Below are 288,358 nucleotides of genomic sequence, written 5' to 3' on the forward strand. Positions count from 1 at the left end.
AGACCATTCGTACCACTGAGGACCGATGCCGAGAACATCAACGACACACTAGTCTGCAACAGCTCAGTAAGTCGGCAATCGCTGAGCATTGCCTGTCGGAACTCCACAGCATTGATTATGAGCAAACCAAAGTCCTGACACAGACTTCCAAATACTGGGACTGTGTCATCAAAGAAGCCATAGAGATCAGAGTAAGGGAGCCACAACTAAATCGTGACAGCGGTTACATTCTTAGCAAGGCATGGGAACCCGCGATCACCCGGACTAAGAAGAGAAAGGATATTTCCCAGAGTGTACCGACTTCGGAGGAGGAGGGGACGATAACGAGAGCGGTGCCGGCAGACCCTCCTGAACGAGAAGACCTAAGACGCAGCGCCCAGACGGCGGGAGAACGGACGCTGTACCTGGACCGCGCGCGGGGCGCGGACCGCACCGACTCATAGGAAGCGCCTGAGGGAGGAGCGGGTGGGGGACTGTCCTATATATACATGGCGCCGGCCCACCGCCGGTCAGTGCATCAGAGCACCTGATGATGACAACGTGGTCGATTGCCGCAATATTGTTCCATGCACACTCATACCAGGCTGTTCACCTGAGATTTATTTCGTCAATACACACTTAGTTTAATTGTGGCGATAGAAAGAGCCTGCAGTTTCCGTGAATTGTTTCGGAGATTACATTTCACGACAACTTACGAATAAAAAATGTTACAGTTTTACCGTGAGCTGCCAGATAACACTGGCAACTGTAATATCTGTTCTTCGTGTTTGTGAATGTATATGCACATTGTACAGCTTTACGTTTTCTTACTGTTAATAACGTTTCACATTTCAGAATCACACGACTGTCTTACGGCATTGCTGTCTCTGCCGTTCAAGCTATTAACTTAACAAATTAATGGCATTACAGTACTTTTAGGGTAGCTGAATATTGACAGTCACGATATACCCAGTAAACAGCACAAGAAATTTGCGTCTAACTTAACCAATGATGGATACGAACTTAAAGTTTGCATATTGTGATTGATCAGGTGAAAAAATTAATTATTAACTGTGATCTCTAGCTCAACAAGTACTGGTTGGGGAAAATTGGTTAAACTGCAGACACTTCAGCTCCTCATCCGTGATTGGCTGGCGTTTTGTGAGCGTAACTCTAAAACTGTGCATTTCTGACGTGCAGTTAATTACAAAACATTGCTGTATCCAAGACAACCGACACTGTTCTACCGTTTATAATTAGGGTGTTTCTCCCGACCCCCAATACTCTGTATGAACTAATGGAAATTTATTGTAACAAGTGATGTGCTGTTAACGTAACACAGAGCTGACTGTCATATACACCAATGAAAAAAAAATCGCAACACCCAAAAAGAAGTTTACAGTAATGAAATTTCGGGAATACTGTTATCTAGGTAATATATCCAAGTGATTAACGTTGCAAGATCACAGATTAATGTAAGCGCGAGATAAGCCCTTGCTATTGTGAAACGTTGGTACGAGGGCAGTTCAATAAGTAATGCAACACATTTTTTTTCTCGGCCAATTTTGGTTGAAAAACCGGAAATTTCTTGTGGAATATTTTCAAACATTCCCGCTTCGTCTCGTATAGTTTCATTGACTTCCGACAGGTGGCAGCGCTGTACGGGGCTGTTAAAATGGCGTCTGTAACGGATGTGCGTTGCAAACAACGGGCAGTGATCGAGTTTCTTTTGGCGGAAAACCAGGGCATCTCAGATATTCATAGGCGCTTGCAGAATGTCTACGGTGATCTGGCAGTGGACAAAAGTACGGTGAGTCGTTGGGCAAAGCGTGTGTCATCATCGCCGCAAGGTCAAGCAAGACTGTCTGATCTCCCGCGTGCGGGCCGGCCGTGCACAGCTGTGACTCCTGCAATGGCGGAGCGTGCGAACACACTCGTTCGAGATGATCGACGGATCACCATCAAACAACTCAGTGCTCAACTTGACATCTCTGTTGGTAGTGCTGTCACAATTGTTCACCAGTTGGGATATTCAAAGGTTTGTTCCTGCTGGGTCCCTCGTTGTCTAACCGAACACCATAAAGAGGAAAGGAGAACCATCTGCGCGGAATTGCTTGCTCGTCATGTGGCTGAGGGTACAATTTCTTGTCAAAGATTGTTACAGGCGATGAAACATGGGTTCATCACTTCGAACCTGAAACAAAACGGCAATCAATGGAGTGGCGCCACACCCACTCCCCTACCAAGAAAAAGTTTAAAGCCATACCCTCAGCCGGTAAAGTCATGGTTACAGTCTTCTGGGACGCTGAAGGGGTTATTCTGTTCGATGTCCTTCCCCATGGTCAAACGATCAACTCTGAAGTGTATTGTGCTACTCTTCAGAAATTGAAGAAACGACTTCAGCGTGTTCGTAGGCACAAAAATCTGAACGAACTTCTCCTTCTTCATGACAACGCAAGACCTCACACAAGTCTTCGCACCCGAGAGGAGCTCACAAACCTTCAGTGGACTGTTCTTCCTCATGCACCCTACAGCCCCGATCTCGCACCGTCGGATTTCCATATGTTTGGCCCAATGAAGGACGCAATCCGTAGGAGGCACTACGCGGATGATGAAGAAGTTATTGATGCAGTACGACGTTGACTCCGACATCGAACAGTGGAATGGTACCGTGCAGGCATACAGGCCCTCATTTCAAGGTGGCGTAAGGCCGTAGCATTGAATGGAGATTACGTTGAAAAATAGTGTTGTGTAGCTAAAAGATTGGGGAATAACCTGGTGTATTTCAATGCTGAATAAAACAACCCCTGTTTCAGAAAAAAAATGTGTTGCATTACTTATTGAACTGCCCTCGTACATTAATAACCGATGTAGTTGCTAAAATATCGAATGCAAGCATGCAAACGTGAATGCATTGTGTCGTACAGCTTCCGGATGTAAATTTGTGGGATGGAGTTCTATGCCTGTTGCACTTGGTCGGTCAATACGGGGACGATTAATGCGGTTTGTGGATGACGCTGGAGCTGTCTTTCGATGATGTCCCATACTCGTGTGTGCTCGAACGGGGACAGATCTGGTGATCGAGCAGGCCAAGGAAACATGTCGACACTCTGTAGAGCACGTTAGGTTACAACAGCGGGATGTGAGACAGCATTTGCCTGCGGGAAAACACCCCCTGGACTGCTGTTCATGAATGTCAGTACAACAGGTCGAATCACCAGACTGACGTACAAAATTGCAGTTTGGATGCATGGGATAACCACGAGATTGCTCCTACTCCAGGTGTAGGTCCTGTGTGTTTAGCATTAGCATGCAGAGCAACACACGGCCATCACTAGCACCGAGGCAGAACCCGTTTCCATCAGAAAACACAACAGACCTCCACCGTGCTCTCCAATGAACTCTCGCTTGACGCTACTGAAGGTGCAGATGGCTGTGTTTGGGGTCGGTGGAATGCAAGCTATAGTACGTCTGGCTCGGAGCTGTCCTTGAAGTAACCGATTTGTAACATTTCGTTGTGTCACTATGGTACCAACTGTTGCTCAAATTACTGCTGCATCTGCAGTACGATGCGCCAGAGCCATACGCCGAACACGATAGTCTTCCCTCTCGGTAGTTCCATATGGCCGTCCGGAGCCCAGTCTTCTTGCGACCGTACATTCTCACGACCACCGCTGCCAACAATCATGTACAGTGGCTGCATTCCTGCCAAGCCTTTGTGCAGTATCGCAGAAGGAATATCCAGCTTTTCGTAGCCCTATTACAAGACCTCGTTCAGACTTGTGAAGTGTTGATAGTGTTGTCTTTGCCGCCTTAAAGGCATTCTTGACTAACATCAACTCACCACGTCTAGTCTCAAAGGTAACATGCTCAGGACTCTTACATCGTGTATTTAAAGCAAACCTGATGCGCATCCTCATAGTGGCGCTATTAGCAGCTGTCTTATGCGACTGGTCCGAAATTGTAATAGGCATCATCTTTCAGATGTGGAAACACGCCTACAGACGTTTGTTTATATCTCGCAGCTCCTTCCTGGTGTTGTTATTTTTTCTGTCGGTGTGTGTATACAAAATGCCAATAAAATTAAATAAAAGTGTTAAATAAATGTCAGACTGTGGGCTTGAGCTTTCCGCTGGAGTCATCCATCCCTGTGAGCCTCTCGCCTTGGGTCACTGGCGGCCAGCGGGTTATCGACCGCAGGGTCAGGGACGTCTCAGCTGGACACACAGATAATGACGAGTCCTGCATTCGCCGTGTTGTGTCACACACGATCAGTGCTCTGCGGGTTGTCGAGTGCGTGTTATTTTGTCTACCAAAGAGTCTCTGTAAGTACTGCGATTTTTCACACGTTTATTTTCCGTGATTTTTATTTAAAATTCGATTCTCGGCGGGGTCAGGGATTTTCTCTGCCTCGTGATGACTGGGTGTTGTGTGATGTCCTTAGGTTAGTTAGGTTTAAGTAGTTCTAAGTTCTAGGGGACTGATGACCATAGATGTTAAGTCCCATAGTGCTCAGAGCCATTTGAACCATTTATTTAAAACTCGTGTTTATATTTGGAGAAAAGAGCTAGCGACAGTGGAATGTGGCCACTCGCATTCAAATATGCACACAGTGCCTAGACGAAAGTATACAACAAAAAATGGTTCAAATGGCCCTGAGCACTATGGGACTTAACTGCTGAGGTCATCAGTCCCCTAGAACTTAGAACTACTTAACCCTAACTAACCTAAGGACATCACACACATCCATGCCCGAGGCAGGATTCGAACCTGCGACCGCAGCGGTTGCGCGGTTCCAGACTGTAGCGCCTAGAACCGCTCGACCACCCCGGCCGGCTACAACAACAAAGCGTAAATGAAAAATATGAAAGAGTTAAAAGAAAGGTGTCGAATATTTTGAGAGATGGGAGTAACCACCAAATCAAGAAAAGAGTCCAGTAAATGTGGGCTCTAAAATGCACACTTCGGTACTGCGAAACAATCTCTCTCTCCGTTAGCACTTTGCTTTCCAAAACTTGGGAGGAGGTAGTATGGACCAAAATAAGAAAAAATCTGCAGCAAACATAGGTTCCAAAATACATACCTTAAGAGCTATGAGCAGTTGTTTATCTTCGCTAGTGTGAAACACACCTCTTCTATTGCTTTCTTCTTCTTTCGATTGATACTACCACGTCTCAAAATACTCGACTTTTTTTTAACATCCTGTGTTTCAGTCCGAAATCGATACATTTGACAGTCGGAGAACTAGCTATAGTTCTGCTTTATTTTCTTTCCTTTTTTTTCGAATGAACGAAAGGAGCGGTTAGAAGCTACGTATAAGAGTACTATCGTGCTGAATTTGGCAGGCATAGCTTAGCTGGTTGGAGTATGTTACGGCATAATCTTACTTGCTATCTCCGTCAGTGGCGTGACGTTATACAGGGTGTTACAAAAAGGTACGGCCAAACTTTCAGGAAACATTCCTTACACACAAAGAAAGAAAATATGTTATGTGGACATGTGTCCGGAAACGCTTAATTTCCATGTTACAGCTCATTTTAGTTCTTCCACCTACGCTCAATGGAGCACGTTATCATGATTTCATACGGGATACTCTACCTGTGCTGCTAGAACATGTGCCTTTACAAGTACGACACAACATGTGGTTCATGCACGATGGAGCTCCTGCACATTTAAGTCGAAGTGTTCGTACGCTTCTCAACAACAGATTCGGTGACCGATGGATTGGTAGAGGCGGACCAATTCCATGGCCTCCACGCTCTCCTGACCTCAACCCTCTTGACTTTCATTTATGGGGGCATTTGAAAGCTCTTGTCTCCGCAACTCCGGTACCAAATGTAGAGACTCTTCGTGCTCGTATTGTGGACGGCTGTGATACAATACGCCATTCTCCAGGGCTGCATCAGCGCATCAGGGATTCCATGCGACGGAGGGTGGATGCATGTATCCTCGCTAACGGAGGACATTTTGAACATTTCCTGTAACAAAGTGTTTGAAGTCACGCTGGTACGTTCTGTTGCTGGGTGTTTCCATTCCATGATTAATGCGATTTGAAGAGAAGTAATAAAATGAGCTCTAACATGGAAAGTAAGCGTTTCCGGACACATGTCCACATAACATATTTTCTTCCTTTGTGTGTGAGGAACGTTTCCTGAAAGTTTGGCCGTACCTTTTTGTAACATCCTGTATAGGGTGTCCCAGGAGGAGTGGTCAATATTCAAGGATATGATGGGAACAATGATTTGAAGCAAAAAACTTCATATAGACGTATACCCCATTCCGAATGGTTTCCGAAATAGGACACATTTAATTTATATTATTATTTATTTTCTGTATTATTCAATACATTGTCAGGTTTACGGAAGCACACATGTGCAATAGTTAGTAAACACTACAATATGCGTTTTGCAAAATCTCAGTTGAAAAATATGCTTGTTAACACATTCACCTCTAAGCATCATCATACACATGGCGCTACAGCTCTTGTACAATTCACAATAAATGTTCGAATATTTCACCGTCAACTTCGATGCTTTTGTGCGCTCTTTGGAGAACATGTTGTGCCGCGTGGGATTAGCCGAGCGGTCTAAGCCGTTACAGTCATTGACTGAGCGGCTGGTCCCGGCGGAGGTTCGAGTCCTTCCTTGGGCATGGGTGTGTGGGTTTGTTCTTAGGATATTTTAGGTTAAATAGTGTGTAAGCTTAGGGACTGATGACCTTAGCATTTCAGTCCCATAAGATTTCACACACATTTTAACATAACATATTGTGTTGCTTGTGTGAGTGCATCTGCACTTTCTCTAATGAGGGCAGCAGCGTCCATGTCGCACTCCACTAGCCCAGATAAATGTAAATATCGTGTGACTAGGGCCTCCCATCGGGTAGACCGTTCGCCGGGTGCAAGTCTTTCGATTTGACGCCACTTCGGCGACTTGCTTGTTGATGGGGATGAAATGACGTCCCCGAGTGGAGAAAATCTCCAACCTAGCCGGGAATCGAACCCGGGCCCTTAGGATTGACATTCTGTCGCGCTGACCACTCAACTACGGGGGGCGGACACTAGCCCAGATCAAATGTACATTAAATGGGTTCTGTCTCGGAAAACATTCGGAAAAGTGTATACTTCAAATGAGCGTTGCTGTCACATCCCTGAATGTTAACCATTCTTTCTCGGACAAGATGTATAGTCAGTGCCACAGGAAGAGGACGAATAAGGTCTGCCTTTCACTTTGGTGTTGTTTTCCATCTGCAGTCGGTTATGGTACACTATACTGGGTTTTCTTGTTGTATAGTGTTTCTGGGGAGTAGCTCTAGCCAGAAAATGTTCCGGATCGAAAGGCTAAAAGCGATTAAAAAAGGTTTTAGAATATGGAGGCGTGTCTGTCCTGCCACCCAACAGGGTCACTTATCAGTAAAACCCTGCATTTGTGTAGAACCGATGTCTGAAGGTTAACCAATCAGACGACTGCATAAGCACAGGCACGTGGTCGATATTTCATCATCCACCTTCACTCTGTTATCTACAATCAACTTTCTGTACCGAAATACATATCTAGCTACGAAGCCCATATTTCTGTTGCTTCATTTGATAGTGTCGTCACTGTGGTCTTTGATATTTTACTACTGTAGTAGGGACATACCGGAAATGGCATAATACGACCACACGTTGCTCTTCTCAAGTGTATATACTGTATCGTTCCGCTGTGTTTCAATCATTTTGCTGAAACTCCACATTAACACTCAGATGACGAACAAAGTAACAACGTACGACAACACAGCATCTTATGTTTTGGCAAATATGACTCTGTAAATATTGTTTTTGTTAACTTACGAAGGGCGTTCAATAAGTAATGCAACATTCTTTTCTGAAAGCAGGTCGGTTTTAATATATTGAAAACTCCGCTTCAGTTGCGAAAATTTTCTGGTCTTTGCCCAGGTTTCAGCTAGAATAATCTTTCCTTCTTCACAAGCATAAAATTACTATAACATGCCAACGTAGTTGCCTCTGCCAACCGACAGCGTGGTGAAGTGATGCCGGGGCTGGACTTCAGTTAAGTAGTTTTAATTCGGCGTGGTACCATGGTACTATAGGTTTTAATTTTTAATGTTGACTGTGCCTTACTCTGGCATGTTATAGTAATTTTATGCTTCTGAAGAAGGCTAGATCATTCTAGCCGAAACCTGGGTAAAGACCAGAAAATTTTCGCATCTGAGGCGGATTTTTCAATATATTAGTCTACCACAGTTGCTGACGGTGCTGCAACACGCTAAAAATTCTCTGGTCGGTTTTAATCGGGCTTCTAACACACCATATCATTCCCCACTCTTATGGCTACAAAACACTGTTTTTCAACGTAATTGCCGTTCTATGCCTAACGATGCCTTAGTGGGGAGGGGGGGGGGGGGCTGTATGCCTTCATGGCACCACTCTGCTGGCTGACGTGCCGGCCGCTGTGACCGAGCGGTTCCTATCCTAACCTAACCTAACCTAACCTGGCGCTTCAGTCCGGAACCGAGCTGGTGCTACGGTCGCAGGTTCGAATCCTGACTCGGGCATGGATGTGTGTGATGTCCTTAGGTAAGTTAGGTTTAAGTAGTTCTAAGTCTGGGGGACTGATGACCTCAGATGTTAAGTCCCATAGTGCTTTGAGCCATTTGATTTTTGACTTTGCTAGCTGACGTCAGAGCCAACGACTTGCTGCATCAAGAACCTCCACATTACCCAGGTACTGCTTCCCGGAGAGCATTGGACCAAATAGATGGAAGGTGAGAGAGGAGAGGTGGTGTGGCGCCACTCTATGGATTGCCGTTACGTTTCGATTCAAAGTGACAGACTCATGTTTCATCGCCTGTGACGACGTTCGGAAAAAAAACTGTCAGGATTAGCCTTCAAACGCGCAAGCAATTACACGCAGATGGTCCTTCGTTGCTCTTTACGGTCTGCTGTTAGGCAGCGAGGAACCCAGCGAGCACACACCTTTGAGTACCCCAACTGATGGTCGAGTGCGTCAGGACTGCCCACAGAGACGTCCAGTTCAGAAGCGAGGTGTTTGTTTGCGATCCGTCGATCACCTCGAATGAGAGTGTCCTCACGTTCCAACAACGCAGGATTCACACATCTGTGTGTGGCCCGCCAGCCCAGAAGAGCATGGGAGGTCTACACGCGTAGTGTGTTTGGGTGGCGTCTTTAATTAGTAATCAAAACGTCCTCAGTTCCGGATTCGAAATCCGACACTGCTTGAGTTTTGATTAATAATGAGCATAGCGGCCGAAGATCGGCGTAAGAAATCACCATCATTCTGCCAATGGCCTTGTCAAAAAGGTTCAGAGCACTCTTTAGAACTTGGGATGGGAAACTGCCCCTAAAGGCGGAAGAATCAGCAATGATCAACGGCATGAGAATGCAGAAGACAATGGAAACAATTGCATTAAAGACACATAACTAGTATCCACAGGACATGTGGCCTGTAATTGAAAAAAGTGTCATGATGGTCTCTCCATTAGCAAAAGATTCTGGAATAGTCCCCCGTTCGGATCCCCGGGAGGGGACTGCCAAGGAGGAGGTGCCCATGAGAAAAAGACTGAATAACCACCGAAAGGATAACGATCTATGAGTCAGGGCGTGGAATGTCAGAAGCTTGAGTGTGGTAGGGAAGCTAGAAAATCTGAAAAGAGAAATGCAAAAGCTCAATCTACATATAGTAAGGGTCAATGAAGTGAAATGGAAAGAAGGCGTGGATTTATGGTGAGATAAGTATAGGGTAGTATCAACAGCAGCAGAAAATGGTATAACGGGAGTAGGATTCGATATGAATAGAAAGCTAGGGCAAAGAGTGTGTTACAGTGAACAGTTCAGTGATAAGACTGTTCTTGTCAGAATCGACAGCAAACCAACGCCGACAACTATAGTTCAGGCATACATGCCGACCTCGCAAGGTGAAGATGAAGAGATAGAGAAGGTATATGACGATGCGGAAAGGGTAATACAGTACATAAAGGGAGATAAAAATCTAGTAGTCGTGGGGGACTGGAATGCAGTTATAGGGGAGGGAGTAGAAGAAAAATGTCACGGGAGACTGTGGGCTTTGGACAAGGAATGAGAGAGGGCTAAGACTAATTGAGTTCTGTAATAAATTTGAGCTAGTAATAGCGAATACTCTGTTCAGGAATCACAAGAGGAGGAGGTATACTTGGAAAAGAACAGGTGATACAGGAAGATATCAGTTAGATTACATAGTGGTCAGACAGAGATTCCGAAATAAGATACTGGATTTTAAGACGTACCCAGGAGCAGATATTGACTCAGGTCACAATGTAGTAGTGATGAACATTAGGCTGAAGTTTAATAGATTAGTCACGCAGAATCAACACCCAAACAAGTGGGATACCGAATTGCTAAGGAATGACAAGATACGCCTGAAGGTCTCTAAAACAGCAATAACGAATATCTCAGTAGGCAGTATAGTAGAAGAGGAGTGGACATCTCTAAAAAGGGCAATCACAGAAGTTGGAAAGGAAAACATAGGTACAAAGGAGGTAACTGCAAAGAAAGGAGCGGTAACAGAATAAATACTTCAGTTGATCGACGGAAGAAGGAAGTACAAAAATGTTCAGGGAAATTCGGGAATACAGAAATACAAGTGGCTGAGGACAACGAACCTAAGATGAAATGGCTTCTTAAAAAAATGTGAAGAAATCTAAAAAGAAATGATTGTCGTAAGAACTGACTCAGCATACACGAAAGTCAAAACAACTTTCTCTCACATAAAAAGCAAGGGTGGTAACATTAAGAGCGCAACAGGAATTCCACTGCTAAATGCAGAGGAGAGAGCGAATAGGTGGAAAGGGCACACTGAAGGCGTCTATAAAGGGGAAGATTTGTCTGATGTGATAGAATAAGGAACAGGGGTCGATTTAGAAGAGATAGGGGATCCAGTATTAGAATCAGAAATTAAGGAGCTTTGGAGGGAGTAGGGATAGATAACATTCCATAAGAATTTCTAAAATCATTGGGAGGAGTGGCAACAAAGCGGCTATTCACGTTGTAGTCTGGGGTCACACCATCTGACTTTCGGAAAAATATCATCCACACAATTCCGAAGAGTGCAAGAGCTGACAAGTGCGAGAATTATCGCACAGTCAGCTTAAAAGCTTATGCATCCAAGTCTCTGACAAGAAGAATATTGATAGTGACCGGGCCAAATGTCTCACGAAATAAGCGTCAAAAGAAAAAACTACAAAGAACGAAACTCGTCTAGCTTGAAGGGGGAAACCAGATGGCGCTATGGTCGGCCCGCTATGGCGCTGCCATAGGTCAAACGGATATCAACTGCGTTTTTTTTAAATAAGAACCCCCATTTTTTATTACATATTCGTGTAGTACGTAAAGAAATGTGAATGCTTTAGTTGTACCACTTTTTTCGCTTTTTGATAGATGGCGCTGTAATAGTCACAAACATATGGCTCACAATTTTAGACGAACATTTGGTAACAGGTAGGTTCTTTTAAATTAAAATACAGAACGTAGGTACGTTTGAACATTTTATTTCGGTTGTTCCAATGTGATACATGTACCTCTGTGAACTTATCATTTCTGAGAACGCATGCTGTTACAGCGAGATTACCTGTAAATACCACATTAATGCAATAAATGCTGAAAATGATGTCCGTCGACCTTTCCCCCTTCAAGCTAGACAAGTTTCGTTCTTTGTAGTTTTTTCGTTTGACGCTTATTTCGTGAGATATTTGGCCCGGTCACGATCAATGGACCACCCTGTACATAAAAATGAGAATGTGTTAGATGACGATCAGTTTGGCCTTAGAATAGGTAAAGGCACCAGGAGGCTATTCTGACGTTGCAGTTGATAATGGAGGCAAGACTATAGAAAAAACAAGACACGTTCATAGGATCTGTCGACCTGGAAAAAGCGTTCGACGATGTAAAATGGTGCAATATGTTCGAAATTCTGAGAAAAATAGCGGTAAGCTATAGGGAGAGAAGGGTAATATACAATATGCATGAGAGGCAAGTGGGAAAATAAAAGTGACGACCAAGAACGAAGCATTCCGATCAAAAAGGGTGTACGACATGGATGTAGTCCATCCCTTCTACTGTTCAATCTGTTCATCGAAGAAGCAATGATGGAATTAAAAGTAAGGTTCAGGAATGTAATTGCAAATCATAGTGAAATCAATGATGCGATTCGCTGCCGACATTCCTATCGTGAGTAAAAGTGAATAAGAATTACATGATCTGCCGAATGGAATGAAGGATCCAATGAGTACAGAATATGGACTGAGTGTAAATCGAAGAAAGACGAAAGTAATGAGAAGTATCAGAAATGAGGAAAGCGAAAAACTTAACATCAGGATTCATGGTCATTAAGTAGATGAAGTTAAGGAATTCACCTAGGCAGCAAAATAACCAATGATGGACAGAGCAAGAAGGACAACAAAGGCAGACTAGCACTGGCAAAAAGGCCATTTCTGGCCAAGAGAAGTCTACTAGTATCAAACATAGGCCTTAATTTGAGGAAGAAATTTCTGAGGATGTACGTCTGTAGCATGGCGTTGTATGGTAGTGGAACATGGACTTGGAAAAACCGGAAGAGAAGAGAATCGAAGCATTTGAGATGTAGTGCTACAGGCGTATGTTGAAAATGAGATGGACTGATAAGGGAAGGAATGAGGAGGTTCTGCACAGAGTCGGAGAGGAAAGGAATATGTGGAAAAACTAACAAGAAGAAGGGTCAGGATGGTAGAACATCTGTTAAGACATCAAGGAATGACTTCCATGGTACTACAGGGACCTTAGAGGGCAGAAACTGTAGAGGAAGACGGATATTGGAATACAGTCAGCAAATAATTGAGGACATAGGTTGCAAATGCTACTCTGAATTGAAGGAGGTTGGCACAGGAGAGGAATTGGTGGTGGGCCGCATCGAACCAGTCAGAAGACTGATGACGCGAAAAAAAAAAAGAAAGAAATTGCGATGATGACAGACTCCTCGCCCAATGGTCACTGTTCTTTTCACTGCCAGGTCTGTGTAGACATTCTGCAAGCGCCTATGAATATCTACGATACTCTGTTTTTTCGTCAAAGGAAACTTAATGACAGTTCTCTGTCTGGAATGCATCTCCTTTACAGACGCCATTTTGAAGATGCATAATAGCACCGCCACTTACCGGAATTTAATGTAACTATAGGGATTGAAGCGGGAATACGAGGTGCATTCAAGTTCTCTCCTTTACAGACGCCATTTTGAAGGTGCATAATAGCGCCGCCACTTACCGGAATTTAATGTAACTATAGGGATTGAAGCGGGAATACGAGGTGCATTCAAGTTCTAAGGCCTCCGATTTTTTTTCTAATTAACTACTCACCCGAAATCGATGAAACTGGCGTTACTTCTCGACGTAATCGCCCTGCAGACGTACACATTTTTCACAAGGCTGACGCCATGATTCCATGGCAGCGGCGAAGGGTTCTTTAGGAGTCTGTTTTGACCACTGGAAAATCGCTGAGGCAATAGCAGCACGGCTGGTGAATGTGCGGCCACGGAGAGTGTCTTTCATTGTTGGAAAAAGCCAAAAGTCACTAGGAGCCAGGTCAGGTGAGTAGGGAGCATGAGGAATCACTTCAAAGTTGTTATCACGAAGAAACTGTTGCGTAACGTTAGCTCGATGTGCGGGTGCGTTGTCTTGGTGAAACAGCACATGCGCAGCCCTTTCCGGACGTTTTTGTTGCAGTGCAGGAAGGAATTTGTTCTTCAAAACATTTTCGTAGGATGCACCTGTTACTGTAGTGCCCTTTGGAACGCAATGGGTAAGGATTACGCCCTCGCTGTCCCAGAACATGGACACCATCATTTTTTCAGCAGTGGCGGTTACCCGAAATTTTTTTGGTGGCGGTGAATCTGTGTGCTTCCATTGAGCTGACTGGCGCTTTGTTTCTGGATTGAAAAATGGCATCCACGTCTCATCCATTGTCACAACCGCCGAAAAGAAAGTCCCATTCATGCTGTCGTTGGGCGTCGACATTGCTTGGCAACATGCCACACGGGCAGCCATGTGGTCGTCTGTCAGCATTTGTGGCACCCACCTGGATGACACTTTTCGCATTTTAAGGTCGTCATGCAGGATTGTGTGCACAGAACCCACAGAAATGCCAACTCTGGAGGCGATCTGTTCAACAGTCATTCGGCGATCCCCCAAAACAATTCTCTCCACTTTCTCGATCATGTCGTCAGACCGGCTTGTGCGAGCCCGAGGTTGTTTCGGTTTGTTGTCACACAATGTTCTGCCTTCATGAAACTGTCGCACCCACGAACGCACTTTCGACACATCCATAACTCCATCACCACATGTCTCCTTCAACTGTCGATGAATTTCAATTGGTTTCACACCACGCAAATTCAGAAAACGAATGATTGCACACTGTTCAAGTAAGGAAAACGTCGCCATTTTAAGTATTTAAAACAGTTCTCATTCTCACCGCTGGCGGTAAAATTCCATCTGCCGTACGGTGCTGCCATCTCTGTGACGTATTGACAATGAACGCGGCCTCATTTTAAAACAATGCGCATGTTTCTATCTCTTTCCAGTCCGGAGAAAAAAAATCGGAGGCCTTAGAACTTGAATGCACCTCGTATTCCACGATGTTCGATAGCAAATTTCGCTTTTCTTCAACCGAAACTGTCCGAGAAAGAAATGTTTTACGTTGCTTATTGAACGCCCCTCGTATATTGTTTCAAGCAAATGTTTTGCTTTTTTCCAAATGATGCGTCATCTGAGACTTGTAAATCAGCTAGTTGCAGTTGTTACACGGTGTGATTTCTTCAACAATGTGTTCTTTTCTAGCCTTCAGGGTGATCTGCAGAGTCTTGTTTCCTTCTAAAGAAAATTACTCGATAGTCAGGGCGAATTACATTATCCTGGATGGAGAGACATCCAAAACACTGAAATAATGTCTGGTGTACCCTAAGGGATCGTAATAGGGACATTGCTAATGCATGTCATACATTATTCACTTAGCGGATTTTATTAGTCCCAATCTGAGGATTTCCGCAGATAATTCTGTTGTATATGAGGGATCTGGTATAGTCAGATACCGACCATCAGACTGGTGCAAAGGCTGACACTTGCTCTTAATGTAAGGAAGGGCGAAGCTGAGGTCATTACGGCGGCGCGGTTCTTTCCGTCCCTTTACGACGAACATCCCTTTACCTGTGAACATTGTCTCAGCTGATCATCAGTAGGAAAGCCGAGAGAAACCTACTGTACTTCGACGTGTACCAGGCTGCAATTAAAGTCACTATCTACGTTTCGGGACAAAGTTTTCACAGGAAATGAAAGATTGGAAATTTTGTCCTTAATTAATATATTCTGAAACTTAGGTGAACAATTATCACTGCCGAGCCCGTGCTAGTCTTAACACAGTCACTCACAATCCCTTTCACTCACGTTAGCAAGTTTATGGTGTTGCATTTCCCGAAAACGTAATAGCTACAAAAATACTGATTGTTTTTGATTGAGAATGCTCGCCAAATATTAAGTCTGTCGGTACCAAATGCAGTCACAGTTTTTAGCCACCGACCTGCTCAATACGCCACGCGGAATATATGTCTTTTCTCGTCACAAAATTCACTTAAAATTTCCGAAATTTCTACACACACATCGGAATAATTATGCCGTCACTTTCCAACACTTTTGATGTATGAAACACTGCTAGATCCGGCAACTTATCATTTCCATCGGAACTACTACTACACACGTCCGATCTGTTTCATGGCTAGGCTTCGACTCTTCTCTAGAATACTCTAAGTCTTCTCAACCAGGAGAGAAAGGCGCGCGAAGAATATTGCTTTACCATTGGTCAGTTTACTCAACAGCCAATAGCAAAACTACCTTCTCCCGCGTCAATCCGCGCTTTTCATCAATAACCAATCGCAAAATAGTAAATCTAACGACTGCACTTTTTACCGTCGTAATTATCTAATATGCTGAAGTTTTGCTTACGCATAAAGTTATTTACTATTGTTATTTATACCTGAATTAACTTTCCCTTTACTATAAACTTACTTTACAAATCTATTCTACAAAAATCCCCTTTGTCCATATCCATAGTTCTTCGGAATGTTCCCACACTAAATCCTACTACATAATTCGTTAAACAATTATCTTCATATTAACCTTAAACCACACTCACGCATCATTCATACTGCTAAAACACATTTATAACAATTTACATACACAAGAAGACATAATAACACTTTATGAAAATACTAGAACAGTTTATGAAAAACATTCAATTACTTTAGTGCACTCTAGTGGGCACAATCGAAACTAAAATCACAGTCCCCTATCCAATACTGTCCTCTATCGGCTGATACATAAACTATGTGCGCGTCCAGTCTCGCGTGACAATCTGTCACTATCCAGCTCTGAGACAGCTCCCATTTAAACCGCCTCCAAGGATGGATCGGTATACGGCGCTACGCCTCAGTCGTCACGAAACTTTTCCGCCTCATCTTTTGACTACTGGAATGATGAGGCACAACAGGAGTCAGACATGTCAAAGAAATACTGTATTTGTGAGTAACGATATGTAGATGTATGGAGTGGGGCAACGATACACGCTCAAGTGTAGCTGAAATAAATGACAGTCCTTCGTTCATTGGTAGAATGCTGGGAAATTATAGTATATCTACAAAAGATGTTGCATACAAACGTGAGCGGTCCACACTTGAATTATGATGAAGTATATGGCTACCGTATCATACCAGACTAACAGAGGGCATCGAAAGTGTACGTAGAAAGCAGTTGTGAATAGTCACAACTTGTTTGACTGGTGAGACAGTGTAACACAAATGTTGAAAAATGTTAAGTGTCAGACAGTATATCCCGTGTGAACCTACTTAGAAAACTTCATGGACCAACCCTCAGCATCGAACTATGATTATTTATAGCCGTCAGTTCCCCTCCTAGCTCTGTACAATGCAGTGCGTTTACAGTCTCGGAAATTTCTTCCGCGCGGGGTAGCCCGGCGGTCTAGGGCGCCTTGTCACGGTCCATGGGGCTGCCCCAGTCGGAGGTTCGAGTCCTCCCTCGGGCATGGGTGTGTGTGTTGTCCATAGAGTAAGTTAACATAAGTTAGAGTAAGTATTGTATAGGATTAGGGACCGATGACCTCAGCAGTTTGGTCCCATAAGACCGTCCCACAAATATCCAATTTCCAAACTTCTTCCTCGATACCATCTTAACAGTGGTCACCAGTAGAGCTTTTTCATTGTTGGAAATGTTTTCCTCGCTTCTGTCATCTGGAGTACTCTCACTTCTCAGATACCAGAAGTATTTGATTTCTTCTACTGTGACTTCTCAAATTATCAAGTTTACTAATTCCCCTTCTCCTTTCTCCTTCTCTTCGTCATTCTTGCCTTTGTTTTGTTTTTCGTTAACTCACATCTTGTACTGACTGCGGTGCCAACCTTATGGCTGTTGTGAGTTTAATTAATGAAAGCTGACAACGGGATGGTAAGAAGAAGAAAGGGTTTGTGAACAATGGCTCAGTGGATCAGCCATCACGAAGCAGCAGTAGCTGTCCTCTCTTGTAGTTCTTTTATTTATTTAATTTTTTTATCCGCACAGTACATCAAAGAAACCTGTATTTTCAGCGAGATAGCGCATCAGCACATCGATCCTAATTGTGTCAGAAAGCCCTGAGAACCTTTCGTGCCCATGAGAGAGCTTATGAGCCAGGCAGATCAACTGACCTCAGTTCTGGTACACCACTGTCCACAACGTGCGCCCCTTAGACTCACCTATGGCTAACATAAGTAATTTGTGGGAATGGATCAGTGGTCGTGGATGAGGAGGCTACCTCCACTCTTTTGATGCCTCGTAGAGTCCATGCTAACTGCACTTCTCCACAGGATCTCTTCTTCTCTGGAATTTTGCTGAATGCTCAGCTCTACAGGCTGTTGCCTTAGAGGTTTGATGTTCATTTCAGTTCTTCTTTCCTCTTCGACGGACCTTTTTGGGGTCCATTTGAAACACGAGAAAGAATTCTACGTTAATATTTTGCAAGGATGTATATTCCGTTAATAAGTGTGGCCACCTGGTGGCGTTATGGCGCTGCACCCACTTGCCCTCGCTGGGGGTGTGTCGGTTCTGTGACGTCCTATATTTCTCGGAGTAGTCACCGGGCGATCACCTAAACGTCTTCTAGAGGTAAGGTATTCCGACTAACTGAGGGAATTCCTCCATCGGAGAATGCCGAGGTAGGTGCAAGATGAGCGTGATAGCTCCATTTTGTGCCTTCTGTTGTTGTTGTTGTGGTCTTCAGTCCAGAGACTGCAGCTCTCCATGCTACTCTATCCTGTGCAAGCTTCTTCATCTCCCAGTATCTACTGCAACCTACATCCTTCTGAATCTGTTCAGTGTATTCATCTCTTGGTCTCACTCTACGATTTTTACCCTCCACACTGCCATCCAGTACTAAATTGGTGCTGGCCGAAGTGGCCGTGCGGTTAAAGGCGCTGCAGTCTGGAACCGCAAGACCGCTACGGTCGCGGGTTCGAATCCTGCCTCGGGCATGGATGTTTGTGATGTCCTTAGGTTAGTTAGGTTTAACTAGTTCTAAGTTCTAGGGGACTAATAACCTCAGCAGTTGAGTCCCATAGTGCTCAGAGTCATTTGAACCATTTTGAACTAAATTGATGATCGCTTGATGCCTCAGAATATGTCCTACTGTAACCTCCCCCTCACTTATCGACCTTAATGACAGTGAAAAATTAAACCGCGTGTACCTAATGGAAATTTGGGAAAAGCAATCGTCACCGAAGTTAATCTGTCGGTAAAGAGGGAGGAAAGGGTTACATCTAAATGAAAGGAAAAATGCAAATGAAACTGGTGGAAATTAATTTTGAAAAGGGGTAAGGCCGGTATTACACTATCAAATTTCTTTGTCCAATATCTTTGTCAAAGATATTTGATAGTGTAATAGGGACTTTGTCAAATGTCGTCCAATATTTGATCAAATCTAGGGCGTCGCTGTATATTTGATCAAAGAAACCGCTTGTCTTCTGTTCACTGCAATGTGACATGTTACCACATGGAGCGCTAGCATCGCTGCAGCGTTCTGTCGTCTGTAGTGTTTTTATAAACATTGCCGGTAAATACAATTTGTGTGTGCCGACAACTACAAAATTAATAGAGATGTCTGAAGCTGATGAGGCGCTTTACAACGTGAGGCACCCTGAATACAAAAATAGATTAAGAAGATTGGAGACCTAACCTAACCTAACATAACCCTCTCCTGTAGCAAAGAATCGGAGTGTTATAGTGAGCCTGTCTTCTGAAGATGTAGCAGTTCTTAAGTGAATATTGTGCTTTGTGATATGAGGATACACTTCATTGAGCACATACAGAAATGTATGCTCATCCATTCTTAAGTAATTGATGTACGACTTGACGTCTTCCACTGTAAGCTTACGTAACAAGTTTTGTTGAATGCTTTTATCGTGTCGTCGTAAAACCCATGGGTTCACCCAGATTAGATTAGTTTTTCGTTCCATAGATCCGTGCTGAGGAGATCCTCGTGGATGTGGAACATGTCGATTTTTTTAAGCTGAAATAACAATACTAATAGTATGAATAAATACAATACATCATTTGTTTCTATTAAAAATTTCGCCAATGGAGTAGAAGGAGTTGGCCAGTAGTAAATCTTTCAGGCTCCTTTTAAACTGATCTTTATTTCTAATTAAATTTTTTGTTTCCTGGTAAATTATTGAAGATGAGTGTTCCTGAGTAGTGGACCCCTTTTTGAACTAAAGTAAGTACTTTTAAGTCCTTGTGCAGATCATTTTTGTTCCTGGTATTGTATGTATGAACTCAGTTGTTTGTTGGAAAAAGAGATATATTATTTACGACAAATTTCATTAAGAAGTAAATATACTGAGAGGCAGTAGTTAGTATACCCAGTTCTTTGAAGAGGTTTCTGCACAAATAATACGTATTACACGCTTTTGGACCTTGAAAACTTTTGTTTGACTTCAAGATTTACCCCAAAATATTATCCCATATGACATTATGGAATGAAAGTATGCAAGCTTTTTCATTTTTATGTTGCCTATGTCTGCTAACACTCGAATTGCAAATACAGATTTGTTAAGGCCTTTCTGCAGTTCTGTGGTGTGCTCCTCCCAACTGAATTTATTATCAAGTTGTAATCCCAGGACTTTTAAGACTGTCAACCTTGTATGTATGGTTCCATTTTTCCCCCCACTTCTTTTCCGCATGTGCACACAATGCAACTGGAGTACGTAGAACTGCTGCGGTTAATAACAAGTTGTTGTCAGCCATTTTGAACTTTGACGAAAAATTTGATGACAGTGTAATACCCCTTGTAGCGCTACGTCAAAGATCTTTGTCAAATATATTGGACGCAATATTGGATCACATCTTTGATCAAATCTTTGACAAAGAAATTTGATAGTGTAATACCGGCCTAAAGTTAATACAGAAAGTAAATGTGCGGCCGTTACGTCAACAATTAACTAGCGGTAATTAGATATTTGAGATTTGGGGGAAATTACGGTCGCCAGTCCTAAGGACAATTACTATAGTAACTGAAAAAGAAAGGTTATTACACATATAATTAGCACTAGAAGCGTGGCAACTGAAGGTTGACACGTGTAGTGTGAAAACTGAAAGTTTGTCAGAAGTAATAAATTTCGCTACACTCTGACTTAATTTAGCAAAATAATTAATAAAACCGGAAAACTGAAAGTTAATTTAGTGACTGAGATTAATAGTGAACTTTCTTAGCTCTGTTCGTAACCAATACTTTGTTACGACATTTGCACCATACAAAATTCGTGTCCAGAACAACCTCAAATCTGAAGATCGTCCTGTCACCAGGTCGCCACGTGTAACCTCCCCCTCACTTATCGACCTTAATGACAGTGAAAAATTAAACTGCGTGTAGTAAAACAATTACAATATACAAAGACACAGAAATGTTATATCTTCAGGTAACAAAATAAGGAAAAAAATTTGCAGTGCAATAGATGGAAATAGGAGGATATGCATTTCCGGCGTTACACGTGCCCCACATTGTCTGAGGATGTTCGTGTAACCTAAACAGACTCAGAAAATGTCCCAAAAAAGAAACAGCGGAAATGCATGTGCTCAAAACATCAACAAAATTTAGCATTCGTCTAATTAAGCATAAATCAATTTTCAGACCATAATAATTGAGTGGAGACACTCCTAATCTTATTCCAGTCTGTCATCTTGCACAAAGTAAAACAGGTTGACAACATATTAAAATTCATAGAAAACATAGAAAATGGTTTAGCTATTCTAAAATCGTCAAAATTCCTAACAGTATCAAGAAATGGAATTCTATTTACAAAATTAACCAGAGCACATTGTCATATAAACAGGTTTATCAAAATACGCAAATTAATAATTAATTACATAGAATACACATTTTATGTAACCTTTTCATAATTAATATTCTCGTCATGAAAGTCCACTTAACGCTAAACAAGAAAATAATAAACCGCAGATCGAAAAAAAACATACATATTGACAGCAGAATTCGTCCACATCAGCTGTTCGGGAAGAAAAACAACTCCGCATTCAGTACCCGCAAGTACAAAGAATGCCGAGAGCGGCACAAGAGCCGACAGCGGCTCCGCCTCGCCAGTATTGTTGCGCCCGCCTGTGCGGCACGCTTGATCTCACTCGCCTGTGCAACGGCATTTCCAGAACGTCCGTTTCACTGAATTCTTTCGGAAAATCTCACTCCCGAGTAATCTCAAGGAGTCCATTAACACTATCACAGTGGATAACTCAACACTGTCCATCATCACACGCATGTACACATATGCATGAAATCTTACAGCTAGTTACAAAATCATATTTACATTGCTTATTCTACTGTGACTCAGCTGGAAACTTAAAGCCGGCCGCGGTGGTCTCGCGGTTCTAGGCGCGCAGTCCGGAACCGTGCGATTGCTACGGTCGCAGGTTCGAATCCTGCCTCGGGCATGGATGTGTGTGATGTCCTTAGGTTAGTTAGGTTTAAGTAGTTCTAAGGTCTAGGGGACTAATGACCACAGCAGTTGAGTCCCATAGTGCTCAGAGCCATTTGAACCATTTGAAAACTTAAACTAGCAGCTTGGCTTTTCCAATTGATTAATAATCACTCTTAAATCATTTAATCAAAATTAATTACTTATTATACAACTTCTTTAACGACCTCTAGGTCAGTCAAAAGCATCGCAACATGGCACATCCTTAAATCTTACACTCTATATTTACATACTGTACAAATTACCCTTTCTGTGGTATTAACCAATCCTTGGTTGGTACAATTTCAAGTCTACAATGTTCCGTATACCTAATAGTTTTCCAGAGCTTGGATACGCTAAGCAATAAGCATTTGTGTGAGGTATACCAATGACTTTATATGGTCCATTATAAACAAACTTAAATTTAGAGATTTCATTGTCTCGCTCGATTTCTCATGAGCTTTACAAGTACTAAGTCTCCGATTGCAGACTTAGCAAAACGCGCTTTAGCGTCATGACGACGTATGCGACCATCGGTTTTTAGCTTCATTATTTCTGGCAAACGATCTTTTCTCACACCTATACTCGGTTTGTCTGGAAACACACTCTTATTCCTCATTATTACTTCATACAGGCCTCGTCTTTGTTCGTGTGTTACGTTTGACACACCGTCTACAATACTTTCCAATTCACTTTCTACACTATTGTCAATGCCAAGATTCCTCATGTTACAGTAGTTCAAATTCATACCTACGTCAATGGCATCCGGCCAGTTAGTAATGTGTAGAGGCTGGTATTGCCTATGCACACCATCTCCTGCCTCGTCAAAACTAACTACTATTGTTTTATCTTGTGACGTACATGTCAAAGTTTTGCTTTCGCAATTAATCACTGCACGGTACTTTAATAGCCAATCTAACCCGATAATTACTTCCGTAGTTAAGTCTGGCACGACGACAAACTCTTGTTCAAATCGTACCCCACATATCTCGAAGTTGACAAAAATCTGTTTTGTGACCGGTTTGCTGGCCTTCCCAGTAGCACTGATAATTTTCACCCCTGTTACTGGCATAACTACGATAACAGGTCTGTCTTTCAGTAACTCAAATATTTTCCCAGACACAGCACTCAATTCTGCACCGGTGTCAATCAACACGTTTAGTTGTAGGTCGTGCATATTAACAGACACTACTATCTGTCTACACTTGTCCTCGACTGTTTCTTTATTTTCCCACAGTAAATCCTCGTCTATATCCAGGTCATTCCAGAAAAACCCATCCGGCTTTGAGCCTAAATCCGGCTTATCTGGCGGCTTTTTCAGCCTCTGTTCACATACAGTTTTAATTTCAACACGTTTGTCTTGAGGCTTAGTCTGTAGCTTCGCCTCCAATACCGAAACCTTTTCCTGTATCTCGTCAACTAGTGAGTGTTGCTTTGCTATCAATTCACTAATTGTCACCTTCGTTGATTCCTGTTTGGTCAGATTGATCTCATCTGCCAATCTACCTGGAGGAATGTACCCAGTAGTATCTGCAATTACTTCCTCTGGATCTGTGCAGCCCACACTGCTACCGTCCGACCGTATAACGTCAGCTCTAACCTCATGCACGCTGTAATCTACGTGCTTTTCTACCAATCGTCTCCGGCTATCACTATAATTTTCGTAATCTTTCTCCTTAATACTCTCGCAATGTTGAAACTGGAGGTTTGCGTCGGATGGGTCGGCTACTTCTACCACTACAACTTTCGGTAAGGTCTGCCGGTTAGGGCCAGAACTTTCCGTTACTACTTCAACATCTAACTCCTGCGGGACGAAACACGACGAATCTTGCTCGTGCTCCCCATTAACATCAACTGTTACTGGTAAAGTCTGCCAGTTAGGGCCAGAACTTTCTATCATTTCACAAATACTATCTTCCTGTGGGACGAGACGCAGCAAATCCTGCCCGCGCTCCCCATAAACACTTCTCCAGTACAGGCCCCTATAATCTCTGAGTTCGTCGTATAAGCGACCGAACTGCCTTAACCAGACCTCATCCCTCTCTGCATCCCCTCGCTCGATGACGGACGTGTTATCCGACATCTGATCTTCTCTCAACAATTGCGAATCATTCTTAAACTCAATCTCCAGTTTCGCTGTGGGTGTTACAGCTGCCACGTCATAATCGATTTCCGGAACACTACTTAAATTGTTCTCACTGACAGTGAATGTATTTTCTCCTGCCGTGTCTACAGCTGATCTACTACTCGTGGGCGCACTCCTTTCTCCTAACACTGGCACACTCTCCCGCCGTTGATTATTCCACACGGAATTTTCATAACGACGACACCTGGGTTTTCTCCTGTTATTGGGCCGCCAAAATTTCTCCACGCCCGGTCGGCCCCTCACCGGCGCGGCTAATGGTTTCCCTGTCTCGTCCAAGCAGATACGCTCCCCGGATACTGCTGAGGCGGCTGGTCACACCCTCTGACGTTATTACTATTCTGTGAAGTCCGTATCACGTTAGTATGATACTGGTTTCCGTCATTCCTGTTATTATTTGCACTGTACCGATTGTCATTACGGTCCGAACCATTATTGTTATTGCTGCCATGGTTGCGGTATGCATTATTCCCATGGTTATCGTTGTTGTGGTTGCTGTGGTACCCGTTGTTGTTACCACGGCGCCTACCACTGTCCCGATTATTGCGCCAATTGTCCTCGTCCTCCACTCTTTCCAGGAAATCATTGATTGTCCTGTAATTGCTTCCTACGTATCGTTTTATATCTTCTGGAAGCTTCTTGTAGAGTTCCCAGACTATTTCGGATTCCGTGCGGCGATCACGCAAATATTCCAACTTGCGGATCCAGCCCTCATAAAACTCCCTCATCGAACCGCGCGAATTCGCATCGAAAGGCCTCGATACGACAAATTCGCGCCAGACACTTTGCTGTTTTTGCTCTGACCAGTATTCAGCCAGAAACAAATTTTTAAACTCGTCAAAAGTCAGGTTCGTAATGTTGAGGTTTAAGCCCCAACGCTTGGCATCACCAGCCAACACATCAATAACCGCATTAATTTTTCTCTCATTAGTCCATGATCTGGGTAAAAGTCTTTCACAATTTTTAATGAAATCCGTCGCGTGTATACCGCCCTTTTTCAAGGGGTCGAACCGCTCCTCTTTCGTCAACAATTACGAACTATGTGCACAGATTGGCACATAGCTCTGTTTTTCGTCAAGTTTCTTTTCTAATTCAGAAACTCTCGTAATTACTTGGCAAGTGGTTGTCGCAAGCGTTTCTACTTCCCTTTTTTTCTCTTCGCAGGTATTAGCCTGCTTCGTCACTTTAGCATCAACCTCGGACACTAAAGCCTTTAAAGTTTCCCCATTCTTTTAATCCTCTTTTTTCACTAATTGAATTTGTTCCGTCACCTTATTCTCGATGATCGGAGCAACTGCTTCTCCTACACTTTTCTCGATTCTGCTAATTTCGGAATTAAAACGAGTATTTATGATCACAATTTCCGCCTGAACGCTTATCATTTCCTATTTAAGATTACCGATTTCGGTATTAATTACAACAATATCTTCTTTCATTTTATCAACTTTTGTGTTAACAACTCCAACATTGTTGTTAACAACATTAATAGCTTTGTTCTGATTGTCTAGCTTCCGTTCAATTTTTTCATACTGAGCTTCTTGCTTGGCAGCCTGAGCTTTAATTTCTGCCGATTGACTCTTGATTTCATTAATCAAAACATTCAATAAATCAGTTAAATTCCCGGAAACTACCGGTTTTACTTCTGTAGCGGCTTCCTCTTTAATTGTCCCCCTGCATTCGTCATCAAGGGGCTCAGATTTGATTTTCACTTCCGATTCCGAAACATTTTCTAAAGTTTGGAATTCCATTTCTGCTCTTTGTTGCGTTTCGGCGGTCGCGTCTTTCATGCTAGCCGCCTGCCCCTGAACAATGGGTACCGCGGTGCGCGTTTCCCACTGTTCGACCGATTGTTCCGTATCCAAGTCTACCAAATTTTGGTAATTGTTGCCTTCACTCATTTTAATAATATTCAATATAAATAACAAATCTCAAATCTAATTAGGATTCCTCCCACTACTTAATCTCTCTGCTAAAATATGCTAACAAAACTCGCACTCTTAATTTGTGCTCGTGTAATCTAAATATTGTAGCCAGCTACGAATACTTTAACTGAACTTTGAAATTAAAGCAGTGAAATCGAATTATATTATTTTAATGCTGGCGTTTGAATTTCAAAGACACTCGGGTTCATTTCGGAAAAGGAAGGGACCCTGCTTGGCAATGCAATTGGGACAATGAGCAACAAAGGTTCATGCTAAGTTGCTGTAATTTTGTGATGCAACAATTTTAAAAGCTGAGGTCTGCCATACAGTTCTGAAACTTTACGTGCTTTTAGTCTTCCTTGTTGGTTGATTGAAGGTTTGAAGTCGTCGATCGAGGAGGTGGCGACAGTCATTCATTGTCGGCCGTCGCTGTTGCAGAAGCTGGATGTTGGCGCGCCTTCTTCTCGACACGGTCACCAGGCGAAACGGGCTCTTGATGTGCGCCAGCTAATGCTTCCCGTCCGTGACACCGTGTCAGAAACTAACATCGCAAGTCGAGCGCAATTACAAGCTGCCAAACCCCGAACGCGCGGCAACTCGCGGGAGCGTCACACAACACACCTGCTCCACTCACTACTCCAGCCAGACTCTTTCTGCTCAGCCCGCGCTCCACGCGGCAGAGTTAACACTACCAAAGATCCTAAACACTTTCGTTCTCCACACGACCTATCGATGTATTCGTTCGATAGTATATTTTCCCTAGGCCAGACCCAGCGCATAAATACAAATAATATTTACAAAACAAACCAATTATACATCGACATAAATGCATATATATACAAATAGTAAAACAATTACAATATACAAAGACACAGAAATGTTATATCTTCTGGTAACATAATAAGGAAAAAAATTTGCAGTGCAATAGATGGAAATAGGAGGATATGCATTTCCGGCGTTACACTACCAAGCGATCCCTTCTTCTAGTCAAGGTGTGCCACAAATTTCTCTTTTCCCCAATTCTATTCAATACCTCCTCATTAGTTATCTGATCTACTCATCTAATCTTCAGCATTCTTCTGTAACACCACGTTTCGAAAGCTTCTATTTTCTTCTTGTCTAAATTATTTATCGTCCACGTTTCACTTCCATACACGGCTACACTCCATACAAATACTTTCAGAAACGACCCCTGACACTTCAATTTATACTCGATGTTAACAAAATTCTCTTCTTCAGAAACGCTTCCCTTGCCATTGCCAGTCTACATTTTACATCCTCCCTACTTCGACCATCATCAGTTATTTTGCTACCCAAATAGCAAAACTCATTTACTACTTTAAGCGTCTCATTTCCTAATCTAATTCCCTCAGCATCACCCGATTTAATTCTACTACATTCCATTATCCTCGTTTTTTGTTGATGTTCATCTTATATCCCGCGTTCAGCTGTTCTTCCAGGTCTTTTGCTGTCTCTGACAGAATTACAGTGTCATCGGCGAACCTCAAAGTTTTTATTTGTTCTCCATGGATTTTAATACCTACTCCGAATTTTTATTTTGTTTCCTTTACTGCTTGATCAATATACAGATTGAATAACATCGTCGTGCGGTAGCGTTCTCGCTTCCCACGCCCGGGTTCCCGGGTTCGATTCCCGGCGGGGTCAGGGATTTTCTCTGCCTCGTGATGGCTGGGTGTTGTGTGCTGTCCTTAGGTTAGTTAGGTTTAAGTAGTTCTAAGTTCTAGGGGACTGATGACCATAGATGTTAAGTCCCATAGTGCTCAGAGCCATTTGAACCATTTTTGAATAACATCGGGGATAGGCTACAACCCTGTCTCACTCCCTTCCCAACCACTGCTTCCCATTCATGCCCCTCGACACTTATAACTGCCTTCTGGTTTCTGTACAAATTGTAAATAGCCTTTCGCTCCTTGTATTTTACCCCTGCCACCTTCAGAATCTGAAAGAGAGTATTCCAGTCAACATTGTCAAAAGCTTTCTCTGAGTCTACAAATGCTAGAAACGTAGGTTTGCCTTTCCTTAATCTATTTTCTAAGATATGTCATAGGGTCAGTATTGCCTCACGTGTTCCAACATTTCGACAGAACCCAAACTGATCTTCCCCGAGGTCGGAGCCTACCAGTTTTTCCATTCGTCTGTAAAGAATTCGTGCTAGTATTTTGCAACCGTGGCTTATTAAACTGACCTGTCAACACCTGCTTTCTTTGGGATTGGAATTATAATATTCTTCCTGAAGTCTGAGGTTATTTCGCCTGTCTCATACATCTTGCTCACCAGATGGTATAGTTTTGTCAGGGCTGACTCTCCCAAGGCTATCAGTAGCTCCAACGGAATGTTGTCTACTCCCGGGGCCTTGTTTCGTCTTAGGTCTTTCAGTGCTCTGTCAAACTCTTCACGCAGTATCATACCTCCCATTTCATCTTCATCTACATCCTCTTCCATTTCCATAATATTGTCCTCAAGAACATTGCCATTGTATAGACCGTCTGTCTATATACTCCTTCCACCTTTCTGCTTTCCCTTCTTTGCTTAGAACTGGGTTTCCATTTGAGCTCTTGATATTCATGCAAGTGGTTCTCTTGTCTCCAAAGGTCTCTTTAATTTTCATGTAGGCAGTATCTATCTTACACCTAGTGATTTACGCCTCTACATCCTTACATTTGTCCTCTAGTCATCTCTGCTTAGCCATTTTGCACTTCCTGTCGATCTCATTTTTGAGATGTTGTATTCCTTTTTGCCTGCTTCATTTACTGCATTTTTATATTTTCTCCTTTAATCAATTAAATTCAATATATCTTCTGTTACCCAAGGATTTCTACTAGTCCTCGTCTTTTTACCTACTTGATCCTCTGCTGCCTTCACTATTTCATCCCTCTATGCTACCCATTCCTCTTCTAATGTGTTTCTTTCCCCCATTCCTGTCAATTCCCTTATGCTCTCCCTGAAACTCTGTACAACCACTGGTTCTTTCAGTTTATCCAGGTCCCATCTCCTTAAATTCCCACCTTTTTGCAGTTTCTTCAGTTTTAATCTACAGTTCATAACCAATAGGTTGTGGTCAGAGTCCCCATCTGCCCCTGGAAATGTCTTACAAATTAAAACCTGGTTCCTAAATCTCTGTCTTGCCATCATATAATCTATCTGAAACCTTCCAATAGCTCCAGGCTTCTTCCATGTATACAACTTTCTTTCATGATTCTTGAAACAAGTGTTAGATATGATTAAGTTATGCTCTGTGCAAAATTCTACCAGACGGCTTCCTCTTTGATCCCTTACACCCATTCCATATTCACCTACTACGTTTCCTTCTCTTCCTTTTCCTACTATCGAATTTCGGTCACCCACGACTATTAAATTTTCGTCTCCCTTCACTGTCTGAATAATTTCTTTTATCTCATCATATATTTCATCAATCTCTTCGTCATCTGCGGAGCTATTTGGCATATAAACTTTTACTGCTGTGGTAGGCGTGGGCTTCGTATCTATTTTGGCCACAATAATGCGTTCACTATGCTGTTTGTAGTAGCTTACCCGGATTCCTATTTTTTTTATTCATTATTAAACCTACTCCTGCATTACCCCTATATGATTTTGTATTTATAGCCCTGTATTCACCTGACCAGAAGTCTTTATCCTCCTGCCACCGAACTTCACAAATTCCCACTATATCTAACTTTAACATATCCATTTCTATTTTTAAATTTTCTATTCTACCAGCCCGATTAAGGGACCTGACATTCCACTCTCCGACCTGTAGAACGCCAGTTTTCTTTCTCCTGATAACAACGTCCTCCTGAGTAGTCCCCTCCCGGAGATCCGAATGGGGGACTGGTATAACTCCTTCTGTAAATGATAGATATGAGCATAGGCCGCATGCTCCCAGACAACAGCTGCGTACTCTAGAACTGGATGCAGTAGCGTTTAGTACAGAACAACCCCAAGGTCCTGTTGGAGTGTGGACGTCGAGTTTAATGAGGGGTATAGATTGTGCAGTCGGTAGTCTGATGACAAAAAATTTGTAACCATAGACGTGAAGCAAAGGAAATTTATTCTGTATTCGGGTCACTGTGCAATACGAGACCACGTCGCAGCTCGTAAAAGTACGTAGTTTTTGTCGTACAAATTTAGCCTTTAAGATGGCAAGGAAACTCTGAGACGCATAGTTCTGTCTGTAGGAATCGGTTTTAAAAATGTGCTTAGATTTTACGAAAAATGTGCTTAGATTTTATGAAAAATGAAGAGTCAGAGTTAAAGTGAGCAGTGGTTTATTCACATTATTCACAGGAAGCGTGTATTATTTCGTATTACATTATGTATAAATATTGTTCACAGTCATAGTATATGAGGTGTATTGCCAATCGCAGGAACCAGTCAGTGTTTAATTATACTATGTAGGGCAATGGCGTGGACACACTCCACTTGTGAGAACACGGGTTGTGTCCGCTATTACTGGCTTTCTTCCCTATTTATTTCGTGTCTACACAACAGTGTTGGCCAGATCTACAATTTTCTTTGCTCAGTAATACATGGACCGTCGTGATAGATGCGCTAAGCAGCAGTGAAGGGCAACACTATCTCTATGTGGCTTTCGTAAAGCCCACTAGGAGCAGCATACCGCATATCATAAGACGGAGAAAACAACCGTTAAAGACATCACCACCTCCTGATGGCTTTGGCAAAGTCCACTAGGGGCAGCCTACAGTAGATCAAAAGACGCAGGAAGCAGCCGCAAAAGACAACATCACCTTTAGATGGAGGAATACACTGCCGTTTGACTGTACATTTCTGTATATTTCCTGGGTACATTCTAGATTCCGGCTTCCAAGCCATTATCGAGTATGATGATTTTAGACTATTGATGTATTTTGCTGTGTACTGTACACTACGACGTATTATTTCAGACCATTATCGAGTACAATGTTCTTAGACCATTAACATGATTTTGCTGTGTACTGTGCCGTATGACATGTACATAATGCAACACATGTGCATAACGTGATATGAATGGTAGAAAATAAACATCTTGTAGGAATGCAGCACATTATTATACAAGCACATCATACCTGGGAAAATAAGTTCAAATCAGGCAAACACAAGAACAGCACATGCCTTTAAGACATAACTACGAAAGTGATGTCAAAGAATGAAATATTCCGAGGTAAGAAAGACTTTTATAGTACAGTGGTGAATATATTGAACATAATTTAAGCAATGAAGTATTTCGTCTACTGTATTCAAAGTTTACTAAGACGATATGAAAGTGTGTATCATCCTATCTTGCAGGGAGCATGTGTGCAACGGAGATACAGACTCCACATTGTATAAAGTGTCACCTTCACAAAATGCGTTAATCGCATTAGTAATTCTCAAGATATTCGGAATCAGCATTAGTCTCAAAGCTCTCTGCAGCTTAGACCTACCTTATTCTTGCTGTAATATCCGTGCTAAGAAATAACTGTATAATATGCTGATGGGAGCTTGTACACAATTCCACTGACGGCAGTATGGATTCAATTAAATGTGCTCACATCGGTTATCACTCTAGACAAAGAGTAAATGAACAAATGGGAGCTGACTAACAAAGCAGAATGAATTATGTTTTTGGAATGAGAAGTAATTAAAGAGAAACAAGTATAATTGTTATAATAATGGATCACATATTGTCATGAGAGATCCAGGAACTGTTCAGATTTTTTATAATGATTATTACTAGCCTCCTCCCCATGACTTCACTCGCACGTTGGTTCGGTGCATATATTGGACACATATCCTCCTTCCCCTCACTGTCCATCTCATCCTTCTCACTCTCTCTGCCCAACTCATCTTCTCCCTTGCTCTCTGTCCATTCCCTACTTCCCCATCCTTGCTCATCGCCTTGTCCCACCTCCCTGTTCATGTCTGCTCACCTGCTCTTGCCCACCTCCTCTTCTCCTTCTTTCTGTCCATATCCTCTTACTTCCCCTTGTCTCTTTGTCCATCTCCTTCTCCCTCCATTCTCTGTCCATCTCCTCTTATCCCCTCACCCTATTCATGTTCTCCTGCCTCTCTCCCTCTGTCCATTTCCTCCTTCCGATCTGTCACTATTCATTTAGTCCTGCCTCCTCTCTCTGACTGCCTCCTTCTCCCCCCATATACCTATTCATCTCCTCTGACCCCCCCCTCTCTCCACCCACCTCTTCCTGCACTCACTACCTATCCATGCCATCAAGCCCCTCTCTGCGTCCCTCCCCTCCTTCCCCCTCTCTCTCTATCCATCCCCTTCTGCCACAACTCTCTCCATCAACTCCTCTATATATCTCAAAGTTCCCCCATTTGTTCCCATCCACAGGTGTAGGATGTCCTGCAGAGCAGGTCAATAAGCCGAGCTGATTCTACTTCCACACAACATGCCTGTTGTGCAGAGCAGTCTACATATCAGGAGATGAAAAAAAACATTATTTGCCTATATCTCTGCTCCTATGAGAGCTAGGAGGTTCTTACCCCATAGTGCTGACTCTCGTGTGACAAGCACTATGTTTGCCAAATTTGGTTGAAAATGATGCAATAGTTTGGGAGGAGATGCTGCACCCACTTATATGTTTGACATGTTGCACATCTCTTCCTCCCCACTTTCTTGACCCATCTCCTTATCTTCCTTCTGTCCATCTCCTCCTCTTTCCATCTCTCAGTCAATCTCCTCTTCTTACCTCTCCCTGTCCATCTCCTCATGTTCCTCTCTTCATTCACTTCCTCCTGCCCTGAGCTCTCTGTCCATCTGCTCCTGTCCTCTCTCCCTGTCCATCTCCTTCTACTGGCCGGACTGGCCGAGCAGTTCTAGATGCTTCAGTCTGGAACCGCGCGACCGCTACGGTCGCAGGCTCGAATCCTGCCTCGGGCATGGATGTGTGTGATGTCATTAGGTTAGTTAAGTTTAAATACTTCTAAGTTCTAGGCGACTGATGACCTCAGATGTTAAGTCCCATAGTGCTCAGAGCCATTTGAGCCATCTCCTTCTGACCACCCTCTGCCTATCGACCATCATCCCCTCCTCTCCTCCCCCTGCCCCCTTCCCCTTTTAAAGAATTTTCACTTCTCACAAGTGGTGATTAATCATACCTGAAGATAATCATTAAATGTTATTGAAACTAATCACCAAGTATAATATTTGCTGCTGATACTGTTACAATAAATATTTTAAAAAGAGAGTAATGTTTTTTTTATCATTCAAGAAAAGCAACACGATAACTCCGCAACAAAATTACAGAAGTTGTACATGGGACCACGTGGAATACAGTGACCATAAATCATCATAATCACAGCAAAAGAACCCCCCCCCCCATAGCTTTTAATCTCCGTAGTAATATTAAATGAGGAGGGTTCTTACGTGAGCCTTTGTTACATTCAGGGATTAGTTAATGAAAGACCAATATGTATTCTTGAACACAGAACAAAGTGTTTTACCCTGAATAACGGATTTAGCCTTAGTCACGAAGAAAGCACACCTATAAATCCCAAACATAAGTAGGACATTACGCAAAGTGTACGAGCAGGGAAGGTTATAAACACAGATTCTTGTAATTTACAGCGTAGAAATGGTCATCAATGTGAAAAATTAGCCAAAGTCATCGGATCTGAACCAGTAGAACCATGAAATACTTTTCAGCACGATATCGCTTATGGAAGAGTCATTAATAATTAGAATAAATCATTGCTTCAGTCACTTAAATGTAATTTTCACGTCCAGTTTCGGCCAAGTGTTCAGAAAGCATTTAAAGCAACAGGCGTTCTGAGTTCATCAGTATTCGGGACACACTTGTGTTCACAACAAAACTGCACCTGTGTTAGAGGGTTCCTGAATGCTTGAGAAAATGGTTGTGGCGAAAAGCATACAGTGCTGGCCATTGTAAGTGAAATGTCAAAACGATGATTAAATTTGTGGGTGCTTTTGGCCGTATAGAGGGTGCGTATACAAGCTGGCCCCTCTGAGTGCAAGAGTGGTTCTAATCTCGCTGGGCACCGAGTCAAACTGAGACTGGATGTCAGGTAAGAGTATTTTATCTCATGCTGTTACAACTCAATGCCAGAGCTCATCAGTAATAATGACTGGTGAGTGGTGGCATGTCAGTCTCTCGGCAACCCATGATCGGACGTTTTTAGTCGGTGAGAGGTATGGAGAACGTGCTGGGCAAGGAAACAGTCGAACACCATCTGTATCGAGGTAGGTCAGGGCAGTTCAAGCAACACGAGGTTTAGCTTTGTCTTCTAGGAAGATGACGTAACTAAGGAGTCGAAGATAGATCTCGGCCTTAACACGTGAGGAATATAATGCAAACAAAATCATGCTCCGTGTCCTGGCCCAGTTGGGAAATCTGGACCGACCGATCGCCGTGTCATCCTCTGCCAACGGTGTCATTGGATGCGGCATGGAGAGGTGTAGGGTGGCACACGGCTCCTCCGGCCGTTCTCGGCTTTTTGGACCAAGGAACCCCTACATCGCACTCAATTAGTTCCTCTGTTGGCATAACTAGCGTGAGTGCACGCCTTACAGTCCTACTACCAAGGAAAAAACCCTGACGTTACCACGAATCAAACCCCGATCCTCCTCACAGCAAGCAGACACGCTCACCATTGAGCTACAGGGGTGGGCAGGATTGTAACAGCTGTTGTCGAAAATACCGGCTCTGCTTACCAGAGGTGATCATGTTGTGTACCCAAAGACGCTCCATACCATTGTGCTAGGTCTGGTGCTGTATGATGAAGGCAGTCTGGCAACCCTCGTTCTCCTTGGTCCCTCCACTCTTGGGTAAGCCCACTGTGATGGTGTACGTATAAGAGGCGTTAAAAAAATTTGCGTTCGAGGACGTTGCTGCGGCTGATGTACAACGTAGAGCAACTCCGAAGCGTGCATATAAGTACCAATATGTGCGCAAGGAGTTAGTGTGGCATTCGTGTCTTTTGACGTGCGAGCGGTAAATGCAGAAATGTGAGCTATGGTGACGTTATCACCAAATGCACCCAAACAGGACAAACGTGCTGTTATTATTCTTTTGACGTAGACATCCATCGGGGAATGAAGAATGTGTAATGAGCAGCGTATCTATTGAAAACCATCGTTGTGGAATGGTGCGTCAAATTTCGTGTTGGTTGCGATTCTACACAAGACGCCGGTCGATCTTGGAAGCCAGACTCGTCCATTGTTATTGATTTCAAGGAATCTGGTGTCTCCATCACTGGAGTACGAAAGTGCGCAACGCAGGAGAAATTACGGCGCGCAGTCAAGGAGAAGCGTCCAGAAAAACTGCGAGAGGGAGTGCTGCTGCTTCATGATAACGCACGTCCCAATAGAAGTAGATATTCTCAGAGTAGTGATGCAACTTAAATCACTTGATAAAAGCAAGCCTTCCGGTCCAGACTGTATGAGTATGCTGATGTAACAGCTCCATACTTAAAAATCATATACAACCTCTCTCTCGAAGAAAGATCCGTACCCAAAGGCTGGAAAGTTGCACAGGCCATACCAATATTCAAGAAAGGTAGTAGGAGTAATCCACTAAATTACATGCCCATGTCATTAACGTCGATATGCAGCAGGATTTTGGAACGTATATTGTGTTCGAACGTTATGAATTACTTCGAAGAGAACGGTCTATTGACACACAGTCAACACGGATTTAGAAAACATCGTTCTTGTGAAACACAACTAGCTCTTTACTCACACGAAGTGTTGAGTGCTATTGCTAAGGGACTTCAAATTTATTCTGTATTTCTGGATTTCAGGATGATTTTTGACACTGTGCCACACAAGCGGCTTGTAATCAAATTCCGCGCTTATGGAATATCGTTTCAGTTATGCAACTGGCTTCGTGATTTCTTGTCAACGAGGTCACAGAAATGATTTCTGGCGTTCACCGAGGTAGTGTTATAGGCCCTTTGCTGTTCCTTATCTATATAAACGATTTAGGAGACAATCTGAGCAGCCATCTTAGGTTGTTTGCAGATGAGGCTGTCCTTTATCGTGTAGTAAAGTCATCGGAAGATCGAAACAAATTACAAAACGATTTAGAAAAGATTGAAAAAATGGTAGTTGACCCTAAATAACGAAAAGTGTGAGATCATCCACATGAGTGCGAAAATGAATCCGTTAATCTTTGGTTAGACGATAAATCAGTCAAATCTAAAGGCCGTAAATTCAACGGAATACCTAGGAATACAATTACGAACAACTTAAATGAGAAGGAACACATAGAAAGTGTTGTGGGGAAGACGAACAAAGACTGCGTTTTATTGGCAGAACACTTACAAAATATGACAGATCTACTAAACAGACTGCCTACACTATGTTTGTCCGTCCTCTTTTGGAGTACTGCTGCGTGGCGTGGGATCCCTTACCAGATAGGATTAACGGAGTACATCGAGAAAGTTCAAAGAAGGGCAGCACGTTTTGTACTATCGCGAAAGAGGGGAGAGAATGTCACTGACATGATACAGGATTTGCGGTGGACATCATTAAAACAAAGACGGTTTTCGTTGCTGCGGAATCTTCTTACAATATTTCAATCACCATCTTTCTCCTCCGAATGCGAAAATATTTTTTTGACGCCGACCTACGTAAAGAGGAACGATCGTCATTATAAAATATGGGAAATCAGAGCTCTCACGGGAAGATATAGGTGTTCGTTTTTTCCTCTCGTTGTTCGAGAGTGGGTCGCGTGGGATTAGCCAAGCGGTCATTGCGCTGCAGTCATGGACTGCGCGGCTGGTCACGGTGGAGGTTCGAGTCCTCCCTCGGGCGTGGATGTGTGTGTTTGTCCTTAGGATAATTTAGGTTATGTAGTGTGTAAGCTTAAGGACTGATGACCTTAGCAGTTACGTTCCGTAAGATTTCATACACATTTGAACATTTTTTTTTTGTTCGAGAGTAGAATAATAGGGAATTATTGTGGATGATCCCTCTGCCAGGCACTTAAGTGTGATCTGCAGAGTATTCATGTAGATGTAGATGTAGGTCGCAAATGTTGTAACGGAGAAGTTACGCCAACTCAAGTGGGAGTGACTCGAGAATCATCCGCCCTATAGCCCTGATCATCTCCCCGTGCAATTATCACTCCTTCGGTACCTTAAAGAAGACCTCGAAGGGCCGACGATTCCTGTCGGACGAGGATGTGCAGCAGGCATTTACGGACTTTTTCACACAGCAGGACACGGGTTTTAACTAAACGGCTCTCTTCAATCCGGTGCGTCAGTGGAATGACTGCCTCAATGCTCGCGGCAATTTTTCCTGAGTGGCTTACCGATTCTGGAGTGTACGGCCTTCGAACGGAGACTTTTTGATTTCCCATTATATAATTGGTACTCGTGTGAAAAGACTACGTGTTGGCACTCGTGTGCTCGGTGTGGATACGTCATTGTCGAAGCGCCTCTCTCTGCAATGCAAGCTGCAACAGTAGTCGTCATGCTGAGGGTCCGTGGTACTCCAAATGTCGACGCTCCGCCTAGGTGGATGCTTGTATTGCGCGAACAGCCATTTTTTCTGGCTCAAGGCAAGTGACGTGGCTGTGCTATTCTGAACGGTCTTTTCTCTCGGGCGCTTCCCACGTTGTCCGTTAAGGAGTTGAGTATGGGCCTGCTAAACGCATAGACTGCAAATTCGCGCTAAAATCGTGGAATCCCAGCCAACATGAACAGCATTGTTACAAAACGATAAACCGCAGTGTTGTTGCGATTAGGAACCGAGCAACTTCATTCTACACTATTGGCCATTAAAATTGCTACACCACGCTGATGACGTGCTACAGACGCGAAATTTAACCGACAGGAAGAAGATACTGTGATATGCAAATGATTAGCTTTTCAGGGCATTCACACAAGGTTGGCGCCGGTGGCGACTTTACAACGTGCTGACATGAGGAAAGTTTCCAACCGATTTCTCATACACAGACAGCAGTTGACCGGCGTTGCCTGGTGAAACGTTGTTGTGATGCCTCGTGTAAGGAGGAGAAGTGCGTACCATAACATCTACATCTACATCCATACTCCGCAAGCCACCTGACGGTGTGTGGCGGAGGGTACCCTGAGTACCTCTATCGGTTCTCCCTTCTATTCCAGTCTCGTATTGTTCGTGGAAAGAAGGATTGTCGGTATGCTTCTGTGTGGGCTCTAATCTCTCTGATTTTATCCTCATGGTCTCTTCGCGAGATAGGAGCGAGCAATATACTGCTTGACTCTTCGGTGAAGGTATGTTCTCGAAACTTTAACAAAAGCCCGTACCGAGCTACTGAGCGTCTCTCCTGAAGAGTCTTCCACTGGAGTTTATCTATCATCTCCGTAACGCTTTCGCGATTACTAAATGATCCTGTAACGAAGCACGCTGCTCTCCGTTGGATCTTCTCTATCTCATCTATCAACCCTATCTGGTACGGATCCCACACTGCTGAGCAGTATTCAAGCAGTGGGCGAACAAGCGTACTGTAACCTACTTCCTTTGTTTTCGGATTGCATTTCCTTAGGATTCTTCCAATGAATCTCAGTCTTTGATTAGGTCGGATTGCAGCCTATCGCGATTGCGGTTTATCGTATCGCGACATTGCTGCTCGCTTTGGTCGAGATCCAATGACTGTTAGCAGAATATGGAATCGGTGGGTTCAGGAGGGTAATACGGAACGCCGTGCTGGATCCCAACGGCCTCGTATCACTAGCAATCGAGATGACAGGCATCTTATCCGCATGGCTGTAACGGATCATGCAGCCAACCCTCGATCCCTGAGTCAACAGATGGGGACGTTTGCAAGACAACAACCATCTGCACGAACAGTTCGACGACGTTTGCAGCAGCATGGACTATCAGCTCGGAGACCACGGCTGCGGTTACCCTTGACGCTGCATCACAGACAGGAGCGCCTGCGATGGTGTACTCAAAGAGGAACCGGGGTGCACATAATGGCAAAACGTCATTTTTTCGGATGAACCCAGGTTCTGTTTACAGCATCATGATGGTCGCATCCGTGTTTGGTGACATCGCGGTGAACGCACATTGGAAGCGTGCATTCGTCATCGCAATACTGGCGTATCATCCGGCGTGATGGTATGGGGTGCCATTGGTTACACGTCTCGGTCACCTCTTGTTCGCATTGATGGCACTTTGAACAGTGGACGTTACTTTTCAGATGTGTTACGACCCGTGACTCTACCCTTCATTCGATCCCTACGAAAGCCTACATTTCAGCAGGATAATGCGCGACCGCATATTGCAGGTCCTGTACGGGCCTTTCTGGATACAGAAAATGTTCGACTGCTGCCCTGGCCAGCACATTCTCCAGGTCTCTCACCAATTGAAAACGTCTGGTCAATGGTGGCCGAGCAACTGGCTCGTCACAATACGCCAGTCACTACTCTTGATGAACTGTGGTATCGTGTTGAAGCTGCTGGGCAGCTGTACCTGTACACGCCATGCAAGCTCTGTTTGACTCAATGCCCAGGCGTATCAAGGCCGTTATTACGGCCAGAGGTGGTTGTTCTGGGTACTGATTTCTCAGGATCTATGCACCCAAATTGCGTGAAAATGTAATCACATGTCATTTCTAGTATAATATATTTGTCCAATGAATACCCATTTATCTTCTGCATTTCTTCTTGGTGTAGCAATTTAAATGGCCAGTACTGTACATTACATTTACGATGTAGAAATATATGCCTTTGTGTTCTGTTGGTTGACGTTGATTTCAGACGTTACTCGAGCTCTACAAATGTGATTCTACAGTACAAACAATATGGTTAGACACTGAAATTTCAGCTACTAGTATGGTAATGTAGTTTTCTGTTCAATACGGAGCTGGTTGTGGTGAGTCCCCAAACCATCGGAATGCTTGATTTCGGTGGCCACCCTCGAGCCCCACCATAAGGCGACGGATCTATGTGTGTTTATCCATCCAACCGCCTTAACTCTCGTGCTGGCAGCTACGCTGCTACCGGCGGAATAGAAACCACGGCCACTGTAATAAGGAAAAATGTAAATGAAGTGATTCTGACAGACGCACGTGTCATAGATACTCACCGAAATCAAGCACCCCAATGGTGAACGGCAAGGGGACTCACCGAAATCAAGTAACCCAATGGTGAACAGCAAGGGGACTTGTTGATATCAAGCATCCAGACGGGAACAGAAAACTATTACATCCATGTCGTTGTTCCTGGGACACGCTAAAAGTAGTTTCTAACCAGACTTTGAAACAGCTATACAATCAAATGTGCAACACTACAGTAAATTTCGAACATAAAATCAATCGTTAGAACACAAAGGTTTACATTTACATTGTAAATGAAATTTAGGATAAAATGTGTCGGTTCTTAGTTGCAAAAAAGGGGCACATTTTCTATTGGTCAATTACAACTATATATTCCACGAATAGAAAACAATGGCTTGAGTAAACCGTACCTATTTTTTGGCGTAGAGTCCTAATGTGCAAATAATATGGGGGCGGGGTTCCCATTTGAAAATACAAAGTCGACCCCTCCCCCGCAGGAGGAATGGTAGCACAGACAGATGTCCCCTTTACTAATATTAACTTTTCACTTAGAACATTTTTTTCGTGCGATGCGTATTTTTTGAGATATTTCGTTGTCTCAGTTTAAAACAGACACGCTGTATATAGAAAGTAGATGCAGGGAAATTCTAAAACTTTGCAGTTACAAACGTGTAGTACATTTTATGTCAATTTAACGTTGAATGCACACCGATTTCATGGTGTTGCAAATTTAATCGTCAGCAATGTACTTATGCAAATGCTCCTATGATTTGTTCCCATAAAGAGGATTCATCTGAGCTGTGCAGTTATCAGTGCGACCCATAAGAGGCGTAGTCATGATTCTTTGATTACCAGCTCGGAAAAGCAAATTTACATATTTATTTTGTTATTGTTTGTACTTCATTAGCCGTCTGCATTGGCCTGACCCAGCTGCACGATTTCCGCTACTGTCGCAATCGCACGATATTCCACTCTGTAAACAGGCAGTAACATTTTGTTTCAACCTCACTAGTGGCACGCCACGGTACTGTGGCGCAGGTATTCGAACGTGTACCTCCATATTTTCAAAAATTATTTATGAGGATATAACTGGAACTTCATGAGCATTACTCATTTTCGTCAGTAACTGGGGTCATATTCCTTTTCCGGCTGTATCGATTTTGGTGCTACACAGTTTTCCAATGTTACTTAAGTTCAAATTAACCGCGTGGTTAGTATAAAAAGGCCCTCACCAATTTTGCGCCACATCCTTGTACAACCTGTGTTCGTGTGGTGACAGGGACTGGAATATGTACACCGCTTACAGTCCCTACACCACCTTTTGCTAGCTTCTAAGAAATTCCGCCGATAATCTCAACATAAGAATACATTTCGGCATCAATAAGAGAAGAGTCGCACAAAAATATCGCTTATATATTGCCACTGGAAGTAATATAATTTACTGGCTTCTAAAAGAACTTAGTATATCTTTCACTAAAACACCTCTGTCCATTTAGGTATTTGCTCCATGATTGGCGATCTGGTACATGGAGTCTGTCTGACGGGCACACGCATGCTCACTTCAAGGGCAACATTCACCTAGGAAATTGGAATGTACCTAAGCAGAATTCGAAATTGTCTCACAGGAACATACTGAAAAAGAAGTTGACCACTCAGGATCACCAACTACTGACTTCGGTTTTGAACACCAGGTCTACTCCAGAGGCCCCACTACACCACAAACACCTGGGAGGGCTGCTAGCCGATCCCCAAATTTGTTGAGCTCCAGTCCACTCCACGAAGTTAACATGTAGCCATCCCAACCACTCAGAACCAGGAGCATAATGTAAGCGGTTCCTGCTCCCATTTATAATGCTTCTGCAAGGTGCTGCTTCCTGCTAGGACTTCTTGTAAGTTTCTCTGCAACCGGTTGAGACCTTGCAATGATCTGCTATTTCAGTGACCAAGTCTTCTTAAGTTTTGCAGTCAAGACAGTCGATTAATATAAGGAAGAAAGGTGGAATATAAACTGTATGTTTGTTTTCCTTTATTTAAGATTGATTGCTGCAAACCGCATCGTGATCCGACCTTTGAATAACGAGATATTTAAATTTTAATCAAGCGCTGAAATCAGAATTCTCTGTAGCATGTTATGGCTGAATGCGACCATTATCTTGCGGTGGGCAGCTGTGTACCCAGTGACTTGCAAGTTACCGTGGTGGAGGCTCGTAGTAGGGTGTCGCTAAGTTCGTGGAACATTGGCATAAGAATGTAATAGGAAAGAGGCAAAAGTTAGATGGAGTTTGGAGGGGCGGACCCACTAGCAGGTAGCGGATGTACTCCTCCTAACACCTGAAGCCAGGGAGAGACAAAACAGTCCAGCCAAAATATTCATTTTAAGGCTAAAGCATAATTATTTCAATGAGTGCTCCGAAAGAGTCTCCACTAGAAGAACCAGTTGGTACAAAGTCCAGTTACATTAATGTGATCAGCTTCGAAACGCGTGAATAACCACCTTTTGCAGCACAGATGTGGAAGAAGAGAGTCAGTGATGTTCTGGAAGGTACCGACAGGGATGTGCAGCCGTGTAGACTCCAGTGCCGTGGTCAGCAGCGCTACGTTTCTCGGTTGAGGATCCATGGCACGAACAGCCCAGTTGAGGTGGTCCCACAGATTCTCGGTTGGTTTTAAATCCGGTGAGTCTGGTGGCCAGGGGAGTACAGTAAACTCATCTTGGTGCTCGTTGAACCACGCACGTACACTGTGAACTGTGTGACGTGTGGCATTGACCTGTTGGTAGATGCCATTGTGCCGAGGAAAAACAAACAGCATGTAAGGGTGGACAGTGTCCCCAACGATAGATGCTTACTTTTGTTGATCCATTGTGCCTTCCAGAATGACGAGATCACCCACGGAATGCCACGAAAACATTCCACAGAGCATAACGCTCCCTGCTCTGGTCTGGATTCTTCCAATGATTGTTGCCAGGCCGGACACGCCAACGGCCACCTGTCCGATGAAGCATAAAACGTGACTCATCTGAAAAGGCCATAGCGATAGTGGCGTGCAAATACCACCCTTCGTTGACGATGAACAGCCGTCGGCATGGGAGCATGAACCAGGCCCATACACAGTAACTCTGCTGAACAGCCGTTCAGCAGACTCTGCCGGTTGCCCCTTGGTCCATCTGGGCAGTCAGTTGCTCAACAGCTGAACATCTAGAGACGAGGTACTGGCGGAATTAAAAGCTGCGAGGACGGGGCGTGAGTCGTGCTTGGGTAGCTCAGTTGGTAGAGCACTTGCCCGCCAAAGGCAAAGGTCCCGAGTTCGAGTCTCGGTCCGGCACACAGTTGTAATCTGCCAGGAAGTTTCAGATGAACATCTATTCGTCTGTGCACATCTTCGCAACTGTCGTTGAACCCTCTCATCTATAACCCATAGTGCACCACAGTTGCCCTGGCGATGGTTTTGAATGGTATCATATTTCCATAGCTGCCTTAGCGATTGTTTTGGATGGCATCACATTTCTATGCATGGTATACCTCAACCACAGCAGCATGCGAATAGTATACAAATTTAGCCGCTTCAGAAATGCTCCCCCCCCCCCCCCCCCCCTAGCACAAAAGTCAATGATTATGCGAGTTTGGACATCAATAAGAGAAAAGTCACACAATAATATCGCTTATAAATTTCCATTGGAAGAAAAATAATTTACTGGTTTCTAAAAGAACTTAGTGTCTCTTCCACTAAAACACTTCTGTCCCTTTAGGTATTTGCTCCACGATTGGCGATCTGGTACAAGGAGTCTGCCTGACGGGCACACACATTCGCCTAGGAAATCGGAATGTGCCTAAGCAGAATTCGAAATTGTCTCATGGGAACACACTTTTGATTACCAGTAGTTTTTCCATACTGGAAAAGAAGTTGAGCACTCAAGATCACCAACTACTAACTTCAGTTTTAAACACGTCTACTCCATAGGCCCCACTACACCACATACACCTGGGAGGGCTGCTACCCGATGCCCAGATTTGTTGAGCTCCAGTCCGCTTCACGAAGTTGTTTAACACGTAGCCCTCCCAACCAATCAGAACCAGGAGCATAATTTTAGGCGGTTCCTGCTTCCATTTATAATGCTTCTGCAAGGTGCTGCTTCCTGATTTCTCTATTTCCGCCACTAATTGTGCTCCCACGTGCCATCTGTGAGTGGTTATTGTACGTTGACGTCAACACAGGTGGTGGTCACGTTAATATGACTGGACAGTGCAGTATCAAGACTGCAAATATTAGCAAAATGGCTTTCTAATGTCACAGGTAAAAAAAAAAATACAAATAATAGCGACATAAATTGTGTGGGGGAGAACACGTCGGGTGTTTGCTGAGGTAGGACCTGTGCCCAAATAGCCTTTCCACCTCAGCTGCACAGTAAACTTTGTAAGTGTACATTTTATATTGATGATGTCTGGATACGAATGATCGCGTAGGCAGCGCTTTCAGTTAGTGTTTTGAAGTTGTATTTTTATTGTGACAATAGCTACAGATTTAGACATTGGGAGTGTAAATGAACAATGCTTACGCAAATTCATTACATCTCTCACCCTGTTGTTTGTTAAGTGGGCCACGCGGCTGCTACGGTCGCAGGTTCGAATCCTGCATCGGGCATGGATGTGTGTAATGTCCTTAGGTTAGATAGGTTTACGTAGTTCTAAGTCTAGGGGACTGATGCCCTCAGATGTTAAGTCCCATAGTGCTTAGAGCCATTTGAGCCATTTTTGTTAAGTGGGATGACGCTTATTGTGTAGCTGTCCGTTTTCTCACTGGTGTAATTAGATCGTCGCTGATGATCTGGTCGCTATTGCGGGATGGACTGTTTTTCATCTTGGAGAATATAGTGAGACTTATTGCCAAGCAGGTTCTGAACTACCTGGAATTGCGTTTCCAAGTTCCGTGTAGCAGCAGCAGTGTTCTTGTAATTTTATACTGGAGTCGCTATTTAGATAAAGGTAGATATGTCTTGTCAGTTGGAATTAGAATCTGCCGTATAAGCTCCACGAATTCTGATGAATGTCACTTGTAGCTTTGAGCATTAGTTGTAACTAATGTTCGTTAAACACACTCGAGGGTATAGGGCCGCAAAAATATAATTTTACTAGATTAGCTCGTTAGCAGGAAACTTCCTCCTCCCCTCCCCCTACCAGCAAGTTTTTAAGGAATCGAGCTGTCATGTGCAAAACAGATGATCGAAAATACACGGTTGCTATAAACTACTGTGTGTTTCCCAGAGTTTAAAATGGGAGGAAATTCTTCTCTTGCTAACAGCCTGTACGAAAAATATTCCTTCCTGGATACAGATGGTAATTCCTGTTCCAGATTTTTCTTACATATTTACTTTTGTGATATTATTTTCCAATTATCTTCAGTGGTATATAGGCATATTGTGTCCAAAGTGAATAGCAAAAACAGTTAGTACTAATTCTTGATGCTGAAGTTTTACCAGATGAACAACGAACATTTAGCAAACTGTAAAATATTTTGTTTTCATTATTTTGCGGTACTGTAGCCGAGAGAAAGTTTAGAAAATATTTGAAATTTTGCTTGAAGTTTATTGGAAGTTCCTAAGTGCTCTCATTATCAAACACGACTTTTTCCTAGGGAATTTCCGCTCCGTTGGAAGAAAAGCTAAAGTTTTATGCAACTCAGTGTTTATGACATCGTATCTCTTGAACAAAGATATAATTTTGTACGTACATTCAAATGGCTCTGAGCACTATGGGGCTCAACTGCTGAGGTCATTAGTCCCCTAGAACTTAGAACTAGTTAAACCTAACTAACCTAAGGACATCACAAACATCCATGCCCGAGGCAGGATTCGAACCTGCGACCGTAGCGGTCTTGCGGTTCCAGACTGCAGCGCCTTTAACCGTACGGCCACTTCGGCCGGCACGTACATTCCGTGGCATATGAGGATACTGGCTCCAAACAATTTTGCAAATAGACTTCATAGTAAAGAAACAATAAATTTAAATGTTATGCCTGAAGCCTAAGTTTTACTGCATGAGTAGCTATAATGTATAACGTAGTAACAGGCAAACGTTTTTCCGTTCATCATTTTGTGGCGGGCTGCCAGCGATAAAAGGTTTCGAAAATGTTTGAAACGGTGTGCAACCTTTGTTGGAAGTCGCCAGTAGCGGGGCAAAGTTTGTTTCAGGACAGTCTGCATTTTTGCAAACTTATTCAAGATGGCGGCTATGGTTGGGTAGTTCTTCCACCTCCTCTCCAAGGGGGTAGCATCATTGATATCACCACCACAACTCCTCCCCCTCCTTCTTCCCCTCACCCCTTTCCCTGTACCTACTACCAATTCACTCCTCCCCCCATTTCCTCCCTCTCATCCACTTGTGAATTGGTGAGAAAAAGACTCTGTCTGCACTGAGCTGCTGGAGAGGAAGGACAGAAGATACTGTCCATATTATCCTTCTGGAAGAATTTCCTGAAGCCGGCCGGTTGGCCGAGTGGTTCTAGGTGCTACACTCTGGAACCCCGCGACCTCTACGGTCGCAGGTTCGAATCCTACCTCGGGAATGGATGTGTGTGATGTCCTTAGGTTAGTTAGGTTGAAGTAGTTCTAAGTTATGGGGAACTGATGACCTGAGATGTTAAGTCCCATAGTGCTCAGAGCCGTTAGAACCATTTGAACTACTTCGTCCTATTCCACTACGCCAGACTGAATGTACCATGAATGTACCAGAGGAGCTTGCCTTGGTGCATGGGGCTCGACTGAGGACGCTTGAAACGAGTTTTATTCCCATTTCCAATCCCATATCTGACACCTTTCTGTGTGCCCTAGTCCACAATATCACTCGAAATTGGCGGGGAACTCTCCTACAACTGCTGCCAGAAGAATTGCCCCTACCTATCTACAAGTGTATAGCTGCTGAGGAACTTGTGCATAGATAAACAGTAAGAAGGGATAGGACAGAAAGCTATTACTGATGTGTGGGAAGAGTTGCCATCTTCCGACCTACGAGTGAAACAAATGCTGAGGAACCCGTACATACATACATGGTAAGAAGGGATAGGACAGCAATCTGTCTCACTAAAGTGTAGGAAGAGTAGCCTCCTACCGATCTACAACTGAAGTAGCTACTGTGAAACTTGTCACAGATACGTGGTAAGAAGAGATGGGAAGGAAACTATCACTGAAGTGTAGGAAGAGTTGCCTTCTACCGATCTAAAAGTGTGTAACTGCTGAGGAACTTGTACACAAATGCATGGTAAAAGGGACAGGGCAGCACTTAGACATAGGAAGGCCAATACACGCTACCCACAACTGATGGAAAATGCTTCACTGCTCTAATTACGCATTGAAAGTGTCATGAAAAACAGTGAAGTGGATCATAATGCATCACAAGCACTAGAAATTCAGAAAAATCATTGTAGTAAGACAACTACAGCGAAAACCGACTCCAAAAAGATCGTGTCAGAAGATAATGGTGGCAGCTGAAAGTGTGTTCACCTCGGTGTGTGGATACAGACTAAGCAGCTTAGAACCAGTCTTATCTCACCTCCTGCATCCACATCCCCTCCTTTCTCCCTCTACTCCGCCTATATGTAGGGATACTGGTTTTTCCAGGCTTGTTATAACCTGTTGCTGATGGTACACAAAGACATCCATCCACTACAGTTGCCCTGCTTTGGTCGATGTTGGGTTGACAATGGTATACTGTTTCCAGTCTGCAGCTGGACCCTCCCGCTGGTAGTGGTTCTGCTTTTCCAGGCTTGTTCTCTCGCTGACTGTCGATCACGAATGAAGAACTGACTGGTCAACAGCAGCGTGCTTTCAAATGTTCTGGATGTGCAGGCACTCCCTGAATCCGGTCCTCGACTAAGTAAAATCAGTTAGATGTAGGAAAAATATTATTATGTCCCGTGTGCATGAGATACACGTGGATCTTTACACTAGTCATCTAACTGCGTGTACACGCTAGGACCGGTAGCTGCATTCAGTTATAACCCGTCATTGCTCGCATTTATTCTACTTCTGCAGGTACACTTGCTGAGGACTGTCTGGTAGAGGTTTCAGACACTCCACTGTACCTAATAACAGCTTTGTGTGTTTGTGTTTGTACGTGTGTTTGTGTGTGTGTGTTCTCATATACTGTGGAAGGAGGAGATTGTTGCTGTACGGACGGCAGAGTCAGTGGAGGAATTTCAGACAGGTCAGTTGCTTCTCGTAGAGTGACACGCTGCAAGTCTGCCTAAAGTGTTTCCGTTCTTGACAGCTCAACTGCTGTAATGTCAGCTCATTTATTTAAAAAAAGTGACTGAATAAATATGGACACTCATTGGCTGCACAAAGTATTACCAGCGTGTATTTTCCAGGTGTGGTTCTTATGCTTACTACAACGAATATTGTACCAGCAGATCTCACCTCACATCATGTAACAGGTGTTTCTTACACTTCTAAAACGAATACTGTGACAGTGCAAACAGTCGATGTAGTGCTAAAAGCAATGAAATTTCCAGCTAAATAAGCGTAAACTCAATCTCCAGGTGTGATTCTTACGATTGATACAACGAATATACCACTGACAGATCTGACCTCACATCGTGTAAAAGGTGCAGTCTTAAACTTTTAAAAAATGAATGCTGTGACACCAGCAGTGCAGATAGCGGATATAGTACTATAATCAATGAAATCTCCAGCTAAATAAACGTAAACTCACCCTCATGGTATGAACTTGTGCTTGGTACAATGAATGTTGCACCGAGAACATTGAATCTTGTGTTGAATATACTACAAAATTAGCACTTAAAACCATCCAAAACTCCGTAATCATACATCCAGCTAGCAAATTTCACACACTATGATGAGTAGAAGACTTCGCCGATAACATAATGCTGGTGGGACCAAACAACAAAACGGTAACCAATATTGAGCGAATTTTCCAGAATGGATAGACGCGTTTTTCTTGTGACTGTACCAGTGAGTCTTAGGAGGAGAGAGATGTAATCCTCTTATACATGAGCAACTATTAAAAAAAAAGAACACACACACACACACAATAGCAATGACTATATTACGCTATGTGCGCATCCTGGCCTTGTTCCTACAGGAAGACAAAACACTGTAATAACATCACACACGTATTTCTAGGAAATGCCAATCTCTGGAACAATAGTGTAATACTTGACTATTCATCACCTCCCCCTGCTGCTGACAGCCTCAGATGTCAGTGGAATGAGGGACAGAGGGTGTGAGAAGTCCCAGCTTCGGGACCCAACACACGAACTAGCGTAACTGTGATCTGCTATCTGTGTATTTACAACAGAATAAGGTCAGCGCCCTGTCTCACTACAGTAAAACTGAAGTGATATCAGGTGTTCCCCAGGGGAGCGTCCTAGGACCTCTGCTGTTCCTGATCTATATAAATGACCTGGGCGACAATCTGAGCAGTTCTCTTAGGTTGTTCGCAGATGATGCGTTAATTTACCGTCTAGTAAGGTCATCCGAAGACCAGTATCAGTTGCAAAGCGATTTAGAAAAGATTGCTGTATGGTGTGGCAGGTCGCAGTTGACGCTAAATAACGAAAAATGTGAAGTGATCCAAATGAGTTCCAAAAGAAATCAGTTGGAATTCGATTACTCGATAAATAGTACAATTCCCAAGGCTGTCAATTCAACTAAGTACCTAGGTGTTAAAATTACGAACAACTTCAGTTGGAAAGACCACATAGATAATATTGTGGGGAAGGCGAACCAAAGGTTGCGTTTCATTGGCAGGACACTTAGAAGATGCAACAAGTCCACTAAAGAGACAGCTTACACTACACTCGTTCGTCCTCTGTTGGAATATTGCTGCGCGGTGTGGGATCCTTACCAGGTGGGATTGACGGAGGACATCGAAAGGGTGCAAAAAAGGGCAGCTCGTTTTATATTATCACGTAATAGGGGAGAGAGTGTGGCAGATATGATACGCGAGTTGGGATGGAAGTCATTAAAGCAAAGACGTTTTTCGTCGCGGCGAGATCTATTTACGAAATCTCAGTCACCAACTTTCTCTTTCGGATGCAAAAATATTTTGTTGAGCCCAACCTACATAGGTAGGAATGATCATCAAAATAAAATAAGAGAAATCAGAGCTCGAAAAAAAAAGGTTTAGGTGTTCGTTTTTCCCGCGCGCTATTCGGGAGTGGAATGGTAGAGAGACAGTATGATTGTGGTTCGACGAACCCTCTGCCAAGCACTTAAATGTGAATTGCAGAGTAATCATGTCGATGTAGATGTAGACAGGTTAGGAACTGAACAGCCAACAGCATGCTATGGCCCTCGGCTACGTCTTGTGGTGGGAAGAGGCAGCTCCAGCGGCTGCACTCACCACGGGGTCAGGCACTGCGACCAGAGACAATTGTGATCACTGCAGGTGGTCGCTATTCAATATGCTGGAGCCGATCACCTCCCCCTGCTGCTGACAGCCTCAGGTGTCAGTGGAATGAGGGAGAGAGCGTGTGAGAAGTCCCAGCGTCGGGACCCAACACACGAACTAGCGTAGCTGTGATCTGCAATCTGTGTATTTACAACAGAATAAGGTCAACGCTCTTTCTCACCACAGAAATCCATTTATGTGTGTGTGTATTTTTGTGACAGTTTGTAGATATCATGACTGGGTTACTGGGTTACATATTGGAGGTGGATGGTATAATTTGAAATAGCAAGCCACATCCAGTAAGCAATAAGTGTATATACGAGGGCAGTTCAATAAGTAATGCAACACATTTTTTTTCTCGGCCAATTTTGGTTGAAAAAACCGGAAATTTCTTGTGGAATATTTTCAAACATTCCAGCTTCGTCTCCTATAGTTTCATTGACTTCCGACAGGTGGCAGCGCTGTACGGAGCTGTTAAAATGGCGTCTGTAACGGATGTGCGTTGCAAACAACGGGCAGTGATCGAGTTTCTTTTGGCGGAAAACCAGGGCATCTCAGATATTCATAGGCGCTTGCAGAATGTCTACGGTGATCTGGCAGTGGACAAAAGCACGGTGAGTAGTTGGGAAAAGCGTGTATCATCATCGCCGCAAGGTCAAGCAAGACTGTCTGATCTCCCGCGTGCGGGCCGGCCGTGCACAGCTGTGACTCCTGCAATGGCGGTGCGTGCGAAAACACTCGTTCGAGATGATCGACGGATCACCATCAAACAACTCAGTGCTCAACTTGACATCTCTGTTGGTAGTGCTGTCACAATTGTTCACCAGTTGGGATATTCAAAGGTTTGTTCCCGCTGGGTCCCTCGTTGTCTAACCTAACACCATAAAGAGGAAAGGAGAACCAGCTGTGCGGAATTGCTTGCTCGTCATGTGGCTGAGGGTGACAATTTCTTGTCAAAGATTGTTACAGGCGATGAAACATGGGTTCATCACTTCGAACCTGAAACAAAACGGCAATCAATGGAGTGGCGCCACACCCACTCCCCTACCAAGAAAAAGTTTAAAGCCATACCCTCAGCCGGTAAAGTCATGGTTACAGTCTTCTGGGACGCTGAAGGGGTTATTCTGTTCGATGTCCTTCCCCATGGTCAAACGATCAACTCTGAAGTGTATTGTGCTACTCTTCAGAAATTGAAGAAACGACTTCAGCGTGTTCGTAGGCACAAAAATCTGAACGAACTTCTCCTTCTTCATGACAACGCAAGACCTCACACAAGTCTTCGCACCCGAGAGGAGCTCACAAACCTTCAGTGGACTGTTCTTCCTCATGCACCCTACAGCCCCGATCTCGCACCGTCGGATTTCCATATGTTTGGCCCAATGAAGGACGCAATCCGTGGGACGCACTACGCGGATGATGAAGAAGTTATTGATGCAGTACGACGTTGGCTCCGACATCGACCAGTGGAATGGTACCGTGCAGGCATACAGGCCCTCATTTCAGGGTGGCGTAAGGCCGTAGCATTGAATGGAGATTACGTTGAAAAATAGTGTTGTGTAGCTAAAAGATTGGGGAATAACCTGGTGTATTTAAATGCTGAATAAAACAACCCCTGTTTCAGAAAAAAAATGTGTTGCATTACTTATTGAACTGCCCTCGTACATATCGATAAATATCGAAAGTATCGAAAAATGTAACAAAATCAGTAAAATTCTGCTACGGCATATTCTTGCTGGATACCTGCATTTATATTTAGAGTTTAGTGGAAATGCATCAGTCCACAGAATAACTGCCTGGGATTTTAGCTCCGCGGGACTGCTACGGTCGCAGGTTCGAATCCTGCCTCGGGCATGGGTGTGGGTGATGTCCTTAGGTTAGTTAGGTTTAAGTAGTTCTAAGTTCTAGGGGACTTATGACCTAAGATGTTGAGTCCCATAGTGCTCAGAGCCATTTGAACCATTTTTGATTTTAGCTATCGTGCTGCATGTATGGGTCTGTGATCGAAGTCGTTTCCATAGACATAACGAAGACCTGTGTTACATTTCATCACATGTACTGGAGAAAAGCCAATTTAGTAAGGGGCGTTCTTGTGTGGTGGAGGAACTGAGAGTTGTCATGATGGATGTTGTAGTTTTGGAAACAGTTTATTGCAGTTTGGATATATTTGGTAGACGTTTTAATGGTGTTTGGGAACATTTTGACATAATGTCAACCTCTCAAACACTCAAGACCGAGAGAAACTTATAAATTATGCTCTATCGCATTTAGTTTTAAGTATCCACCTGTAAACTGCCTGGAGATTCGTAACAGCGACTCCAGGAAATTTTTATTTTAAAGTAGGAGAAACATATTTCCCTCAATCTAGGACAGTGTTCTCCACCATACCATCGGATACAGATATTACTGAATTAGAGTTGGTTCTCGCAAACGATGTTTTTCCCACAGGTATTAAGAAAAAGAACCAATGTATGGAACAGACTTAAACCATTCCTTATTAAGGAAATTACTCCTCTAAGTACAGTTAATGTACTGTGTGTTCAGAATGAAGCTACACAACATCAGGGTAACGAAAGGAGAACGCGGCTATATGGTAAAGACAACTGTAGCTAGAAAAAGAGGCAAATGCAGATTTGCTAGCAGGGTTTATGTATGACTTTAAACATTGTGTATGGGGGAAATTTTATATTGGGGGACTATTAGCATTTACAGTAAACAGTAACAGAAACTGGGCATATATTGGAGTACTGGTGGAAATGAATAAAACTGCTTGTTCTGGGGTGAGAGTGGACTGATTTATATACGAGGGTTGGAACTTAAATAGTGGCAACCATTTATTCACAACCGATACAAAAGAGTTAAATGTTTGCACCTGTTACTGTCCTTCAAAGTAGTCACCAGCGTTGTGTAGATCCCGTTGCCAGCGATTTGGTAGGCGTAGTATACCTGTTCTTTTGATGGTGCGAAGACCAGTAAGGAAGTCATCTGTATCGTTTACTCGTAATGCTGTCTGCCCCTCTTCTTGTGTGTTTCCACCTGTCTCCTCCTTCACCATACCCCATATTGTGTTTATTTTGTTATCTGATGTGATTATTTTTCTCGCGTAGTACATTTCCTGTGATGTCCGTATTAGTATCATCAATATTTTGCAGCATGTCTTGTAATGTGCTATAGTGTCAACAACAGATCTGTTTCTAATTGACAGATGCAGTTTACTTTTTATTTTACAAGAAACCTTTCTTCCATGATTAGTCCATGGCTTTGTAGACTGGTCCCATCTGTGCTAGTTTTGGGGGCAATCAGTATTATAATAAGGTAAGTACTTTATTAACAAAAGTGTTATATTTTTCATTCACGCTACGAGCATTGTGTACATCACTGCAGTTCATGTTTTTGAGGAGTGTCTTAAAACACTCCTTTTTTGGCTTCACTGACTAGCCTATTGAATTAAGATTTTATAGGTTTTATATCCTTTTCCGTATCAACGTTTAACAAAAAGAACTGCATATCATAACCTGGGAGGCCTTGACTTCTGGTTGTCAGACGTCTACAAGGAGTTACAGAAACTGGTAATTGGCAGGAAGTCCTACTGCTGCTTGATAGTCATAGGTGATTCTGACGCAAAAGTACGAGGAAAGCCAAAGAAATATTTTTCAGTGGAGAACTTCAGATATAACACCAGAAATGACAGAGCGCATACGTCAATAGAAGTAGGTGAGAACAATATGCTCGTTCTTAAAATATCCTTCCAAAAGAAATATAAGACACAATAAAAAATAGAATACTACGGTCCTACGTTTCTGATGTAATTTAACCATCTTCTTCTATGTGTTTTCTTATCGATCTTAATCAACCGAAGAACTTTCTTGGCTACTCTTCAATCTATTACCCTGGCAACATGTCTCACCCATCTCAATTTCATTGTCATTACACTCATAATTTCGTCTTCCACTCCGTGCTGCCTTCTGTTCTACTTGTCCATTTCCCTGTCCCTTCTACTAACTCGTCTCTCTATCGCTCGTTGAGTCACTGTCATATTTAGAATGGTTTTTGCTTGGGAAAACTGCGGATCTCCACCTCAAGTCAAAACCGGTAATAAACAATTATCGCAGATGTTCCCTTTAAGACAGGTAGGAAAGGTACCCAGGAACAGATATAGACTCAGATCACAATATGGTAGTGATGAAGATTAAGCTGAAGTTTAAGAGTTTAGTCGGGAAGAACCTACACGCAAAGAAGTGAGATACGAGAGTGCTGAGAAATGACGGGACACGCTTGAAGTTCTCTAAGGCTGCGGAAACAGCAATAAGGAATAGCTCAGTAAACAGTGTAGTTGAGGAGGAATGGACATATCTAAAAAGGGCAATCACAGAAGTTGTAAAGAAAAACATAGGTACAGAGAAGGTAACTGCGAAGAAACCATGGGTAACAGAAGAAATACTTCAGTTCATTGATGAAAGAAGGAAGTAGAAAAATGTTAAGGGGTGTTCACGAATACAGAAATACAAGCCGCTGAGAAATGAAATAAATAGGAAGAGCAGGTAAGCTAAGACGAAATGTCTGTATGAAAAATGTGAAGAAACGGGAAAAGATATGATTGTCAGAAGGACTGACTCAGCATATAAAAAGTCAAAACGACCTTCGGTGTAATTAAAAGCAAGGGTGATAACATTAAAAGTGGAACGAGAATTCCACTGTCAAATACAGAAGAGAGGGCGAATAGGTGGAAAGAGTACATTGACGACCTCTATAAGGGGGAAGATTTGTCAGATCTGATAGAAGAAGAAACAGGAGTCGATTTAGGTGAGACAGAGGATCGGGTTTTGGAATAAGAATTTCAAAGAACTTTGCAGGGCTTAAGATCCAATAAGGCAGAAGGGATAGATATCATTCCATCAGAATTTATAAAAACATTGGGGAAGTAGCAACAAAACGACTATTCACGTTGATGTGTAGAATGTATGAGTCTGGCGACATACCATCTGACTTCCGGAAAAATATCATCCACATTCCGAAGATTGCAATAGCTGACAAGTGCGCCAATTATCGCACAATCAGCTTAACAGTTCATGCATCCAAGTTGCTGACAAGACTAATGTTCAGAAAAATGAGGATGTGCTAGATTACGATCAGATTGGCTTTAGGAAAGGTAAAGGCATCTGAGAGGCAATTATAAAGTTGCGGTTGATAATGGAAGCAAGACTGAAGAAAAATCAAGACACTTTCATCGGATTTGTCGACATGGAAAAAACGTTCGACAATGTAAATGTGCAAGATGTTCGAAATTCTGAGAAAAATAGCGGTATGCTATAGGGAGAGAGGGATAGTAAGAGTGGACGACAAAAGAACGAAGTGCTCGGATTAAAAAGGGTATAAGACAGGGATGTAATCTTTCCCCCCTACTGTTCAATCTATACGTCGAAGACGCGTTAATGGAAATAAATGAAAGGTTCAGAAGTGGAATTACAATTCGAGGGGAAATGATATCAATGATATGATTCGGTGCTGACATTGCTATCCTGAGTGAAAGTGAAGAATAATTACATGACCTGCTGAATGGAATGAACGATCCAATGAGTACAGAATATGGACTGAGTGTAAATCGAAGAAAGACGAAAGTAATGAGAAGTATCAGAAATGAGGACAGCGAAAAAACTTAACATCAGGATTCATGGTCACGAAGTTAATGAAGTTAAGGAATTCTGCTACCTAGGTAGCAAAATACCCAATGATGCACAGAGCAAGGACAACAAAGGCAGACTAGCACTGGCAAAAAGGCCATTTCTGGCCAAGAGAAGTCTACTAGTATCAAACATAGACCTTAATTTGAGGAAGAAATTTCTAATAATGTACGTCTGGAGTACAGGATTGTACAGTTGTGAAACATGGACTGCGGGAAAACCGCAACAGAAGAGAATCGAAGCATTTGGGACTTGGTGTTACAGACGAAAGTGGACTGATATGGTGAGAAATGAGGAGGTTCCGAACAGAATCGGAGAAGGAAGGAATATGTGGAAAACACTGACAAGGAGAAGGGACAGGATGGTAGGACATCTGTTAAGACATGAGGGAATGACTTCCATGGTGCTAGAAGGAGCTGTAGAGGGCAAAAACTGTAGAGGAAGACAGAGATTGGGATACATCCAGCAAATAATTGAGGACGTAGGTCATAAGAGCTATTCTGAGATGAGGAGGTTGGCACAGGAGAGGAATTGTGGCGTACGGCCTCAATTTGGTTAACGCGTTTATTTGTGTACGTTCTGAAGTAATCATGCGTTCCTGTGTCAGTTGGAAAATATGAATATAATCTAATCTCTCAAACAGGGATAGTGGCCAAGTTCCATGAAAAGCATATCATGGAAATTCGGCTAAGGCTTCAAGCTGCAAGAAAATGCTATAATTTTGTATGTAATTTATAGTTTTCTCAGTAATAGCGGAGCACGGAAAAGGTAATTTTCGTATTGCAGACTCTTTGGACATGCAAGCCATAGCGGAGACGTTGTCGCCTCCAAAGGAAGCATCGATGAGGCCGTGACCTGAGTGGAACGAGGCGGTCAGAGTTGAACGATGTTTCCTCCGCAGAGTGCGACATAAACCTATTGGACGATAGGGAAGTGCCCTGGTGGCAAACGTTTCGGCAGGCGACAGCAGTTGGCGGTAACAGCATCAGCCGAGCGCGCAAGTGAGGTATAAACTAGTTTGTGTTCCTCGAGCGTACAGCGAGCGGCGAGCCATGGCATTTGAGGAAACTATCACAGCGGTACACGAAACGCCAGAAATTTAGAAATCTAGTCATTCTTAGTATAAAAACAGGTCGATTGGAAAGGAGGATATGGAGTGAAATAGTCGGCCGTCGTGGCCGAGCGGTTCTAGGCGCTACAGTCTGGAACCGCGCGACCGCTACGGTCGCAGGTTCGAATCCTGCCTCTGGCATGGATGTGTGTGATGTTCTTAGGTTAGTTGGGTTTAAGTAGTTCTAAGTTCTAGGGGACTGATGACCTCAGAAGTTCAGTCCCATAGTGCTCAGAGCCATTTGGAACGAAATAGCAATGAAGCGTAACGTTGTTCTGGCAACACTAATTTACAAGCATGTCTCGCAAATTTCTTGGCGCTAGTGCTGGTAGCTGGAATTGTTTGAATTGTATAATACTATTTTCGTTTATATAAAATTAAAAAAAAAATGAACTGACTTGTACTTAAATCAAGGTCACTGTAAGTTTTCCCTCTGGCGATATACTTGAATGGAAATTGGTTCAGGGTACTCTCGAGCGTACATCAATCTTTTTAAGAACGTAATCAAATGTAGACACACACATTTTAGTGCATTCATGGGATGTACTAGGCAAATGTAGACACACACATTTTAGTGCATTCATGGGATGTACTAGGATCTTATCGTAAAGTCTTATACAATGTATTAAACTCTTGAAACGATTCTCTCCGTTTCAATAGAATACCGAATAAATCGACTTTCAGAAACGTATTTCCCTCTGCTATCAAATCGGGTAACAAAACGTCCGTTCGTGTGTCTCTGCAGAGCGCCATTATGCACCGCTGAGCAAAGAACTGCTACTCAGGACACTACAGCGTCGGCTCACATTCTGACGTCATCGGGAAGTCAGTTACTCCGACGTCGTCGGGAAGTAAGTTACTCTGTACTTTTTGATACGTGGGTTTGGAGCTATCAAAATGTGTGACACAAATAGCCGTACCTTTTTATTTTACTGACTTATAAGCTAACGTTTATTATACCGCCAAGGGACCATCGACATTAGTATGTCACGCAGATTTCAACTTGATAACGTCTACCCCTTCCTGACTAAAACAGGTCTTAAAAGAGGGATGCACAACAGACAGATAACAAATGAAAAACTTTTTTTCATGACATATACTCACAAATTTAGAGTTTTCTCATTTTTTCCTTTGGTTTTACTGTAAAACGTTGCTTCTTGCCAAATGTCATGAGTCTAGTCCAACGGGAAGTATCCTACAGGGTTTAATGTGTGAGTTTGCGAGTGTCAAAATGTGTGACGTAATTGCCCGTGTCTTTTGACTGCATTGACTTAGGATTTCAGTTTTTCAAAATGCCAGTGGACATCAGGCTTTAGTATGTGACATAAATCTCAACTCGATAGATATACCAGGTCCTAAGAAAAAGGAGTCTTAACAGACAAACAGACAGACAGACGTACAACAAGAAGTGATCCTATAAGATCCTGTAAGTGTTCCGTTTTTACCGACTGAGGCACGGAACCATAATTAATTATGTAACATAATTTTTTCGAGGTGTTAATTAAACTTTTTGACTACGTCTTGCGCAGTTCAAGAGTCTAACGAAAGGTCAACGCCTACCAATTGATGCCGGACGTCACCTCAGTTCTATGCGAGTTGCTAGGGCTTTGTTGCAGCCTTACATCAAACTAATAGTTTCAGAACCGAGAGCACATATTCAAAGCCGGACGCCGACCTCTCCTACAGCTTTCCACTTTGGCGCGCCCAAAACGAACCGGCTCAACCCGCTACCCACCGTACGCCAGCCGTCCTTTATTACAGAACAGAGACAGATCCTTTGTCTGGAATGCTATATTTTACGCGAAACGGCATCGGGGTTCCGCACATTTCCTATCGTCTCGACTGAAGTGGCCAGTTCTTTTCAGGTAGGAAGGGCTTGTCGCACAAAGGAAATTCACTCTACAGTTCCGCAATTTCTGCCAGGGGCGTAGTTAGAGGGCTTCCCCGGCACCATTTGCCAGCTCACGGTTGCTCCTTTTCAAGGCGATAGCATCTCAGTCCAAGGCTTGCATGTTCGAGAAGTCGGGAACACGAAAATTACCATTTCCTTTCGCGGCTGTTATTGAGAAAACTATAAATAATAATACAGTATTATTATCTTCCTTGGTAGCCAAATGTCCGTGTTATACTTTTCACTAAACTTGGGTATTACACCTGTTCACTGAAGTTGATTAAATTCACACGTACCAACTGGCACAAGAACGCACAGTTAGTTAAGGCTATAAACAGAGAAATATGTTAAGCAAATTAACCTTTCGTCGCAGTGGCTTTTTAAAGAAGTAAACAGCAGTGTAAAAATGGACCGGAGCACAATTTAAAACAAAATAGGCTTTTCAAAGCCAGGCTTCCTACGTGTGTGAAAAAGAACATTTCCAATGAGTGTTTACTACTTGTTTTGTCTGAGGATGGAGATCCATGATGTTTGCCTCCAAAATTAATCGAAATCAGATAGTGACTCAACGAGCGATAGTCTGATGAGTTATTATGGGAATCAGGAAAACAGGCAATTAGATCAGAATGCAGAATGGGGTAACAGATAGAATTCTGACTAATAAAAATGAAATGAAGCTGGTTGGGACATGTAACCAGTAAACAGATGAGAGGATGGAAGATGGGCGAAGGAATTTCTTCGCTTGATTTCGATCGATAAGAAAAGACCTAGAAGATGACGTAATGGAAGATGGATAAATAACATTAGAAACAGAGGATCTTCACCCCTTGTTCAATATTTATTCTTTCCATTTTCTATATATATTCTCTTGGAACGGTGTGTGAGGACAAAAGTACCGTTTCCGACAAACTGTGGTACTGAATGTCCCCTGTCATTTCTGGAGTTCAAGTTCTCCACTGAAAAATATTTATTTGGTTTTCATACTACTTGTCTGTCAGAAACCTCCAATATTATCAAGCGGTAGGAGGACTTCGTGTCAGTTATCAGTTCCTGTAACCTTCTTAGAGGTCTTCTGTTTTCCTATACTAATGTAAGCCCATTGGTGCCCAGACTTGTATGATTACCACGTAATATATTTAGTTTTTTTTTTAAGCATGTGTTGTTGTTCAGCCTGAGATTCCGTCATTTAATATTCTTGTAATGTTTTTATTTCTAATAACATTTACAATAGAGTTTCCTCCCTACTCTTTAGTTCTGTAATAAAAACATTTGACCAAATTTTTGTTTAATTTAGTCTTAATTTTATCGTCGCACGTATAACACATTTTACATCACTTCTGTTAACTTCTTTTGACCTGTGTCTGTGTGAAACAATGTAAGATTGTGGGTCCACCTTGATGGAAACACTTTTTGTTTATTTTTATTTTGTTTTATTATGTCCCATTTGTTCTTATTTAATTACGCTTCCTAATCCACTAACCTAATTTTGGACTATAAACTCATGCAATTTACTGTCAGTAAATAAAATTTAGTAGCAGGTTGCAATAGGTGACCCTACTGAGAAAACTCGAGCGAGGTGGCGCAGTGGTTAGTACACTGGACTCGCATTCGGGAGGACGACGGTTCAATCCCACGTCCGGCCATCCTGATTTAGGTTTTCCGTGATTTCACTAAATCGCTTCAGGAAAATGCCGGGATGGTTACTTTGAAAGCGCACGGCCGACTTCCTTCCCCATCCTTCATTAATCCGATGAGACCGATGACCTCGCAGTTTGGCCTCCTCCCCCAAATGGTTCAAATGGCTCTGAGAACTATGCGACTTAACTTAGGTCATCAGTCGCCTAGAACTTAGAACTAATTAAACCTAACTAACCTAAGGACACCACACACATTCATGCCCAAGGCAGGATTCGAACCTGCGACCGTAGTGGTCGCTCGGCTCCATACTGTAGCGCCTAGAACCGCACGGCCACTCCGGCCGGCTCTCCTCCCCCAAATCAACCAACCAACCTACTGAGAAATATAAGGATAGGTGGAAATGGGTTGGGGAGTGGGAGGAGGGTGTGATCCGAATAGAGTAATTCCAGTGACAAATAGTGAAATCCAAGCTGGTGATTCCCATGTGGTAACCATCAGAAAGAAGTACATGCGGCCTGCTCACGGCCCTGCACTGCTAAAAGCACGGAGAGTGTAGGTTTGTTACGCTCAGGACTTCGTGGATATTACTGGAGCTGGCAGATTACTGAATGACAACGCGAACACGAAATGTCTTCTGGAACATAAGTAGGAGTGCCTATTTGCTTCCTCTACCCTGAGTGAAATGCACAAGTTCCAATGAATCTTCACCAGCCTATAGTCTTCTATAGTTGCTGTCCTCTGCACAGAAAACAGCACGTAGGTCGTGAATCCGTTTTCTTGAGGCTGTAAGAACTTCTTAGCGAGGAACTGTTGTTTTAGAAATAAATAAATTTCCAGTCAGTTTGTTTACAGTCTGGAACCGCGTGACCGCTACGGTCGCAGGTTCGAATCCTGCCTCGGGCATGGATGTCTGTGATGTCCTTAGGTTAGTTAGATTTAAGTAGTTCTAAGTTCTAGCGGACTGATGACCACAGATGTTAAGTCCCATAGTGCTCAGAGCCATTCGAACCATTTTTTTTGTTTATACGGGATGCCACTCGCTTTTTATTGGAAGAACACGAGAAATTGCACGTTACATTCCGCTTTAGAGTCACGAATAATTTCTCTCCTTCAATAAATTAATGGTCTGCGTATTTCCGTAATTACCGTCATACTGTCCTCCACAATATGTTTCAATTAACCACACATGGCTCATAAAGTCTTAACTAACATTGACCGCGGCAGACAACATGTCTGCTCTCCGTGGCTTTCCAACCAGCTCTGATCTTACAGTCGAACCACTTCGCCCGCCATCCAAGTTGAGCGCGATCCGAAGTGCTTCGTCTGTCTTTTCGTTTAGTAGTTGTTTATTATTCTGCTGATTATTAATACTTGTGAAATAATGGAATGATAGCACCCTATTGAGAGATACTTTAATTTGAAATTCAAGTAAATACGCTGTTTAATTTGTCTAATATTAATAACGGAAAATTATCATTTGGCCGCCCAACTTCCTAATGCAGCAGCCAATCGCCGAGATGGACCACGATTTAGGCGGTCTTTCTCACAATACCCATACCGAACAAAGCATCTGTCATCGGTACCTCACACCACTTTACGTCATCTTGCCACTTCTACCTTTTCAACTGCTCTAAGAAGAGCTTCTTGTAGCTGAATATCATGGCTGCAAAGCCAGAAATATTACAGTATCCCACCAAATTTCTGCAAATATTCAGTGTTGACTGGCGTTGGTGTGATACTGAGACAAATGCTTTTCGGAAGTTAATAAATACTGCATCTATCTGACTGCTTTGATCCACGGATTCAGGGTGTCACGTGAGAAAACCACGAGTTCGGTTTTGCATGACTGATGTTTCTGGAATTCCTATTCTTTGGATTGGAGGACGTCATTCTGTTCAAGAAACTTTATTATGTTTGAACTCAGAATATATTATAAGTTTATACAGCAAATGGATGTCACAGACATTGGACGGCAGTTTGTGGATCATGTAGTGGCGTAGCAAGACAGCCAAGCCACTCGGAGGTAGCCGAAAGGCACGCGTTAAGCTCACGCAGATTGGCGTGAGGTCTGGAACAAGGTAAAGTAATTATCCTATAAAGAAAAGAACGTAGTTCTTGGAATACTTAACTTTAATCCACAATTGGAGAACATCGCTCTTGTTTAGACATTATTACACTGAATATAAACTGGTAATGGCGCCTTGCTAGGTCGTAGCAAATGACGTAGCTGAAGGCTATGCTAACTATCGTCTCGGCAAATGAGAGCGTATTGGTCAGTGTAGCTTCGCTAGCAAAGTCGGCTGTACAACTGGGGCGAGTGCTAGTACGTCTCTCTAGACCTGCCGTGTGGTGGCGCTCGGTCTGCAATCACTGACAGTGGCGACACGCGGGTCCGACGTATACCAGCGGACCGCGGCCGATTTAAAGGCTACCATCTAGCGGGTGTGGTGTCTGGCGGTGACACCACAGATCACTTACACTAAGCTTCATGTAAACAAGTGTGACTTGAGTATTCTTCCAACTACTGGCAACATTTTTTCTTTGGGGTTAAGATTCATACCAGTATGCCGTGAGTTTTTAGGCACTCTCAATTTGAATACATCCGTGGAGTGTAAGGACGCATCATTTCAAACTGAAACAGCTATACCAACGACGCATCGGCCGTCTTCGCAGTGGTCATCTGCGGAGTGACCGACTGCTAGGTTCTGGGGATGGTCAGTTGTCAGGTGACTTTCGACGTCACATTCTGGGATGCCATTAGAGAGAGTACTGGGAAGACCATCTCCAGAATCTAGCAGTAGGTCGCACTGATGATGAGCTCTACGAGGACGGTCAGAAATCAGTGATAGATCTACATCTACATCCATACTCCGCAAGCCACCTGACGGTGTGTGGCGGAGGGTACCTTGAGTACCTCTATCGGTTCTCCCAGTCTCGTATTGTTCGTGGAAAGAAAGATTGTCGGTATGCCTCTGTGTGGGCTCTAATCTCTCTGATTTTATCCTCATGGACTCTTAGTGAGATATACGTAGGAGGGACCAATATACTGCTTGACTTCTCGGTGAAGGTATGTTCTCGAAACTTCAACAAAAGCCTGTACAGAGCTACTGAGCGTCTCTCCTGCAGAGTCTTCCACTGGAGTTTATCTATCATATCCGTAGTGCTTTCGTGATTGCGAAATGATCCTGTAACGAAGTGCGCTGCTCTCCGTTGGATCTTCTCTCTCTCTTCTACCAACCCTATCTGGTACAGATCACACACCGGTGAGCAGTATTCAAGCATTGGGCGAACAAGTGTACTGTAACCTACTTCATTTGTTTTCGGACTGCATTTCCTTAGGATTCTTCCAATGAATCTCAGTCTGGCATCTGCTTTACCGACGATTAATTTTATTTGGTCATTCCATTTTAAATCACTCCTAAAGCCTACTCCCAGATAATTTATGGAATTAACTGCTTCCAGTTGCTGACCTGCTATATTGTAGCTAAATGATAAAGGGTCTTTCTTTCTATGCATTCGCAGCACATTGCACTTGTCTACATTAAGATTCAATTGCCATTCCCTGCACCATGTGTCAATTCGTTGCAGATCCTCCTGTATTTTAGTACAATTTTCCATTGTTACGCCTCGATATACTAAAGCATCATCCGCAAAAAGCCTCAGTGAACTTCCGATGTTATCCACAAGGTCATATATATATATATATATATATATATATATATATATATATATATATATATATATATATATATATATATATATATATATTGTGAATAGCAATGGTCCTATGACACTCCCCTGCTGCACACCTGAAATAACTCTTACTTCGGAAGACTTCTCTCCATTCAGAATGACATGCTGCGTTCTGTTATCTAGGAACTCTTCAGTCCAATCACACAATGGTCTGATAGTTCATATGCTCGCACTTTGTTCATTAAACGACTGTGGGGAACTGTAATAAACGCCTTGCGGAAGTCAAGAAACACAGCATCTACCTGGGAACTCGTGTCTATGACCCTCTGAGTCTCGTGGACGAATAGCGCGAGCTGTGCTTCACACGATCGTCTTTTTCGAAACCCATGCTGATTCCTACAGAGTAGACTTCTAGTCTCCAGAAAAGTCATTATAGTCGAACATAATATGTGTTCCAAAATTCTACAACTGATCGACGTTAGAGATATAGGTCTATAGTTCTGCACATCTGTCCGACGTCCCTTCTTGAAAACGGGAATGACCTGTGCCCTTTTCCAATCTTTTGGAACACTACGCTCTTCTAGAGACCTACGGTACACCGCTGCAAGAAGGGGGGCAAGTTCTTTCGCGTACTCTGTGTGGAATCGAACTGGTATCCCATCAGGTCCAGCGGCCTTTCCTCTTAATTATTTTTCTATCCCTAGTCGTGTTAGTGTTTATATTGACACGGTCTAACATCCAAACTGGTGATTGTCAAGTACGCTGTGAGTTTCTAACCAGATACGCGAACTTCCTCGTGTACAGGGAGGATGCCCTCACGCTGGCCTCCGCTGGGCCTCCAGCTGCTGGTGCTGGTTTCACTGTCCTCTGCGGGCGCCGCCATCAGGTGCCCGGAGGCTTGCCGCTGCGGCCAATCTCGCACGCGCACCGCCGCCGACTGCTCCAGCTCGTCGCTGAGCAGCGCCCCGGCCGGCCTGGACTCTGCCACCACCATCCTGGACCTGTCCTACAACCGGCTGGCGGTGCTGCGCAACGGCTCCCTCAGTCGGGTGTCCTCCAGCCTCCAGAAGCTGGTGCTACTGGAGAACGTCATAGCCGAGGTCGAGTCGGGGGCCTTCCAGGGTTTCTCGCAGCTGTGGTGGCTCAGCCTGGAGAACAATGCCCTGCGCAGCCTGCACCCGTATACGTTTTCGGGCGCACCGAAGCTGTGGAAGCTGATCCTCAGTGGGAACCGTCTGCACCTCCCACTGGATGGTGAGCGACATCTCTGCTTTGATTACAGATTTGGTAAATCTTGTTGCACATTGAAAACATCACTGTTTTATGGCATTTGGATTCAGCCTGTTTATACAAACCGCATAATATTTTATCTGATCAAAAGTATTTGGCCGTTACATCTACATGGATACTCCGCAAATCACATTTAAGTGTCTGGCTGAGGGTTCATCGAACCATCTTCACAATTCTGTATTATTCCAATCTCGTATAGGGAGCGGGAAGAATGAACACCTCTATCTTTCCGTACGAGCTCTGATTTTCCTTATTTTATCGTGGTGATCGTTCCTCCTTATGTAGGTCGGTGTCAACAAAATATTTTCGCATTCGGAGGAGAAAGTTGGTGAATTTCGTGAGAAGATTCCGTCCCAACGAAAAACGCTTTTCTTTTAATGATTTCCAGCCCAAATCCTGTATCATTTCTGTGACACTCTTTCCGGGTCTAGTGAAGGAGGGGATACAACCCGTCGGCTTTGACCAATGACGTCAGAATTGGCCAGAGAGCATTTATTACACAGACGAAAGAGCTGACAAGACTGTTCAGAAACAAAGGAATACGAGAGACGAAAAATATAGCTGACATACATCAATGCAAGTAGTATTTTCACGTTAAGGATATCGCGTGTTTGTATCGTATTATTTCTGTGGAAAATTAAGGGGAAGAATGGATGGAAATATTGGTAGCATAGAATACCTCTCGTCACATATATATGGGTTGTATCTCGAACCTCATTCGAACTGTATTAGTTAACTGAGTACGGGATACAAGTTTAGTGTATGTCGATTTCTTCGTTTTCGTTAGTATTAATATCCTGTTGTTCAGTTGAACTATATAGGTCAACTGAAGCACGGGATACAAATTTTACATGTGTTGTTTCTATCGTTTCCGCTACCACTAATAATCTGTTCTTACGTAGATAGTAGCAGTACCTGTGTCAGAAGGAGCTATGTGTATAATACAGGGTGATTCAAAAAGAATACCACAACTTTAAAAATGTGTATTTAATGAAAGAAACATAATATAACCTTCTGTTATACATCATTACAAAGAGTATTTAAAAAGGTTTTTTTTCACTCAAAAACAAGTTCAGAGCTGTTCAATATGGCCCCCTCCAGACACACAAGCAATATCAACACGATACTCCAACTCGTTCCACACTCTCTGTAGCATATCAGGCGTAACAGTTTGGATAGCTGCTGTTATTTCTCGTTTCAAATCATCAATGGTGGCTGGGAGAGGTGGCCGAAACACCATATCCTTAACATACCCCCATAAGAAAAAATCGCAGGGGGTAAGATCAGGGCTTCTTGGAGGCCAGTGATGAAGTGCTCTGTCACGGGCTGCCTGGCGGCCGATCCATCGCCTCGGGTAGTTGACGTTCAGGTTTCATAACTAACCTTTTTCGTAGGACTCTCCATACAGTTGATTGTGGAATTTGCAACTCTCTGCTAGCTCTGCGAGTCGATTTTCCTGGGCTGCGAACAAATGCTTGCTGGATGCGTGCTACATTTTCATCACTCGTTCTCGGCAATCCAGAACTTTTCCCTTTGCACAAACACCCATTCTCTGTAAACTGTTTATACCAACGTTTAATACACCACCTATCAGGAGGTTTAACACCATACTTCGTTCGAAATGCACGCTGAACAACTGTCGTCGATTCACTTCTGCCGTACTCAATAACACAAAAAGCTTTCTGTTGAGCGGTCGCCATCTTAGCATCAACTGACGCTGACGCCTAGTCAACAGCGCCTCAAGCGAACAAATGTACAACTAAATGAAACTTTATAGCTCCCTTAATTCGCCGACAGATAGTGCTTAGCTCTGCCTTTTGTGGTTGCAGAGTTTTAAATTCCTAAAGTTGTGGTATTCTTTTTGAATCACCCTGTATTTGTATCCCATACTTCAGTTGACCTATGCATATGTACACTGTTAACGAAAACGTGGAAATGGACGTACATTACATTTGCAACCTGTACCTCAGTTGAACTACGCGAAGAGGCAATAAGACGACACATATACAATTTGTATCCTGAACTTCACTATGAGGTACAGTTTTTTTTTTTCGCCTTTGAAGCTAATAGTATCGACTGAAAGTTATAGTTTCCATCACAGCAGTGACAATAGTATCCCATTCTTTAGTTGAGCTATAAGGATACCTCAACCACCAACAGCACGTGATTTTCATAATGTCTCTCAAGGCGAGCTTAGATTTTTCGAACCACGTCCCTCGTCTAATGGATTGCCACAACCGATCTTTGATGCAGCGCCATACGAGTAAGTCCTGAGTATGGCGCATGTACACTGGTGAGGCGCATATATTCTCCGCACTCACGACATCGAACATACTCGGCAACGAGACCACATACACTCCTGGAAATGGAAAAAAGAACACATTGACACCGGTGTGTCAGACCCACCATACTTGCTCCGGACACTGCGAGAGGGCTGCACAAGCAATGATCACACGCACGGCACAGCGGACACACCAGGAACCGCGGTGTTGGCCGTCGAATGGCGCTAGCTGCGCAGCATTTGTGCACCGCCGCCGTCAGTGTCAGCCAGTTTGCCGTGGCATACGGAGCTCCATCGCAGTCCTTAACACTGGTAGCATGCCGCGACAGCGTGGACGTGAACCGTATGTGCAGTTGACGGACTTTGAGCGAGGGCGTATAGTGGGCATGCGGGAGGCCGGGTGGACGTACCGCCGAATTGCTCAACACGTGGGGCGTGAGGTCTCCACAGTACATCGATGTTGTCGCCAGTGGTCGGCGGAAGGTGCACGTGCCCGTCGACCTGGGACCGGACCGCAGCGACGCACGGATGCACGCCAAGACCGTAGGATCCTACGCAGTGCCGTAGGGGACCGCACCGCCACTTCCCAGCAAATTAGGGACACTGTTGCTCCTGGGGTATCGGCGAGGACCATTCGCAACCGTCTCCATGAAGCTGGGCTACGGTCCCGCACACCGTTAGGCCGTCTTCCGCTCACGCCCCAACATCGTGCAGCCCGCCTCCAGTGGTGTCGCGACAGGCGTGAATGGAGGGACGAATGGAGACGTGTCGTCTTCAGCGATGAGAGTCGCTTCTGCCTTGGTGCCAATGATGGTCGTATGCGTGTTTGGCGCCGTGCAGGTGAGCGCCACAATCAGGACTGCATACGACCGAGGCACACAGGGCCAACACCCGGCATCATGGTGTGGGGAGCGATCTCCTACACTGGCCGTACACCACTGGTGATCGTCGAGGGGACACTGAATAGTGCACGGTACATCTAAACCGTCATCGAACCCATCGTTCTACCATTCCTAGACCGGCAAGGGAACTTGCTGTTCCAACAGGACAATGCACGTCCGCATGTATCCCGTGCCACCCAACGTGCTCTAGAAGGTGTAAGTCAACTACCCTGGCCAGCAAGATCTCCGGATCTGTCCCCCATTGAGCATGTTTGGGACTGGATGAAGCGTCGTCTCACGCGGTCTGCACGTCCAGCACGAACGCTGGTCCAACTGAGGCGCCAGGTGGAAATGGCATGGCAAGCCGTTCCACAGGACTACATCCAGCATCTCTACGATCGTCTCCATGGGAGAATAGCAGCCTGCATTGCTGCGAAAGGTGGATATACACTGTACTAGTGCCGACATTGTGCATGCTCTGTTGCCTGTGTCTATGTGCCTGTGGTTCTGTCAGTGTGATCATGTGATGTATCTGACCCCAGGAATGTGTCAATAAAGTTTCCCCTTCCTGGGACAATGAATTCACGGTGTTCTTATTTCAATTTCCAGGAGTGTATTTGGAAAAAACAAATCGTGGCCAACATGTCTACGCCCATAGCCTCTCTCAAATCATCCAGGATCATCGGAACAGATAAAGCCATGTGCTGTTTGAGGCTTTCCCGACGCTGCATCTGCTTGATAGGTTCACGGGAATTACGCCGGATAATATTGTAGAAACCGCACAATATTTCAGCGAGACAACTGCCCGCCATCTTCAGGTGCTACTGTCGCGTCGCTGAGAAGCTCGATATGCTGGCTTTCTAGATCAGCGCAGGCGCCAGCGGGGCATAACGTCATCGAAGACCAATCGTAGATAGCGTCGAATACCTGAGCCCTCTGCTGGAGAAACGGGTCGCGGTCTGCGGAAGCGCGCCGCGGCGCGGGAAATGCGGCCGGGAGCGACGGACCCCGTTCGCGAGCGCGAGGTTTTGACGCGCGATTTAAGCATCTGCGCTAAGACTTCCCATCTGCGTTGACTCGGTGCGGTTGCTAATCTGTAGCTGACGACTCCTTAGTGTCGCCAAGGCTGGCTCCCAGGCTTTGCTCAGGTGAAACCCCGTGTCTCTGTTTATCAGGTCACTGTTTATACGTATTTCGACCGCCTCTTTGATGATGGAGTCCCAGTATGTGGAAGTATGCGAGAGGATCTTGGTTTCTTCATAATTCATGCCGTGTCCCGTGTCAAGGCAATGTTCAGCAACCGCAGATTTCTCTGGCTGACCCAACCTCGTGTGACGTTTATGTTCGTCGCATCTGTCTTTAACCGTACGACACGTCTGGCCAATATACGATTTCCCACATTGGCAAGGGATTTTGTATATTCCTGGTCTCCTCAGGCCGAGGTTGTCTTTAACAGAGCCCAGCATTGATTGCACTTTTGCTGGAGGCCGTAAAACACATTTAATCCGGTATTTATTGAAAATTCTGCCCATCTTAAAAGACACGCCACCGACATACGGTAGAATAACCAACCCCGTGGTTTTTTTCTGCTTCTTCAGGCTGTTCTTGAGGTTTGGAGCGTGCTGGTCGAAATGTATTCCGGATTTGATTCTCGGAGTACCCGTTCTGGGCAAACACAGAGCGGAGATGGCTGAGCTCTGCCGATAAGCTGTCCTGATCTGAGATGGCTGTAGCGGCTAGAGTCTAGCCCTATGCACTAGCGTCCGTAATACACCGCTGCGCTGTGAGGGATGATGACAGCTCGTAGCTTGTAAATACAAGTCTGTGTGCGTAGGCTCCCGGAACACACTGTGACCCAAGGAGCCGTCTCCTTTTCTACGAACCAAAACATCCAGAAACGGGAGCTCACCATCTTCTTCTACCTCCATGGTAAAATAGATGCTTGGATGGAGGAAGTTCAAATGTTAAGAAGGAAGCGTTGCTGTCCCATGAGGCCATACCACAAACGTATCATCTACATATCTCCAAAAACATTTGGGTTTCAGAACCGCCGTCTGAAGTGCTTTGTCCTCGAAATCTTCCATAAAAATATTTGCTACTATGGGAGACAGAGGGCTACCCATAACAACACCGTCAGTCTGCTCAAAATACTGGTCGTTAAATAAAAAGTAAGTCGAGGTAAGCACGTGTTTGAAAAGGTGTAATACGTCCTCCTCCAGCTTATTACAACTTATAGGAGCTAAGCTCTTCAGACGGCGGTTATGAATCCCAAATGTTTTTGGAGATATGTAGATGATACGTTTGTGGTATGGCCGCATGGGACAGCAACGCTTCCTTCTTTCCTGGAACATCTGAACTCCCTCCATCCAACCATCTGTTTTACCATGGAGGCAGAAAAAGATGGTGAGCTCCCGTTTCTGGATGTTTTGGTTCGTAGAAAAGGAGACGGCTCCTTGGGTCACAGTGAATTTGATGTTGGGGTGTATGGAGTTTAGATGTACATGTAGAACTTCGAGGAGGAAGCCCTGTCGTCATCCGAATGGAAACCTACTTGCTTTTTCCGTTACGTGGACGACACGACGTTGTCTGGCCACATGGTATGGATAAACTCCTTGACTTCCTTACACATCTAAACTCCATACACCCCAACATCAAATTCACTATGGCGACTGAAACGGAGGGTAAATTACCTTTCCTTGACGTCTTGGTCAAGAGAAGGGCTGACGGCACCCTAGGTCATGGGGTGTATCGGAAGATAACGCATACTGATCTGTATTTGCACGCAGACAGCTGTCACCACCCTTCACATAGGAATGGGGTACTTAAAACTCTAGTACATAGGGCGCGCACTATCTCTGACGCAGAGAGCCTACCCCAGGAATTGGAACATCTGAGAACTGTATTTCGAAAAAATGGGTACTCAGAGTGGCAGATTCACCGTGCTCTCCGCCCAACCACTACAGCACAACCTGTGGAGATGGATGAAATCACGAGGGAGGAGGTAGGCACTGCGTTTATTCCATATACAGGCGCACTCTCGGGGGAAATCGCCCGCATTTTGAAGAAACACCGAGTCGGAACTGTGTTTTGTCCTCCGAATAAAACTCGTGCACTGGTGGGGAGCGCCAAAGATGACCTCGGTTTGAGGAAGGCCGGCGTGTACCAGATTCCGTGTCAATGTGGCAATTCGTATATTGGTCAGACGATGCGTACCGTCGAGGATCGATGCCGTGAACACCAGAGGCACACTCGACTGATGTATCCGAGCAAGTCGGCAGTCGCTGAACATTGTTTGTCGGAAAATCACGCTATGGAGTATGAACGCTCGAGGATTCTGGTACAGACGTCGAGATACTGGGACAGCGTTGTTAGAGAGGCCATCGAAATTCGCACCAATGACGTCCTCATAAACCGTGACTGTGGCTTGGGAACCAGCGATTGGGTTGGTTGGTTGTTTGGGGAAGGAGACCAGACAGCGTGGTCATCGGTCTCATCGGATTAGGGAAGGAAGTCGGCCGTGCCCTTTCAGAGGAACCATCCCGGCATTTGCCTGGAGTGATTTAGGGAAATCACGGAAAACCTAAATCAGGATGGCCGGACGCGGGATTGAGCGATTGGGTTAATCAAGAGTAAATCGAGCAAACGTATAGTTGTGACGACCACGGCGGACAGAGCCATCACACCGACGTCATCTCAGACGCCGTCACAATCTGTTCCACCGCGCGACCGTGGCGCGGGGCGCGGACGGCGGAAGGAGCGCGCCGCGGGCGGAGGGTATTTAAATCGGCCGCCACCGCGTCCGAACCCACTTCCCGCTGAGCAGCCATAGCGTACGGATCTCCGTGCCGGCACGTTCACAGGAGCTCAGTCCGTCAGTTCACCTGATGATGGCGACATGTATGATCGCCGAAATATTGTGCCCGTTGGACACTGTACACCGGCAGTACACCCGTGGATATTTTGATTATCAAATACGCCGGGAGAAACTCAAGAATCACGTTAACAATCATAGTTGCGTGTGACGAAGTACTTAAAATCAGCAACCAATAAAAGATATAATCGTAATTAAACGTGTAAGGCGAAGGTAGCAATTGCCTCAGAATTTGTGTGTTAATAGAAAATTCACATCAGTTTGTATATCGCAACCTTTGTGACCTATAATAATAGAAAAACTTTCAATCATCAACTATTCCGTCCCAGAACAGCTGCACTCGGTTGAAATACCCCCGAAACCACAGCAGAAAAACCGATGGCCTTTCATCCATTAAGCACACGGTCATATAATCATAATAATTAACTGTTTGGCGGCTTCGGTAAATCACATAAAACCAAATAAAGGATATAACGGGGGTGTTTCTAACGACATCGACATTACGCTGTTTCTAATTCGGCAAAAAAAAGTAGATCATCGGATTTCAAACTGTTAGACTATCGACGTATTAGCACTGCTCATGGATGTTCCTGTTTCAGATATCATTCAAAACGGATAAAATGGCTCTGAGCACTGTAGGACTTAACATCTGAGGTCATCAGTCCCCTAGAACTTAGAACTACTTAAACCTAACTAACCTAAGGACATCACACACATCCATGCCCGAGGCAGAATTCGAACCTGAGACCGTAGCGGTCGCGCGGTTCCAGACTGAAGCGCCTAGAACCGTTCGGCCACACTGGCCGGCTCAGATATCATTCTTGTAGCTTATGTGATGATAGCAGCATATTCTTTCTGAAGTACTTGTGCAGCGTTTTCTGCCTTCCGGAATGTCCTGAAACAAATTTTTAAGATCTACGATCTAATAATGTCACAAGCATATTAGCAGTCAATGTGTTAAATGGTTTCATTCTTTTATTCACTAATTTAATCAAGGAATCCAGAACACTTCGTCCTTCATTAGTTTTTAAGGTGCTTTACTAGTCTGAAAACTTTGCAGCAATACCTCGTATAAGAAGTATAATTTTGGAAGCAGTGATATATGATTTCCCTGAGATTGTTGTTGTTGCTAGTTCAAAAGGTTCAAGAAGATCTATTTTCTCCTGTATAGCCAAGTAATTTTCTGCTCTGAGGGTAGGCAGTGCTTTTGAACTTTCACTGATCGCAATATCAAGCTCACTTCGTACGTCCAAAATTCTTTTGAGCTGTCCCATCGAGTCGGCACCTCTTGTCCCCCTCTCAGTTCCTTTTTGTTTGCTCTTTTTTGAACATTGCGCAGATTGTCACTGGCTAGTGTAGAGTTATGAAAGAAACTCACAAATGGACTTTGTTTTCAAAGAAATTTTGGAAAATATTTCTGCTTTGAAACGATCTTGTACTGTTAAACTGATACAGTGGGCAAAGCAGGGTGAGTTTAGAATCCTTAAGATTTAGACAGCTCTTTCGTAACTGCAGCGTTGTCTGTAACCACTGCTATTGTCTTATCACGGATATTGTATTCTAATAAGATTTGATTGCTGACCTGAAAAAAATTTAATGGTTAAGTAACCTGCCAGTATCTCCGAAATTTTGTGTAATATTGTCAAAAAATTTCTTTTTTCAACGTTTTGTTATCTGAAAAATTGCTTTCGTATACAGGGTGGTCCATTAATAGTGACGGGGCCAAATATTTCACGAACTAGGCATCAAACGAAAAAACTACAAAGAACGAAACTCGTCTAGCTTGAAGGGGGAAACCAGATGGCGCTATGGTTGGCCCGCCAGATGGCGCTGCCATAGGTCAAACGGATATCAACTGCGTTTTTTTAAATAGGAACTCCCATTTTTATTACTTATTCGTGTAGTACGTAAAGAAATATGAATGTTTTAGTTGGACCACTCTTTTCGCTTTGTGATAGATGGCGCTGTAATAGTCACAAACGCGTAAGTACGTGGTCTCACGTAACATTCTGCCAGTGCGGACGGTATTTGCTTCGTGATACATTACCCATGATAAAATGGACCGTTTACCAATTGCGGAAAAGGTCGATATTGTGTTGATGTATGGCAATTGTGATCAAAATGCCCAACGGGAGTGTGCTATGTATGCTGCTCGGTATCCTGGACGACATCATCCAAGAGCCCCGACCGTTCGCCGGATAGTTACATTAATTAAGGAAACAGGAATTGCATGGCGACGACTTTGAACATCGTGTACAGTTCTGCCACTGGGCACAAGAGAAATTACGGGACGAGGACAGATTTTTTGCACGCGTTCTACTTAGCGACGAAGCGTCATTCACCAACAGCGGTAACGTAAACCGGCATAATATGCACTATTGGGCAACGGAAAAACCACATTGGCTGCGACAAGTGGAACATCAGAGACCTTGGCGGGTTAATGTATGGTGCGGCATTATGGGAGGAAGGATAATTGGCCCCCAGTACATTGATGGCAATCTAAATGGTACAATGTATGCTGATTTCCTACGTAACGTTCTACCGATGTTAATACAAGATGTTTCACTGCATGACAGAATGCCGATGTACTTCCAACATGATGGATGTCCGACACTTAGCTCGCGTACGGTTGAAGCAGTATTGAGTACCATATTTCATGAAAGGTGGATTGATCGTCGAAGCACCATACCAATGCCCGCACTTTCACCGGATCTGACATCCCCGGATTTCTTTCTGTGGGGAAAGTTGAAGGATATTTGCTATCGTGATCTACCGACAACGCCTGACAATATGCGTCAGTGCATTGTCAATGCATGTGCGAACATTACGGAAGGCGAACTACTCGCTGTTGAGAGGAATGTCGTTACACCTATTGCCAAATGCATTGAGGTTGACGGACATCATTTTGAGCATTTATTGCATTAATGTGGTTCAAATGGTTCAAATGGCTATGAGCACTATGCGACTTAACTTCTGAGGTCATCAGTCGCCTAGAACTTAGAACTAATTAAACCTAACGAACCTAAGGACATCACACACATCCATGCCCGAGGCAGGATTCGAACCTGCGACCGTAGCGGTCGCTCAGCTCCAGACTTTAGCGCCTAGAACCGCACGGCCACTCCGGCCGGCCATTAATGTGATATTTACAGGTAATCACGCGGTAACAGCATGCGTTCTCAGAAATGATAAATTCACAAAGGTACATGTATCACATTGGAACAACCGAAATAAAATGTTCAAACGTACCTACGTTCTGCATTTTAATTTAAAAAACCTACCTGTTACCAACTATTCGTCTAATATTGTGAGCCACATGTTTGTGACTATTACAGCGCCATCTATCACAAAGCGAGAAAAGTGGTCCAACTAAAACATTCATATTTCTTTACGTATACACGAATATTTAATAAAAAATGAGGGTTCCTATTTTAAAAAAAGGCAGTTGATATCCGTTTGACCTATGGCAGCGCCATCTAGCGGGCCAACCATAGCGCCATCTGGTTTCCCCCTTCAAGCTAGACAAGTTTCGTTCTTTGTAGTTTTTTCGTTTGACCCTTATTTCGTGAGATATTTGACCCGGTCACGATCAAAGGACCACCCTGTATATAAAAATAATTCTCATAAAAATTGGGCGAATGTATTTATTGTCGGTGTTGCGTTGAGCTTCAGCGTCTTAGAAGCGCGGGGAAAGGAGGAAGAGGAATAAGAAGAAGGTCACAATAAGGAATAGGGGTGCGAGAGGGGAAGTGTTTACTGGTCTGCCATGCAGTGCTGCTACCTTAGGTGTACATGCATGCTGATGAACTGAAGCAGATACAGTACAAACTGCACATGCGAATAATAAGACTGAAACTGCGTTGAAGAGATCAAGGGTGGCTTCTTCATTCATGTTTTTTCTCAGTTGAGTTCACGGTAGCTCAGCGTGTTCGGTCAGAGGGTTAGCAGCCCTCTGTAATAAAAAAACTGAGTTAATCGATCAACAACGAACCTAAACGGCTGTCTTACGACGTCCGCCCCGAGCAGATGCAACGAACAAAAGCGAACAAAACGAGATTACGAGATCTAAAAATTAAAAAAAAAAAAAAAAAAGTAAAGTGGAGCAGTGGTTAGCACACTGGAATCGCATTCGGGAGGACGACGGTTCAATCCCGCGTCCGGTCATCCTGTTTTAGGCTTTCCGTGATTTCCCTAAATCGCTCCAGGCAAATGCCGGGATGGTTCCTCTGAAAGGCCACGGCCGACTTCCTTCCACGTCCTTCCCTAATCCGATGAGACCGATGACCTCGATGTTTGGTCTCTTCCTCCAAACAACCCAACCCAACTCAGTACAAAACAAAAGGGCTATGACTCTACTGCAGTGCTACAGCTGCTGCATCGCTGAGGTCGGCAGCACGTGTGATCTTCGTGCAGTCGACATAAAGTGTGTAGCTTGTAGAAGTTTTGTTGGGTGTTTCACCTTCTTTCAGTGCAAGCGCGCGGAATGGTATAAAGAGCACATTACGGTATTAATGAAGCATAAGGAAAGGTGTGGCGAGAGACAGCAGTGCTGGCACCTTCACCCATCATACCGACGTATTCCTATAATAAACCCCCGCCGCTCAAAGTTTGCACGTGACAGAGCATGACAGATAACTTTTCGTCGGCTTCACTGTAGTGGCGATTCAGCAGCTTCCATTACACAACAGCTAGAGTTTTCCATTACCATTGTTTACAACTTGCCAGGGTTAGCTCTTTTTGGTAAATATATGCGTTAATATTGACGCTGTTTTATAAGCCCCGAAAGTTTTAATTCTGTTCCGATTCGCTATAACAATGGAAGCACTTCCGCATAAATCGCCACAAGAGCGAGTTGTTTATATACTCGGAAGTCAGCATCACAATAATTGTAACGCCACTGCCAGCTGATTTTGCTAAGCTGTATTAATTTTAGTTCATGCGGTGTTTAGGTTCGTGTTCGTTTCTCACTTGTTAGCCTGCTATCGCACAAACTCACAAGAGAAAACTTTGGGCGCGGAAGTAACGACGTTTTGAGAAAGCGCATTATAGAGTCATCTATGTTCAAATGTGTTGCTTATATGTAGTAATGAATAGGAAAATATATTAAGCCTGTAGTAGCGCGGTTATTCAATGATTTCTTACAGTTGGCAGTGTCCGTAAACAGAACATAAATGACACGATGGTTTCAGGTTTCTATCGACAACAGGGGTGAGGGTAAGTGTGGGGCCGGCCGATGATGGGAGGTCTCAAACTGCCAAGAAATACCTTACAAGTTAGCCGATGATGGGAGGTCTCAAACTGCCAAGAAATACCTTACAAGTTAGCCGATGATGGGAGGTCTCAAACTGCCAAGAAATACCTTACAAGTTACGCCGGGGTGACTTACACCGGCATGTACCAATCACAAGAATGAAACGAAACTCAGTACGACACTGACGCGTTAAAGAAAGAAACATTTTAGAAAAATGTTAGTTACATGTGCACAGATTCTGCGTTGCAGTTTTTGTCAGTTTTAATATGGTCGAAACTAATTTTTCGTCTATAATAAAATGGTGGCAACGGCCTTGCCGCAGTGGCTACACCGGTTCCCGTGAGATCACCGAAGTTAAGCGCTGTCGGGCGTGGCCGGCGCTTGGATGGGTCACCATCCCGCCGCCACGTGCTGTTGCCATTTTTCGGGGTGCACTCAGCCTCGTGATGCCAATTGAGGAGCTACTCGACCGATTAGTAGCGGCTTCGGTCAAAGAATACCGTCCTAACGGTCGGGAGTGCGGTGTGCTGACCACACGCCCCTCCTTATCCGCATCCTCCTCGGAAGATGACACGGCGGCCGGACGGTCCCGGAAGGGCCACTTGTGGCCTAGAGACGGAGCTTTAAAAAAAAAAAAAAATAATAAAATGGTAAGTCAATGGCAGTATGCCTTCATTCGCGTTGATTCTCCACAAGTCCGTTGTAACGCTAAAAAATTTACATATTGTAAGCACTGAAAGACCTGAGTCGAAACAAGGCCCCGGGAGTAGACAACATTCCATTAGAACTACTGATGGCCTTGGGAGAGCCAGTCCTGACAAAACTCTACCATCTGGTGAGCAAGATGTATGAGACAGGCGAAATACCCTCAGACTTCAAGAAGAATATAATAATTCCGATCCCGAAGAAAGCAGGTGTTGACAGATGTGAAAATTACCGAACTATCAGCTTAATAAGTCACAGCTGCAAAATACTAACGCGAATTCTTTACAGACGAATGGAAAAACTGGTAGGCTCCGACCTCGGGGAAGATCAGTTTGGATTCCGTAGAAATATTGGAACACGTGAGGCAATACTAACCCTACGACTTATCTTAGAAGCTAGATTAAGGAAAGGCAAACCTACGTTTCTAGCATTTGTAGACTTAGAGAAAGCTTTTGACAATGTTGACTGGAATACTCTCTTTCAAATTCTAAAGGTGGCAGGGGTAAAATATAGGGAGCGAGAGGCTATTTACAATTTGTACAGAAACCAGATGGCAGTTATAAGAGTCGAGGGGCACGAAAGGGAAGCAGTGGTTGGGAAGGGAGTGAGACAGGGTTGTAGCCTCTCCCCGATGTTATTCAATCTGTATATTGAGCAAGCAGTAAAGGAAACAAAAGAAAAATTCGGAGTAGGTATTAAAATCCATGGAGAAGAAATAAAAACTTTTAGGTTCGCCGATGACATTGTAATTCTATCAGAGACAGCAAAGGACTTGGAAGAGCAGTTGAACGGAATGGACAGTGTCTTGAAAGGAGGATATAAGATGAACATCAACAAAAACAAAACGAGGATAATGGGATGTAGTCGAATTAAGTCGGGTGATGCTGAGGGAATTAGATTAGGAAATGAGACATTTAAAGTAGTAAAGGAGTTTTGCTATTTGGGGAGCAAAATAACTGATGATGGTCGAAGTAGAGAGGATATAAAATGTAGACTGGCAATGGCAAGGAAAGCGTTTCTGAAGAAGAGAAATTTGTTTACATCGAGTATAGATTTAAGCGTCAGGAAGTCGTTTCTGAAAGTATTTGTATGGAGTGTAGCCATGTATGGAAGTGAAACGTGGACGATAAATAGTTTGGACAAGAAGAGAATAGAAGCTTTCAAAATGTGGTGATACAGAAGAATGCTGAAGATTAGATGGGTAGATCACATAACTAATGATGAAGTATTGAATAGGATTGGGGAGAAGAGGAGTATGTGGCACAATTTGACAAAAAGAAGGGACCGGTTAGTAGGACATGTTCTGAGGCATCAAGGGATCACAAATTTAGCATTGGAGGGCAGCGTGTAGGGTAAAAATCGTAGAGGGAGAATAAGAGATGAATACACTAAGTAGATTCAGAAGGATGTGGGTTGCAGTAAGTACTGGGAGATGTAGAAGCTTGCACAGGATAGGGTAGCATGGAGAGGTGCATCGAACCAGTCTCAGGACTGAAGACCACAACAAGGGCTTCTTCTAATTTATTTTTAACTCTTCCTACAGTTTCGAGATCAGTAAACATTTAAGTGTGGTTTTATCTGGCAACTCATATCTGCTGTGTAAGGCATAAACAATTTTTTTCAAACCTTGATGGTCGGAAGATCTGTACGGCAGCATACCGATAGCAGTCATTTATGCATAAAGAGAATCAAGTTCTTTTTTTACTTTTGAAGTGGCATCGTATAACTGACTTCTGTTAAAATAATCTTTCATAGAGCTTCTCGATTCTTTTGGTTACACCTCTTGCACTTGGTCTAGCTCACAAGTCGATCCCTCACGTTTCAGTTCTATGAATTCCTAGTTTTTCACCATGCTTTCTTTGTAGTGGTCTCTTACATTAGTCCTATTCTCTGATAATGTTTATAGTCTTTAATGCAATGGTACAGTTTACTAACTATTATCGCCTACATTCCACACTTTCTTAAAAATTCCACACAGATGATTGATTTTTACGGTTCATTTTCATAATAATAACAAAAAACTCTATTTACTCATCTCTTACGTAAGCAAGATAATCCTGGAAGCGCGGAATTTCCTCAGCCAACAGAGACTACCGGTGGCGTGCGAAAAGCACTGATCGTTTCATGTCGTCTCCATTCGGAACACTTCTTCGCTGCTGTGCTCTTTGTCTCACTGCTGCCAATGACAGAGAGATTCGGCAGTTGTGGCACTATAGTTGCGTGATGAAGAATAATCGTGTTGTTGTGTGGCGTTTAAATAACGAAATGAGTGACGAAGAAGTCATTGTTGGCACATTGAAGTCACCTCCTACGATATCCCGTAGAGCTAGATGATTTTGGGGCAGACTCGAAAAATTGCAGAATGATGTAATCTCGAAAAAATGAAAAAAAAATAATAATAAAATTAATGTTGTGCTTCTCAACTGCGAAAGACCTACAGAGGACATTCACTAAGAGACGTCTACACCAAATCGTGACGCTAAACCGCCAACCATCAACGAAATAGTAGAAATTATCAAGACACTGAAAAACAATAGAGGCCCAGGAGAAGATGGAATTATTGCAGAACTATGGAAACTAAATGATGAAAGATTAACAGGAAAAATTCACAAAATCATATTAAACATTTGGGAAACAGAACAGATCCCATCTGAATGGAAATGCGCACTCATCCATCCACTCCACAAAAAAGGGGACAAAACTGAACCAAATAATTACAGGGGTATCTCACTCGTACCGGTCACATATAAAATCCTATCAAAAGTTCTCATGAATAGATTAGAAGAACAAGCTGACCCACAAATAGGAGAATACCAGGCTGGTTTTCGCAAGGGACGATCATGCATAGAGCAGATCTTGAATCTGAAAATGATTCTCCAGATGAGAAACACCCGAAACACAGTGGTTACTTTTGTAGATTTTAAAAAGGCCTACGACTCAATAGACAGAGTAGTGCTCTGCAAGACGCTGGAAGAATTCAGCATTGACAGAAAGACAAGAGCAATCATTCAGGAAACATTAACTGACACAGTCTCCAAGGTTAAATTTATGGGGGATATCTCGGAACCATTTGTAATGCAAACTGGAGTGCGACAGGGTGACGGACTTTCAGCATTACTCTTTAATATCATTCTTGAAAAAACCATCAGGACATGGGAAAAAGAAGTCAAAGGAATCCAAATTGGCATTAGAAAAGATAATATATTCAATGTGAAGTGTTTAGCTTTTGCAGATGACCTTGCAATCCTCACAAATAATAGAAAAGAAGCCACTAACGCCATAGAGAAGTTACACGAAATTGCACAAAGAACTGGCCAGCAAATCTCATATGAGAAAACCCAGTACATAGAAAGAGTGCCACAAGACAAATTGCCTATTGTGACAACCCATGGGAAAATCGTACAAGTACCACATTTTAAATACCTGGGAGAAATCATCCAGCCATCAGGGATCAACCTAACGGCCAATGAGGAAAGAATAAAAAAACTACAGAAAGCATATAAACCCACGTGGAACTATTATAACAAAAAGTCCATATCCATTAACGCAAAATTGAGGCACTACAACACTGTCGTACTTCCAGAGGCACTGTATGCATCTGAAACAACACAAATAGGTGGGCAAACTAAAATCAAAGAAATAGAGAAACAAGAAAGGAAAATTCTCAGGAAAATTTTTGGCCCGATACAAGAGCAAGGAATCTGGAAGAAGAGCCCAACATCAGAATTATATAAATACACAGACAAGATTACGGATACAATAAGGAAAAGAAGAATGCAGTTCTACGGACATATCCACAGGATGAATGAAAACAGAATTTCAAAGCAAATTCTTAAAGTCATCAACTCAGGCAGGGGAAAAACAAAATGGATAAAAGAAGTTGAAGAGGACCTCAGACAAGCACAAATAACAGTAAAAGATGCAGAAAATAGAACTGAATTCAGGAACATCATCAAAAAACATAAATTTGACACCACAACACAGAAGAGACCAGGATGCAAATGGACAGCGGAGCGAAAGAAACAACAGTGAACACATGAAGAAAATTTGGGATCAGAAAAAACATAAACAATCATCATAAAGGAATTCAAGTTCAAACGCTCTCTTAAATGGGAATAATCGAAAATAATAATAATAATGTTGTGCTTATTCGCCTGTTGCACAAGTTTCAAACAAGTGGAATCAGCATTAACGGGCAACAGCAGGAACACTTTAGGATACTCTTGGGGTTTTTGCCCGTGTCAGACAGAACATGCTCTAACAGTGTAACCTTTCTTTACATGTCAATGGAGGCATTTTTGAAAATCTACTGTAATTGAAATTGGGCTGTGTTAATGTGTTGTCTCATGGTCATAAAAAAATGGAAAAGTGTTTGTTGGTTTAATTAATTTGCCACCAGAGAAATCTTCCTCTACCGGTTTAAATACTCCTCATTGGAAAAAATGACATGGGGAAAAATATTTGTTTTGATGTTACCTACAACCTCCCAGAGTTTGTCGGTTTAAATACTTTTCACCCTGTATTTGTGCTCCTGCAAAAGCAGAAGTGACGCAGGGGCATTAGGATTACGTCAACATTTTGTATTTTCGAAACACTTTACATATTAACATGTACAACTGAAAACACTTGTAAGTACAATGAGGACTCAGAAACAGAAGAGGACAGTTGCAGGTGTGTTTAATTAAAAACGACAGTAATTGTATTTATTTTAAAATGCATTATACAGTAAAATCAGAAACAAATCTTTAAAATGTCGCTGGCCGCTGTGGCCGAGCGTTTCTAGGCACTTCAGTCCGGAACCGCGCTGCTCCTACGGTCGCAGGTTCGAATCCTGCCTTGACCATGGATGTGTGCGATGTCCTTAGGTTCATTAGGTTTAACTAGTTCTAAGTCTAGGGGACTGATGACCTCAGATGTTAAGTCCCATAGCGCTTAGAGCCATCTGAACCATTTTAAAATGTCATTTTTTCTCTACTACCTGCGTTGTACTACAACAACCTTATTTACATTTGCATTCTTTGTTACAAGCAAGCAAGCTCAAGCATTTGAAGGTGAAAATCAGTATAAAATGCATTCACTGATCCATGTTATTTACGTGTGTAGTTTCTACCATAAGCACATATCCGGTAGGAGATGCGCACGACCGTGAGTTGCCATCACTGGAAGACAAACGAGAACATTCTCTTTTTCATGACCCCTCTCCCACAGCGACCAATCTATTAACAACACAGTTTGTAAACAAATTGACTGGCTTAAGCGCCACCATATTTGTTGTTGATTAAATACCTCCACACAATTTACTTTCCCTCTGCGCTCCAAACGGCATAGAAGTAATAGGAAGCGACCATTTTTCAGGTGCCATTTTAAAAAGAATTACATTAAAAACGACAGGACTCTCGATAGTTAAGTCAGCCTACCAATTGTGAAGATAGTGGAGGTACTATCGATTAATCGGTAGTTAATCGATGTTTAAGCAACACTACTGGACGTCTAGTAGAGGAAATTAATGTAAGGTGTGTCCACCCTTCACATTTCTGTTGGCTTGAACTCTGCTGGAGACACTTTCAGCCTCTGAATGGCTATGGAGGAATGGCAGCCCATACTTCTTCGAGAGGCGAAACTAGAGAAGGTAGTGATGTTGGACCCTTGGGTCTGTAGTAAGGTCGATGTTCTGACTCATTCCAAAGGTGTTTCATGGTGTTCAGGTCGTGACTCTGGGCACGCAAATCGATTTCAGAAAAAGTCATGATTAATTGAAACCCTCAGCTGCCGACAGGTTTTGTTGATATGCCTCGATGGGGACAGCTGAAAATGTATGCCCCGACCGGGTCTCGAACCCGGAATCTCCTTCTTACATGGCAGATGCTCTATCCTTCTTCATTTTAAATCTGATTTTGTTCGTTGCATCTGCTCGGGGCGGATGTAAGACATCTGTTTAAGTTCGTCGTTGATCCTTTAACTCAGTTCTTTTATTACAGAGAGCAGCTTACCCTCTGACCGAAAACGCTGAGTTACAGTGCCGGCGTCCTCTATCCACCTGAGCCACCGAGGACACAGATGAATAGCGCGATTGCAGGGACTTATCCCTTGTGCGCCTCCTGTGAGACCCACGTTCCCAACTGTCCACAATATACATACGTAATGTTCCTAGTAAATATTTGCCCATCCACTCATTACTCGCGCCAACTAAGGCGGCGATTCCCGTGAGAGTTCGGGCAACCAGTGCGCATTTGCACAGACGAAGGTCAATGGCCGGTTAGCCTTTAACTATATATGAAGATAGTAACTGTTCTTGTAAGAACAGGTACGTATGTAGCTTGTGGACAGTTGGGAATGTGGGTCTCACGGGAGGCGTGCAAGGGATAAGTCCCTGCAGTCGCGCTATTTATCTGTGTCCTCGGTGGCACAGATGAATAGACCGTCTCCCATGTAAGCACGAGATCCCCGGTTCGAGACCCGGTCGGGGCACACATTTTCAGCTGTCCCCATCGAAGTATATCAACAAAACCTGTCGGCAGCTGAGTGTCTCAATTAATTATGGTTTATTGTAGAGAAGCTGCAAGGTCATCAATGGTATCTGTTCTTTCGAGAACAGTTACTATCTTCAAAGATTTTAGAAAAGTTATTTTCCACAGTCCATACCCTCACAATTTCTTCTTTATGACATGTTGGATAGTCATGATGACACAATCGTCGTCTCCGAACTGTTCCTGTACTATATGCAGTACACGTTGCTGTAAAAAGTTTAATGTCTTTCCGTATTTCGCGTTTTCTTAAGCGCGATAACGGGATCACACCCTAACCGCGAAAAACACTCTCATACGATAACACCGTCTCCTCCACACTCCACTGTTGGCAGTACACGTGATGACAGGTACCGTTCTCCAGGCATTCACCAAGCTCAGACTGCCAAGACTGCCACAGGAATCAGCGTGACCCATCATTCCAAATCACTTGCTCCAGTGGTGGCGTTTTTGTCGCTGTTAGTAGTAGTTTATCCTGTAGTGAAGTGGAAGTGGATAGTTCCTGTGAATTGTTATGGGTGGAGGTTACACTCAACAACCGAGCTAGGTTAATAATTGGCTCCTTTTACCGACCTCCCGACTCAGCAGCATTAGTGGCAGAACAACTGAGAGAAAGTCTGGAATACATTTCACATAAAGTTTCTCAGCTTGCTATAGTCTTAGGTGGAGATTTCAATTTACCAGATATAGACTGGGACACTCAGATGTTTAGGACGGGTGGTAGGGACAGAGCATCGAGTGACATTATACTGAGTGCACTATCCGAAAATTACCTCGAGCAATTAAACAGAGAAACGACTCGTGGAGATAACATCTTGGACCTACTGATAACAAACAGACCCGAATTTTTCGACTCTGTATGTGCAGAACATGGAATCAGTGATCATAAGGCCGTTGCAGCATCCATGAATATGGAAGTTAATAGGAATATAAAAAAAGGAAGGAAGGTTTATCTGTTTAGTAAGAGTAATAGAAGGCAGATTTCAGACTACCTAACAGATCAAAACGAAAATTTCTGTTCCGACACTGAAAATGTTGAGTGTTTATGGAACAAATTCAAGGCAATCGTAAAATGCGTTTTAGATAGGTACGTGCCGAGTAAAACTGCGAGGGACGGGAAAAACCCACCGTGGTTCAACAACAAAGTTAGGAAACTACTGCGAAAGCAAAGAGAGCTTCACTCCAAGTTTAAACGCAGCCAAAACCTCTCAGACAAACAGAAGCTAAACGATGTCAAAGTTAGCGAAAGGAGGGCTATGCGTGAAGCGTTCAGTGAATTCGAAAGTAAAATTCTATGTACCGACTTGACAGAAAATCCTAGGAAGTTCTGGTCCTACGTTAAATCAGTAAGTGGCAAGAAACAGCATATCCAGACACTCCGGGATGATGATGGCATTGAAACAGAGGATGACACGCGTAAAGCTGAAATACTAAACACCTTTTTCCATAGCTGTTTCACAGAGGAAGACCGCACTGCAGTTCCTTCTCTAAATCCTCGCACAAACGAAAAAATGGCTGACATCGAAATAAATGACCAAGGAATAGAAAAGCAACTGGAATCACTCAACAGAAGAAAGTCCACTGGACCTGACGGGATACCAATTCGATTCTACACAGAGTAAGCGAAAGAACTTGCCCCTCTTCTAACAGCCGTGTACCGCAAGTCTCTAGAGGAACGGAAGGTTCCAAATGATTGGAAAAGAGCACAGGTAGTCCCAGTCTTCAAGAAGGGTCGTCGAGCAGATGCGCAAAACTATAGACGTATATCTCTGACATCGATCTGTTGTAGAATTTTAGAACATGTTTTTTACTCGCGTATCATGTCGTCTGGAAACCCAGAATCTACTCTGTAGGAATCAACATGGATTCCGGAAACAGCGATCGTGTGAGACCCAACTCGCTTTATTTGTTCATGAGACCCAGAAAAATAGTAAATACAGGCTCCCAGGTAGATGCCATTTTCCTTGACTTCCGGAAGGCGTTCGATACAGTTCCGCACTGTCGCCTGACAAACAAAGTAAGAGCCTACGGAATATTTGACCAGCTGTGTGGCTGGATTGAAGAGTTTTTAGCAAACAGAACACAGCATGTTGTTCTCAATGGAGAGACGTCTACAGACGTTAAAGTAACCTCTGGCGTGCGTTATGGGACCGTTGCTTTTCACAATATATATAAATGACCTAGTAGATAGCGTCGGAAGTTCCATGCGACTTTTCGCGGATGATGCTGTAGTATACAGAGAAGTTCCAGCATTAGAAAATTGTAGCGAAATGCGGGAAGAACTGCAGCGGATAGTCACTTGGTGCAGGGAGTGACAAGTGACCCTTAACATAGAGAAATGTAACGTATTGCGAATAGATAGAAAGAAGGATCCTTTATTGTATGATTATTTGATAGCGGAACAAACTCTGGTAGCAGTTACTTCTGTGAAATATCTGGGAGTATGCGTGCGGAACGATTTGAAGTGGAATGATCATATAAAATTAATTGTTGGTAAGGCGGGTGCCAGGTTGAGATTCATTGGGAGAGTCCTTAGAAAATGTAGTCCATCAACAAAGGAGGTGGCTTACAAAACGCTCGTTCGACCTATACTTGAGTATTGCTCATCAGGGTGAGATCCGTACCAGATCGGGTTGACAGAGGAGATAGAGAAGATCCAAAGAAGAGCGGCGCGTTTCGTCACAGGGTTGTTTGGTAAGCGTGATAGCGTTACGGAGATGTTAAGCAAACTCAAGTGGGAGACTCTGCAAGAGAGGCGCTCTGCATCGCAGTGTAGCTTGCTCGCCAGGTTTCGAGAGGGTGCGTTTCTGGATGAGGTATCGAATATATTGCTTCTCCCTACTTATACCTCCCGAGGAGATCACGAATGTAAAATTAGAGAGATTCGAGCGCGCACGGAGGCTTTCCGGCAGTCGTTCTTCCCGCGAACCATACCGGACTGGAGCCAGAAAGGGAGGTAATGATAGTGGCACGTAAAGTGCCCTACGCCACACACCGTTGGGTGGCTTGCGGAGTATAAATGTAGATGTAGATGTAGATGTAGCTCTTTGCACAACCTCAAGAGTCGCTCAGCATTGACTACAGAAATGGGTGGCTTACAAGGAGCTGCTCGATCACTATACTTCATTATCCCTACAACCCATGTACTATCTGGACTGCTGGTAGCCCTCTGGAACTCCTTCCGTTGATTTAAGGCAATTTTTTACAGCCACTCTTCGCAATGTTCGACGGTTCCCGTCCCTCGTGCGTGAGGTCTCCCTGGTCTCGTTTCTCTCTGGATGTTCCTTCCGTTCTCCACTTCATAGTCACTTCACTAAACAGTCGACATGTGTAGCCTTTGAACCGTTGAAATGTCCATGATGGATGTGTTACTCAGGTGACATCCAGTGACTAGTCCAAACTGGAAGTCACTGAGCTCTCGCGACCTACCACTTTTGCTTTTACTGCTTCTCTGCTGACAACACAATATTCCCCACATCCTTTTATAACAGGAGATCCACGTCTCCTGACATCTAGCGATCAGTTCCGCAGTACCTATTGCTGTGCCGTTACTTTTGATCAAATAGTGTATTTTTCTTGGCCAAACCTCTTTCATCACCGTTGTGCCCTCATTAGTGGGGTTTAAAGCTGTTGCATATCATGTGTATATCGTTACTGAGTAACGGGTACCCGACGAGACTCAAAGTACCGTTTCGTCACTGTCCAAAACGATTAGTTACTTGTTTGTAATACGCAGAAGTTGAAATAAGCAGTTCACATAATATGCAAAAAACTGGTGATTTCTCAAACTGGGGAACAATCAAGAACGGGGTGCCGCAAGGTTCGGTCTTGGGTTCTTTGCTGTTCTTAATATATATTAATGACCTGCCATTCTATATTCACGAAGATGTAAAGATTGTACTTTTTGCTGATAATACAAGTATAGCTATCACACTCAACAGACAAGAATTAACTGATGAAATTGTAAACGATGTTTTTCAGAAAATCATTAAGTGATTCTCTGCAAATGGGCTCTCATTAAACTTTGACAAAACACAGTATATACAGTTCCACACAGTAAATGGAATGATACCATTAGTAAATATAGACTTCGATCAGAAATTGGTAGCTAAGGTAGAATATTCAAAATTTCTAGGTGTATGCATTGATGAGGGGTTGAACTGGAAAAAACACACTGAAGATCTGCTGAAACGTTTGAATTCAGCTACTTATGCTATTCTAATTTTGGCGATATACATCTCAGTAAATTAGCTTACCACGCCTATTTTCATTCTCTGCTTTCGTGTGACATCATATTCTGGGGTAACGTATCAATGAGTAAAAGGGTGTTCATTGCACAAAAGCGTGTAATCAGAATTATTGCTGGAGCTCATCCAAGATCATCCTGCAGACACTTATTTAAAGAGCTAGGGATCTTCACTGTAGCCTCACAATATATACATTCACTTATGAAATTCGTTATTAACAATCCGAACGAATTCAAAAGTAATAGCAGTGTACATGCCTACAATCACGCTTGCAACTGGAGCATCAAACAACAGCCGCGCGGGGTAGCGGCGCGGTCTTAGGCGCCTTGTCACGGTCCGTGCGGCTCCCCCCGTCGGACTTTCGAATCCTCCCTCGGGCATAGTGCGTGTGTTGTTCGTAGCGTAAGTTAGTTTAAGTTAGATTAAGTAGTGTGCAGGCTTATGGATCGATGACCTCAGCAGTTTGGTCCCACAAGACCTTACCACAAATTTCCAAAAAGAATCAAACAACCAAAGGATGACCTTCTGTATTGTAGTTGAAACTGGCCATGAAAGTGTTGACTAGTGTACTGGACGAAGCTCACTTAGTGTTATCGCAGCGCACCAGGATCGAGACCTGCAAAATTAAATCGTGTAGCTGTAACACGAGCCCTTTTTAAGGATTTAAGATTTGAGGAAAATTAATAGACGACAGTCCGCGGTGGCATAGCCTGTTTTGAAATAACTGGCTATAAGCGTACATTTTGTTCACCTCTAATCCACAAAATATGATCTAAACTACAACATGCAGTGCTCTAACTGACCTGAATTTTCAATATTCGTCCACTACACCAATACCCGTTAGACGAATTGTGATTTATTATTAATTTTAAATTTTATGAAACAATAGTGAGTGATGAGACTTGAATCACTGGAAGATTTGGTTTGAAACATCTCTGTTACTTCCTCTTGTGTTTGAGGTTGATTTGATTAAGCCTTTTTAGTGATAAAACTAAACAAATCGGTTTACAACCAACAAGATACCATGAACAAACTGCCTATAACAGGAATCGGAAGTCTAACAGGGGTCAGTGATTCAATTTAATCTCGGGCCTACCTGTTGGTACTTCGTCTTTGAAGACCATCCACACATCCTCCACCTGTTCAACTTACCTGCCCTCACCTGCAGTGCAACTGCTAGTAGGTTGTGCTCCAACATACGAACTCTGATAATAGGAGGGGTTGGCACATCCACAAGTGAGTAGTAGACAAATCTGGTAAAATCTGATTATACAGTCAAGATCCAGTGTCTTATGACTTTTGCAATTTTTAAACGGCATCGGTACTTAATCCGTTGAGAATTCATACACAATCAATTCTTATACTCACCACATTTTCTTTGTATGTGGCAGCGATGACCATCGTTGAGAAAACACGGCTTCCCTTTCGCTGTTGTAGTTATTTCCGGTACTCACGGTGTATAGAACGCAAGTATGGAACTGCATAGGAACGACGCTGTCGAGGAGGGGACTACCTGACTGACGGTGAAAACACGTCCACTACTGGTGAACGACTGACGTAAATTGAGCAGTGGCGGGCAGCCTCTGGTCGGAAATACCACGGTGGAAAACCGACTGGTCGGAAGTCTCACGGTACCTGAGTGCATACAACAGGGTCGAAACGCCACGGCCGTAGCTCCTAATTCATCAAGCAATACCAACTGTGCCCTGAAGTCATTACCCAGTGCTCCCCACACTATGACTGTAGAAGTAACACCATTTTGCCTCTCCAGAAGCCTGGAGGAATGAGATGTCTCCGAGGTCGCCGCCATTCTCGCCGACGATGGTTATGCGGGATAGTGCCGAATCACAACTTACACTCCTGGAAATGGAAAAAAGAACACATTGGCACCGGTGTGTCAGACCCACCATACTTGCTCCGGACACCGAGAGGGCTGTACAAGCAATGATCACACGCACGGCACAGCGGACACACCAGGAACCGCGGTGTTGGCCGTCGAATGGCGCTAGCTGCGCAGCATTTGTGCACCGCCGCCGTCAGTGTCAGCCAGTTTGCCGTGGCATACGGAGCTCCATCGCAGTCTTTAACACTGGTAGCATGCCGCGACAGCGTGGACGTGAACCGTATGTGCAGTTGACGGACTTTGAGCGAGGGCGTATAGTGGGCATGCGGGAGGCCGGGTGGACGTACCGCCGAATTGCTCAACACGTGGGGCGTGAGGTCTCCACAGTACATCGATGTTGTCGCCAGTGGTCGGCGGAAGGTGCACGTGCCCGTCGACCTGGGACCGGACCGCAGCGACGCACGGATGCACGCCAAGACCGTAGGATCCTACGCAGTGCCGTAGGGGACCGCACCGCCACTTCCCAGCAAATTAGCGACACTGTTGCTCCTGGGGTATCGGCGAGGACCATTCGCAACCGTCTCCATGAAGCTGGGCTACGGACCCGCACACCGTTAGGCCGTCTTCCGCTCACGCCCCAACATCGTGCAGCCCGCCTCCAGTGGTGTCGCGACAGGCGTGAATGGAGGGACGAATGGAGACGTGTCGTCTTCAGCGATGAGAGTCGCTTCTGCCTTGGTGCCAATGATGGTCGTATGCGTGTTTGGCGCCGTGCAGCTGAGCGCCACAATCAGGACTGCATACGACCGAGGCACACAGGGCCAACACCTGGCATCATGGTGTGGGGAGCGATCTCCTACACTGGCCGTACACCACTGGTGATCGTCGAGGGGACACTGAATAGTGCACGGTACATCCAAACCGTCATCGAACCCATCGTTCTACCATTCCTAGACCGGCAAGGGAACTTGCTGTTCCAACAGGACAATGCACGTCCGCATGTATCCCGTGCCACCCAACGTGCTCTAGAAGGTGTAAGTCAACTACCCTGGCCAGCAAGATCTCCGGATCTGTCCCCCATTGAGCATGTTTGGGACTGGATGAAGCGTCGTCTCACGCGGTCTGCACGTCCAGCACGAACGCTGGTCCAACTGAGGCGCCAGGTGGAAATGGCATGGCAAGCCGTTCCACAGGACTACATCCAGCATCTCTACGATCGTCTCCATGGGAGAATAGCAGCCTGCATTGCTGCGAAAGGTGGATATACACTGTACTAGTGCCGACATTGTGCATGCTCTGTTGCCTGTGTCTATGTGCCTGTGGTTCTGTCAGTGTGATCATGTGATGTATCTGACCCCAGGAATGTGTCAATAAAGTTTCCCCTTCCTGGGACAATGAATTCACGGTGTTCTTATTTCAATTTCCAGGAGTGTATTACTGAAGAAAATGGAAGCCATCATCGGCAGTCCATTATTCCCGATTGCAGCACCTCTCCAAATGCAGCCGCTTGTGGTGCGGTGTTAACGGCAGCCTGTGCATAGCATAGTAACTCCTTAGTCCAGCTGGTTCTAGTCTCTGACCAATGGTGTGCGATGACGCAGAATGTTACAGATTGTCCATTACATATTCTCGAATGGCAGGTACAGATGTGAAGTGGTTACGATGTGCTTGGTGCACAACATGGGCATCCTCCCTTGCGGTGGTTAGGCAGTGTCGACTGGAATCTGTATGATGAGTATGCCTGCCCTCTCGTCCCCAAGCTACCCATTGGGCCACTGTCACATGTTGAAACGTCCCCTTTGAACACTTATAAATGACTGTGCTTAAACTGACACACAATATTTTTTTAGCGCAATGCAATCTGACTTTCAATAATCCACACAAAAGAATGGCCCTGACTAACATTAACCTATACCTTTCACAAATCACTTACCTCACAAAAATCTTCGTTACTCGAACTACTGCAATACAGCGAGCGCCACTACTGCCAGCTAAATAAAAGATTCAAACTATGGAAGGCACTAACTACTGATGGGCATAGTTAGCAAATGAAAGATTGTGATAGAGAACAAACAATGTATTTACCTTAATAGTCATAATATATATAGCAGTTCATGACATCAGTTCTTACAAATGTACTGTTTCTAATGGACACACCTCCAGATTATCCATTCTCAGAAATCCGCCATCTCACTTCCCCACATCCACCACTGCTAGCGGCTCACCTCCAACTGCCCAACGCTACGCGCTGTTAACTGCCAACTGCCCAACACTACAATAGCCAACAACAATGCAAACCAGCCACAGACTGCACACAGCACAGCCAGTGATTTTCATACAGAGCGCTATGTGGCGTTACCAATAAGAAAACCTAAAGAGCCTACTTACATACCCCCCATGCTCCCCACAAAAATTTTACAAATTGTTTTGGGCAGTGGCCAATACAGATTTGAAATTTTTTTTTCATAATCATAATTACAATAACAAAGAAATCAAATGTACACACTTATTGATACAATGTTGGTCGAAAGCTAAAATTTTCTCACAGTCCATAAAGACAGTCCCGATCATTCATCACAATAAAATTGCAGTGTTTTTCTCAAAGTCTGAGCAGTAAAAGAAAATGCACACTGAAGTGGTGGATTTCCATGGAGTCTTGAAGAAGCAGTGTTGTCCTTCCAACGGAAAGACAGTGCTGACTCTTGACATGCAGACAGATAATGGGCCACAACAGAGCAAACCCACAGCAGAGTCAGTCGAAGTTTTGAAGAATATTGGTAGGTAGGTCGTCACAGAGCAGACCCACTGTATTCCTGGTAGAGGTTACGGTATTGATGGGCCACCAGAGGTGCAGACCCACTGTAGTCCTTGTGGAAATAATGGTATTGGTGGGTCATCAAAGGTGCAGACCCACTGCAGTCCTTGTAGAGACGGCCAGCAGCCATCTGTTGCGACTGTGCAGGTGCACAATCACCATCGAAGAGTCTTGCGGAGAATATAGCAAGTCTATCAACCACCACTTGTGCATGCACACAGTTTTTGGAATTGTCCTTAGAACCAGCAATGCTGTTAACCAGTCCCTTGCTGAATTATCAACACACGTGCAAACACTAACAGTCCCTACTTCTCACATATTGTCCATATACTATGACCAACAGAAATGTGTGCAGTGAAATGTAACTTACAAGTTACTTTATTTGATGAACTGGTGTTAATTACAATTTTATAACATAAGAATACAATAACAAAGGTACAAAATTCATCATTAAAGAAAATAACAATACAGATAACATTTGTAGTGAAACAGGCTTTACAAAAGAATAGAAATAAACATGCACATCAGTGTTACAAAAATTATGACATAAGTACATACATAAAGATCAGAACAACTTTTGAAACATCAACTTCACATATGAGCAACAAAGCAAAACAGATAAATAATGTCTAAACATCTTTACAAAGTAAATAACATAGTATTAGAAAAATTCTACAACATAACTCTCATCAGCTAAACACATAAAGACAGGAAAAACACAAATACACAAGTGTACACAAACACATAGCAGAATAACACAAGAGGAAAGGGCAGGTTGTAATATTTGGTACTGCAGTCCAACCCAAAACTTCATTCCGTAGATCTTTTCTCTTATTTCAACAATTGTTTCCACCAAAAAAATTCTATCCAAGCATGCTTTCTGTATTCTGTTCACATCCTGTTTCAAAAATAGTTTTTCTCCACTGTACAATACTTTTTTGGCCAAACCATTTTCTTATAGCTTCTCAATGCATTTCTTCCAATTCATCACAACTCGTTCTCTTATATAGCCTACCCCATCTTACGCCAACTTAAATCTACTGAGCTCAGATGCTAAACTAAGGGACGAGGCAATGCAGCAGCACAAAACAATTAATACAAACAGCAATGGCAAAAAATTCTAATTGGTAAAGCAAACAGCAATATTACAACTAATATAAGGCAATGAGCAGCAAACAAGAAAAATAAATCAGTAGTAAAGCTGGCTTAACAGAGTAATTCAAAGTGAAATTTAGTAGCACTATGCCTAGCAAACAGCAGCAGCAAATGCAATCACTTATATCTAAACATGACAAAGTTCAAGCTGAAATAATATTACAGTAAAGATGCCCATGTCTAATACCTATGTCACATCTTAACACTAGAGTGATGCATCACGATAACTTACTCTACCAAAAAAATTACCAAGTAGTTGAAAAGAAAATTATGTACGCAGTTACTGTTATTAATCCCTTCTTATTGTTCTTTCCATTCCAAGTGCTCCTTTTCGAAGAATATGGATCATAAAATTATTATTTAATAGATCTGTTGGCAGAAAGTGTTCACATTAGCAAATGCACTTTATTTTATTTTATAAAACCAATGCTGCAACACAGCTGGAAACCAGATATTAAACAAAATGAGCAATCTCTCAACTAGAAAGACAATAGATGTAACATGTTTCTCATCATTTCATTAGGTATTTTAGTAAATATCATAAATTAAGAGCTCCACAGTGTAATCATTTGTTTTCAAGTATGAGCGTGTCGTATTTGCGATGCTTTCTACAAAGGAATGTCAATAGCGAGGATAATGGCCTCTTTTTTTTTCTCCACCTGTGCCTCTGAAAGGTACACACTAATGGCTTTTTTCCAGGCGACTGTCGCACAGGTGGGTGCTTACAGTGACCTACCTTCCCTACCGAAATATTTACGACATCAGTTTCTGCTATGGCGACAGTTTGATACAAATAAAATTTCACAGGTCGATATATTTGCGTTACAAATCTGTAGAAACAAAATCCTATAAATATAACAGTGTCCAAAACATTTTCGCCGGCATTGTGATACATTCACGCATTTACACACATTTCATAACTCTTAAAGTACGATTCTTGGTTTCCAACATCCTTACCTTATTACACATATACATATTCGTCGACACATCTTTAATATTTCCTCATAATAAATACATAGCATAATCAAATTGCTCATATAGCATCAGCTTATTGATCATAAACATACCTCAACAGCATAATACACATCGCCGTTGTAAAAATAGCATCATAACATCTCAGTCAAATCTCAAAATCGTCGTAGCGTCCTCCAATAATATCAAAACCTAAAGAAAATTCTCTGCTCATTTCAATAGTGTCATCTATCCCAAACGTACTTTAAAAATCATTATCCCATACCAAATACATCGTTCAAAGCTCTCATAGTATCACAGTGGTCCCGAAAAAATATGAACAGTTCACAAAGTACAGACACAATACAATTTCGTAAGTGTGAAGTTATCCAACTGTGTAATTACGCAATCATCTGTCACTGACGTAGTAAAAAAAAATGTTTGTCTCTCAGTTAAATGATCAGATAGCTGTGTAATTTATGTGTTAGAGAAATATGGTACCGATTTCGAAAGTTGTATAAGCAAATACCATATTAGCTAGGGCTCCTTGTGCTTGCCACACACATGGTACACAAAGTAAGCGTGTACCCCCCTGAGGATTAACGTAATTATACCCTCAGGTGTTACAGATTACAATAATGGAATGAAATGTACCATGGAAAACTTTCTTTGTAATTCAAAAATCGTGAAAAATAAATGGTTCAAGTACAAAATTAATCACTCAAATGCGTGTCCTGTAGCGCTAAATGTGCGTCTTGCTGTAAGATAATTCTGTGGGAGTGTCGTAGTTATCGTCCTCTGTAAGCAAAGTTCTGCTGAAGTCAATGTACTTACCTCATCATAAACGAAAGAGAAATTCTTTGCGTATAGATATCGTAGTTATTACGTACCTTACCATGATCAAGAAAGTACTATACTGTAACGTATTGTTGTGCTACAGAAAAGGCTGTCTCATTGTAGCTATACCACAAAAGTTACTCCTAAAACATGTTTTACTTTCCAGAATAATACATAAAAACTGTGCAGATATAAAACTGATACACCGCAAAAGCAACAATGTAAATTGTGTCACACATTAGTAGTGTCATGATATAATCGGGTAGCTGTCAACGAAACCAAATACTAAGTCATCTTTAATCTCACAGAAAGTACTTCAAATAAAGAATGTCTTTTCAAGTAAACCAAAATGTTGCATTAAAATCTCATTAGCAGTATATGTTCTAAGTATGTGAGCCTCATAGTCGTTACGTGATCGTGCAACTAACAAGCAAGAATGTACACACACAGTCACCCTGTGTCCTATGTTCACTATCACATGGCAGTGGTAATTTCTGTTTAAATAAGTTGCCCAGGTTCTTGACTGGATAGTTAACTTTAAAACATTGTTGCATGTTAACAGTTTCTAAGTGTGACAAAGCATACTTGTAACGTGAAGTGAAAAGTTTTATGGCAAAGACAAAGTTAAAAAAAAAAAAACAGATTATCTCTCAATAAACGGTTTTACATGTGAAATGTGGTGCGGTCCTTTACCCTTTCTAGTGTGCAGAGTTTCAACTTCAAAGTAATTATCATGTTGTATACGTCGGTAAGGAATGCAAAAATTTTTCTCAAGGTTAGCGTTATTTTTTTCTGAGCCAGCCGGCGCACGCGGCTGCCTGTGGTGCGAGTCATTGTCTGTTCCTTTGTTGGTGCGCGTCGTTATTGGGATTAGGAGACCTAACTTCTACAAATTCACCTTGCCGAGAGGGCCCAGCCCTGTTTGAATCCCGCCAATTTTGATGAAATTCAGGTCTGTCGTTATGATTATGTCGTCTGTCGTCATGTCGGTAGTTCCTGCAGTTTCTTTCTTGTCGGTTAAGTGGTGGAGAATTTCTCCCTGAATTATCACTGCACGGTGGACCGTTGCGTCTGAAATTATTCTGTCTCCCGTGATAAAAATAGTTCTGGTTGCCATATTGTCTGTTTCTCTGATTGTCTCTGTGATAGTCACTACCGTGGAGAGGTGATCTTTCCCTGTAATTATTACTACCCTGCCAATGGTTGTCATACGGGTGGTGTCTGTTTTGGTCACGATTTGTGTTGTGAGAATAGCCTTGTCGTGTCCAGTTATTATTTCTTTCATCGGGGAATTGCGACGGATGTGACCTGTAATTGCTGTGTTCCTGTTTTCGCGTTCCGTGATTGTCAGTGTCAATTTCTAATTCTTGTAAGAGTCCCTGAAAAGGTTCAATGTCGTCTTTGCAACGTCCTGCCAAAATAATGTGTTGTAAATGTTACGGTAATTTGATTAAGCAAATGGGCATGAGTTCTGAGGGCTGTATGGGTTTGACAGGTACTGATTCTTGTGCAACATGTCTTCAAAATATTTCACAAGGCTAGAAAATTCGGATTGTTCGAAATGTTTCATCATTATGATGCTATGTTTTACTCGGTCTTGTGTAGCTTGAGACCAATATGCTGAGAGGAAGGCATGATAAAATTCTCCTTCACTGTGGCAATCATGAATGACCGATCTCATTCCTACAGCTGGTTCATTCTCTAAATAGCCACACATAAATTCTAGTCTGTGCTCTAATGACCAGTTGGGAGGAAAACAATGAGAGAATTGATGAAGCCACACTTGTGGATGAATGTCGTTGCCAGAATTCTTAAATGTTTTGAATTTACGTGTAGTAATAAACAGCTTATAGTCAAAATCATCATGTCGGCGAGTCGCATATCCGTTATTGTTACTTCGTTTCGGCGGTTCCATCTCAAAATTCAGTGTACCTTGCCAATTTCTTGCATAATTTCTGAAGTACCCCGTGATATTATTTTGTGGCTGTTCCGTATTTCTAGGTCCCTATTCCCGTATTGGAGCGCGAGTGTCCTCTGAAATACGTAATTCTTGTATTACCTGTGTCAGTTGATCTTGTTCTTCCCGGATTTTTCTTTGGTGTTGCGTATTAATTTGATTCTGATTTTGTTTCAATTTCCTAATTTGTTCGCACTCATTAAAGACTACCGGTTTTGTGTCATTCAGATTATCATCTACCTTCGTAGATAAATTATTTAGCTGATCCGAAAGTTCAACTAGTTTCTCTGATAATGAACTAATTTCCACCATGTGTCTTTCTGAACCAATTTTTAGAGTATCTACTGTGTTCTATAAGTTTTCCTGAATTTTTGCAAGTTGCATAACCGAATCGGTAGATGCAACTGAGTCAATTTTAGCTTGCAAGGTCTCATAATTTTCAGGAACAATAGTTTGCAGTTCTTTTATGGCTGCTTCGTGATTCTGTAATGCATTTTCATGCCGCGAAAAAATAGGTTGAAAATGCTCACAAATTTGTGTTTTTACGTCATTACAGACTTTTTGACACTTCGATTCAATGTTATGTAACTCAGTAGTTAAATCTTCACGTGTTTGTTCAAGCATGGTGTCTAACTTTTGAAGCTTTTGCTGTTTTTGTCTCTGATTTTGTTCCATTTTGTCTAACTTTTGAAGCTTTTGCTGTTTTTGTCTCTGATTTTGTTCCATTTGTTGCATTAATAATGTATTAGTGTCTGGAATCTGTTTCGCTATGCTTTTTGGCAGTGCATTTTCACCGGCAACATTCACATTTTGACAAGCAGAAAATGTGTCTTGACTCATTTGAGAAAACGGTGAGGACCCAAAACCTGAGTCTACAGTATTTGCAATATTGTGTTCTGTCATTTCGGATTCCTGAGGCGAGCTGTTGCCGACCGATCGATCGATAATGCTTCCCTGTTCACTACTTGTTTCATTGTCTGCACTATTATTTGCCGCCCGCTCCATTTCCCTATGCACAATTACCAAATTACTACTTCGAATGTCTGTTAATTCATTACACAGTGGTGCTGATAAGCTACGCTCATCGTCACTATTATTTCTCAGTTTACTTTGGAGCCTAGTGTTACGTTTTTCACACGCCATTATTGTCACAATATTTCACATGATAACACAGAAATGCACAATATGAAGAGCAAAAATAAGAGAACACACTAACATTGCACTGAAAATAATGTCTAGTTATTTGCAAGCGCAGCTGCAAAATACTTGGTGCAAATCTACATGCATGCCACAACTGTTTTACTGTGCAACAATGAAATATTGGAACTACAAAGGAGATTCTCTCTACAATTACGCGCTAGCAATAAACAATAGCTACACTAATTACACAAACTACAAGAAAAAATCAGAAGATTCCAGTGAGATATCCTCGGCTAAGGGTCGACATATGAAACGTCCCCTTTGAACAATTATAAATGACTGTGCTTAAACTGACACACGATATTTTTTTAGCGCAACGCAATCTGACTTTCAATAATCCCTACAAAAGAATGGCCCTGACTAACATTAACCTATACCTTTCACAAATCACTTACCTCAAAAAAATCTTCGTTACTCGAACTACTGCAACACAGCGAGCGCCACTACTGCCAGCTAAACAAAAGATTTAAACTACGGAAGGCACTAACTACTGATAGGCATAGTTAGCAAATGAAAGATTTTGATAGAGAACAAACAATGTATTTACCTTAATAGTCATAATATATATAGCTGTTCATGACATCCATTCTTACAAATGTACTGTTTCTGATGGACACACCTCCAGATTATCCATTCTCAGAAATTCGCCATCTCACTTCCTCACATCCACCACTGCTGGCGGCTCACCTCCAACTGCCCAACGCTACGCGCTGTTAACAGCCAACTGCCCAACACTACAATAGCCAACAACAATGCAAACCAGCCACAGACTGCACACAGCACAGCCAGTGATTTTCATACAGAGCGCTACGTGGCGTTACCAGCATAAAAACCTAAAGAGCCTACTTACAATGTGAGTGCCACATAAATCTGAATATCGACAGCCTTCATTTCTGTGCAGTTTTGTACGCTACCTGCGTCCTACACACTGTGAGTACGGGAAATACACTGAAGCTCCAAGGAAACTGTCATAGACATGCGTATTCAAATACAGAGATATGTTAACAGGCACAATACGGCGTTTAGGTCGGCAAAGCCTGTCTGGCGCAGTTGTTAGATCAGTTACTGCTGCTACAATGGCAGGTTATCAAGATTTAAGAGAGCTTGAACGTCATGGTATAGTCGGTGCACGAGCGATGGAACACAGAGCATCTCCAGCGATGAAGTGGGGATTTTCCCGCACGACCTTTTCACGAGTGTACCGTGAATATCAGGAATCCGGTAAAACATCATATCACCGACATCGCTATGGCCGGTAAAAGATCCTGCAAGAACGGGACTAACGACGATTGAAGAGAATCGTTCAACGTGACAGAAGACCCTTCCGCAAATTTCTGCAGATTTCAATGCTGGGCCACCAACAAGTGTCAGTGTACGAACCATTCAACGAAATATCATCGATATGGTCTTTCGGAGACGAAGGCCCACTCGTGTACCCTTGATGACTGCACAACATGAAGCTTTACGCCTCGCCTGGGCCCGTCAACACCGATATTGGACTGTTGATGATTGGAAACATGTTGCCTGGTCGGGCGACTCTCGTTTCAGATTGTGTCGAGCAAATGGACGTGTACGGGTATGGAGACAACCTCATGAGTACATGAACCCTGCATGTCAGCAGCGGGGACTGTTCAAACCGGTGGAGGCTCCATAATGGTGTGGGTCCTGTACAGTTGGAGTGATATGGGACCCTGGTACATCTAGATTCTAGTGTGACAAGTGACACATACGTAAGGATCCTGTCTGATTATCTGCATCCATTCATGTCCATTGTGCATTCCGACGGACCTGGGCAATTCCAGCAGGACAATGCGACACCGACACGTCCAGAATTGCTACAGCTTCCGCTGGCCACCAAACGGATTTATGAACAGCCTTGCAGGATTCATGGTGTCACTTCCCTCCAGCACTACTTCACACATTAGTCGAGTCGGTGCCACGTCGTGTCGTGGCACTTCTACGTGCTCGCGGGGACCCTACACGATGTTATGCAGGTGCACCAGTTCCTTTAGATCTTCAGTGTAACTGCAACAAGAAAAGGGAAGCCGTGTTTTCTCGAGGATGGTCATCGCTGCCTGGTGCAAGGAAATTGCGATGATTATAAGAAGTGACTGTGCATGAATTCCGAATGGAGCAAGTGCCGAAACCGTTTAAAAATTGCGAAAGTCAGAATCATGACTGAACAGCAAGCAACCAGTCTGCGAAATGGAGATCCAGAATGTGGTCCCTTTCAAACTCTGCCAGATGCAGATAACACTGTCTGACACGTGGCAGCTCCGTCTCCTTCACAGTGATTAGTCCGCTTCTGACCCTTTCACGCCCCTTCTACACCGAGGCCTGGTAACAAGCACTAAACACGAACAATACTTATGCACTATGGTGGCCATTGTAACAGGAACAGAAATTTGCAACTATAACCATTTATAGAGCCACCATTGGGGGTGTACGTGTACGGAGTTTCATTGACATCCAACCATGTCTTCTGGGTGCTTCACTATTTTTATCAGGCAGTGGACATGCTACTGTTGTAATAACAACCTTTCACAAACTTCATATAATCTCAAATATCAAACAGAAATCAACCACTTAAAAGGCAAACCGTCTTGCCGGAGGGACATTCTCAACTGAGCATTATAGGAGAGTTTGAAAATACCGTTTCAGTTTTAAGGTTTTTTTTTATTTTCCAGTATTTAGACCACGACCGGTTTCGGGCTAATACAAGACTACATCATGTGTGATACATGTTTATGTTCATTTAGTTCATGACTACGACACGTAATTCTACGTCGCCTTATGCGTCTCCACTTAATAAAAATCTGCATGCCACTCAAGGAAAAGGGGAAAACATTCATTTAGTTTTACGTTTTTTGCATAAGCTTTAAGCTGCTGGCTCCCAGTTAGTTTTAAAATGGTTCTGTACTGCCCCTGTTTCAATATCTTTCTTTACCTCTCATAATGCACTCTTAACACTTTCCAGCAACATTTTTGTAATGTTTTTCCGTTTTGTACGTAAATCACCAATTCAAATTGTGAACAGCTGGGTTAGTTGGACCCGTGTTCTGCTTCCCGTCAACAGACGGCAGTGCTAATGCCAATCTAGTTCACCAGTTTACTTCCTCTATTGTGTACACTACTCCACGCTCTGCGCTCGCTGATGGTACCCATCGTAGTATACTCCCCATTGCGGCTGTCGGGGTCGCAGCACAGAATATGAGTGTACTGGTGTTCATTCCATAATTCTTTACCTACGAAATCGTCCATCGTATTGTCTGGTGTCGCTTTGGCATTGACTTACGTTTTACCGCACCTACCCCGACCGATGTTTTTTAAAATGTTATATGGTGCTCCTTTTTTGTTTTCTCACGTGTGCTAACTCATGTGAAAATTATCATTGGGTTCGGTCTCTTGTTTATTTCCCATCTCACACCTGACGATGGGCGTGGAAAATAGCCCGAAATCGGTCGTGGTCTAAGCACTGAAAAAATAAAAAACCTTACAACTGAAGCGGTATTTCCAACACTTAGAAGAACATACTGATTTCTTTTGGAGCTCTGTAAACTGTGAAGAACTGGTACAACTCGAGCACTAATGTAAATGTGGCAGTGAAGTGGTGTGTATGTGTTAACTTTATGGGACCAGCGCGGTAATAGCCGGCCGAAGTGGCCGTGCGATTAAAGGCGCTGCAGTCTGGAACCGCAAGACCGCTACGGTCGCAGGTTCGAATCCTGCCTCGGGCATGGATGTTTGTGATGTTCTTAGGTTAGTTAGGTTTAATTAGTTCTAAGTTCTAGGGGACTAATGACCTCAGCAGTTGAGTCCCATAGTGCTCAGAGCCATTTGAACCATTTGAACCAAAGCGGTAAGATGGCTCGAAGTGGCGACGTGTCATAGTGACAGAAAGGAACTATCGTGTTTGGACTTGCCCATACTCACACCGTCAATGAAGATTTCAGATTAGTTGATGAAGCAGCACCGCAGTCCAATTTTTCGACAATTACTGGTGTACTACTCCCGACGGTGTAACATGGACTAAGAGCGTTGACCGTAAAAATATCCTAACAGCCAGGGAGCAGAGACGAATGTGTCAGTGACAATGAGTTTCAAACCCGACAGTAATCGTTGCTGTCAGTGAATTCAGATGCATCTCAACAAGTTTCCAACCGAACATTGCTTGCAGTGGACGTTCGGTTATCGGTTACCTCGTAAAACGCTAGTGCTGATAGTAATGCTATTGATGACAGTAATGCCTAAAGCTGTACGTCTTCAGTGGGACATGCATTATGGAAACTAGACAGTTGATGGCACCAACGAGTCGCACTTTTGCGTCTTTTCAAACAATGCAAAACGTCGAGTGTACTGACGACACCATGGGGCGTTTAATCCACAGTGTGTGGATGGTATAGTTAAGGCCGGAGCTGGAGCTGTGATACTTTGGGAGTCTTGGACTCACTCATTTACGTAACCGTAAATACGAAACAGGATGTGAAACCTGAGCTTATCACGGCCACTACGATGTTCAAATAACTTACGGTTATGCAGCCGGGTGACGTCGTCGAAAATCACCGATATTTCGACAGGTGGCCATCCAGTCATTTTCGAGGCAAAACTGTTGCAAGTAAGGGTTGCGCAAGGGATTTGAAACCTCCATTTTTTCAGATACCCTGAGAAAAAATATGGTCATATACAGACAAACAAATGATTACAGTTTCAGAAAAAATTGGATGGTTTATTCAAGAGAAAGGGCTTCACAAATTCAGCAAGTCAATAATGAATTGGTCCACCACTGGTCCTTATGCAAGCAGTTATTCGGCTTTGCATTGGTTGACGGAGTTATTGCATGTTCTCCTGAGGAATGTTGTGATTCTGTCCAGTTGGAGCGTTAGTTCTGCAAAATCCCAAGACAATTCGACGGCCCTGCTTACAATGCTCCAAACATTCTCGACTGGGGAGTGATCCAGCGACCTTGTTGGCTAAGGTAGGATTGGACAATAACGGAGACAAGCAGTAGAAATCCTCAACGTATGCGGGCGAGCTTATCTTGCTGAAATATATCCCCAGAATGAGTTGCCGTGAAGGGCAACAAAATGGGGCGCAGAATATCGTCGACGTATTGCAGTACTGCAAGGGTGTCGCGGGTGACAACAGAGGGGCTCCTGCCGTGAAAAATAATGGCACCCCAGAACATCACGCCTGGTTGCTGCTCCGTATAGTGGACGGAAGTCAAGTTGGTATCCTACCGCTGTCCGGGAAGTATTCAAATACAATTCGGCCTGAAATGTGATTGACTAGAGTAGAATTGTCTTCAGTGATCAGTCCCGCTTCGGACTGAGCCCTAAACACTAGCGAAGACGTATCTCGGAGGCGTCCGCCCCTCGTGGTCTCGCGGTAGCGTTCTCGCTTCCCGCGCGCGGGGTCCCGGGTTCGATTCCGGGCGAGGTCAGGAATTTTACCTCCCTCGAGATGACTGGGTGTTATTGTGTCGTCTTCATCATCATCATCATTCATTCCCATTACGGTCGGAGGAAGGCAATGGCAAACCACCTCTACTAGGACCTTGCCTAGTAAGGCGGCGCGGTTCTCCCGCGTCGCTCCCCTACGCTCTGTAAAGAAGTATGGGACTCATCATCATCATCTTGGAGGCGCCCCAGACAGTGATGGGATCAACCTGACTGTCGCCGGTCATACGGCCCAACAACTAGGAATGATGGTCTGAGGTACCATTTTTTTCACAGCATGACCCCTTAATTGTCATTCGCGCCACCCTTAATGGCAAGTCATCGTCGACTTACCTTTCAGCAAGAAAATGCCCGCCCGCACACGGTGAGCGTTTCTATTGCTTGTCTTTGTGCTTGCCACTCCATACCTTGGTCACCAAGGTCACCGGATCTCTCCAAAATTGAGAATGTCTTGAGCATTACGTGCAGGGCCCTCGAACCATCTCGGGATCTGACGATCTAATGCGCCATTTGTACATTCTGGCACTATATTCCTCAGGAGGATATCCAACTGGTCTATGAATCAATGCGAAGTCGAATAACTGCTTGCATAAGGACCCGACGTGGAGCAAAGATTTATTGACTTGCGCAATTTGTGAAACTTTTTCTCTTGAATAAATTATCCAATATTTCTGAAATTGTAATCATCTGTTTTTCTGTACATGTAAATAACATCTACTGGTTTCCGTCCCTTACGGATAATTACTTCGTGGTGCGTCGTTTTTACTGATTTACAGTCTGTTTAGACGATTCTTTTGCTGTTTGGTCTCCTGACAGTGAGAAGTTGAATGTCTTTTTAGAGCATCTGGATGCAATGGACCCGATTATTCGTTTCATGATGGAGGCCGATATGCTGGGCAGGAAGAAGGCTGTTTACAGGAAGCCTACTCACAATGACTTGCATCTGTGGGCTGATAGTTGTCATCATCCGGCTCAGTGTGAAGAGGTAGTTCGCACTATTGTTCACAGGGCCCACGTCATTTCAGACCCTGAGAGTTTGTCAGCTAAGTTAACACATCTTCAGGGCAACTTTCGTCAGAATGCATATAGTGAAAGATAGATTAGACGAACGTTGCGTTCTCGACCAAAGGCGCACAGGGTGAGTGACGATAATACCGAGTCGGTACCAAGGTCTATGTACTTTGTACCTTACTGGGGGAACATTTCCAACAAGACTGGTCGTATTTTGCGGCAATATGATGTGAAATGTGTTTTCTGCCTCCATCTAAAATCAGGGTCCTTTTAGGTTCCGTTAAAGATGATTTTGGCTTGCGTAAGGGGGGTATGTATCGTATTCCTTGCAGTTGTGGCGTGTCATATGATGGTCTGATTATCATGACAGTGCAGGACCGGTGTACTGAACACAATTACAACAGCCTAGCAAATCGGTTATTGCAGAACATTGTCGTGGCTTCGGTAATCCTATGGAATACAACAACAAGGAGATTCTGCCATGCACTTTCAGCTATTGGAATAGTGTTATTAAGAAAGCAATTAGATAAAACTACCAAGCCTCCTTGTAAATAGAGATGGAGATATTTCCTTAAACACTGCGTGGAATCTGTCTTCCTTTTCAAAAATAGAAGTACAGAGTTAATTCCCACATCAGTAATTTTCATTATAAATAACTTTTAGCGCTGGGTACCTTTGGTTATGATGGTGTTAGTGTTTGTAGTTTGTGTGTGTGTGTGTGTGTGTGTGTGTCGGAACTGCTCTGCAAACCGAGGTTTTTGAATTCTCTCGCACAGCGCTTACTTGTTGCAGATTCGCCCTGAAAACGACAGGGTGGTCACCTGTCGAAATATCTAAGGTTATCGACGACTTCACCCGACTGCATTCCTGTAATTAGTAGAATATGAACTAGAAGGTTTATTTCAACATTCTCGATGACCAAATTGGAAATTTGTAGTAAGGACTATTGGACCAAACTGCTGAGGTCATCGGTCTCTAGGCTTACGCACTGCTTACTCTAGCTTGAACTAACTTACACTAAGGACAACACACACAACCATGCCCGAGGGAGGACTCGAACCTCCGACGAGGGCAGCCGCACGAACCGTGACAGACCGCCCTAGACCGCACGGCTACCCTGCGTGGCCTCGATGACCAAGTGTTGCTCTTTCTTCTACATCTTGATGATGAGTGTGCTGTGGACACTTCAAGCCAGCTGCCAGCAAACCCGCGCCTATCTCCTTCTTGATGGCACTACGCCGGTATCTCCAACTATTCTAAGTCTGCAGCGTGGCAACAAGCTACACACGGCTAGCGTCACAGATGCCTACTGTACCGACCTCCAACTTGGTGGCGGGTCCACCCTTTTATACCCGTCACCCCTGTATCATCCCAGATTGGGGATGCCCTGGAAAATAGTGGTCACTTGTTTGAACCATACCGTATTTGGGGGACATCATGCTGAGTGTGTCGGGATAATTGTGGAGCGTTCGATGAACACTGCCCTTCTCGTATGCGCAGAGTCTGTCTGCACGGCGCCAGACAGAAGCCAGTTGAGTACACGAATACGTATTGCTTCCGCTTCTTTCAGAAGACATCTTTTCGCTACAACTTGGAATTAATGACTATGTTTGATACCGGTTCCATCTCTCGATATCGTATTTCACGAAATATCTCCTGCAGTGACTAACAAACATTTACATTATCATTGATAATAGGGACTCAAAGAAAAAAAAATCATACATGTCGTGTTTGCTTACGAGTGTGTTACATGTGTCACAGATGGGCCATTTCTGGTGGCCCCAGACCTGAGGATTCTGGAACTCAGCCGATGTGGCATCGCTACTGTGCCGCCTGCTACCTTCCGGAACCTCACCGGCCTCTGGACACTGCGTCTCAAGGAGAACCGCCTGCGTGCAGTGGACGGCCTGACCGACCTCCCGGAGCTGGAAGTTCTCGATCTCCACGGGAATGAGATCGTCTCCATCCGACCGGACGCGTTCGTCACTGTGCCCAAGCTGAAGCAGCTGAATGTGAGCAGCAACCCACTGCTTGTGCCGTCCAGCGGAACATTTCTGAACGCGGCCCACCTGTCCTTTCTGGATCTGAGTCGCACTAACGTGACGCGTCTGGGTCCCGATGTCTTCAGCGGAACGCCAGCACTCACTGTCCTCAGGTCTGTACCCTCACTCGAATCACTGGTTGAAGTGGCCAGCTTGGGAAGACAGGGTCACGTCTGTCTTGCGTGGCATCACCCAGTTAGTCACAGTAGTAAATACAGCAGTTCAAATTTAATCACTATTTATGTGTTTTGTAAGATCGTGTTTATCCACGGCGCATTTACGACGGCGGCCGAGTTTAGGTTCGTTCTGCGCATCTGACGTCACAAAACACAGTCAGCCAATGAACAGAGAACGGCGTTGCCAGAGCTCGGCTGTAGTGCAGAGCACGGACGAGTGTCTTCAGTTTTAGAAACTTTCAGTCATAAATAAAGTAATTGAACAAAAGCAATGTCTTGATAGTAGACTTTATATAAAAGAAAGTTTGGAAAAAGCATTCTTTATACCAACTGCTTCATATTCTATTAATTAATTAAACCAAACAAGCAATAAGCCTCCTAATTCAGGCGATAGCAAGGAAATTCATTCTCACTAACCGCTTTTTCACAATAAAGAACAGTGGTAATTGTTTATTTCCTATTGCACTTCGACGAAACGTGAGTAATTCATAGTCATTCCAACAGTGTTTGTCGGTCGTTTGCGAGATGCTGTATACTACTCCAGGAATCCTATTGCAAGGCGAGCTGTGTTAGGGTAATGGTTAAGGTGTTTGGCTGCTTAGCGAAAGGTTCCAAGTTCAAAGCTTGACCAGTGCTTAATACTTTCTTTATTTATAAACAATATCGAAGTGTTTTAATTCATGAATTTCATTCGTTTGAATGTAATTTTTTGAAATTTCTAGTGGCAACTAAAATCGACCATACGGAAAGTATACGCTGTGGACTTTTACCTCTGCAAACTCTCCAAAATTTCGTGCAATGGTTTACTACATTTAATGCTGCACAATAACTGCGTTAAACATCGAAACAAAATTAAGTCATTTATGGGGGGAAGGTACCAGTCAAGAAAATGTGTAAAAATCAAATTTTTGGGCCAAATAGTTTTTGTGAAATCGAATGATAAGTGTGTCAAAGCAGTGAGAACACCATGTGTCTGCACAGGCGAGCAGTGCAGTGATGACAAAATCGCGCACAGCGCGGAATGCGGGAGCACGTCTCTGAAGCAGCGAAAGGGTTAATGCGGCCGTGGTGGCTTTACTTCATAAACTGCGCGCTCCCCCCTAAACGTAAGTTTGGGAACTATACTTGTGGTGTCACCGCTAGACACCACACTTGCTAGGTGGTAACTTAAATCGGCCGCGGTCCTGTAGTACATGTCGGACCCGCGTGTCGCCACTGGGTGATCGAAAACCTAGCGCCACCACATGGCAGGTCACAAGACACGGACTAGACATCGCCCCAGTTGTACGGACTACATAGCTTGCGACCAGACGTACGAAGCTTTCCTCTCATTTGCCGAGAGACAGATAGAATAGCCTTCAGCTTAGTCCATAGCTACGACCTAGCAAGGCGCCATTTGTATCAGTGCTTATAGCTTACTAATATTCAAGAGAGATGTATTCCAATAAGAGAATAAAGTTAAGTATTAAAACGCTACGTACTTTTCTTCTTATTCATTAATAAGTCTCATGTTCCAGAACTTCAAGCCCGTCTGCGTTAGTTTAGCGTGCACCTAGCTACCTCATTGTGTCTATGCTGTATGAACTAGACACAACAATACTATACTATGGCGCTGCTTCTCTTGGCGCGTGCAACTGGCAACACAACAATCTCCTGCGTCTGGGCGGGCATGCGCGAGCTGCCAAGATAAAAGAATTGAACTATAGTGTCACCAAGCGTCCAGAAAATCGAGGATATGCGCGCAAGTTTGGAACGTTCCTCCCAGCAGCGCCTAAGGAATTTAAGAATAATCTTTGATGTCACCGATTTTGAGGAATTTTATTATGATTATTCTTCCTGCCATTAATGTTATTGCAACCTTGAAACAGAATTGAATATTTATTACAATATGTTATGGTCATTCTACGTTCAGAACAAGTATATAGCCGTGTATATACCATTCCCTGTGATGACGCAGCTCTCTTTACTGAAAGTTGGGAGCCTTTCAGTGTCTCGAGAGTAGTAGGACGGGAAATCATTAAAATTTGCTCGAAGAGTGAAAAAAAAAATCGGGAATCGGTTGATGAGACGTACATGTACAGACAAATGATTACAATTCCAGAAGTATTGGATGATTTGATCAAGAGAAAGCCCTACACAAATTGAGCAAGTAAATAAAGCTTCGCTCCACCTCTGCCCCTTATGCAAGCAGCTATTCGTTTTGGTATTGATACATAGTCTTGTTGGATATGCTCCTGAGGGATGCAGTGCCAAATTCTATCCAACTGGCGCGTTAGACAGTCAAATCCAGAGACGTTTAGAGGGCCCTGCCAATAATGCTCCAAACGTTCTCAGTTTGGAAGAGATCATGCGACATTACTGGCCAATGTTGGGTTTGGCAAGCACGAAGACAAGTAATAGAAACTCTAGCTGTTTGCGGGCAGGAATTATTTTGTTGAAATGTAAACCTATGATGAACTGCCATGAAGGGCAACGAAACGGGGCATTGAATATCGCCGACGTACCGTCGGCTGTAAGCGTACTTCAGATGACAATGAAAGGTGTCCTGCTATGAAAAGAAATGGAATCCCGGACCAACATTCCTGGTTGTCGGGCTTTATGGCAGGCGACATTCAGGTTGATATCCTACAGCTGTCCATCGCGTCTTCAGACACGTCTTCGGACTGGAATCTCATTGACTGGAATAGAATTGTCTTTAGTGATGAGTCCCGCTTCGAACTGAGCCCCGATGACCAATAGAGACCAATTTTCGAAGCTTTTTCTCTCGAAAAAATAGTCAAACTTTTCTGAAATTGTAATAATTTGTCTGTATGTGTACATCACATCTATCGATTTCCGTACCTTTCGCATAATTCCCTCGTAGTGCATAGTTTTTTTGTTTTTTTTTGTTTTTGGTCTTAAAGTGTGTGTGGTAATTCTGGAGCGCTTCATTCCCAGTCAGCGTGCTAAAATTCTGAAGAGAAAATTAGTGTTGGAGATGTTCAATCTTCAAAGTGCTTCAAACAAGAAGAAACGAACTTGAAGGCCAATTATAATTTAAACTGTGAAGACAAAAGTTTCGAAATTGTAGTTATATTGATAAATGGGTGCGATATTTCAGCGTCAGAAAGCATAAAAATTTCTGGAAACTGCTGGAAACGTTTGCGTTCTTTCGACGGCTGATGCAGATGTTGAACGTATTTTTCACTAATTTCGGCATAGTGGATAAATGAAAGAAACAGTTTAAAGAATGGAACTTGCTCAGAATTTTATTATTATGCTAGCTGGCAAACCCGTCAGTGTTCGAGTATTCATTTTGGCAATTTTCTACGAGAAACGAAAACTTAAAATGAAGTGTGTTTGTATCGCAATATAGAAAAAAATTAATTTCCATGTATTTGTGAAAACACCTTTGAAATTATGAAATAGTTTCTGCACGATAGGCGCATCTACATCGGCTGTCCACAACGCAATTTTTGTAAACGTTTCCATGGCAACGTCTCTTCATTGCTCTATAGACAGCTATTGTTTTCGCCTACAGCCGTTTGCGGTTCGCAGCTGAAAACCGTCAAAAGCGCTGTCAGGTGTCAAAGATTTATTTAAACTGACTCGATTGTAGGAGTGTCTTGGTAGTAACGAATAAATGAAGTATAGAAAGTTCATGCATGATGTGACTTTTTTCACGCATCTCAGTGTTCACTTCATGTCTCTTGAACTGTAGCGTACAATGACATACTTGTTCAGCTAAATTCAGCGAGATATGTAGATACTGTCTGCGAAATGAATAGAGTTTGCAGCAAAGAAGTAATAAATTTAAACGTCATTAACAATGCAGCACTTCTTCATTCTCAATGTTTGCTATGTTATATCTCCTGAATTGTTTGTGGTAGCTATGGTATAATTTTGTTGGTGCATTTAGCGACATATGTGAATACTGTCTGCGAAATTTGTTGCGAATAGTTAGTAGCAGGGAAGCAATAAATTTAAACGTCATGAAAGTTGCGGCAGTTTATCACGCAGATAGTTGTTTATGACGTCATATCTCCTGAACTCTGGTAGGTGGGTAGTTCCTACCCCGCAGCGAGTGTTTCAGACAGTTAAGCGATATGTATACCAAGTTTGGTTTACGTCGATCCACTCGTTTAGGAGGAGGAGGTATTGAACATATAAGTACAACCATTTTTATGATATGTATGGCTTTCAGAGCTAGCAGAGATTTTAAATAAGGTTCGCTGATAAATAAAACTGAAAGGAAATTATCAACGTCCTCACATACGGTATATAAAGTACTTACATAATAAAATAATAAAATAATTTTAGCTTCCAACATTTGATCATCTGCTGCGCATCGGCGTTCTACATTATGTTCAACATTTTGTCTTCATGTTCTAGATATCATTAAAGCGATCTTCCAACCTTATCAACCACTTATTAATGTAAGTAAATCACTTTAACGTTTCAAAAAATGTAAAAATACGACCAGTTCTATTTTAAGTTACACGTAAAAGGTGTAATGATTAATCTCAATTCTTCAGATTTTTCTTCTTCTACATTTCATGGGTTAGGCATTGAGCTTTTTTTGCCTTCTGCAATTTTCTATCCATCTTTCCGTACGACTCCCAACATTTATTTCTGCTGGTTTGTAAGCTACGATGAGTTTGGAAAGCTTTTTACTCTCCATCCTTTGTACGTGTTCGTACCAGATATTGTTGTATTTGGTTAGTCTACTTTCAATTGGCTCTACTTTTAGCACTGTTTCTTTATGTGGTCCCTTCTTGAGTACCATTTTGTCCTCCTTAAAAATTTCATTCCTGCACTCCGCGTTTTACTTACTGTTCCTTTTGCAGGTAAGCAGCAGCCGAGAAGTGCTGCAAAGAACATAAGTCTATAAAATTTTACTGTCGTTTCCCGTATGACCTTATTTTTACATACATTATCAGCAGAATCACAAATATTCCCAAATGTAGCCAATTTTCCATCTACACTCCTGGAAATGGAAAAAAGAACATATTGACACCGGTGTGTCAGACCCACCATACTTGCTCCGGACACTGCGAGAGGGCTGTACAAGCAATGATCACACGCACGGCACAGCGGACACACCAGGAACCGCGGTGTTGGCCGTCGAATGGCGCTAGCTGCGCAGCATTTGTGCACCGCCGCCGTCAGTGTCAGCCAGTTTGCCGTGGCATACGGAGCTCCATCGCAGTCTTTAACACTGGTAGCTTGCCGCGACAGCGTGGACGTGAACCGTATGTGCAGTTGACGGACTTTGAGCGAGGGCGTATAGTGGGCATGCGAGAGGCCGGGTGGACGTACCGCCGAATTGCTCAACACATGGGGCGTGAGGTCTCCACAGTACATCGATGTTGTCGCCAGTGGTCGGCGGAAGGTGCACGTGCCCATCGACCTGGGACCGGACCGCAGCGACGCACGGATGCACGCCAAGACCGTAGGATCCTACGCAGTGCCGTAGGGGACCGCATCGCCACTTCCCAGCAAATTAGGGACACTGTTGCTCCTGGGGTATCGGCGAGGACCATTCGCAACCGTCTCCATGAAGCTGGGCTACGGTCCCGCACACCGTTAGGCCGTCTTCCGCTCACGCCCCAACATCGTGCAGCCCGCCTCCAGTGGTGTCGCGACAGGCGTGAATGGAGGGACGAATGGAGACGTGTCGTCTTCAGCGATGAGAGTCGCTTCTGCCTTGGTGCCAATGATGGTCGTATGCGTGTTTGGCGCCGTGCAGGTGAGCGCCACAATCAGGACTGCATACGACCGAGGCACACAGGGCCAACACCCGGCATCATGGTGTGGGGAGCGATCTCCTACACTGGCCGTACACCACTGGTGATCGTCGAGGGGACACTGAATAGTGCACGGTACATCCAAACCGTCATCGAACCCATCGTTCTACCATTCCTAGACCGGCAAGGGAACTTGCTGTTCCAACAGGACAATGCAGGTGCGCATGTATCCCGTGCCACCCAACGTGCTCTAGAAGGTGTAAGTCAACTACCCTGGCCAGCAAGATCTCCGGATCTGTCCCCCATTGAGCATGTTTGGGACTGGATGAAGCGTCGTCTCACGCGGTCTGCACGTCCAGCACGAACGCTGGTCCAACTGAGGCGCCAGGTGGAAATGGCATGGCAAGCCGTTCCACAGGACTACATCCAGCATCTCTACGATCGTCTCCATGGGAGAATAGCAGCCTGCATTGCTGCGAAAGGTGGATATACACTGCACTAGTGCCGACATTGTGCATGCTCTGTTGCCTGTGTCTATGTGCCTGTGGTTGTGTCAGTGTGATCATGTGATGTATCTGACCCCAGGAATGTGTCAATAAAGTTTCCCCTTCCTGGGACAATGAATTCACGGTGTTCTTATTTCAATTTCCAGGAGTGTAGATCTTTAATATTGTCTAGCCCCATTTTAACATCCTAAATAAGTGAAAGCTGATTCTTGTTCTAAAATCATATTATCTGCGATAATTTTTGTATCGGACGGGATCTTTTCCCCAAACACCATCACCGTAGTATTGGTTTTAGAAGTATCAACATCGTACGGTTTACGAAGGTGATTCAGTTGGTAAAGTACACGTTGTAAGTCGTCGTCTTTTTCTTGCAATATCATGACAGCAGCCGCAAAAAGTAAAAATTTAACAAGGTACGTAATATGCGGCTATCTCGACGTATATACCGTTTCCAAGATTCTCGGATGTACTGCCTGATTCAAACGTCGAAGGTCCACGATATTTCGGCGAGGAAACGTTCCGCCATCGTCAGGTGGTGCTGATGGAATGAAGTGCCTACTGCGTGCTGGCGGTGTTTATATATGCTGGTCCTTAGGTCGGCCCTAGTTGGCCCCGGAAAAAAAACAACATATTTGAGCAACTACCCGCACAATTGAAGATTGATGTACAGAACACGAGCACCACATGCGCTTACTGCGGTCCAACAAATCTGTGAAAGTGGAAAACTGCATCGAAAAGGGACATAAAATGAATTACCTGCAAACGGAAGTTCTAGCTACCACCGATAAATTTTGGGACTGTGTTTTAAAAGAAGCAACGGAAATCCGGGTGTCGGATTATTTAATCAACAGGGACACGGTCTTCCAAATGAGCAAGGCGTGGGTGCTGATACTAACAAGGGGAGGCCGCCAATTGTGAAATTCAGATTCGATTCATACTGCGCATAATAAAAGCTCATGGCCAGAGGTGTAATGTGGCAAAGCTCCAAGATGCACTTCTCAGCCGTTGTCGAGAAAATCGACAGTTAAAAGAAACCGTTGCGGTGAAATACTCTCTACGAGGAGTGATTTTTCTGCAGCGTTGTGGCGCAGCGGTAAGCGCTCGGGTCCGTAATGCGAAGGTCACCGGATCGAAGCTCGCGCCATGCAATTTTTTTTGTATTATTAGTTTTTTGTAATTCAAATATATATATATATATATATATATATATATATATATATATATATATATATATATATATACATATAACTAATGAATTGCTTATGCATTTTGGTGAAGGCGGATCGCTCTCCAATTGTACCGCCTCCATTTTTCCGTTTTTTTAACAGGGTGTACCAAAGCTCTCCCGTCCGCACGGATTTTCGACGATGTTATAAGTTGCGCTAGGGACCGCATCTACCTTCTTTCGAAGTTAGCAGGCAACTACGCTGTTATGCGGCGGCTCGTTTCGGCCCATTCAACATCTGTCGTTCAAGTGTAACGAGCGAGTAACGGAGTTTATATTTCATACCTGCCGCAGCAAATTTGTGTTCGTGGGGTCTCTATTCTAATTCGAACGTTTGACTTACGCTATACGTATTCGTTTCGGAATACCGTTTCTACGTCTTCCGTTAACTATACATGGTTAACATTATGAAGACAATTAATAACATTTGTGAAATACAACTTCGTTTGCGGAAAACATAATGATGTTCGAAGTCGCCAGTTTTCCACGACAAACGACTTTCAACAACTTATTATATGCATAATTCTTGCAACTGATTGCCGGGAATTATATATATATTATATTATATTAATTACAAAAAACAAATACTAAAAATAAAGGTTGCATGGCGCGAGATTCGATCCGGCAACTTTCGGATTACGAACCCGAGTGCTTACCGCTGCGCCACAACGCTGTAGAAAATTAGTAATCGTAGAGAGTATTTCACCGCAACGGTTTCTTTTAACTGTCGATTTTCTCGACAACGGCTGAGAAGTGCATCTTGGTGCTTTGCCACATTACACCTCTGGCCATGAGCTTTTATTATGCGCAGTATGAATCGAATCTGAATTTCACAATTGGCGGTCTCCCCTTGTGAGCTCTTTCAAAACAGAACGTGACATCCGGACGCGAAAAGCGATTGAGACAACGGGCAACGGAGACTCTCCGCGAACTTCGCAGCCGCGTGCTCTTTCACCGCATATCACGGTGCTGGGCCGGAGTGATCCGAACTCTAGACCGACAGGTATGCACTGAGGTGACAAAAGTCACGGGATACCTCCTAATATCGTGTCGGACCTTCTTTTGCCCGGCGTAGTGCAGCAACTCGACGTGGGATGGAATCAACAAGTCGTTGGAAGTTCCCTGCAGAAATATTAAGTCATGCTGCCTCTATAGCCGTCCATAACTGCAAAACTGTTGCCGGTGTAGGATTTTGTGGATGAACTGATCTCTCGATGATGTACCATTAATGTCGTATAGAATTCATGTCGGGCGATTTGGGTGGCCAAATCGTTAGCCCAAATTGTCCGGGATGTTCTACAAACCAATCGCCAACAATTGTGGTCCAGCGACATGGTGCAGCATCATCCATAACAATTCCATCGTAGTTTTGGAACATGAAGTCCATGTGTGGCTGCAAAAGACCTCCAAGTAACCGAACATAACCGTTTCCAGTCAATGATCGATTCAGCTGGACCAAAGGACCCAGTCCTTTCTATCTAAACAAAACCAGCACAATTCCGTAATTGCTCAATGCCTTGTTGAGAACTTGGGTTCGTGGCTTCGTGGGCTCTGCGTGACACTTGAACCCTACCATCAGCTCTTACCAACTGAAATCGGGACTGATTTGACCAGACCACGGTTGTCCAGTTGTATAGTGTCCAACCGATATGGTCAAGAGCCTAGGAGAGGCTCCTCAGGCCATGTCATGCTGTTAGCAAAAGCAGCCGTGTCGTTTACCTGCTGCCATATCCCATTAACACCAAATTTTGCCGCGCTGTCCTAACGGATACGTTCGTTGTACATACCACACTGACTTCTGAGGTTGCTTGTCTGTTAGCACTGACAACAAACGCCGCTGCTCTCGGTCGTTAAGTGAAGGTCGTCAGCGACTGTGTTATCTGTGGTGTGAGGTAATACCTGAAATTTAGTGTTCTCGGCACACTCTTGACATTGCGGATCTCGGAATGTTGAATTCCCTAACGATTTACAAAATTAAATGTCTCATGCGTCTAGTTCCAACTACCATTCCTTGTTCAAAGTCTGTTAACACCTACCATAATCACGTCGGAAACCTTTTCACATGAATTACCTGAGTACAAATGACGGCTCCGCCAATGGACTGTCCTTTTGTACCTTGTGTACTGAATACTGCCGCCATCTGTATACATGCAGATCGCTATCCAATGACTTTTGTCACCTCAATGTAAATACCACCTGATGATGGCGGAACGGTCGTTCGCCGAAATATCGTGGACTTTTGATGCTCCGACAGTACATCCGAGATCCTTGGAAGCATTTTACACGATGTCTTTTTGTATTTTAAATACCTTTCTGTATGTGCCGCTCCCCATGCAGGATAATGACATTAAAGTAATTGTTAAAAAGAATGGGTGATATTCGACACTCTTGTCCTAATCCTTTATTTATTAAAAATGTCTTCTGTTGTTCTTGTATTATGTGAAGGCTTCTTGTCAAATACGGACAATGTATTTGTTCTGAAACAAGTAATAGAGAAAAGACGAGAACAGAACCTACAACACACATAGCAATTAAGATTTGGTCAAAGTATTTGACAATGTGAACAGAAACAAGATTTGAGGGTGCAAACAGGGTCGATTTACGGCCCAAGCGGCACAAGCCGCCACTTGGGGCGCCAAGGGGAGAGGGGCGTAAGACGCGTCACAAATCTTAACATGTCCCTAACCAGTTTCCCGATATATGCCAAGACAGAAGTTAAAGTTTTGCATAAAGTTGTGACTAATAAGAGACGAGATCTTTTATTAATTTTATTACACACGTTCTCACGTTACGACGTTCTTTCATTTTATTTTGTTCCTGTAAATTCGTTTGCAACTATACTTTTAAGTTTGTTGGAAATTGGAAATTTGTGGGAAGATCTTATGGGACCAAACTGCTGAGGTCATCGGTCCCTAAGCTTACACACTATTTACTCTAACGTAAACTGACTTATGCTAAGGACAACACACACACCCATGCCCGAGGGAGGACTCGAACCTCCGACGGAGGGAGCCGCGCGGACCTTGACAATGCGGCTTAGACACGCGGCTACCCAGCGCAGCTAAGTTTGTTGGAATTGTCGCAGAGCATTTCTGAAGATGTCCCGCAGTATTCTAGGAGTCTCAGCAATGGTGCTGCAACTTTGTTTAGAATCTATAGACTGAAAAATTAAATGAAATGATTGTATGGCATTGTTGGCCGGGAGGCCCCATTCGGGGGAGTTCGGCCGCTGTATTGCAAGTCCTTTTTAGGTGACGCCACATCGGCGACTTGCGAGTCACTGATGATGAAAATGATGAAGAAGGACACAGAACACCAAGTCCCCTGCCGGGAATCGAACCCGGGCCCCCTGCGTGGTACGCGATAACGCTACCGCTACGCTACGGAGGCGGTCTGTAGACTACAAGAATGCGTTAATGGATCTTCATAGACCACCCGGAATCCGCCTGCGCTCTAGTACGACATTTTCGATGGAAAGTGGTCGATAGTCGTCTAATTGTCGTAGATAATAAAAAGTTCGTAAAGATAAAAATATTTTCCAAAGAACGATGGTTGCAAGTTTAAACTCTACATCCATTCTTTATAGATCCAAGTGATCTGTGAATCGCCGAACGACATGCCACCCGTGAGTTTGTGCCTTGTTCAAGTAAAACACCAACGTATGTTATGAATACTAAGCGAACTATATTCTCAAATGAGCTTTACACTTCTTCCATACATGATTTTCCTCTTACGTAGTAAAATCGTCATTTCTAGGAGTAAACGCCGCAGTCCAAAGGCTACTGAGCTTTCTTGCAGGCGTATTGTTAAAGCTCACTTTTTATATGTTACGGCATAAGTGAAATGCGCGATAGTCTGCATGGCAATGGATTCAAGATATCACGCTTGTCAACGCTAGATACGTCAATACTTTCGTGATAAACTGGTGTGTATTCTCCCCGTACCTTACTTTTTGTTTGGAAAACAGTGAAATAAATGACACAGGCAATATTCTAAGAGTACCTTAGAGGATTTTAGAAGATGTAGCAGCCTGATATGTTAAGAACAAATTATGAGCAATGTTCAGTCAACTCCCACAGAAAAGACAATGTTCTCTACATCGACCAGATTTTCATCTTCTACAGAAGACGAATATTTTCTACATCAACAAAATTCCAAGATCGCGACAGAGCGCCATCAAGACCACTGAATAATGTGAAGATATATAAACCGAACTGCAGGCAATCAATCCCAGCTGCAGCTTTTCCGACCGAGATGCTGTTCTCTCAACCGTAAGGCAAATGGCGGGATTTGGAATGAAGAAAACATAGTGAACAACATCTTCCTCCCGACTATGAATTTATGTGAAATTAAAGACCCAACAAAATGAAATAAGCATCCACTTGTCGTGAATAATTGGTGTCACAACAGCACAAACTACAACTATTGGCTGAAAAGGGATGTGCTTTCGTTCAGCCCACTGTCTTCTTCAGAGGTAGAGTGAAAGATTTACAAAAAATGTTATTGGTAAATACCCCTCAGAAGGGGGGGAACAATACAAATATCAATCACATTACACACTTTGCCACTCTCGTAAGATGTTTATGCAGGATGTATCATAATTTGTAGTTGTCACGCTGAGAGGGGCGCCTAAGTGCTGGAGTGTATAAATGTATACAGTACATGCCACAATTAACACTGAAAACTGAAACCGATGGAAGTGTTCTAGGGATAAAGGGGGAAGAGGGCGCTAAAAGATACTTCGCTTGTGTTAAAAAAATCGGATCGGCCCTGGGTATAGCGGAAAGCAACGGATATCGAGCAAATTAGTAACTCCTCGATTTTGGAAATAATTAAAAGATAGAGCAAAAAATCATTCACGCAATTAAAATACACCTAATGGTCTCTATATCAATGTATTTAAGCACTATGTTACCTAGTAAGATCCCCAATTGCTGAGGTGGTTGTCGAGTTCCTCTCGCATGTTTTCCATACCACTGCTAGTCATTTTGGGCGGAGTAAGGCCACTTCCCCATCTTCAGAAATGTAACTGTTTGGGCTGATTAGTTCATCGGTAAACAATAGGTACAATATCAAGGGAAATCATTGAAAGTACCTGGTCCGGACAAGGAGACAACGCATTTCGTTTTTGTACTGAGGCAATATTGCTGCATCCAAAATTAAAAGTTATGCAATTAATACTTTTCCATACTTTTAGGGAAGATTTCTAAAGTCAAAATAAGGAAAAATGTCCATATTAATTTAGGTCCGAATATATGAGATGAGCATGGAGCGTGGATTTTTCACCTGTGCAGATCTGACTGCTGCGGCAGTTGAAAAGCATCATCACGATGAACCATAACAACCGTAATAAGTCCAGCACTGCGTAATCCATTGATAGAAGGGGGCCGTGAGTTCAAAGTTATTTGGCTAATATGCTTGCACACAAGGTTTACAGTATGTGTATAACTGCCACTCCACTTGCACTCTTCAAACTATATCCAGCCTTTTCTGAGTTCTTATTGAAGTAAACAATGACGATATTCTGAAGTCATAAACTCACTACAGATGTTCAAAATGTTTGGAATAACTCCATTCAGAACACTGTCCCAGATTTATAACAGGATATGGCCTCACTAATAAAAGGCGTATTTCTTTTTTTTTCATATTAGGTTTCCTGCACTATTTGAGTCACAATGTTCGGTGGACATCGGATGATATCTTATGTGTCACACTCGTGGGTAAGGGAGGACCATTTCTATGGCTCACACGTCCAGCCAGTCTCATTCCTACGACTTTTTATGTGTACGGCAAGTTGAAACAACTGATTTATACAGCATACATTCGCAATACAGAGACATTTCATTAGGCATAATTTCACAGAATGTGGTGAAATTCTTCGACACCGTCTACATCTTCATTACCGTTCCACTTTCGAACAACACTTGGGAGAAATGAACACCTAAATCTTTCCGTGCGAGTCTGCTTTACCCTGTTTTATCGCAATGGTCGTATCTCTCCAGAACTGAGAACGTTTGGAGCATATTGTGCAGTGCCCTCGAACCAGCTCGGAATTTTGACGATCTAACACACCAACTGGACAGAATTTGGCACGATATCCCTCAGGAGAACATCCAGTAACTCTATCAATGTCCAGCCAAAGAACTTCTTCCATAAGGGCCAAGGGTGGGCCAATGCATAACTTGCTGAGTTTATGAAGCGCTTTCTCTTGAATAAATCATGCGAATTTTTTGAAACTGTAATCGTTTGTTTGTCTGTACATGTACGTCACATACCGATTTCTGTCCCATTCAGATAATTCTTTAGTGGTGGGTCTTTTTTTTTTTTTGTCTCACTGTGTGTGGTCATTTGCAAACACTCCAACTGTAGCTTACGGGTTACATAAGATAGACGTTCGTGCATAGGCTTCCACTGCCTATCTGCAACTGGGCGGTGATTGTTCACAACAGATACCCCACCACTACGTTGTCGCCTCCTCTACCACGCCCTCTCCGTAAACACAGGCCAGGTTACAAAGCCTGAGAAAAAAAGTGAAGCATGCAGGAGGGGAGGAAGAAATGAAACGGAACTTCACGGATTGGGAGGGTATGTGATGTTAATTCAGCGACTGCAAATTCGAGTAAGTTTTACGAAGAGCCTGGCAGTATAAGTCCACTTATCACTATGATACTGGGCCACTTCTTGCGTGGATGCATATACTGATTCAATTGCAAAACTTGTCGTAAGGCCAGTGTATCTTCTTGCGAGGCAGCCCAACCCACAACTGTCATAACTGATCATTAATGTTCTGGATACTGCATTGGGACAGCTGCCCCACACATACGATGGGCGTTTGAGAAGTCCGTGCAAAGTCCGAGAGATGGCACCACCGGCGCGTATCGAGGTCATGTTTAGTTAGTAGCATCTTCGGAAAGAACGCACACCAAGTTTCAGCCATATGTGTCTACTTCTTTGTGTTTGGCATCCGTGTGAATCAAGGAAGTCGAATGATTGTCAAACAATGGACGAAAAAGAATTTCGTGTTGTGATTAAACATTACTTTATGCAAGGCAAAGCGCCTCAGGAGACTAAAGAGAAGCTATATAAACATTACAGTGACTCTGCACCTTCGATTAGAACAGTTTATAAATGGTTTCAAGGAAAACGCCGGCGATTCGACCGCAAAAAAGTCCTTTTCCATTATGACAATGCGCCAGCACACACACACCTCAGCAGTTGTGGTCGCAAAATTAATGGAAATAGGATTCCAACTCGTTTCACATACTCCTTATCTCCAGATTTGGCTCCTGCGGACTGCTATTTGTTCCCCAATTTGAAGAAATGGCTGGTGGGACAAAGATTTTATTCAAACGAGGAAGTGATTGCAGCAACTAATAGCTATTTTACAGACTTGGACAATTCCTATTATTCGGAAGGGATCAACAAATTAGAACAGAGTTGGACGAATGTATAAGTATAAAAGCAGACTAAGTCGAAAAATAAAAAAGGTTTACCCCAAAAACATAAGGAGTTTTTATTTTTGCACGGACTTTTCAAACGGCATTCATATTCTGTGGGGGAATAGATATGAGGATGTTGCTGGCCACAGCAGTGCGACACCACGCAGATAGTTCACAGAGGCACGTGACATATGTGACCGAGCATTGTCCTGTCGAAAAATGGCATCAAAAACTGTCCCATGAGGGGTAAAACGTGGGAACGTAGGGTGTATGTGACATTTCATTGCGTAATGGCAGCCTAAGCATTGGACAGTAATTCCCTGGCCTCACTGCTGTTGGTTTCTGACTGTGGTGGGAGATGACACCGAATGTTGCACCAAGTCCATTACCTGTTCTCAGATGACAGTCGGATATGTAAAGAGGTTACAATGTGCTTGCCGCACAATACATCGATTCTCCTTTGTGATTAGATATGGACGACTGGAACCTTTACAATGCGTATGCCTGCCATCACATTCCCATGCAGTCCAACACTAGGCCATTGTCACATCTGAACACTCCAAAAACCTGATTGTCACGGATTCCACCAGCCAGCCAAATGGAGACCAACAATGAAGCTCCATCCAACATCTACATCTACACTTATACTTCGCAAGCCACCCAATGGTGTGTGGCGGAGGGCACTTTACGTGCCACTGTCATTACCTTCCTTTCCTGTTCCAGTCGCGTATGCTTCGCGGGAAGAACGACTGCCGGAAAGCCCCCGTGCGCGCTCGAATCTCTAATTTTACATTCGTGATCTCCTCGGGAGGTATACGTAGGGAGAAGGAATATATACGATATCTCATCCAGAAACGCACCCTCTCGAAACCTGGACAGCAAGCTACACTGCGATGCACAGCGCCTCTCTTGCAGAGTCTGCCACTTCAGTTTGCTAAACATCTCCGTAACGCTATCACGCTTACCAGATAACCCTGTGACGAAATGTGCCGCTCTTCTTTGGATCTTCTCTATCTCCTCTGTCAACCCGACCTGGTACGGATCCCACACTGATCAGCAATACTTAAGTATAGGTCGAACGAGCATTTTGTAAGCCACCTCCTTTGTTGATGGACTACATTTTCTAAGGACTCTCCCAATGTATCTCAACCTGGCACCCGCCTTACCAACAATTAATTTTAAATGATCATTCCACTTCAAATCGTTCCGCACGCATACTCCCAGATAATTTACAGAAGTAACCGCTGCCAGTGTTTGTTCCGCTATCATATAATCATACAATAAAGAATCCTCCTTTCTATGTATTCGCAATACATTACATTTGTCTATGTTAACGGTCAGTTGCCACTCTCTGCACCAAGTGCCCATCCGCTGCAGATCTTCCTGCATTTCGCTGCAATTTTCTAATGCTGAAACCTCTCTGTATGCTACAGCATCATTCGCGAAAAGCCGCATGGAACTTCCGAATCTACTAGGTCATTTACATATATTGTGAAAAGCAATGGTCGCATAACACTTCCCTGTGGCACGCCAGAGGTTACTTTAACGTCTGTAGACGTCTCTCCATTGAGAACAACATGCTGTGTTCTGTTTGCTAAAACTCTTCAATCCAGCCACACAGCCGGTCTGATATTCCGTAGGCTCCTAATTTGTTTATCAGGCGACAGTGCGGAACTGTATCGAACGCCTTCCAGAAGTCAAGGAAAATGGCATCTACCTGGGAGCCTGTATCTAATATTTTCTGGGTCTCATGAACAAATAAAGCGAGATGGATATCACACGATCGCTGTTTCCGGAATCCACGTTGATTCCTACATACTAGATTCTGGGTTTCCAGAAACGACATGATACGCGAGTAAAAAACGTGTTCTAAAATTCTACAACCGATCGATGTCAGAGATATAGGCCTATAGTTTTGCGCATCTGTTCGACGACCCTTCTTGAAAACTGGGACTACCTGTGCTCTTTTCCAATCGTTTGGAACCTTCCGTTCCTCTAGAGACTTGCGGTACACGGCTGTTAGAAGGGGGGCAAGGGGGGCGAGTTCTTTTGCGCACTCTGTGTAGAATCGAACTGGTATCCCGTCAGGTCCAGTGGACTTTCCTCTGTTGGGTAATTTCAGTTGCTTTTCTATTCCTTCAACACTTATTTCGATCTCAGCCATTTTTTCGTTCGTGCGAGGATTTAGAGAAGGAACTGTGAAACAGCTTTGAAAAAAGGTGTTTAGTATTTCAGCTTTACGCGTGTCATCCTCTGTTTCAATGCCATCAGCATCCCAGAGTGTCTGGGTATGCTGTGTCGATCCACTTACTGATTTAACGTAAGACCAGAACTTCCTAGGATTTTCTGTCAAGTCGGTACATAGAATATTACTTTCGAATTCACTGAACGCTTCACGCAAAGCCCTCCTTACGCTAGCTTTGACATCGTTTAGCTTCTGTTTGTCTGAGAGGTTTTGGCTGCGTTTAAATTAGCAATGAAGCTCTCTATGCTTTCGCAGTAGTTTCCTAACTTTGTTGTTGAACCACGGTGGGTTTTCCCCGTCCCTCACAGTTTTACTCGGCACATACCTGTCTAAAACGCCTTTTACGATTCCTTGAATTATTTCCATAAACACTCAACATTGTCAGTGTCGGAACAGAAATTTTCGTTTTGATCTGTTAGGTAGTCTGAAATCTGCCTTCTATTACTCTTGCTAAACAGATAAACCTTCCTTCCTTTTTTATATTCCTATTTACTTCCACATTCAGGGATGCTGCAACGGCCTTATGATCACTGATTCCCTGTTCTGCGCCTACAGAGTCGAAAAGTTCGGATCTGTTATCATTAGGTCCAAGATGTTATCTCCACGAATCGGTTCTCTGTTTAATTGCTCGAGGTAATTTTCGGATAGTGCACTCAGTATAATGTCTCTCGATGCACTCTGTCTCTACCACCCGTCCTAAACATCTGAGTGTCCGAGTCTATATTATTCTTTTTATTGATTTTTATTACTATAATGCCTTTTATACGTTATAACATTATTACAGACTTCAATTATTACATCCCCCTTTATTTTCGCCGTTTCAATTAATTATTGAAAACTAGTGTATGTCGTCATTAGCGACATCTGGTGAATTTACAACACAAACATCTTGTGGCTACTGTACGGCAGCTTGTTTTAAACAGTAGTACTACTGACAACATGGCTCATGCACGTGATGTTATTTATATGGATTTGACGATGCTTCTGCTGATTCCTCATTTAACATTTGACGATGCCACTATGGCTGCAGTACATTAGGACTTTGTTTTAAAGAAACAGGTATGCCTCTTCATATTTAAAGCGCACAAATGTAAACTTTGTCAGAACTACTTTTCATTATGGTCTATGTATTGTTCTTAAGCTGTAGACCGTTTGCGAGTGTATTTATGTTTTTCTAATTTTTGCTGCCTATCTGATGTTGCTGTTGTTGTGGTCTTCAGTCTTGAGACTGGTCTGATGCAGCTCTCCATGCTACTCTAACCTGTGCAAGCTTCTTCATCTCCCAGTACCTACTGCAACCTACATCCTTCTGAATCTGCTTAGTGTATTCATCTCTTGGTCTCCCTCTACGATTTTTACCCTCCACGCTGCCCTCCAATACTAAATTGGTGATCCTTTGATGCCTCAGAACATGTCCTACCAACCAATCCCTTCTTCTAGTCAAGTTGTGCCACTAACTTCTCTGCTCCCCAATCCTATTCAATACTTCCTCATTAGTTATGTGATCTACCCATCTAATCTTCAGCATTCTTCTGTAGCACCACATTTCGAAAGTTTCTATTCTCTTCTTGTCCAAACTATTTATCGTCCACGTTTCACTTCCATACATGGCTACACTCCATACAAATACTTTCAGAAACGACTTCCTGACGCTTAAATCTATACTCGATGTTAACAAATTTCTCTTCTTCAGAAACGCTTTCCTTGCCATTGCCAGTCTACATTTTATATCCTCTCTACTTCGACCATCATCAGTTATTTTGCTCCCCAAATAGCAAAACTCCTTTACTACTTTAAGTGTCTCATTTCCTAATCTAATTCCCTCAGCATCACCCGACTTAATTCGACTACATTCCATTATCTTCGTTTTGATTTTGTTGATGTTCATCTGATATCCTCCTTTCAACACACTATCCATTCCGTTCAACTGCTCTTCCAAGTCCTTTGCTGTCTCTGACAGATTTACAATGTCATCGGCGAACCTAAAAGTGTTTATTTGTTCTCCATGGGTTTTAATTCCTACTCCGAATTTTTCTTTTGTTCCCTTCACTGCTTGCTCAATATACAGATTGAATAACATCGGGGATAGGCTACAACCCTGTCTCACTCCCTTCCCAACCACTGCTTCATGCCCCTCGACTCTTATAACTGCCATCTGGTTTCTGTACAAATTGTAAATAGCCTTTCGCTCCCTGTATTTTACCCCTGCCACCTTCAGAATTTGAAAGAGAGAATTCCAGTCAACATTGTCAAAAGCTTTCTCTAAGTCTACAAATGCTAGAAACGTAGATTTGCCTTTCCTTAATCTAGCTTCTAAGATAAGTCGTAAGGTCAGTATTGCCTCACGTGTTCCAATATTTTTATGGAATCCAAACCGATCTTCCCCGAGGTCGGCTTCTACTAGATTTTTCATTCGTCTGTAAAGAATTCGCGTTAGTATTTTGCAGTAGTGACTTATTAAACTGATAGTTCGGTAATTTTCACATCTGTCAACACCTGCTTTCTTTGGGATTGGAATTATTATATTCTTCTTGAAGTCTGTGGGTATTTCGCCTGTCTCATACATTTTGCTCACCAGATGGTAGAGTTTCGTCAGGACTGGCTCTCCCAACGCTGTCAGTAGTTCTAAGGGAATGTTGTCTACTCCTGGGGCCTTGTTTCGACTCAGGTCTTTCAGTGCTATGTCAAACTCTTCACGCAGAATCATATCTCCCATTTCATCTTCACCTACATCCTCTCCCATTTCCATAATATTGTCCTCAAGTACATCGCCCTTGTATAGACCCTCTATACACTCCTTCCACCTTTCTGTTTTATCATCTTTGCTTAGAACTGGGTTTCCATCTGAGCTTTTGATATTCATACAAGTGGTTCCCTTTTCTCCAAAGGTCTCTTTAATTTTCCTGTAGGCAGTATATATCTTACACCTAGTGCGATAAGCCTCTACATCCTTACATTTGTCCTCTAGCCATCCCTGCTTAGCCATTTTGCTCTTCCTGTCGATCTCATTTTTGAGACGTTTCTATTCCTTTTTGCCTGCTTCATTTACTGCATTTTTATATTTTCTCCTTTCATCAATTAAATTCAATATTTATTCTGTTACCCAAGGAGTTCTACTAGCCCTCGTCTTTTTACCTACTTGATCCTCTGCTGCCTTCACTAATTCATCGCTCAAAGCCACCCATTGTTCTTCTACTGTATTTCTTTCCCCCATTCCTGTAAATTGTTCCCTTATGCTCTCCCTGAAACTCTGTACAACCTCTGGTTTAGTCAGTTTATCCAGGTCCCATCTCCTTAAATTGATGATGGTCGTTAAAGATCGAAACCGGTAATCTGTTAACAAAAAGTTTGTGACCATAGACGTAAATTAAAGGAAACTTATTACAAATACGGGTCACTTTTTTCTGGCGACAATGTCGCAGCCTGTGAAACTTCGTACTTTTTTTGGTTTCAGGATAAGCAAGACGCCGCTGAGCTGGATCGACTCACCAGCGTTCTTCAACCTGTCCCAGTTGGAGAGGGCCGCTCTCGACAACAACGCCATCTCGACGCTGGACGCGAGTACTTTCTCGAGCAACGGCCAGCTACTCGAGCTGGACCTGAGCGGCAACGGGCTGGAGGTGGGGGCGGAGAGTGTGCTGCTGCGGGCGGCGGCGCTGACGCGGCTGGAGGTGGGCGGCGCGCGCATGCCCGCGCTGGGGGCCGACACCTTCCGGGGACTCCCCGCGCTCAGCGTGCTGGGCGCGCCCGCCTGCGGGCTTGCCAGCCTCGAGGACGACGCCTTCGCCACCCTGCCCGACCTGTACGAGCTGCATCTGCAGGACAACCTGCTCACCGCGCTGCCGGACGCCGCCTTCAGCCGCTGCCACCGGCTCGCCGAGGTAGGCCGGCTAACGGCAACGAATGCCGGACATTTGCCACACTTGCCCCTTCACCAGGTAGCGATCCCTCAGGCAAGGGACGCCCTTCCTCGTACTTCTTCCGTCCGCTTTCAAACCGCCGTCTCCACATCTTACTCGGTACAACCAGTACGTAAGGGACCTTCTTCTTCGACATCTTGTTCAAATACAGAGCTTCTTTTCCGAAATCAAATTATTTATAACTTTTGGGAAACGAAAACAATACCGACGATTATGTCAGTGTGTAATTAGTTCTTCCAAGTATACTCACTGGTCACACCGGACTCGAGAGTCCATTACCGCAGCAACGTATTTTCGCCATCTGTCCCCGTCTTGGGCTATTTCCTTCCATTCTCCTTCAATACCTAGGCTCCTCGAATCAGCCTTCACGTTGTCCTCCCATCTACGCCTCGGTCTCCCCACAGGACGTTTTCGCTCTAGGTGCCCTACCAGTACTCTGCGCGCTGCCCTGCCCTCATCCATTCGAGCTACGTGACCCGCCCATCGCAGCCTACGTGATTTAATATTACTGATTATGTCAGGGCTTGAATAGAGTTCGTGAACCTCTTCGTTATGTAGTTTTCGCCACTCTCCGCCAATGTCATCCCTTTTTGCTCCGAAAATTTTCCTCAAAATTTTGTTTTCAAATACTGGAAACGGTTTTTCATTATGCACAGTGAGAGACCAAGTCTCACACCCATACATCATAACTGGTAGAATAATAGTTTTGTATATTCTAATCTTTAAATTCCTAGACAATATCCGTGATGAAAGTAATCTATTCAGTGAGAAGTAGCATGCATTTCCCGCCCGAAATCTCTTCTTCAGTTCGGATTCAATCTCATTTCTCGAAGTGGTGTCCACGCCTAGATACTTAAATGTGTTCACTTTTTCAAACTGCGTGTCTCCAACTCTTAACATTTCCTGATCTACTGCTGTTGGCATTCTAGTAGTAACCAGGTATTTAGTTTTGTCTTCACTTATCCTTAGACCTACATCTTCACTAGCCTTGATTAACGCATTCGCATTTGCTGTTACAGATTCTTTCTTATTGCTAATGATGTTTAGATCATCTGCATACCCTAATATCTTAATATTTCCATTTAACTCCACACCCTCTGAATTATCTGCTGCCATTCGTACAATATATTCTAGGACTAAATTAAAAAGTAGCGGAGACAGGGCATCTCCCTGCTTAAGTCCGTTCTTTATTACAAATTCTTCTGACTCCAATTTCCCCACGCGTACTCTACCTTTTGTGTTTTTCAAACTCACTTCTATAAGTCTGACATACTTCTTTGGTATTCCAAGTTCCAAAAGAATTCTGTACTATTTTGATTGCAATACTGAATCATATGCTTTTGTAAAATCTATGAAAAGACTATGAACTGGCTTATTGTATTCCCATTTCTTTTCCAAAATTTGACGCAGGGTGAGTATTTGGTCTATAGTTGATCTGTTCCTCCGAAAGCCGGCTTGGTAATCTCCCACAATTTCAACTGCGTATGGTGTAAGCCTGCTTAGCAGAATATTCGAGAAAATTTTGGAACATACTGGTAATATCGATATCCCTTTATAATTACTACAATCCATTTTGTCACCTTTCTTAAAAATTGGGATCAGAATCGACTCCTGCCACTCTAGATATAGATTCCTCTGTCTGTTCGGTAGCTTCCTTCCACGTTTACTGATTGCGATAGAAACAGTCCATCGCCATGGGAGCAACAAGAAACGAACCATGTAAAGAGAATGCGAATGTACGCTAATCATTTCTTTTTGATCACTGCATTTGTGCCTACGTTAATTACTACAACTGCATGCCCAAAAGACAACAAGGAAAGAAGAAATGGGTATGTGAATGTTTGAAAAGAAGAACGACATACTCCATATTAATTTACTCTCTAAAATGCGATATCCCTTGCGGCGAAACATTAGTTAATAAAGTGTAGCAGGACAATGTTCAAAACATGACTGAAAATACGTTCACTAAATAGAGATAAGAACATCTATGAATGACATGTCATCTAAAGTCGACGTACAATTTTAAAATGTTAGAAATAAAGAAATGAAGTAATACAGAATGCTGTGCTTGTAACGTACGTTGTTGTTCTACATTGTTTAGCTCTGGTATTTACAGGGTCACAGGAAAGCATCCTAGGTTTTGGAGGGAAAAGCCGTAATTGTAATGATCTGCTCTACAACAGAAACAAGAAGCACAACTTAAGGAACAATGATGTAATGTGTGTTCCAGCTCACAAGCGACATTGAAGCAGATAGTTCATGTGACTTAGTATGGGCAGAGGTTATATTCGACAACCGGAATAAATTAATAACTGGCTCATTTTACCGACCCCCGGTCTCAGATGCAATAGTTGCTGAACAGTTCAAAGAAAACCTGAGTCTCATCATAAATAGGTACCCTACTCATACAATTATAGTTCGCAGTGACTTCAATCTACCTTCCGTATGTTGACAAAAATACATTTTCAGACCATATTGTAGATAGAAAACAACTTCCGTAATTCTTCTAAATACTTTTTATAAAATTATTTTGAAAAATTAGTTCACGAGGCCATTCAAATTGTAAATGGTTACGAAAACACACTTGAGCTCTTAGCTATAGATAATTCTGAGCATCACCACGGATCCAGGGATTAATGAACACACAGTCGCAGCGAGGCTCAATTCCGTATCAAAGAAATTCACCAAAACTAAACGCGAAATATATCTATTTATAAAAGCAACTAAAAATTCGGTTGACGTCTTTCTAAGAGACAGTCTCGAACCCTTCTAAACTATGTAAGTGAAGACCATATGTGGCTTAAGTTCAAAGAAATAGTATCAACAGCACTCGAGAGATTCATACCAAATAAATTAACAAGAGACAGAACTGATCTCCCATGGTACACAAAACACGACAGAAAGCTGCTGCAGGAGCACCGAAAAAGGCAAGTATAATTTAGACGAACGCAAGATCTCCAAGATTGGCGAAGTTTTACTGACGCTCGAAATTTAGAGCGGAGTTCAATGCGAGATGCATTTAATAGTTTCCACATGGAAACTCTCTCTAGACATGAGGCGGAAAATCTAGAGAGATTCTGGTCCTACGTTAAGTAAACCAACGGAAAGGCTCAGTAAGCGATGGGGAGGAGGAGGAGGAGGGGGAGACAAGGGACCCAACCCTTGGGAGCAGGTAAAATCGTGGCAAATGTCCGGCGTGGCAAATGTCCGCACACCGACGGCAGCGGGGGAACTCGAGCAGTACAGAATCGAGAACGTGCTACTTTGTTAGTTACATCTTCCAGAGATCATTTGAACCATTCTTTTATCGAAACGATATGAAACGAGTCAGTTTACAGGATTAGTGTTGACATTAATCAATACATTATGATGTTTAGCCCTACTTATGCAGCTACACTTATTTTGTATCCAAGGTTCTCGGCTGTCCAGCCGGATCCGATCGTCGAAGTTCCACGATATTTCGGCGAATAACCGTTCCGCCATCATCAGGTGGTGCTGATGGAATGATCTGTTTGCTGCTCTCATCTGTTACTTTCCCCTCTTTGGGGAAGTGTGAGGGGGAGTTTGTAGCCTTTCGGCTCTCACTCCCCTGTGTACGTGTGTGTGTGATTATTATCTGTAGTTTTTTGGTGTCTGTGAAATGTGACGACTGTTCTGTTTGTGTCTGGTATTTGTCTGAGTTTGGCGAGATGTTTGGTGTTACATGGGAAGGAGCAGGATTAGGGATTGGATATTGGGCTTTTCTCGTCGACTTAATCGTCGAAGATCGTCATGGGGCGCTTGTGCTTGTCGCGGGACATGTCATACCGACCTAGGGAGTGGATGAGGGCGTTTCCTGATTTGGAAGAACCCTCATAGAAGGCCCTTGCCAGATCTTGGAAACGCTCTGTCAGGAGTGGGATTTCAGCTGCGGCGTGCAGATCATCTGTGGGGAATCCAAGAGGTACATGCAATACCCTCCTGACGGCGCGGTTCTGCAGCCTCTGGAGTTTGTCCAGGTGCTGCTTTGCCGCCTATCCCCAGACAGGGCACGCATATTCCATTACTGGCCGGATCAGGACCTGGTACACATTTACTCCTACTGGGCAGGGAAGGGAGCTGGGTGAGTTCAGGATTGGGTATAGGATGGATATTCTGGCGCAGACCTTCCTGTGGACCTCGTCTATGTGCGGTTTCCACGTAAGACGAGAGTCCAGATTACGCCAAGGTACTTGGCGGTTCTGCGCCAGGGGAGTTGGGTTCCGTTTAGGTGAAGGTGGAGGGGGGGGGGGGGGGCGTTGAGGAGGTTCGCGCCTTCCGAGCCTGCGGGTAATCAGCATAGCCTGCGTCTTTTCAGAGTTGGTGGTGATGCGCCAGCGACGGGCCCAGGTTTCTGTGTCGTCTGAAACCCTTTGTAGCCTACGAATGACCAGGTCCTTGTTCGCATTTCTCGTGTAGAAGGCTGTGTCGTCCGCGTACTGTGCAGTGTGCACCAGGGGGATGATCTGTCTGCGCTGTGTCCGTGGTATTTATGTCCGCGGGGTCCCGAGTCGTACCCCGGTGCGGGCGGCCGGCGGGGCGCCGCGTGGTGGGAGGGGTGGGGGTACCTGCAGCCACGCCCGGGGGTAGTCGCAGTTCATCTCCGTCCGCCGTGGCGGAAGGATCTCGCGTGTGCTCGCGCCGTTGCCCTTTGATGGTGTTTAATAATGGTTTCCAGGCCTTGCTAAGTTGAAACACGGTGTCCCTGTTGATGAGGTTATCTGTTACCCGAATTTCTATGGCCTCCTTGTAGGTACTGTCCCAGTAGGCACTTGTAGCCGTCAGGATTTTTGTCTCTTCGAATATCGCTGTCTGTCCGGTTTCAATGCAGTGTTCTGCTAGGGCCGAATGACTGGGTTGGCGTAAGCGGGTGTGATGTTCGTGTTCCTTGCATCGGTCCTCGAGCGTGCGAACTGTTTGGCCGATGTAGGATTTGCCGCAGCCGCACGGGATTTTGTATACGCCCGCTGTCTTAAGGCCTATGTCATCTATTGCCGTTCCTAGTAGGTCATGAATCTGCGGGTGTTGGAAGACTGTGTCAATCTTATGTCGCCTTAACAGTCTCCCTATTTTTGACTACACGTTGCCAGCAAACGGCAGAAAGGCCAGAGCTTGCTTCTCTTCTTCGGGTTGTTCTTCATCTCGGTTCTTGCTGCACTTCTGTTGTCGGAAGGCTCTTTGGATTTGGCGGTTGCCATACCCATTCTTGCGGACCACGGTCTCCAGGTGTTTTGAGTTCCGTTGGTAAGTTCTGTTCATCAACTTATTCGCCGAAATATCGTGGAACTTCGACGATCGGATCCGGCTGGACACCCGATAACCTTGGATACAGCACATTCGCCGGAAAAGCCTCAGATCACATACACTTATTTTATTTTTAGTAATCTCCAAGGATGTTTGCGTATCGAAGCCGCGGGCTCCAAAAGATAGAATTCGAACGTGCGACGATAGATATCGAACGTGCGGTTCTAAATCGATCACGCGACAGTGGTGGCGGGCGTCATGATGGTAGTGATTGGGATGTCTAGGGTAATTTCCAAGAATGATTGCCTATCGAAGTCGCGGGATCCAAACGACACATATCGAAAGTGCGATCGTAAATCGATCATGCGACTCTGCTGGCGGGCGTTATGAGTATGTTTACGGTGGTCACTACAGCAACGATAAAAGAAGAGCGTTACAAAAATGCTTGTAATTGCAAAGGAGACGACTTACCTTATTCGTCATCGATGTTGTCGTTATGTGAAAGTTCCTTACGGTGGTCTGGATGGATAATTTTGATGAGTCGAACCATGTATTCTTCCTGATACTCGTTCGCTTCCCGCACTGTCCGCAATGAAATTGTAACGGTATTTCAGCATCGAAACGGTTCTTACGAAGTTTTACACACTTCACACCACCACAGTCTACACTGTCCCTTCTTTCCTCGTCCGGTAGTACTCCATATTTGCGACAAAAAGTCGAACAATTTTCTAGGCTAGATAAACGTGGAATTAGATTTTCCCATGTGAGAGAATCCGCCGAAGAAACGTCAAGAACACCAGACATCCCACTCACTAACGATATAAATCGTCTAGGATTCCCTAGCAACTCACAAATAATTCGCGGAAGTATGTAATTTAGAGCAACTAAGGGAACGACGGAAAACAGATAAAAATGACGATCACAAATAATTGATCACAATGCCCGCCACCAGAGTCGCATGACCGATTTACGATCTCACGTTCGATATGTATCGTTTGGACCCCGCAACTTCGGTAGGCAATCATTCTTGGAAATTACCATGTCTAGTACTGCAGACGTTTCTTCGGCCGATTGCCTCACGTGGAAGAATCTAATTCCATGCTTATGCAACGTAGAAAATTGTTAGAATTACTATCGGAAATATGGACTAATACTGAATGACGGAAGGAGGGAATGCGTAGACTGCGGTGGGGCGAAGTCTGTAAAAATTCGTAAGAAGAGTTCTGATAGCGAAATACCTTTACAATTTCATTGCGGAAACTGTGGTAAACGAACGACTACTCCAAATTATCGATCCAGACCAGCATAATTCTTGTATCTTGCTGGATTAGGGACTACACCCTGCAAGCAACAGCATCGGATACTGACTTATCTACCAATACCGTGTACGACTACTTCGGGTTTCGCAGAGAAATGTGTTATGTAATAGTGACGAACGACAGTGTACCGATCGGTGGACCAAATAAAGTTGTTGAAGTGGGCGAATCGCATATAACAAGAAGGAAACTACACTTATGTGTGAAATCAAACATATTTGGGTATTAGGTGGTATAGAAAGAGTGTTCTAGCAGTAGTGGACACCAAAAGATCCAGAGGAAGATCCCAGCAGAGGGGTCGAAACGTCGAACATTTTAGAAGAAACATTACGCGGCCTAATAACCCAGAAGATTTTAACTTCAGTGACAACGGCCACGAAAGGCTGCAGACTTATATAGAAAGAGAGTCCAGAAAGTGCTTTTTGGTAAGAGTGTTCTCCAGAGACAAGATAACATTAATCGGTTTGATAAAGCACATTTTACTGCCCGGTAGCAAAGTGATTACAGACGGCTCTCAGTCCTACAAGACACTGAAAGCAGAAGGATTCAATCACGAGTTCGTCAACCTCTCTGTAGAGTTCGTGTCTTCCGAGGATTCCAGTGTGCACTTGCAGAACATCGAGAGGCTGTGGAAATCAGTGAAATCTTCCACTGAAAGAGTAGAGCGTCCGGGAGAAAAAGACGAACTCTACTTTTTTTCAGTATCTGTATTTCCATAACTTGCGGTTGCAAGGAAAAGTTGACGCATGTGACATTCTACCTATATTTTTGCGTGACATTGGCAGAGTATACACAGGTTACGGGAAAAAGGGAATGCTTCCCGTAGCATACATATCAAATGGACTTTCTCATGACGACGACGTCAGCGACGAGTGAGGTAAGTTGTTTCCTTTGTAATTACAAATATGTTAGTAACGCTATTCTTTTGTCGTTCCTGTAGTGACCACTATAGACATGCTCATAACGCCCCCTGCCGCCCCCCTCCCCCCACAGTAGTCGCGTGATCGAGTTAGAATCGCACGTTCGATATCCATCGTTTGGAGCCCATGGCTTCGATAGGCAAACACATAATATCTTTGAGTAACGTATGACGTCATTGGTCAAAGCCGACGGGTTATATCCTGTGATTCAGTAGGGTCTACTGAAGCACGGGATACAACCTATCCCGTGGGGTCTACTTAAGCACTGGATACAACCAGTCGGCTTTGACCAATGACGTCACAGCTTACTCATAGATACTATGTGTTTAGTTTCGAGCCATAGATAACAAATGGGTTGTCTGCTGTGGATAAGTGTAATCATTGTACACTGACAAAAAATGAATGTGCCCGCATCTCGTGGTCGTGCGGTAGCGTTCTCGCTTCCCACGCCCGGGTTCCCGGGTTCGATTCCCGGCGGGGTCAGGGATTTTCTCTGCCTCGTGATGGCTGGGTGTTGTGTGATGTCCTTAGGTTAATTAGGTTTAAGTAGTTCTAAGTTCTAGGGGACTGATGACCATAGATGTTAAGTCCCATAGTGCTCACAGCCATTTGAAAAAAAATGAATGTGGTTTTAAAAGACAGCGTTAGACATCGTGTAATTTTTTTTTTTCGTGTGCATTGTTTTAAATAATTGCTTGTTTCCAATTCATTCGGTACTTAATTTCATTCTTAGTGAGTTCGAGATAATTTGGATGAACAGTTTTTTTTTTATTTTAGAAGAATTTTTAGTTTTTAATTTTCGTTTGTAGGTACGGATTTATCTGTTACAATGAATATGGATGACTTAAAGGAGGCTACTAGCGTAGACATGATGGCAACCATTCGATTTTCACAAATGTCTGGTCTTGTTGCCGCTTACGTTTGATGTCGTGAGTGCGGCGAACATATGTGCCTGATAAGTATGTCTGCTGGTCGTACTCACGACTTATTCGCATGGAGGTTTAGCAAGTATCGGTTATGGCGCTCAATGAGACGAGGAACATGGTTCGAGAAATCTAAGCTCGCTTTGAGGGATGTCATAAAAATTACATACTGTTTGTGTTTGAGGTGTCCTGTGTGTCTGTGTGTGCATGAATGTCGTGTTAGTGAGCGTACCGTTGTAGACTGGTATTATTTTTGTAGGAAAGTTTGTGTGGAATATATGAAGTATAGTGGGCCTTTGGGGGGGGGGGGGATGTTATAGTCGAAATCGATGTCTCATATTGGCAAAAGGAAGTACACAGGGACAAACCTGCAGTAGGTTTATGGGTTTGGGGGGGGGGGGGCTGTAATTTCAGGTCCAGAATGTGACGATGTAGTTTTCAAAGTAGTTCCTAATTGAACGAAGGAAGCTTTGGCCGAAGTGGCCGTGCGGTTAAAGGCGCTGCGGTCTGGAACCGCAGGACCGCTACGGTCGCAGGTTCGAATCCTGCCTCGGGCATGGATGTTTGTGATGTCCTTAGGTTAGTTAGGTTTAACTAGTTCTAAGTTCTAGGGGACTAATGACCTCAGCAGTTGAGTCCCATAGTGCTCAGAGCCATTTGAACCATTTTTGAAGCTTTGGCGAAATTAATTGAAGATCATGATGCAGAGGGTTCCGTAGTTATTTCCGATGGTTTTTCTTCATATAGAGATGTGGGGAATAGGGGTTTTCAGCATCTTGTTATTAATCATAATATTGAATTCAGATCTTCATCAACTGAGGCTTGTACCAATAGCATAGAAGGTTATTGGTCAGTCATAAAATTTGTTGTAGGGAGGGGGAAACGACGGATTTCTACACTACAGAGTCACTTAGATGAATATTCATGGATGCGTAGTGTACTCGATACATATTGCCCGTTTAAATGTTTCCTTAAACGTTTTGGGCAAATGTATCGTCCAAAATTTGTTAGTTAATTTCAGATTGGGATGGGGGGGGGGGGTGGAGGGTAACATAATTAAGGAGAAGGGTGGGGTTGGTCTAGACGGTTAAAATATTGATTTGGATTTTTTGTGGTTTATCCGTCATTCTTCATTTTCTTATGTTAAGCGTTAATCTTCTTCTGTGGACTTTTTTTAACTTCATTTCGTTGATGTGAATGTGTGTGTGTGTGTGTGTGTGTGTGTGTGTGTGTGTGTGTGTGTGTGTGTGTGTGTGTGTGTATGTGTGTGTGTCTGTGTGTGTGTGTGTATGTGCTTTTTCCTAATGTTGTGTTTCTTGTGTATGTGGGTATGTGATTTTTGTTGATGTCTTTTTAGGCGAGCTTCGGCTTTTTGCGAGGGAGTTTGCGTGTGATAAGTTTATTTTTTTACTATTTTGTTGAACTGAATTGGTCTATTTTGATGTATTTCATTCTTGTGTTACAATGGTTTGCGTTCGTCAGGTGCAGTACGTAATACAACTTTTACAGCTGTTGCTCTTTTTCTCTTCGCCAGCACTAGTATCACTACGATTTTTTCGAGTCTATACTAGCACTACTAAAGGCGAAAAGACGACACACGTAAAATTTGTATCCCGTACTTCAGTTGACGTATACAGTTCAACTGAAGTACTGGAGACTGGTGGTAGCTAGACAAAAAAAGCGATATTTGTAACATTGATGTGATTTATCTACATAGGTCAACTGAAGAGCAGGATACAAATGTTACATATGGCGCTATTTTTCGCCTTCGATAGCACTAGTATCCTGTTCTTCAGCTGACGTACATAGGTCAGTTTAAGTACAGAATACGCATGTTATAAATGTTATTTCCCATTCAGTAGTACTAGTATTCTATTCTTCAGTTGATCTCTATAGCTCAACTAAAGAATGGGATACAAATTTCACTGCTGCTGGTTTTCTTGTCGTCGCTAGCCGCTAGCAAGACTATGATAACTTTCAGTCGATACTATTAGTATCGAAGGCAAAAAAATAAAATTGTATCCCATACTTCAGTTGACCTATATAGGTCCAATGAAGTAAGGGATACAAATTTTATGTGTGTCGTCTTCTTCCACCTTCGCGTAGTTGAAGTGAGGTAAAGGTTTTCAATGTAACGCACGTCCATTTCCTCGTTTTCCTTAGCAGTATTATCCTATTCTTCAGTTGACCTTTATAGGTACGGGGTACAAATATCATGTATGTAGATCTTTCCGCCTTCGGTGGTAATACTATCTACGTAGCGCAGGCGAAAGAAACAAGACCTGTAAAATTTGTGTCCCGTCCTTCAGTTGACCTATGTAGTTCAACTGAACAATAGAATACTAATGCTAACGAAAACGAAGAAATCTACGTCCGTTAAATTTGTATCCTACTGCAGCTAACCTACACAGCTCGACTGAGGTTCGAGATACAACTCATATATACGTCAAGTGATGTATTCTATGCTACCGCTACTTCTATCCATTTTTTCCCTTTATTCTTTACAGAAGTACTAGTACTCTAACAAGCGATGTCCTTAACTTGTAACCTCCCCACAAAAATATTTAAATTAAAATATGAACCAAGAATAAACTCCCCACAAAAATAATGAAATGAACTATGAACCAAGTGTAACCTCCCCACAAAAATAATAATTAAAAAAAATTTGAGTGTAACCTCCCCACAGAAATATTAATTAAATAAATTTTAAATATTGTAACCTCTGAACAAAATTGGTTCCCATTCATAATCTCTGTGCAGAAATGCATTCACATTTAATGTTCCCACAAAATTCTTTTCTCATTTAATGTTAAATTCGAAACAGAAAAATTCCTAAACACCAAAATAATATAAAATTCAGTAACCTGGTAAATTTTATGACGACAGCAACGCTGCGCCTCGGCCCTGTACTCTGAATAAAAAAAGCAGAAATTCTTACCTCAATAAAAACTGCGAATATATCTGCTCTTACATAAAAAATGTTCGGCACAGCTCCGTGCAATGCTGGCCTATGCTTTGTGACTCGTGAAAGGAATTAATTATTCATTGGACAAAATCTTTAAATTGAAATGAATACTTTTTTTAAAATTACTTTATATTATAAAAATTATTATTGTGGCATTTTTAAAAAAATTGGAATGACAATTCACATACATTACTAGATATGCGCAAGGCTGCTTCTTTACCTTAAACAATAATACTCATCCTCCAGAGTCCCGACCAGGGCAGACTTCCAACACGCGCCGACTACCGAAGACTACTGCCGACTCACGCAGACTACACAAGACTACTACCGACTAGCGACAAGCAACAACTAACTACATACTGCTCTCTGGTCAGAGACTCTCCCATGCCTTGCCCATCGCCGGCAACGCATACGTCTTACAAACTTTATGGTCGAAATATTACTGGCCGTGATGTCTCTCTACCATCTGTTTCCTCTCCTGCATTCCTTTGTTTACGGACACTCGTCTTTGCTGTTTAATCTGTGTAACAAATGATCTCTGGCAAATTCTGACGTCGTTGGTCAAAGCCGATGGGTTGTATCCCGTTCTTCAGTATTCCCTAATTTTCTTCTGACATCCAGTTTTTCAGTAGAAATTCGTCATTGGAATAGAAGCAGTTGACCAGGAGAAATGACTTTAAATTAGATTTAAAACTTACTTCGCTATCTGGTCAGATATTTTACGTTTTTGGGCAAATGATAAAAAATATTTCTTGTTGCGTATTGAACTCCTTTCTGAGCCACTGACAGCTTCAACAATGGGTAATAAAGATCATTTTTCCCTCTAGTTTTGGATGTATGTACATCACTGTTTTACTCAAATTGTGATGGATAATTTATGACGAATTTCATTTGCAAATATATGTATTGCGGCGGCGCTGTTAAAATGCCTAGCTCCTTGAAGCGGAACCTAGATGAGGTACATGGGCGAACATATATTATTCTTGTCGCCCGTTTTCATGAAATCGACACTTTCTTTCTAAGTGATGAGGTGCCCCAGTAAATTATTCTGTAAGACGTTGTTAAGTGGAAACAGGCAAAAATGTCAGGACGCTGGTACGTTTCTTTCCAAGATTAGCAATTATATGAAGAGCAAAAACAGATGAACTTAATTGTTTGAGAAGCTCAGTTCAAGTTTTCATCAATGTGTACACCCGAAAATTTGGGGTATTCTATCCTATTTACTGACTCCTACTCATGTGCTACTTCAATTATTGGTATGGCTCTACGTGTTGTTCAGAACTAAATATAGTGTGATTTTTTTCAAAATTTAGGAAGAGTCCATTTTCCAGAGAACCTCTTAATACTTCTTTGGAAAATATCGTTTACCAACAATATAACACTAGTATCGTCTACAAAATGCACCGTTTTTTCTTGTAGCTAAGTGTAAAGTAGTTCACATATGTAACGAATAAGAATTGACCCAAAATTGAACCCTGTGGAGGTCCCTTTGTGATTTTTTTTCCCTAGTCACTAAAATGTTCTACATCTCTGACATTGTCTGACTTATTCAGCATAGCTTTTTATATTCTGTTTGTTATGTATGATGCGAATCAGTTCTGCGTAAAGCCATCAGTTCCATAAAACTTGAGTTTCTCTAAGAGAGTAACATGATCTATACAATCAAACGCCTTGGAAAAGTCAAAAAATGTACCAACTTTCTCGACCTGTGTAAGATACCTCATAAGTGTTGCAATATCATTTCGTTTTGACCTGAAGACCATACAGTCATCTCTCAGTGTTTCACGAATTTTCTAGGATTTTACAGGGTAATCTGGATGATCGAACGGGGATTTGAACCCTCTTCGGCTCGAATACAAGGCCAGTGTGCTAACCACTGCGCCACCTCCATTACAAGTGGAATAGTTATCTTCAGAAGGCTGCTGCCTGCATATCTTGGAACAAGGTTCTACAGTACGTTAAAATAATAATAAAAAAATACTCTGAGCTTCTGCAAGTGATGCAAAGCTGCAAGTATTGCTGTGACTTCTAGAAAAAAATACACGTTTCAAAGGGAAGCGAAATCAGTTCCCTGTAACCTGCGCATGGACACGGGAGCTTGCAATCTACTCTGCCATTACCTGCGGTTTTGGAGTTGTCAGTTTACTTCTCGAAATACTCTGGGAAATAATGACCAATGCAGTTTTTTTTACTAATTGATCTGTTCAGTAGATCTTCTTCTGCCGCTAACTTGCTGATGATTTTTAAGTGCTTTAAAAAATTATCAAATAATTTAACACAGCACTGTCGTGTTTACTATTCATCTCCTTCCCATTTCCTGGTGCAACACACACACACACTCACACACACACACACACACACACATACAAACACACACAATAATCAGTTTGCCTGTGATAAATAGACTTCACAACAGAGATCGGTAAGGAACATATGCAATGAGTAGTCTATCAAAAGTTCGCAAGTGATCTTTCATAATCACAGAGTTGACTGACTAATAAGAAAATATACAGTGTCATAACTCGATGCAACATAATTTAAGTACTCAAACTAACTAACGTAGTGACTGCTATTTTTGGATGCTAGCTTACGACAGACTTGTAACTGTACATTTTGAATACTGAATACATATTGGTTTAACAGTCTTCTTCCGCTGACTGTGGCTTTGCGCGTAATTATCGTTACTATTTAAAGACGTACGTGGGACTGATATTACAAAATGTTAAAATACACACTAATTAAATATTTAAAATTAAAATAAAACATTGAAAAATGGTAATGCGTATACAGATTAGGCAATGGAATAATTCTGCTCAAATAGGAGATGTAGCCTATTAAACTGGTAAAAACTATGATTCTGTTTTATGAGGCAGAGTTTTGGCACTACGCACTTGGATTTACAAAAGCCCTCTATAAATTTTCTAGGAAGTTAAAATTTCGGATTTGATTATTTCTTTAATTAAGATATTATATTAGTAAAACTTAATATTTTGCTAACAGAAAAATTGGGGATACAGAACTATGACATAGGATTTTTTATATTCCAACATTCTAGAATACGATAATTTTGAATGACAATAACTTTAGAAATGTCACGTTTTCAGACAAAATAAAATGTTCGTTTGACAGAGGGGAATGAGGACCTTTCAGTAAAGTATGTTAACACTAAAGAAATACGAGGTGTGGCTAGAAAAAAACCGGACTAGTACTGGTGAAACAATAAAACGAATGCAATAAGGCTGAAAGTCGCGTGGCCTGTCACGTGACTCTCGCTCCGCCTACTGCTCGAGTTTCATCTGCCTCCTGCACTCAGTCTGCCCGTGGCGTCTCTTTTAAGTAGTTGACGTGTTGTCTGTGCGTCGGAAAATGTTGAGTGTACAGAAAGAACAGCGTGTTAACATCAAATTTTGTTTCAAACTAGGAAAATCTGCAAGTGAAACGTTTGTAATGCTACAAGAAGTGTACGGCGATGATTGTTTATCGCGAACACAAGTGTTTGAGTGGTTTAAACGATTTAAAGATTGCCGCGAAGACACCAGTGATGACACTCGCACTGGCAGACCATTGTCAGCAAAAACTGATGCAAACATTGAAAAAATCGGTAAACTTGTTCGACAAGATCGCCGTTTAACAATCAGAGCAGTGTCTGAGTTAACAGGAGTTGACAAGGAAAGTGTCGAACAAGTTTACCGATTTTTTCAATGTTTGCATCAGTTTTTGCTGACAATGGTCTGCCAGTGCGAGTGTCATCACTGGTGTCTTCGCGGCCATCTTTAAATCGTTTAAACCACTCAAACACTTGTGTTCGCGATAAACAATCATCGCCGTACACTTCTTGTAGCATTACAAACGTTTCACTTGCAGATTTTCCTAGTTTGAAACAAAATTTGATGTTAACACGCTGTTCTTTCTGTACACTCAACATTTTCCGACGCACAGACAAAACGTCAACTACTTAAAACAGACGCCACGGGCAGACTGAGTGCAGGAGGCAGATGAAACTCGAGCAGTAGGCGGAGCGAGAGTCACGTGACAGGCCACGCGACTTTCAGCCTTATTGCATTCGTTTTATTGTTTCACCAGTACTAGTCCGGTTTTTTTCTAGCCACACCTCGTAATTATTAACTTGGTCGAATTTTGAAGTGCGCCTTGTTTTAGTGAACCTTAAATTTTAAATATTTTTCTAAATAAATTATCTCTACATAACTATTTACACTGTTGTTATCAGCAGACTGTAAATTATGTACTGAGTAATAAGCTTTAGTGAAATACAGTGCGGACTAGAATTTAGAGTTTTAATTAGTCATGACAAGCTGCCTCTGTGATTGAATGGTTGCTGATACGGGTGTTCAGCGTTTTAGGGCAAGGGGCTGTCGATCGTTTGTAATAAAGCTGAGTAAGGTTCTCATCGTTGGAAACTGTGAGATGTCATGCGATATCTGCACAGAACTGCAGAAGAGCAACGACGAAGAAACAGATAGAAAAAAAAGGAAAGTGATTACCATCGCTGCATTTGATGCAGAAGGACCCGGTTCGACTCTCGGCACCTCCACAGATTTTTGGCTGAGGTAATGAGGTCTGGCGAGGGGTCCACTCAGCCTCTTGAGCCAATATGAGGAGCTGATTCAATAAAGCAGTGCGGTCATCAGGATTCTTTTACTGGCACTAATTGTTAGAGGGACTAGCGATATGCTGATCACACATGTCCCATGATCTTAGATCCCTCCTCGTACTGCCTTGGAGGCAGGAGGAAGCCAGTCGGAACAGGCTTAAGGGCTTATACACTACCGGCCATTAAAATTGCTACACCAAGAAGAAATGCAGATGATAAACGGGTATTCATTGGACAAATATACACTCTTGGAAATGGAAAAAAGAACACATTGACACCGGTGTGTCAGACCCACCATACTTGCTCCGGACACTACGAGAGGGCTGTACAAGCAATGATCACACGCACGGCACAGCGGACACACCAGGAACCGCGGTGTTGGCCGTCGAATGGCGCTAGCTGCGCAGCATTTGTGCACCGCCGCCGTCAGTGTCAGCCAGTTTGCCGTGGCATACGGAGCTCCATCGCAGTCTTTAACACTGGTAGCATGCCGCGACAGCGTGGACGTGAGCCGTATGTGCAGTTGATGGACTTTGAGCGAGGGCGTATAGTGGGCATGCGGGAGGCCGGGTGGACGTACCGCCGAATTGCTCAACACGTGGGGCGTGAGGTCTCCACAGTACATCGATGTTGTCGCCAGTGATCGGCGGAAGGTGCACGTGCCCGTCGACCTGGGACCGGACCGCAGCGACGCACGGATGCACGCCAAGACCGTAGGATCCTACGCAGTGCCGTAGGGGACCGCACCGCCACTTCCCAGCAAATTAGGGACACTGTTGCTCCTGGGGTATCGGTGAGGACCATTCGCAACCGTCTCCATGAAGCTGGGCTACGGTCCCGCACACCGTTAGGCCGTCTTCCGCTCACGCCCCAACATCGTGCAGCCCGCCTCCAGTGGTGTCGCGACAGGCGTGAATGGAGGGACGAATGGAGACGTGTCGTCTTCAGCGATGAGAGTTGCTTCTGCCTTGGTGCCAATGATGGTCGTATGCGTGTTTGGCGCCGTGCAGGTGAGCGCCACAATCAGGACTGCATACGACCGAGGCACACAGGGCCAACACCCGGCATCATGGTGTGGGGAGCGATCTCCTACACTGGCCGTACACCACTGGTGATCGTCGAGGGGACACTGAATAGTGCACGGTACATCCAAACCGTCATCGAACCCATCGTTCTACCATTCCTAGACCGGCAAGGGAACTTGCTGTTCCAACAGGACAATGCACGTCCGCATGTATCCCGTGCCACCCAACGTGCTCTAGAAGGTGTAAGTCAACTACCATGGCCAGCAAGATCTCCGGATCTGTCCCCCATTGAGCATGTTTGGGACTGGATGAAGCGTCGTCTCACGCGGTCTGCACGTCCAGCACGAACGCTGGTCCAACTGAGGCGCCAGGTGGAAATGGCATGGCAAGCCGTTCCACAGGACTACATCCAGCATCTCTACGATCGTCTCCATGGGAGAATAGCAGCCTGCATTGCTGCGAAAGGTGGATATACACTGTACTAGTGCCGACATGGTGCATGCTCTGTTGCCTGTGTCTATGTGCCTGTGGTTCTGTCAGTGTGATCATGTGATGTATCTGACCCCAGGAATGTGTCAATAAAGTTTCCCCTTCCTGGGACAATGAATTCACGGTGTTCTTATTTCAATTTCCAGGAGTGTATTATACTAGAACTGACATCTGATTACATTTTCACGTAATTTGGGTGCATAGATCCTGAGAAATCAGTACTCAGAACAACCACCTCTGCCCGTAATAACGGCCTTGATACGCCTGGGCATTGAATCAAACTGAGCTTGGATGGTGTGTACAGGTACAGCAGCTGCCCATGCAGCTTCAACACGATACCACAGTTCATCAAGAGTAGTGACTGGCGTATTCTGACGAGTCAGTTGCTCGGCCACCATTGACCAGACGTTTTGAATTGGTGAGAAATCTGGAGAATGTGCTGGCCAGGGCAGCAGTCGAACATTTTCTTTATCCAGAAAGGCCCGTACAGGACCTGCGACATGCGATCGTGCATTATCCTGCTGAAATGTAGGGTTTCGAAGGGATCGAATGAAGGTTAGAGCCACGGGTCGTAACACATCTAAAATGTATCGCCCACTGTTCAAAGTGCCGTCAATGCGAACAAGAGGTGACCGAGACGTGAAACCAATGGCACCCCATACCATCACGCCGGGTGATACGCCAGTATGGCGATGACGAATACACGCTTCCAATGTGCGTTCACCGCGATGTCGCCAAACAGGGATGCGACCATCATGATGCTGTAAACAGAACTTGGATTCATCCGAAAAAATGACGTTTTGCCATTCGTGCACCCAGGATCGTCGTTGAGTACACCATCGCAGGCGCTCCTGTCTGTGATGCAGCGTCAAGGGTAACAGCAGCCATGGTCTCCGAGCTGATAGTCCACGCTGCTGCAAACGTCGTCGAACTGTTCGTGCAGATGGTTGTGGTCTTGCAAACGTCCCCATCTGTTGACTTAGGGATCGAGACGTGGCTGCACGATCCGTTACAGCCATGCGGATAAGATGTCTGTCATCTCGACTGCTAGTGATACGAGGCCGTTGGGATCCAGCACAGCGTTCGGTATTACCCTCCTGAACCCACCGATTCCATATTCTGTTAACAGTCATTGGATCTCGACCAACGCGAGCAGCAATGTCGCGATACGATAAACCACAATCGCGATAGGATACAATCCGACCTTTATCAAAGTCGGAAACGTGATGGTCGAATCTCTCCTCCTTACACGAGGCACCACATCAACGTTTCACCAGGCAACGCCGGTCAATTGCTGTTTGTGTATGAGAAATCGGTTGGAAACTTTCCTCATGTCAGCACGTTGTAGGTGTCGCCATGGGCGCCAACCTTGTGTGAATGCTCTGAAAAGCTAATCATTTGCATATCACAGCATATTCTTCCTGTCGGTAAAATTTCGCGTCTGTAGTACGTCGTCTTCGTGGTGTAGCAATTTTAATGGCCAGTAGTGTACCTGAGTGGTGTTGACGTTTACGCATTCGTAGTATATGGCTTTGTTTTTAATCATCAGTCCTCTGTCTTGTCAACGGGCTTGCCGCAGTGGCAACACCACCGGTTCCAGTCAGATTACCTGTGGCGATTTTTGTGTATCATCAACATCGACAAGTGCAATGAATATGGATGATACGATACTCTATGGTATTCTGCGGTCTGAATTCACTCTGTTTTTTTTTTTTTTAGCAGTTGCATTGATTTGATTTTGTAAATGATACTGACAATATTATACACATGTATAATGCATTATTCAAACTACATCTTCTCCCGGATAATTATTTCACTCAAATTGCACAAGAATTCCACCTGACGTAGTGTAATAATATTTACTGTAAGCTGTGTTCATATCACTAAAATTACAGGTCATACATCAGAGCTTTTATAATTTTTTTTGTCTTTGATGGATTTAACTATTCCTAGCAAATTGATCAAGAAAAGGAACCACAGAATACCACCCGCACACAACACTGACGTGTGCAACCAGAAATATTTTTCTCCGTGATTCGTGCGTAGTTTAATTTTGGCCACATACATCAGCAATGAAATCTTGTTCAACAATAAATACCATCAGCACTGTTCTTAGAAAATGCAGTCTGATTCGATTAATTTTTCCTTTTATAAATGGAGTTCAGTACCACCGGTGCTCATTTATTTCTTACACATCGGAATATTGAAAGTTTGCAGTTTGAAGTAATTTAAGTTTGCCGCTGTGATAAAAGTTAATATGGTGGCCAACAAAAGATAGAGGATTTCTTTTTTAATTATGATTTTCCTTTTCCCAATAAATCATTTAAATCATTTAAATTGATGCTACCAATAAGAAAAATGATTAAATTGTTTTTCAAATTAGTTTAACTCAAACCCATGCTATTTTCAACTAGAAGTACAGACGAAGTTGCTATATAATCGCAACTAACAATGGCTGCGCTTCTTGCAGCTATGATAAAACAATTAATACAAAATTATAATTAAAACAGGAAGTGAATTTTCAATAATTAATCATAAATAGTTTTAACGTATTTGGCTCTATTTGTTTTTATCAGCAAATGAACATAAAAGTACAATAATTTTACATTAAATATTTTTCATTTAACAGACCTCAAATCAATTCGCGTCTTGCAGAAGAAGACGACAAAAGGGTACAAAACAAAAGAAATAATTACATAATTAAATGAATATTATCCACACGTTCATATTCCACTCGTAATTATATATATATATATATATATATATATATATATATATATATATATATATATATATATATCGTGGATGTTATACACCGAAATTAAGCGCTGTCGGGCTGGGCTAGCACTTGGCTGGGTGACCATCCGGTCTGCCGAGCGCTGTTGGTAAGCGGGTTGCACTCAGCCCTTGTGAGGCAAACTGAGGAGCTACTTGACGGAGAAGTAGCGGGTCTGGTCTCATAAACTGACATACGGCCGGGAGAGCGGTCTGCCGACCACATGCTCATCCATATAGGCGTCCAGTGACGCCTGTGGACTGACGATGACACGGCGGTCGTTTGGTACTGTTGGGCCTTTATGGCCCCTTCGGACGGAGATTTTTTTTTTTTTTTTACGCTTTTGTCTGATTTGATGCGGCCCACCACAAATTGCTCTCCTGTCCCAACCTTTTTATCTCATCGTACGCCACGCGGGATTCGGTCTAGGTGCTGCAGTCATGGACTGTGCGGCTGGTCCCGGCGGAGGTTCGAGTCCTCCCTCGGGCATTAGTGTGTGTGTTTGTCCTTAGGATAATTTAGATTAAGTAGTGTGTAAGCTTAGGGACTGATGACCTTAGCAGTTAAGTCCCATAAGATATCACACACATTTGAACATATATCTCGTACCAATTGCAACCTACGTCCTCAATTAATTGTTGTATATATTTCAATCTATGTCTTCCTCTACAGTTTTTATCTTCTACAGCTCCCTACAGTACCATGGAAGTCATTCGCTGATATCTCATCATCCTGGCCCTTCTTTTTATCAATGTTTTCCATATATTTCTTTCCACACCTATTCTGCCGAGAATCCACTCATTCCTTACGTTATCAATCCAGCTCATTTCAACATTTGTCTGTAGCACCACATCACAAATGTTTCGATTCTCTTCCGTTCCGGTTTTCTCATTTTCTCACAGTCCATGTTTCACTATCATACAATGCTGTGCTCCAAACGTACATCCTCAAATATTTATTCCTCAAATTAAGGCCTACGTTTGATACTAGTAGACTTCTCCTGGCTAGGAACGCCCTTTTTGCCAATGCTAGTCTTCTTTTTATATTATCCTTGCTCCGTCTGTCATGAGTTATTTTGCTGCCTAGGTAGCAGAATTCCTTAACGTCATCTACTTCGTGACCATCCATTGTGGCGTTAAGTTTCTCGCTGTTCTCATTTATGCTACTTCTCATTACTCTCGTCTTTCTTTGATTTACTCTCAGTCCATATTCTGTACTCATTAGACTGTTCATTCCATTCAGCAGATTATGTAATTCTTCTTCACTTTGACTCAGGGTAGCAATTCCATCAGCGAATCGTATCATTGATATCATTTCACCCTGAATTTTAATCCCACTCCTGAACCTTTCTTTTATTTCCATCATTACTTCTTCGATGTACAGATTGAACAGTTGGGGCGAAAGGCTACATCCCTGTCTTACATCCTTTTTACTATTACTCTTACTATTCCCTCTTGTCTCTTGTACAAATTGTATATTACATATCTCCCCCTATAGCTTACCCATATTTTTCTTGCACCATTTTAACTGTCGAACGCTTTTTCCAGGTCGACAAATCCTACGAACGAGTCTTGATTTTTCTTTAGTCTTGCTTCCATTATCAACGGCAACGTTAGAACTTGCCTTATATTTAGAAATGAAATATTGAGGAGTGGGGTTATAGGAAGTGAATGTATTCAACCTTACTACGCTTCAAATCTAAGCATTTGCAATTGGATTTATTTTTTACCTGGCAAGTTGAGAGCCTTCAGGCCCTTTCTTACATCTAAGCTGACGTATGTGGTGAGTCAACATTAGAGTTTGTATAGTACAGGAGTAATATATAAAATAATACTATAATAAGAATAATGAGCATTAGTAGAGTAATGTATAATATGGAAATTAAGAAATGTCAGTATTAATAACATCGTATTAAGAACTATTTATTCATCATATTTGTGTGGAATGTGAGTAATGACATCTAAGGAAAACGTGGGGCAACGGACAGAAGGAATCAAAGTGGGACAAGACGTTGATTGTTCAGAGAATGAGTGTGTGATAAACCCTTTGCATTTCCTTTATGTTTTCTTCTTTAAAGGCAAAGAGAGAAGATGAAGCGGTAACCCATCATAGAGCCTATGCCTAGCGTCATGTATTTTTGACTTTCAGTTGTTCAAAAAGAGAGGAGATTTTCTTGTACCAATAGGAGGAAGGAAGGATTCGCGCTCAGCTAGTGAACGAGTGAGAAGCACGCCATTTTAAGAGAGTAATGGTAGACCGCCAGTTTGGGGTCGCTATGAATAAGTGGGGAGCATGTATTTCATATGTGCACCGTTTAGAAAAATACAGTATTGTTTTATTAACAGAAAGGTCGTGTGAGTTGTTATTTCAAATAGTACGATAATGACAAGAACTGAAGCCCACCTGCGTACTTTGGAAAATTACGCAGATCCGATAAGCTCAATGGGAACACGGTCAAGACTTCAAAGATGAACACGGCGACCAAACGTAGCATTATAAAGAATGGTAAGCACAAATCTACAGCGGAGAAAGAAACTAATACGAACTTATTTCCAGGCATAGCTCAGCTTATTGTGCTTGTCGTTCATGCCGAAAAATTAATCTCATTAATTCAATACATTTTAAAAAGCCACGCATTTCAACATTTTATTACCATCTATTTCATTATTTTATTATACTATAAGTGAGAAGCATTGGGGTAAGCTTAGCACATAGATAATTTGCGGTGTGAGAGAAATTACAGATTCGCGGTAGGACAGAGAGAAAACTGTTGGGATGTGTCGAGAAGGAAGCTATACCGATGATAACAAATTAAGATTTAATTATCTGTTGAATGCAGAGTGGTTTTGGATAAACCGAGAGTTAGGAGTAAATTTTCCGCGATAAAGAGATTAAGGAAGATTTAGCGTTTGGAAAGGTGCAGCCGAGATGCTGGGCGTGACCGATCTGGCATTGCAGTTAAGGAACGACGAGAGGTATTTGATACGCGAGAACAGGTACTGAGGGGACCAGTGACTAAGGAATCGATGAGATGGAGTTTTCACTATTTGTACCGTTCTGAACTATACTGGTGAACAAAGAATAAGGATGAAGGTAACTTTCGCATGGTGTGTCACTGCCAATAACATAGCCAGATGAAACTTGGACCATGCATAGAGCGAAATGCTACAGCATACCACAGTACAGAAATTAAGTGAAAGAAATAACAATGAGAAGAACAAAAATGACACTTTTACTCAAAGACCATAATTACACCAAAGACTCAGAGATTTCTGCTGGTTCCCTGGACATTACAAAAGGTGGGACGTGGTTCTTAGTACGGTGTGTGTCCACCGCAGATAGCAGTGCGTGCTGCGCAACGTACCCCCATACTGACCACAAGGTTGGCAGCGCTTTCCATTCCTCCAAAAGCGCTGTTGACAACCAGTGAATGGTCCGTGGTGAATGTGCACGTGCTGCAGTACTCTCCCTAATGCATCCCTCAAGTGCTCGATGGGATTAAAGACAGTGGAACGGGCAGTTCAGTCCATTCGCCGAATAGCTTCTCATTCCAAGTGTTCCCACCAGCACTGTTCGAAGCGGTCGTGCGTTGTCAGGGCCGAACGTGCCCCCGAAAAGATGCATGTGGGGTAGGAGAACAGTCTCACAATAAGGTTGACAGGTGAGTCTAGCGTGTTCAGAGGTTTGAAGGTCAGTACTCCCGTCCAGCATTATGCCTTCCCACACCATAACGCATGGACCGCCAAAACGATCATGTTCGACAATGTTCCTGGGAGAATTACGTGTTCCCATCTCTCGCCATGTGAGGGTACGTTCAGTAATACTAGTCGGACTGCACCGCTCTCTTTCGTGAAGAGGCGCGGACCCCACTCCTCCTTGGTCCAGTCTCTACCCTCTTGGCATCGTCGCAGATGGTGCCGCTGATGTACGGTTGTAAACGCAACAGAACGAACTGGTCGTCCGACAAAGATACTATACCGATATAGTCGCTGTGCCATTCTGGAGCATGAGATTGCTTGCTTTTCAGTCCTGTCAAATTTGGTCGCAAATGACTCGCTGTTTGACTTGGGTACCTTCTTGCCTGTTGTACGAGCAGCGGCCATCTGCTGTTGCAGTTGACCGTGGTTGACGATATCCTCTCTTTACCAAAGCAGTACCTCCGTTTCGGAATGCCTGTGTTTCGGAACACTCCCCATGCACGTGAAACAATGCTGAGAGGAATTCTAAACTCCTGGGCTACACTCGCCACAGTAAGATCTTATTCCAGTATCCCGATGATTCTTCCCCGTGTTAAGTTATCCAGATGTTGTCTCTGAGCCATTTTGGAAAGAACACCACCGCACTACAACGTACCTGCTCGCTGATTGATACACGCTGTCTTTTCCTGTTCCTCCAACTACCTCGTGTTGCTGGGCCAGCCCTACTTGACGCTTCATCTTAGGTCTTCAACCATCAAATTGGTTAGCAGCGGTTCGCATTCGTTTCTTTCTTCAGCCTTCATCTTGAGTGCAATATACAGGGTGTAAATGTTTAGTTGACAAAACAGAATAACTCGAAAAATAAGCTTCACACGAAAAAATGTGTAGAATCCAAAGTTGATTATTTTCGAGGGGGACATCTGCTGGTACTAAAATTAGCCCGCCACCCCAGCCCCCTCGGGATCGGGCGGGAGGCAACTTTAATATTTCAAATGGGAATCCCCAATTGTTATTGCAGATTCAGATACTACATAAAAAAACTACGTACCTATTGTATTAAAAATTTGTTTCGATTTTTGGTAGTTGGCGCTGTAATGCAAGAAAATCCATGTTCTCATTTTTCCGTGGAAAATGGTTACAGATAAATAAAAAATATTTATTCGTAAATTTTGTTCACTGAAACTAAAACTGTCCCTCTCTCCCCATAGTGTGGGGTTAGAGAGAGAGGTATTAGAGTTTTACAGATGTTGACCCAAATATTAATTTTTTCCGCAGATTTGGATAAGTTTCGTTTGTTTCGTGGGCATGAGGCCACACAAATCTCTCAAAAATGAGAACATGGATTTTATTTAATTACAGCGCCAACTACCAATAATCAAAAGAAATGTTTAAGACAAAATGTACGTAGTTTCTTATGTAGAATCTGATTCTGCAACAAAAAATGGGGGTTCCCATTTGAAATTTTAAAGTTGCCTCCCGCTTCACCCCCAGGGGGCGGGCTAACTTTAGCATCAGCAGATGCCCCCCTCGAAAATAGTCAACTTTGGATGCTACACATTTTTTCGTGTGAAGCTTATTTTTCGAGTTATTCTGGTTTGTCAACTTAAAATTTACACCCTGTAGGTGGCGCAGCTGGTATGCTCCATGATCTGGTTAATGTATTCTAGTTTCGGTGTGCCTCTTGTATTTTTCCTTTCTACTGTCCCTTCGACGATTTTTTTAATGATACCGTTATGTCTCAGTAGACGGCCGACCTATCTTTTCCTCCTGTGTTCGATTATCTTAGGGAGACAAGGCTTCTTTTTCTCCGCTCTGTGGAGCTCCTCTCCGTTTGGTGTTTTGTCTACCAAGGAAATATTGAGCATTATGCGGTAACACCACATCTCTAAGGCTGTTATTTTATACATTTTTGTTTTGATATGTATTATTTATTGATTATAAATCAGTTCACGTCTCACTTTTTACCTAAATAAGTAATTACTTACACTTCTTCGCGTTTTAGGTTGGCGTCTGCATTTTATCTCATCTGGTCGCATGCCGGAGGTGCGCTATAACTTCATTTATGAAACATCAGCACGTAAGAACGTAAATGAAGTTATAGTGCGACCTCCACAATGTGACTGGATGAGGGAAAACGCAGATGCCGACCAAAAACGTGAATAACTGCAAGCAATCACTTATTCACATAAAAAAAGAGCCGTGACCTGTTTTATGATTTACAAATAAGTCATATCTAAACAAAACTGTATCGTCCCAGAACCCATTGAAGATGCCTTAAAGTGAAAAAGGTGAAGTACAGCGGAGCAAGAAAAGGCGGTTTTTATTTACAAAACAAATATTTCTGTGCGCACGATGGCCGCTCAAACAAGCTTGTCTTTGTGAGGTTTTTCCTGAGATGTCTGTCTATGCTGTTGGATGTGAAAAGATTTCTTTTCTTGTTAATAGCAGCTTTTGCCTGGTGGCTTCGGCTTATGATATCCTTCCTCGACCTTCCTTCTGACGTAACTTTACTCCCCAGGGAGGCGATCTCCAGTCGCTCATTGTTATATGAGCATTGGCCAAAGATGTTTTGTCTGCTCACTCTTACCATGAATTTTAATTCTTCCTATGTATCCTAGTTTCTCTCTAACTTCATCTATTGCCCTCTGAATGTATCCATTGAACAAGACTGGAGAGAGTGAGCAGCCCTGTCGCACACCTTGCTTAATAGTTGGTTGGTTGGTTGTTTCGGGAAGGAGACCAGACAGCGAGGTCATCAGTCTCATCAGATTAGGGAAGGACGGGGAAGGAAGTCGGCCGTGCCCTTTGAAAGGAACCATCCCGGAATTTGCCTGGAGCGATTTAGAGAAATCACGGAAAACCTAAATCAGGATGGCCGGACGCGGGATTGAACCGTCGTCCTCCCGAATGCGAGTCCAGTGTCTAACCACTGCGCCACCTCGCTCGGTGCGTAATAGTAACTTCTTCTTTATGTCCTCCACACCTTATCACAGCCACCTCTTCTCTTTGGGGCAAATGAGCCGGACTCCTGATCGATAACAAAGCAAAAAAATTCTTTTGGGCAACCATTTGTACATCACAGATGGATTGTTATTTAGAAATTTATTACTTTCTTCCATTACTAAATAATTTTTTTACTGGCTTTACCCTCAAAACTGGATAATACTGTAAATGTTCAGCTTCACTAAAAAAGACGACAGATAAGACACAAAAACATTATAAACTTCTCGTATTCGGTAAAACTACGAATACCCAGAAAGTGTTAGACATAATTAAGCAAAAGCACTAAGGATTATTTACAAGCCGTAAAATAAATTGTAAAATGGAGCAATGACTATGAATTACTCCTTACGGGTTTTCTAGATTTTGAGAAAGCTTTTGGCTGAGATTCAACAATCTTTGATAATCAAGACATTTATTTAACTTATATTTGCGAAGTCAAGAATATATACGTCAATGGTGAATGTTTCCTTAGATCTGTGTAGTGAAAATTCAGAAGTGAATTGGCAGTCAGGCAAGGAGATACCCCCGTCACCTAGACTATTCTCAGCGGCCCGTGAGAAAGTTTTCAGATCCTGAAATTAGAGAAACGGAAAAAGAATATTCGCTAATGGAATGTTCATTTCGCTGATGACGTCGTACTGTTTGCCTCTACTGCAAATAAGCTACGACAACGAGTGGATGAGCTCAACGTGCAAATTTGAAAAAAAAAGAAACTTGAAAATCAATATAATACGCGTAAACATGCCTACTCGATGCATTTAAAAAGAAATAGCATGCATGATCAATGGAGTCACAAAAAGAGTTAATGAGTTTTAGTTTTTGTGTTTAAAGCAGCTATTAAAAGTGACTGGATGGACGATGAAAGAACAGAAAAATGGCCTTTAGCGTTTTTCATAAACGTAATAGGGTTTTCAAAAGGAAGATTCAGATATGGATGAAACGAGTGCGTGTCATCAGTAGCCACTTATGGCTATGAGACATCGACTTTTTAATACGAAACCGATTAAAATCCGAGGGCTGCTTAGCCGGTAAAGGAGAGATGGTAACTGCTATCGTAGGTTAACCAAAGATATTATTTGCTGGGATCCTAAACATAAAAACAAGACGTGTAAGCGGATATTGGAATACTTCACGTCATCTAGAGTTATCATTGAACAGTTGCTTAATATCTCTATACATAGCTGTATCCCGCAAAATTCCTCTTTTACTGACAATAAGTTACTTGAAACTGAACTGTGATGCAGAAAAAGGAAAAAGATAAAAACAAGGTTCTTTATAGTGTGAGTGCCAAGGCTGGAGTCAGTGCTACACCCCAATGTTCAGAATATCGTAATTACTGCAACTGTTATGTGTTCATTGCTATGTAAGTGCTGGTGCTGAGTTAAGACTGTATTACATTATTTCCGATATGAGAAGATTGAAAGAGGTTTGTACAGTGGCACTGAAATCTCATACATAGTATTCATTTCTACCAAGTTTTGTATTAAATTAAATTTTTCGTGAAAGTTAATCGTATTTTAAATGTAATTATGTGAAATTGATTTGCAAAATAATGGCTTTACTAACGTAAGCGGTAAATCTTGACCTAGTCAGAAATGTACGTATTCTGCATTAAATTTTCTGGTACTGTTACATATTGTTATTTGTTCTGGCAATGTGGTATGAAGGATGGTGACGTTGGTATGAGAAATATCTCAAGTAAGAATAAAAATAAACAGTTATAAGGGAATGAATTATATGCTGGTAAATGTGCAGGCAGTAAATAAAATAAAGAAACTGTTTAATTCTGTGTAAAAATTACAGTGTTAATATTAACTGAGTTTAGGTTGTGAGAGAAATGTCGCAGGAAGCAGGGTACGTATTACTGTTTCAAAGATCCAATACTCTGCAGGCTGCTGGTCAGATGAAAGTGAAACTATGTTGTAGGCAGATGGAAAATGAATGCTGTTTCAGGTGTGATTGGTGTCAGTTGTATCAAAGTGGATGTTCTTGGCAGCCCCCCAGTAAATAATCTCCTGTTTCTCTTATGTGTGTTACGTACAGCGAGCATTAAACGACTTCTTAGTTAAATGGTCTAGTCTGTAAGACATACTAAATTATGTTATTTATAGAATAATTAATCCAATACCAACAGGCTGATTAAGCAAGATGCCTACTACAGCTAGACAAACCATTTGTGAAGGAATTCATCAATATTCCTTTCAGTTGTACCATCCTGACATTGCCATGGAGGGGCACCTTAGAAAACCAACAGGATGATTGGATAGGTATTTGGAATCTGGTCCTCTGGAATGCGAATCCAATTTCTTGAACACTGTGTAACCTTTTTACGTCTCACTTCCTCAGATATCTTAAGGCTGTTTTTGTTTGCATTGCTTGTGCGTTTGAGCTCTTTCTCTATCTCTAACATCCTTAAGATTTACGAGATATTAAACTTCTATCTTTCTACCCTTTAAGTGCAGATTATTTCATCTTTGAATTATACCACACTTATCGTCATTGATAATCTGATCTACATGCTCTTATTTGTGTCTACTCTTGCAATTTATGCGTTCTGTCAACTATTCCGGAGCCAAGTTGTGGTTTTGTATCTCTTAGGTATCCAGTAGCATGTCCCTCTTTGTGGAAAGGGTTTCCCACGAAGCTGTTACTGAGACTGCCACGACTTGGCTGACAGGTGAACCTACGTGGCAACAGGCTGCTGCAGCTGTCGTCGTTCCCAGCGGCTCCAGCACTGGAGCGCCTGGACTTGGGGCACTGCGGCCTGGAGGGTGAGCTGCCTTCGTTTGGGGCCGCACCCAGGCTGCGCCGCCTGCTGATCGACGGCAACCGGCTGACCAGCCTGGACGCCGAAGGCCTGACGGCTACACTGCCCCAGCTGCGGCGGCTGGACGTGCAGAACAACCCCTGGAGCTGCGACTGCAGGCTCAGGCCTCTGTGGCGCTGGTGCCACGCTGCGGCTGCAGTCAGGAGCCCAGCTGTGCAAGTCTTGGGGAGGCCCATCGACATTGGAGAAGGTATGTAGCTGGCGATACCCGACTGCTGTCAAGCGACAGACTGTCTAAGCCTTACATGGCCCACAGAAATAGAGAAGGTATATGGTATATTATCTGATCAACGGTATCTGGACACCTATTATTGGATTTTAATATGGGTTGTGTCCTCCGTTCACCTTCGCGACGGCTTTAACACTTTTGGAGCCACTTTCTGTGAAGTGTCTGAATGTCTGTGAAGGAAAGGTAACGAATTCTTCTTCATGGGCCGAAATGAGGGAAGATAGTGCGTCTTGGACGCTAGGGTGTCATACGAACCAGACATTCTAACTCTTCCCAAAGGGCTTAGGTCCGGACTGTGGGCTGGCCAGTCCATTTCAGGAGTGCATTGCCCTACTGATACAAAAATCGTCTCTGAAACCTCCCCTACTGTACGCAGCACACAATGCTGTAAAATGCGTTCATATCATTCCAGATTCCGTTTTTCCTTAAGCACAATAAGGGAATCATACTCTAGCCACGAAAAACACCCACGTACCATAACACTACCTCCTCTGTACTTCACTACACCCGATGAAAGGTAACATTCTTCAGGCATTTGCCAAACACAAACCTTTCCTTTGGATTGCCATAGAGTAAAGTATGATTCATCAGTCCAAATCTCTCTGCATCTACATCTAGATTTACATCTACATCACATCTACCTGACGGTGTGTGGCGGAGGGTACCTTGAGTACCTCTATCGGTTCTCCCTTCTATTCCAGTCTCGTATTGTCCGTGGAAAGAAAGATTGTCGGTATGCCTCTGTGTGGGCTCAAATCTCTCTGATTTTATCCTCACGGTCTCTTCGTAAGATATACGTAGGAGGGAGCAATATACTGCTTGACTCCTCGGTGAAGGTATGTTCTCGAGCTACTGAGCATCTCTCTTGCTCTTCCACTGGAGTTTCTCTATCATTTCCGTAACGCTTTCGCAATTACTAAATGATCCTGTAACGAAGCGCTCTGCTCTCCGCTGGTTCTTCTCTATCTTTCTATCAACCCTATCTGGTATGGATCTCACACCGGTGAGCAGTATTCAAGCAGTGGGGGAACAAGTGTACTGTAACCTGCTTCCTTTGTTTTCGGACTGCATTTCCTTAGGATTCTTCCAATGAATCTCAGTCTGGCATCTGCTTTACCGACAATTAATTTTATATGGTCATTCTATTTTAAATCACTCCTAATGCCTACTCCCAGATAATTTATGGAATTAACTGCTTCCAGTTGCTGACCTGCTGTATTGTAGCTAAATGATAAAGGATTTTTTTTCTGTTTATTTGCAGCACATTACACTTGTCTACATTGAGATTCAATTGCCATTCCCTGCACCATGCGTCAATTCGTTGCAGATCCTCCTGCATTTCAGTACAATTTTCCATTGTTACAATCTCTCGATATACTACAGCATCATCATCAAAAAGCCTCAGTGAACTTCCGATGTTATCCACAAGGTCATTTATATATATTGTGAATAGCAACGGTCCTACGACACTCTCCTGCGGCACACCTGAAATCACTCTTACTTCGGAAGACTTCACTCCATTGAGAACGACATGCAGCGTTCTGTTATCTAGGAACTCTTCAATCAATCCAATCACACAATTGGTCTGATAGACCATATGCTCGTACTTTGTTCATCAAACAACTGTGGGGAACTGTATCGAACGCCTTGCGGAAGTCAAGAAACACGGAATCTACCTGGTAACCCGTGTCTATGGCCCTCTGAGTATCGTGGACGAATAGCGCGAGCTGGGTTTCACACGATCGTCTTTTTCGAAACCGATGCTCATTCCTACAGAGTAGATTTCTAGTCTCCAGAAAAGTCATTATACTCGAACATAATACGTGTTCCAAAATTCTACAACTGATCGACGTTAGAGATATAGGTGTATAGTTCTGCACATCTGTTCGACGTCCCTTCTTGAAAACGGGGATGACCTGTGCCCTTTTTCGCCGGCCGCGGTGGTCTAGCGGTTCTAGGCGCTCAGTCAGGAACCGCGCGACTGCTACGGTCGCAGGTTCGAATCTTGCCTCGGGCATGGATGTGTGTGATGTCCTTAGGTTAGTTAGGTTTAAGTAGTTCTAAGTTGTAGGGGACTTATGACCACACATGTTGAGTCCCATAGTGTCAGCCATTTGAACCATTTTGTGCCCTTTTTCAATCTTTTGGAACGCTACGCTCTTCTAGAGACCTCGTTACCAGTCATCCACAGTACGATACAACTGACACCAAAGCACACATGAAAAGCATTTCTTTTCCCTCTTTCTACAGTATAGATTCACTTTCATCCACTGTTCACCTTTATGACAGCCCTCTTCTTGGGACACTTTCAATGAAGTGTCTGAATGTCCGTCGAGGAATAGCAGCCGATTCTTCCTCAAGAGCCAAAATCAAAATTTCGTTACCACTTCTATGTAGAATTTATACCTGCTCTGACTTGGTGTAATTGGAGCTGTAGTACTGCAGATGCCCTCCAAGTGTGTTAGAAGCAATCATACAGCAGTTGGTCTCCCAGTGACCTAGTATTGTATCGAAACACATCATTTGGTTTACCTATAACCAGGTTTATGTGATCAACCAACTATATTTCACCCTATGTTGTTACTACCTGACTTCTGGGAATTTGGTAAATTACAGATGGAAATAAATGCAAGAATTTTCTCCTATGATGGTATGAATAACTCAGAAACTTCTCCGTTTTCTGCACAGCAGATATCACCACTTTATCGTTGTGTGTTACTAAGGTTTCTACTAATGCTGGCAGGGCATTGTATACCTTTAGTTAGGAATGAAATGATAATGAAATCAAGACCCTAAGCTGTCGACAGGCGTTGATTTACATCAACGGGGACAGTTGAAAATGTGTGCCCCCGACCGGGACTTGAAGATTGTCTGCCGCGGGCAATGAGTGTAATGGGCAGGGGAGCTACGAATGTAGTGTGTGGACATTGACTTGGGAATGAAGGTATCACGGGATTGTGCAAGGGATAAATCCCTGCAGTCGCACTATCCTCTGTGCCCTTGGTGGCTCAGATGGATAGAGCATCTACCATGTAAGCAGGAGATCCCGGGTTCGAGTCCAAGTCGGGGCACACATTTTCAACGGTCCTCTTTGATGTATATCAACGCCTGACGACAGATTAGGGTCTTGATTTCATTATGATTTCATTCTAAGAGAGCTGCATGGTCACCGATGGTATCTGTTCTCTCGGACATGTCCGAAAGAACCGATCCCATCTTCATATATTTAATAAGGGAGGTGTATGTTCTGAGGTTGCATGTGGGTCTTCACAGACGCAACTCGCTGTCCAGAGGACGTGATGTGCGGACAAGCACAGCACGAGCACTGGGACCTGCTGGAGACTCTGCGCTGCCCAGGAGACCCAGAGTCTGGAGAGGCCTTCGCTGAACACGACCCTAACCTGGACGTGGAGATGATCAGCATGTCAGGGCGACAGCGCTCTGCACGGCGCGCCTGAGCTCCCAAGGGATGCTGTTTGGGTTTCTGTAAATGCCATTTGTGGGAATCACAAGTTACACTGTGCTGCTACCCTATGCTCTGGCTGGCTGTACTGAAATTGATATCATGCATAATGTACCAAGCTATTGCTCTGAGAATTACAGAGGAATGGACAGGGATTTTAATCTCTACTCTACAGTTCAGTTCACCGAAGTTCTAAGGGCCAAGATGAGAGACAGACCAAGCGGTAGTTCTAAGGATTATTGCCATAGATCACGATCTTCTGGCTTGCTGTGGTCTTGAGGGACGCCCTGTCTGCCCTAAGAACTAGTTAATCTGAGGTCGATGGGTATAATGCGATGGGGTGGGTATATAAATCTCCACTCTGTTGGAAGACCCAAAGACTCTGATGCTCATATAACAAATTTTATCTCTAGTTATGTTGAACTTGCTATGCTGGAACAGGTATCTATACCCCTCAGGGAAATGATGCATTACATTCCAAGAAGTGTATGTCGAGGCGATGGAAAACTGTGCTGTATCAGAGTTGCTCCTCCTGTGGGAACAGTGACTCACATTGAAAGGAAATCTTTTTATAGTCGGTCGCATCAGTAACAGAAAATAATACCGTTTTTGCCACGAAGATGGACTGTTGACACGACCGCTCACGATAAATGCTTTCTGATACCTGAAAGAGCGTTGTAAACACCAGTTCGTAAGAAAACTACTTTCATATATGGTAGGAAGCCAAGGTTGAAACTCCTCGACTTAACAAAGGAAGATTTTCTTTATTATGAATAAAATGTTCTTTTCTGTTTAAATGTAGGCCACTTTTCAATCAACCCACATTATGCGTAATTTTTCCAGTCAGCAGATTCCATTACTGAAATGCAGTTTTGGAAGGGATAGCAAAAAAACACTATGTATGTACCCTAGTCGCTTCGTTAAAATAATAAATACAAAGGTTTTCTTTTTATAGATTTGATACAGGTGTAAATGAGGGTATCAGACATGTTAGAGTGAATGTTACAAAGTTTCATACTTCAGGTCACTCAGTTTTCCAACTGCCAAAGAACAATGCAGGAAAGAATATCTGTTGTGGTGAAAGACGATTTTTTTTTGGCAGCCCAGGTCTCCTGTCATCATTTTTTCTTACATTTAATCTAGGAAACTTAGGTATTTTGAAACTTGAAAGTTGTCTTTTTAACCTCTAGAAGGCTCCCTTTTGAATTATAAACCATAACCTTCCTGACATCGACTCTGACATTGGAATTCATTCACTACTTTGATTTGTGTTATGTTTCTTGCTTCAAGTGTTGGACCTCTCTCTACCACAGTAGCATATTTGTATACGAAATCAGGTGAAATATTGTTAACATTGCTGAGATATTCGTTCTTACTTTTGCTTTTGGCTAGCGTTCTATTGCATAATGCATAAATCTTTCTCATAGTTAATTATTCAATTCAAATGTACTGTACAGTTTTTTCGGATATTACTTTGTTGAAAGCTGTGACAATAGATTAATCTCCGCAGCCTGTCTCGTAATATTATTAATTCACATGCTTTTATTGGTCGTATGAGCACAGGATTTATCGTCTGCGTGTGTGTGTGTGTGTGTGTGTGTGTGTGTGTGTATGTGTGTGTGTGTGTGTGTATTGTGTCTGTAAATTAAATAAGATCCATCCTAAACTAATGCATCGCAGCAATCTGCTGTTGCTTTTCTGTTTCCCTGCGTCTGCATTGCTACAGCTGATGCTTCTGAGGCCTTTGGGTATCAGCCACAAGGAATCTCATATGATGACATGCCATAGGGCTGTAGAAACCTGTGGTTGATGAAATACGCCGCTAGAGATTCGTTTCTGTCTGACGGGGTTTGCAAGAATGGTCACGATTTGAGCGTCTAGTAGATGTGTCTGAGTGAAGCAAAGGGAGGTCAAAGTACTACTATGCTGCTGGATTCATATCGCTACTTTTGTAGACAGCTTACACTAAGGAACTTGTTGTTTTTCAGCCGCCATGTCTCTGACCTTGCCTTGATTGTAAACGATTTTTACGCAGATACTAGTTCATTAAACTCAAAAAAAGCTTTATATAAGAGGACTTTGTGTGGCGTGACGTCCTTGTGAAAGAAAAGATTGTGACAATGGCTGAATGTTCGCATTTCCTTCGTAAATTAATTTATTATGCTTCAAATTAACCATTGCAAATGAGTTGTTTATTAATACGAAATAAAAACTCTCCACTCATCTTTTCATTCATTCATGTTCTACACATTCCATCATGAAAGAAAACTGTCAAAAAAGTGGAATATTTTATTCGTTTATCATGTTCTGTAGATTACATCAAAAAGAGAACCTTAAGCTATGCAGAACTAGTTAACATACATTAAAAAAGTGTCTGTATTAACAATAAACTATTACAGTACGGGTTAATATCATTTTTGTTTACGCTAGCTAAATGTAACTTAGTAAGCTGGCAGGAAATTTGCTACTTTGAAAAAAGAAACGTTGCTCTATCCTCAGTTGGCATACACAATAACATCACTCTGAACACTGGATGCAATGGTAAAGTACCCAAGAAAATTGTTGTTCTGTTTGGTATTGTGATTCTGATAATGGCACTTCACGTAAAAATAATGTTGATAGCCAGCAATAAAAACAGTTAAGCAGTTGCCTACTTTACTCAATATTAATACATCTTGCTTGTGCTGACTAAACACTTCATTTACTCTAGTTGCGTTATTTATAAGATATTTCATAAGATGATAGAGAGCGGAAATATGCAGAATAAGTCAAAACCCTTGTCCCTATGTTAGCACAAAGAAATATGTTGCTAAATGCAAAACCTGCCGAACTTAGCTTCCTCATTATTTATATTCGGACACCATTTTTAACTTTTAATGCAGAAAGACAAGAAAGAATTTAACACAAATATTTGATTAATATATTGAAATTACCGTCTACCTGTGGTACAGGTGTTTACGATTTTTTGGCTGCTTATTTACGGTTCTGTGTAAAGTTCAGTATTTTGATGCAAATGTCTTCAACAAACTCCCATCTGGCATTAATTTAGAAACTGGGAATCGTATTCATATCGCTACAAATTCTAAAGAAAATTAGGAACTTTACTGTTCATGACACATACATAATTATTTTTCTATGCCCTACACTAAATAGGAGTGTGCATATAAGAAAAACAAAAGCTAAATAATGTAATTACCAAGTTGTATCGCTTTTCAAATCGGGTGATTGTAGTGTTCTAGCAGTAGTGTACACCAGAAAATCCTGAGGAAGATCCCAACAGAGGCGTCGAAACGTCGATCATTTTAGTAGAAATATGACGCGGCTTAATAACCCATAAGATTTTAACTTCAGTGACAACGGCCTCGAAAGCCTGCTGCATTACGTACATACATTTTTTACAGTCATTTCTAAGGGTCTAGGTCATTTTGAATACCCATGTGTTAGGAAATGAGATACTAAAAGTACTAGATCAGTTTTGTTATTTGGTCAGCAAAAATAACTGACGTTGGCCAAGGTGGAGAGGATATAAAATGCTAACTGACAATACCAAGTAAAGCATTTCTAACAAATGGACCTTATTGTTTGTTATAAATTTAAGTTTTAGGAAGCCTTTTCTGTGGGTATTTGTCTGACGGGTACCTTGCACATGAATGAAACATGAACGATAAGCAGGTCGGACAGGAAGAGAATACAAGGGTTTGAAATTTGGTACTAGAGAAGACTACTGAAGGTTATATGCGCAAATCGCGTAACAGATGAGGAGGTACGACTGCGGCGTGTAACGTGCTACGCTATACAGCTACAATTTTACTGGCAGTTGCCAGATTTATGTCAGTTTCGGTGTATTTAATATTGTGTGGTTTTAGTATTAACATCTTAATTAATATTTTATATGACGTCAGCATTATTTCTCTTAAATTTGTTAGACTGTTATTAAATGTAATTGAGAATTTTCTGATGAAGACCCTCGTATTCGGGGTCGAAATATGGTAAAAGTAAAATTTTGTTGCAACCTGTTGGCTGTTTTATACCCTCCACATTTGTAGGTGTCTACATAATTTTGAATAATCCTTTGTTACGAAATGAGGTACAAAAAGTACTACATGAGTTTTGTTATTTTGGCAACAAAATAAAGGGTATTGGCCGAAGTAGAGTAATGTGGAATGTATAAATGCTTTGGTGAGTATTTGTGTGTCATGTACCTTGTACGCAAGCGAAATATGAAAGACGAGCGGTTCACATAGGGAGGAAATACAAGGTTTTGAAATGTGGAACTAGAGACGAATACTGAGGATTACATGGATAGGTCGAATAACGCATGAGTAAGTACTTAACCGAATAGGGGTAAAAATATCTTTGGGTCCCAACTTGACTGAAAGAAGGGATCGTTTGATAGGATACATCCTGAGACATCAAGGAATAATCAGCTTGGTAATGAAAAGAAGCGTGAGGGATAGAAGTGTAGAGAGAACCACGGCATGAACGTATTAATCAGTTCAAATGGACAACGGGTGCAGTAGTTATTCAGAGATGAAAAGGATTGCTCAGGTTAAAGAGGATGAAGAGCTGTATCAAACCAGTCTTCAGGCTGTCAGACTGAAGGCTACCACTACCACCACCACCACCACCACCACCAGAACGACAACAGCAACAATGAATATTTACTTTACGCCATCTGCGAACAGCATAGGGTATTTTGAGAATATTAAATAAAGAAGGGTTTTAGATTGTGGGCACAAGAATACATCTGCTGCAAAAATGGGATGTTTTTCTTGTCGGGCTTAAATAGTTACAGATTTGGCATTAAAAGACGGAAGTGCAAGCAAGGTAGGATAATTTCATTAACATAAGTACAAACGTTTTTATATAGTACATCAAACACTTTCTTTTTATGATCTGTTGCTATTACAGCCGTTCTTCCTCTTCTTTATTTATGACAACGAGAATGCCCTCCTGTTTTGCATTTGTATATATCGTTTTTTTTCTCAGCTTGTGTCTTAAAAATGTTTAAGTTAGATGTAGGTCTTTGTAATAGACAACAGGATTACAGTATAGTTAATGGTTTTATTTTCATGTGCTTTTGGATTTCAGAAAGAAAATTGATCAAGATTCGAAGCTTTATTTTCTAATATGAATGTAGGCCTACTGTTACCATTTCAGTTTATCGGTGCAGCTACACTCGTATGCTATGGCATTGTATTCAATGCAAATGTCAACCTGTGTAGAATTTAGATACACTCATAGAGTGGGCCATTCTTTAGTCAGCATTCCATTATGAAAATACTAATGAAATTATAATTGAAGCAGCTACACAATTATATTATTTGCATTTCTGCATTTTATATTCAGTTTATTGCGTTGGAAGTGAAGCTGTTTTGATTAACGTAATTCTTGACTACGCACGAAGTTAGTAACCCACTCAGCGCATTTCTTTAAAGAACCATGAAATTAAAAAAAAGTAAAAATATAATAATGTATTCTGAAAAGACGTTGCCACTTACGAAAATGTGCTTCTTTTTATATTCTTTTATCAGTTTTATTGTTATATTGATCTCTATCAAAGCTAAATAAGGCAATAATAATTTCTCTTAGCATCAAAGCCCCGAATTACAATGTGCAACAGAACCGCCACAGTTTAACCAGAAGCGTTAAGACTTCATTTTAAATTTGAATTAAGACTTCGTTTTAAATTTTAAATAAGTAAAACAAGGGCGCTAACTGGAATATCAGCAGCACTTAATTTATATTCAAACAAAAAGCTACGAGAGCCTACAACCGACGTTACGATGTAGAGTATAAATTGTAATAACTGTTGACAGAGCTCTTATTATCCTTGACATATCTCAGATTACATGGAATGCATGGCAAACAGCGAAAATGCGTAAAAGGAACCATCGTTCGAAAATACAAAAATTCATTAGAACTAATAGGAATAAGAATTCTCTCTCCAGCTTTCATATCGGTTCACCGATATAAATTCATCTGATAGTTAATAAATTTAACACTGCAGTTACGCTGGCTACGTAATCTCTGATTCCCCTAACGCATATCAGATACCGGTTAAATATAATCGCAGGGTCATAACGAGAGAGCAGTAAATAGTCCTGTCTCTATTAAATATGCAGCCAGTAGACTTCAGCTAATAAAATGGGATCTTGAGCGTATTGTTTGCTTGGTGTGCTATCTTATGTGTTTGAGTCAGTGTAGTCCACGTAACGAGCAAATAGTATGAATAAACAATAATGAAATGAGTAAATTTATTCATCGAACCTTCTATGAGTAAACGTTACTGAGAAATGACGCGTTTCCATTGTTAAAATGAATGCCCCACACATCACTATTTTGAAAGCTAATTATCACAAAATTTCATCTGTAGTAGTTTGTGATATAAATGTTTTTCAGCTAAAAGCAAATGTCTTCTAAATTTTTGTGATTTGTTGACCTATTGTATTGCATCGTTTAAGCTTGCTGCACGTATTTACAAATGCTGAGTATGCCGATATGATGTTTATTTTATTTTATGTGATGGAAACCCCGACGATGCTTGTATGCTTGTAGAGAATGCGATAAAGTATTTCCTAACCGCAGAGTACTAGACTGATGTGTATCTACTCGTGTTTTCAGTAAACTGCGTGAGAATGGTGCTGGGCTTAGCAGTCATATTCCATCTGAATGTGCAAATGAAAAGAGTGTGGATAGGGCAGAAGTCGTTTAGCTAGTAGGTTCCTTAGGCGCCGAGGGAAGTATGTTCTTCCAGCGCAATTGGGCTCTGCACATTCTGGCTGCCAGATGACATATCATTTAAACTTAACGTTCTCCGAAACAGGGATTGGCAGAAAGAGCCACGTTTCCTGGCCACCAGGGTCCGGGTCTCCGAGAGTGGTTGAAACTCAAAATCTAGAAAGAAAAAATAAGCCCAAGGGACGAATTGATCGAATGGATTATGAATACTGTCGCCCCCCAAAGGAGAACCCCAAGGCGACCATAGAAAACATGGTGTTGCCAAGAGAATTCGAGAGTACATTGAAGTAGGAAATGCAAGTTACAACAATTGACTTTCAACTTAATAATTTGCTTTCGCTTAAGAATTTCTGTGTGTATTTGTTTGGGTTACATTCTTTGTCTCTGTGCTAATTTTGATGTCTTCAGTTTGAAGACTGGTTTGATGCAGCTCTCCATGCCGCTCTGTCTTATGCGAGGGTCTTCACCTCCGAGTAACTACTGCAACCTCCATACTTCTGAATCTGCCTACTATATTCAATCGCTCCCTTCTACAATTTTACCCCCCCCCCCCCCCTCCCCGCACACTTTCCTCCAATACTAAACTGATGATACCTTGATGTGTCCGAGAATGTCCTATCAACCGATTCCTACTTTCACTCAAGTTGGGCCACAAATTTCTTCTCTCACTAGTTCTATTTAGTGTCTCCTCATTAGTTATGTGACCTACCCGTCTAATCTTCAGCATTATTCTGTAGTACCACATTTCAAAACCTTCTATGCTCTTTTTGTCTAAACTGTTTATCGTCCATGTTTCACTTCCATAAATGGCTACACTCCATACAAATACTTTCAGAAAAGACGTCCTGACACTTAAATCCATTCTCGATGTTAACAAATCCTCTTCTTTAGAAATGTCTTTCTTGCCACTGCCAGTCTACATTTTATGTCCTCTTTACTTCGGCCATCATCACTTAATTTGATTAGAAAAACTCATCTGCTACTTAAAGTGTCTCGTTTCCTAGTCTAATTCCCTCAGCATCGCCTGATTTAATTCGACTACTTTCCATTATCAATTTTTTGCTTTTGTTGATATTCATCTTGCGTCCTCCTTTCAAGACAGTGTCATCCCGTTCAACTGCTGTTCTGTGTCCTTTGCCGTCTCTCACAAAATTACAATGCCATCGGCAATTCTCAAAGTTTTTAGTTCCTCTCCTTGAACTTTAATTCCTACTGCAAATTTTTATTTTGTTTTCTTACTGTTTGCTCAGAGTACAGATTGAATAACATTGGCGATAGGCTACAACACACTCTCTTCTCTATCACTACTTCCCTTTCATGCCTCTCGATTCTTAGAACTGCCGTTTGGTTTCTGTACAAGTTGTAAATAGCTTCTCTGTCCCTGTATTTTACTCCAGCTGCCTTCAGAATCTCTGTAGCAAATAAAATTTAGATACATGTTATGAGGAATGTTTCATTTGAATTAGGGTATACTACCACTTCAGAAAATATTTACTATTCCTCCTGGAATTCCCTTTATATGAAGTCATAACATTGCTAGTTGTAATCAATGATCTGCATTAACTCTATGTGTGCAGATACGGTAAAGTCGTAAGTTAGTGAAATATAGAAGGACAGCTATTTTCAGTGGTGTCATGAACCAATATTTTGTACAGCTTCTTGCTAACAAACGTGTTCATGTGTACAATGTTCGACTTGCTGAATGTCACAAAGCTAGAAACTGTCGCAGCACTACTGGATGCCACCAAATATTGTAGGAATAACGTATCTGATGGTAATGATCGTCTCATCTTTAACATCATTATAGCCATTACCATATACTGCCTTCATTCTTCGATCAATTACGACTGGAGCCACTTTGTGTTGCTTCTACTGCAACCGTGAGCTAGTAGTGGCTCTATAAACAATGTTAACTGGTAAATGTTGCTAAAATCGGATACCTTCAGATGGTATACATGGTATATTGTTCTTACAAGAGACCCTCCCCATCGCACCCCCCTCAGATTTAGTTATAAGTTGGCGCAGTGGACAGGCCTTGAAATACTGAACACAGATCAATCGAGAAAACAGGAAGAAGTGGTGTGGAACTATGAAAAAAATAAGCAAAATATACGAACTGAGTAGTCCATATGCAAGATAGGCAACATCAAGGGCAGTGTAAGAGCAGGAGCGCCGTGGTCCCGTGGTTAGCGTGAGCAGCTGCGGAACGAGAGGTCCTTGGTTTAAGTCTTCCCTCGAGTGAAAAGTTTACTTTCTTTATTTTCGCAAAGTTATGATCTGTCCGTTCATGGACGTCTCTGTTCACTGTAATAAGTTTAGTGTCTGTGTTTTGCAACCGCACCGAAAAACCGTGCGATTAGTAGACGAAAGGACGTGCCTCTCCAATGGGAACCGAAAACATTTGATCTCAAGGTCATAGGTCAACCGATTTCTCCACAGGAAAACACGTCTGATATATTCTATACGACACTGGTGACGGCATGTGCGTCACATGACAGGAATATGTTGTCACCCACCTAACTTGTACACTTGGCGAATGGGTAAAAAGATTCTTCTACCTTGGCCGATTTAGGTTTTCTTGTGGATGTGATAATCACTCCCAAAAAAGTGATGAAAACATAAGAGTTTGTCACATAAACTGCAACAAATGAATGCAAGAGTTTCACAGTCGCACAGTTTTCGCTGTGCTCTGTCAAAACATATGTTTTTAACGTTTTCAAATTTTTCCGCGTGTAGACCGTCAAACCCTGCTTATGTCCAAGCAAATCTGAACATGTCCTGGAATTTTGGGGAGCGAAGTTGATTATGTGTAAGTGCCTGAACTCTGATAATTGACACACGATCACGTAAACAATACTGCTCTGTGTACCTGTGCAGCTTCGCAAAATCATAGAATATTTTCACAAAGTATTTCACTTGCCGAAAACCAAATACATCTAACGGTTGCACAAGAGGTGTACAACCTGGAGGAATGGTAATCATGTCTACTCCCACACTAAAATTGTCTGAAAATAAAAAATTAATCTTTTCACACGAGGGAAGCCTTGAACCAAGGACCTCTCGTTCCGCAGCTGCTCACGCTAACCACGGGACCACGGCACTCTTGTGCTCACATTATCCTTGATGTTGTCTATCATGCGCATGGACTACTCAGTTCGTGTTGTGTTGGCAGAAGAGCCAACACTGTCTTACCAGAGGAGGCCGAAATGCACGCGTTTTAGCTCACGCAGGCTGGCGTGAGGAGGGAAGGACTATACTGACGTGAGGTCTGGAACATGATAAGGAATTAGAATTCAGAAAGCGGACGTAATTTGTTTGATACTTAACATTAAGCCATTAATGATGAACGTCGCTCTTGACGGTACATGAGTCACAATATTATCTGTTCAGATTATAGTAACTGAACATGGCGCCTTGCTAGGTCGTAGCAAATGACCTAGCTGAAGGCTATGCTAAACTATCGTCTCGGCAAATGAGAGCGTATTTTGTCAGTGAACCATCGCTAGCAAAGTCGGCTGTACAACTGGGGCGAGTGCTAGGGATTCTCTCTAGACTAGACCTGCCGTGTGGCGGCGTCGGGTCTGCAATCACTGATAGTGGCGACACGCGGGTCCGACGTATACTAACTGACCGCGGCCGATTTAAAGGCTACCACCTAGCAAGTGTGGTGTCTGGTTTTATTTTGCTTATTTTTTCCATAGTTCCACACAACTTCTTCCTGTTTTCTCGATTGATCTGTGTTCAGATTTTCAAGGCCTATCCACTGTGCCAACTTATAACTAAATCTGAGGGGGGTGCGATGGGGAGGTTCCCTTGTTAGTACTACACCTTGCTTTCCTGTATAGTTCATAGATATTGAATAGAATTAAATTCTCATTAAACCAGTGGTGTAAGACTATGATTTTCGCGAACAAAATTCGCTATGTTTCTTGCGATACCATGAAACTATGAAATAATTGGCATCAGCGTATCGAAACGACAGTATTCCCATCATTAATATAGTAAAGTTCTTACCTACAGGTAACAGAATTTGCAGCAGAGACTCCATAGAAAGTGTTGAAATCAGAGAGCCTCTGAAAAAATAATTCTTATATTACCAGTATACTCAAATATTTAAATATTAAAACTATATGAATGTATAAGTCACATAATACATATAGATTTAATATTTGAATGTACTTTAACATAAGATTTATTGGTCCATAGTCTTTTAGTGCTTTGTTTCGATACAGTCACGTATCTTTGCACAACAATCTTTCTACGGCTATGAACTCTCCTTGGTGTTGTGTGGACTATCTGTTCAATATTATCTGACGATGCCCTAAGAAGCTGAAAGCCAGTTCATAACAAACTATTAAATAAATTTTATTGTGGAACATTATTTATTTTTATTTATTTACACGTCAAGTTCCGTAGGACCAAATTGAGGAGCAAATCTCCAAGGTCATAGAACGTGTCAGTACATGAAATTACAACATAAAAGTAATAGCAGATAAAAATAAATGTATATGAACCCGAGAAAAGACAATCCATAAGTTAAAGTAAACGCAATCAACAATACAACAAGAATCAGCTTACTTTTTCAAGGAAGCCCTCGACAGAATAGAAGGAGTGACCCATGAGAAAACACTTCAGTTTCGATTTGAAAGTGCATGGGTTACTGCTAAGATTTTTGAATTCTAGTGGTATCTTATTGAAAATTGATGCAGCAGTATACTGCACACCTTTTTGCACAAGACTTATGGAAGTCGCATCCAAATGTAGGTTTGATTTCTGCCGAGTACGGTATCAACTGACTGAAAGCTGCTTATTCTTGGGAATAAGCTAATAATGTTAACAAGAAATGACAGTAAGGTATATATATATACACTCCTGGAAATGGAAAAAAGAACACATTGACACCGGTGTGTCAGACCCACCATACTTGCTCCGGACACTGCGAGAGGGCTGTACAAGCAATGATCACACGCACGGCACAGCGGACACACCAGGAACCGCGGTGTTGGCCGTCGAATGGCGCTAGCTGCGCAGCATTTGTGCACCGCCGCCGTCAGTGTCAGCCAGTTGGCCGTGGCATACGGAGCTCCATCGCAGTCTTTAACACTGGTAGCATGCCGCGACAGCGTGGACGTGAACCGTATGTGCAGTTGACGGACTTTGAGCGAGGGCGTATAGTGGGCATGCGGGAGGTCGGGTGGACGTACCGCCGAATTGCTCAACACGTGGGGCGTGAGGTCTCCACAGTACATCGATGTTGTCGCCAGTGGTCGGCGGAAGGTGCACGTGCCCGTCGACCGGGGACCGGACCGCAGCGACGTACGGATGCACGCCAAGACCGTAGGATCCTACGCAGTGCCGTGGGGGACCGCACCGCCACTTCCCAGCAAATTAGGGACACTGTTGCTCCTGGGGTATCGGCGAGGACCATTCGCAACCGTCTCCATGAAGCTGGGCTACGGTCCCGCACACCGTTAGGCCGTCTTCCGCTCACGCCCCAACATCGTGCAGCCCGCCTCCAGTGGTGTCGCGACAGGCGTGAATGGAGGGACGAATGGAGACGTGTCGTCTTCAGCGATGAGAGTCGCTTCTGCCTTGGTGCCAATGATGGTCGTATGCGTGTTTGGCGCCGTGCAGGTGAGCGCCACAATCAGGACTGCATACGACCGAGGCACACAGGGCCAACACCCGGCATCATGGTGTGGGGAGCGATCTCCTACACTGGCCGTACACCACTGGTGATCGTCGAGGGGACACTGAATAGTGCACGGTACATCCAAACCGTCATCGAACCCATCGTTCTACCATTCCTAGACCGGCAAGGGAACTTGCTGTTCCAACAGGACAATGCACGTCCGCATGTATCCCGTGCCACCCAACGTGCTCTAGAAGGTGTACGTCAACTACCCTGGCCAGCAAGATCTCCGGATCTGTCCCCCATTGAGCATGTTTGGGACTGGATGAAGCGTCGTCTCACGCGGTCTGCACGTCCAGCACGAACGCTGGTCCAACTGAGGCGCCAGGTGGAAATGGCATGGCAAGCCGTTCCACAGGACTACATCCAGCATCTCTACGATCGTCTCCATGGGAGAATAGCAGCCTGCATTGCTGCGAAAGGTGGATATACACTGTACTAGTGCCGACATGGTGCATGCTCTGTTGCCTGTGTCTATGTGCCTGTGGTTCTGTCAGTGTGATCATGTGATGTATCTGACCCCAGGAATGTGTCAATAAAGTTTCCCCTTCCTGGGACAATGAATTCACGGTGTTCTTATTTCAATTTCCAGGAGTGTATATTGGGAGGCCAATGTCAAAATACCTAGATTCGTGAACGGGGGACGACAAGAGGTTCGTGTACTTATACAACTTATTGCCCGAACCGCCCGTTTCTGACCCAAAAAGCCGGCCGCTGTGGACGAGTGGTTCTAGGCGCTTCAGTCCGGAACCGCGCTACTGCTACGGTCGCAGGTTCGAATCCTGCCTCGGGCATGGATGTGTGTGATGTCCTTAGGTTAGTTAGGTTTAGGTAGTTCTAAGTCTAGGGGACTGGTGACCTCAGATGTTAAGCCCCATAGTCCTTAGAGCCATTTGAACCATTTTCTAAGCCAAAAATATCCTTTTAGAATAGGAAGAGTTACCCCAAAATATAATACCATACGACATAGATGAATGAAAATAAGCAAAGTAGACTAGTTTTCGTGTCGAAGACCACTCACTTCAGATATCATTCGAATAGTAAAAATGGCAACATTAAGACTTTGTACAAGATCCTGAACGTGGGCTTTTCACGACAGCTTACTATCTATCTGAACACCTAGGAATCTGAACTGTTCAGTTTCACTAATCATATGCCCATTCTGTGAAATTAAAACGTCAGGTTTTGTTGAATTGTATGTTAGAAACAGTAAAAACTGAGTCTTACTGTGATTTAGCGATAGTTTATGTTCTGCAAGCCATGAACTTAGGTCATGAACTGCACTATTTGAAACGGAGGCAATGTTGCACACAACATACCTTACTTCCAAGCTAGTGTCAACAGCAAAAATAAATATTTTAAATTGAGAGGGCATATCATTTATATAAATAAGGAACCGGAGTGGCCCCACCACTGATTCCTGGGGTACTCCCCACTTGAAAGTAACCCACACAGACCCCACATCAATGCCATTCTCAACATTGTGAATAATGACCTTTTGCTGTCTGTTGCTAAAGCAAGAGGTGAAGCAACTGTGAGCTACTCCCCGTATTCTATAATGGTCCAACTTCTGGAGCAATATTTTGTGATCAAGACAATGAAATGCCTAGCGTTCTAGACCAACCAGTACCTCACAGAGAAAAGAGAATATAGTATTTTTAGTTGTTAAACAACTTCTAAAGCCGAACTGTACATTTGATAGCAAACCATGTAATATAAAATGATCAATTATCCTTACATACACAGCCTTTCCAATAACTTTAGCAAACACTGATGGCACAGAAATAGGTCTAAAATTATCTACATTATCCCTTTCTTCCTTTTTATAAAACGGCTTTACTACTGAGTACTTTAATTGTTCAGGAAACGGTCCATTTCTAAAGGAAAAATTACAAATATGGCTAAATACAGGGCTAACATTTGCAGCAAAGTACTTTATTATTCTGCTAGGCACTCCATCATAGCCATGAGAGTCCTTAGTCTTCAATGATTTAATTATTGATTCAATCTCCCTCTTGTCTGTATCACAGAGGAGTATTTCAGACATTAATCTCGAAAAGGCATTTGCCAAGAAAACCCTGTAGAAACTAAATTTTTATTTAATTCACCAGCAATGCTCAGAAAATGATTGTTAAAAACTGTACGTATACCCGGTTTTTCAGTAACAAAAATATTTTTACTGTGAACTGACTTTATGTTGTCTACCTTGTGCTGCTGACCAGACACTTACTTCACAACTGATCATGTGGTTTTAATTTTATCCTCTGAATTAGCTATTCTATTTGCTACCACATGCTCTATGCGTTCCTAATAACATTTATAAGCACCTTACAATACAGTGTGATCTGAGGTTTTCCCGGCGTACAGAAATCTTGAAAATTTCTCGGGTATTCAGCCGGGTAGCGTCGTCCAAAAGGCGTGATATTTCGGCAAGGCGACTTTTTGCCATCTTCAGGAGTTCTTGGAGTCTGATTGCTCTCTTATGGATACCGACTTTATACAATCTCCACCCTTCTCCCACAGCCTCCGTCTGGGTGCTTCCGAGTGGTCTGCGGCCTGTGGTGGGGAAAGGGCGGTGCTGTGTGGTGGGGGAAGCGCGGCGCCCCGCGACAGATCATGGGCCGATGTCCTTCCGCGGCCACGGCAGTTTGCAGAACTCTGCCGTCGTGGTGAGAATGCTTCTTCTTCTTCTTCTTCAGGTGTCCTGACAGGAGTGGATTTCCGTGTAGACTGTCGTTGTATTTTAATCATACTCAAAGCTGGATCCCAGGCTTGGCTTAACTGGAAACCGCTGTCTTTATTTATTTGTTCGTCATGCAGCCGGATATCCACTGCCTCTTTAAGGATACAATCAAACACCTTCTGGGATTGTATCCTTAAGAGGCAGTGGGGATCCGACTGCATGACGGACTAATAAATAAACACAGCGGTTTCCAGTTAAACAAAGCCAGGGTTCCAACTTTGAGTGTGATTAAAACACAACGAAAGTCTACACGGCAGTCTGCTCCTGTCAGGACACCTGAAGAAGAAGAAGATGAAGATGAAGAAGAAGAAGCATTGTCACCACGACGGCAGAGTTCCGCAAACCGCCGTGGCCGTGGAAGAACTGCGGCCATGATCTGTCGTGGGGCGTCACGCTTCCCCCACCACCGTCCGCGGACCGCTCGGAAGCACCCAGGCGGAGGCTGCGGGAGAAGGGTGGAGATTGTATAAAGTCGGTATCCATCAGAGAGCAATCAGACTCCAAGAACGCCTGAAGATGGCAAAAAGTCGAGAGTGTGGCTACTTTTGACATAATTCCCACTTTTTTCTACATTATATCCTTATACCACTAGTCAGCCACCTGGGCTGCCTATTACTACGAGTACCCTGTTTAGAACGTTCTAATGGGAACCAATTCTCAAAGAGCATGAGAAATGTGTTAAGGAAATAATTATATTTATTATCTATGTTATCGGCACTATAAACGTCCTGCCACTCTTGTTCCTCGTTAAGGTTTAAAAAACTCTCTATTGTTGTTGGATTACCTTTCGTATATAGTTTCTAATTAAATGTGACATTTCTTTGAGTACTAAAGCGTTTTAGTGTTAAAATTTGTGCATTATGGTCTGAAAGGCCACTCACCCTTTTGCTAACAGAATGCCCATGTAGTAATGAAGAACGAATAAAAATATTGTCTATGGCTGTGATACTGTTCCCCTGCACCTCAGTTGGAAAAAAACACAGTCTGCATCAGATCATATGAATTTATGAGAGCTACCAACATTCGTTTTCGTGCAGCACCATATGCAAAATTTATATTGAAGTCACCACATCTAATTTGTGGTACTTACTGCAAAGTGAATAAAGAACCCTCTCTAGCTTGAGCAGAAATGCTTTGAAGTCAGAGTTAGGGGGACCTATAAACAACAACAATTAGTAGTTTAGTTTCACTAAATTCAACTGCCCATGCACAACATTAAAATATCTGTTCAGTGGACATTAACACCTTGTATTCAAGTTTTTAATCATTTGTCGTTTCTACTCCTGTTATTATGACCTTTTTTGTCGATTATTTTCACGAAATTAGTGTAGAAAACCGTTACTGAGAAAAAGTACAATCCCTCTAAATGGTGCATACTAATAAATATCGGCTGTCGGGGTAAGACATTGTTTCACATCACACTCTCGACAGGCTTTGCGACAGTAGGAGAGCGCCATATTGCACCACTAGCGTGCCGATGTTATGGAGGTCGAGCCCCTGGAGTGCATCGAGCGGTACAGTGTTCACGTGTCGGGGCTCGCGCTCATTTCTGTCTGATTGCGTCTCTCGTTTATCGCTCGCTACTCACGCCGCTGTACACCGCCAGTTGGCACTGCCTGTTCCCGTCGCTCACTTGTTCCCGCGGGCCTTGTCCGGAAACTACCCAGCCCGTCTGTCTATTCGCAAAATGACGGTTGTGCCAGATCTAGTTTTGTTGCAGGGGGGACGGTAGTTAAATGGGGCAGTTAGATGCGGCAGCTCCCTCGTGTCGCGAATGACGTCACTCTGCAGTTGCTGGCAAGAACAGGTTTCAGGGAGACACCAGAATTCTACAGTATCATCCACTGCACTACGCTTCTAAACTGGCAGACGGAATGGTTTTTGATACTGTCAGATGCAGGAAGTGTATTGTAATCAGTTGAATAATAAAACTAAATGAAATGTACCTGTAGATATTTGGAAGGATAAATGGGTTTATTACACAGAACAAAAAAGAATGATTTCTTTTGTCCATGTCACAGTACATAGAGGAATAGACAACAATGAAATTGTGAATGAGTTGAGAACGAGAGGCTATTAGCCTATATTGTAACCACTCGCTCATTTCAGTGGGCAGTTAACGGACAGTTTTAATTCATCCCTTCTTCTGACAAAATGTTTCAGAAAGGTGAAGAATAATATTTCAATAAAAATTATTCAAAAGGAGAAGTATAGTAACTAAAAGAAAAGGTGCTGTAACAAATTGAAGCTTAGCGCCATAGCTCGTTATATGTCATACAGCCAGAAACGTTCACTGTATGCTCTTTTAACCGACTACAGCTTATTTCTGTCTGCTAAAGAGATCCAACGAAGTAGTCAGGCAGTAGCTTTTTATTTCTAAAAGCTTGAACACCAATCAACACAAAAATGTAAGTAAATATATAATGGTTCTACGCTCCCTGTGCGTTCACAGATGAACTTCTGGCAACTACCACACTCTCTGTGTTTACAGTTCTGATCTGTAAGAACCTTTTCCATCAGCACTAGCGGCTTCGATGTGATGTGTAATTGTGAATTGGAAGTTGAAACTATTTATTCCAAAAAGTGAATTCGCCGTATGGTCGGCACTGATTTCAAAGGTCACCCTTTTTTCCCAAGTCGGACAAATGAGTCAAAGAAATAGAAAGACTGTTTTTCAGAGATAGTTTTAGAGACTGCAATTATTACCATATAATGAATATGGACAGAGAACAGCATTGAACTGATAATACTTGATATTCACTTGTCGAAATTTTAACGTAGCGAACGTTACGCTAACCGGTAGTCAGTTGTCTGAGTGATTCTCGAAGGGAATAACAGCTAGAATCTCTGGTGTCTCCGCCATTCAACAAGCTAGCTGGGATACACGTTATTACATTTCATACGATCATTAATCATCCTGGACTTCATGACGAAGACGTGGATGGTCTCAAATAAAGTCGTATTACTTGTGCAGTACATGCACACATGATCGTTGTTACACCTTTTCCCTATTTTAGTAACGTCATTTATTACATTTTTGGCGCCCAATGTGGTGCCATGATATTACACTTGAATACTCCTTATTTACTGTAGTATTCATATTATTTTATCATTGAATGGCACATGCACGTTCTTCTTTTTACAAGCAAGTTCAATCAATTAATTATAAGTACTGAATCCAAACCAAGTGCCACATGACGCAGAGAAATAAATGAAATTACCCAAGAAAAGATGATTAGGCTCAAATCATCAATAAGAAATACAAATCATAACAAGACACTTAGCTTAATCCATGAAGAAAGACGACATAAAAAAGGAACAAATAGAAATAAAAGAAAAATCAGTGTATTTTCAAGACATCTACTGATTTCTTTCTTCTTTTTCTTTACGACTTCCGAGAGAAATTTTCTTGAGTGCCCTAATGATGCAGCTGCGAGGAGGATGAGTAGCAGTGGCGGCATTTTACAGAGTAAAAGCATCACCTGTCTTGCTGCGCTTTAGGTTTGTTACCGATTATAGTGAGAAAGAGTGGGTATGTGTGATTAGTGAACTGTCCTTGTGACTTGAGTGCACTGCTAAGATGGCCAAACATGGCACCGTTTGCATGATAGCTATCATATCAGCTCTTTTTCTAGAGCAGCATGCTCGATATTCTTAGTAAAAATTCATGTACTCACTTGCACAAATAACACAGGTTTATAAGTACTTCTGTGAACTGTCATGGATGCAGCGTTCCCCATCAAAGGCACACAGAGACGTAATCGAACGAAAAATAGCAAAAAATGAACATTCACACTTCAGTCTCATTACAGTTCTCTACAAAGTTGACATAAACAACCTCTGACAAATGTTGAACATGTTAATGGTAACTTCAGCTGGTGCAATAACTATATAACCCGTGTACAAGTTAAGTAGGGCGTAACAGTGTTCATATTCAAGGTATCTCAAATCTTTAGCGTCGAAAGTGTGTAGGTACATTGTAAAGGTTCTCATACTGAGTACTTTGAGATAGAGTCTGATGGTCGGAAATGAATAATTAGTTTATGCAAAGAACTTGCACCTTGTAACAACAACTCAGTCTAACAGCAACAATTCAAAGTGTAGATCACCTATTCCAATGCACGAATTTTAGCTGTACGTAAAATTTTGATGCACGCTTCCAATTACGCACGTTGTCTGTTGTAAAACGAAGCAGTTTTGTACGACTTTTTTCACTGGTTTTAACCTGCAACCAAAAATTGTTTCCTCGATGCAGGATCTGATTTATCGTGTTTCAAACAATACAAAAGAGTGTAACTTCCCTGAGTCAAAGGGCATTTCGGACTCAAAGACAACGAAACAGTCCACCAATTAGCAATGAGAAGTATAACAGAGGTGATATTTTCCCTTTTGCATCTATTTTATACAGGCTTTGGGGCCACCGTAACGATGGTGATACTCGGCGACCAGTACCATTTCTTAGGAACCGCTCATATGACGAAAGAACTATGCACTGCAATGATTCGAGGTTCCACTATTTACTAAAGAATAGTGTAATGGAAGGGATGTATATCTGTTTACATCCACTTACACAGACTGTAACATTCGATGCATGGCGCCTTTTTGGGAAAAGTACGAAGCTTTGCAAGGATAGAACTGGTTATGCCTAAAATAACAGGCTATTCGGAGTTCACGTTTGCATGATGTCATATAACATCAATAATAAGAATGAAAATGGGTGGCCTGTTACGCTACATATTTCCACACAGAGTTTGAACCTGTCCATACTGCAAAGATAATCGTTCAGAATCGACAGATGTGAATTAATTTCTACTCATCTGTTTCCGTTCACTGAGTGATCTAAACACCACACAACTGTTGTCGAGGGACTTACTCTACCTGTAAGGGCCACTAAACATGCTTGATAGCCGGAATGCTATGTACACATCGCAATGCAGTTTCAAGGAACCGACACTCATCTCTAAACCCCAAGACAGGAGCAAACGGAGGCACAACAGCTGCATTATTTGACTGATCCTGAAGTATTCACCGGTCACCTGATGGCGGAGGAAGGAACTGTCTGAAGACATATATCTGTTAACTAGTTACTTTGTTCTCAGTATAAACCCCTAATCTCTATTAGCTACATTTCTTTATTCTTTATTCTCTATTAGCTACATTTCTCTAAACGTCACGACGTCAAGACGACTGTCGATTGTTAACACGTTCAGCACCAGAGTACTATGGCAACTGTTAAAAAAGGAAAAAATGTAGCTTTGAGTTTTTTCGAGAGAAAGAACTATGCCTCGAAACCTCACTGCATACGTATAAAGTAATTACTTTATTTGTAAACGCGTTACATAACAAAACTTAAAGACAGTATTATCTGAGAGAAATGATACTTTATAAGACCTTGACAGAGCAATGAAAGACCTACTTTGAAATAAGGCTCACGGAGTAGACGATATATTTCATTACAACAGTATTCCACCTACTGTGCACGATATAAGAGACAGGCAAAATACACTCACGTTTGAAGAAGAATGTAATAATCCTAATTTCAAAGAAGACAGGTGTTGGCAGGTGTGAATACTTCCGAACCCTCAGTTTAATGCATCACGGTTGCAAAATACTGACACGAGTTATGTACAGAAGAATGAAAAACAGAAAAAAAGCTACAGATAGTGGCCGACCTCATTGATCATTTTGAGTCTGGGAGAAATGCAGAAACAAGCAGGGTAATTCTGTCCCAGTGACTTATCCTACAAGACAGGCAAACATATGGTTATAGCATTTTCATATTTACAGAATGCTTTTGAAACTGTTGACAGGAATACACACGAAACTCCCAAGGTTGCGGGGAAAATACCAAGAGCGAGATGTTATCAATAATTTGCACAAAGAACGAAATTGCATTTACAAGCGTCGAAACAAGTGAAAGGGAAGCAGAAGCTGAGAGAAGATAGTAAAGATTGTAACCTAACCCCATGTTATTCAGTCTGTACACTGAACAACCATTAAAGGAAACCAAGGAGAAATTTGCACATGGAAAGTTTAGGGTGAATAAATAAAGACTTTGAGGTTCGTCGATGGCATTGTAATTCTTTCGGATGCAGCAAAGGACTTGGAGCAATTGCAAGGAATGGATAAGGTGTTGAAAAAAGACTATAAGATACACACAAAAAAAGTAAATTCTATGGAATATAGTCATATTATATCAGCCGATGCTGAGGGCATTAGATTAGGAAATAAGACAGTAAAGTAAAGGATGAGCACTGAACAACAAAATGCGTGATGATGGCAGCAGACAATATAATATATAAAGTTGCAATACCATGAAAAGCGTCCTCTGGAGTGTAGCCTTACGTTGAAGCGAAACGGTGACGATAAACAGTTAAAAAAAGTGTATAGAAGGTTATGAAGTAGGGTAGAAAAACAAGGATGAAGATTAGATGGGTAGATCGGATAATTAATGAGCAGCCAATGACTCGAACTGAGGAAAAAAACAAATTTTAGACCAGCTTAACTAAAAGAAGGGATCGGATGATAGACCACATCCTGATGCACCAACGAAAGGAAGCTGGTAATAGAGGGAAGCGTGCAGGGGCAAAAATTGTACAGGGAAACCAAAACTTGAATGTAGTAAGCACAGAAATAAAGAGGATCGCGCAGCCACCTCTTCATGGAGAGCAGCCTGAAAGGAGTCATCGGACTGAAGTCCATAGGAGCAATGGCGTCCTCTAAACAGCAGGGCTGCTAGAACCTACGGAAAACTAATTTTTAAGAACTAATTCTATTAACTTTTCAGATTATTTTATGTTCCTATTTTATTATATTTTACTTTAATTTATTTATTTATTTAAGCAATTTGCTTAAGAAAATTCTTTGTTTCTTATTTATTTTTGGTATTTTTAGTTATGATTTCCAGTGGTTTTATTTAGGTTTTAGCTTCAATCTTTTAAAAGCTGAAGAATAAAAGTCTTAGGTTTTAAATACAACAGGAGAGCTAGATGTATGTCCCGCAGCGTCTGTCTCACTGATACTCCTCGTCGGATCTGCTCCACCTGAAATCTCTAATATGTTTATTTCGCTACGAAAATCGTTCAGCACAACTAGGTGCTATGTTGGGTATGGATTGACGTGTCTAACTTCTCTATCAATGAAAAGTTTATTGCTTCTGAGATATTCAGTCGAAGAATATTGACCACGAAAAGAAGCAGGCTCGCACTATCATTCCACACTGCAACTCCGATAGATCTACGTCACGTGGTATCTAAAGAATGTTTGTCAAATCTTTTATAAATTGATAAATACACACCCTGACTGCGTATTATTTTCTTGAATTTGTTTATTGTGCCATCGACTAACTAAACATTCACAATGGAGCTTAATAGCGTAGCACAACAATAGAAAAATCTCTCCAACATAAAACACGTCCGATCTCTGTAATAGCTTCACACCGAGTCCTCAAATATACATCTTTGGTTACTTATTCCAGTGAGATGCGTCCGTAGCACGGAACATTCAATTCTCGCAGGCAGTTTATTCTACTCTCGGCATTAATCATTCGCCGCATACAATCAAAACTTGTTCACTATTTACGATACATTACAATACAGCTCAGTGTAGTTTTATAGGAGAGCACGACAAGAAATTAACAGTTAAAATGCCTTCAGGATGATTACTTGCAATACATGCACCTTGACCACTCAGAGAAAAAGACGATAATATGGCATTATAGAGTCTGTAATTAATCGCAGGACGCTAATACAACTCTCTGACTTAATTAAGATCACCCTACCGCACACGGCAAAACATCAGCCTATGACTCATTCCATCACCAGCTAGTCACTACGATAAGCTACTACCAACTATCTATAGTACATCAAAAAAAGTTTTACATCACCTCGGTTACGAGAGTTCCGGAACCTCTATAGAAAATTGGAATAGATATCAACATAAACATCATTTCCGCCCTTTTTATTGCTCACGAAAACCACACATTGCAAGTTGTACCTCCATACAGACCTTCAAAGATGGTGGTCCTGATTGCTGTACACACCGGTACCTCTAATACCCAGTAGCACATCTTCTTGCATTGATGCATGCCCGTATTCGTCGTGGCATATTATCCACAAGTTCATCAAGGTCCAGATTGTCCCACTGCTCAACGGCGATTCGGCGTAGATCTCTCAGAGTGGTTGGTGGGTCACGTCGTCCATAAGCAGCCCTTTTCAATCTGTCCCAGACATGTTCGATAGGGTTCATGTCTGGAGAACATGCTGGCCACTGTAGTCGAGCGATGTTATCCTGAAGGAAGTAATTCACAAGATGTGCACGATGGAGCGCGAAATGTCGTCCATGAAGGCGAATGGCTCGCCAATATGCTGCCGATATTGTTGCACTATCGGTCGGAGGATGACATTCACGTATCGTACAGCCATTGCGGCGCCTTCCATGACCACTAGCGGTGTACGTCGGCCCCACATAATGCCACCCCAAAACACCACGGAATCTCCACTTTGCTGCCTTCGCTGGGCAACTCGGGTTGCTTCCTAGCACGTCTCCGACGATTGTCTTGTTGAAGGCATATGCGACACTCATCTGGGAAGAGAACGTGATGCCAATCGTGAGCGGTCCATTCGGCATGTTGTTGGGCCCCACTGCGTGGTGTCGTGGTTGTAAAGGTGGACCTCGCCATGGACGTCGGGTGTGAAGTTGCGCATCATGCAGCCTACTGCTCACAGTTTTGAGTCGTAACACGACGTCCTGTGGCTGCACGAAAAGCATTATTCAACATGGTGGCGTTGCTGTCAGGTTTCCTCCGAGCCATAATCTGTAGGTAGCGGTCACCCGCTGCAGTAGTAGCCCTAGGGCGGCCTGAGCGAGGTACGCCTGTCTCTCTGTATCTCCTCTATGTCCGAACAGCATCGCTTTGGTTCACTCCGAGATGCCTGGACACTTCCCTTGTTGAGGGCCCTTTCTGGCAAAAAAATAACAACGCAGACGCGATGGAACCGCGGTATTGACCGTCTAGGCATGGTTGAGCTAGAGACAACACGAGCCGTGTACCTGCTTCTTGGTAGAGTGACTAAAACTGATCGGCTGCCGGACCCCCTCCATCTAGTAGACGCTGCTCATGCATGGTTGTTTACATCTTTGGGCGGGTTTAGTGACATCTCTGAACAGTCAAAGGGACTGTGTCTGCGATACAATATCCATAGTCAACGTCTATCTGCAGGAGCTGTGGGAGCCGGGGTGATGCAAAACTTTTTTGATGTGTGTTTATCAGTAGTCTTTTGTATAATAAAACGTTTTCATGAAGCACTTTCACAGAATAAAATAACAAGGTAAATTTCTTTACAGAAATGGCGTACTCACAGCGTAAGGAAACGATCACCTCCTTTACAAAACAAACATACAAATTAGTCGCTCTCAGGCGTGTAGTTAACAAATTAAAAATGGCTCTTGTCTTTACAGAACACGTTTTCATACTCCACGTGCCATCACACAACAACCATCATACTTCACACTATATGCACAGTATTTCTGCGCGTAATATTTTAGTCAACCAATATACTTAAGGAACTATATGGATCACTTAACCACATAGTTTCAACCTTCAGCTACTAGAGCACGTATGTAGTCTCCCTCTTGAAATGAAGCCTTTTTCTCTGTCTCCAATGAAATCTCAGTTCTTTGACCCTGCAAAAGACATCAAGAACTCTGCAGGGTTGTTTGTGTTCTCATGCTGGTCATATCCTACACTGACAATTAGAGATTTCCTATAGCTAGTTCCTCAACATACCACCTTGGAGGAGGCTTCTTACACTTGGCCGTGCAATAGAAGGCTTCTTGACCATGCAACAACTGACCTACAGGTCCAGCCAGCCATTGCAGACACCTCAGCCTCTGGGCCAGTCCGGCTCGTGGCGTCGCGCCACAGGTTTCTCCGCCCATTACACCTCGGAGATCGTGCTGGCCCCCAGATGATGTTGTTGGTTCCTCTTGCTGCCTGACCTCCCCTCGTCTGTTCTGCTCCACCACAGCAGTTCTAGAGGCAATCATATCACAGCGCCAACACAACATGCCGCCAAGCATAACAATCTGGCTGCGGGAAGACAAAAGTCGCTCGACACGGCACAGGCGTAATACCTTGACATGACAAAAGTCATGGGAAACTTTCTAATATCGTGTCGGACTCTTTTTTCTCGGCGTAGTGCAGCAACTCGAAGTGGCATGGAATCTGCAACTCGTTGGAAGTCCCCTGGATAACTATTGAGCCATGATACCTCTGTAACCGTCCATAATTTCGAAAGTGTTGCCGGTGCAACATTTTGTGCAAGAACTGACCTCTCGATTATGTCTCATAAATGTTCGAAGGGATATATCTTTGGGCGATCTGGGTAACTAAATTTTTAGCTCGAACTGTCCACAATGTTCTTCAAACCCGTCGTGGACAACTGCAGCCTGGTGACATGTTGCACTGTCATCCTTAAAAATTCCGTCGTTGTTTGGGAACAAGAAGTCCGTGACTGCCTACATTGGTCTCCAAGTAACCAGACATAACCATTTCCAGTCAATGATCGATTAAGATGGATCAGAGAACCCAGTCAATTGTACGAAAATACAGCTCACACCACTATGGAGCAAACACCAGCTGGCACAATACCTTAATGACAACTTGAGTCAAATCGGGACTCATCTGACCAGGCCACGGTTTTCCAGTCATCTAGAGTCCAACCAATAAGGTCACGAGCCCAGGAGAGGCATTCGCATCGGTCGTCTTCTACCATAGCCCATTAACGCCGAATTTCGCGGCGCTATCCTAATGGACAAGTGCGTCACACATTGATTTCTGTGGTTATTTTACGCCGTGTTCCTTCTATTGTAAGTAGGCTGTTTAGGTTTTTATATTGGTAACGTCACCTAGCGCTCTGTATGAAAATCACTGGCTGTGCTGTGTACAGTCTGTGGCTGGTTGGCATTGTTGGAATATTCGCCATTGTAGTGTTGGACAGTTGGATGTTAACAGCGCGTAGCGTTGCGCAGTTGGAGGTGAGCCGCCAGCAGTGGTAGATGTGGGGAGAGAGATGGCAGAATTTTGAGAGCGGACGATCTGGACGTGTGTCCATCAGAAAGAGTAAATTTGTAATATTGGATATCATGAACTGATATATATAAGATGACTTTGGAACATTATTAAGGTAAATACATTGTTTGTTCTCTATCAAAATCTTTCATTTGCTAACTATGCCTATCAGTAGTTAGTTGGCAGTAGTGGCGCTCGCTGTATTGCAGTAGTTCGAGTAACGAAGATTTTTGTGAGGTAAGTGATTCATGAAAGGTATAGGTTATTGTTAGTCAGGGCCATTCTTTTGTAGGGATTTTTGAAAGTCACATTGCGTTGCGCTAAAAATATTGTGTGTCGGTTTAGTGTTGATCAGCATAGGTAAAGAGCGAAATGTCCGAGTACGTTCAGTTCTGCTCAGCTGTTTGAAAATCAAATAACGTAAGAGGTTTATCAGCAGAGTAGTTCATAATTTTTTCTAAGGGGACGTTTCACTATGCTAGCACTGACAACTTTATGAAAAGGCCACTTTTCACGGTGGTGAAGTGAATGCCGTCGGACACTGCTTTGTCCATGGTGAGACATAATGCCTGAAATTTGGTATTCTCCGCACGCTCTTGACGCTGTGGTTTTCTAAACGTGGAATTTCCCAAAGATTCTAAAATGGAATGTCCAATGTATCTCTACCTTCCATACAGTGTTAAAATCTGTTGATTGATGTCGCGCGACCATAATCCCATCAGAAATCATTTCACATTACTCACCTGAGAACAAATGGCAGTTCCACCGATGCTCTGCTATTTTATACACTGAAGAGCCACAAGAAGTGGGACACCTGTCTAGCCGCGCGGGATTACCCGAGCGGGCTATGCGCTGCAGTCATGGACTGTGCGGCTGATCCCGGCGGAGGTTCGAGTCCTCCCCGGGCATGGGTGTGTGTGTTTGTCCTTACGATAATTTAGGTTAAGTAGTGTGTAAGTTTAGGGACTGATGACCTTAGTAGTTAAGTCCCATAAGATTTCACACACACACACACACCTGTCTAATATCGTGTGGGGCCCCGTGAGCCCGCAGAAGTGCAGCAACACGACGTGGCATGGAGTCGACTAATGTCTGAAGTAGTGCTGGAGGGAATTGACACAAAGAATCCTGCAGAGCTGTCCATAAATCCACAAGAGTACAAGAGGGTGGAGATCTCTTCTGAACAGCACGTTGCAAGGCATCCCATATATGCTCACAAGGGAACCTCCCCATCGCACCCCCCTCAGATTTAGTTATAAGTTGGCACAGGGATAGGCCATGAAAAACTGAACACAGGTCAATCGAGAAAACAGGAAGAAGTTGTATGAAACTATGAAAAAAATAAGCAAAATATACAAACTGAGTAGTCCGTGTCCAAAATAAGCCACATCAAGGTAAGTGTACATTGATGAGCACCGTGGTCCCGTGGTTACCGCGAGCAGCTACGGAACGGAAGGTCCCTGGTTCAATCCTCCCTCGAGTGAAAAGTTTTAACTTTTTATTTTCAGAAAATTATCAAAGTTCATGCACTCAGACATGATCAACTTCGCTCTCCAAAATTCCAGGACATGTTCAGATTTGCTTGGACACATGCAGGATTTGACGGTCTACACACGGAAAAACTTGAAAACGTTAAAAACGTATGTTTTGACAGAGCACAGGGAGAACTGTGCGACTGTGAAACTTGCATTCACTTGTTGCAGTTTATGTGACAAACTCCTATGTCTTCATCACTTTTTTGGGAGTGATTATCACATCCACAAGAAAACCTAAATCGGGCAAGGTAGAAGAAACTTTTTACCCATTCGCCAAGTGTGCAAGTTAGGTGGGTCGACAACATATTCCTGTAATGTGAAGCACATGCCGTCACCAGTGTCGTATAGAATATTTCAGACGTGTTTTCCTGTGGAGGAATCGGTTGACCTATGAATTTGCGATCAAATGTTTTCGGTTCCTATTGGAGAGGCATGTCCTTTCGTCTACTAATCGCACGGTTTTTCGGTGCGGTCGCAAAACACAGACACTAAACTTATTACAGTGAACAGAGACGTCAATGAATGAACGGTCAGATCGTAACTTTGCGAAAATAAAGTAAGTAAAATTTTTACTCGAGGGAGGACTCGAACCAATGACCTCCCGTTCCGCAGTTACTCACTCTAACCACGGGACCACGGCACTCCTCAGCTTACACAGTACTTGATGTTGCATATCTTACACTTGGACTACTCAGTTTGTATAATTTGCTTATTTTTTCATAGTTACACACAACTTCTTCCTGTTTTCTCGATTGATCTGTGTTCAGTTTTTCAAGGCTTATCCACTGTGGCAATTTATAACTAAATCTGAGGGGGGTGCGATGGGAAGGTTCCCTTGTCAGTAATGTTTATGCCTGGGGAGTTTGGTGGCCAGCGGTAATGTTTAAACTCAGAAGAGTGTTCCTGGAGCCACTCTGTAGCAATTCTGGGCGAGTGGGGTGCCGCATTGCCCTGCTGGAAATGTCCAAGTCCGTCGGAATGCACAAATGGACATGAATGAATGCAGGTGATCAGACAGGATGCTTACGTACGTGACACCTGTCAGAGTCGTATCTAGACGTATCGGGGGTCCCATATCCCCCCAACTGCAGACACCCCACAGCATTATAGGGTCTCCACCGGCTTGAACAGTCTCCCTGACATGCAGGTACATGCATTAACGAGGTTGTCTCCATAGCCGTACACGTCTATCCGCTCGATACAATTTGAAACTAGACTTGTACGGCCAGAAACATTTTTCCAGCCATCAACAAACGTTCAAATGTGTGTGAAATCTTACGAGACTTGACTGCTAAGGTCATCAGTCCCTAAGCTTACACACTACTTAACCTAAATAATCCTAAGGACAAACACACACACCCATGCCCGAGGGAGGACTCGAACCTCGGCCGGGATCAGCCCCACAGTCCATGACTGCAGCGCCCAAGACCGCTCGGCTAATCCCGCGCGGCAGCCATCAACAGTCCAGTGTTGGTGATGACTGGCTCAGCCGAGGCGTAAAGCTTTGCGTCAGGCAGTCATCGAGGGTGCACGAGTGGGCCTACGGATCCAAAAGCCCATATCGATGATGTTTCGTTGAACGGTTCGCACGCTAACACTTCTTATGGCCTAGCATTGAAATCTGCAGCAGTTTGCGTAAGGATTGCACTTCTGTCACATTGAACGATTCTCTCGAGTTGTCGTTGGTCCCGTTCTTGAAGGATCTTTTTCCGTCCGCAGCGATGTCGGAGATTTGATGTATTACGGGATTCCTGATGTTTACGGTACACTCGTGAAATGGTCGTACGGGAAAATCGCGACTTCATCGCTATCTCGAAAGTGCTGTGTCCCATCGTTCGTGCGCTGACTATAACACCACGTTAAGACTCACTTAAATCTTGATAGCCTGCCATTGGAGCACGAGACACTTTTTGTCTTAAATAGGCGTTGCCGACCGCAGCGCCATATTCTGCCCGTTTACGTAACTCTGTATTTGAATACCCATGCCTATACCAGTTTCTTTGGCGCTTCAGTGTAGCTTGCTTTGCAAGTTACAAGGTGAAAACCGATAAAAAACGTTTTTTATGGTTTCTTGATGTTTTCTGATATTTGAGGGGAAAATATTTGTTAGACAGCTTCAGATTCGTGTTCAGCACCGCAAAAAACATGAAACATATCACTAAAAACAATTACATCAAAATTTTCCACTTCAAGCCCATTTTGTGCACCATTTGACTGGACTATCATGGGATCACAACCAACGCGAGCAGCAAAACCGCAGAACGATAATCCACAGTAGAGGTAGGCAATGTTGCTGCACTTTTTAGTACTGTCACATGCAGGTGGAATTTTCTTCTTCTTACGTGAGACATAACAAAATCTTCTCACGAGTTACCGACATTCGAATTCAATTTCTGCATGAAAATCCGACTGCGTAATGTTTACTTATGCAAGATGTATCAAAATTAATGGCGTAATCTCATAGATTTGCAAGTATACGATACTAGAAGCAAAAACGTCGGAGAAAACATGGACTTGCAGCCCTCAACGTATGGTTGTGTTTTAGCGTGTCTATTTGCGCTATACTGACCGTACATGAATGGGTACTGTCTAGATGAGTGCAAGACCATCACACTTAGCATACAGCGTCACTACGTAAGTTCCTAGATAGAATCTTCTATAGATTTTCGTCCCTCCATCGCAGCAGATAGCGCAGGTCGCTGGCTCATGGCGCTGATTCTGCTGCAAGTTGTAAAAAGTTGTATCAGAAGGAAACTGGCAAGTAACTAAATATTCTTTGATCAATAACGTCACCCAGTAACTTTTGTAATGCCACACATTTATTGCTGGGTACTAATCCAAGTGTACGCCAGACTTGACTCTATACATATGTTGCACAATACACAGTAATCTAAAACTTGGGTTAAAAAGCAAATTACAGCCAAATAATTATCAATGTACACTCGCGACTTATTCTCCCGACATTATCGCTAATCGAGTGCGTTATATCGCAGATTATTTTAGTATTTTACTGTAATTTAGCATCATTTCTTACTATGTAACGACCGCGTTCGAGAAACGTCCCTTTGAGTTTGACGTCACCACTCGACTGCCTCCACCACCCAACTGAGTTCTAAGAGTTTCCCGACGCTAAAAATCCTTTCGATTAAGTCTTCGGTTCGCTTTCCGCGCGACATCTCCTATGTGATCGTTCCAGTTTAAGTTATTCGTTATTGTAATCTCTAAATACTTCGTTGAATTCACACATTTTGATGTGATTTATGCTAAAACTAAAAATAAATACTTATGTCCATGACTTCACTCTTTTCATTATTTAGAGTCCTGTGCCACTTTTCGTACCATACAGATATATGGTCTAAATAATTTTGCAATTGGTTTTGATCATCTGATGGCTTTACAAGGTAAATGACAACATCATTTGCAAAGAAACTAAGTGAGCTGAACAGATTGGCCGGCCGGTGTGGCCGTGCGGTTAAAGGCGCTTCAGTCTGGAACCGCGTGACCGCTACGGTCGCAGGTTCGAATCCTGCCTCGGGCATGGATGTGTGTGATGTCATTAGGTTAGTTAGGTTTAATTACACTCCTGGAAATGGAAAACAGAACACATTGACACCGGTGTGTCAGACCCACCATACTTGCTCCGGACACTGCGAGAGGGCTGTACAAGCAATGATCACACGCACGGCACAGCGGACACACCAGGAACCGCGGTGTTGGCCGTCGAATGGCGCTAGCTGCGCAGCATTTGTGCACCGCCGCCGTCAGTGTCAGCCAGTTTGCCGTGGCATACGGAGCTCCATCGCAGTCTTTAACACTGGTAGCATGCCGCGACAGCGTGGACGTGAACCGTATGTGCAGTTGACGGACTTTGAGCGAGGGCGTATAGTGGGCATGCGGGAGGCCGGGTGGACGTACCGCCGAATTGCTCAACACGTGGGGCGTGAGGTCTCCACAGTACATCGATGTTGTCGCCAGTGGTCGGCGGAAGGTGCACGTGCCCGTCGACCTGGGACCGGACCGCAGCGACGCACGGATGCACGCCAAGACCGTAGGATCCTACGCAGTGCCGTAGGGGACCGCACCGCCACTTCCCAGCAAATTAGGGACACTGTTGCTCCTGGGGTATCGGCGAGGACCATTCGCAACCGTCTCCATGAAGCTGGGCTACGGTCCCGCACACCGTTAGGCCGTCTTCCGCTCACGCCCCAACATCGTGCAGCCCGCCTCCAGTGGTGTCGCGACAGGCGTGAATGGAGGGACGAATGGAGACGTGTCGTCTTCAGCGATGAGAGTCGCTTCTGCCTTGGTGCCAATGATGGTCGTATGCATGTTTGGCGCCGTGCAGGTGAGCGCCACAATCAGGACTGCATACGACCGAGGCACACAGGGCCAACACCCGGCATCATGGTGTGGGGAGCGATCTCCTACACTGGCCGTACACCACTGGTGATCGTCGAGGGGACACTGAATAGTGCACGGTACATCCAAACCGTCATCGAACCCATCGTTCTACCATTCCTAGACCGGCAAGGGAACTTGCTGTTCCAACAGGACAATGCACGTCCGCATGTATCCCGTGCCACCCAACGTGCTCTAGAAGGTGTAAGTCAACTACCCTGGCCAGCAAGATCTCCGGATCTGTCCCCCATTGAGCATGTTTGGGACTGGATGAAGCGTCGTCTCACGCGGTCTGCACGTCCAGCACGAACGCTGGTCCAACTGAGGCGCCAGGTGGAAATGGCATGGCAAGCCGTTTCACAGGACTACATCCAGCATCTCTACGATCGTCTCCATGGGAGAATAGCAGCCTGCATTACTGCGAAAGGTGGATATACACTGTACTAGTGCCGACATTGTGCATGCTCTGTTGCCTGTGTCTATGTGCCTGTGGTTCTGTCAGTGTGATCATGTGATGTATCTGACCCCAGGAATGTGTCAATAAAGTTTCCCCTTCCTGGGACAATGAATTCACGGTGTTCTTATTTCAATTTCCAGGAGTGTAGTTCTAAGTTCTAGGCGACTGATGACCTCATAAGTTAAGTCGCATAGTGCTCAGAGCCATGTGAACCATTTTTTTTTGAACAGATTGTCTCCTAAATCGTTTATATAGATCAGGAACAGCAGAAGAGCTATAACGCTTCCTTAGGGAACGCCAGATATTACTTCTGTTTGACTGTTAGCGATAAGAAGGACATCAGCTAATGATAACGTTGTTCTATTGGCATTGTTGCTCTTACATGAGGGATAACGACGACCTTCTCACAAATAACCAACAGTCGAATTCGTTTTTTGCACGAGAATTTCGCTGTGTAATATTTCTTTATACAGGGTGGTCCATTGATAGTGACCAGGCCAAATATCTCCCGAAATAAGCATCAAACGAAAAAACTACAAAGAACGAAACTCATCTAGCTTGAAGGGGGGAAACCAGACGCTGCTATGGTTGGCCCGCTAGATGGCGCTGCCATAGGTCAAACGGATATCAACTGCGTTTTTTTTAAATAGGGACCCCCATTTTTTATTACATAATCGAGTAGTACGTTGTAACCTCCCCACAAAATAATTCACCGCAACCTCTCAACAGAAAATATTAACATAAATAATATTCACGTTTAGTGTAACCTCAAAACAGCAAATTCCTAAACCTCTCAACAGTAAAAATTTATAATTATGTCGTTCACATTCAGTGTAAAAAAAAAAAAAAAAAAAAAAAAAAAAAAAAAAAAAAATTCGGTAACCTAGTGATAATACAATGTAACTAACCTCTCAATTAAATTGTCACTCACTTATAACTTTTCAATAATTGACTGTGAATTTAACCTGGTAAATTTTGGACGTCAGCAGTGCTGCGTCATGGCCCTGAAAGATCATTCTGAATAAAAAAAGAGAAAAATTGTTACCTCAGTGAAGTCGCCGGATAACGCATATATATCTGCTCTTAAAATAATGTTTTCTGGCACAGCCCTGTGCAATGCTGGTCGATAGATTTGTCATTTATGAAAGGAAGCAACTGATTTTTCATTTGCAACAATCGGGATGATCATGGATGGGAGAAATAAGTAAATTCTTTAAATTGAAATGAATGATTGTTAAAAATTACTTTATGTGAGAAGGATTATTATTACGAGATTTTTTAAAAACATTTACATGGGTCTTGAGATGACAATACTACATATGCGCGAGGCTGCTTTTTACCTTATACAATAATACTCAGGCTCCGGCATCGCTGCACCGCGACCGGCCCAGCCAACACGATACACTAGACCAGACCAGAGCAGACTGCAGACTAGCAACAACTTACTGCTACAGCTACACAGTTCGTACTGCAGTCAACACTGCTCTCTGGTCAGAGATTCTCTTATACCTTGCATATCGCAGGCAGCGCATGAGCAATACATCGAAATTACATCTGCTCGGACCTCTTACAACGTAAAGAAATATGAATGTTTTAGTTGGGCTATTTTCGCTTTGTGATAGATGGCGCTATCATAGTCACAAACGTATAAGTATGTGGTATCACGTAACATTCCGCCAGTGCGGACGGTATTTGCTTCGTGATACATTACCCGTGTTAAAATGGACCGTTTACCAATTGCGGAAAACGTCGATATCGTGTTGATGTGTCGCTATTGTGATCAAAATGCCCAACGGGCGTGTGCTATGTATGCTGCTCGGTATCCTGGACGACATCATCCAAGTGTCTGGACCGTTCGCCGGATAGTTTCGTTATTTAAGGAAACAGGAAGTGTTCAGCCACATGTGAAACGTCAACCAGGACCTGCAACAAATGATGATACCCAAGTAGGTGTTTTAGCTGCTGTCGCGGCTAATCCGCACATCAGTAGCAGACAAATTGCGCGAGAATCCGGAATCTCAAAAACGTCGGTGTTGAGAACGCAACATCAACATCGATTGCACCCGTACCATATTTCTATGCACCAGGAACTGCATTGCGACGACTTTGAACGTCGTGTACAGTCCTGCCACTGGGTACAAGAGAAATTACGGGACGATGACAGATTTTTTGCACGCGTTCTGTTTAGCGACGAAGCGTCATTCACCAACAGCGGTAACGTAAACCGGCATAATATGCACTATTGGGCAACGGAAAATCCACGATGGCTGCGACAAGTGAAACATCAGAAACCTTGGCGGGTTAATGTATGGTGCAGCAAAATGGTTCAAATGGCTCTGAGCGCTATGGGACTTAACTTCTAAGGTTATCAGTCCCCTAGAACTTAGAACTACTTAAACCTAACTAACCTAAGGACATCACACACATCCATGCCCGAGGCAGGATTCGAACCTGCGACCGTAGCGGTCGCGCGGTTCCAGACTGTAGCGCCTAGAACCGCTCGGCCACCCAGGCCGGCTATGGTGCAGCATTAAGGGATCTTTCTTTCTACGTATTTGCAGCACATTACACGTGTCTACATTGAGATTCAATTGCCATTTCCTGCACCATGCGTCAATTCGCTGCAGATCCTCCTGTATGGTGCGGCATTATAGGAGGAAGGATAATTGGCCCCCATTTTATCGATGACAATCTAAATGGTGCAATGTATGCTGATTTCCTACGTAATATTCTACCGATGTTACTATAAGATGTTTCACTGCATGACAGAATGGCGGTGTACTTCCAACATGATGGATGTCCGGCACATAGCTCGCGTGCGGTTGAAGCGTTATTGAATAGCATATTTGATGACAGGTGGATTGGTCGTCGAAGCACCATACCATGGCCCGCACATTCACCGGATCTGACGTCCCCGGGTTTCTTTCTGTGGAGAAAGTTGAAGGATATTTGCTATCGTGATCGAGCGACAACGCCTGACAACATGCGTCAGTGCATTGTCAATGCATGTGCGAACATTACGGAAGGCGAACTACTCGCTGTTGAGAGGAATGTCGTCACACGTATTGCCAAATGCATTGAGGTTGACGGACATCATTTCGAACATTTATTGCATTAAAGTGGTATTTACAGGTAATCACGCAGTAACAGCATTCGTTCTCAGAAATTATAAGTTCACAAAGATGCATGTACACATTGGAACAACCGAAATAAAATGTTCAAACGTACCTACGTTCTGTATTTTAGTTTAAAAAACCTACCTGTTACCAACTGTTCGTCTAAAATTGTGAGCCATATGTTTGTGACTATTACAGCGCCATCTGTCACAAAGCGAAAAAAGTGGTCCAATTAAAACATTCATATTTCTTTACGTGCTACACGAATCTGCAATAAAAAATTGGGGTTCCTATTTAAAAAAAACGCAGTTGCTATCCGTTTGACCTATGGCAACTCCATCTAGCGGGCCAATCATAGCGCCATCTGGTTTTCCCCTTCAATCTAGACAAGTTTGTAGTTTTTTCGTTTGACGCTTATTTCGTGAGATATTTGGCCCGGTCACGATCAGTGGACCACCCTGTATACAGTATGTAAAGGGAATGGACAAATGCTGGGTAGGAAACCTGATGGGATTCAAAACAGCACCCAGTTGTCTTGAAATGGATAGCTGCAGGTCCTGTATGGTTTTCAAGGGAATCTTACACCAGTCTCCCTGTAAAATAGTGATAAGTTCAGGTAATGATGATCGAAGTGGACAGCGATCACGCGCTCTTCTTTCCAGAGTGGAGCAGCAGTTTTAGATCTGGTGCCTGTGGTGGCGAGCGGTTCTAGGCGCTTCAGTCTGGAATCGCGCGACTGCTACGGTCGCAGGTTCGAATCCTGCCTCGGGCATGATGTGCTTAAGTTAGTTAGGTTTAAGTAGTTCTTAGTTGTAGGGGACTGACGACCTTAGAAGTTAAGTCCCATAGTGCTCTGACCCATTTGAACGATTTGACCCTGTGGTGGGCAGTGGACATGCACAACACATTCTCGTACTCACGAGACCAGTCATGGATGACTGAGCTGTGTGAACAGGAGTCACGTCGCCTTACAGCACAGGATCAGCACTGGCGAAAAAAGTTTTACCATGGTGTTGTATCGTACTTTTCATACAACCACGGACGGAGATTCTACCCACCACCATCCTCAGCTATTTATAGTGCGCTGCGGGAAACACTATCAGAGGAGGACAAGGAGAACTCGGAAACAATGATAATGATTTGTGAGAAAACACACAAATTTATTGACGAATACTCAACTTTGTACATGAGCTGTGCACGGCTTGTGTTTATCTAATTTATTGTTTGTCATCTTCTATTACGGTACTGCCGCCTCGTTTTCTTATTCCATTTACTGGCATCACTAATTTCCTGCCTTACCTGCCCGTGAGCGGCAGCAGCAGCGCGTATCGGTAAGTGCACTATTGTATCATCTCTGAAGCGACCGATAGTATTTCCGGCTCGTCCTGTGTCTGGCACTCAGTTCACGATGGACCAGCAGTTCATGGACTGTGCGGTTGGTCCCGGCGGAGGTTCGAGTCCTCCCTCGGGCATGGGTGTGTGTGTGTGTGTGTGTGTGTTTGTCCTTAGGTTGATTTAGGTTAAGTAGTGTGTAAGCTTAGGGACTGATGACCTCAGCAGTTAAGACCCATAAGATTTCACACACATTTGAACATTTTGAACCAGCAGTTCAGTCGGGACGTAGCAGCAGTGAAGTCGGCGACGGAGGGCCGGTGAGGCGCCGACAGCCAGTGCTCGCCGACCGCTGGTGACACACATGAACTGTCCGACGGAGGGAGATTGGAGTGGGACGACCTTTGGTTGCTCGTTCGGTTGGATGTCTCATCGGCCGACGTATATTTGGTCCTTTCACCGTTTCCGGGCCTGGGCAGTTGGTCGGTTGGCGTGGAGCAGCGAGGAAATCTCCGCGGCGCGTTGTTTGGCCAGGCCCGCTGGCGGCCTCTATGCTGTGTCGGAGTGTGTGGTGCTGTTCCCATTGCTACGAGCTTCGTGGCTCACCGATCCTGGACATGAAAGTTGAGTTTTGACTTAATCTACCAGCAAGTCACGACTGTTCACACTGTGTCGTTTGGAGTTCGTTGTCGGCTGTTGGGATATTACTGCGAGTAACAACGTGTGTTTTCAAGTTGGCAAATTTTAGCCACCCTCCGGTGGAGTTTAACTGTACTTGGTTATTTAAATTGGAGTGCACCAGCGGGATCTTCTGCCTTGTGGCAGTTAACGTTCCGGTTACCTGCCCTGGCCATTGACGTAAATTCAGGCAGTGTATTTTCCTCATCGTGTCGTCGCTGTCCAGCACAGTGTGTAGTTTGGCAGCTAAGTGTATAATTGGTTGTTGGCGCCAATACTTCCTACGTTGTTCCATTGAACTCCCTGTTGTGTGCAGGTCGGGTGAAGCGAAGGTTATCTTGTCGGTGGGTCCGTTCACTGTCTGTCGGTTGGGTTGTCGTCGGATCGAGAATGGTTGGGCCGACTGCCTGTCTCACCTAAGTGAGCGTTACTGTTTGAATTCCAGGCCGACCCTCAGAACTTCTGAGCGCCCTTGGGTGTACTACCTTTTCTTGTTTGTTCTTGTTGTTTGAACTGGTATGGCTTCTAGCCGGTTTTTAGATTTAGGTTATTTTGCCCTTACGGCGTCACATGGTTTGGGCCTTCATCCTTATTTAAGAACTGTTTTACGTAAAGCCTTTGGCATTTTTAAAATTAATGTTATTGAGTCTTAAGTGTTGGGCCTTCAGCCGATTCTGAATTTGTTTGCTCTTAAAGTGTCAGATTCTTTGGGCCTTCAGCCTAATTGAAGAACTGTTTTAAGATAAGGCTTTGCTTTTTAAATTTTTGATTTTGACTGAGCTTTAAGTTATTGACTTTCAGCCGTTTTTAAATTAAAGTGGTCTTGCCCTTAAGGCAGATGGGTAGATCACATAACTAATGAGGAGGTATTGAATAGAATTCGAGAGAAGAGAAATTTGTGGCACAACTTGACTAGAAGAAGGGATCGGTTGGTAGGGCATATTCTGAGGCATCAAGGGATCACCAATTTGGTATTGGAGGGCAGTGTGGAGGGTAAAAATCGTAGAGGGAGACCAAGAGATGAATACACTAAACAGATTCAGAAGGATGTAGGTTGCAGTAGGTACTGGGAGATGAAGAAACTTGCACAGGATAGAGTAGCATGGAGAGCTGCATCAAACCAGTCTCTGGACTCAAGACCACAATAACAACAGACCTTAAGGCATGAGATGGTACAGTGCATTCAGCCGCTAATTAAGATCCAAAACTAAAGCTGTGATTTTTTAAAAATTTGTTTGGCTCTTGCAACGTTTGGTCAAATAAAAGGTTGTATGTTCGAGTGTAACTGAAAGCCGCTTATTTTGGCCCCTTTCCACAACCTAAACTACCTTTCCTGTCATGCGGGTTTAGCAGGGTGTCTCAGTACAAGTTGGCTCTGGCAGTAGATCCTGAAATTCAACTGCTATTACGGAAGCTAACGGCTGTTAGTAAACAGTTCCTGTTCCACAAGAATGTTCCCTGAAGACGGGCTGGTGTGGACTCGCCAGAAGCAGACGATGCAGCGCTAAGTACATAAGCAGAAGGCGGCCTTCTCGGTAGTCGAGCTGACTTGGGAAACTGATCGCTCTGCTGTGGCTGTATCACTTCTCTGGTGGCGCCACCGCTGAGACATCTTGGTGCGGCAACCGCAGGGCTATACGCTGTCTCTGGAGTGAGTTGTCGACCCATCGACGCCTGTGGTGCTGCTTGGTGGTACGTGCTCTGCTTACGACACCACACATGGGGCCGTACCCGATCAGTCAAGCTAGTCAAATAATCCTTGACAGCATGCGACCTTGCAGTGTAAGCTATGTTACCTTGGCTGCAGAAGGACTCAACTTACGAGTACCAACAATTTGCCCACTTCGAAGCCACTTAGCTCCGACATAATGGACTCACAACCACAACAAACATACCACACGTACAACATATTGAGGAAAATGTGCAGATGTTGCTCGTGTTCAAATACAACAGCACAGTCTGCAGGCTTGGCTAGTATCTGCATTTATGTTCAACCATGCATTTCATACTATGTTTCTACATTTTTTGTGCAGCCCCTGTAAATAGCGCCACTCCTACGTCCGTTGTACGGTTACGGTCAAATGATAATCATTTGCATATTGAAGCACGTAGTTCATATCTTGACAATTTGACTTCTGCTGCATTCCACGTTGATAGTGTTGGAATTTTAATTGCTCAACGCTACACTACTGGCCATAAAAATTGCTGTACCAAGAAGAAATGCAGATGATAAACGGGTATTCATTGGACAAATATATCATACTAGAACTGACATGAGATTACATTTTCACGCAATTTGGGTGCATAGATCCTAAGAAATCAGTACCCAGAACAACCACCTCTGGCCGTAATAACGGCGTTGATACACCTGGGCATCGAGTCAAACAGAGCTTGGATGGCGTGTACAGGTACAGCTGCCCATGCAGCTTCAACACGATACCACAGTTCATCAAGAGTAATGACTGGCGTATTGTGACGAGCCAGTTGCTCGGCCACCATTGACCAGACGTTTTCAATTGGTGAGAGATCTGGAGAATGTGCTGGCCAGGGCAGCAGTAGAACATTTTCTGTATCCAGAAAGGCCCGTACAGGACCCGCAACATGCGGTCGTGCATTATCCTGCTGAAATTTAGGGTTTTGCTGGGATCGAATGACGAGTAGAGCCACAGGTCCTAACACATCTGAAATGTAATGTCCACTGTTCAAAGTGCCGTCAGTGCGAACAAGAGGTGACCGAGACGTGTAACCAGTGACACCCCATACCATCACGCCGGGTGATACGCCTGTATGGCGATGACGAATACACGCTTCCAATGTGCGTTCACCGCGATGTCGCCAAACACGGATGCGACCATCGTGATGCCGTAAACAGAACCTGAATTCATCTGAGAAAATGACGTTTTGCCATTCGTGCACCCAGGTTTGTCGTTAAGTACACCACCCCAGGCGCTCCTGTCTGTGATGCAGCGTCAAGGGTAACCGCAGCCATGGTCTCCGAGCTGATAGTCCATGCTGCTGCAAACGTCGTCGAACTGTTCGTGCAGATGGTTGTTGTCTTGCAAACGTCCCCGTCTGTTGACTCAGGGATCGAGACGTGGCTGCACGATCCGTTACAGCCATGCGGATAAGATGCCTGTCATCTCGAGTGCTAGTGGTACGAGGACGTTGGGATCCAGCACGGCGTTCCGTATTACCCTCCTGAACCCACTGGTTCCATATTCTGCTAGCAGTCATTGGATCTCGACCAACGCGAGCAGCAATGTCGCAATACGATAAACCACAGTCGCGATAGACTACAATCCGAACTTTATCAAAGTCGGAAACGTGATGGTACGCATTTCTCCTCCTTACACGAGGCATCAAAACAACGTTTCAGCAGACAACGCCGGTCAACTGCTGTTTGTGTATGAGAAACCGGTTGGAAACTTTCCTTATGTCAGAACGTTGTAGGTGTCGCCAACGGCGCCAAACCTGTGTGAATGCTCTGAAAAGCTAATCATTTGCATATCACAGCATCTCCTTCCTGTCGGTTAAATTTCGTGTCTGTAGCACGTCATCTTTGTGGTGTAGCAATTTTAATGGCCAGTGGTGTACTTTCCGTAGTGAGTGTACAGTGGACAGCACACAGCGTTGCCTGCTGCTGTGATTTCCGTGGCTTCAGTGTGACAGGTCAGGTGGCCAGGCTGCTGACAGTCGGCAGTATTTTCCTGTCCTCCCCCTCCCAGACCCCCCCCCCCCCTCCCTCCCCTCTCCGCCATAAACCGTGAGGCGGCGGGCTTTACTGCCGCCAGCTACTCCAGGCCCGGGCAGCGCTACGTTTACTGCCACCAGTTGCCGAGCCCCGCCTAAGCAGCTCCACTGGGCTCGCGGTCGCAGCTAAACCACACCCGCACACAGTCTCTCCCGCTCTGCTGCTTTCATTTTCGAGAGAAAATGCGGGGCAACCTAGCCCAGAAGTGAGTCCCACTGTTTCGAACCGAGCAGGTCAACTACAGAGGAAAGCTATAGAGAACGAGAGAACGAGAAATAAAACTGATATAGTACCAGTAGCCCTTCATTTTCCATCTTATGCAACAAGTCTTATGCAGGATTTGTCAAAAAAACGGGAGGTTAAGAATGTTTTCGCCTTCAACAACAATACCCACCAATCAAGCCCAGTCGTCTGTAACGGACACGAAAGGCCACATAATTGTAGCACGCTGCTGCCCATCAGAAGTACACCAACATGAAGTCGGCACACAACGAACGTCAGATTGGCATGAAGCGTACTACGTACTTGAATATGCAAATGACTAGCTAATCAGCGTAACCCCACAAAGCAGACAGCAGTCACGTCTTCTAAATAATGTGTACAGGATGTATCATAGTGCAGGGTGTAAACGAATACTTGGAAGTACACGAGACTAGAAGTAAAAAAGTCTCAATAAACATGGCCTCTAAAATGCTTACCTTAGGAGCTATGAGCTCATTTTCATCTCCTCCACTGTGAAACAAATCTCTTCTACTGTAAGCTCTCTGTTTTCCATTGGAAATGGACGAAAAAGTCCCGTAAACATGGCCTCTAAGGAGCATACCTTAAGAGCTATGAGCACTTTATATTATCCCTTCCTTTCTGTGGTTATTAATTATTATTATTGTTAAGTGAAACACAAGAAAGGGATTATATATATATATAGATTTGTAGGTGGCCAAAGATAAATATTAAATCATGTTTCAAATGAACGCCAGGCTCCCTACAAATTGTTTCAAATGCTTTCGGCGAAATGTAATGCAGGCTACGTTCACTGACCTAGAATAAATCGTATCTTTTTTTACGAAATAAAATTAGTGAAGCTTTGCACTTTAGTTAATTGAATAACTTGAAATGTTTCTTTATGCTCCGGCTGTCGTGATAAGTTACACAGAAAAATAATCTAAATACGCCTAGTAATGGCAGCCAATTGTTGCCAGTCAAAGATCACCGCTGCTCGTTTCGCAGAGACTGAAAAAATGTTACATAACTTCTTGCAGTTATTAATTCAGGAAGAATTGTTTGCATGGGTTCTTTAAGTAACACAATACCCTCACTTTTTGTAAATATATTTCCACGAAGCACAGAATACACACTTGAATTATTCGCTACGTACGAGAACAAAAAAGAACAAAAGCTACCGCAAGCGTACCTTACATACAGCAGAAGGAATGATCTGACTCGAAGTTATTTTAAATATCATTTTTCTCTTACATATAATGACAAAGATAATAATGCTAGTTTCGAGAACGTTATGCACTACGATCTCATCTAATATAAATAATGTCTTTTTATTACATTGCAATCGATATAGTCTTTCTTTGAAGCTAATTTAATACATTTTCATAATTAATTTGCCCTTTATGTCCATGTAATATTATTCAGAGTCCTTTTAGTTGTTGTTGTTGTTGTGGTCTTCAGTCCTGAGACTGGTTTGATGCAGCTCTCCATGCTACTCTATCCTGTGCAAGCTTCTTCATCTCCCAGTACCTACTGCAACCTACATCCTTCTGAATCTGCTTAGTGTATGCATCTCTTGGTCTCCCCCTACGATTTTTACCCTCCACGCTGCCCTCCAATACTAAATTGGTGATCCCTTGATGCCTCAGAACATGTCCTACCAACCGATCCCTTCTTCTAGTCAAGTTGTGCCACAAACTCCTCTTCTCCCCAATCCTGTTCAGTACCTCCTCATTAGTTATGTGATCTACCCATCTAATCTTCAGCATTCTTCTGTAGCACCACATTTCGAAAGCTTCTATTCTCTTCTTGTCCAAACTATTTATCGTCCATGTTTCACTTCCATACATGGCTACACTCCATACAAATACTTTCAGAAAAGACTTCCTGACACTTAAATCTATACTCGATGTTAACAAATTTCTCTTCTTCAGAAACGCTTTCCTTGCCATTGCCAGTCTACATTTTATATCCTCTCTACTTCGACCATCATCAGTTATTTTGCTCCCCAAATAGCAAAACTCCTTTACTACTTTAAGTGTCTCATTTCCTAATCTAATACCCTCAGCATCACCCGACTTAATTCGACTACATTCCATTATCCTCGTTTTGCTTTTGTTGATGTTCATCTTATATCCTCCCTTCAAGACACCATCCATTCCATTCAACTGCTCTTCCAAGTCCTTTGCTGTCTCTGACAGAATTACAATGTCATCGGCGAACCTCAAAGTTTTTATTTCTTCTCCATGGATTTTAATACCTACTCCGAATTTTTCTTTTGTTTCCTTTACTGCTTGCTCAATATACAGATTGAATAACATCGGGGAGAGGCTACAACCCTGTCTTACTCCCTTCCCAACCACTGCTTCCCTTTCATGTCCCTCGACTCTTATTACTGCCATCTGGTTTCTGTACAAATTGTAAATAGCCTTTCGCTCCCTGTATTTTACCCCTGCCACCTTTAGAATTTGAAAGAGAGTATTCCAGTCAACATTGTCAAAAGCTTTCTCTAAGTCTACAAATGCTAGAAACGTAGGTTTGCCTTTCCTTAATCTTTCTTCTAAGATAAGTCGTAAGGTCAGTATTGCCTCACGTGTCCCAGTATTTCTACGGAATCCAAACTGATGTTCCCCGAGGTCGGCTTCTACCAGTTTTTCCATTCGTCTGTAAAGAATTCGTGTTAGTATTTTGCAGCTGTGGCTTATTAAACTGATTGTTCGGTAATTCTCACATCTGTCAACACCTGCTTTCTTTGGGATTGGAATTATTATATTCTTCTTGAAGTCTGAGGGTATTTCGCCTGTTTCATACATCTTGCTCACCAGATGGTAGAATTTTGTCAGGACTGGCTCTCCCAAGGCCGTCAGTAGTTCCGATGGAATGTTGTCTACTCCGGGGGCCTTGTTTCGACTCAGGTCTTTCAGTGCTCTGTCAAACTCTTCACGCAGTATCGTATCTCCCATTTCATCTTCATCTACATCCTCTTCCATTTCCATAATATTGTCCTCAAGTACATCGCCCTTGTATAGACCCTCTATATACTCCTTCCACCTTTCTGCTTTCTCTTCTTTGCTTAGAACTGGGTTTCCATCTGAGCTCTTGATGTTCATACAAGTGGTTCTCTTATCTCCAAAGGTCTCTTTAATTTTCCTGTAGGCAGTATCTATCTTACCCCTAGTAAGATAAGCCTCTACATCCTTACATTTGTCCTCTAGCCATCCCTGCTTAGCCATTTTGCACTTCCTGTCGATCTCATTTTTGAGACGTTTGTATTCCTTTTTGCCTGCTTCATTTACTGCATTTTTATATTTTCTCCTTTCATCAATTAAATTCAATATTTCTTCTGTTACCCAAGGATTTCTACTAGCCCTCGTCTTTTTACCTACTTGATCCTCTGCTGCCTTCACTACTTCATCCCTCAAAGCTACCCATTCTTCTTCTACTGTATTTCTTTCCCCCATTCCTGTCAATTGTTCCCTTATGCTCTCCCTGAAACTCTGTACAACCTCTGGTTCTTTCAGTTTATCCAGGTCCCATCTCCTTAAATTCCCACCTTTTTGCAGTTTCTTCAGTTTTAATCTACAGGTCATAACCAATAGATTGTGGTCAGAGTCCACATCTGCCCCTGGAAATGTCTTACAATTTAAAACCTGGTTCCTAAATCTCTGTCTTACCATTATATAATCAATCTGATACCTTTTAGTATCTCCAGGGTTCTTCCATGTATACAACCTTCTATCATGATTCTTAAACCAAGTGTTAGCTATGATTAAATTGTGCTCTGTGCAAAATTCTACCAGGCGGCTTCCTCTTTCATTTCTTAGCCCCAATCCATATTCACCTACTACGTTTCCTTCTCTCCCTTTTCCTACACTCGAATTCCAGTCACCCATAACTATTAAATTTTCATCTCCCTTCACTATCTGAATAATTTCTTTTATTTCATCATACATTTCTTCAATTTCTTCGTCATCTGCAGAGCTAGTTGGCATATAAACTTGTACTACTGTAGTAGGTGTGGGCTTCGTATCTATCTTGGCCACAATAATGCGTTCACTAAGCTGTTTGTAGTAGCTTACCCGCGTTCCTATTTTCCTATTCATTATTAAACCTACTCCTGCATTACCCCTATTTGACTTTGTGTTTATAACCCTGTAGTCACCTGACCAGAAGTCTTGTTCCTCCTGCCACCGAACTTCACTAATTCCCACTATATCTAACTTTAACCTATCCATTTCCCTTTTCAAATTTTCTAACCTACCTGCCCGATTAAGGGACCTGACATTCCACGCTCCGATCCGTAGAACGCCAGTTTTCTTTCTCCTGATAACGACATCCTCTTGAGTAGTCCCCGCCCGGAGATCCGAATGGGGGATGTCCTTTTAGTATTTACCTCAAATATATCGGCTTGAATATTTCAAAAGGGACACTATAACTTGTTCGTCTTCGCTATTGTGAAACACATTTCTTCTACTAAACAAGTGCTCATAGTTCTTGAGGTATACGTTTTAGAGGCCTGTAGTAGAAGTATGCTAGATTCCATATTCAGTGTTCAATATTTAATTCAGTAGATTTCATGATGATGTGCTATAATACTCAACTCTGGGTGGAGGAGGAGTGGCTGATGTAATTTTCAGTGGTGTGGCACTGGCCTTGTAGCAGTTAGGTGACGTGGAACTGTGTGTTTCTCATTGGCTGCGAGGAGTCATGCCATATACGGAAACGAACCGAATTCTGGCACCGCATTTGTTGAGAAGAGTTTTGGTGTCAGGAAACTCCAAGAGCTGAACTGTGCAGAGGGGGCAGTCAAATTCAAGTGGAGGTGTATCAGCCGCGGCCGTCGCATATGTTAAAAATGCGACTAAGCTGCAGTCAAATGTTAAAAGACGCCACGACAAAACGCACTTGAATCGCGATACCGTCGGGAAAAGCGGTCGCGCGTGTGCATTAGTGCTTATAGAGTTGTATTCTTAATTTGCTATTTACACTGTAACGTCCTTCGGATCTTCGGTCTTGGCTAACACTCAGCGGTAGAGCAATGAGATTGTTATTTCTTATGTATCGGTATCAACGTTACAGAAATAACATTAATGAACTTAACTCGCGACTTGTGTGTGATATTTACTTCACCAAATGTCGTAATTAAATCGTTTATAATCGATGGTTTATCAGTTGCTATTTAAATATTAATAATTAATTCAAATTAGTTCCAGCGACACCAAATTCCCTATAGACTGGTTGTAATCTCAAATCTATAATCAGTCGTAACAGTGTTATTAATTCCTAACGTCAAGGAGAGTCTATATAAGTGCCGATCGTGCTAATATCGCAGCACGTTATCTCTATAAATAATAATCTAAAACTGGAATGATAAATGCGTGAACTGACACGATATGCTGGTTTATTACACAATATTAGTCACTTCCCAACAGAGCCGTGAGGAAGAAGCTTTCCCATGTGTTGGGGGGAATTATAAATTATATGCTTCGTAACTATCGACAAGTTCCATAGTCCAATAGTTATTACGAACGAAATTGTCTATGTGTGTTCACTTCCTAAATAGTGTTAACTTCAGGTTATCTAATTAAAAGTCACTTCTGTCTAATATATGCAAGTCCTCTATCTGAATTCTAAATAACGTAATATTTGAAGTCAAAGTATCGTTTCACTGCGTCATAGTAGATCGCAATAATCAATTCTGAAAAAACAATCTAATTGCGGCAACTTATACGAGCATTCAAGAGTATGACCTGCTTTGGCTAACTCTAATATCGTAGTGACAGTGGATTGAATTATCCTTAGCCATTACTCACGAATCTCAAAGAGTACTCACACGGAGTATTCTTTGGGAACGTTGGTTCTACTTCGCAAATTTAAATTGTAATTGTTTTGCGATTTACAATGATTTTGAATGTTGAGTTTGATTTTACTGGAATCCTATCTTTCTTTCGTATGTTAATAAATTACTAAGTATTAGCTTCCTGATTCAATTACTGTTTAATATCCAAATAATAGTGTTAACTGGAAATTTGTTTGCTTGTACATTTTTCGTGGAATTTGGAACTTGTTTTGAGGAAATCTTTGGGAATTTTGGACCTAATTTTTGATTTTCATTTTTCGTCAGAGGAAGTGGCATTACAACACTAACAGTTGGACTCCTATATCTTGTGCCACATATGTGTGCAGCGAAGTCTGACGTACCTAGCAATAAACATGCTCCATCGAAAATGTTAATTGGTGATGTTATTCATCAAAGAATATTTACTTACATGCCAGATTCCTCCTGGTACGACTTTTTACAACTTCCAGCAGAATCAGTATCATGTTCCAGCGACCTGCGGTATCTACTGTGACGGAGAGACGAAAATGTATAGAATATTCCAGGTAGAATCTTAAATACAGCCAATGTACGCAAAGTGTGACGGACTTGCATACTTTCAGGCAGCGACCTCGCATGTACTGTCAGTCTAACACATATAGACATCCCAGAATATCTTACAAACGTAAGATGCTGCAAGCCCATATTTAATCAGACCTTTTTGCTTCTCCTATCGTATACTGGCAAATGTATGGGTTTACGCTATTAATTGTGGTACACAATGTATAAGGAAGTATTACGCCATCAGATTCTCTTTCAGAAATTGAATTCGAATGTTGGTTGTTTGCGAGATGACTGTGTTATTCCCCACGATCCCCCGCACGAGAAGATGAAAAGCGCACCAGCATGCGACAGTGTCGTGGCCTCCTGCGACTGTGGTTTATCGCGTTGCGATATTGCAACTCACGTTGGTTGCGATCCCACGACTGTTGTACGAATGTGGAATTGATGCGCTCAGGAAGGCTACACTCAGCGTCACGCGGGATCTAAATGGCGACAGAGAGGCAGATATACTGTTCGTTCAGATCGCATTGTACAGCTCTGTCACATACCCTGAGTTAGAAAATGTTCGAGGTGCCAGGGTGGGGAACCATAAAGTTCATCTTATTTCGAAAGAAACTATATCAGAATACTACCTCCATTGAGCTACCACTTTTCCTATTACGTAACAGGTAAATCCTAATGCAGGAAAACTATTTGGCCTTCCTGGTACTGTTCAACAGTTGCTAGTGTGTCATAATTTAATGATGAGGTGAATAATTAATATCTGTCAACAGTATCTGATAAAGTACCAGAGATTAAATGTGAGTGTTGAAGTATAGAATTGATATAGGGATTTAGTATATCAATTACAGTTATTTATTTAGCATATGACCCAATAATTAAATACAAAATACAGGCACAGGGCTATAACAGAATGAGCTGTTGGCTAAGTGAAAATTGAGTTCTGCGATGTACGAGGTGCAACAATAAAGTATTGAGACTGATTTTCTTTGCAAGATGTGGCAACCCTGCGGGCCTGTGTGGGCACAATATCTTTGACCTTGGTCTATAAGCTGCTTCTAGTCCAAGTGGCACATCGATGCCACTGCTCAGTCGTGATTTATGCTGTAATAAGTTAACACGTGTTTGTGTCTTGTCACGTAAATGGAACCGCATAATATTACGCAATGGTATGCCATTTTTTTGCATTAAATTGGGTGAAAACGTGACGACAACTTACGGTAAGCTTCAGAAGGCTTTTGGAGAGGAGGTTATGCCAAGAGCTTAAGTTTTTCATTCGCATAAAATGTTTAGTGAAGGCAGAACGAATGTTGAAGATGAAGACTACAGTGGACGGCCATCAACCTCACGGACGGATGTCAACTTGGCCAGGGTGCGTGAACTCGTACGGCCTGATCGAAGATTATCCGTGAAAATGATCGCAGAAGAACTGAACATCAATCGAGAAACGGTTCGTCTAATAATAACTGAAGATCTTGGTATGAGAAAGATTTGTGCAAAAATGGTCCCCAAAAATCTCGTACCACAACAGCGAGAAACACCGAAAACTGTGGCAGCCGATCTGTTAGAGAAAACGGAAATAAATCCGGAATTGTTGAACCGTGTTATCACTGGTGATGAAAGTTGGTTTTTTCAATACGATCCAGAGACAAAACGCTAAAGTTCGCAATGGTGCCAAAGGGATCACTCAGACCAAAAAAAAATCGCATATCAAAGTCAAAAGTGAAATGGATGCTTGTGTTCTTCTTTGATTCCAAGGGAATTGTTCATAAAGAGTGGGTGCCTCCTGGACAAACAGTTAACCAGTATTACTACAAAGAAGTTTTAGAAAGACTTCGTGAAAGAGTTCTTCGTGTCTGTGCCAACATTGCTGATAATTGGATTCTGTATCACAACAATGCGCAATCCCATACTGCTCTGTCAGTACAGCAATTTTTAACTTCAAAACAAATTTCAGTACTACCATAGCCACCTTAATCACCAGATATTGCTCCGTGCGACTTTTTTCTATTTCCAAGAGTCAAAACCGCGGTCAAGGGTCAAACAACACAAGATGTCCAAAAAGCTGTGACGAGGGTCGTGGTGGATATTACAGAAGATGAGTTCCAGAAATGTCACCATCAATAGCACAAGCACTGGAAAAGTGTGTGCAATCAGAAGGGAACTACTTTGAAGGAGACAACACTAAACTTGACCAAAAAGGGTAACCAATATTCTTTTTCACATCAGTCTCACTACTTGATTGTCGCACCTCATATTTACGGCACCCAATGAACTATGTGAGTGCTAGAAAATTTACTGAGACAATTAACAATGATTCCATTGCACAACAATGGAAAACCGTGATGCAAATGTTGTCTGCTGCGGCGGCGAAGCGAGTAAATGTGTTGCTGAGAGCTTCAGAACAAAAAACCAAGTCCACGGTGCAGTGAATACTTTACCAACCGTGAGATTGGGTCGTGGGTAGACAGCTATCTGGACAGAATGTACTAAACGCTGGGCTTTGTAATGCTGACCTCTGTGATGACTTCCTCCCATGATTGTGCCCTATGAAACGTGAAATAGATAAGAAAATACTTCCGAACTTCTATTCCGAATGGAATCTGTCATTCTCTGTACAAACTACCTAATTATACCACTACCGTGCTGGCTGGTGGTCCAGAGGAGACTATCAGACCTCTCTCTCTCTCTCTGGCGGACCAGATGAGACTCCTCGAAAAGCTCTGCTCTGTGCATTGTGCTAGTGGGACTCGGTTAGAACTTTGGAATTTGTGCAGCGCAGGGATAGAAACAAGTCAGAGGATGAGATAGTATATTTTCACATCGAAAATACCAAATATACTACACACATCAAAAAATGTTTTGCATCACCTCGGCTCCGAGATTTCCGGAACCTGTACAGATAACTGGAATAGAGATCAACATAAACATCATATCCGCCATTTTTAATGCTCATGAAAGCCACACATTGCATAATATACCACCATACAGCGAAACCTTCAGAGGTGGTACCTCTAATACCCAGTAGCCACGTTTTCTTGCACTGATGCATGCCTGTATTCGTCGTGGGATACTATCCACAAGTTCATCGAGGAACTGTTGGTCCAGATTGTCCCACTCCTCAATGGAGATTCGGCGTACATCCCTCAGAGTGGTTGGTGGGTCACGTCGTCCAGAAACAGCCAATCTATTCCAGGCATGTTCGATAGGGTTCATGTCTGGAGAACATCCCCCCTGCGGGTTCGGGGGTTAGAATAGGCCCACGGTATTCCTGCTTGTCGTAAGAGGCGACTAAAAGGAGTCTCAAACGTTTCGGCACTTATGTGATGGTTCCCTGTCGGGTTTGACCTCCATATCTCAAAATTCTTCCGAAGAGCGAGCCGAATGGGGAATGGCGCCTTACATGGTGCATTTTGTCCATCGTGCATTGAGACCTCTAGCCAGCTTTACCGTCGTCGCATTGCCGTCACGCCCGTTCTCCATCTATTGGGTGAGGATGCGTTCCTCAGTGTAATTTCCACTATGTACTGTGCAGTGTTGCTTTTTGCGGAGCGACGACCATGGACTTTCTTGCACCTAATATCCAGCACGGTAGCCAGTCCGTTGTGGTGGGGCCGCCATGTACTCTGTTGGTTGTAGCCCCCTGACAACACAGGGATCGCTCTACTGATGCCTGCGCCGTTTACTCCCCATGTATGGCAAGGAGTAGATGCCCATCTCCCTGGGGTATCAGGACTCCCGACAATGGCCATCCTGCCAGGTGGCCCTTGCTGTGGCTGGGTGGCGCCCATGGGGAGGGCGCTTGGTCGGAGTAGGTGGCATCAGGGTGGATGACACGCAATGAAGCGTGGCACATCATCTCTTGCTGGTGGCCAGCCACCAGAAGTCTCTAAGCGTGCGAGGTCTCATTTTAAAGATAACGTGTATGATCCCAAATCGTTCTCCTCCCTGGCAACACCACGAGAGGAACGTAAGGCTATGAATGACAGAGAAACATATTCGCCCCAGTATCTCGTTTGTACCAGAGCTGATGGGGAATCCTTTGTATTTGTGAAGCCTCAGTTCTTTGTAGAGCATTTAGAGGACAAGTTCGGGGAGGTGGAGGGCTTGTCCAAAATGTGGTCGGGTTCAGTCTTGATAAAAACAGCATCCTCTGCGCAGTCACAGGCCTTGCTCGCTTGTAAGAAGCTGGGGGATGTTTCAGTTACCATCACGTCCCATAAAAGCTTAAATATGGTCCAGGGCATTATTTTCCACAGGGATCTCCTTTTACAGTCCGATGACGAGCTGCGCGACAACTAAGAGCGACGAGGTGTCCATTTCGTCCGGCGCGTCCACTGGGGTCTGAGCGATTATCAAATTGCCACCGGTGCCTTCATCTTGGCCTTCGAGGGTGACACATTACCTGAGAAGGTCAAGGTGATGGTCTACCGCTGTGATGTAAAGCCATATATCTCTCCCCCGATGCGGTGCTTCAAGTGTTGGAAGTTCAGCCATATGTCTTCACGCTGTGCTTCCAGCCTGATGTGTCACGATTGTGGTCATCCATCCCATCCTGATGCTCCATGTGCCCTACCTCCCATCTGTGTCAACTGTGGAGAGCACCATCCCCCTTGCTCGCCGGACTGTCCGATTCTGCAGAAGGAAAGGAAAATAATGGAAATCAAGACCCTGGACAGAATGACCTACACAGAGGCTAAGCGGAAATTTGAACGGCTTCATCCCATGCGCATGACGTCTTCTTATGCCGCCACTGTCACTCCTGTTACAGTTCCATCAGCTGCAACACATCCAGTCAGCTCTCAGAGTCGAAGGACCACACCTGCCCCCTTGATAGTGGGGGGCACTTCACTCCATGTTGCTCCTGCTTCATCTACTTCAGGAGAAACACCCCCCAACCATCGAGGACATCAATTCCCACTTCCCAGCCGCAGAAGCATAAGACCTCTTCGGTTCCTCTCGTCAGGAAGGGGTCCCTTGGGGACCTACCTTCGCAAGTTCAGACCAATGGAAAAGCGGATACCCGCAAGTGGCTGAAACAACCATCGGTCGCTGGTCGCAGGGCCTCACAGTCGTCGTCCATCCCTGAGACTGACCCAGGGAAGCCCTCCCAGCCAGAACCACCGAAGGCACAGTGCGACAAGCAGAAGAAGAAAAAGGTTCCCAAGAATCCCGACATTGTGGTGGCACCCATCCCACCGCTTCCTACAAGCTCAGCGTCTGAGGATGAGGTCGAGATTCTGGCGTCTGCTGAAGACCTGGATCTCGCCGGTCCCTCAGATGCAATGGATGTCACTCACGCGGTTACTGAATCGGTGGCAGCAAGAGACCCAGCGGCGTAAATTGTCTCCCCAGTCCCTTCACGCCTTTCTCAGCCATGGACAATATCATCCTCCAGTGGAACTGCAGCGGTTTCTTCCACCATCTTGCTGAGCTCCGAAAACTTATCAGCCTTCACCCTTTCCTCTGCATTGTTCTTCAGGAAACCTGGTTTCCGGCAATTTGAACCCTAGCCCTCCGTGGCTATCGGGGTTATTGTAGGAACCGAGCTGCTTGTGAAAGGGTATCTGGTGGTGTCTGCATCTACGTCCTTCACTCCCTTCACAGAGAGTCTGTCCCTCTACAAACACCTTTAGAGGCTGTAGCTTGTCGGGTGTGGACGCCACTGGCTGTTACTATCTGCAGTCTTTATCTTGCACCGGATGGTGATGTCCCACAGCATGTCCTGGCTGCACTGATAGCCCAATTGCCGCCACATTTCCTGTTACTGCGCGACTTCAACGTCCATAACCCTCTCTGGGGTGGGTCAGTGGCAACAGGTTGAGGCGCCACCGTTGAGCATGTACTGACACAGCTCGACGTTTCCATTTTAAATGATGGTGCCTTCACACATTTCAGTGTGGCGCATGGCACGTACTCACCCATCGATCTTTCGATCTGCAGCCCTAGCCTCTTACCGTCTGTCCAATGGAGTGTGCATGACGACCTGTGTAGTAGTGACCACTTTCCGATCGTTCTGTCACTGCCACAGCGTCACTCTTCTGGGCGCCCTTGCAGATGGGCTATGAATAAGGCTGACTGGGACTTGTTCTCCTCCTCGTCCGCTATTGCGCCTCTTTCTAATGAAGCCATTGATGCAGTGGTTCACTCGGTCACCACCGGCATCGTTACTGCCGCAGAATCTGCCATTCCCCGCTCCTCTGGGTCCCCTCGGCGGCAGACTGTGCCTTGGTGGTCGCCTGAGATCGCTGCAGCGATTACAGATCGCCGGCGAACGCTCCAGCGTCACAAGTGACATCACTCAATAGAACACCTCATCGCCTTCAAACGGCTGCATGCGCGGGCCCGCCGCCTTATTCGCCAACGCAAGCAGGAGTGCTGCGAACGTTATGTCTCCACCATTGGTCTCCATATCTCTCCATCGTAGGTTTGGGCCAAGATTAGGCACCTCTATGGCTATCGGACCCCTGTCTGCGCCCCTGCGCTGTCACTGAATGGAACAGTTTGTACTGACCTCGACATCATTGCAAACCGCTTAGCAGACCATTTTCCTCTCACAAGGGAACCTCCCCATCGCACCCCCCTCAGATTTAGTTATAAGTTGGCACAGTGGATAGGCCTTGAAAAACTGAACACAGATCAATTGAGAAAACAGGAAGAAGTTATGTGGAAGTTATGTGTGTCGTCTGTTGTCGTCTCCATTCTTCGTTTTTATTCTGAGTTGGTGTTTGCAGTTCTGGAAAAAGGGACCGATGACCATCGCAGTCTGGTCCCTTAAATCTCACAAACCAACCAACATGGAGAACATGCAGACCACTAGTCGAACGATGTCGTTATACTGAAGGAAGTTATTCCCAAGATGTGCACGATGGTGAAGCGAATTGTCGCCCATGAAGACGAATGCCTCACCAATATGCTGCCGATATGGTTGCACTTCCATGACCACCAGTGGCGTACCTCGGGCCCACACAATGCCACCCCAAAAACAGCAGGGAACCTCCACCTTACTGCACTTGCTGGACAGTGTGTCTAAGGCCTTCAGCCTATCGGGTTGCCTCGAAACACGTCTCCGACGATTGTCTGGTTGAAGGCATATGCGACACTCATCGGTGAAGAGAACGTGATGCCAATCCTGAGCGGTCCATTCGGTATGTTGTTGGGCCCCGCTGCATGGTGTCGTGGTTGCAAAGATGGACCTCGCCATGGACATCGGGTGTGAAGTTGCGCATCATGCAGCCTACTGCTCACAGTTTGAGTCGTAACACTACGTCCTGTGGCATGTTGTTGGGCCCGCCTGTACTGTGCTGCCTGGTGTCGTGGTTGCAAAGATGGACCTCGCCAGCCGGCCGCGGTGGTCTAGCGGTTCTAGGCGCGCAGTCCTGAACCGCGCGACTGCTACGGTCGCAGGTTCGAATCCTGCCTCGGGCATGGATGTGTGTGATGTCCTTAGGTTAGTTAGGTTTAAGTAGTTCTAAGTTCTAGGGGACTGATGACCACAGATGTTAAGTCCCATAGTGCTCAGAGCCATTTGAACCATTTGAACTATTTGGACCTCGCCATGGACGTTGGGAGTGCAGTTGCGCATCATGCAGCCTATTGCGCGCAATCTGTGCCGTAATACGACGTCCTGTGGCTGCTCGAAAAGCATTATTCAACATAGTGGCGTTGCTGTCAGATTTCCTCTGAGCCATAATCCGTAGGTACCGGTCAGCCACTGCAGTAGTAGCGCTTGGGCCGTCTGAGCGAAGGATGTCATCGACAGTTCCTGTCTCTCTGTATCTCCTCCATGTTCGAAAAACATCGCTATGGTTCACTCTGAGACACCTGGACATTACCCTTGTTGAGAGCCCTTGCTGGCACAAACAATGCGGACGCGATCGAACCGCGGTATTGACCGTCTAGGCATGGTTGAACTACGGACAACACGAGCCGTGTAGCTCCTTTCTGGTGGAATGAATGGAACTGATCGGCTGTCGGACCCCCTCCGTCTGATAGGGGCTGCTCATGCAAGGTTATTTACGTATTTGGGCGGGTTTAATGACATCTCTGAACAGTCAAAGGGACTGTGTCTGTGATACAATATCTACAGTCAATGTCTATCTTCAGGAGTTTTGGGAACTGAGGTGATGCAAAAATTTTTTTGTTCTGTTTATATTTTCTCAGGGAACAGGAAACTATGAATAGCAGAGAAAAAAGGATCCAGTTGCAGATCGTGGTGGATAGGAGAAAATACACAATATGAGTGGGAAAGAGGACATGGTCGAACAATAAAGACATGCACACGATGGATCCACACCAGTAACGACAATGACAAAAGAGAATATAGGACAATTGCGCCATGTCGTTGCAGTAGCGCACGTGAATCGCATCTGTGTCACCAGTTGGAGAGACACAGCACGAGCAGGAGACGAATTTACTATTTCAAATTCTGAAAGGAATGAAGGAAGCTGAAAGAAACAGAAAGTAGGATACACAGGAATTAGAAAGTAAACTTGAACAGGAAATGCAGGAATTAGAAAGGAAACGTGAGGAGGTAGAAAGGAAACATGAGCAGGAAATGCAAAAATTAGAAAGGAAACGAGAAGAGGAAGAACACAAGAGGAAAAGAGATGCTAAGGAACATGCACAACTTCCAATTACCATTGTATGTGGTATCCTATTCCAATCAAATTTCGTGCAGTAAATCACGGCCAACACTATAAAATCAACTTGAACAATTCTGCTCCAATAGCGGGCCTAGTCGCCAAATTTTAGCAGCGTTCTTTTACGTCAGCTAGTAACTTATTTGGTTCTCCAATCAGCTTGCATCTTTAAGGCGTGTGCAGGGAGACAGAGGCGTCATAACTGCACCCAAGACATGCAAAAACGGCGTGTGTACTCGGGAACCGGACTGCCGGAGCTCCCAGAGAGAGAAACTTCTAAATCAGGGATAGCCATCCACACAATGCAACGTCCAGTGGCCGAACTAGCGGCCGGCGAATTGTTCCCAGTAGTAAAGCCATTGTGCGAGGGGGCAGCGAGTCGCTCTAACTTGTGCCAACTGTGAGTAATCTCCTTACTGCCAGATACATAGGCATGCCACGGGATGGACCCGAGGGACTGCCTTTGTCGGCGACTTATTTTCACATTGTCCGGTCCTTCCAGGAACGCACTACCTGATCTGCCGTGACCCACATTAGCGCGCCTCTACCCACAGAGTCACCACAAGCAGCCTGAGACGAAAATATAGAAAAGAAACCAGTGTCATCACCCAAGTAATTTAATCAGAGCAAAGTAAACTAGAGCCCTAATTATCTGATCACAAGCTATCGTGTGACCTTACAACACCCGCTCCCAGCGAGAACATTTGTCAAATTGAAAAAAAATGAAGGCGAAAAGCCAATGAGGCTTGGCCTCTTAAAGGAGCTCATTTGCAACGAGGAAGAAAATGGTTCAAATGGCTCTGACCACTGTGGGACTTAAGTTCTGAGGTCATCAGTCCCCTAGAACTTAGAACTACTTAAACATAACTAACCTAAGGACATCACACACATCCATGCCCGAGGCAGGATTCGAACCTGGGACCATAGCGGTCGCGCGGTTCCAGACTGTAGCGTCTAGAACCGCTCGGCCACCGCGGCCGGCCGCAACGAGGAAGAACCTACACTATCTCTTGAATGACGTGTGGAACACCACAGACTCAGCATGGCGATCATTGCTTCCTTTGACGAGGCAACATCGAGATGTGTGTCAACATTGGTACGATACTGAACACATGCGTGGGACAACGTTGCCTTTTCAGATGAGTCCTGGTTCTGTACACATCATAGCGTTGGAGGTACACGTGTGCAGAGGCTCTAACAGAATGGATCTCTGTATTCGTAAGTCTAGAGTACTGTTCCACTGTGTGTAGGTGCTCATGTGTGCATTAATAAAAATGGGGAACGAGAAACGCGAACGAACCATTTTCTTTGATGTACTGACGCTACAGAAGTCGTTCACTGTTGCTCAGTGAGGCGCGGTTTGACGTCCACACAGGAGACATCACAGTACGCCGAATCTCTTTCCTTGATTAGGCATGCTGCGCTGATATGGAGTTCCACAGAGTACACAACATGATCATCTGTGTTTCGCACAGCTGGTAATTTGTGCCTGACGTTAGTTTTTAATAAGATAACGCTAGACCACATGTTGCCCTGTTGCCCGTTCTGTCATGACCTATCTCGAGACGTAGGCTGTACGACTGTTTCCCTAACCAGCACGTTTCCAGGATCTGTAAATCAGTGAAGTCTTCTGCTCAAGTGTTGTCGAGAGACGTGCATACCACCATTCGTCAGCTACTGCGACTGAAGAGCTGTGGCATACAGTTAAAGCAGCATCGAATGATGTACCTGTATCCGTCATCGAAGCTCAGTTTGCTGCGCGGAGTACTCTCGCGGTTTGAGGCGCCATATCACGGATTGCGCGGCCCCTCCCACCGGAGATTCGAGTCCTCTCTCGGGCATGGGTGTGTGTGTTGTTGTTAGCACACGCTAAAGTTAGTGTAAGTAGTGTGTAAGTCTAGGACCGATGACCTCAGTGGTTTGTTCCCTAAGGAATTCACACACATTTCTGAAGCTCAGTTTGCCTCAGCTCATTTAGAGCTGTTATTGCTGCCATAGATGCCGTACTACTTTTTTTTGCACCCTATGTATCAAATCATCTACATTTTTGTCATGTACACTCCTGGAAATGGAAAAAAGAACACATTGACACCGGTGTGTCAGTCCCACCGTACTTGCTCCGGACACTGCGAGAGGGCTGTACAAGCAATGATCACACGCACGGCACAGCGGACACACCAGGAACCGCGGTGTTGGCCGTCGAATGGCGCTAGCTGCGCAGCGTTTGTGCACCGCCGCCGTCAGTGTCAGCCAGTTTGCCGTGCCATACGGAGCTCCATCGCAGTCTTTAACACTGGTAGCATGCCACGACAGCGTGGACGTGAACCCTGGCCAGCAAGATCTCCGGATCTGTCCCCCATTGAGCATGTTTGGGACTGGATGAAGCGTCGTCTCACGCGGTCTGCACGTCCAGCACGAACGCTGGTCCAACTGAGGCGCCAGGTGGAAATGGCATGGCAAGCCGTTCCACAGGACTACATCCAGCATCTCTACGATCGTCTCCATGGAAGAATAGCAGCCTGCATTGCTGCGAAAGGTGGATATACACTGTACTAGTGCCGACATTGTGCATGCTCTGTTGCGTGTGTCTATGTGCCTGTGGTTCTGTCAGTGTGATCATGTGATGTATCTGACCCCAGGAATGTGTCAATAAAGTTTCCCCATCCTGGGACAATGAATTCACGGTGTTCTTATTTCAATTTCCAGGAGTGTATTATTAGAGCTACTCTGTATATGCACGAGAAGTAAAACTCCACGAAATTATCGGTAATTAGCAAACTGGAATACGATCAACGACTGTGACATGACTTTGAAGATGGTAAAGAAAGACAATCGGTCGTCGTTTTCGTTCTAGCTTACTAGAACTGATAGAGAGTTCACCTAGTGAATAGCCATTATCAGTGCTAAAAAAACAAAAGGTACATAGAGGATAATATACAAAAATTACAACTCATGAATAACCTATATTGCTTGTTTATTAAATTACATATCAGTATTTTAAAGTTGTTGCACATTACATAGTATGTCTACACCTGTTGTTCAGGCCCCTGTCACAGTTCATTAATGACTATTGTGTAATGAAGGTAGGTTTTGGAGAGAACACATTGGTTGGCTGTGTGGCGCCCGCTCTATGAACAACATAATACAGGCAGGGCAAATAAAAGTGACCTGCACAAGTGGATATGATTGGACGTGAATATGCGCATATAACCACACCCAACAGGCTGGAGCAACTGCCCATTCAGCCTGCCGAACATTCGAGGACATTTACACAATTTTCATGCCTGACCGATTGGTTAACAGCCCGCATCTCGTGGTCGTGCGGTAGCGTTCTCGCTTCCCACGCCCGGGTTCCCGGGTTCGATTCCCGGCGGGGTCAGGGATTTTCTCTGCCTCGTGATGGCTGGGTGTTGTGTGATGTCCTTAGGTTAGTTAGGTTTAAGTAGTTCTAAGTTCTAGGGGACTGATGACCATAGCTGTTAAGTCCCATAGTGCTCAGAGCCATTTGAACCATTTTTGATTGGTTAACAGAGGTCTGTCTGGAAGTGGCCCTAGCTGACCACGCAGGTCACCTTATCTGCCAGTGTGCGACTACTCTCTGTGAGGGCAGCCCTCAAGTCTAAGGCGTATCGCAACAACCCTCACAGACTTCAAGAACTGCAGCAGAACATTCATCATGAGACTGCAGCAATTCCAGTAGTCCAGCTTCGATACGCCTTCAGCCGGTTGCTGACAAGTGCCAAAAAGTGCCAAGACGATGAATGTCACTGTCAGCGTCTGCTATAGTCAGGTTAGTACTGTGTTTCCTTTCCTCTTCTGTGTTTCTTTAGATCCTGGAACTCGGTTCTCCAGGCCACTTATATTTACCCCATCCTGTACATAACCTTCATAAAAAGCAATAGTGCTCTTTGACAAAATTTAAAATCTGCATAGGAATTAAGTGAAAACTGCTTGGAAGCAGCGAAAAATTAAAGCCATGTGGGTTGGGGTAGGAGGTTCGAGATACGTCCTGACTTCTCGCCTATATGCAGCAGCCACTGACTTTATACTGTACGAGTACTATGGTTATTAAAAAAGTATAAAAGAAGAAAAGAACATTCATATAAATTCCAATAGTCACAGCATACATCATGTGCCTCCGACCTGTTTGTAAATTTGGTGAAACTGATGTTACCTACGATTTTAAAGATTCAAAATAATTGTCTCACAAGGAGAGCATCTGGCATTTTTTATATTTTATAATGTAAGTGTTGTGTCTAGACCATACAGCCTAGACACAATGCTGTAGCCGATAGGGCACGCAATGCTAACGCAGACGGGCGTGAAGTCTGGAACATGAGACTTATAAATGAATAAGAAGAAAAGTACGTAGATGCTTGTTACTTAACTTTTAATTAGTCCTTGGAATACATCTCTCTTGAATATTAGTAAGCTATAGGCACTGATACAAATGGCGCCTTGCTAGGTGGTCGCCATTTAACTTAGCAGAGGGCTATTCTACTGTCTATCTCTCGGCAAATGAGAGCAAGGCTTAGCACGTCCAATCGCTAGCTATGTTGTCCGTACAACTGGGGCGAGGTCTCCTCAGTCTCTCGAGACCTGCCATGTGGTGGCGCTAGGTTTGCGATCACACAGTGGCGACACGCGGGTCCGACATGTACTACAGGACCGCGCCCGATTTAAGTTACCACCTAGTAAGTGTGGTGTCTAGCGGTGACACCACAGTAAGTGCTACAGGTTTGCACGTAACTCTACAGTACGTAACATGCGCTCGCCAGCCGACCTATCTTGGAAAAATGACAATTTGCTTGGTCAGTGGACGTGCGTCCGGCCGCATGCGCCACAGGGAGTAAGCCACTGGCCGCCGTTGGCAGCGCGCCATATACACTACTGGCCATTAAAATTGCTACACCACGAAGATGACGTGCTACAAACGCGAAATTTAACCGCCAAATAATGGCTTTGACCACTATGGGACTTATCATCTGAGGTCATCAGTTCCCTAGAAATTAGAACTACTTAAACCTAACTAACCTAAGGACATCACTCAAATCCACGCCAGAGGCAGGATTCGGACCTGCGACCGTAGCAGAAGCGCGGTTCCAGACTGAAGCGCCTCGAACCGCTCGGCCACCATGGCCGGCTTTAACCGACAGGAAGAAGATACTGTGATATGCAAATGATTCGCTTTTCAGAGCATTCACACAAGGTTGGCACCGGTGGCGACACCTATAACGTGCTGACATGACGAACGTTCCCAACCGATTTCTCATACACAAACCAGTTGACCGGCGTTGCCTGGTGAAACGTTGTTGTGATGCCTCGTGTAAGGAGGAGAAATGCGTACCATCACGTTTCCGACTTTCATAAAGGTCGGATTGTAGCCTATCGTGATTGCGGTTTATCGTATCGCGACATTGCTGCTCGCGTTGGTCGAGATCCAATGATTGTTAGCAGAATATGGAATCGGTGGGTTCAGGAGGGTAATACGGAACGCCGTGCTGGATCTTAACGACCTCGTATCACTAGCAGTCGAGATGACAGGCATCTTATCCGCATGGCTGTAACGAATCGTGCAGCCACGTCTCGATCCCTGAGTCAACAGATGGGGACGTTTGCAAGACAACAACCATCTGCACGAACAGGTCGACGTCGTTTGCAGCAGCATGGATTATCAGCGCGGAGACCGTGGCTGCGGTTACCCTTGACGCTGCATCACAGACAGGAGCGTCTCCGATGGTGTACTCAACAACGAAACTGGGTGCACCAATGGCAAAACGTCATTTTTTCGGATGAATCCAGGTTGTGTTTACAGCATCATGATGGTCGCATCCGTGTTTGGCGACATCGCGGTGAACGCACAATGGAAGCGTGTATTCGTCATCGCCACACTGGCGTATCACCTGGCGTGATGGTATGGGGTGCCATTGGTTACACGTCTCGGTCACCTCTTGTTGGCATCGTGTTATGACCCGTGACTCTACCCTTCATTCGATCCCTGCGAAACCCTACATTTCAGCAGGATAATGGACGACCGCATGTTGCAGGTCCTGTACGGACCCTTCTGGATACAGAAAATGTTCGACTGCTGCCCTGGCCAGTACATTCTCCAGATCTCTCACCAATTGAAAACGTCTGGTCAATGGTGGCCGAGCAACTGGCTCGTCACAATACGCCAGTCACTACTCTTGATGAACTGTGGTATCGTGTAGAAGATGCATGGGCAGCTGTACCTGCACACGCCATCCAAGCTCTGAGTCAATTCGCAGGCGTGTCAAGGCCGTTCTTACGGATAGAGGTGGTTGTTCTGGGTACTGATTTCTCAGGATCTATGCACCCAAATTGCGTGAAAATGTAATCACATGTCAGTTGTATTATAATATATTTGTCCAATGAATACCGTTTAATCATCTGCATTTCTCCTTGGTGTAGCAATTTTAATAGCCAGTAGTGTAACTAGCGCGGCCTCGGGCACGAACATGTCTCTTCTTAGCTCACCATGTACCCTTTCGATACGACCTTAACTAGCTGGTGTTAGGATGTCAGACAGTGATGGTGATTGCGCATAGTGTATGTGTTTTATAATCCGTCTTTTGTTAATAAACTGTTTAAACTTACTTCTCGGCGTTCGCGTATTCTATACCTCAACGACCCACTGCTTACGAATCCTGACAAATATTTCGTGTAAATTATCATCTGGGGGCAACAACACAACCTCCTTACACTAATGTTAACTGTTAAATGTGGCAGTAAGTCAGTGCTGCAGTGTCAGGAATTTCACTTTTGCTTTATTTTATTTTATTCCTGTGCAAATTTCTAATTTTATTAGCGACAGTAACTGCTTTATTACGAAGGTTATGCATTACGTAGTTCATTTAGAGGGCACCACACAGCCAACTGATGTGTTCTGTACAAAACCTGTCTTCATTTCCCACTAGTTTTCAATAAACTATTACGGGAGCCCGGACAACAGGTGTAGACATACAAGGGCATGTATAACTTCGAAATACTGGTATGTAATTTAATGTACAAGTGATGAAGGTTCTATCGTGAGTTGCAATTTTTGTCTACTAGTATTTTTAACATTAATAATGGCTGGTTACTAGCCAGAATCTGCATCTGATCCAGTAAAGTTAGAATGGATATGACGACTGATTGGTTCTCTGTACCACTTTGAAGGTAAAATTTCGTCATTTCCTATCTTTCCTGGTGTTCAATCTTTGTGGACAGTCGTGTAGAACAAGTGGCCCAAAGTACTTCAATCTTATAACATTTTCTTTTCATGGTGTTGAGCATAGATAACATGTACATGATCACAGCTGCACCTTAAGGTTAATTTAGCCTACGAGCCGTGTGCGGCTCGTGTTCATGCCGTTTATTGTTTGTCATCTCTTATGGTACTGCCGCCTCGTTCTCTTATTCCATTTACTGCCATCACTAACTTCCTGCCTCACCTGCCATGAGTGGCAGCAGCAGCGCTTATCGAAAAGTGCATGCCCGCATCTCGTGGTCGTGCGGTAGCGTTCTCGCTTCCCACGCCCGGGTTCCCGGGTTCGATTCCCGGCGGGGTCAGGGATTTTCTCTGCCTCGTGATGGCTGGGTGTTGTGTGCTGTCCTTAGGTTAGTTAGGTTTAAGTAGTTCTAAGTTCTAGGGGACTTATGACCACAGCAGTTGAGTCCCATAGTGCTCAGAGCCATTTGAACCATTTTGATAAGTGCATTGTCGTACCATCTCTGGAGCGACTGATAGTATATCTGGGTCGTCGTGTGTTGGGAGCTCAGTTGGGACGCAGCAGCAGTGAAGTTGGCGATGGAGCGCCGGTGAGGCGCAGACAGCCAGTGCTCGCCGACCGCTGGCGACACACTTGAACTGTCCGACAGAAGGAGATTGGACTGGGAATGACTGTTGGTTGGTTGTTCGGTTGGTTGTCTTATCGGCCAACGTGTGTTTGGTCCTTTGACCGCTTCTGGGCCTAGGCAGTCAGTTGGTTGGGGCGGAGCAGCGAGGAAGTCTCCATGGCGCATGGTCAGGCCGGAGCTGCTGGTGGCGTGCAGGCACGGTTGGAGTTGTGAGGCGCTTCTTGCGAGGGTTACAAAGTTCGTCGCCCAACGATACTGGACACTAAAGTTGAATGCTCACTTAACCTACTATCAAGCCTCAACTGCAATCACATCTCTTCGTTTGATTCTTGCTTGTGTGATTGTGTGTTTCAAAAAATAAAGTTTATACACTCCTGGAAATGGAAAAAAGAACACATTGACACCGGTGTGTCAGACCCACCATACTTGCTCCGGACACTGCGAGAGGGCTGTACAAGCAATGATCACACGCACGGCACAGCGGACACACCAGGAACCGCGGTGTTGGCCGTCGAATGGCGCTAGCTGCGCAGCATTTGTGCACCGCCGCCGTCAGTGTCAGCCAGTTTGCCGTGGCATACGGAGCTCCATCGCAGTCTTTAACACTGGTAGCATGCCGCGACAGCGTGGACGTGAACCGTATGTGCAGTTGACGGACTTTGAGCGAGGGCGTATAGTGGGCATGCGGGAGGCCGGGTGGACGTACCGCCGAATTGCTCAACACGTGGGGCGTGAGGTCTCCACAGTACATCGATGTTGTCGCCAGTGGTCGGCGGAAGGTGCACGTGCCCGTCGACCTGGGACCGGACCGCAGCGACGCACGGATGCACGCCAAGACCGTAGGATCCTACGCAGTGCCGTAGGGGACCGCACCGCTACTTCCCAGCAAATTAGGGACACTGTTGCTCCTGGGGTATCGGCGAGGACCATTCGCAACCGTCTCCATGAAGCTGGGCTACGGTCCCGCACACCGTTAGGCCGTCTTCCGCTCACGCCCCAACATCGTGCAGCCCGCCTCCAGTGGTGTCGCGACAGGCGTGAATGGAGGTACGAATGGAGACGTGTCGTCTTCAGCGATGAGAGTCGCTTCTGCCTTGGTGCCAATGATGGTCGTATGCGTGTTTGGCGCCGTGCAGGTGAGCGCCACAATCAGGACTGCATACGACCGAGGCACACAGGGCCAACACCCGGCATCATGGTGTGGGGAGCGATCTCCTACACTGGCCGTACAACACTGGTGATCGTCGAGGTGACACTGAATAGTGCACGGTACATCCAAACCGTCATCGAACCCATCGTTCTACCATTCCTAGACCGGCAAGGGAACTTGCTGTTCCAACAGGACAATGCACGTCCGCATGTATCCCGTGCCACCCAACGTGCTCTAGAAGGTGTAAGTCAACTACCCTGGCCAGCAAGATCTCCGGATCTGTCCCCCATTGAGCATGTTTGGGACTGGATGAAGCGTCGTCTCACGCGGTCTGCACGTCCAGCACGAACGCTGGTCCAACTGAGGCGCCAGGTGGAAATGGCATGGCAAGCCGTTCCACAGGACTACATCCAGCATCTCTACGATCGTCTCCATGGGAGAATAGCAGCCTGCATTGCTGCGAAAGGTGGATATACACTGTACTAGTGCCGACATTGTGCATGCTCTGTTGCCTGTGTCTATGTGCCTGTGGTTCTGTCAGTGTGATCATGTGATGTATCTGACCCCAGGAATGTGTCAATAAAGTTTCCCCTTCCTGCGACAATGAATTCACGGTGTTCTTATTTCAATTTCCAGGAGTGTATGTTGAGTGCAACTGACAGTAACATATTTTGGTCCCTTTCCACAAATATAACCACATCCGCTCTGTCCTGCTAGCCAAGGGATTTCAGCCTATGTAATGTCGTGTGGCATAATTGTCTTGTCACAGCCAAAGAGTCCATCTTGGCGGCATATCGCGCTGTCTCCTTGATATGGGGGGTCACATATGCACTTGATTGCCGCGAACACTGCTTGGGCTGGGGAGGAGCAGGGCGGACTAGAGGAGGTCAGTCACCTGCAGCAAGTGGAACCAACATCGTCTGGAGGGCAGCACGATCGCCGTGGTGGAAGTGGCAGACAAGCCAGGGGCGCGATGCCAGGGCCAGATTGGCACGGAGGCTAAGTGGCTGTATTGGCTTGCTGTGTCTGTAGGTATCAGAGTAGAAATCTGCCAGGAATTTTCTTGGAAATCTTTTGTTGCGCAGTCAAGAATGAGAAGCCTTCTCCAATATGGTACACTGATGAGGTGTCTAGGGAACATGGGTAATGTTCAGTGAGGGGTGTGACCACAGTGTGGACAACAACAACCCCATACAGCAGGTCAGAGGACGGCGATTCCAGTGGAAGCAGAGAAAGAGGATTCTGAATTTCAGTAGGAACACTACCTGCATGCTTTAGTAGCTGGCGGTGGTTAAGTGATCCAATACAGTGTACAGGATAGAGAACAAGCGGTATTGGTTAACAACTTATATTATGCAAAGAAAGTCTGTGGTTATAGTGTGACGTGTGATGGTTTTTATGTGATGACATGCAGGGCATGCAAATGTATTCTGTATATATTTTTGTGGTAAAAATGGTGATGTTGTTCTTCTTATGCTATGAGTGTGACTGATTTGGTTTATGCCATTTCTGCAAAGAAATTTACATTGTTATTTTTCTCTGTGGCAGTGATTTGTTGATATGTTTTATTGCTCAGAAGACAGTACTGACCATGAGATACAGTCCTGTAGTTGATAGTAGCTTGCTGTAGTGACTATTTAGTGATGGGAGTAGCTTTAGGCTGATTGCTTACCGTGTGCTGTGTGGGTGATGTTATTTAAGTCTGAGTTGTATTAGTGTCCTGTGATTAATTACAGTATCTATATGGCTACAATTATTGTCTTTTCGTGTCTGTGGCCAAGATACAGGTATTATTGTTATCCCGGTTCATTCAGTTTTGTTGATTGTGTGGAAGGTATTGTAATTGGTAATTTCTTGTTTGTGCCCTGCTTATAAAACTAAATTAAGCTGCAAATTAAGTTATGTTTAATTCTTATTCTTCTGTGTCAAGAAGATATTATGGTTAATAAATTAGTTGTTACGTTGAGACGGCACCTATAAAACCCCCAGCCCAAACCCCACTCCAGCAATGCCCATCGCTACAGGCTGACATATTCCCAGCTCTCTTCATCATCAGACAGCAATCTGAGACTAAACGTCGCAGTGTCAGACATGGATTAAAAATAGGAACGTGAAGTAATCTCCAGAGTTAGTAGAAATAGTTTTTAAAATTCGTTTTTCCATGGGCTCTAGCAGCCCTACCGTTTAGAAAACTCCATTGTCCCTGTGGTCTTCAGTCCAGAGACTAGTTTCATGTTTTTCTCCAAGCTAGTCAATCCTGTGCAAGCTCATTAGTTATCCGATCTACCCATCTAATCTCCGATCTGTTCACTTTTGTCTGAATTGTTTATCGTCCACATTTCACTTCCACATAAGGCTACCCTACAGACAAATTCCATGTTTCACAAACCCTTTTCTTGATACTGTAAGTTTACATTTTATATCATCGTCACTTTCTTTGCTGCAATACTCATCCTCTACTTCTAATGTCTTATTTCCTAATCTAATGCCTTCAGCATCCCCTGATTTAATTTGACTATATTTACCATTGTTATTGCTTACCTTATAGCCTTTTTTCAACACATTACCCATTCTGTTTAACTGCTCTTCGAAGTCCTTTGCCGTTTCCGAAAGAATTACTATGTTATCACCAACCCTCAAAGTTTTAATTTCCTCCCCCTGAACTTTAATTCCGTCTGCAAATTTCTCTTTGGTTTTCTTTAATGGTTGTTCAATGTACAGACTGAATAAAATCGAGCTAAGGTTACAACCCTTACTCCTCTCTCAACTTCTGTTTCCCATTCATGTGTTTCGATGCTTATAACTGCTGTCTGGTTTCTGCGTAAATTATTGATACTATCTCCTCCTCTGTATTTTTCCCCACAACCTTCGGAATTTCGACTGTATTCCCATCAACAGTGTGAAAACCTTTCTCTAAGTCTGAAAATGCTATGAACGTATGTTTATCTATCTTCAGCCCAGATTCTAAATTAAGTCAGAGAGTGAGTTTTTCCGCGCTTGTTTTTGCATTTAGTCAACATGATCTTCAACGAGGTTCGTCACTCCTTTTTTTAATTTTTTTTACATAATTTGTGTCTTTATAGATGCTGTTGCCATTGAGAGGCTGTGCTCAGACTGCCGTGAGATGAATATAGTTTTAAGATATTGCTGAAAATGTCATCTATTTACGTTAATGCACAACTGACAACTGCTAGCTTATGACTGTCTAGCACGCTCAAAGCAACCAGGTGTTTCGTGAGTAATGGCTGCAGCTTCAACCAAATGGAGGACCAGCTTTTCTGGTTTGTCTGTCAGTGCCTCGTACACCAAATGCTTTATCTCCCCCGCCACAAGAAATCCAAAGGAGGAAAGTTGGCAGGAAATGGTGACCCACGCCTCCGAATCTAACACTTAGGAAAAACATTGCTTAAATTTTCTCCGACATCAACGGCGAAGTGTGGTACGGCTCCATCATGTTTGAACGATAATTGCAGCCTGAAGGTCATTCTCCATTTCCGATAGCACTTCACAGAGAAAGATCCGGTAATTTCTTCCATCGGGCATACTAGGCAGAAGATACGGCCCAATCACATGGTCATGAACACCATGCGTCCATACATTCATTGTAAATCTGTTTTGATGGTGCAACTGAAATGGTCTCTGTACTGTCTGCCATCGGGTTCCCCTAAATGGCAGGCAGCACCGCATAACAGCCACGCTATGAGGGAAACATGCAGAGGTCGCCGCGACGTATCCGGCCACGGATTCCTACGCCGGGTTTCTATTGGCTCCAGCTCACTATATAGGCCCGGCCGGTCGAAGGCAGACCAGTCTTCGTCCGCTGCTAATGGCAACGGCTATAGCAGAGTCTCCGAGAAGATATCACCGAAGACGCCGTACTGCACCGCCGATGGAAGTACCAGCCGACCGAGAGGAACCACATCTCCGGCTAGATCGACGGACGTCTACATCTATTGTACAGCCAGCTATTGTATTGTAGAAGAAATTACGTTCAATAAACTGTTGGAGAATACAACAGTCTCGGATAGCAAAAGCGTGACCATGAAAGTGGCAAGGGCTGGTTACCCCAAAAAGCAATACTTTTGTCAAACTGCAACACATTTACTTCCCAGAGTCGTTTCGTTATTTCTTTTTTTTTAAGGAAGTTTGGTACAACAATAATGTCTATATGAAATCAGCTTTTCACCAACAATAATTAAATCGTCAGACCATTGCACTGAGCTCAGTTATTACTGCTTTTATCTTACATATTCTTCTGCATCCACATTATTACTCTGCAGTTTATATTAAATGTCAGGCAGAAAGTTCATCGAACCATTAATTTGAATTAAAAGGTTTCAGCTAAAACAAAAAGAATTAAGAAAATCTAGCGTGTTTAACGCAAATTGATTTTAGTGAATCATCCGATATTTAATATGAATTTACATAAAACATAATAAATCACAGAAGACTTAAGACTTCAAAACCATTGCTTCCAATTGATTATTAAAAAATGTTTGCACAAGCTTCTGATTTACTTAATAGGATATACATAGGACATATATTTATTACAAAAATATAAAATTTAGTAACAAAAAGCACATGAAGCAAATCGTTGAATGAAGGAATGGCAGTCGCAACTCACAATAGATATTGCGGAGATCCACAAGCAAAAGAGACAACAAAAAATTTTACCATTTTTTCTGTACAACTCACATTAATAGGTAACTGAAGGAGTACACGAATTCAGAAACTTGACTCCTGGAGATATTAGCATAAAAGGGTCAAATAAAGGTAACAACTAATTGCTTACCAGCCTTCATATGTATACATTACTTCACTGCGTAAGCAAACTAGTATGGACAGGGTATTGGAAGCGCTGCTAAATCCTTGTTGCTGTTCAGCCGTGTTTCCATCCACCAACTGCCGCCTTGGTATCCTTAACGGGAAGCGGCAGACTCTTTCTCTACGTGCATGCGTGGCCGGCGCTAAGTATACACTTACTGCCACGCCCCCGGTGTCCAAACGGCGACTGGGGAAAACATGTGTAGCAGTGATAATAAAAATCAAATCGATCTGCAAGACACGATCTGTCTTAGGACTTTTTGTGGCTGTAGAATCATCCTTTCTTTGTGAAGGCAGCTTTGTCAACAAGCAATAAATGTTTGGAATTTGAGATGTTGACAGTTAGGCGTAGGCACCATTGGCAGGTAGCAGTCTAGTAGACAAATCACTGGGCTCTGATCCTGGAGGTTTTGGGTTGGATCCATTAACGGGCTGGGCATTTTAACTCCTTCCAGTCCCTCCAGGGTGGTCCCAGATCCATTCACCTTGCTATCGGATGAGTACTGGTGGTCTTTCCTGGCGATAAAAGGTGGCTGTGTTGAGCCCACCACCACACCCTAGAGCCACATCAAAGAAAGGGTACAGTCTACCTGCAGGCAGGCCAGGAGTCCGGCCATGGGCTTGCATGACAGACTTTACTTTGACAGTTGGCAGAATTTAAAAAAAATGTTCAAATGTGTGTGAAATCTTATGGGACTTAACTGATAAGGTCATCAGTCCCTAAGCTTACGCACTACTTAACCTAAATTATCCTAAGGACAAACACACACACCCATGCCCAGTGGAGGACTCGAACCTCCACCGGTACCTCCGCCGGGACCAGCCGCACAGTCCATGACTGCAGCGCCCCAGACCGCTAGGCTAATTCTGCGGGGCAGCAGAATTTCAAGTGCTGGGGAAAGTCGTGGGATGTTAGGTCTTGTACCTTCTGAAACATGAATGGATGTATGCCTGTCTCGTGCAGTATGTTCCACACAGTGGTTTTGGAGGTATTTAGTTCCTGTGTTGTGGGTCGTATGTTGGTGTTGGGAATGCCCTCAATACACAGCAACGCAGCTTCCTCAAAATGAACAGTCTGCACACTGCGAGCTCTACCAGGCTCCCGTCCGCCTGGTCTACTAGGGCATCCTGTTTCACGGAGATGGCCATCTAGTCTTTGACATGTGCCATGATTTGGAACCTCCTCCCCGGGAACCGATTTGCACCCAGTCGCCTTGTTGCTCGACTACTGCTTCGTGTCTCCTGATAAATGAGACGCATGTCAGAGTACAATCAGCTATCAGAAACCTGTGGGCATGACTACAATATTTCATGCAACCACAACGTAGGAAGGCAATGAGAATGTAACTGTTGAGCCAGGGTCGTGGACATTGCTAACAGTAATGAGAACTTACCCTACCAATGCCAACGTGTTACGTACGAAGCAGGCAAAACAAATGTAAATTTTCTCCTAAGGGAAATCCAGCGTAATAGCCTGTAACGCCGGAAATGCATATCCTCCTATTCCCATCTATTGTACTATAAATTCTTTTCCTTTATTTGTTACCTGAAGATATGACATTTCTGTGTCTTTATATATTGTAATTGTTTTACTATTTGTATAATTGGTTTGTTTTGTAAATATTATTTGTATTTTTACGCTGGGTATGGCCTAGGGAAAACTATGCCATCGAACGACTACATCGATAGGTCGTGTGGAGAACCAAATTGTTAGGATCTTTGGTAGTGTTAACTCTGCCGAATGGAGCGCGGGCAGAGGGGGTATGGCTGGAGTAGGGCGGTGGAGCAAGTGTGTTGTGTGACGCTCCTGCGAGTTGCCGCGCTTTCGGGGTTTGGCAGCATGTAATTGCGCTCGACTTGCTATGATAGTTTCTGACACGGTGTCGCGGACGGGAAGCATTAGCTGGCGCACATCAAGAGCCCGTTTCGGCTGGAGACCGAGTCGAGAAGAAGGCGCGCCAACATCCAGCTTTTGCAACAGCGACGGCCGACAATGAGTGACTGTCGCCACCTCCTCGATCGACGACTTCAAACCTTCAATCAACCAACAAGGAAGACTGGTAGCACGTAAAGTTTTAGAACTGTATGGCAGACCTCAGCTTTTCAAACTTAAATTTTTCTCACTAAATTACAGCAACGTAGCATGAACCTTTGTTGCTCATTGTCCCAATTGCATTACCAAGCCGGGTCCCTTCCTTTTCCGGAATGAACCCGAGTGTCGTTGAAATTCAAACGCCAGCATTAAAGTAATATGATTCGATTTCACTACTTTAATTTCAAAGTTCAGTTAAGGTATTCATAGCTGGCTACAGTATTTAGATTACGCAAGCACATATTAAGAGTGCGAGTTTTGTTACCGTAGTTTAGCTTACCTGTGACTGCAGCTCAGCTTGGTACGTACTAAATTTTACTATTGTTAATTGTTCAGAATCATTTATTTCAAGTTCAAAGTTAAATCTCTTACTTCTAAATTGCGTAGATTCAAGTAGCTTTTGAAGTGATTGTTGAGGTAGCCCAAGACTAACCTTATTTTATTTTATTTCGATGTGCTTCAGAAACAAAGCTCACTATTAATTTCAGTCACTAAATTAACTTTCAATTTTCCGGTTTTATTAATTCTTTTGCTAAATTAAGTCAGAGTGTAGCGAAATTTATTACTTCTGACAAACATTCAGTTTTCACACAACACGTGTCAACCTTCAGTTGCCACGCTTTTAGTGCTAATTATATGTGCATTAATCTTTCATTTTCAGTTGTTTTAGTAGTTGTCCATAGGACTGGCGACCGTAATTTTCCCCAAATCTCAAATATCTAATTAACGCCAATTAATTGTTAACGGAACGACCGCACATTTACTTTCTTTATTAATTTTACCCTTTTCTCAAAATTAATTTCCACCAATTTCATTTGCATTTTTCCTTTCATTTAGATGTAACCCTTTCGTCCCTCTTTACCGACAGATTAATTTCGGTGACGATTGCTTTTCCCAAATTTCCATTAGGTACACGCAGTTTAATTTTTCACTGTCATTAAGGTCGATAAGTGAGGGGGAGGTTACAAGCCTTCAAGGACCCCCAGCGAGGAATCCGTGCACCTCTAATGTGTGTCACGTAACGAAAGTGTTTCTTTTATTCTCCTCTAGTAACTATGAGAATTTGTATACATAGCATTTTGACTCCCTATGGGTACGAGAGCTGTTTCCTGTAACCTCCAATAGGCCATAAATAAAAGACGAGTGTATATAAAAATTATTTTGTCACTAAAAGTTACATGTACAACATAATCACGACAAAGATTGAGGCCTTTACAGTTGCTCACCTCTTCATGAAATGCTGGCGCTAATGAACTGAAATGCGTTTTCACGTCGTCTTGCAGCCCCTCGTTAGTCTGCAAGAGCTGCCCTCCTAGCCACTTCTTCAGTTCGGGGAAAAGATGGAATTCACTTGGCACTAGGTTGGGACTGAATGGTGGGCGATCGGAAATGTCCCACTGACATTGCTCAAGCAGCAGCTGGGTTGCACCAGCACTATGAGAACGACCGATGTCATGGATCAAAACAGTTCCAGGGTGTTGCCGAAATGGGGGTTCTTAGAGGGCCCCTCTGCCGTTTTATTCATGCACACGTTGATGTTGAACTCCTGCTTGACAACGCCACAAGAGGACGGCAAACAGAAGGGCTGAAAAAGCAGAAGTACCCTTTGCTTCAAAAATGGCTCTGAGCACTATGGGACTTAACATCTGTGGTCATCAGTCCCCTAGAACTTAGAACTACTTAAACCTAACTAGCCTAAGGACATCCATGCCCAAGGCAGGATTCGAACCTGCGACCGTAGCAGTCCCGCGGTTCCGGACTGAAGCGCCTAGAACCGCACGGCCACCGTGGCCAGCCAGTACCCTTTGCTGCTTCGGATCACGTCCAAATTTTGTCGAGTGGTTCTGAACGGTCCCTAGTGCTTACAACCTGTACACAAGATCAAAAACTGCGGTCGCGTTGCATTCTAAAAGGGTGCGACCACGTTTAGTGGGGATGCAGCTGCTCAGTGTCCTTAGAGAAGGGTTGAAACATCCGTGGGTGCCAGCAGTGTCACAGAGTGTCAAGAATATTTTTCTGCTGCTCATCGCACTGCGAACTGTCGTTTTCAACCGCTAAATGTGTGGCAATCAACGCCTTGGGGAGAGGGCTGGTTTCATTAGTGCTCTTTATGCCACCCAACGAGGCCTCTTCGTGTCGATTATGATCGGCGGTGTGTCTGAAATGTTTTCCTGTGTCGCCCATAAGAAAACCGCTTGATTTTAGCTCGGAGCTTCGCTGTTCTGACTTCTATCGCAGAGACGTAAAAAGAAGGGGAAATGCGGGTAAGAGGGGCAGTGACGACGCAATGTGTCTCGTCCGCGGTGGCGCAGGGCGGAATTTGGTGCAAATATGACAACATTAACACAGGTTAACACTTTCGCTGCGGCATCGGTGCAGGCGCGCAACTCTCCAGTGCGGCCCGGCAACATGCGAGTGCGGCGGTAACGCTCGAGTGCGGGCCGGTAACACACTGAAACGGCAGGTACCACTCGGAGCCGACGCTACTAAGCACACCTGGCCTACAGGCTGACGCCAAGATCTTGTAAGATCTGTTGGATCATGTTATGTACTGAATTAATGACGACACCTTAAATGCATTACTTCAAATAAGCTTCGACTGTATTGTGGCCATGTTTTAAAGTCTGTTTGCTGTCTGACACCTATAGGGGTCACAGGCGTCATTCAAATGTTCGTGATTTGTTGATAATGTAACAAAAAATACAATTCAAACAAGCAACAAATCCACTGCATTCAGGAAACATTTGGATTCCAAAATGCAAATTCTTAAGAAGGAAAAAAAAAAGGAAAAAGGAAACTGGAGTAATTTGAAATTATATTTAGTTCAAATGCGCATTTTTAAGATTGACTCTGATAGAGGTCGTCAATTTAGTAGCATGTTTGCTCCTGGTGTGAGAGAATTAGCCGTCTGCATTTATCATAGACGCCCAGGGGACGCCCGGATGTTTAGAAATTTGTAAGCGAAACACGCCCTACGTGGAGGCTTCTCTCGTATCCCCCATCACTTCAATTGCGGTGCTATTAAAACAAATTTAGCACAACAAATTCTTTCGCAAGAAACTGAAGTGAACGCTTTACAACGCAATAAGAAATAAGTCGACTTAACACAAAAGAAAACCTCATTTCCTGAGTACTGGTGAAAAAAAGTTCTAACCTTTCACGTCATAAAAAGAAATCATTCAATGTCAAAAGAAATAAAAGAAGTTGTCTTTAATAATCGGAATTTCCCCGATATTATCGCGTTTTTGCTACTTATGGGAAATTATACAGCAGTTCAAGCAGTATCCAGGTTTGTCTGGACAGGTTGTACACTCGTATGATGTATCAGTGCTTCTTCCCTGTAGTAGCTTACCGCTTTTGCACAACGTGTGTTTGTTTGCGATGTTTCTTGCTCACATTTCGTGGAACGTCCATTGGTGGAAGGAAACCCTTTTTAATGTTCATTCTGTAATCCTACTATGTCATTTTATTTCCTGAGTATTTGTTGTACAGATATAGAGAATTGAAAACTAGCATGTCAATGACATGAAAGAATAGTTTCTTTAGGTCAGTGGATAATCTTTCGTTCGCATAAATAATACGATAGCATCTGATCTTGTTTATCAGTCCCAGACATACAAGCATTGTACCTAATAATAGGCAAAGGTTTCGTGACTATTTGCTGGCGCGCTTTCGTCACTTGCTTCATAACATTTAAAAATTTTGTGGAAATGTGGGAAACCTCTCGTCGATCCCTCCATTTTCCAATCATAACTCCATTAGAATACCGCGCAATTGTCTCTCCTCTCCCAAGTTTTGCCGGTACAGCGTTTCGGGGGTATATTTCCTATTTAATTTCAGAGTAGCTGTGGAAAGTGTTTTTAGGTTCAACAGAGTTGTAGCTAAATGAAAAGTGTTATAATAATTGTCCAAGTAAATGTGATGACCAACATGCAGCTTTTCTGCCATCAAATGCAAAACGACCTTTCAGCGTTACCTTTTCCCCCCATGTCTCCACTACTTCCTGTGTACACAGCGCACTTATTTATGAAACCCTCTGGATTGTTGAGCATGTACATCTCAATGCCATATTTATTACGTTTGCTTTTTATGTATTGTCTAAACGACAATCTTCCCCTCCAAAGAATCATTGATTCATCTATTGATAAATCTCTTCCCGGGTAATACACTTGAGACATTCTCGTGTTAAAATAATCCAATATAGGTCGTATCTTATATAAAGGATCGTCTGGTTTCGGGTTTCCTGGAAGTGGATTTTTTGCAAAATGCAGAGAGCGTAACATGATCAAATACCGGTCTCTGCTTATACTCATCGCTATTCCTCTATTGTCAGACAGCGGTTCTTTCTTCCAGTAGTCTTGTAATCGTGGATACTTAACGTTACCCATATGTAACGAAACACCCAGGAGAACTAGTAATTCGCCTATACTTAGAGGTTTCCATTTACAGATCCCTCTTTTGTATTTTCGCTCAGCAATATGTTGACTGCGTTATCGTGCGTTTCGTCAACTACAAGTTGCAATAATTCGTCTGTTACCAATAATCTGAAGAAATCCATAGGAGAATTGCCAGCAGGATGAATTTGCAAAATTTCTTCCTTCCGAAATGGATGATACTGCATATTATGTGGTTCTTTATGCCAGGACCCACCGTGTGACAGGTCGGGCTCTTTTTCGTCGTCGATTTCCACACAATTGTCGTGATCCGTATCGTCAGATTCGGAACTGTCACGAAACAGATTCGAAAGCTGTGCTTCCACGCTATTATCACTCTGCAATTCTTTTGCAGCCTCTAAATGACAATCTCCGTGGTATGCCTCGTCCTCACTACGCAGAAAATCGCTGTCCTCTAGTACTCTAAGTAACTGTTCCTCTGTCAAAATGGTTCAAATGGCTCTGAGCACTATGGGACTCAACTGCTGAGGTCATTAGTCCCCTAGAACTTAGAACTAGTTAAACCTAACTAACCTAAGGACATCACAAACATCCATGCCCGAGGCAGGATTCGAACCTGCGACCGTAGCGGTCTTGCGGTTCCAGACTGCAGCGCCTTTAACCGCACGGCCACTTCGGCCGGCGTTCCTCTGTCAATTTAACACTTTTCGTGCCGCTTTTCACATTGGAAGGTCCAGGTGTCGGTTCATTAGCCGCCATTGAACAATATACCTTCGATAACTGCCCACACAAAACGAAAGTTTACGCGCTTTCATACTAGTTTAGACGCTGTAACTAGACTGAGTAATCCGCCAGTGAGCGCGGACGCTTATAAACGTCAGCCGCACTGGCTCGTGGCTTCTCGTGACTATTATAAGCGTCAGCCGCAGCGAAAAGTGTTAAAGTTCACATGAACTTTTTTTCGAATGTGTCGACACCTTGCTGTTTGAAGCGTCGCCGGGTCCGAGGGGTGACGTCGCAGGCTGTAGACACTTATCAGCCAAATTGGAAACTTATGCGTCGCAACGGGAGGCAATTATGACGTTTCGGAAAAGTGATCGTTTAATTTTGTTACGCAATGTTTTTAGCTCTTAACTTCATGAGATTTATCAGGAATTAGGAATTATCTGTACTAATCGTTTTACTCGGACAAAAATTTTAGTTTTTTTGAATAGCAAATTCATACACTAGTTTTAGTTTGTATGAGCGAAATGAGTGACCAAGTTTATAATTCAAATGTAGTCGTTGTTACCAGAAAATTGCAATTGACGTTGCAGTCCACACACTGTGAACTATTTTTTTCTCACCTAACTATACAACAAGGCTGAGTGCGCGATATTCTAAAATAGCAAATAATTTGTAGATACAAACAAAATGACTGAGAACAGGCAATGCAATAGTTCTAGTTCAACACATCTATAGATGTTGTAGATTCCTACAGAGAATGGAATGGAAAAACTGATAGAAGCCGACGTCGGAGATTGATTTGCGTTCCGGAGTCACGAAGAACGTCCGAGAAAGTACTGACTATACGATTTGTTGTAGAGGGTAGAATAAAGAAAGGAATACGTACTTATATAGCGTTTGTAAATTAAGAGAAAGCTTTTGACGGTTGACTAGAAAACACACTTTGAGATTCTGAAAGTAGCATGGATAAAATCCTTGACTGGAAATCGGAACGTATCGACCTTCAAAACGTTACTGTGGTTCCAGTTGCGCGCTTGTAAGCCATCTCTGATCTACAGATGACACATGCAAGTCCCCATAGGAGGAACCTTGTGTCTAATTTTAATGTTAATGATTATTGATTTATTCTTTTTGGTACTCCTTTTATACAGGGTGAGTCACCTAACGTTACCACTGGATATATTTCGTAAACCACATCAAATACTGACGAATCGATTCCACAGACCGAACGTGAGGAGAGGGGCTAGTGTAATTGGTTAATAAAAACCGTAAAAAAAATGCACGGAAGCATGTTTTTTAACACCAACCTACGTTTTTTTAAATGGAACCCCGTTAGTTTTGTTAGCACATCTGAACATATAAACAAATACGTAATCAGTGCCGTTTGTTGCATTGTAAAATGTTAATTACATCCGGAGATATTGTAACCTAAAGTTGACGCTTGAGTACCACTCCTCCGCTGTTCGATCGTGTGTATCGGAGAGCACCGAATTACGTAGGGATCCAAAGGGAACGGTGATTGACCTTAGGTACAGAAGAGACTGGAACAGCACATTACGTCCACATGCTAACACTTTTTTATTGGTCTTTTTCACTGACGCACATGTACATCACCACGAGGGGTGAGGTACACGTACACACGTGGTTTCCGTTTTCGATTACGGAGTGGAATAGAGTGTGTCCCGACATGTCAGGCCAATAGATGTTCAATGCGGTGGCCATCATTTGGTGCACACAATTGCAATCTCTTGCGTAATGAATGTCGTACACGCCGCAGTACATCTGGTGTAAAGTCGCCGCAGGCTGCCACAATACGTTGTTTCATATCCTCTGGGGTTGTAGGCACATCACGGTTCACATTCTCCTTTAACGTACCCCGCAGAAAGAAGTCCAGAGGTGTAAGATCAGGAGAACGGGCTGGGCAATTTATGCGTCCTCCACGTCCTATGAAACGCCAGTCGAACATACTGTCAAGGGTCAGCCTAGTGTTAATTGCGGAAAGTGCAGGTGCACCATCATGCTGATACCACATACGTCGACGCGTTTCCAGTGGGACATTTTCGAGCAACGTTGGCAGATCATTCTGTAGAAACGCGATGTATGTTGCAGCTGTTTGGGCCCCTGCAATGAAGTGAGGACCAGTGAGGTGGTCGCCAATGATTCCGCACCATACATTTACAGTCCACGGTCGCTGTCGCTCTACCTGTCTGAGCCAGCGAGGATTGCAGATGATAAACAGGCATTCATTGCACAAATATATTATACTAGAACTGATATGTGATTACATTTTCACGCAATTTGGGAGCGTAGATCCTGAGAAATCAGTACCCAGAACAACCACCTCTATCCGTAAGAACGGCCTTGATACGCCTGGGAATTGACTCAGAGCTTGGATGGCGTGTACAGGTACAGCTGCAAATGTAGCTTCAACACGATACCACAGTTCATCAAGAGTAGTGACTGGCGTATTGTGACGAGACAGTTGCTCGGCCACTATTGACCAGACGTTTTCAGCTGGTGAGAGATCTGGAGAATGTGCTGGCTAGGGCAGCAGTCGAACATTTTCTGCATCCAGAAAGGCCCATACAGGACCTGCAACATGCGTTCGTTCATTGTCCTGCTGAAATGTAGGGTTTCGCAGGGATCGAATGAAGGATAGAACCACGGGTCGTAACACATCCGAAATGTAACGTCCACTGTTCAAAGTGCCGTCAATGCGAACAAGAGGTGACCGAGACGTGTAACCAAAGGCACCCCATACCATCACGCCGGGTGATACGCCAGTATGGCGATGACGAATACTCGCTTCCAACGTGCGTTCACCGCGATGTCGCCAAACACGGATGTGACCTTCATGATGCTGTAAACTGAACCTGGATTCATCCGAAAAAATGTCGTTTTGCCACTCGTGCACCCAGGTTCGTCGTTGAGTACACCATCGCAGGCGCTCCTGTCTGTGATGCAGCGTCAAGGGTAACCGCAGCCATGGTCTCCGAGATGATAGTCCATGCTGCGGCAGACGTCGTCGAACTGTTCGTGCAGATGATTGTTGTCTTGCAAACTTCACCATCTGTTGACTCAGGGATCGAGACGTGGCTGCACGATCCGTTACAGTCATGCGGATAAGATGCCTGTCACCTCGACTGCTAGTGATACGAGGTCGTTGGGATCCAGCACGGCGTTCCGTATTACCCTCCTGAACCCACCGATTCCATATTCTGCTAACACTCATTGGATCTCGACCAACGCGAGCAGCAATGTCGCAATACGATAAACCGCAATCGCGATAGGCTACAATCCGACCTTTATCAAAGTCGGAAACGTGATGGTACGGGTTTCTCCTCCTTACACGAGGCATCACAATAACGTTTCACCAGGCAACGCCGGTCAACTGCTGTTTGTGTATGAGAAATCGGTTGGAAAGTTTCCTCTTGTCAACACGTTGTGGGTGTCTTCACCGTCGCCAACCTTGTGTGAATGCTCTGAAAAGCTAATCATTTGCATATCACAGCATCTTCTTCCTGTGGGCTAAATTTCTCGTGTGTAGCACGTCATCTTCGTGCAGCAATTTGAATGGCCAGTAGTGTAGATGGTTCTTACCACCACAGCGATGATTTCCAGATAGTAAGCGAAATGTGTACCAAGTTTGGTTGAAATCGATCCATGTTTTAGCAGGAGACGTGGAACACACATGAATACGTGAGTAATATTTACGGATAAGAACAGTTTATCTTTCAGAATTAATTAATTAATTACAAACGAGGCTTTTATTTACTTCAGAAAAATAGAAAATGTGGGAAATGTTAGACGCAATTCAAGTGAGACAAATTTAGGGCACTAATATTTTAGCTTTTGCATTGACGACGTCAAAAGCCTTTAAGGGGCTCCGGAACGCCCTATACTTGCAATGTTAAAATAACGCTTATAAATTACATCTTTCCTCACAAAGTATTTGAGGTAGGAAGTTGAAATTTTTACAGATTATTTATTGGAATATGGACTACAACGTAACACAGGGATTTTACAAAATTTTAGTTCAGTTATTAAAGATGATTTTTTTCATTTGTAATGAAAATTCACAACATTTTTTTTGCAATTTTTTATTTATATATTCAAAAATATACAGTTTTTTGGAAAAAGGCTGTGTTAAATTATGCAGAAGGTACTGTGTAACATTTACTGAAAGTTTGAAACAAATATGTTTGGAAGATCCTTAGAAAACATGTAATTAGTATGAGAAAATAAAAGTTTTGGGAATCGAGCGACAAAGATTGGATTAACTTTTTAGTGCATTCCAGGTCCATAGGATGGATTATCTTCATCCTCTGCAAACTCCTCCTCCAGCTTCCTCTTGTTCCTCCTTCTGTTTACTCTTGCTTGTATTTCTAGACTCTTTACAGCCCTGTCTGCAGCCCGAAGGCGTTCCTTGTCTAAAGCAAGCATCGCTCGTACCATGTTAGAACCTATCTTCATTCCCATATTTCTAAATACCTTGCACCTTACAATGTTGCCATCATTGAAAGTCGCAACAGCATCATACACACCAAAGTGAAGTGTTTCTATTCCAACAAATACAGTCTTGGGGATTCTCGACCATATAACACTATTTACACTTTAATTGGGGTTTTGAGTTTTTCCGTGAATACACTTTTTCAACAGTTCAGGTGCTGCTAAGTCTCTGAAAATAGGTTTTATCACCTCCATTATTGCATGACTATGCTTATGAGTGTACACTTCACCAGTTAGCAATCCTCTGTTATATTTACACCAACTGTCTTCTTCTTTGGGACACAAGCTATGTTGGGGATTTTCATCGGTTGAAGAAGTATGAAAAAAAAAGAGCCCAAACAGCCTTCTTCATTTCGTCGACACTTTGTGTATTTTGCCTAATAGCCATTCAATAATAATTCTGTATTTTGTCAATTACACTGTCAGTTAACCTTCCCTTCCCATCCAACCCTTTACCATCACTGAGTTTTTGTTTTTTGTACGAAGCTTTCAGTCGCCGAAGTCTTGTTCCCATTCGCTTCTGTACGTGTCCAATACACTCAAATTTCTGCACTACAACATCATCACCATAGGGCTTCAGTCCTTGAACATGTTTGAAACTTTTAGAATCACCGTCACCAAGGTAATTAACATATCGCGCTTTATCACACGCCTCAGAACGCTGGAATATACTGGCAACACCAGCCACTTCCATTCCTCCACTACTGCCACTATAGTTAGCTTTGCAATTATTTTCATGTGTACCTTTATATTTTTGTGGACATCTACAATACTTTGATATTACTGCTACATCTAAAACTTTCCCTGTATACATACTGGTGGCAGATACTACACCATGAAGAGATGTGTGTCCCCGTTTATGCCAGGTACCATCGAACGCTGCAGTCAAATCTCTGTTACCATTATTTTCCATTACTGCATCTTCCACAACGTTCTTCATAGATTCTATACAGACATCTTCTACTTTAGACCCTATTAATTTATTATAGGTCGTAAACTTGGTTGGGGGATTTGGAAGATTCATGATGCCACAGAAAATTGCACCTGCAGTAGCACCCTTACCAACTGAACGCAAGGAATAAACAAATCTAATGTTGTGTTCGTAGATTTTGCTACCATTTTCTTCAGTTGCAGTTACTGCAACACTGTTCCAAAAGGTGGTCATGTATGAACACTTATCACATTTCAGTTGTATTTCACTAGCAAGTCCTACGTGCTTTATTATGGAGAGTTCCAGACCAACTTCACTACAATGAATACATCTTACACAGTTTGAAAAAATTCCTTTGAGAACCGACATATCAAATATTTCATTCACATCCGATTCGCCCATAAAACATTCATAGTTTTCACTCATTGAATCAAGCTTCTTCTGTGAAGTATTTTCTTTCCCACTTTGACTGCTATGGGCAGGTGTACTTGAGAGGTTAGGTTCACTCACTTGGTTATCGTCTTTATTGTTTACAGTAATAACACATACCTTTGGCTTTCCAACATTTCTCCTTTTCTTAAAAGCCTTCAGAGGATTTCTAGTAACTTTACTTTTACTCATTATTATACTTCAACAAAACAGAGACTCAAGAAACAGAATTAATTACGAATATTTTCGAGATAACGACAGAGTAAATAAACATGAAACAATCGACAATCACACCAGCGATATATATTGAACCATCACAGGTTAGCCACAACACATACTTTATCTCACATCACTAAAATGTACCTGATGAACACGGACGTTAATAATAACACCATTTGACAGCAGTTTAACAGCGCCACAGTGGGTCACGCCCATGTAGAACACATTTCAAAAAAAATTTAAAAATAGTTGTAGTCTTCGGAATTGAATAAATTATATATCTATTGAAAGGTAATAGTCTGCAGATTCAGAAAACGCAAAAAAAAAATTGAACTTTTCATGATTTTGAGCCTTTCCGGAGCCCCTTAAGAACTCCAAGGCAAACGATGCAATACTCATACAAGAGATGTTTTCTCTTCAAATGATGGGCTCTTTACAATGCGTTAATGGTGCCCCTAGAGTTAAAAGTATTGAATTATTTCTGTTCACTCCCTCGCTGCTTTAAAAAACAGTTACCTCCGTTGCTGTTTCTGTTGTTGGCATGAATGGATTGCGCTTGAGTGAAGGAAAAATGGTTTCATTGTCAATGAGTTTCCACTCATACCTTTGTTACAGTGGTCTTAATTCACTGCTTGAAACAAAACCGAGAGAGGAACACGAGAGATTCTGAAGCGAAGAGCTGCGGAAATTTCTTGCCGTCGCGGGTTGGTGACGCGCTGTTTTGAGCTCCAGGGGCCACCACACGCGCAAAGGGGAGAGTGTTTCACGAAGCATTATTCCTGGCTTAGTTACTTTTTGTTGTCAATAAACAACGCAGAACTTCTTCCAAGAGTTCCTACTGTGCGTGACGAAGAACACAAATTCCAGCATTTTCTTGTCGAATCAAAGATGCAAATATTTCGAAACACTCCGCTCTTCTCTCGTCGCAGTTACTGCAGTAACTGAACCATTAGTCCGTAGCGGAACTTTAAAGATGTAGATGAAGGCCGAAAATCTGAGTCTTTGTAAGAAGGGACTCGCATTCTGCGGGAATCGACTTCTTTGAGTTCTTAAGTGGCTAGAAGTTAATGCACAAACAATCTTCCTCTCCTTATCTCTAACTCTTTGTTATGCAAACTTCAGCTGCCGTTGTCTCGAAATTTACTGCTAAAAAGTTCCCTGCGGTCTATGAAGTAACGGCCTGTGGAAATTTACGACACGTTGCTGAAGAAGAATAGCGAACAGCTATCGTGCTCTAGTATTACACAGCATAAAAATGTGCAGGGAAACTTCAAATGTTATATCGCTTGCTTGGGATAATTTAGAACTCAAAGTCGTCGACAGACAGGGTGAATCATCTACAACTTTGACCATAAATATTGTGGAAATGGAAAATGCGATTTTCACACAATGGACCTTGCCGTTAGTGGAGAGGCTTGCGTGCTTCACTGATACGCATAACCGTACCGTAGGTGCAATCACAGCGGAGGATTACCTCTTGGGAGGCCAGACGAACGTGTGTCTACTGATGAGGAGCACAGTCCTTTTAGTAGTTACAGGAGCAACAGTTTGGGTGACTGACGGAACTGGTCTCTTTACACCAATTAAAATTTCCTTGCTGTGCTGGTACTGTGATCGGCTGAAAGCAAGAGGAAATTACAACCGTAATTTTTCCCGAGGACATGCAGCTCTACCGTATGACTAAGTGATGATGGCATCCTATTGCGTAAAATATTCGGATCTCCTGCCGGGGCCTACTCAGGAGGCTGTCATTATCAGCCGAAACAAAGCTGGCGTTCTGCAGATCGGAGCGTGGAATGAAAGATCCCTTAATAGGGCAGGTAGGTTAGAAAATTTAAAATGGGAAATGGATAGGTTAAAGTTAGACATAGCGGGAATTAGTGAAGTTCGGTGGCAGGAGGAACAGGTGAATACAGGGCTATAAATACAAAATCAAATAGGGGAAATGCAGGAGTAGGCTTAATAATGAACAAAAAAATAGAACGCTCTTAAGCTACTGTGAACAGCATAGAGAACGCATTATTGCAGCCAAGATAGACGCTAAGGCCACACCCAACACAGTAGTGTTTACATGCCAACTAGCTCAGCAGATGAGGAGGAGATCGAGGAAGTGTGTGATCAGATAAAGGAAATTATTCATATAGTTAAGGGAAAAGAAAATTTAATAGTCATGGGGGACTGGAATTCGGTAGTAGTAAAAGGAAGAGAACGAAAAGTAGTAGGTAAATATGAAGCACAGGAATGAAAAAGGAAGCCGCCAGGTAGAATTTTGTAAAGAGCATAATTTAATCATAGCTAACACTTGGTTCAAGAATAATGAAAGAAGGCTGTATACATGGAAGAAACCCGGAGCCACTGAAAGGTTTCATATTGATTATATAATGGCAAGACAGAGATTTCGGAACAAGATTGTAAATTGTAAGACATTTTCAGGGGCAGATGTGGACTCTGACCACAGTTTATTGGTCACGAACCGCAAAAAAGGTAGGAATTTAAGGAGATGGGAACTGGAAAAACTAAAAGAACAAGAGGTTCTAGACAGTTTCAGAGCGAGCATTAGGGAACGATTGACAAGAACAGGGGTAAGATGGTTCAAATGGCTCTGAGCACTATGGAACTTAACATCTGAGGTCATCAATTCCCTAGAACTTAGAACTACTTAAACCTAACTAACCTAAGGACATACACACATCCACGCCCGAGGCAGGATTCGAACCTGCGACCGTAGTGGTCGCGCGGTTCCAAACTGCAGCGCCTAGAACCGCATGGCCACACCGGCCGGCAACAGGGGAAAGAAATACAGTAGAAGAAGAATGGGTAGCTTTGAGAGATGAAATAGTGAAGGCAGCACATGAGGAAATTGGTAAAAAGACGAGGGCCAGTAGAAATCATTGGGTGACACAAGAGATATTGAATTTAATCAACGACACGAGAAAGTATAAAAATGTAATAAATGAAGGAGGCGAAAGGGAATACAAACGTCTTTAACACGAGGTAGACAGGAAGTGCAACGGCTAGAGGACAAATGTAAGGATGTAGAAGCATATATCACAATGGGTGAGATAGATGCTGCCTACAGGAAAATTAAAGAGACCTTTGGAGCAAAAATAAAACTACACGTATGAATATTAAGAGCTCAGATGGAAAACCAGATCTAAGGAAAGAAGGGAAAGCAGGAAGGTGAAAGGAGTATATGGAGGGTCTATACAAGGGAGATGTAGTTAAGGGCAATATTATGGAAAGAGAAGAGTACATAGATAAAGATGAGAAGCGAGATATGATACTGCGTTAAGAATTTGACAAAGCACTGAAAGACTTGAGTCGAAACAAGGGCCTGGGAGTAGACAACATTCCGTTAGAGCTATTGATAGCGTTGGGAGAGCAAGCTATGACAAAATTCTTCCACCTGGTGGGCAAGCTGTATAAGACAGACGACATTCTTCAAGAAGAATATAATAATACCAATTACAAAGTAGCAGGCACTGACAGGTGTGAAAATTACCGAACTATCAGTTTAATAAGTCACGGTTGCAATATACTAACACGAATCCTTTAAAGAAGAATGGAAAACTGTAGAAGCCGATCTCGGCGAATATGAGTTTGGATTCCGGAGGAATGTAGGAACACGCGAGGTAATATTGACCCTACGACTTATCATAGAAGGTAGGTTAAGGAAAGGCAAACCTACGTTTATAGCGTTTGTAGACTTAGAGAAAGCTTTTGACAATGTTGACGGGAATATTCTCTTTCAAATTCTAGAGGTGGCAGGTGTAAAAGACAGAGAGCTAAAGGCTATTTAAAATTTGTACAGAAACCAGATGTCAGGTATAAAAGTTGAGGGGCATGAAAGGAGAGCAGTGGTTGGGAAGGGAGTGAGAGTTGTAGCCTGTCCCCGATGTTATTCAATCTGTGTATTGAGCAAGGAGTAAAGAAAACAAAATAACAATTTGGAGTAGGAATTAAAGTCCAGAGGGAAGAAATAAAAATTCTGAGGTTTGCCAATGACATTGCAATTCTGTCAGTGACAGCAACGGACTTGGAAGAGCAGTTGAACGGAATGGACAGCGTCTTGAAAGGAGGATATAAGATGAACTTCAACAAAAGCAAAACGAGGATAATGGAATGTAGTCGAATTAAATTAGGTGATGCTGAGGAAATTAGGCTAGGAAATGAGACACTTAAAGTAATAGATGAGTTTTGCTATTTGGGAAGCAAAATAAGCGATGATGGTCGAAGTAGGAAGGATATAAAACATAGACTGACAATGGCAAGAAAAATATTTCCGAAGGAGAGAAATTGTTAACATCGAGTAGAGATTTAAATGACAGGAAGCCCTTTCTGAAAGTATTTGTATGGAGTGTAGGCATGTATTGGAGTGAAAGATGCACGATGAACAGTTTAGACAACAAGAGAATAGAAGCTTTTGAAATGTGGTGTGACAGAAGAATGCTGAGGATTAGATGGGTAGATCACGTAATTAATGTGGAGGTACTGAATAGAATTGGGGAGAAGAGCAGTATGTGACTAGAAAAAGGGATCGGTTGGTAGGACACATTCTGAGGCATCAAGGGATCACCAGTTTAGTACTGGAGGGAAGCATGGGGAGCAAAAATAGTAGAGGGAGATCAAGGGATGAATAAATTAAGCAGCGTCAGAAGGATGTAAGTTGCAGTAGTTACTCATAGGTGAAGAGGCTTGCACTGGATAGAGTAGTATAGAGAGCTGCATCAAACCAGTGTTTGGACTGCAGACCACAACGGATTTGTAGTCAACGGCTCGTATTGTTAGGCAATCAACAGAGTGTAATAATAGAAAGTGTATTTTCCGGTCAAACATGTGATTTTTTAAATGGAAAAATGCCTATTGGAATTAACGAACTGAACGTAGGGTAAATTAGAATAACAATGGTATTTGTTGCAGGATTCTAGTGCGAGTCGTTTACGGGATATCGTATTCTGAAAAGTGCCCACACTGAGACTTGTGCAATACCTGTGGTAGCAAACACTAAGGAAGAACACAACTGCACACACTAGTTATGTGGATTCTGACCAGTAACGAGACAATTGACCATCACAGGTTGTGTTCAAAATGACCAACGGCAGTAGCAATAGACGCTTCCAGCCTGGTATGGAACGACTTATGCACAAGGGCTAGAATTTCAGCGGAAACGTCCGAGCAGGCTGCAGTAATACTCGTTGCATTTCATCGGGTGTTGTTGGTATGTTCCTGTACCTAGCGTGTTTCAGCTTTCCCCACAGGAAAAAGGGGAACCGGGGGGGTCAACGTACAGATCCTCTGCGTTCAATCCAACGATTTGGAAGCAATTCGCGAAGACATGCTGTTTTCGTGCAGAGCCATCACGTTAGTAGCATAATCTCCTCCTGGTTTGCAGAGAAACGTATTATAGCATCAGTAGAAGATGGTCTGTTAGGAAGCTGCGATGCTTGTGTGCGTTCGGTGTTCCGTCTACGAAAAATGGGGCTATGCGCTGACAGTTCACACTTCATGGGCGCTGACGTTCCACCTTACTAAGCCAACAGGATTGTCAACAGACTAACAGAGCATGTTTCGGTTTATTGACTATGGTTGGTAAATGTGGCTTAATCACTAAACAACATATATGATACGTGAAGAATATCCTCTCTTGATGCCCATGCACGATTCTCATAATCGTTTCCACGCAGCTCTTGATGGAGAGAGATGTGATAGGGATGGAACCTATGTCGATGGAGATTGCGTAGGACACTTGCCTGACTCTTGCCACTTCATCGTGCGATCGCGCGCGAGCTAAAGTGCGTATCAATTGCAACAGCAGCAAGAACAACAGCAGTAAAGAACATTAATTCTCCCCTCCTCTGTCGTCACTTGTTTCCTTCTGTTACGTTGCGTAGATATTACTCTACCTCTTCGACGTAACTGGTTGAAGAAACTGATAAATAATTTCCCAGATAGCTGACGTCTGTTGGGATATCTTGCCGCATACAATGCACAAGAACGAACTGCATTCTTCCCACACTCTCCATGCGGCATGGACATATTGGCTTTTTCTGCATTGGTAAATCCCACCGTCAACTCACGATCTACTGGTTGGACTGTCGCACGCTGACTAGCAAGTCGCAATGCACTCAAGGATCACACAAGCACACTGTAAGCGACAATAACAACTACGCAGGCTAACGGCACAAACAAGTGTCAGTGTAGAACCGGGCACAAGACATCACGAAAAAGACTCTCACTACAGTCCTGCAACAAACACCACTGACATTGTAATTTATCCCACTTTAAGTCTGTTAATGTCTGTTTTAGTCTGTTAATGTCTGTTTTAGTCTGTTAACGTCATCAGGCATTGTTTCATTTAAAAACTTGTGTGTTTGCACAAGAAATACACTTTGTCACTACAGTTACAATCTATTGATTGGCTAACAATACGAGCTCCTAACTACCAAACAATTCTGTGAAAATCGCACTTACGCAGCAATTTACGAGGGGCGTTCAGAAAGTAAGCTCCGATCGGTCGCGAAATGGAAACTACTATGAAAATCCGATAAAGCTTTGCACAGATGTGTTGGGTAGTGTCTCTAGTATAACCCCAGTTAGCATCACGTCGCTCTTCTCATTTCTGAGCTCGCGGTGAGTGCGTAAAGATGTCTAGAAAATAGTGTCTGCCGCCAAGTACGAGGGCCTGGTGAGAAATTTCGCCTGAAGCTATGCAGCTAACATTACATAACTGTCGTGCTGTTTCTTCTTCAAGACAATTCTCAGCCGCATTCTGCAGGGGCGATGAAGATGCTCCTGCATCGTTTTCAAATGGAAATGTGAGATTACCCACAATACAGTCCGCAATTGTCTCCCCCTTTCATCTCTGGTCACATGAACCGCTGTCTTTGAAGACAACATTTTGACACAGACAACGAGGTGTAGGCCAGCGTGGAGAATTGGCGGAAAGCACTGGCGGCTGCCTTCTATGATGAGGCTATTGAAAAGTTGGTACAACGCTATGACGAAAGTCTAAGTCAGAACGGCGACTACGTAGAGAAGTAGCTGAAAGGTGTAGCTAATTGTTACAAGTAAAACATTTCTGATGTTCACTGTGGTTTCAATTTGGCAATCAATCGGAGCTTACTTTCTGAACAGGCCTCGTACATTTCCTCAATATTTGCGGTGTGCAATTTTAGGTGAGTCACTCTACTTGGAGGAATCGATTACTGCTAGCAATGGTTAATTTTTTTTTTCGTTTCTGACTTTCTACACCTACATCCACAAGACTACTCTCCAATTTACACTCTCGAACAGCGCTCAGGAAAAGCGGACACTTAAATCTTTCCTTGTGACATCTGATTTCTTTTGCTTTGTTACAGTGATCATTTCTTCGGTGTTTAAGGGGGTACCAACAAAATATTTTCGCTTTGGGAGGAGAACGTTGGAGATTGACATTTCGTGAAAATATCTTGTCGCAACGAGAAACGCCTTTGTTTTAATGAGTGTCCCCCCGAGCCGCGTATCATATCCGTGACACACTCCTTGTCTGTCCTTAGTAGTATGTTACCTTTTATAAGCAAGACTAGGCTCCTACGATTATCTAATACTATTGGTCGGTACTACTAGTGCCACCAATAGAATAGGGGTAGCGTATTTGATCAATAATTAAAACGTTCTCAGTTCCGGGTTCAAAACACGCCACCCACTAGGTTTTGGTTAATAATCAGCGTTGGCGGCCGAAGACTTTCGGCATCAGAAGTCACCCTCAAATACCAATTGCCTTGTCAAAGAGGGCGGAGGTGCGGATAGAGGTTCAGGGCACTCTCTTGTCCTTGCGGTGAGAAGCAGCTCCTAAAGGCGGAACAATCAGCAATGATCAACTGTATGAGGATTCAGAAGGCAATGGAAACCACTTCACTGAAGATCCAAATCGTGTATCCACAGGACATCTGGCCTGTAATGGAAAAAGTGTCATGATGATCTCTCCATCGGCTAAAGATTCCGGAATATCCCCCACTCGTGGAATGTCAGAAGTTTGAACGTGGTAGGGAAGCTAGAGAATCTGGAAAGAGAAACGCAAAGACTCAGTCTAGATATAGTAGGGGTCAGTGAAGAGAAATGGAAAGAACACAAGGATTTATGATCAAATGAGTATAGGGTAATATCAGAAGCAGCAGAAAATGGTATAACGGGAGTAGGATTCGTTACAAATAGGAAGGTAGGGCAGAGAGTGAGTTACTGTGAACAGTTCAGTGATAGCACTGTTCTTATCAGAATCGACAGCGAACCAACACCGACAACGATAGTTGAAGTATACATGCCGACGCCACAAGCTGATGATGAAGAGATAGAGAAAGTATATGAGGATACTGAAAGGGTATTATAGTATGTAAAGGGAGATGAAAATCAATAGTAATGGTGGACTGGACTGCAATAGGGTAAAGAGTAGAAGAAAAGGTTTCAGGAGAATATGGGCTTGGGACAAGGAATAGGAGAGGAGAAAGACTAATTGAGTTCTGTAATAAATTTCAGCTAATAATAGCAAATACTCTGTTCAAGAATCACAATAGGAGATGGTATACTTAGAAAAGGCTAGGTGATATGGGAAGATTTTAGTTGCCTTAAGTCATGGTCAGCCAGAGATTCCGAAACCAGATACTGGATTGTAAGGCGTATCCAGGAACAGATATAGACTCAGATCACAATTTAGTAGTGATGAAGAGTAGGCTGAAGTTTAAGAAATTAGTCGCGAAGAATCAATATGCAAAGAAGTCGGATACAGAAGCGCTAAGGAATGACGAGATATTCTTGAAATTCTCAGAGGTTACTTCAGTTGATCGATGAAAGATGTTCAAGGGAACTCAGGAATGCAGAAATATAAGTAGCTAAGGAATAAAATCAACAGAAAGTGCAAGAATGCTAAGACGAAATGGCTGCATGAAAAATGTGAAGAAATTGAAAAAGACATGATTGTCGGAAGGACTGACTCAACATATAAGAAAGTCAAAACAACCTTCGGTGAAATTAAAAGCAAGGATGGTACCGTTAACAGTGCAATGGGAATTCTACCGTTAAATGCAGGGGGGAGAACAGATAGGTGGAACGAATACGTTGAAGGACTCTATGAGAGGGAGATTTGTCTGATGTGATAGAAGAAGAAACAGGAGTCGATTTAGAAGAGATAGGGGATCTAGTATTAGAATTTCAAAGAGCTTTTCAGGGCTTAAGATCAAATAAGGCAGTACGGATAGATAATATTCCAGCACAATTTCTATTATCATTGAGGGAAGTAGTAACGAAACGACTATTCACGTTGGTGTGTAGAACGTATGAGTCTGGCGACATACCATCTGACTTTCGGAAAAAGTCATCCACACAATTACGAAGACAGCAAGAGCTGACAAGTGCGAGAATTATCACACAATCAGCTTAACAGCTCATTCATCCAAGTTGCTGACAGTAATAATGTACAGAAGAATGGAAAAGAAACTTGAGAATGTTTTAGATAGCGATCAGTTTGGGTTTAATAAAGGTGATGACACTAGAGACGAAATTCTGACGTTGCGGTTGATAATGGAAGCAAGAGTAAAGAAAAATCAAGACACGTTCGTAGGACTTGTCGACCTGGAAAAAGCCTTCGACAATGTAAACTGCCGCAAGATATTCTAAATTCTGAGAAAAATAGGAATAAGCTGTAGGGAGAGACGGGTAATATACAATATGTACACGAGCCAAGAGAGAAGAATAAGAGTGACAAGCAAGGACGAAATGCTCGGATTAAAAAGGGTGTAAGACAGGGATGCAGACGTTCGCCCCTACTGTTCAGTCTGTGCATCGAATAAGCAACTATGGAAATAATAATAATAAATATGGACTGAGAGTAAATGGAAGAAAGACGAAAGTAATGAGAAGTAGCAGAAATGAGAACAGCGAGAAGTTTAATATCAGGACTGATGGTCACGAATTAGTCGAAGTTAAGGAATTCTGCTACCTAGGCAGCAAAATAACCAATGACAGGCAGAGAAAGGACAAAACTACAGACTAGCACTGGCAAAAAGGGCGTTACTGGCCAAGAGAAGTCTACTTCTATCAAACATAAGCCTTAATTTGAGGAAGAAATTCCTGAGAATGGACGTTTGGAGCACGACATTGTATGGTAATGAAACATGGACTGTGGGAAAAGCGGAACAGAAGAGAATCGAAGCATTTGAGATATGCTGCCACAGGCGAAAGTTGAAAAGTAGATGGAGAGATAAGGTAAGGAATGAAGAGGTTCTGCACAGAATCGGAGAGGAAAGGGATTTGTGGAAAACACTGACAAGGAGAAGGGGCAGGATGATAGGATATCTGTTAAGACATGAGGGTATGACTTCCATGGTACAAGAAGAAGTATAAGAGGGCAAATACTGTAGAGGAAGACAGAAACTGGAATACATTCAGCAAATAATTGAGGAAAAAAAAAAAAGAAAGATGTGGTATGAGTTCGATTGTCCGGTGTGAATTAAATTAAGCTTATTGGTTCAAATGGCTCTGAGCACTATGGGACTTAACATCTATGGTCATCAGTCCAAGCTTATTGGTTCCCGATTCTTTTTGAGACCTGCTGTTCTCACTTTCAGTAGTTAGATCTTGCTCTGGCGCATGCTCTTCAGTGCCTTTTTTGTCAATCGGTGGAATTATAGTACCGCAGTTGGTATAAAAGGCTGAAATGAATTAATAAATAAAACGGATTTAATTCTGTAGCGCAACAGACAACGTTATGAGGACTCAATTAAACATACTATGGGCACACAGGCACAAGAAAATGATGGTCATAAGCAGTGTGCAAAAGGAGTATATTAGAAAACGAGGAGCCTTACCTTTCTTTAATGTTCTCAGAGCTCATGTTCATACTGTTCTCTGTTCAGGGTCCCACAATACTGACTAGGAGAGGTAGACGGTTATGAGATGCAGTGTGTGATTACTTATTTCAAAAATAATTGATTACAAGGCATATTTATTACATAATGTTACAAACAGAAACCCTTCTGAGAACCCACCAGCATACGGCACCATAAATCTATCATTTCACACCAGATAAAGTATCCATTGACTAATATAATCTCATACAAAACAATGAAATTGGGAGGAAAGACTCAATTAGGTGCACCCCGTTTTATGACGGTGGATGGATCAGAAATAGACATGGAGTCAATCACAGCCACCGAAATATTCGTTTGGGAAACATTCATTATTTCTCTAAGTTCTCGGCAGACCATAGAGGGCACTGAGGAGCACCAGTAAGGCGTGCTTAGGTTGGATGCGTGAATTAATCACCACAAGATACAAAGGCACGAAAATATAGTCGTAAAAATCATTGATTGGCAGAAACTTTCCACAAATATATATGACCATATTTCTTGACATGCTGTTTGATCAAGATTCCAAAACATACGTGCTCAACACTTCACAGGGCGTCTGACCAAAGAACTGTTAGTTGCATAAGATTCAATAACAATGAAATAATTCAGAAAGCGGCTGGCGTGCAGGTATTCCTTTAACTCGGGGAAAAAAAAACATGTATTCGTATAACTGATTCGCCTCGATGGGTTTGAATTCACAATCTGCAGTGCGGATCCACATTTACGTTCGACCTCCAGCAGAACCTTCTCTACGTTTCGAAGAAACTCTCTGGCAAGCAAACCTTTCTCAAAATATTCCTTCACCCGGCTAACGCTGGAACTCCCAACTATCCGCAAGCCCAGGATGACCGGCCTCAGTCGCGAAAGACTAGGCGTTCCGTGCTGGATCAGAAAAACTTGGAGCAGTCGGCAGTACCTCAAATCCCGTTTTAAGGTGTAGGAGGACACCCGTGCCTACCTTCGTCTTTCGCCCAGAGATTCGTTATGTATCCCGCCTGGAAGGCGGCGCGTGGGTCTCCTCCTGTAAACTGAAGGGTAGGCCGAATGTAGGAAGTGAGCAGGAGCAGGAAAAGGTGAAATGCTTCGGTACTGCGTTTAACTTAACAGAACATTTAATAGAGAATGTTAGTCAATGACATACGTAACTTTGCAATGAAGATGAGCACGTAGGTGCGAAGCCGTACAGGTATCAACGCTAACAGCTACTAGTAGTTGGACAAACAATCATTGAAGTAACTGAGGTAACAAAGTCTGTAATGGCTAGCCCCCTATGAAGTAGAAACAGTGTTGCTAGGTCGTCTCCTCGGAATCAAATGTGCTGAATCTAGAGCTGCACAGCGCCGGCTAGAGGGCGCTGTCGTCTGTGTCGGTGTCGTAGTGCCAACCTAGCAGGGCGCACCTGTGGCATTGTAGCTATCGATAACACAATTCGCGACCTCGCTATTGATCGCCATACGCAATCTCGTGCATGGCCACCCTTCACGTCTAGCGTATCCCACGGGGCAGCCACATCATAAAACATACAGCGCCAATACTTCTGCAGTAAAATTTCCACAGTACATGTTAGCTTGACTTCACGATCTTTGGCGGTGGTCGGAATGCATTACAGCTTGACTGTTGTGTTTTCATTTTGGCTAGGTAAACAAATTTACGTTTGAAAATGTATGAACCAGGTCTTTCATCACGACTTAATGTCCGTCATAAGTAACGAGTAAGGTTATCTTCAGAACGCAAGACTGGGCGTAGCATGGGTTCCAAAAATTATTGGTACAGTAGGTTCGTGGAGGTATGTGTCCCCAGATGGCTACGCACACGTCACACAACTCCCGTGAATCATGAACCGGCGGTTTGTGAGTACTTAGCTGGAGCCCGATAGCATTACAAACTTGTTCCATCGGATTAAGATTAGGCAAATTTTGGTGGGCAAGACATCACCGTGAATCCGCTATGATGCTCCTCGGACATTGCAACACGATTCTGTCCTTTTGACGTGGACAGTTATCCTGCTGGAAGAAGCCACAGCCTTGGGGAAAACAGCGAGCAACGTAGTCCCCAGCTGTCTTGGCGCCTTTCGATTACTACCACAGGTTTCATAGAGGCCCACGTGAATCTTCCTCGTTGCCTAATACTGTTCCCAAAAGGGCAGTGTATGTTCCGATCAGCCGGTCGCCTAGATGGAGTTTCCGGAGAAGACATGCTGACTGCCAGTTAAAACGTGCCTTTTTCTAAAACGGTAAAAAAATTTAAGCTAGATGAGAAAAGTTTGCTTTGTTCAGGTTGAAGAAACCAAACTAGGAGCACTTTTGACGACACCGTCTCCGGCGGGCCACTTGAATTTGAGCGCGCGACAAGCTAACTTCAACGCTAAATAATGCGTAAGCGGCGAAATGTATCGAATTTTTTTCTTAACAGTTATTTCTCAGCACAACCTCGCCCGTAATACCCAGAGAGAGAAAGAGAGAAAGAGGGTGAGTCACAAAGACGTAGCATCCCTTTACTTCGTGAAAGGTTACACACATCGAAACTTTTTTTTTTTTTTTGGCAAATGTTAGATCTTCGAGAGGCACTTATGTTAATGTTTTTAGCGCTGGTATCAACTGAGATATTGATGTAAGTAATTTTTTTAAGGAACAGTATACTTTAATAACTGCATTCGATAGCCCTTAAGAAGACAGTTACGGTGACACAGCGTTTGCTAATGTTGACGTTGAAACATGTAAAATATTCGAGAGATGTCACAGAATTCGAGGAGACAGTGGTCGGAAACGGTATTTGCAGTGCAAACACTGCCAAACAGGCGTCTCGGACCAGGCTGCGTAGTTGTATACCGTAAGGTAGGCCTACGCTACCAGAATAAAGCATTATCCCCCCTTGAACCAACTTAAGACCTAGATTCAGGTTCACCTATGAATGTTGTGTATGGAAATACGACATAGTCTAGAGCCCCCAAGCATATCATAAAGGGCTTAGGAAAACTGTTTCACATTTGTGTACCCTCCCTGCTTTACGTGAGCTGAAAAAGACAAAACAGTCGTTCATTCTTCAAAAATAAAGAAGTTTTATACGCTGCAAAAAAGCAACTACTGTCTCAAATACCTAAACATTAGAAGGAAGATTTGACTTCTCTTTTCCTGGACGTGGCTGCGTGCTTCTTACAAGGGAACCTCCCCATCGCGCCCCCCTCAGATTTAGTTATAAGTTGGCACAGTGGATAGGCCTTGATAAACTGAACACAGATCAACTGAGAAAACAGGAAGAAGTTGTGTGGAACTGTGAAAAAATAAGCAAAATATACAAACTGAGTAGTCCATGGACCACATATGCAACATCATGGAGAACATGAGCTCAGGAGCGCCGTGGTCCAGTGGTAGCGTGAGCAGCTGCTGAAGGAGAGGTCCTTGGTTCAAGTCTTCTCTCGAGTGAAAATTTTACTTTCTTTATTTTTGCATAGTTATTATCTGTCCGTTCGTTCACTGACGTCTCTGTTCACTGTAATAAGTTTAGTGTCTGTGTTTTGCGACCGCATCGCAAAACCGTGCGATTAGTAGACGAAAGGACGTGCCTCTCCAATCGGAACCGAAAACATTTGATCGCAAGGTCATAGGTCAACCGATTCCTCCACAGGAAAACACATCTGATATATTCTATACGACACTGGTGACGGCATGTGCGTCACATGACAGGAATATGTTGTCGACCCACCTAACTTGTACACTTGGCGAATGGATAAAAAGATTCTTCTACCTTGCCCGATTTATGTTTTCTTGTGGATGTGATAACCACTCCCAAAAAAGTGATGAAAACATAAGAGTTTGTCACATAAACTGAAAATAAAAAGTTAAAATTTTTCACTCATTTTTTCATTCCCCAGCTGCCCACGTTACCACGAGACCACAGCGCTCCTGCGTTCCTAGTGTCCTTGATGTTGCGTATCTTCCCATGAACTACTCAGTTTGTATATTTTGCTTATTTTTTCACAGTTCCACACAACTTCTTCCTGTTTTCTCAATTGATCTGTGTTCAGTTTTTCAAGGCCTATCCACTGTGCCAACTTATAACTAAATCTGAGGGGGGTGCGATGGGGAGGTTCCCTTGTTAGAGCTGAAATACTTGCTTTCGGACAACTTTCTCTGACTGCACTGCTCTAAATTATATCATATGGGATACATTCGTTGAACTAAAAATTCTATTAAAGATACAGGGTGATTATAATTACAGTTATACTTTCAAACCGCTGTTGAAAAAAAAATGGTTCAAATGGCTCTGAGCACTATGGGACTCAACTGCTGAGGTTATTAGTCCCCTAGAACTTAAAACTAGTTAAACCTAACTAACCTAAGGACATCACAAACATCCATGCCCGAGGCAGGATTCGAACCTGCGACCGTAGCGGTCTTGCGGTTCCAGACTGCAGCGCCTTTAACCGCACGGCCACTTCGGCCGGCAAACCGCTGTTGAAATTACACCACTGTGTAAAGTCGCGAGTTAATGCGCAGTAACATACATTGCAGTACAGCCCGCAGTATTGGAGCCAGAGGCTGTGAAAGAAACCGCAGGTTGAGTCCTATCAATGTGTCATGTACACCTGCTGCTACTGCAGCGTGTGAACGCGCCAGCGTGTCACTTCGAGCGACTGTATATTCATGCCACCTACGAACCTAAATAAACAATATTAAATATTATTCAATCATTTTCAAAATCGGTGCACTACCTTTTGTTATTCAGGAGAAGATTGTATAAAAATTTCAACATTGCAACTATCATAGTATAAGAGATAGAAAAAATTGCTAAAAAAGTAAAAAACTGACATTTAGGGAACTAAATTCAGTTAGGAAATACGATAATTTATCTTTTGGTATAATTGGAAAACATAAACCGAACTCTCAGTGTGCTTAATTAATTAATTGAGATATTCATATTAAAACTTTAATTAATTTTCGTTTTCATAGTATAAAAATCAGACAAAATTATTATTTGTGTCTAATATTGTTGTGGGAATAAATGTGAGTAAATGAGAGTGTGTATGTGGGACATTCGTCAGATTTAAATATTGCATTATATACCGTCTTAAGTAACCTGCAAGAGTTACACAAGCCTGTCATGGGAAAATGATCCTTGGGAATTTACCCACTTTGCTGATGACATATGTCTAGGTGTGATTACTATTGTAACAGAGCAGCCAGAAAGTCAGCTGGAGTAAAATCTGTGTCTAAAGAATATTTTCAGAATTATTGTCATTTTCGTTTATTAAACATTACTTTAATATTTGCATGTCATATTGACGCAAATGCGTCTGTGTATAAGACCAGTTTTGGTGCGAGTATGATCATGAGCGAGCATTCTGATTGATAGCGAGTATGATCAGCCAATCAGAATTGAGACGGTTCCCGCTCGTTACCTGATAGTTATACAGGGAGTGAGGCTGCAAGAAGGTAGTCACTCGCTAGCTTTGAATGTGCACAGTCATGTTACTAGTGCCAGTCAAAATAATGTTTAAAATGAAGAAATAATTGGCTTCTTGCGTCCAGATTGTGTGGCCGTAATAGCAGTTGCATTTACGGACAGTTTTGTGACGTTTGGAAGTTTTGGAATTGTTTTGTTGGAATGATATTCGCGTGTGAAAATTTGGCCTTCATAGTATCCGCGAGCATGCTTCAGTATTCAACCACTCAGTATTTTTTTGGCGAGCAGTTTCTTTTTAGAAATCCACAAGAAGGACCGAATGTAATAACTAATTTTAGTGGTGGAATTAATGATTGTGAAAAGTGGTTTAATTCGGGTCGGGTTTGGACAGATTTCCGGCTGCTGTGCGTGTGAAATGTTTGTTCGCGTCACGAACCGGAAGGTAATAGCCAGTAGCTTAAATGTGGACTGAATAGTACCGGTCCTTTGGCTATAAGGACAAAATAAACATTTTCGTGTAGAAATTTCGGACATTATTTTTCAGAAGCCAATTCATTTTCTTACTGCCCGATAAAACTGATTGACAGTTTCTTCTACAGAACTTCATTTCATTACTAGAGTTGCACAGACTCAGTAATTGTAGATATTAGATGGTGTTTTTTTTATCAACGTTGCTTTTACGTCATCTTGTAAGTATCTGCGTTGCCGAGTGAAGGGACATCGAGCAGACGCCGTTCTGAAGTAGGTGAAATTTTAATTTGGCAGAATACTCAGATAACCAACCCCGTCCCACCGCAACTGGTCAGAATGACGTCAAATTGCAACGGAATATTCTCGGAGAAGGGGGGAAAACTTATGACAGAAGAAAAGTAAATAGTTACAAAATGTAGCAATATGTGGCGCTGTAAGCATCATAATTTAATAGCGGGCGACTAAAAATGACGAATCGTACTACAAAGCCTAATATGTACGTCTGATGTTAAACAAACTGTACTACTCAGTGCGCATGGATGTACAGGTGTGATACTGTTAGTAAGCCCATCCACCTCGGCAAGGTCATATCACATCGGATGGGAAAAATCGGTTTTTAATTGTCCTGAGGCCAAAAACCACATAAAAACCATCAATCACATCGGTTTTTAATTGTCCTGAGGCCAAAAACCGCATAAAATGCATCAATCAAAATCCAATCGTATTATTAATTTTCGTGTGACTTTCGCAAAACGGGTTCAGTATGTTGTCCACTATTTTCTGCTACAAGTTGAAATGGAGAAACAGCATGTTCCACAACTGATCTAAGTGTTTCCGGGGTCACGTTCAGAATGTGTTGCGCAATGCGTGCCTTCAATGCAGCTAAGTTTGCAGTCGGAACACTGAACACAACATCTTTCAGATAGTCCCACAGCCGGAAGTCACACGGATTAAGATCAGGTAATCGGGACGGCCAGGCTGTAGGGAAATGGCGGCTGATAATTCTAGCATTTCCGAAATGGCGCTGCAGCAGCTGCTGATTTGCAATGTGCGGAGGTGCGCCATCTTACATAAAAACGATCCCGTCCACACATCCACGCTGTTGGAGAGCTGGAATGACGTGGTTGCGCAAAAGACACTCATAGCGCTTATCAGTGACGGTACAGGTAACAGGACCGGAAGCAACTGTCTCGTCGAAAAAATATGGCCCCATAATAAATGATGCCGTAAACCCGCACCACACAGGGACCTTTTCAGGATGAAGTGGTTTTGGTTGATTTGCTTGTGGATTTTCCGTTGCCCACACTCGACAATTCTGTGTATTGACATATACTGTCAGATGGAAGTGGGCTTCGTCTGTCCACAAAATCTTGCACGGCCAACCATTGTCCACTTCCGTGCGAGCAAGAAATTCTAAAACAAATGTATCTCTTGCCGGCAGGTCAACAGGAAGCAACTCGTGCACTTGGATAGCAAAGAAGGATGTTTCGTAGTATTTTACGAACCGTGCTTACGGATATGTCCAATGTTCGGGCAATCCTCTGTGCACTAAACGTTTGCACTCCACCACTCGTCTCCTCCTGCACTGCTGTGGCCACTGCTTCAACTGACGTCGAATAAATTCGTTTCCTGCCTCTACCAGGTTGCACACTAAAAGAATCCGTCTTTTAGAATTTCGGAATCATTTTCTCCAGACCCACGGCAGTCATCGGACCAACGTCTTTTGCAAACCCTCCAGTGTCCTGAAATTCTGCAGAGCGACCTGTGCACAGTTGTAAGTCTTGTAACACAGCTTTATAAGCAGAGTGCGATCCTGCGTTGAGACAGTCATGGCGAACGTCGCAGACGCGAAAGGAAGAAAAGCCGTGTACCCGGCGTGTTTATACAGGGTGTTTCAAAAATGACCGGTATATTTGAAACGGCAATAAAAACTAAACGAGCAGCGATAGAAATACACCGTTTGTTGCAATATGCTTGGGACAACAGTACATTTTCAGGCAGACAAACTTTCGAAATTACAGTAGTTAGAATTTTCAACAACAGATGGCGCTGCGGTCTGGGAAACTCTATAGTACGATATTTTCCACATATCCACCATGCGTAGCAATAATATGGCGTAGTCTCTGAATGAAATTACCCGAAACCTTCGACAACGTGTCTGGCGGAATGGCTTCACATGCAGATGAGATGTACTGCTTCAGCTGTTCAATTGTTTCTGGATTCTGGCGGTACACCTGGTCTTTCAAGTGTCCCCACGGAAAGAAGTCACAGGGGTTCATGTCTGGCGAATAGGGAGGCCAATCCACGCCGCCTCCTGTATGTTTCGGATAGCCCAAAGCAATCACACGATCATCGAAATATTCATTCAGGAAATTAAAGACGTCGGCCGTGCGATGTGGCCGGGCACCATCTTGCATAAACCACGAGGTGTTCGCAGTGTCGTCTAAGGCAGTTTGTACCGCCACAAATTCACGAAGAATGTCCAGATAGCGTGATGCAGTAATCATTTTGGATCTGAAAAATGGGCCAATGATTCCTTTGGAAGAAATGGCGGCCCAGACCAGTACTTTTTGAGGATGCAGGGACGATGGGACTGCAACATGGGGCTTTTCGGTTCCCCATATGCGCCAGTTCTGTTTATTGACGAAGCCATCCAGGTAAAAATAAGCTTCGTCAGTAAACCAAATGCTGCCCACACGCATATCGCCGTCATCAATCCTGTGCACTATATCGTTAGCGAATGTCTCTCGTGCAGCAATGGTAGCGGCGCTGAGGGGTTGCCGCGTTTGAATTTTGTATGGATAGAGGTGTAAACTCTGGCGCATGAGACGATACGTGGACGTTGGCGTCATTTGGACCGCAGCTGCAACACGGCAAACGGAAACCCGAGGCCGCTGTTGGATCACCTGCTGCACTAGCTGCGCGTTGCCCTCTGTGGTTGCCGTACGCGGTCGCCCTACCTTTCCAGCACGTTCATCCGTCACGTTCCCAGTCCGTTGAAATTTTTCAAACAGATCCTTTATTGTATCGCTTTTCGGTCCTTTGGTTACATTAAACCTCCGTTGAAAACTTCGTCTTGTTGCAACAACACTGTGTTCTAGGCGGTGGAATTCCAACACCAGAAAAATCCTCTGTTCTAAGGAATAAACCATGTTGTCTACAGCACACTTGCACGTTGTGAACAGCACACGCTTACAGCAGAAAGACGACGTACAGAATGGCGCACCCACAGACTGCGTTGTCTTCTATATCTTTCACATCACTTGCAGCGCCATCTGTTGTTGAAAATTGTAACTACTGCAATTTCGAAAGTTTGTCCGCCCTGAAAATGTACTGTTGTCCAAAGCATATTGCAACAAACGGTGTATTTCTATCGCTGCTCGTTTAGTTTTTATTGCCGTTTCAAATATACCGGTCATTTTTGAAACACCCTGTACCAACTTCAGTGCGTCGTGCGCATGACAGATGTTTTCATTTACGTATCCTGACTCATACAGCGCCATCTATTCATTGATTTTCACACTATTTTTTTCTTCTGCGATACGTTTCCCCACTTCTCCGATAATATTCCGGTGCAATTTGACGTCATTCTGACCAGTGGTGTTGTTTTTACAGCGTTTTGAAAGTTTAACTTTAATTATAACCACCCTTTACTTTGGTGAGCCAACGGCCTTGCCACAGTGGTATCATCGGATCCCGTCAGTCACCCCATTTAAGCGCTGTTGGGCTGGGCTAACACATGGATGGGTGACCATCCGGTCTGCCGAGCGCTGTTGGCAAGCGGGCTACACTCAGCCCTTGTGAGGAAAACTGAGGAGCTACTTGATTGAGAAGTAGCGACTCCGGTCTCGGAAACTGACATACAGCCGGGAGAGCGGTGTGCTGACCACATGCCCCTCCATATCTGCATCCAGTGACGCATATGTGCTGAGGAAGACACGGCGGCCGGTCGGTACCGTTGGGCCTTCATGGTCTGTTCACGAGGTGTTTGGTTTAGTTTTTTCTTTGATTAGCACCTGTACATCGCAAAATAGATGTTCTTCTTAACGAAACGTCTTTTGCCGGCCAAAGTGGCCGAGCGGTTAAACGCGCTACAGTCTGGAACCGCACAACCGCTACGGTCGCAGGTTCGAATCCTGCCTCGGGCATGGATGTGTGTGATGTCCTTAGGTTAGTTAGGTTTAAGTAGTTCTAAGTTCTAGGGGACTTATGACCACAGCAGTTGAGTCCCATAGTGCTCAGAGCCATTTGAACCATTTTTTGAAACGTCTTTTCATGCTGAACGTAAGCGAGTAATGACTTGTTTGATACTCCAGTGTAATTTCGTACACACGTAAATTAAATAAGCAAACCACATAACATAAATTTTGTCCTCTAAAAATGGAGGACTGAAAAGCAGCACATTTGTAATCGCCGTTGGAAAGGAAGATGGACAGATGTAATTACAGCGGATGACGTGATAGAGGATGCACTGTCGATTCGACGGCACATATCGTTCTGTATAGTTGGGGCTTTGTCAAAGACTACATCTCTGAGTGCTCCCCAAAGAAACAAATCTAGGCCGGCCGCCGTGGCCGAGCGGTTCTAGGCGCTTCAGTCTGGAACCGCGCGACCGCTACGGTCGCAGGTTCTAATCCTGCTTCGTGCATGGATGTGTGCGATGTCCTTAGGTTAGTTAGGTTTACGTAGGTCTAAGTTCTAGGGACTGATGACCTCAGATGTTAAGTCCCATAGTGCTCAGAGCCATTTGAACCATTTGAAACAAATCTAGAAGAGTCAAATGAGGGGACCTCGCTGACCATTTGACAATAGAATTTCGTCCGTGCAACGCCCAGGAAAGTTGTCATTCAGCATTTGTGTTGCAACATGGGGCGAGTGACCTATACAACTGTGTTGCAGCCACGTAAACGGCCGAATATCCAGTGTTACCTCTTCTAGAAGAAGCAGCAGAATGTTCATCAGAAAGTGTGCAAACTAATGTCCATGTAGAACGCTTGAGATGAAGTAAGGTCCCCCAATGTAAATTCCTATGATTTCCCTACATACGTTTACGCTCCACCGCCGTAAATGTTCCATTTAACTAAGCCAGTGTGGATTTTCTACTGACCAATAGTGCATGTTGTGCAAATTTACGTTAGCTTGATTAGTAAACGTTGCTTCATCGGTAAAGACCACACTTTGAAAAACGTATTGCCGTTTCTCAGTTACTGAATGACAAACTGACAAAATTCTGATGCAGTGACAGATGATAGGGATGGAAATTCTGTCGGTGAGGGATGCGAATGATATTCGTCTGGCTGATCCCACATTCCTTGGCAGTACGTCTCGTACTACTGTGCGAATTGAAAAGCGTCCTACCCAGAACAGCTTCTTCGGGGTCTCTGTTAGTTGTAGTCGTATTTGTTGTCCTTTTTTTGACATTCAAGCAGATTGTCAGCAACAGCGTCTTAATACGCAATTATGCAGAAGCATGGCGCGTCGGACACTGGCTCGATACCGCTGTATTGCTTTTACGGAATTTCTTTTACATTCGCCATGTAAAAGTAGTGTATCCAACAATCTTCTCATTGGTGTACCTATCTACACGCAACGAATGTTATAGCCGAAACGAGCGGCCTGTAGCGCAGGCAAGTAAACAGACAAATGTGGTGAAGTTCTGACACTGTGTTCAAGAGCTCTGCTTGGTTGAGTTTGCAGTGCTAATGCCGATTCCGGCTACCGTGTCCTTCAATTCTAGGACATTTCTCGATTTTTTGAAGACGGTTTCAACGTCTATAGTAACAAACGCTTTGTCACCGTAATTGTCTTCTCAACAGCCATCGAACACATTTATCAAAAATTAAGGGTTCCATTTAAAAAACGTACTTGCTTCGATACCTTAGTTGATACCAGAGATAAAACATTAAACAAACAAAATAATACGTTCCTGTCGACGCTCTAACATTTGACGAAAACAGCGTTTCGATTTTTGTAACCGTTCACGAAATAAAAGGGTGTTGCGTTTTACATGACTCACTATATACGCACGCTGAAGCGCCAAGGAAACTGGTGTAGGCATGCGTATTCAAATACAGAGATATGTAATGAAGCAGAATACGACGCTGCTGTAGGCAGTGCCAATATAAGACAAGTGTCTGCCGCAGTTGTTAGATCGGCAACTACCACTGCAATGGCAGGTCATCAAGACTTAAGCGAGTTTGAATATGGTGCTATAGTCGGCGCACGAGCGATGGGACACAGCATCTCCGAGGTAGCGATGAAGTGGGGATTTTCCCATACGACCATTTCACGAGTGTACCATGAATATCACGAATCCGGTAAACCATCAAATCTCAGACATCAATGCGGCCGGAAGAAGATACTGCAAGAACGGGACCAACGACGACTGAAGAGAATCGTTCAACGTGACAGAAATGCAACCCTACCACAAATTGCTGCAGACTTCAGTTCTGGGCCATCAACAAGTGTCAGCGTGAAAAACGTTCAACGAAACATCATCGATATGGGCTTTCGGAACCAAAGGTCCACTCATGTACAGTTGATGGCTGCACTTCACAAAGCCTTACGCCTCGTCTGGGCCCGTCAACACCGACATTGGACTATTGAAGACTGTGTGAGCGTGTGGGAGAGCTATTCTGTCGTTCTGCGCAACGGATTAATCTGAGATGTACCCTTTACCCTGTGGCTCCTGCAAGATGCAATTTCCACCCCCACACTACTACAGAAGTCAGATAGACGCTCCTAACGTTCTAAAGAGAAATGCCTGAAAAACTTTCGGCAGTAAATATCTTCTGGAGTTGTCCGCTGTAAGGAAATGACACAAAAATTCACAGAATTTCTTACATAACCAGTGGGATACTTGGGTACTGAAGTAGTGCTAGTTAGTGTAAGAAAAACATGAAACTAACGAAAATTATTATTTATTTTGCAAAAATTCTGAGAAATCACAATGGCACTTTTAGTTATTAACTGTACAAGTTATTTCCGGGTTCTTTTCGGAATGTGAAGTTACCTCTTAAGGATAGGATTCGCTAATGAAATTTCTGTACAAAGTTTAAGATTGTTATTGACTTGGCAGAATGGCTGAGAGCCGCGCCTACTCAACTTGAATAATTATCCGTTAGAATGTTGCTAGGTATGGTCGAGGCTGTCGCATGTGAAATGCAGTGAAGTGTACTGTTGTGGAGGAAATATGGGGCTCGCAATAGCTGTAGCACACAATACAATAAGCTGCGATGACTGCTGTCTGCGCCGCTCGCTGCTGACAAATAAGATAACTATCGTTCTATCTGGATTGACCTTCGCCAATCAAACTCTCCCTACGCCATGATGAAGTCAAGGACTCCTATTCGCCACTAGTCTAACCATTGGCGTGGTACACCGGTCAGATAACCAGTCCACCGTGATGCCACTCAAAAATTCTCTCCCAGGCGTTTAACTATAACTCTGTCTGTTCACACCGCACAGTAAGTGTGGTGGCCAACACAGTGAACAACGCTTAATAGTGAGGACTCAATATAGAGCCAGACTCCAATTCGCTCTCGACAGAGGTGCTCTCCCAGTGAAGTTCTGAGGAGAGACTTGTTCCTCGCTCTTTGAGTACACGTACGAGTGCACACGCTCTTGTTACGTGTTGTCACTCCAAGAACAACAACGGAACGGCCCCTCTCCATGCCAGGCGTGAAGGGGTATATCTTTCGGTCTCTTCCTTTACTCCTTCAGCTCAAGGCGTCAGAAATATCGTCTGCCAATCAGCGTTGCTCTTCTAAAACGGGAGAATGACGTTTCGTTTAAGGCGACCAATCCGGAAATCTGTAGCATCGGCAGTTGGTGTTTGCTGTCTCCCTGTGAAAATTCCTGAAACTGAGTGCTCTGTTTGTAAAGAATGCGTAGGCTGGGCGCTCCCACACAATGTAGCGGAATTTGCTTTTAAGCCGAACACGGGGTCGTCCTTTCACTCGGGCAAACGCTGTCTGCTCTATGTGCGGTTGCGCGCCGAGATAGACAGGTTGGGACCGGCCTCCTGGCGTGCGGTTGCTCTCCCAAACTAAAAGCTGTCGTGTCTTGAATGTATGTGTGTACGCCAGCCTTTAGTATTTCAATCTCGGAGCGCATTTGCGATTTACTAGTTATTTGCATATCGTTTACATGAATTCATACAACATTGACTTTATGTTATCGAGTTTGGGTTCGAATGAAGTGTCTTGATGTGCGGAACATGATAGTGAGGGCGGAATATGTAAGCAATGAAGGTCAGGAAACTACGACGTCTTACAACTGGAGACATATTGCCTGGTCGGACGAGTGTCGTTTCAAATTGCATCAATCGGATGAACGTGTACGAGTATGGAGACAACCTCATAAATCCACGAACCCTGCATGTCAGCTGGGGACTGTTGAAGCTGGTGTTCTGTAATGGTGTGGGGCATGTGCAGTTGGAGTGATATGAGACCCCTTATAGCCGGCCGCTGGTGGCCGAGCGGTTCTGGCGCTACAGTCTGGAACCGGGCGACCGCTACGGTCGCAGGTTCGAATCCTGCCTCGGGCATGGATATGTGTGTTGTCCTTAGGTTAGTTAGGTTTAAGTAGTTCTGAGTTCTAGGGGACTTATGACCTTAGCAGTTGAGTCCCATAGTGCTCAGAGCCATTTGAACCCCTGATACGTCTAGATTCGACTCTGACAGGTGACACGTACTTAAGCATCCTGTCTCACCATTTGCATCCAGTCATGGCCAGAATTGCTACAAAGTGGCTCCAGGAACAATCTTCTGAGCTTAAACACTTCCGCTGGCCACCAAACTTCCCAAACATGAACATTATTGAGCGTATCTGGGATGCCTCGCAGCGTGCTGTTCAATAGAGTACTCCATCCCCTCACACTCTTAAGGATTTTTGGACAGCCCTGCTGAATTCATGGTGTCAGTTCGCTCCAGCACTACTTCGGGCATTAGTCTAGTCCATGCCACGTCGTGTTGCGGCACTTCTGCGTGCTCGCGGGGGCCCTGCACGGTATTAGGCAGACGTACCAGTCTCTTTGGCCATTCAGTATATATACTGAAGGGCGAAAATGAAATTGATTATATATATATCAATTATAACCAATTTCATTTTCGCAATATTTAGCTGGAATCGGCCCAAGCAAATGCTACTCTTAAAGTCCTTCATGCGCCCCCCAGTCTCGACAGAAAGGGTCGACTGTTTCCTGTTACAAACAAATGATTTTTAAAGTGAAATTTTACGTGGCCATTCGACAGGCCTGTCGGAAATTAGTTAGTGCGATATTTGTTTTATCGATGTGGATGAAGAGGGACAGCAGAACCCGAAGTATAACCAGTACTCCAGTAGCGACTGAGCAGCGGTACTGGTTTTCGATACCAGTCAGCGCGGGGCAGGGCTTTGCTGTTTCTGCTGGAGTTTTAGATACTATTCATGTTTCAGTGTCCCTGTTAACGCATATCGATGAAACACGTATCGCACTAGACTAATTTTCTATCACTCTAGCGACTGTGTACGTAAATTCCGCTTTAAAAATAATTTCATTTGTAGCAGGAAAGGAATCGACTTTTTCTTTCGACACTGGGCGTTACATGAAAGACTCGATGGGCTGTATTTGTCTGGACTGGCTCCAGCTAGAAATTGAAAACCAATGAAACTTCAAATATACATAGAAAGATCTGCTTTAGTATAGTACAGAAGGCAACTAATAGAAATACACAATTAGTCGGACAGAAATGAAACTCTTATTCAAAGAGAATAATTACGAGTGTTGGAACTTAATAGTGGCAACTATTTGTTCACAACTGATAAAAAAAAGAGTTACATGTTTGCACCTTTTACTCGCTGCAGTCATGGAATGTGCAGCTGATCCCAGCGGAGGTTCGAGTCCTGCCTCGGGCATGGGTGTGTGAGTTTGCCCTTAGGATAATTTAGGTTATGTAGTGTGTAAGCTTAGGGACTGATGACCTTAGCAGTTAAGTCCGATAATATTTCAAAACATTTGAAAATTTTTTTTGCACCTTTTACTGTTCTTCGAAGTAGTTACCAGCGTTGTGTAGAACCCGTCATCAGCGATTTGGAAGGCGTAGTATACGGTTAGCAGAGCCTGTTCTGTTGATGGTACGAATGGAGCGGTCTGCTGCCTGTCGAGTCCCTGGAACAGTTCTGAAGCGAATGCCACGAAGTGGTTCCTTCATTAAATCAAAGTCACAAGGACTCAAGTCCGGGGAGTATGGTGGATGGTACAGTACTTCCCAGTCCCATCGACCGAACAGAGAAGCTACAGCTTGCGCTGTAGGCGCCCGCGCATTGTCGTGCAAAATGACGGGCGGGTTGCGCCGAAAGTGTCGCCGCTTCTTTCGCAGAGCTGGTTGCAGGTGATACTCCAAAAATGAACAGTAATACTGTGCATTGACAGTGTGCCGTGGAGGAACGGATTGCGTTAGAATAATACCATCACAGTCGTACACGAGAATCACCATAACTTTCAGCATACTGGGGCTCTGACGCAGTTTCGACTTTCGCGGCGACCCATAATGACGCCAATCGTTGGACTGGCCTTTCACTTATGGCTCTACTATGTGGCCCATGTCTCATCCAGTGTTACGATACGGCGTAAGAAAGCCTCCTCTTCTCTCGCTCATAGCGCTCAAAGTACGCCTGAGCAGAGTCGTAACGCATCCATTTCTGCATTTCCGTCAAGTCATACGGAACCCATCGTGATGCAGTTTTTCGCATACCTAGCCGTTCCTTCAGTGTGCGAAGCACAGTTGTATGCGCAGCACAGTCGTATGCGCTAATCAGAAGTGGGCGAGCTCACGAATCGTATGGCGTCGATCACTGTCCACTAACGCGGCAACAGAATGCACTTTTTCTTCAGAGACGCTAGGACGACCTGCACGATGTAGGTCTGGCACAGTTTTCCGACCTTCGTTGAAGGCTTTTACCCAACGTGCCACTGTTCCGTACGGCAATGCCGATTCCCCGCACGCCTCTTGAAGACCTTGATGACACTGTCGTGCTGTACGACCTCTGGCACATTCAGTCTTGATCCAACTCCGTTGCTCCTGTTTCGAAAACATAGTGACACCGTTACGTTAGACCGCTCGCTCACAAGTGACTGTGTTTCCCTCAATTGTGAGCACGCCGGTGACGTGGGACGAGAGAATCCATTTGCTCGGAGGTAAGGTAGGTATGCCAACAACGTGTGCTATCAACAACAATAGTAGCTTCCATTGCATAGTGTTTCCACAGCAGTGCTGCCACTATTTAAATTCCAACCTACGTATATCGAAGACACCGCTATTTAACATGGTTCCCTGGACATTACAAAACACGGAAATCATTCTTAAAATGGTGTGTCATCACTACGGACGCCAATGCATGCTCTGCAACGTGTTACCATGGTAACCGCAAGGCTGGTAAGGAGTTTTTGTGGTAGGGTATTCATTCCTCCACCAGCCCAGTCGACGACTGGTGGACTGCTGCAATACGTTTCGCCAACGTATCTCACACGTGCCAGGTAGCAGAGAAGTCGGGGTAAGGGATATGCCAGATCATTGGCGGAATATCATCTCGTTCCAACAGCTCCTCCATCCGCACAGTTTGATGTGGTCGCACATTTTCATCCAAAAATGTGAAGCCAGGGCCGTATACAGCTCTGAAAATCCGCACATGGGGAAGGGGTATAGTGTCACAACAACTATGATCAGTGAGCGTACCGTGTTTAAAGATTCGCTGGTCTGTACGTCCGTGCAACATTATGCTTCCCCGCACCATAAGACCTGGACCGCTACTATCATGTATGACAATGTTTCTGAGTGCACAGCATACATTGATATGTGAGGAGGCGTACACGTAATGGGAACCGAGTTCCGTCTTTTGAAATTCCCATGGGTCCATCAAAAGTAGCGGCGGCTTCAGTGCAGTTATTCTCTTTGAATGTGTCATTTCTGTTCGTTCCATTCCGCATTTATTACAGTAACTTGCTGTGCTATACATCAGTAATTCTTTCTATGTGTGGTCAAAGTTTCATGCAGCTATGTTAATTGACAGTCACACGCAATGCGAAAGTTACTTCCATCCTTATGTTTTGCACGCTGTTAAATGCCTCATGATCTGCTGTGGGTGCAGTGTGTAGACTTTCTATTGTCTGAATAGATTCGTCAAGCAAGCAGCTCTGAATTTAGTAGCAATAGTACGCTTCGCAGACATATAAACAAGCTGTCCAATTGTGTTATACCGGGTGGTGGTTACAAATGTGGCAGCGACAGTGTCCGGCCTCATGGTTTGCATGACAACAGGAACGCAGATGTGTGCTGGCGTGTTATTGGCGGCAGCGGCTGTTTCTGACGATCGCTTTGTGTGTTTGTCACAGGCACGCGTGTTATTGTGGAGGGGGCTCCGTCAGTGTGCGTGTGTCCGCTCCAGGCCTGCGCCACGCACAAACAGAGCGAGGAAGGGTCGACGTTGGTGGGCACTACGGGTGTCTGCAGTTGGAGCTTTAGTCAAGACGTGACGCGTCTCTCGTACGCCATCTACTCTGGATCACGTTGTTTTTCCTCACTGAATAAAGTCGGCATGTATATTTATTTAGTTTGTGTGAAATTACAGGGAAGCGATGTGCTGCTGGATAAAGACGGTTAATAACGATGCAAACGTAAATTGTAAGAATTTTACTTTTAGTCCCAGTTACATTGGTCACAATGGAGAGAAGTCTTCCGAAGTAAGAGTGATTTCAGGTGTGCCGCAGGGGAGTGTCGTAGGACCGTTGCTATTCACAATATACGTAAATGACCTTGTGGATGACATCGGAAGTTCACTGAGGCTTTTTGCGGATGATGCTGTGGTATATCGAGAAGTTGTAACAATGGAAAATTGTACTGAAATGCAGGAGGATCTGCAACGAGTTGACGCATGGTGTAGGGAATGGCAATTGAATCTCAATGTAGACAAGTGTAATGTGCTGCGAATACATAGAAAGAAAGATCCCTTATCATTTAGCTACAATATAGCAGGTCAGCAACTGCAAGCAGTTAATTACATACATTATCTGGGAGTACGCATTAGGAGTGATTTAAAATGGAATGATCATATAAAGTTGATCGTCGGTAAAGGAGATGCCAGACTGAGATTCATTGGAAGAATCCTATGGAAATGCAATCCGAAAACAAAGGAAGTAGGTTACAGTACGCTTGTTCGCCCACTGCTTGAATACTGCTCAGCAGTGTGGGATCCGTACCAGATAGGGTTGATAGAAGAGATAGAGAAGATCCAACGGAGAGCAACGCGCTTCGTTACAGGATCATTTAGTAATCGCGAAAGCGTTACGGAGACGATAGATAAACTCCAGTGGAAGACTCTGCTGGAGAGACGCTCAGTAGCTCGGTACGGGCTTTTGTTAAAGTTTCGAGAACATACCTTCACTGAAGAGTCAAGCAGTATATTGCTCCCTCCTACGTATAACTCGCGAAGAGACCATGAGGATAAAATCCGAGAGATTAGAGCCCACACAGAAGCATACCGACAATCCTTCTTCCACGAACAATACGAGACTGGAATAGAAGGGAGAACAGATAGAGGTGCTCAAGGTACCCTCCGCCACACACCGTCAGGTGGCTTGCGGAGTATGGATGTAGATGTAGATGAAGTTTCATCTTGTCTGACGGTTTCGTTTTGAATGCGTCATACATCATATCTACGGTATCGATAGCTACGATGCCACGGCTTAGGTACCAGTTAAGTTGGCACTACGACACCGACACCGATGACAGGCTCTCTAGCCGGCGCTGCAGAGCTCTTCGAGCATCGCTACAGATTCTCCCCATTTCATCAAGTGCAGACAACCAGGACACTTCATTTAAAAAAAAAATGGTTCAAATGGCTCTGAGCACTATGGGACTTAACATCTGTGGTCATCAGTCCCCTAGAACTTAGAACTACTTAAACCTAACTAACCTAAGGACACCACACACATCCATGCCCGAGGCAGGATTCGAACCTGCTACCGTATCGGTCAAGCGGTTCCAAACTGAAGCGCTTAGAACCGCACGGGCACACGGCCGGTACTTCAGCTGAGCTCTATGTACGACGGGTCTAAGACTTCGCATCTGTACGAAGTTATGTATTCTTTCTTGCACCAGTAAACCACCTTTACTCACCGCAGTGCCGACGTAATTTTCCTGCTCCTGTTCATACCCATACAGAAAGATCGAATCACGTCCACATCATATACTTCTTCTTATGGAAAACAGCAGCTTGTTACGAGGCGTTTCTTGGTGATCATGGTTAGTCTAAGAGGTGGCCGTTCGGCCTTCTGGTCACCACCCCGTATGTCTCAGTGATGGAGTATGTGAACCCCAACTGTCTGAGTGTTGTGTTATTCATACGGAAGTGAGCGAAGGTTTTCCAAATATTTACTGTCTGGAATCATCTAAAAGCTGTAATATAGAGCGCTCTCGTTGGTACAGCTGAAGAACTGGAGTAATGGACTATACAGTCTTCTCAAGCTTTATTGTTTCAGTACAGGCCTTGGTTATCAGCCCAGCATTCATAATATGTGTCGTGGGAAACCGCACACAAACCACATCCAGGCTGGCCAGCAAACCGACCCTCGTCGTTAATACGCTGGGTGGGGTGGATCTGGGGCCGGGGCACCTTCCAGTTCCGGAAGCGGAGTTTAAACACTCACGGCTATCCAGACGAGTCGAATTTCATTCATGGCCTACCTTAACAAGAGTTACAATACTCTTTCAGCAAGTTACACGTTAGAAGAGATGGCCCACACGTCGTCTCTCATTTGGCTGCAGTACTGCTCTCGGAGCCAAATGCGATGATGACCCATGGACCACCTCTTTGGCCGTAATACTACCCTCGTACCTACGTTTATAGCTTTTGACAATGTTGACTGGTATACTCTCTTTTAAATTCTGAAAATTCCAGGGGTAAAATATAAAGAGCGAAAAGCTATTCACAAGCTGTATAGTAAACATACGGCAGTTATAGATGTCTACATCTACATCTACGTTTATACTCCGCAAGCCACCCAACGGTGTGTGGCGGAGGGCACTTTACGTGCCACTGTCATTACCTCCCTTTCCTGTTCCAGTCGCGTGTGGTTCGCGGGAAGAACGACTGCCGGAAAGCCTCCGTGCGCGCTCGAATCTCTCTAATTTTACATTCGTGATCTCCCCGGGAGGTATAAGTAGGGGGAAGCAATATATACGATATCTCATCCAGAAACGCACCCTCTCGAAACCTGGACAGCAAGCTACACTGCGATGCACAGCGCCTCTCTTGCAGAGTCTGCCACTTCAGTTTGCTAAACATCTCCGTAACGCTATCACGCTTACCAGATAACCCTGTGACGAAATGTGCCGCTCTTCTTTGGATCTTCTCTATCTCCTCTGTCAACCCGACCTGGTACGGATCCCACACTGATCAGCAATACTTAAGTATAGGTCGAACGAGCATTTTGTAAGCCACCTCCTTTGTTGATGGACTACATTTTCTAAGGACTCTCCCAATGTATCTCAACCTGGCACCCGCCTTACCAACAATTAATTTTAAATGATCATTCCACTTCAAATCGTTCCGCACGCATACTCCCAGATAATTTACAGAAGTAACCGCTGCCAGTGTTTGTTCCGCTATCATATAATCATACAATAAAGAATCCTCCTTTCTATGTATTCGCAATATGTTACATTTGTCTATGTTAAGGGTCAGTTGCCACTACCCGCACCAAGCGCCTATCCGCTGCAGATCTTCCTGCATTTCGCTACGATTTTTTAACGCTGCAACTTCTCTGTATACTACAGCATCATCCGCGAAAAGCCGCATGGAACTTCCCAAACTATCTACTAGGTCATTTATATATATTGTGAAAAGCAATGGTCCAATAACTCTCCCCTGTGGCACGCCAGAGTTACTTTAACGTCTGTAGGCGTCTCTCCATTGAGAACAACATTCTGTGTTCTGTTTGCTAAAAACTCTTCAATCCAGCCACACAGCTGGTCTGATATTCCGTAGGCTCCTACTTTGTTTATCAGGCGACAGTGCGGAACTGTATCGAACGCCTTCCGGAAGTCAAGGAAAATGGCATCTACCTGGGAGCATGTATCTAATATTTTCTGGTTCTCATGAAAAAATAAAGCGAGTTGGGTCTCACACGATCGCTGTTTCCGGAATCCATGTTGATTCCTACAGAGTAGATTCTGGGTTTCCAGAAACGACATGATACGCGAACAAAAAACATGTTCTAAAATTCTACAACAGATTGACGTCAGAGATATAGGTCTATAGTTTTGCGCATCTGCTCGACGACCCTTCTTGAAGACTGGGACTACCTGTGCTCTTTTCCAATCATTTGGAACCTTCCGTTCCTCTAGAGACTTGTGGTACACGGCTGTTAGAAGGGGGGCAAGTTCTTTCGCGTACTAAGGAGGAGCATGAAAGCGAAACGGTGTTTGAGAAGGGAGTGACACAGGGTTGTAGCCTATCACCAACGCTATTCAATATGTACGCTGAGCAATACGGTAAAGGAAACCAAAGAAAAATTTGGAACAGGAATTAAAGTTCAGGGACAAGAAATAAAAACTTTGAGGATTGCCGATGAATTGTAATTCTGTCAGAGGCAGCAAAGGACTTGGAAGAGCAGCTGAACGGAATGGACAATGACTTTAAAGAAAGATTTTAGATGAACATGAACAAAAGCGAAACAAGGATAATGGAACGTAATCCAATTAAATCAGGTGATTATGAGGGAATTATATTAGGAAGTGAGACACTTAAAGTAGCGGATGAGTTTTTTACTCGGGCAGAAGAATAACTGATGACGGTCTAAGGAGAGAACATGTGAAATGAAGAGTAGCAATGAGTATTGTACAGAAAAAATTCATTCCAACAGATGAAAATGGAGAGTCCATGGAAATACTCCCCGGATCATCTCATAATCCTTTACAAAACTGTACTGTTCGCTACTTTTGAGATGATCCCTTTCAGTAAAATGTGGGGACAGAGGTCGGATAATTTTGGAGACCAAGTTACAGGCCCTGCCCGAACTGTCCACCTGGATCATCTTACATCGGCAGCAAAATTTGACCGCTCCCATCACGAAAGCGTCATGAACACCTGTCCGATCTATAACAAAATGACAATACAGTATTTCCATGCCTGTAGGAATGGTTCAAATGGCTCTGAGCACTATGGGACTCAACTGCTGTGGTCATAAGTCCCCTAGAACCTAGAACTACTTAAACCTAACTAACCTAAGGACAGCACACAACACCCAGCCATCACTGCCTGTAGGATATGGTGATTAAAATATCACCCCTAATCGAGGTTATCGTCAGTATTTATTGTACAGAAAAAATTCATTCCAACAGATGAAAATGGAGAGCCCATTGAATTACTCCCCGGATCATCTGATAAACCTTTAGAAAACTGTACTATTCGCTACTTTGGGATGATCCCTTTCAGTAAAATGTGGGGACAGAGGTCGGATAATTTTGGACACCAAGTTACAGGCCCTGCCCGAACTGTCCACCTGGATCATCTTACATCGGCAGTAAAATTCGACCGTTCGTATTATGAAAGCATCATGAACACCCGGCCGATCCACAACAAAATGACAATACAGTATTTTCATGCCTGTAGGTTATGGTGATTAAAATATCATTCCTAATCGATGTTATTGTCAGTATTTACTGTTCAGAAAAAATTTATTCCAACAGATGAAAATGACTAATAGATACGTTTAAAGATACTGGAACTTTGCGGTTTGAGATCACGACACAGTACCTCGTCAGGATGTGTATGTGCATTTATCGCCATCTTTCAAACTTTGGAAAAGGTCTAATCGTTTTGATGAGGGCCACGGGAGCAATGCACTGACCAGATCACACAGAAACACTGGCTGCAGCGTATTGAATACTAATGACAAGATGGACTCAGAGAACAACAGTATGGCGAAAAGCGTTGGCATGGGCCCTTCCAGATGGACTACACCATGAGAAGATTGTAGAATTGTTAGACTGAACTTCGAGAATACATTATAGGTACAATGTCAACATGAACCATTGGGAACAATTTGCTGGAAGCTGGGTTGAGATCTCGAGTAGTCTTCCGTCGTTTATCACTGACATCATACACACAAACAAACAAAAAAAGAAAAGAACAGAGACTTGCATGGTGTACAGTCGGAGTTTTCTTCGATATTGAGTGGCACATTGTGGTATTCAGCGAAGAGTTTATAGAAGTCAGATAACGGCAATGTTTCGGTAGAGACAAAAATATAGGATGCAACGATTCTCGAGACCCATACCTCTCCAACTGCTGGAATCATTGTGTGGAGAACTACTGAATATGACAACAAGTAATTATTGAAAGGGGGCCGACGCTGGTCAGTTATTATTATCAAAGCATTCATGAGCAAACTACCGAACGGGATATTCAAGAGGTTAATGCAAGATTCCCCACAGGAGTTCATTCCATAAACGCTTTTAACAATGTACGATCACTGTCTGCCTTGCCCACTTCCTTGATTTTTTGCCGATAGTACAAGTCTGGAAAACGACGAGAACACAAACGTTCACACCAGTCTCCAGCCAGCAATCTTCGTGAACTGACACAAGATGTGTATCAGGTGTGGGAAAATATTCCTCTATATGAATGCTTGCTGTGTGCAGATATGTAACACTAGGGGCGGACGTCAATCCCGGAGCGTGGCGAGATGGTCCGTGCATTTACGATAGACACTGTGTCTGGATGCCGCAGTGGTTGACGCAACTGCCAAGTCAGCAGGAGACAAGGTGCAGCGGCGCGGTTCTTTCCGTCCCTTTGCAACGAACCTGCACCTACCTGTGAACATTGTCTCAGCAAATCATCAGTAGGAAAGCCGAGCGAAACCTACTGTACTTCGACGTGAACCAGGCTGCAATTGAAGTCACTACTCTACGTTTCGGGAGAAAGTTTTCATACGAAATGAAAGGTTGAAAATTTTGTCCTCAATAAATATATTCTGAAACTTAGGTGAACAATTATCACTGCCGAGCCCGTGCTAGTCTTAACACAGTCACTCACAATCCCTTTCACTCACGTTAGGAAGTTTATGGTGTTGCATTTCCCGAAAACGTAATAGCTACAAAAATGCTGCTTGTTTTTGATTGATAATGCTCGCCAAATATTAAGTCTGTCAGTACCTAATGCAGTCACAGTTTTTAGCCACCGACCTGCTCAGTACGCCACGCGGAATATACGTCTTTTCTCGTCACAAAATTCACTTAAAAATTCCGAAATTTCTACACACACATCGGAATAATTATGCCGTCACTTTCCAACACTTTTGATGTATGGAACACTGCTAGATCCGGCAACTTATCATTTCCATCGGAACTACTACTACACACGTCCGAACTGTTTCATGGCTATGCTCCGACTCCTCTCTAGAATACTCTAAGTCTTCTCAACCAGGAGAGAAAGGCGCGCGAAGAATATTGCTTTACCATTGGTCAGTTTAATCAACAGCCAATAGCAAAACAACATTCTCCCGCGTCAATCCGCGCTTTTCATCAATAACCAATCGCAAAATGGTAAACCTAACGACTGCACTTTTTACCGACGTAATTATCTAATATGCTGAAGTTTTGCTTATGCATAAAGTTATTTACTATTGTTATTTATACCTGAATTAACTTTCCATTTACCATAAACTTACTTTACAAAACTATTCTACAAGAATCCCCTTTGTACATATCCATACTTCTTCGAAATGTTCGCACACTAAATCCTTCTACATAACTCGTTAAACAATTATCTTCATATCAACCTTAAACCACACTCACGCATCATTCATACTGCTAAATCACATTTATAACATTTTACATACACAAAAAGACATAATAACACTTTATGAAAATACTAGAACAGTTTATGAAAAACAATCTCTTACTTTAGTGCGCTCTAGTGGGCACAATCGAAACTAAAATCACAGTTCCCCTATTCAATATTGTACTCTATCGGCTGATACATAAACTACGTGCGCGTCCAGTCTCGCGTCACCGTCTTTCACCATCCAGCTCTGAGACACATCTCCCACTTAACCGCCTCCAAGGCAGGATCGTTATACGACACTACACCTCAAAGGGGTTCAAGTCCTGGTCCAGCACACATTTTCACTCGTCGCCGCCGATTCCGCATAAAGTCCTGATGTAGCTGATATCACCAGTTCCTTCACTCTCCTTTCCTTTCGCCCCCTCCACCTTCAAATTAAAAAATAGTCCTCATCAGTTAGTTACTTAGTTACATGTTCCAGAGATCATTTGAACGCATCTTTTCTCGAAACGTTTTGGAACGGGCTGTTTACAGGATATGTATACATGATTACTGTTAACATTAATGATCACGTAATCATTTTATTCCTACTCACGTAACCACACTTAAAAACAAGTTGTTTTGTGGCTACCAGTATTTAAGTATAATTTCATTAATGGAATAGATGGAATTCTCCAGGAGAAATGATTGTAAATTGGATTTAAACCTTGCTTCGCTATAGACAGTTTGGTATGGTGGACATTTAATATGATCTACTCATGTCTCTGTTGTACACCTCACAAATCTGAAATGTCCGATAGGCAATAACATCCCGACTGCTAAACGATTCGAGCTCTGGTACTTTTTCTACTTTGGGACGACGTACTATAGCTACGGTAACACAGCCATTACCGTGCTGTGCAGCATCATTGTTCGTAAGCGTTAAGTTCAGAACAGCACCACAGAACAGTGAACGATCATCCAGAATTACTTGCGCGCCCACATAGTTCTCGGTATTAATAACAATATTATCGTGGCTTTATACACTGTCAGGTGGGAACGCCTTCTCCTCCTATACTAAAGGGGCATCTTTTGTGTGAGCAGTCCAATGCCGTTACTCGAGAGGCTGCACAAAGACTGACGCCTTCTTACCAAAATAATTACTTATATAGGAAACACTGCTGCATCCACGAGCTCCCAGCTCTAGATGTACCCTTCTCCGGTTAGTGGCTGACGCTACAATTTTCTAAGTCCGGCGCGGGAGTGTTATCCCGTACATGTCTCCACCACGCGAGAAATTTTGTGTTATTGGGAGAATGATTAAAAATTTTTATTGCTGCTCATTGAACTCTTCTCTGACCCACTAACAGCTTTAACTATGGGTCATTTTTCCTTATAATGTTGTAGGTATCTACATAATTGTTTTTCTCAAATTATGATGGATTATTTATGACTTATTTCATTAGAGAAAATATGTATTGTGGCAGCGCAGTTAAAATGCCTGGCTCCTCGAACAGGTACCTAAATGACGTCCGTGGGTAATCACCACATATTATTCTTACTGCTCGCTTTTTTTAGAATCAATGTCTTCTCTCCAAGTTTGAATTACACAAGAAAATTATTCTGTACGACATTACTGAGTGGAAATACGCAAAATATGTCAGTAGGTTGATACGTTTGTTTCATAGATTAACCATTATACGAATTGCGAGAGTAGCTGAACTTAATTGTTTGAGAAGCTCAGTAATATGCTTCTACCAGCTGAAGTTTTCATAATTAGGTACACCCAAAAATTTGGAGCATTATACCTTACTTAGTGACCCTCGTTCATGTGCTACATTAATTGTTGGTATGACTATTTGTTGTACACAACTGAATAGATGTGTTTTTCCAGATTTTAGGGAGAGTCCATTTTCTCAGAACCACTTAATAATACTTCGGAATATACCATTCACTAACTCTTGTGTTACTTTCTTTCTAATGGGTTTTATTATAACACTGCTATCATCTAGAAAAAGTGCCAATTTTGTTTGTTGAATATTAAGTGCAAGGTCATTCGATGAATAGGATTGGACCCTGAACTGAAGCTTGTGGGAGTCCCTTTGTGATTTTTACCCCAGTTACTAAAATTATCTGCCTTTCTGACATTGAATTATCCAGCACAACCTTCTGCACTTTGTTTGTCAAGTGTGATTCACATAAGCTGTGTGTAAAGCCGTCGGTTCCATAAAACTCTAGGTTTTCTGAGAGTACCATAGTCTACACAACCAAGGGCCTTGGAGAGATCACAAAAAAATACCAGCTGGCGATGTATTATTACGTAATGCCTGCACTATTTGATGAATGAATGTATAAATAGCGTTCTCGATTGTGCATACATTTTTGGAATCCAAACTATGATAAGCCAAGTACATTTTTTTCCACTTAAGTGTGCAACTGCTCTTGAATACTTTACTTTATCGAATATTGTGGAAATAGATGCGAGTAAGAAAACTGGACAATAATCGGTTTTAGTCTGTTTTGTCGCCTTTCTTATGAATAGTTTAATTATTGCATATTTTAACCTGTCTGAAAAAATTATCTGTGCCAGTGATGCATTGCATATATCACTAAAGATATTACTTACTAAGTTGAAACAACTTTTCAGCATTCTATTTAAAATTCCATCTACCCCACCACAGCTTTGTAGTTTGGAATGTTTATAATTGTTTTAATTTATATGGAAACCACTGCATTAAAGACACATAGTGCGTATCCACAGGAGATGAGGCCTATAATTGAAAAATGTCATGATGGTCTCTCCATTTGCAAAAGACGCCCGACTAGTTACCCATTCGGATCTCCAGGAGAAAAATGGCAGGGGAGAGGAGACCATGAGGAAAAGAGTGTATAACCAATGAAAGGATAACGTTCTACATGTCAGAGCGTGGCGTGTCAGAAGTTTGAAGGCTGAACCTAGATACAGTGGGGATCAGTGAAGCGAAATGTAAAGAAGACAAGGATTTCGGCTCAAATGAGTATAGCGTAATATCAACAGCGGCAGATAATGTTATAACGGGAGTGGGATACTTTACGAATAGGAAGGTAGGACACGGAGTGGGTTCCTGTGAACAGTTCAGTGATAGAGTGGTTCTCAACAGAATCGACAGCTAACCAAGACCGACAACGATAGTTCAGGCATTCATGCAGACGTCGCATGCCGAAGATGAAGAGACAGAGAAAGTATTTGATGATACTGAACAAATTGAGTACTTAAAGGAAGATGAATGGGAGATTGGGATGCGGTTGTAGGGGAAGGAGTGGAAGAAATGGTTACGGGAGAATATGGGCTTAGTACAACGAATGAGAGAGGAGAAATATTGAGTTCTGCGATAAATTTCAGCTAGTAACGGCGAATACTATGCTCATAATTCACAAGTGGAGGAGGTATATTTGAAAAAGGCCGGGAGTTACGGAAAGATTTCAGTCATATTATACCATAGATATTCCGGAAACAGATATAGGCTCAGATCACAAATTTAGTTGTGATCAAGAGCAGGTTGAAGTTTAAGTGACTAGTCAGGAAGAATCAACCCGCAAAGAAATGCTATACAAAGTACTAAGAAACGAAGAGATGCTTATGAAGTTCTCTAAGGCTATAGATAATGCTATAACGAATAGGCAGTTCTGTTGAAGAGGAAGGGGCACCACTAATTAGGGCAATCACAGAAGTTGGAAAGAAAATCGTCGGTACAAAGAAGGTATCTGCGAAGAAACCTTGGGTAACAGAAGAAATACTTCAGTCGATCGATGAAAGATGAAAGTACTCAAATGTTCATGGAAATTCAGGACTGCAAAATTCAAGTCACTTAGGAATGAAATAAATAGGAAGTGCAAGAAAGCTAAGGCGAAATGGCTGCATGCGCATTATGAAGAAATCGAAATCGAAATGATTGTCGGAAGGACTGTCTCAGCATACAGAAAAGTCGAAACAAACTTCGCAAAACTAAAAACAAGAGCGGTAACATTAAGAGTGTAATGCGACCACCACTGTTAAATACAGAGGAGAGAGCGGAGAGGTGGGAAGAATACATTGAAGGCCTCTATGAGAGGGAGAACTTGTCTGATTACGTGATAGAAGAAGAAACAGAAGTCGATATAGGAGAAACAGGGGATCCAGCATTACAATTTAAAAGAGCTCTGGAAGACTTAAATCATTGAGTAAAGTGGCAACAAAACGACTACTCACGCTGGTGTATAGAATGTATGAGTCTAGCGGTATACCATCTGACTTTCGGAAAA

General features: G+C 43.4%; 1 protein-coding gene and 1 non-coding gene across 2 annotated transcripts; both read left to right on the forward strand.

Moving 5' to 3' along the window:
- The first annotated feature begins 4,226 nt into the window (after positions 1–4,226).
- On the forward strand, positions 4,227–165,849 carry LOC126253434 (insulin-like growth factor-binding protein complex acid labile subunit). The gene is made up of 6 exons (XM_049954775.1): positions 4,227–4,304; positions 65,369–65,818; positions 108,601–108,994; positions 129,653–130,079; positions 159,785–160,124; positions 163,437–165,849. The coding sequence occupies exons 2-6, from the start codon at positions 65,374–65,376 to the stop codon at positions 163,619–163,621; spliced, it is 1,791 nt and encodes a 596-aa protein (XP_049810732.1). The 5' UTR covers positions 4,227–4,304; positions 65,369–65,373; the 3' UTR covers positions 163,622–165,849.
- Trnaw-cca (transfer RNA tryptophan (anticodon CCA)) lies at positions 43,398–43,472 on the forward strand. The gene has a single exon. It is a non-coding gene; the product is annotated as a tRNA-Trp (tRNA).
- Positions 165,850–288,358: the final 122,509 nt, after the last annotated feature.

The sequence above is a fragment of the Schistocerca nitens genome, chromosome 4 (genome assembly GCF_023898315.1).
Source record: "Schistocerca nitens isolate TAMUIC-IGC-003100 chromosome 4, iqSchNite1.1, whole genome shotgun sequence".
Classification (NCBI taxonomy): domain Eukaryota; kingdom Metazoa; phylum Arthropoda; class Insecta; order Orthoptera; family Acrididae; genus Schistocerca; species Schistocerca nitens.

Bases quoted from the DNA above. Each gene is read 5' to 3' on its own strand.
- LOC126253434 (XM_049954775.1), top strand. From the start codon at position 65,374: ATGCCCTCACGCTGGCCTCCGCTGGGCCTCCAGCTGCTGGTGCTGGTT. The intron at 130,080-159,784 runs GTAGGCCGGCTA...CTTGGCTGACAG, and splicing joins GCTGCCACCGGCTCGCCGAG to GTGAACCTACGTGGCAACAG. The intron at 160,125-163,436 runs GTATGTAGCTGG...GGGTCTTCACAG, and splicing joins GCCCATCGACATTGGAGAAG to ACGCAACTCGCTGTCCAGAG.